This window comes from Cydia splendana, chromosome 6, assembly GCF_910591565.1.
Source record: "Cydia splendana chromosome 6, ilCydSple1.2, whole genome shotgun sequence".
NCBI lineage: Eukaryota > Metazoa > Arthropoda > Insecta > Lepidoptera > Tortricidae > Cydia > Cydia splendana.
This window is the reverse complement of record NC_085965.1, coordinates 1786529-2045671: the sequence shown is the minus strand read 5'-3', so window position 1 is coordinate 2045671 and position 259143 is coordinate 1786529. Positions and strand designations below refer to the sequence as shown.

The following is a 259143-nucleotide window of genomic DNA, read 5'->3' as shown; positions in this document are numbered from 1 at the left end:
TTCGAACGAACCAACTGAAGCCTACCGGGAAACTCTTTCGTTTTGGCTTACGTCTTTCGAATCCATAGAATTGACCGACGTGAATGGAATGAACGAACCTAACGTTAAGTGTGCATCACACTTCACATCCTACGCTGGGACATAAAACCGGTAAATTAATAATTTACTTAAAACTGAGTTAGATATACTTAAATAATTAGTTTTACGTACTTATAACGTACAATGATACTAAAAACCTTCGTAGAATAAGTTTTAATACCAATTTAACATTTTTTGCTGTTTGTCGAATATAATTTTAATAGATTAAGCAGTAGTGTCAAGACTGTCAATGTCAAATTCATTGTTTACTGTCTCATGGCTGTCTTGATGTCGCCGATGTTTGTCTGTTGTACCACATATTTTAATATTATAAAATTTGTATTTACATTGAAAAGGTAAGAAAATCTTTATCTTGTCTTTAAAAAAAACTTTCTAAGCAGAAGAAATTACCGTTATAATTGAAGTACTTGACGACTTTTTGAAACTATGTATCACAATGTACCTACTTTTGATTATTTTAGTTGCTTTTAAACATATAAATTACTTCCTAGTACCCGATGACTTTCGAAACTACATAGTTTCGTTGCATACTTTTGGTTACTCTCGCTCGACTTATGAAACAAATAAGAATAAGATACTTGTTAAACAGTGAACAGTTGTAGTTTTTACATAAAATAATTATTTTAGCAGTTTAAAGGATAATTTTCAATCTACCTATTATTAATATTTTCTCAAAAGTAATTTATTTTATTACTTTGTAAGTTCTTAAGGTCAAATAGTCTATTGATTGTCCGAAGCTCCTGTAGCCGGTTATTTTAGAAAAATATGCTCTAATTCATGTGTTTTTTTAGTTCCAGACTAGTGGGAATCACAATGGACCTACAGTGAGCACCCTGGCAAGGAATATGTTCAAGCTTATAGCTTCCAGCTATTGCTGCAAAATGGAAATTTCTATAATGATATGGAGGCCAACAAAGGTAGGCATTTTTACTGATTTGGATCACAGTAACGTTTCGTACTCATGAAACTATCCTGATTGTGTATGAGATAATCTACGATTTTCTTTCACTTTCATACTTTCTTTGAAATAAAAGTGTCTGCCCAACGCCAACTAGGTACATGGGTACCTACTTACCTAGATGCCAAGTAGGCTGGCTACATACTTATATATCCTATACGTCATGCTTTAAAGGTCTACAAATGTCTAAATTATAATAAATAAGAATAATTAGATTTGACATATAAACTTAATTTCAATTTCACACCGTTCACTGGAGTATGGTTTAATACAATAATTTGTATATATCTAAATATAATTCTTGTTTTTATTAACATTTCCACAGACTCCAGAGCATGTCTGGCAGCGCCTCATAGGGCTTATCCTGCCCTCGACTCCCAGTCTACCAGCCGCGCCGGTCCGTCGCCTAATCACAACTCCAACCCGGTCAACCGCAACAGGAGCCACAAGAATGTGAGGTGGTGCTGGAGATGAAGGTGATCGAAGCCAACTTATACACCCGCGAACTGATGCGGTGGAAAAAACTTTGGTCTTTTTTTAACATTAATTTTATAACTTTATTTGCTTAGACTGATTTGAAATATTCTTTATTGAAAGTGTATAATGTATATAGAGATTTGTCCGATTTTTGTTAAAATAAAAATAATAAAATTATACGCAAAGTATATTTTATTGAATTTAGCAATTTTTATCAGTACACGGAAGCGTCGCGACTATATCTCGCAGATCGTCGGGCAGTGGTCGAACACGTAGTTGGGAGATTTTCAATAAAAAGTTTGTCTTCACATTAACATTGTTTTATTTATTAATTTGTGTAAAAAATTTAACAATTTTACCAGGCTAAGGGTTAAGGGTTATATTTCCCACGTATGGCACTTCAAACATCTGTTCTATTTTTGATGAGTAAAACATTCAATTGTCATTTTCGAAATGTCAGCCTGGTAAAGGGTTAAAATTGTATAAGTATATTTTAAATATTAATATAATAAAATTCGGGACTAACACATTCAGCACATGAACAAACAGGCGGCAAATGGGCAGAAGCTTCCTCCTCCTCCCTTATTGTCTACATTCGAAAAGAGTTAGTCAGACCAGGATATTAAGCGATTTTTATAGCACAGACGCGCAAATGTTATTTAAATACATAATTTCATAGAAATTTGGAATTTAAAATGCTTGCACGTTTGTGCTATAAAAATCGCTGCATACTTATCTTGGTCTCACTCTAATGTCATTTACATATTATTGACTAATCATTGACTATGTTTATTTGCACATACAAGAGTAAGAAATAAAATAGCCTACCTAACCTTATAAAATTATTTATCATAGGTACATTTATAACCGTTTCGGTGCGGTTGGCACGACAGGCGTGTCATCAATGATTTCAACGTGTGGCGCATGACACGACAGGCGTGCGATCATATTCTATGGCGTAAGGCACGCCTGCCGTGTCATGAAATAATTGTTCGCCGCCACAGCCAAAAGTTTTCGAAGTTTACACAACTCAGATATAATATAACATTTAGATTTTTACATTACAAGTCTTATATATTTCGTTCGTGTGTTCCTTTACGAGTAACATGTTTGCTTATCGTTATATACTATACTACTACACTGATTGTTTTGTAACAAAATTCTGCCATGTAATTTTGAAAAATAAACACACGTATTATACATCTTTAAATTTTAAAGTATTCTATCTATCTATATTTGTATAGCTACATCATTTATATCGATGGTCAAATATTCAGAACTATACTAGACAAAGTTATGCAATCATAGTTAATAACACAATCGGCACAATCTGTGTCTGGTTAAGACACATATTTTAAATCCCCCAGAAACAAATGTAATTTATTGTACCTGCTAGGTATATTACTCCGTAGTCAACTTGGCCAATACAACTCTTAGTGCTGCTAATCGTGTATTAGTTTAACTAGCAGGTACAATAAATTACACAATTTATTCCTGTAAAGGAGGCGATTCAAATATATGTGCCTTATTATCCTTATGCCTTACATTAGCTTTCTAAGGTGAATTTAATAATTACCACAGCATGGCCTCATAGGAAATAAGACTAGTTTGCTAGCCTCTGCTTATTTGATATTTGATATTTGATATTTATTGAAATAGATATAGTAGATAAGTCTTAGTCTTCTTCTATACTACGTAGGTACGGGGCATTGGGTAATAGTTGCATTATCAGCTGGTAATGTAGCTCCTTGAAAAGCCGGCAGTGTTATTTTCATCGCCGTCGTCGGGAGTACGGTCATCGCGTATAGGCACAGCACGGATCACAGATCAGACAGTAGTGGCCATGGTGGTGGTGTAACTGAAACATCATAAGAACTGGTATTAGAATTATTACTATACTTACTATGTACTAATATTACTGTTTGACATCTTCATTACATTACTAGGAATTTCATTATTATTTAGAACAGCGGTAGGCAACAGGCGGCCCGTGAACCTCTCACTTGCGACCCGCGAGCCCCCTTGGCTATTTTGTATGTAATATTGATAAACGACAATGTTTGATAAAGTAACACATATTAACAAAGTGCGGCCCGCTTCAACTTTTTAACTACTATGTGGCCCTTGGCTGCTAAAATGATGCCGACCGCTGATTTAGAATACTAATTTTATGATTCTTATTTTCTTTAGACGCTAGTTTACAATGACTTCGCCATTTTGAAAGTTTTCGACGTGTAATAGTTACATGTCGTTGAAGTGTCGCCGGGAAACAGACACACACCAACAATGCGCGTGCTATCCCTGGGAGAAGCGTATCTAAGTATAAGCCTATAGTAGGACCTATGCCGATGGTTGTTGGATCTGTCGGCGAATGAAACAGCTTTCTCGTCACCCCCCAATGCAAATCTACACAATGGATGGTTAACTTCATAGCTACAGTCCAAAACGCAGACATATTCGCAGACAAGTGGCCGTCCCTACAACGTAGTATCAGGATTTTTTTTAACTCTGCCTATGTTACTTAATATCAGTTTTTTTTTAAATGTCTAGGTAACTTAGTAATACATAATATGTATGTTAGAGATAGTTCGAAAAGTGTATACATATTTATGAATTTTATGATACTGACTATGTATTATTAACAGTATAAGTGTCTTGGCATCTTGCAGCTGTAAACTTATACTTAGTGTTTGCCTGAATAAATAAAAAATAATAAAGAACTGCAAATCAGTGTCCATAACACTAAGTTACCTTTTAATATCCCAAATGTTAGCTCTATAGTGGAGCGCGCCTTCTTTTGTATGGCGTTATAGCCTCGGGGATTCTTCTGCGGCGCCGGTTGCAGAAATCATAAGGTGTCCCGTCCCGTGTTCCCGCAGTGGATACCCGGAGTCTTCTAAAATTATAATAAGCACATTATATTAATAGTGGGTTAATATCTGCCTAAAAACCATCGCTGGTGTTACGGAACCTTTCCTGAAGGCCGCAATGGAAACATTTATTTGTAACTAACACAAACAAACGAAGAGTCTCTCACCCTAAATGCATATACAATAAGCGGCAATTATTGCCGTTCTGTCAGGGATAATAATATAAAATAAGACACAATTATATTCCTATTATTTCCGTCCTCCACATTTTGCAACTAGAATTAGACCAAGATAAGGCTGCAACGATATTGATAGCATGCACAGTGTAGGTAAGTGTTATTTATGCGTCATAATTTCATAGAAGTTTGACGTTTAAAATAACAGTTGCACTGCGTGTGCTATCAGAATCATTGCAGTCTTCTCTTGGTCTAACTCTAGGGTCATTCGAAATATTTCGTAAATAGTTTCCGTGATGAGCTAAACCTTTTAGCAGCCAAGGGCCACATAAGTACATAGTTGTTAACAATGTTGAAGTGGGCCGCACTTTATTAATATTTGTGAATTTATCAGATATTGCTGTTTGTCAATATTACATACAAAATAGCCAGCAAGGCTCGCGGGCCGGGCTGCAAGCGAAAAATTAGCAGGCCGCATGCAGTCCGCGGGCCGCCTGTTGCCGACCGCTGCGTTAAACCATTAATGAACCCCTGACGTAACATGTGCATCTATGTCTGTCTGTAGTACGTAGCCCCCAACACACACATACACTCACACAGGCTCATTGATCTTACTGTAGTATCGTTTAGTGTATGATTAAGAACACAATATATATTTATATAAATTATTAAGTTATAACATACCTACCTACCTAATGTGCGCTATTTGGCTGGTACCACATGCCCGCTGCTCGAAGTAGTCTTGACTAATGCTAATGCTACATATGAAGGCGTCGTGGGTTGCCCTGCCGTACGACGCGTCCATGTTAATGATGTAGTTGACTTGTTCCCATATCTGAAAACCGAACGTTACATAATGTTAATTTATATTTCACCATAGTACGAATTTAGTTAGCTTAGCTCCCTTTTGCTTGTATTGTATAATTCTAATTTATTCCTATTTTTTCAGTCATCCACATTTTACATCTAGCGTCATTCGACAATTTTGTAAATCATTTTTTCCATGATGCGCTAACTAAACGATTAATTGATTGTGTGTGTGTGTGTGTGTGAATTAATAAAAATGAACACACACACACACATACACACACATGCTTATTAATATTACTGTGGTATCGTAGTGCGTGATTAGAAACACCAAATATATTTATATAAATTATAACACATACCTACCTAATGTACACTATTTCGCTGGTGCCACACACTGTCATGCCAGCTGCTCGAAGTAATCTCGACTAACGCTGTTGCGTTGTCCCATCATACGACTTGGCCACGTAATTGATATGATCCCGTATCTGAAAACCAAACGTCAGTTGTTGTTAATTTCTGTTTCACTTTAGTACGAAGTTACAAAAAAAGGAAGTCAAATTCAAATCATGAATATTTTAGAGTAGGTATACAGTAGTATACACATCTTCTGTAAAGTCTGAAAATAAGTAATGTAAGGCTTAGTAAATTAAATAAATTAACAATCCATACTTTCATACTAATATTATAAATGCGCGTAAAAGTGTGTCTGTCTGTTACCTCTTGACGCTTAAACCCCTGAACCGATTTGGACTAAATTTGGTATGGATATAGTTTGGGCCCCGAGAAAGGGTTAGTTTTTTTCAATCATCGTCATCATCCCACGCAGACGATGTCGCGGGCAGAAGCTAGTAATTAATAAATATCTTGGACACGGCGCGTATAGTACCTACGTCGATTCCTCTCACTGCGGCCTTGACCACCGGCAGCTTGGGCCTTGCCCCGCTGCTGGCGGCATTCTAGGTTAGTTTTTTAAATAATATGTTTATATATTTTTTATTGTTTTGTGATTTTTTTATATTCTACTTATATATTCAAATCGTAAAAACCTAAAAGCTAAGACACAAATCGACCTAGTCCAATAGAAAGCTAAATAAAGCTTGTATTGTGAGTACTAAATGAAGATATAATTATACAATAGGGGTCATCCATTAATTACGTCACACGTTTAGGGGGAGGGAGGGGGTCAAGAAAATGTGACATATTGTGACATGGGGGAGGGGGGAGACACAAACTTTGTGACGTCACTTTAACTTCATCAGTAACCGAATTTTTTTTTTTAATTATTTTATTCGCTGTACATTTAAATAACAAGTTTTTAAAACGATAATCGTTTTTATTCTTTTAATTTTCTTTCCTAAGCAGTTTTGGGTTATAAAATTAATAATATTTATATCGTCAAAAATATTTTGATAAAATATTAATAATACTTAGTTACTTACTTAATTCGATTTGGCGATTTCGTAGAAAAAATGTGACGTCACACTAGGGGGGAGGGGTTTGCCAAATGTGACCAAATGTGACAAGGGGGGGGGGGGGGGTCAAGAAACCTAGAAATTCGTGTGACGTAATTAATGGATGACCCCATAGATAGAATAATATAAAACATTCATAACTCCGGATCATATATCTGTGATAAACACAGAAATAAATACCTTTACCAGGATTCGAGCTCGAAAATTCCTGTTTTATTGACGGGGTCACTACCGACTGGGCTAAGAGCCAGTTTAAAATTAAAATATTTTGGGATTAGAATAAACTGGTTAAGATTATTATTTCACATAATTATTTTTACACACATGGAAAACATGAAATATACTGATCAATATATCAACCTCCTAACAGGATAAAGAGGCAATCTTTTTTTATAAGGTACACTAAAGAGACAACTTTCAAAACATTATTACAATAGTAAACAGTAGTATACATAAGAGGTAGGTTTTTTTATAAAATTGCCCTTCAAAACAAGCACAGAAATAGACAAGCTGTTTTAGCTGCTTCTATTAGACTAATAATAATAATATATCTGCCGGAAATAAAATTGTGTATCATTTTATTAGGCAGTCGTCCGTTTTATACCATTTATATCCCTTAGCTCAGTACTTATCATCACCATCGCTTGCACGCATTAGCCTAGTTAATTTTAGATACCATCAACTCTCAATAGTCCTTACACCCTGGCGGATGCTGCCTCTGCGTGTGTTCCATGACGCGGGCAAGGGCAGCATCCGCTCGGTTTACCCCTTACATTTCATTAAGTGTCAAAAGGGACTCACGTGTTGCCTACGGCTCCGCGCACGCCTCCCAAAGGTCCGGAACACCATTGTTCCGTGATGGAAAAGATACACAAGAAGCGGTCTTCATATTCCTATGGCCCATGAAGGGTCACATGTGTGCATCGAAAACCCCTGGAATGCAGAATGAAATTATTAGTACTTAATTTATGAAATATGATATAAGATTAATGTGCATTACTTGTAATGTACAATGTATGTATAACTATTTTTTTGAGAAGAGCCCTGCTAAGTATTTACTGAAATACTGGTTAAGTACTACTTAGCATCAATTATGTATATATGTAAACTTCTTTTAGAATTGGCTAGATACGTAATTATTGTATGTAATGTAGGTAAGATTACCTACATATAAGGAACACTGTGTATAGATAGAGTGGGGGCTAGAACAACCTTAACTGTAAATGTTTTATGTATTTATTTATTTTAACATTTCAATCAGGTAAGAAGACCCATATATTACAAATACAATTTGACTGGACAATTCTTCTTTTTGAACCCAAGATTTTTTTTAACAATATCTATCAGTATATTTTATAAATTCATATTCATTCATGGTATATTAAGTAGTGTGTGCCAGGTACTCACAGTATTATTTTATCTGATATGAGGTTATTATAAATAATGTAAACAAATTTCACTTACCCGGCTTTAATGATAGCCCATACTGATAAGACCGGGGTAATTTAGCAGTTGGACACCGCTTGCTGAGAAACAGGCATCCATTTGGTCCCGGCCCACTTCATCTTGATAATCTGCCTGCCATAAAAGTTTAAATGGAAAAATAACGTAGAAGTACACTACTTTGCGAACAACTCAGTTTGAATCTCGGCATTATTTATTTATGTGATGAGCACAGATATCTGTTCCTGAGTCATTTGGTGTGTGTTTTCCATGTGTGTATTTATTATATATCACAACATAAGCCTTCTTGAGCTTATTGTGGGGCTTTGTCAATTTGGGTAAGATTGTCCCATAACATTTATATACATATATTATTAAATTAATATCTTCTGTATAATACAAAAATACATTCTATCAAATGGTATATTATTTTAATTAGATACTGACAGACACTACATAGCTTCCCATGAAGGTAGAACTTTGAATACTTGAAACATACATCTTGCAATGCTCTAGACCTTTTATTGTGAATGTTCAATGTTTTGACTATTTGATTAATGACTTACGAAATAATCTAAAACGTATACCTTATTGAACAGGGTCCTACAGCTATTTCGTCGTGGATGTGGAAATATGCAGCGTGGTATTTACAAACTCCGCGTCCAGAACTTTCACTTAGCGGAATTTTTATCGCATTAGGCACCTATAGAAGCGGCTTGTTGCCGGATTTCTTCAGCCAGGTTCTCTTGCGACAGAAACATCTTTGTAATAGTTCACAAACAAACAGTACAATTTCACGCAGCACGACACAATCAACTATAATAATAAGATACACGAAGGGCATGATACCCTATTATGACAGAATGAAATTGCCAGGTCATGAAATTGAAAAAACAGGAGCACTGCTTTGAAACTGCGAGTTGATCGAGCATAATCCCCAAATATCTATTTATTCATCCCGCTGCAGTGCTCAAAAACCGAGGACATTCAAAATATTTGCAAAACAATGCGCGGATTCACTGCCACAAAAACGGGATAAAAAGCTGAAAGGTGAGTTATCTGGCAGCACTGTGATAAACGAAAGAACAACGTTAGCTCTTGAGGTAACGTGTGTTTTGACAGTTCTTTACGAATTTCGTGCTGTCAAAAACTCCGAAAATTGCGTTTCGCGGTAGGTCTATGGAACGATATTCGATCCATAATCGTCTTTCGAACGGGCCGCTCGATGACGGCTGTCTTCGCGGTAGCAAACCGTGTTTTATCTGTCAGAATTGCCCGCAATTGACGATTTTCGGTATTCGCGGTAGCCCCACTGCTGACTTCCGCGACAGACTGCGGGCGAGCCTCAGTAGGGCTACCGCCAATACCGAAAATCGTCAATTGCGGGCATTTTTCTCTGTCACTCTAATTACGCCTTCATTGGAGTAAAAGAGTAAGATCCCCGCAATTTGCGAATTTCGGTTTTCGCGGTAGCCCCTCGGAGCCGCCATTAACAGGCGTTCCCCTCTGTCGAAAATAGGCGGCCAATGGTCAACCACATGTCAACTATATGTATGGACTGACGTTTATCTGACATGACGTACCTATACATTTGATGTGCCCCTCCCCCGCAAAAAACGGCAGATTATTTTGTACCGAAAATTTTAGACATGGCGTCTCCGTTGGTTATATCCTCTAAGGGGCGAGCGCCCAGCCAGCGGGCCTCGAATTATGGAGCGCTTGCTCGTATTAGTAGGCGCGTGCCCTTGAGCTTGAGGGGCTCGGAAACCGTTTTATTTTTCTAACCGTTATGTTCTTAATTTAGTCGTCCTAACTAGATAAATAGCATCTTTGGATGCGTCTCACATTTTGCTTAATGAGAGAGTGAGACGCACTGACATTGGACCAAAAAATTGGACAGCATCCTATTTTGGCCCAGGACTGTCTCATTTTAAACATAGAGAGAGAGAATCATACTGTCTTTGTCTAACACTAGCCGTCTACTCATCCAAAAAAAAGTTCAAAGAATCTTTTGTTTGGCTTAAAATACCCTCGCATCCAGGCAATAATAGTTAAAAAAAAAATAGACTTTTGTTTACGAACCGAAATTAGTAACTTTTAATTAATTAAAACATTGACGAAAAGATAACGCGTTATCTAAAAAATGGGCCTTTTGACGTTTATCTGATATACAAATAATACTCCGATTTGCTCTTGCTCTTACATATCTTGTGAAACATCTTTCTTTTTTATCATCATATCGAGATCATATCTGTAATTCTCTAAAATTGCTCAACTAGTGTAAATTCATAAACTAAGATGCTGGTAACAAGACTGAACAATTTGCGGCGGTTATGTAAAGTGCCGTGGCGCGGGCTGGCGACGGCCCCAGAAGGGCCGGTGGTATTCGAGAAGCTGGCAGGCGAGGATAAGGGCATAGCGGTGTATGGGCTGAACGCCGGCTCCACGCGCAACGCGCTTAGCAACGACATGGTCGACGCTATGCGCGAGGTCAACCAGCTGTTACGGGAGGATACTAAGATTTCTGTTGTCGTACTGCACAGCTTGGTGCCTGGGATATTCTGCGCTGGTAAGCAATACCTATCTAGTCTTTTCGTCAACCGTTTAAAATACATAGGTTTTTAGGTGGTTACTCAGCAAATGTAGTAAGTAGTGTTCCATTAAAAGCTATTGTTTGTCTAGCGTCTAGCAGACTCTAGCAAATTTGTCAGAAGAGTATGATTACTTTAAAATAAACACACTCCTAGTCTTGATAGTGCTAGAATTACGTTTAATCAAGATTTTGTCATCTGGCTAGTAATTTAATCATACCAAAGCTTACAAGGTGTTTTAAGAAATAACAAAATTATGTTCACCACTTATATTTTCAGGTGCAAACTTAAAAGAAAGGTTTAAAATGTCTGAAGAAGAGGTGGCCAGATTTGTTCGAAGATTAAGAGAGACATTAATTGAAATTGAGGACCTTCCGATGCCAACGATAGCGGCCATTGAAGGAGTGGCTGTCGGAGGAGGGTTGGAGTTAGCGCTAGCTTGTGACATCCGTGTGGCTGCGGAGACGGCAAAGTTGGGGCTGGTGGAGACAGGCCGGGGACTGATTCCTGGGGCTGGAGGCACGCAGAGACTGCCCAGGGTCATCCATCCTAATATAGCTAAGGAGCTTATCTATACTTCCAGAATAATCAGTGGTGCTGAAGCCAAAGCTTTGGGTAAGAGAACTCCATTTTTACAATTGTAACAGTTCTTTGAACTTTTAAATATCTATGGACATACATTTATTAAAAAAGGGAATCACATAAACATTATGCAATCAATGACATTATCAACTTAGGTATCAACTGATTGAATCAATTCCAAGTAGCAGAAGGGAAGATGTTTTTTGAAAGCCTATTGATCATCATGAATCACTATTGATCCCACACATTTTTCTAACCTACAACGACAAACTCATAATTATGCTTAATTAACCGTTTCGGTGCGGATGGCACGACAGGCGTGTCATCAATGTTTTTAACGTGTGGCGTATTACACGACAGGCGTGCCATCATATTCTGTATGGCGTAAGGCACGCCTGTCGTGTCATGAAATAATTGTTCGCCACCACAGCCAAAAGTTTTCGAAAATGGAAGACGCAATGAACCAGTTAAACAACAACATTACCTCCAATTTTCTTCAATGCTTATAATAATTTTTCGACTTTTCCAGGCATTGCAAACCATGTTGTGCCACAGAACAGCAATAAGAATGCAGCTTACGAGAAATCCTTAGAGCTGGCCCGTGAGATAATCCCCAACGCTCCGATAGCCCTCCGCTTCGCCAAGCAAGCCATCAACGAGGGTGTGCAGGGCAGCATCAAAGACGGCTATGAGGTGGAACAGAAGTGCTACGAGCAGAACATTCCTATGAAGGATCGGATTGAGGGCATGGTGTCGTTCATTGAGAAGAGAAAACCTGTGTACAGGGGACACTAAAATCTATATGGTGTACGAGTGGGACATGTAAGCGTGTATACTGTATAGTACTGTACTGCTCACAGACCAATCCACACCAGTGTCATAACCGAATAACTAGATTGCTACTATTATATTTGGTACCATATAAATGCTACATGGTACAGTCCACAATATATTAAGACCTTGTACTGTATAGATATTTGAGTCTACTGTTTCATAGACATAAACTGTATAGTCATTCACAAGTAATAACCTAATGACTATGAGCTTTTTTTTAAAACATTATTTTAATTCAATCTATACCATAGTAAGTCATGATTAAGTGTTTGAGATGATACTAGGTATCAATGTACATGTAGAAATTGTAGAATCAATAACAGCTGTATACTTAGCTGACTTTTAGTTCATTGTATTAGACTGTGTTCAAAAATTGTTACTCGTAATAATGGACCATGAACTCGAGGGATCAACCAAAAAATCAAGATATTAAATATCAAATATAATACATGTGCTTTAGAAGCATAAGTATTTGTATGGTGTAGTTATTAGGAATGATTCCACTATTTTTAAGAAGAATATTAATTTTGTTAAGTACAATGTTATTTAGATTGAATGTTATGTTATCTGGTTATGTAATTTGTGCAATGTTATATATATTGAATTTTTATTCCATGTATTTTGTAAGCAATTTACACTGTTATTGCATTTAAGAAAGGCTTTTAAATACATATTTTGTTATGTATACAAAATTGATTTTCATTTGATTATTGCAAATAAAGTTTGATAGGCTCTTTAGGGAGATGGACAGATGAAACTAACATAGACCTTATATATTCGGGTAAGTCCAAAACGTTCAGAATACTGGGTAGTTAAAAAAAATAGACTCTAATATATTATGTAATAATAGCTGACACTTTGAAGTAGGTAGTCTGAATTACATATCCAAATACATCTTACCTTTTTTTGGTCACCGGTATAATTATGTACTTATACAGTGGCTTAGGACCTAGACTGACGTTTCTTCTATGTGGCTTTCCCCCACAGAATAGTCCTTATGCTTCAAGTGCAATAAGGATGTTACCATCTGACATTTTTGAACAGAAATTCTAATAGAAACATTCTTATTGCAGATGAAGCATAAGGACCCTTCTCTATGAATAGCCACATATAACCAAGCCAAGCTATTAGGAATTTGCTCATTCGAAAAATCCTTGGTTAAAATAAAACGCATCATAACAAATACTTAACACTTTAATACAGTTACATGTGCCGGCTGAAAGCGGCGTATATTGTTACAATATATTTATAAACTACAAATATGGAGTCACAAAACTTTCATAAGATTAAGAACGCTCCACCAATATAAATATTTGCACTGGATATTATCGATAAATACTAGTTTCATCTATTTAATAACATGAGGTCGCTGGAAGTAAATTGGTGTTATTTTAAAGTAAACCTTGTGCTGCAAAATATATGGTCGAATTTAGGATACTGAAACTGTTCCTTTCGGACATTCTCGGCTCCGTTCAGCTCAGCATTGCTCCAAGTAATTATTAGGTTTGGCATAACTTGACGTTCCTTTGTGTGTAGGACCACAGATTAGATGACTTGAATTTTGACAACCCTAAATAGCCGGAAGGGACAGTGCCATACATTAGAAATGGACAGCAAGATTCGTCCCTGAATCGCTGTCAAACTTCGCTTTTGTAGGAAATTTCATTTTTGTACAGTAGTACTATTACTTATTCTGTGGTATAGTTCCAAATTTATTTAACTTATTTTAACTTATTCTTGTCACTCGTTGCCATGATTACAGCGCGTAGGTCAAGATAAATCCTTGTTCTATCCTCCTAAGGCTGTATGGCCGGGATATAAATGAAAAATGCAAAATTTGCCACAGAAATTTGAACCTACAAAGTAGGAAATAGAGTTGATTTTGCATTGTTCAAAAACTGAACGAAACAAAGCAAAAGTAACTCTGTTCTAATCGAATATGATTTAAATTTCATTGAACTGTATAAGTACTATACGTAGGACCGTGGGCCTTAGGAGGCTATGGCATTTCAATTAACCAAACATGCATTTTTGTGGTTAAGTGTCATTCTATGGAACTTGCTAACTATGTAAACAAACCGCCATATTGAAATCATCATTCAGTGACAATGTCAATATGGCGGTTTGTTTACATAGTTAGCAAGTTCCATAGAATGACACTTTAGTTACATAATGCACTTTCCATAATAATGTGTCATCTAACAAGAACGATAATAGGGCTCATACGCACGAGCGCTTTTACAACGCTTTTGAATGACACAAATGGTTTCATACGATGGCGGTGGCGCTTTTTATCAAGCGTTGTTGGATTTTCGACTTTAAGCGTTGGTCGTTAAATCGAATTTAGCGTGCGGACGGATTCAAGCACTTTAACGCGCGTTGAAAAAGCGCTCCTGCCTATGAGGCCTATAAATGAAAGAGTTTTATTTTAAATAGAGAGGTAAATTCTCAGAAAAAAACGTGCCGCCTATAGTCTGTATCTTTAGGTATTTAAATAAAAGTAAACAAAATCTACCCTCAAATGGCTCCTTAAGTCAGTTGAGGGTAGAAAACATTACATGATCAAATAATGTAGGTTAAAGTCAGGTCGTTCAGTGACAGCTCCAGGTGGTTTTCTATTCGGTTGGTTAACCAATAAATGTTATAAGTACCCGAAAATGTACTAATTATTTGTTTACTTTTATTTAACACATTCAGTGCAGAAAACCCGACTATCGGGTATTTTTTGATTTCGTTCCCAGGCCGGACGACCCGATAGTCGGGATCGTAGTACTACTGCTTTATATGACGAAATTGTTGTGACCTGGCGCGGATATCTTGTTTGGCTGGGTGGCAATGAATGTGTTAAATACCTAAAGATACAAACTATAGTTTGACACCCGAAACAGATGGTGGCGTGTCTAAGCATACGCGGGGTTAAGCTGTCAAACGTCAACATCTGACAGCCAAAATTACCGCAACAAAAGGCCCCAGTACACAATGGGCCATCGCCGGCCACTCCAAGGGACGCATTTATGCGTTAGAGGGAGCAAGTGATATTGCTATCTCATTCTACCGCATGGCTGCGTCCCTTGGAGTGGCCGGCGATGGCCCATTGTGTACTGGGGCCTTTACGGAACCGTTCACCGTCATCACAATAGGATGGTATTCCACCTGTGCAATTTCTTGGTCCAATGTCATTGCGTCTCACTCTCTCATTAAGCAAAATGTGAGACGCAAATACACATTGGACCAAGAAATTGGACAGTTAGAATACCAATCTTACACAAGCAATGTATCTTTGCTAATATTAAACACCACTTTAATAATAATGATAACCCAATAACCGCAAAAATCGCAAAATATATCAATAAAAAATACTCACAAGTCACAACCGGCGAAAAAGTAAAGTAGAAATCTTAAATTTAAAGTCACAATTAGTACAGTCTGACAAAAAAGAGTAGACATTAAAAAGTGGCAACACTATAGTGTCGTCCCGTTTTCTTATATAAATTGGTTCCACTTTTCAATTTCTACTCTTTTTTGTCAGACTGTTAGTGTATTCCTATTTGTCCCCGCCCCACGTGACCGCCGCCATACATGAGGCGAGGACAGATCGGAATGATTTGTATGAATGCATTTATTTCCATCTATGCTCGTCGGGGACAAATGGGAATACACCAAATAATATTATACATAAAATTTGAGACAGTACCGGTAGATTTTTAAATTAGGTATATGTAGTAAAAAAAAATGCATATATTTGTATTTTATATTGAGTTGAGTGTCATTAAATAGTTTTCATTACTGAAATTCCATTTTAAAGATCTGAAATATTTATAATTCACCAAAAATTAAGTTAAAGCCTGACCAGTAATAGGTATATGATCATTGTCAAGAGGGCGCTGTTATTCTCATGTATAGGGCGACAATACATAGTATGAAAAAAATAGTGTCAGTGAAATTCCGCAACATGGCGCGTGATCATATATGTGTCGCTTAACTTCAAACTCGGGTAAATCCATTCGACCCTCTCAGCAAATCTCTACCCTATTACCTTTTCTTAATACCAAAATCGCATAATCTGACAGATGGATTTACCCGAGTTTGAATTTAAGCGACTCATATGACGTTTTCAACTAAAAGGTACCAACAATGTCGATTGTCGATTAGGTTGATTTGAACAAATTAAATTATTTCTGAAAAATATTTCAGTTTAGGTTGATTTAATTTTGAATCTTTATGGAAATAACGTCTTATTGTTATCCTACAATAAGTACCCGTTTGGTTGAAAACGCCACATATATTACTGGTCAGGCTTTATACCGGTACCTAAAAGTCCCTATTAGAGACAAACCCCCTTATTCATAAAACTTTACGGCCCTGATTTAGTTAAATTATGTTTTATCCCTTTCTTACAAATACATAAGTCAAAATGACAGATAAGGACAAACGATTATTAGCTGAGGTTTATAGCGCGTTTATGAATAAGGGGAAAATAAATAAGTAGTCATTGGCTAATAAGCAGTTGAGTTTTTGGAAGATTAACAAGTGAGTCAGGATGAAACTTCCATTTTATTAAAAAAAATATATACATAAATCATTTTATCGATATCAATATAACTCGCCGGGGATCTTGAAAGACCTTAAAATGTAATTAGGGTAGACTGCAGGCTGATTGAGAAATTTTTCTGACCACCAGACTTGACCAGACCAGACAAGAGTCGCCCAGACGCCTATAAAAAGATTTCTCATTCCATTCTATTTTAAATCATTATTTTAACAAATCAAAATTGATTGACCCGACTGTAGCAAACCTGACAGACAGAACATCTTTACTACAGCAGAAAAGTACGTGAAGCAATTGAAATCAGAAACACATAACAGGGGATATCGTGTTCGTGCAATCCAGTGATTAGCAAATGTAAGGGTGAAAAAACATCCCATCACATACCATCGGTGTCGTGAGTGTTGTGTGTAGGCAAAGTGACAACCCTAGCGTACAAGTGAATCATCAAGTTCAAGTGCGGGTAGTTCGCAAAAGCCGCGCAGCAAGAAGATGTTGATACAATTCCTTGCCAGTCTGTGGCCACGAACGTAACGTCACGCTCGAAACGTCAGGTCCTTTAGCTGTCAGAGGATAGTCTGTGCGGAAAGAGAAGAGTCGTAGAATGTATGAGGTCCTTTAAAGGGCCCACAGATTACCAGTTCGCCGGACGATATCAGCCTGTCAGTTGTTCGGAACTGTCACCTTTTACGTTTAACTGATAGTCTGATATCGACCGGCGAACTGGTAATCTGTGGGCCCCTTTACATTCACAGACTATTACAATTTGGGCCGCCATTTTGTAAATAAGTTCATTAGACGGGGACAAAATACTCTTGAAATCCTAATTTTATGTTACTTAAATGTATGAAACATGGATTTTTATGGTACTTATAACCAATTTCCATAATGGGCCATCTACTATGTTGACAGAACGGTATACAACATCTCTTCGAACAAAGTGAGCCACTAATGTCCCTTGGACAACGGGACAGGATAACAACACAAAAAAAGTTGATTTACCCAACCATAGACTAGACCCAATCCTCTAGACGGAGTTTAGAGCAATTATTTCATGAAACCGATGCTGCCAAAAATACTGGGGTGCGGGGGACGAGGTGAGCCGTGATTGGTCCGTTCAAAGACACGGGCGTCACACAAAGACAATTTGATGTGGCAGAGGGGGTAGTGCGACTATGCTCAGTCTGGAGGATGTCTTGTCTGTGCACCCAACTAAGAAATATTTCCCACAGTATACAGGGTGCATTACGTGTCTAGTTGTCGGGCGGGTTGTCGAAGTAGTCTATCTTGGGCTTGGTTTGTTGTTGTTGTTGCTCGGCCTTCTGCGCGCGCGCCGCCCACGCGTTGGTTGACGTTAGCGTCGCCCAGCCGCTGCCCGACCTGGGGAATAGTTTCGTATTACTAGTGTGAGGGCAAAGACATTAGTGGCTCTGTAAGCTGTAGAATTCGGGACCCCATGGACCGCCATCGCCATTAAAAAAAAAACAACGGGTTGCGCTCCAGGAGTGCCGACAGAAGTGAAAACTCAATGACTAGTCCAAAATGTCTGCAGCACTATTAGACTAGACATAAAAATTCAAAATCGCTCTCCTTCTTGATTCGACTGGCAAATCATATTACTTTTTGGCAACCGGGTTTTTTAACCTAATTAGACCCCACTGAATCCGAATTTGCCGGTTGCTTGATCGAATTCTTGACCGGAAGTGAGATATTTGATATTAAAGGTCACTTTTTTTAGTTTTTCGTAAATAACTCCTAAACGGTGGCGCATAGCAAAAAATGTTCTTACACATAAGTAATCTGCATAAAATTGTCTACAAGAAAGATTCCGTACAATTTTTCGCTAGGATCAATATTCAAAGAGATATTAACTCGGGAAATTTAATTATAATCACTTCTAAGGCGCCTTTTTTAGTTTTTCGTAAATAACTCGTAAACGGTGGCTAATATCAAAAAAACTTTGTTAAACGTTAATAATCTACACAAAATTTTGTACAATAGAGATTCAGTACACTTTTAGCAGGGATCAATATTTAAAAAGATAATAAAGAGGGAAAGTTTATTATAATAAATTCTAAGATTCCTTGTTTTTACTTTTTCGTTAATAATTTGAAAAGTATGACTCAAAGCAAAAATAAATCTTGCACATAAATAATAAACATAAAATTTCCTACAAGAAACATGCAGAACACTTTTCGCTAGGATCAATATTTAAAAAGACAAAGCAGCGGGTAAGTTAATTATAATCAATTTTAAAGTCCCTTTTTAGTTTTTTGTAAATAACTCGTAAACGGTGACCCATAGCAAAATAGGTTTGTAAGAATAAATTATCTACATACAATTTTCTCCAATAAACATTCTGAACACTTTTCTCTAGGATCAATATTTGAAACGATATTAAAGGAAGAAAGTTAATTACAATCAGTTCACAGGTCACTTTTTTTTAGTTTCACGTAAATAACTCGTAAACGGTGGCCCGTTGCAAAACAATATTATACATAAATATTGAAAATAAAATTTTCCACAAAAAAGGTTCTGTACACTTTTTCGCTACGATCAATATTTAATGAGGTATTAAAGGGGGTAAGTTAATAATAATCAATTTCCAGGTCCCTATTTTTAGTTTTTCGTAAATAACTCGTAAAGGGTGGCCCATAGCAAAATAGGTTCTTAATGTTCTTGTAAATAAATAATCGACATAAAAAAAGCTATTAAAGCGGGAAAGTTAAATAATGTGTATAATTGATTATAATTAACTTTCCGCATTTAATAAATACCTTATTAAATATTGATCCTAGCGAAAAGTGTTCGCCATGTTTCTTGTAGGAAATTTTATGTTTATTAATATTTATAAGAACCTATTTATGTATAATATTTTGTTTTGCTATGAGTCATACTTTACAAATTATTAACGAAAAAATAAAAACAAGGAACCTTAGAAATTATAATTAACTTTCCCTCTTTATTATCTTTTTAAACATTGGTCCCTACGAAAAAGTGTATTGAATCTTGTTTGTACAAAATTTTGTGTAGATTATTAACTTTGAACAACATTTTTTGATATTGGCCACCGATTACGAGTTATTTACGAAAAACTAAAAAAAGGGACCTTAGAAGCGATTATAATTAACTTTCCCGCGTTAATATCTCTTTAAATATTGTACCTAGCGAAAAATTGTACGCATTCTTTCTTGTACGCAATTTTATGCAGATTACTTATCTAGTAGAACATTTTTGGCTATGAGCCACCGTTTAAGAGTGGTTCACGAAAAACTAAAAAAAGGGACCTTTAATATCAAATATCTCACTTCCGGTCAAGAATTCGATCAAGCAACCGGCAAAATCGGATTCAGCCGGATTCTATTGAAAAACTTTAGTTCCGAAATTGCTGGCCAGTGAGCTTAAATTTGTAGCGTTAATTGTTTAAATTCAAATAGAAATTGTAGAGTTACCTTGCAGACCTCGCATCTAAATATATTTGGTTATGATATTTTGAGTTTTATTCACCAGTACTAGAGTTCACTTTTATTAGAGATTTCATCAAGATGTAGCTTTATTGAATTATATTGGAGTGATATAATGTTATGTAACTGTGAGATCCTCGTATTTCAGCCCGTATAAGATTAGAACATTGAGCTTTTTTGCTTAATATAAAAATCCAGTTTTATAATTGACCTGATTATGATACGTTATGACTAAAGTTCTTTAGTGAATAACATTGTCCGTCACACATGACGTCAGCGTTACGCGTTACGCTGTCTCGAGTTTAACATTTTTCCCCCATCACAAAAAGTGCACAGCGCCGCTAAAGAAGTTTTCACTTAAAAAAAAAGCGACCGATTGGCCAATTTACGGTGTATTCCCATTTGTCCCCGAACCATAATTGGCCAGATCTTAGAATTGGCTACTTTCCTACTAGTCTGATCAGCTTCTTTTTTAGAACTATCAAAACAATATTCTAATATGGAATTTATATGAAAACGAGTACCTACAGTGACGTCACAGTACTCACAGTCAACTCACCTACTTTTTATTTTTAAATCCGAATTATTAATTAGAAATTGTGTTTAAAAATAACTGCACCAGATCCCAATTGATAATTTAATTGAAATCATCAAGTGTTATTGAGCTTGCTGTGACTAGGTCGATCTTTGTAAAATAGTCCTAAAATGTTTATAAATGATTTATACTGACTTATTGTTCGCGCCGGCGGCGGCGGCGGCGGCGGCGGCCGGCGCGCGCAGCACGGGGCCGGGCACGCGCCGCTTGCCGTTCTCGCGCGCCAGCACCTCCAGCACGCTCATAGCTGGCAGCCACGACTGAAACATTCATAAAAATAATATTACATGACATTTAAGCTCTCCAAAGGGCCTCTACGTGTTGGATCTATATCCCCACGCAAGCTTATCAAAAGACCGGGATTTATAGGCCCGTGAAATCAAAGGAGATACAAATAATATTACTAGCCACAAGGAAATATAATTAGGCAAATTATCGGTTCCGAGCGAAGCGAGTACGCGGAACAACGCCATTTAGCGTGAAGTTCGTTAACTAAACCGAGGCATCCGGTTAAAAATACAACACCTAAGAGCAAAATGTTCATGCTTCGGATCATTTTTCAAGAAAAAACTTAACAGCAATGCAGGAATTGCAGGATTCCGGCTTACATGGTACAACGCCGTCTAGCGTGCAATTCGTCAACTAGAAACGAGTCGCTCAGTTCTATTCTATGTTCTATTGAAACTGTCTCACTCGCACTCGGTGTTAGAAAGAGATATTTAGACATGAGTAGTTCGCGAATGAAAGGTTGAAATGAAGTACTTCACTTGATGTCACTCTTTCATTCATTAGTTCAGCTCGGATTCATTTAGTTCTTTACTTCAGCAGTTCAGTTTAAAAACCTTTTCATTTACTTGCTCATTCACTAAGAGAGTGACAAGGACGCCATATTAGACCTTCGATTCATAAATTAACACATTTTGCGCATGTCCAGAGATATTCCTTCTCCCTGAATTACTATCATCATCATCATACACATAAATAAATTCACTAAAAAGAAAACCAAAATTTTCATATTGTTCATGCTTTGGGTCATTTTTTTCAAGAAAAATCTTAACAGCGCGATGTAGAATTCCGGCATACACCGTACAACGCGATCTAACGTGCAATTAGTTAACTATAAACGCAGCGCACAGTTTTGCAGCACACAACGCTGCAGATTGCTGTCCTGCTCGCACTTGCAGTGTTAGACATACCTTCTCCTTGTCGGCGGTGGCGACGACGTTGCGATTCGGTTCGGCGTCGTACGCGACAGACTCGCAGCCGAACTGCTCGCACATCTCGTGTATGAACTGACGTTTCTGCCAGTTGCACGACGGGAACGAGTGGGCGCGTGTCTTTTGTTTCGACTGTGGAAAAATTGTAATTTTAGCTTCTGCGCATCAAGTATTTTAGTCCATTAGGTTGTTTATGATAAAGCTTTTAAACGCTTCACACACCACTTTATTCAGTCATCCTAACTATGAGTCGTATAGAGGTCGCCATAAGCCCTTAAGAAATTGCATATATGAGGGAAAGATTCGACCCATGCCGCTGTTACCCGGGTGGCCGAGCGGTTTTAGGCATCTGCCACGATTGCGGAGAACGCTGGTTCGATTCCAGCCTAGGGCACTGGAGGCCTTGGTCAAATAGACTAGCTTAGGCGTGCCATTAATGCCAGTCTTGAATACTGCCAGTCCATATCCTATATAGTGAGTGGCTATCGGAGTTCCCTGAAACATTTTGAGACCTGCAGATTGCAAGATATAATTCCAACTTACCTATTCCATCGTCAGACGTCCTGTACATACCACTTCTTCACACGAAGTGACGTACCTCGTCATTTCTCGTATGAACTACTAAGAGATGATCGTTTTTAGGGTTCCGTACCCAAAGGGTAAAAACGGGACCCTATTACTAAGACTCCACTATCCGTCTGTCCGTCTGTCTGTCACCAGGCTGTATCTCATGAATCGTGATAGCTAGACAGTTGAAATTATCACAGATGATGTATTTCTGTTCTAATATTTTATTGATTCCATATTTGCAATTGTATTTTGTAATTTTTGGTTATTTTTATTACTTGTAAAAATTTTGTCATGTAAAAGTGCCCCTGTGGCCTATTTGCTGAATAAATGCTATGCTATGGATGTTTGATGAAATGTGATTGTCTTTATGCTCTGATCGATACGGGCTAGGTTAGGTATCTTAAATGCAAGAGTGAATATACAGCCTGTGACTGAATCAAAGCACAACCAACACCTTAGGCTACGTTTCCACCAGAGATGTGCAAGGATGTGGAGCGAGGGGATGTGTATGTTAAGAGCCATTAGAATCAGTTCATTTAATTTACCTATGCTCGCTTAGCGCAGTTCTGGTAAAAATATATATACGTTCTTAATAAACACATTTCTCGCTACGCATCCTCGCACGTGGAAATGCAGCCTTAGGCTCTGCTGTCGGTTTCCATCAGGTGAGAAAAGGAAAATCGTTCAGTTAACAATAAAAAACCGGGCAAGTGCGAGTCGGACTCGCGCACGAAGGGTTCCGTACCATAATACAAAAAACGGCAAAAAAAACGGTCACCCATCCAAGTACTGACCCCGCCCGACGTTGCTTAACTTCGGTCAAAAATCACGTTTGTTGTATGGGAGCCCCACTTAAATCTTTATTTTATTCTGTTTTTAGTATTTGTTGTTATAGCGGCAACAGAAATACATCATCTGTGAAAATTTCAACTGTCTAGCTATCACGGTTCGTGAGATACAGCCTGGTGACAGACGGACGGACGGACGGACGGACGGACGGACGGACAGCGGAGTCTTAGTAATAGGGTCCCGTTTTACCCTTTGGGTACGGAACCCTAATAAAAAAAGTTGTCTAAGGAACCCTAAAATACTTATACCAAAAGTAATAAGCGGCTACGGAATTCAGCACTGAGCTAGGCCTAACATGTACGAGACCCACAGCGACATCTCTGATCGGAGCGACTCAGTTGCGTATGTCACGTCACACATATCGCGGCCAATACGGAGCTCGATATACGCCTTCGTCACCCTACGTCACGTCATATTGACCCCCTCTACCCCAATATCCTCGAATCATGTACACGTAGATTAACCTCTTGAATGCCGGAACGCGGATCCGTGTTAGTAGGTATTGAACTCGAACTATTAAGCTTTTAGAATTATAAGAGTAAGAAGGTTAAATTTCGGATTTTATTTCACCATCCAAGAAAAAGTCGAATTCTCAAAATACGCAGCGCCTAGTCACGGACACATGTTCTTTTTGTTAAGTATTTTTCGCTGTCCTGGATAATATGCATCTGAAATATTTTAGAGTCAGTTTTAGTTTTTACTCACAATTTTTTATGTTTACTTTTCTAAACCATGTTTGTATATTAACAGTATTTAAGTACTATTGAAGCGTCTTATGATTGTTTTATATTTTACAATGAAATAAATTTTATCTCTATCTTATCTTTCTTTGCATTATAAAATTAAATGATTCATGCATCAAAAAATATCCTCCTAAGTCCGAGAGTAATTTTTTCAAATGTTAATTAAGATTTTAGAACATTATTTTTTCATTTATAAAGAACGTTGAGACTTAAGAGAGTAGAAAAAAAGAAACCCAAAATGAGTAAAAGTGATTTTATTATAAGAAAGGAGAGTACACAATATTAAACGAACAATTTTACGAACGAGGACGTCCAGGTATTTATCTCTGAACACCTCACCGCTAAGGGCTCCAGACTACACTTTTTGGCACGTGATCTCAAGAAATCTAAAGACTACAAGCACTGCTGGACGTCGTATGGCAAAGTATATGTGCGTAAGACTGACGACTCACCTATTATCTTAATTAACTCCGAAGAACAAGTTCACCGACTATTACAAGAATGACTAACCGATTGTGAATACTACTACGGCTTGCATCATTGTACGTTACTATTGAGATTGCATCTAAAGTCAATTCTTACTCTATCGCCTGCGCTGTTTCTCTCCAGTAATACTCAAAACTTACACACACCAGTACTTCTACACGTACACACATGTATACACAAAATGCTACACACTTACTCACCAAATGGTACTTCAAAAATGATTACTATTAACTCGCTTTCCCTCTGGTCATACATTTTGCCCCGATACATAAATATTCTACACTTACGCTTACAAATAGATGGGATATTTATAATAATATATTACACATTGTGTACATATAATTTCTATTTGAATATACATAACACTTTATTATCATTGACGTGCTTACTCTCTCTGAAATACAATGAGTGATACACTCCAAACTATTACAAATATAGACGATATTAAAATTGCTCGTACTATAGAGTGTGAGAGCACTGGGGACTTAATGAAACATATACAATTAAAAAAAGACGACTTCACTATAATTTCACAGAATATAAGGAGCATCTATTGCAACTTTGACGATTTTATTATCACTCTATCTGGCCTTACAACATTATCAGATGTAATTGTTCTCACTGAATGCAGATTAAACCCTAACAAACCATTACCGCAGCTTATGGACTATGACTCCTACTTTACAACATGCCAGCTGAATCAAAACGACGGAGTCGTTGTTTACGTAAAGAGTGTTTTAAAACACAAGGTCAAAGAAATAAAATTGACTCAGGCGTCTTGTCTACAGCTGGATGTACTTAATAACACTATTTTATGTATTTATCGATCGCCCTCAACTACAAATGCAGAAGTTTTCATCGACTCTCTAAAATGTCATTTAGAAACCCTAAAACCGGGCAATAACCTCATAATCACCGGGGATATCAACATTAACATAAGACCGAAACTGATAGAACCTTCGCATGAGTACAAAAACAGAATAAATTATTTAAATATGTTATCCATATTTGGGCTTATGGCTGGACACATGAAACCTACTAGGGGAAAAAATTGTTTAGACCATTTTATTCTAAAAATTAACAACGTTAAATATTCCTCTACCATAGCCATCATTAAATCAAGTACAACCGATCACTATACAACTTTTCTTTCATTGTCAAAAACTAAAACTCTACATGTAGTAAATAAAACAAAAACTTCCATAAACTATGAAAACGCCTTGAAATACTTAAAAGAAAAAGCTTTATCGGAATTTATGTTTTGTGAAGACCCTGACATCTTAACTGACCGTTTAATAAAAACACTAAGTGAAACATTAAAAGCGAACACTACCTCTACTACCATACCTAGCACAAAACGTATCATTAAACCCTGGATATCTCCCGGTATATTACGCTGTATACGTAACCGTAATAAGCTACAGCTAAAATTAAATAACGAACCTTATAACGAAGTCTTAAAAATAACTTACATGCGCTACAGGAATTACTGTAATAACCTTGTTAAAAAACTAAAAAGAAAATATGAACGTGAATTACTAGCTAATTCAATAAACAATAATAAATTACTATGGACCAACATTAAAAATCTAACCTATACTAATACATCAAATAAACCTCAAACTGCGTTACTAAATATTAAATCAACTGTTTCAGAGTCAGTTCATCATATAAATAAGTATTTTGTTAACATTGGAAAACATCTTGCCCAACAAATCCCGCCTAACTCTGACGACGACCTAAATGGGTTCCTCAGCAGCCTTCCTATACAGCCTGGATCCTTTGTTCTATTACCAGTAAGCCATGACGAAGTCTATAATACTCTAAGAAATCTCAAATCCAGTAGTGCGCCGGGATGGGACAACGTACCTACGAAGTTTTTAAAGTATGCAGCCCAAGAGTTAGTTCCTATAATAACTCACCTGGCAAATCTTAGTTTTAACTTAGGAATATTCCCAAAGTCATTAAAACAATCTTTAACCACTCCTGTGTATAAGGGTGGGGGTAGAGACGATATCAGCAACTATAGGCCGATCTCGGTGCTACCTGTAATATCGAAGATCTTGGAAAAGATACTTAATGCTAGATTATTAAGCTACCTTACAAAATTTAATATTTTATCGCAAAATCAATTTGGCTTTAGACACGGAAAATCGACTGAAGATGCTATAACTGCCCTTACTTCGCTAGCTGTGAATACCCTAGATAGTAACGACAAGTGCTTAACTGTCTTTTTAGATCTAAAAAAGGCTTTTGACACCGTCTCTATTCCCATGCTTATACACAAACTGGAGAAAAAAGGAGTTCGAGGAACACCGCTTTCTTTGTTTAAAAGCTATCTTTCTGGCAGGAAACAACGGGTCAAGCTGGGAGAAGTTATCAGTGAGGACGAGACTGTGTCGTATGGTGTGCCACAGGGAAGTGTCTTGGGGCCTACCCTGTTCTTGGTTTACATCAACGACCTCTGTGACATGGCCATCCCACATGCAAAAATCTTCTCCTATGCAGATGACACAGCCATCGTCTTCACTGGTAAATCATGGAATGAGGCTAAATCCAATGCTGAATCAGGAATGGCTTTAATCTCTACATGGTTAAGGATAAATTTGTTGACACTAAATGCCAATAAAACAAAATATATATGTTTTTCCATCACAAATTCCACACAACCAAATTTTGACATGAGCCTTAGGATCCACTCTTGCAATCTGACTGATTCCACAATCTGCAGCTGCCCAGTCATAGAAAAAGTGTCCCAAATAAAATATCTTGGAGTAATTCTTGACGAGCATCTAAATTGGTACTCACACCTCGACCAAGTTATCGGTAGAGTCAGGAAATTGGTCTGGATTTTTAGGACGCTAAGATATATTGTACCAGGTAGAGCTAACTCGACCCGCTCTAAATCACGGAACATTCTAAATGAAATTTATATATCCCTGGTACAGTCTGTGTTGGCGTACTGTATATCTGTCTGGGGTGGTTCAGCCAAGACTCGATTTATTGACCTTGAACGTGCACAGCGGGCCCTAGTGAAGGTCATGTACTTCAAAAAATTTAGATTCTCGACAGAACAACTATACCAGATTAGCGACCTCTTATCAGTCAGGAAACTCTATATTCTACAGATCATATTAAGAAAACACAAGACCCTTACCTACAATCCTAACTATAACACAAAACGAACTTTAATTAATGTAGCGAAATCTTCTCATACTAGAACAACCTTTGCGAACTCACAATTTAATACAAAATCCGCTTTCATATATAATAAAATAAATAAAATCCTAAACATTTACCCTAAACAATCCCATGAATGTAAGTCTACTGTAACCAAATGGCTCAAAACTAAAACATATGAGGAAACAGAGAGCCTTTTACGATGAGTACCATCACACACACACACACACACACACACACACACACACACACACACACACACACACACACACACACACACACACACACACACACACACACACACACACACACACACACACACACACACACACACACACACACACACACACGTGCAGGCTTGAGTTCTTTTTCTAATCATATATTTTTATTGTTGTCTTTGTGTTACTTAATAATAGTTATAAATTTATGATTAATGTATTGCTTGTAATTAGTATATAATTATTAATTGTAAATAGTATAGGTAGTAAATGTTTTATGACTTGTAAATAGTGTAGCTTAGTATTAGTTACATTACAATAATAACGGAAGAGCGGTGCCTCCCAACACAGGCATATATTGCTTACCGGGAGACACCATCCCTCAAATTATATGTACTGTTTTTTATGAAATAAAGAATTTTGTATTTGTATTTTTGTATTTTAAACAATGGAACGTTAGTTTCTGATCTACTGATATTGGTTAGTAACTAATATTAGCTTAAATATTATTTAGTTAACAAAAAAATAATGTTCTATAGTATGTAAAATATAAAACCGGCCGAGATTATGTCGACCTATGCTTAGAGTAGGATCCGCAGTTACAAAGATTCGATTTACAATTAAGAGTTTTGACGATTAAAATCAAATATTTTGGCGACCCTCTGAATGATAACCAGCGGGTGCAGCATGGTTACATACTTGTTAGAACGTGACAGGCATGGTGACAAGCGATAAAAATGCGACCGTGCTACGGCCGCAGGATTTGATTAAACATGGGGCATTCAATATAACATGATATAACTCATATATATATGACTATACAAAAATCAGGCCGCCCAGTATGATATTAATAACTGATTAATTTAGAAATGTTTGCTGGCTTGAAATTGCAGACCAACAGAACTCTTTCTTGGTCAACTATTTAGCTTACTAAAATAAGAATATATTGCTGCTCGGTTAATTGATACCCCTAACCTCCAGCGGCCCACCATACAAGATAAATAAATAATAGGTCCTATAATAGGACATTTTTACACAAATTGACTAAGTCCCACGGTAAGCTCAAGAAAGCTTGTGTTGTGGGTATTCAGACAACGATATGTAATACATAGAAAACAACCATGACTCAGGAACAAATATCTGTATCATCATACAATTAAATGCCCTTACCAGGATTCGAACCCGGGACCATAGGCTTCATAGGCAGGGTCACTAGTGTCACTACCCACTAGGCCAGATCACTAGGTCGTCATAATTGTCAGTTAAATTTGAATTAATATTTTTCACCTCAGCAGCTCGAACAAGGGTACTTTGCTTCTTAAAAACAGTGAGCAAAATGCGATTTTGCTCACTGAGTGAGACAAAATGACATTCAAGTGACCTTTATAGTCAAATGTCATTTCAACATGCGGGGTCTAATACAAGTTCGATATACTTGGGTTCTATTATCTCTGTCCCTCTAGGTATGTTCTCACTGCTTAGGGTGAAAAATTTTGTGTACTACACGAGATCAAAGTTATTTACATCTCGTGCGCTTTTGAATCCCTTACTACGCTCAAGATTCTAAATTAGATCCACTCGCTACGCTCGTGAATCTATTATAGAATCTTTCGCTTGCACGGGACTCAAAATAAGCACTCGAAGAAATATCAAACTTTGATCTCTTGTTGTACAAATAACTATTGAACCCCAAGAGGTTAAAAACAGTGGCGGCCATTTTTTTTACAAAACTAAACGCATTAATTATTTTGCTGCCCGAACGGTGATAACGAAAACCAACACTACGTCACTGCTTAACGGCTCGGCCACGACATTGAGCGACTTGCGACGGTGGCAGCGATAACCATAGGTTGGAGCGAGACACAGCGATCGGACCTTTTGTTCCCACCTACGGTTGTCGCTGCCGCCGTCGCCAGTCGCGTTATGTTGTGGCCGAGTCGTTAAGCCGGATTTCTCTGACGCAGCGTGCATCACTGAAATGTGAACGCAACGATATTAAATGTATGAAACCGATTAACGTTCTGATGCGTCACGATCATGACACAACACGACACCAAGATTCAGAACCGGTTTTTTCTTCATACAAAAAAAAATACCGGTATTATTACGTTCTTTGGTTTATTATTTCATTTTTATTCGGACGGACGGATTCAGTCCTACGTAAAGAGCTTAAAATAATTAAAAATATTGGGCTATTTCGGGATCAAAACTAAACCGGTTCCAAGCCCTGCACGACACGTCAGACAAATGTGAATCCGGCTTAAGGTTTCGTTGGAAGGCATTGGAAACTATTTACAATAAGCTTCGTAAATCGTATAAATTTTAAAATAACATTAGCAAATTTAATCTGAATTATTTTTGGCGATGGGTAGATGGGGGTGGTATCTCTTGTCGTGGGTTAGGGACGAGGGGGGCGGTATCTCTTGTCGTAGGTTAGGGAGGAGGGGGCGGTATCTCAGGTCGTGGGTTAGGAGGGGGCGGTATCTCAGGTCGTGGGTTAGGAGGGGGGGTTATCTCTTGCCGACGGCTAGGAGGAGGTGGTATCTCTTGTCGAAGACTACGAGGGTGCGGTATCTCTTGTCGACGGCTAGGAGGAGGGATTATCTCTTGTCGACGGCTACGAGGGTGCGTTATCTCTTGTCGAAGGCTACGAGGGTGCGTTATCTCTTGTCGAAGGCTACGAGGGTGCGTTATCTCTTGTCGACGGCTAGGAGGAGGTGGTATCTCTTGTCGAAGACTACGAGGGTGCGGTATCTCTTGTCGACGGCTAGGAGGAGGGGTTATCTCTTGTCGACGGCTACGAGGGTGCGTTATCTCTTGTCGAAGGCTACGAGGGTGCGTTATCTCTTGTCGAAGGCTACGAGGGTGCGTTATCTCTTGTCGAAGGCTACGAGGGTGCGGTATCTCTTGTCGAAGACTACGAGGGTGCGTTATCTCTTGTCGAAGGCTACGAGGGTGCGTTATCTCTTGTCGAAGGCTACGAGGGTGCGTTATCTCTTGTCGAAGGCTACGAGGGTGCGTTATCTCTTGTCGAAGGCTACGAGGGTGCGGTATCTCTTGTCGAAGGCTACGAGGGTGCGTTATCTCTTGTCGAAGGCTACGAGGGTGCGTTATCTCTTGTCGAAGGCTACGAGGGTGCGGTATCTCTTGTCGAAGACTACGAGGGTGCGTTATCTCTTGTCGAAGGCTACGTGGGTGCGTTATCTCTTGTCGAAGGCTTCGAGGGTGCGTTATCTCTTGTCGAAGGCTACGAGGGTGCGTTATCTCTTGTCGAAGGCTACGAGGGTGCGGTATCTCTTGTCGAAGACTACGAGGGTGCGTTATCTCTTGTCGAAGGCTACGATGGTGCGTTATCTCTTGTCGAAGTCTACGAGGGTGCGTTATCTCTTGTCGAAGGCTACGAGGGTGCGTTAACTCTTGTCGAAGGCTACGAGGGTGCGTTATCTCTTGTCGAAGGCTACGAGGGTGCGTTATCTCTTGTCGAAGGCTACGAGGGTGCGTTATCTCTTGTCGAAGGCTACGAGGGTGCGTTATCTCTTGTCGAAGGCTACGAGGGTGCGTTATCTCTTGTCGAAGGCTACGAGGGTGCGTTATCTCTTGTCGAAGGCTACGAGGGTGCGGTATCTCTTGAGGGACTAAGATTTCTTGCAAACTAGAGCCTAAGATGTCTTGCTGAATAAAAGTTGGGAATTGTCGACTAGGAGAGGTTTCACGACGCATTGGAGGAACTATTGCAACTGCCCGGGCCGGTTTTTTTTTGGCGAGTTGGGGTTGCAGGTCTTTTTCATTGTCAAGACGGGGTAGCAGGCTGTTACATTCTTGGCTAGTTGGGGTTGATTGTCTGTTACTTTCTTGGCTAGTTGGGGTTGCGGGTCTGTTAGTTTCTCGGCTAGTTGGGGTTGATTGTCTGTTACTTTCTTGCCTAGTTGGGGTTACGAGTCTGTTATCTTCCTGGCTGGTTGGGGTTGATTGTCTGTTACTTTCTTGGCTAGTTGGGGTTACGAGTCCGTTATCATCCTGGCTAGTTGGGGTTGATTGTCTGTTACTTTCTTGGCTAGTTGGGGTTACTAGTCCGTTATGATCCTGGCTAGTTGGGGTTGATTGTCTGTTACTTTCTTGGCTAGTTGGGGTTACTAGTCCGTTATGATCCTGGCTAGTTAGGGTTGATTGTCTGTTACTTTCTTGGCTAGTTGGGGTTACGAGTCCGTTACCTTCTTGGCTACTTGGGGTTGCGGATCTGTTACCTATTTCGTTAGTTGGGGTTGCGGGTCTGTTAGTTTCTCGGCTAGTTGGGGTTGCGGGTCTGTTAGTTTCCTCGCTAGTCGGGGTGTTGTTTACCTTCTTGGCGAGCTGCACTAGCTCGGTGAGCTTGTCGTGCACCTGCCGCGCGAAGGTGGGCTCTCGGGCGGCGAGCGCGCGCACGTGGTCGCTGTAGCGCGGCTGCAGCTTGGCCGACACGTCCGGGTTGCGGATCTGCAGCGCCAGCGCGAGGCGCCGAGTGCGCGCCTCCACTCGGCACTCGTCGTCGCATTCCAATCTGTGAACATGTTACTTATTGTTGCACAGTGCTATACATATAATAATAAATGTTTATGTACGCGAGCGATATCGAGTTGCAAACAAATTGAAACTTTAAAACTTCAAGGTTCTGGCTGACTAGTTTTAAACTAGGGATGTGATACATGATTTTGCCGATACGATACCGATACCGATTTTTTAAGTAAATAATCGGCGATACCGATACAGATACCGATATCAATGGCACAGTAGCTAATTAATAAATAAATTAAATAAGGAATTATATATACACTTAATATGCATAAAACATTACTTATGTATTGTAGTATATGACACTCGATTTTGTGAAATGTGAAAAACTGTAAAACAAATAAAGAAAAATGCCAGATCAAAATCAAAGAAAACATTTATTTAGGTAACAATCAAGCCATCAATGCCAAAGTAAACCCAAATACCCAAACCCAAATAATTACTGAATTATAAGTTCACTTTAGGTAGATTTTTTGTAATGGAAACAAAGTTTATTCAAATTATTAGTAACGTCATTCGTTTCGCGCGCTTTTCAAACTGTGTTATCGGCTGAATTTAAATCGGCGACGCCGATATATCGGTATCGGTATCGTTACATCCCTATTTTAAACCCTGCTCAAGGGGATAAGGTATCGTGTTGTGTTAGTGTGAACTGGTATTCCTAGTAAAAATATGTAGCCTTACCACGAGTTTGACACTGACATATGCGCTAGCGTGTGCGATAACTTACCTTCTATGTATCGCGCTCGTACTGGCATATTAGTGCGAGCGAGATCAATATTGCACAAAATATTGTGTCATATAATACTACCATAACGAATAATAATTAGGTATTAGTATTTTGTTTCAATAACGAATGCCTAGGCCGCGTAGCCACCATGCCAATCGCTTAACGTTCCGTGGCGATCGAAACGCAACTGTCACTGTCGCACTAATATGGTAGAGTAATATCATATCATATCATTTATTCAGTAATAGTCATACATTGTCCTTTATTATATACAATTCACTTAATTAACTAAGGATAATATAGAATTAACTAAAAAATTTACATGTCAATTTGCATAAAAGATGGAATGTTTATATTTTTATATAAGTAAAAAAAAAATGTCAGGTCTCGTTAATAAACTCATTTATGGAGTAATAGGCCTTCCGAATCAATAAACATTTTAAACGCGAGTTAAAAACCGAAATGGTGTTCATGTTTTTATGTCACATGGGATGTTATTGTAAATCTTAGTTCCAACTATACGTGTATACTTTGAATAATTTTACGGTTTAGACTCACTTGTTTTTAGTCACTCGCGCGACATGTTTCGGAGAGCCTAGGTCTCCTTTCTCAAGCACTAACAGTGCGAGCAGCGTTCACGACGGCGGTGTATCGCGTACTGCGGCTCGCACAACACAGCAGTGTATGTCTCACAACAGTTTAAATTCGATTACGTGACACAGACTTCCTAAGGCCACAGTATAAGAACAGTAGTGAATCTTCATAGAAATGTGCCGCTGCCGGCTTGAATGTGTGCGTGCGCGCCGGGCGCCGTGTACGCACGCGCTGCCACGCACACATTAGCATAATATACGGGGGAATACGGTGGCGGCAGTGTGGGCCGTACCGCGACTGTGATCGCGCGCATTCGAGTACGCTACCCGCCCGCTCGCATTTGTCTGCTCTGACGGTACGCCTTAATTTTTTTGATCATGACTATGAACAGAGGCAATAGTATAAGTAAGGTACTAGATTGAAAAGCTTGATTATATCACTATTGTATACAATACTTTTTCTACGAATCAACAAAAATAATACTTTAAACTAGTAGAATCATACAAACAAACCAAACCAAAAGTATACACTGTATACAGCTAAGATACGGGAGCAGCCGCGATACCTTCATAATACTGGTACGCGCCCCGGCCGCCGCGTTGGTTGGTCAATGACACCTTCTCGTAACTCATGAGGCCCTGGTACTTGCTCCGCGCTAAATTCAATTTTTAGACAGTTGTTTTCCCGATTTTGGTACGGTGGCCAAAATGGAGACTAACAAGCAACACTAAGTGGTTTTCGTAGTCTATGGATGTTGCTATATTAAGGGTGTCACATGCGCGTTTCTGATTTATTACCCAATTGTTTCTACTATACAACCTAAAATTAATAATTAATTTGAGCTATGGTTTTGTTTCGCCCTCTTGACCGCGGCGAGCTGTAATTGGTCATTTTCATTATAGTTGACTAAACTGTATCGAAATGAATATTATAGTTGAGTTGGGAGCCCGTACATTAAAAATACCCATTTGCAGTTTGGTATAAGAAATCTTAATTCAAAAATTACAGTCGTACAGTAGAAAAAAAATATAGTGTCTCAATAACGACTCCTCAAACCCGGACTTGTCATTCTTCATAATACCTACTTGCCCATGCTTCCCTAAAACCTTTTTACTAAATTTATACGTAAGGATGAGAATTTACTTTACTTTAACCGCTAACAATAAAGCGTTCCGAACATGCAGAAACCGGAGGATTTTTTTCTGTATCGAATTTATAATTTTTTTAATAACTGCCATTTCCTAATGTTAATATTTAAAAAGCGTTTTATTTATACTTCATTTATGAATTGATAGAACATTTCATTATATTATAATAAATAGAAACGTAGTGCTACTCATAATATGCAAATAATATTTAACTAAAAATAAAAGTGACAACCCTAAGCGCCAACGCAAGAGTAGGCAAATAACTTGCCGAGCGGCCTTAGATTCACTACTGTTCTTAGTGTACTGTGCTAAGGCGATGAGTGGGTTGGTCCAAGTCATGCTGGAATATGGAATCTTTTGCTGTTCCACTGGGGAACGAAGACAAGTTCGCTCGGACGTACTTTACCACCTTGAGAATAAACAGGGAGGGGAGTGGAAATAGAGAGACACAAAGTGTTTCGTTGTCGTAGCGATAGCGATTGTCACCTTGGCTAGGCCGGCAGTTAACAGTGTTAAAGGTGTGATAAAACATAAAACTTACGTTTTGAGCATGGAGGCGGGGCGCTGAACTTCCGACAAATCCACAGAACCGCCATCTTGCATCTTCGACGCGGCCAACGCACTCATTATTCTGCAAAAATTACTTTCATCAAATACAGATACCAAATAAATAGTAGAGTGTATAACTCAGGCATAAATGTCCATTTTTATCCTCGACTAATATAATAAATTGCCTCGGATAAAAATGGATCGCTTTATGCCCTTGTTGTACAACAGCGGTCGGCAACAGGCGGCCCGCGACTCCCGCGAGCCTCCTGGCTATTTTGTATGTAATATTGACAAACGACTATGTCTGCTAAAGTCACAAATATTACCAAAGTGCGGCCCGCGTCAACTTCGTTAACTACTATGTGACCCTTGGCTGCTAAAAGGTGGCCGGCCACTGTTGTACAATCTACTATTTTTACCGTTTCATATCTCTGAAATTTGCAAAATATCAAGTCTTTAAGACAGTAATACAATACAATATACCACTTACTTCGCTAGATCTCGAGCGTTTTCGTGACACGATCGTTCGGCAGTTCGCCTCCCGCACGGGCAGGTAGCTCGCACGAGCTTGCGGCACGGAGCGCTGCTCGGACAAGCTGGCTTGTCGGCTTTGTCGCCCTTGTCAGCTTTGTCGCCCTTGTCAGCTTTGTCACCCTTGTCAGCTTTGTCGCTGTCGCCCGAGTGGCACGGAGCGGCGCACGGGTGGCCGCAGCTTGGGCGCTTCTCGTTGCATGGCTGAGTGCATCTGGGTGGCAAAAATGAGAAGTTTAACCTTTTGGACGACAATGACCGATATATCCGCACCGCAGGTTCAACGCCAAAGACCGATTAATCGGTCACAGACCACAGAGCAACATAGACCTACGTGCGTATGCATAAAGTTCAGTTTCAGTTTTGACACTTCGGTGACGTGGCGTGCGAGAGACAGTTTTTGTATTTGTCTGAACTATACATCTTCATACAGATGTAGTGCATATTTGTTTTCCATCGTATTTTCTCGGAAACGTTCGTATTTGTCATGCTACTTCAGTCAATTTCAGTACTCTTTGTACCGAGACTGACTGAAATAGCACGTTCGTACGTTTCCATGAAAATACGATGGATGAATTATGAATTTTTAAATTCATGTTCAAACTAAAGAAAAGATGAAAATATTCCCTAGTTCAAATCAAATCAGAGTAGCTTACTTAGAGCAATAAGACTAGGGAGTCGCGAGGCTGTAATTGTGCCTTTAATAAAAAAAATCGTTACCAGAGTCTTTGTTTAGAATAAAATTAAAAAAGTACTCACTTGCCGGCGTCGCACGGGCCTTTGTGGCACGTCTTCTGGCAAGTATGCTTGCCGCAAGGCAGAGGTTTGCCGCACGGCAGCCCGCACGAGAACTCTTCTTGTGAGCATGGGATCGTTTTGCGTTCCTGTACAATATTATATGGAATAGATTAGTAATTGGTAAGATAAGCCAAGCGGCAATAGTATCTAAATTTAGAGCATTTGATGTCCTTTTTAATAACAAAACTTCCGTGAGACTCCGACATATTTATCGAATTTGAATCGTGATTGTGGTTGGTCAGTGCCTCCGAGCTGGAAAACTGTTTTGGGTAGTACGTCGGTGGGCAGTGTGGACGAACCATTAGCGAATGACATGACGTAGTGTGTTGTGTGCAACCCATCATTAGACAATAATGCTGAAAACCACCCAAGTAACATTTTAGTCCTATAATTTTAGTTTTTATCGCTAAAAGCTTGTATAGACGTCGTATTAAGGTTTCAGAGATGACCACCTGTCGTATAAAAGCGCTTGGCAACACCTTTTTGCTCTATAGGCTTATACAGCTAATATATTCTATAAGCAATTGATGTAAAGGTTTACATCATCATTTTATAGAGCCGTTACAGGCGTGTACTATAACAGGTTCAAATATAATCACTATAGAGCAATATTACTGTATAATAGTATTTGGAATCACTTTTATGCAACTAATTTGCGCTATTAAGGTTCCCTGCCAAGCCGCTATAGTTTTGTGTTTTAATAGTGACAAAAACCCAACTATACAACGATTTTAGGATATAGTGGCTTTAGAGATGACTGCTATAGTACATAATACTTTAGTAGTTTGCGCTATTAAGGTTCCCTGCAAGCCGCTATAGTTTTGTGTTTTAACAGTGAGAAAAACCCAACTATACAACGATTTTAGGATATAGTGGCTTTAGAGATCACTGCTATAGTACATAATACTTTAGTAGTTTGCGCTATTAAGGTTCCCTGCAAGCCGCTATAGTTTTGTGTTTAAATAGTGACAAAAACCCAACTATACAACGATTATAGGATATAGTGGCTTTAGAGATCACTGCTATAGTACATAATACTTTAGTAGTCATATGAACACTATTATAGAACTGTTTTGCTCTATAGTAGCGTTTTTGGGACATATTTATAGCGTTAAAAAGCGCTTTAGTAGTTTTAAAATCCCTATTATATCTCATCGCTGTAAACGTCACAATGACTCTTTTATATCACAAAACTGTTGTATAGTGGTTTTGTTTTTTCTTTTAAAAGACAACAGCGTTATAGCTGAGTTTTTATGTCTTTTATAAACCGAGTTAGATACATAAAGGTAGAAAACGACTACTTGTAAATGATCAATTTGATCTGTAATGGCTACTTATATCTTGCTTATATAAGTTCAGGCCTAAGCCACATAATGTGGTTCCGTACAAAATATTTTTATATTTTAATGAATTGATAAAAAAGACCCCAGTGATATTAGTGATTGTAGGTGAGATTTATCATCAATGATTTAATACAAGCATAAAATCGTGACGGTTTAGATATTTATCGACATCCATTATTAGCACATTTTTTTTACCAATCTCATTGAAAAAGGAAACAACAGTAATGACTACATCTAAATTAAAAAAAAATCCTATATCTTTCTAAAGAGTTTGTAGGTGCAACTGGGTCACAGCAAAATTCTTTTGGAACCCTAATTTTAATCATGATGGCGGTGAATATTTCGTCCTAAGTTCTATAGTTAGCCTATAAAAGCGTCGGATTTACTTCTTGGCTGTATAGTAGTAACTATGGTGAATATCATAATATTTTATTAAATTATTTTATTAAAAACATAAATAAATCGAGGGGGCATTTAAAATTCCTCATTAACCTAATACTATTCTAACGGTAAAACTTCCGTCCCATATACTTTTTGCACTAAAGACCGAATTATTCGACATCTAAATGGCGCATATTAATATAACGTCTTTATTTATCACCATTTTACTTAGTACCGTTTTTGTGAAGTAAACACACAACAAGTAGTAAAGGAACTATGAATTCTACAATAGTATAAAAAAGCACTATAATAGAATTTCAAATACTACTATAGTATAAAACAAGCACTATAATGGAATCTCAAATGCTACTATAGTATAAATTAACACTATAATGGCGTTTCTGACAACAAATTAGCACAAGAGTCATGCATTACATCACTTTTATAGACCTAAAACGTCACGGCTGACACTGCTACAGGTCTACTATATCACTGAATGGCACTAAAGATACGCCATTTCGGCTTTATACAACCTTCTTAGGTCTTTTATAGGACCTTAGGTGGTATTTAGGAAACGTTCTATTGACCACTATAGTACCACAAATTGTTACTTGGGCAGGCACGGGCGCGGAGGGCACCGGTCCGCCAAAACGCGTAAGGCGTCTCTCCTCTCTTTCTACCGCACGGCGAAAATGTATGCCTGAGCCTGCTGTTTCATATAGGCGGCGCAGGGCGCTTGCGTGACTTTATGATATGATATGATTTATTTATCTCACAATATACAATGTCACTCAAAATTACACATGGTAAATTTTTAGGAATTTATGTTATCTTATGTGTGACGGACAATGTTATTCACCAAAGAACTTTAGTCATAACCAGGGATGTTACGGAGCTCCGTTTCCGTTTCCGTTAAGGCGGAACTTCCGTTTGGTATTACACATCCGTTTCTGTTCCGGTTCCGTTATGTTTGAAACGGAAGTTATAACGGATGTCAATGCTTCGCGCGGCGGCGGCGTACATCAAAAACAAACAGGTTCATACCAGTCATTCGCTCATCGCCCCGCTTGCCACGTGCTACGCTAATTTGTTGTTTGTTTGTATACTTTGTTTTATTCGTCTTATTAAAATTAAAATCGTATGTGTTCTGTTGTGTACTGACCACTGACTGTGTGTAGTGTGTGTGGTGAATGTTAGTGTGTAAAAAAACGAACAATGAAGCCGAAATCAAGTTCGATTTGGAACTATTTTGATGAAGTTAGTGGGGACACGGCTAAGTGTAAACTTGGTCTGAAGATTTATTCCAGAAAGGGGAAAACGACTACATCCTTAAAAAGTAATTTGAAGTGTATGCATTAGGGTGGTCCTTATTTCGTCGATGTTATATTTTTCTACGGGGCACCCGCGTAATGTAAAATCTACCCCTAAAAAACCAATGTAATTTATTTTCAGAATTTTTAAATACATTATAGGGGTTGCTACCGCACTTTGAAAATTTAAACCCTCCATACAAAATGCTATTTTTTTATTTATTTATTTTTCGATTTTCGTTGTGGGGCGAAGAGTCTGGGTGTATTAATGTGCAACTTAACATAAAATAACGCCGCTGATTTTTTTAAATTATTTATTTATATTTTAGGGGTTCTAAGACTTCTAAGTACTAACAAAATGCTATTTTTTTATTTATTTATTTTTCGATTTTCGTTGTGGGGCGAAGAGTCTGGGTGTATTAATGTGCAACTTAACATAAAATAACGCCGCTGATTTTTTTAAATTATTTATTTATATTTTAGGGGTTCTAAGACTTCTAAGTACTACTTAAAATTCGTATACTGTTTTTAATACACCTACCCTTAACATCTCGTCCACCTATCACTCAGGCTCCGTTTCTGGTTCCGGTTCCGTTTTCGGTTCCGTTTCCGTTTCCGGTTCCGTTAAACTAAATTGAAAACATCTGTTTCCGTTTTCGGTTCCGATAAAACCACATCCGTTACATCCCTGGTCATAACGTATCATAATCAGGTCAATTATTTAAAACTGGACTTTTATATTAAGCAATATTTATTAAGCGAGGTCTGCAAGGTACTTCGAGCAACACGGAAGGGAGGCGGCATTCGCACTATTTCCCCTCTGCCGAGGTACAAGATCAACTGATCTAGCGCGGGTAATAAAACTAGTTGCCTAGTTGTGAACACAGCAGCAGAAAAAATGCCTAATTGCTTGGTTTTTTGTCGTAAAAAGAGGTCGGAGACATCAAATTTACAAAAAGAAGGTGTTACATTTCACATGTAATATTTTTTTTACATATCATACGTTTAATTACATTTAAACACAATTATTATATTTTAGTCTCATGTAATTGTTGGATTTATCGATTTTGCTCGCCCAGTACAAATCGGTCGAGCGACAAATCCGACTTCTCATCTGTCAGAATACAATAAAATACTTCGACGAAAATGTGTTAGTGTGCGTGATGTGACACTTGTGAGTCGTCCGTACACAAAAAGAGATCGAGGTTTGCAAGATTTGTCTTTGACGTGTGTCATTTTCTATGTATTTGTGTCGTCATTACAGATTGGATTTTGTATGTAAGTGTGTGAGAAGTGCGACTGTGTGCACCTTTCCCCCCGCAAAAAATGGCAGAAAGATTTGTACGGTAAGATATCGCTTGGGCCCCTCCCTTCCGATATGTCGGAAGCCGGTGTTGCTCGAAGGCAAGGTAACTTTAGAATTTCTATTCGAATTTTAAACAATTAACGCTACAAATTTAAGCTCACTGGCCAGCAATTTCGGAACTAAAGTTTTTCAATAGAAAGGAGGATGGGTCAATTATACTTAGTGCTGCAATATATAGATGGTCAAGCAAATCTTGTCAGTAGAAAAAGGCGCGAAATTCAAATTTTCTATGAGACGATATCCCTTCGCGCCTACATTTTTCAAATTTGCCGCCTTTTTCTACTGACAAGATCTGCTTGACCAAGTATAGTATCCCATATTTACTTCAAAGTTAATTGTCTGAGATTTTTGGCATCAAAGTTCAATAATTTTAGGCTAAAAAACTGGTTTTCTGGCCATAACTTTTGTGTTAATTAGTTTAAAATTAAAACACATTTTTCGAGACGTCAAAGACGAACCCAAATATGTAGATTTCGTACATGTAAGATCCTTTACAGCAAACTAGATACGAACAAAGAATTTTTTTTTGACAATGTTTAAAAAATTCTTAAAAAACCGGACAAGTGCGAGTCGGATTCGCCCACCGAGGGTTCCGTACTTTTTAGTATTTGTTGTTATAGCGGCAACAGAAATACATCATCTGTCAAAATTTCAACTGTCTAGCTATCACGGTTCGTGAGATACAGCCTGGTGACAGACAGACAGATGGACAGACAGACAGTGGAATTTTAGTAACAGGGTCCCGCCGTTTTGACCCTTTAGGTACGGGACCCAAAAAGAAATGTCAAACAGGTGACAAATAAAAGAAAGTACGATATATTAACTATCTTATGAAGTGTTGTTGTGTTTGAAGTTTCTTAATCTCTCGAGTCGTGGATGTGATAAAGTGTCCGAATGACGATCAGACCACTGAGACTCCAGGGCTTAAAGTACATACCTCGTGTTGGCCGTGGCAGCGCTTGGCCGTGAGCACGACGCAGGGCGGGCAGGGGCCGGAGTGGCAGGCGTGCAGCGCCGGGTGGCCGCAGCCCCGCGGCCGGCGGCACGGCGCGCTGCAGGCGGGCCGCTTGGCGCCGCACGGCACCGGCGGGAGGATCACCTCGGCGCCGCACTCGCAGCTTAGCTCTTCGAAACCTGGGAGGAAAGATAATGTCACTAGCATAGAGAAATAATAATAAGACAAGAGTGCTCACTCCATACATCAGTTTTGGTACCAAAACCGACCGGAAAGTCTAATGCTCAACAACATAAGACTTTCCGGTCGGTGCTTCATCTATTGCCAAGTAGCATAGTACTGATAATTCCACTACTCGATGCTAGATGTCGACTATGAAAATAATAGTCTTTTTGGTACCAAAACTGATGTATGGAGTGAGCAATCTATGTATTTTTTCTCAATGGTGTACTAGTGGTTCGACCCAAGATTTGCAAAAATGCTCTTTCATTTAGTATCAAATTCGACCATCTACCGAATTCACCTCAATTTGTGATTTTCTCACCGAGTTGACCAGTTTATCAGGACTGATACACTGGTATGATTCTAACTGAACGTAAGGTTTTCACTTCGCTTTATTGATAAACGTGTACGGCCTGAGTGGCGAGCGTCCGGCGGAGCCTTTTGCCGAACGGCGAGAGGCAAACTCACCTGTGCAGCGTACATACAAAAAGGCCGCATACATACATTTATTTGATATAAATAAACGTCACACACTTTATCCCTCTGCATGTTCCTACACCAACAACTAAGCACGACATGGCAGGTCAGAAGCTGTAAGCCTAACAAAGGAATTCCACTGTCTCCTATTGTGAGTAACAAAACGGTGAGTGAAGTGACATCAGGATGACACTACTCACTGGCGCGGGTACAGAGCGGGCAGTGGCCGGTGTGGCAGAACTGCTCGCAGCGGTGCAGCTGGCAGGCCAGCGTGCGGCCGCACACGACGCCGCAGCGGTGTGTGGTGGCGGCGCAGCAGCAGTCGCGGCAGCGGTGTGGAGACAGTACTTACTGGCGCGGGTACAGGGCGGGCAGTGGCCGGTGTGGCAGAACTGCTCGCAGCGGTGCAGCTGGCAGGCCAGCGTGCGGCCGCACACGACGCCGCAGCGGTGTGTGGTGGCGGCGCAGCAGCAGTCGCGGCAGCGATGTGGAGACAGTACTTACTGGCGCGGGTACAGGGCGGGCAGTGGCCGGTGTGGCAGAACTGCTCGCAGCGGTGCAGCTGGCAGGCCAGCGTGGGGTCACACACGACGCCGCAGCTGTGTGTGGTGGCAGCGCAACAGCAGTCGCGGCAGCGGTGTGTGGAGACAGTACTTACTGGCGCGGGTACAGGGCGGGCAGTGGCCGGTGTGGCAGAACTGCTCGCAGCGGTGCAGGTGGCAGGCCAGCGTGCGGCCGCACACGACGCCGCAGCGGTGTGTGGTGGCGGCGCAGCAGCAGTCGCGGCAGCGGTGTGGAGATAGTACTTACTGGCGCGGGTACAGGGCGGGCAGTGGCCGGTGTGGTAGAACTGCTCGCAGCGGTGCAGCTGGCAGGCCAGCGTGCGGCCGCACACGACCCCGCAGCGGTGTGTGGTGGCGGCGCAGCAGCAGTCGCGGCAGCGGTGTGGAGACAGTACTTACTGGCGCGGGTACAGGGCGGGCAGTGGCCGGTGTGGCAGAACTGCTCGCAGCGGTGCAGCTGGCAGGCCAGCGTGCGGCCGCACACGACGCCGCAGCGGTGTGTGGTTGCGGCGCAACAGCAGTCGCGGCAGCGGTGTGGAGACAGTACTTACTGGCGCGGGTACAGGGCGGGCAGTGGCCGGTGTGGCAGAACTGCTCGCAGCGGTGCAGCTGGCAGGCCAGCGTGCGGCCGCACACGACGCCGCAGCGGTGTGTGGTGGCGGCACAGCAGCAGTCACGGCAGCGGTGTGTGGAGACAGTACTTACTGGCGCGGGTACAGGGCGGGCAGTGGCCGGTGTGGCAGAACTGCTCGCAGCGGTGCAGCTGGCAGGCCAGCGTGCGGTCACACACGACGCCGCAGCTGTGTGTGGTGGCGGCGCAGCAGCAGTCGCGGCAGCGGTGTGGAGACAGTACTTACTGGCGCGGGTACAGGGCGGGCAGTGGCCGGTGTGGCAGAACTGCTCGCAGCGGTGCAGCTGGCAAGCCAGCGTGCGGCCGCACACGACGCCGCAGCGGTGTGTTGTGGCGGCGCAACAGCAGTCGCGGCAGCGGTGCCGGCCGCAGGACAATTTCTGTACCAAAAATACAACATGAAGAACAGATTTTTTTGGATAAGGCAACAGGGTCGCATTACATTACTGTCTTTCATTGTAAGCGAGGCACATACGAATTTGAACCGAACTTGTCTTGACCAGTAGGCCGTTGGCAGAAGTGTCGAGTGGCGCAACAGTATCTCGCCCGCGAGATAGACTACCCGTCTTTTTGTCACTGTATTAATTAGAGAAGGACGGGTGATCTATCTCGAAGGCGAGATACTGTCGCGCCACTCCTGTGCGAAGCCTACCTACAGAGGCTGCCTCTAATTCGTACGGATAAGCACAAGGATGTACAACTTGTGTCTACATTTAGACAATGTGAGTTATAAACTGAAATAAATACTGAAATATTTTTCAGAAATAATTTAATTTGTTCAAATACTTTAATGTGTATTTAATTACACAAACGGGTCTACCGCGATATAATTTCATTGTTTTTACATTAAACTTTAACGGGTAGCTGCAATTTCTTTGTCTACCCCAAACATTTTTATAAACTAATTTCGGGTAGTTTAGTGGTGTTTTATTAATATCTCTGTTGACATTTGTTGGGACGTCAGTCTTTCCGTGACCACAGCTGGTGCAACTCAGCTGAAACGTCGGAATTAAAGGTAAAAACAATGGAATTATATCGCGGTAGACCCGTTTGTGTAATTAAATATGTGTACAAAACGCGAGAGTTTAAAGTGTTATACTTTAATGTGAGTTATAACAAAATGATCCATATTTTAGAATGAACAGCTCTATATCCTCACCTTGTTACACTTTTTCTGACAGAAGACATTGTCCAGCATCTGTGGAAGGTCGGAGCAGGGCACCTCGCGGCTGGAGTGGCCGCAGCGGCATGGCAGCAGGGTCTTATCCGGACATACAGGGCAGGCACCTGTGGAGCAGGTACTCAAATGTTATAAAATATTTTTATGCGGTCAGTGAATACTAATATTTGGTTTTAACCATATTTGTGTCAGTCTAGTCAATGGTCCCACTTTGCTTACCATAAGGACGAGATTTGCTTACTGAATAACCCGTCAAAGCGTCCTTATGGCAAGCGACAAAGTGGGTCTCTTTGCTTGGAAACGACACATTTGGTTGATAAAACCGGTTTGGAAATGAAAAGCGTTAACCGAGCAAGTACCCAAGATGGCAGATTATGCGATTTTGGTATTAAGAAAAGGTAATAAATAGGGTAGTACATATTTGCTGAGAGGGTCGAATGGATTTACCCGAGTTTGAAGTTAAGCAACACAGTTTACCTTGGTGGCATTCCAGTTTGCAGAAGTGCCTGTCGCCTTCCGGTCCGCACGGGAGCGGCTTGGCGCAGATATTCCCGCACTATGGTATCGGGTCCGTGCAAGACTTGCGCTTGTCTTTGGGTAGCCTGTGTGATCCACAACTATAGTTTACCTTCATGACACTCCAGTTTGCAGAAGTGCCTGTCGCCTTCCGGTCCGCACGGGAGCGGCTTGGCGCAGATATTCCCGCACAATGGTATCGGGTCCGTGCAGGACTTGCGCTTGTCTTTGGGTAGCCTGTGTGATCTACAACTATAGTCTACCTTCATGACACTCAAGTTTACAGAAGTGCCTGTCGCCTTCCGGTCCGCACGGGAGCGGCTTGGCGCAGATATTCCCGCACAATGGTATCGGGTCCGTGCAGGACTTGCGCTTGTCTTTGGGTAGCATGTGTGATCTACAACTATAGTCTACCTTCATGACACTCCAGTTTGCAGAAGTGCCTGTCGCCTTCCGGTCCGCACGGGAGCGGCTTGGCGCAGATATTCCCGCACAATGGTATCGGGTCCGTGCAGGACTTGCGCTTGTCTTTGGGTAGCCTGTGTGATCTACAACTATAGTCTACCTTCATGACACTCAAGTTTACAGAAGTGCCTGTCGCCTTCCGGTCCGCACGGGAGCGGCTTGGCGCAGATATTCCCGCACAATGGTATCGGGTCCGTGCAAGACTTGCGCTTGTCTTTGGGTAGCATGTGTGATCTACAACTATAGTTTACCTTCATGGCACTCCAGTTTGCAGAAGTGCCTGTCGCCTTCCGGTCCGCACGGGAGCGGCTTGGCGCAGATATTCCCGCACAATGGTATCGGGTCCGTGCAGGACTTGCGCTTGTCTTTAGGTAACCTGTAACGAAAATGTTTGTTAAATAGTACATTACGATACAAGTACGAAAAGTAGGAAATTCGCTACAAGTGGTGATAAATTGAAACACGACCGAAGGGAGTGTTGTAAGTCGATACGAGTTGCGAATGACCTTTTCCCACGTCTATTCTAAAACGTTTTACAGTACATATGGCCCTTTAAATTTTCGACATAAACACGTATTGTGCTAATTACCGCACTAGGGCGGTAAAGTAGCACCAAAAAAATTGTCACAAAAAAAAGTTTAGTAGACGTACTTGGTCCGGCCGCAGGGGCACGTGAGCACGCTGGCGGGCAGCAGCGCGCAGGGCTGGCAGGGCGGGGCGTGGCAGCGCGCGCGGCACACGTGCGCGCCGCACGCCAGCACGCGCGAGCACGAGGCGCCGCACGACCACGTCGCGGACGCCCCGGTGGCCGCGCAGCACGGCACGGAGCGCGACATCGCGGCTGGGCAGTGGCACACTAGGAAAAAACATGTGTTAAAAAATATAAATCTGCAACTTGTGGTATCTTTTTTTTATTTTTTGTTATAGGATAATTTTTTTTACACAGATCGACCTAGTCCCACAGTAAGCTCAATAAGGCTTGTGTTGCAGTAGCGTGCACAGAGATTTGGGACTGGGTAGGCAAAATTATATCAGAAAACCGGGCAAGTGCGAGTCGGACTCGCGCACGAAGGGTTCCGTACCATAATGCAAAAAAAGGCAAAAAAAAAACGGTCACCCATCCAAGTACTGACCCTGCCCTACGTTTATTTATTTATTTATTTATTTATTTATTTCCAAATATGCAAGTTTACAGTTCTAGACCAAAGCACTTACATACTACAATAATTAACATTAAATTACATTATATTAATACATGCATGTCACAGAATAATTCAAACCTTATTTCTAAAATATATACAGCCATATTATTAAATTACATTATAAATAATTTGCGAGTTAACATTATAAGAAATCATTAATTTTATTTTATATAAGTAAGTCAAATATAATACCATCATAATAATATATAAATCATGTCAAGTTTGAATTACGTTGCTTAACTTCGGTCAAAAATCACGTTTGTTGTATGGGAGCCCCACTTAAATCTTTATTTTATTCTGTTTTTAGTGTTTGTTGTTATAGCGGCAACAGAAATACATCTGTGAAAATTTCAACTGTCTAGCTATCACGGTTCGTGAGATACAGCCTGATGACAGACGGACGGACGGAAGGACAGCAGAGTCTTAGTAATAGAGTCCCGTTTTACCCTTTGGGTACGGAACCTTAAAAAATGAGAGCTACTAACTCACCAAAAAAATTGCGTGATGGTTTTCATTTTGTTGTCAAGTCTTTTCAATTACTTCTTTTTTTGGCTAAACGAAAGCTTCGAAAACGCATCATTTTTAATAGTTTGCACACACACACACCCACACCCACACCCACAACTTTCACAGATAAAATTATCCATTTTTTCACTAATCGCACTTTATAATTTCCGGCAACTGTTAACTGTTATCTCATAAACTCACCAAAACAAACAAACAATGGCGACCGAATAAAAAATGTAAATAAACTTAACCAAATACTGTAAACGAATAAAAAAATAGTCTCGTTTTTGCACTAAATTACCATAGCAAATGCTACTTTTTAAAATAGTCACGTAAACATCGGAACTATTCGGAAACTTTCGGGCGTCATTCGTTTATGTTTGGTACGAAAGACACTGCCTATTGCGTCTAAATGTGTGCGTTACTTGTATAATTGTGTGCTCGTACTTATAGGAAGGCCCACTACACTGTAACCGCGTAACGACGATTCACGGGGAGGCACACATAGAAAGATTTAGACGGAAATGTTTTCTGTCTTTGCCGTGCAAGGCACGTAGCGGCGCTAGTGCCGCGTGGTGTAAACTTCGTCGCGTAGAATTATTATAGATGATGACTTGATGACAAAGCTTAACCGGTAGATGGAGCGCTTATTAATTTTTAGAATGTTTTAAGTTATATCGATTACTGATAGTACGATCAGGTATAAATTAAATTAAGTAGTTTAAGAGGATAGACATCGGAATTATAGTAGGGTAGGCAGTGCCTTTTTGCCTTTATGAAGTGCACGCCACTGTTGTGTTGTGGGTACTAGACGACGATATATATAAATACTTATATTTATACATAGAAACATCCATAACTCAGGAACAAATATTTGTGATGAACACACAAATAAATGCCCTTACCAGGATTCAAACCCGGGACCTCCTGTTTCATAGGCAGGGTCACTATCAACTAGGCTAGGAGGCCGTTCTTGTCTGGTTCATCGGTGTAAGTCTACTAACATATCTTGCTCGACGGAGGCCCTATCCTTCTGTGTCTATGGTCAGATCAGCTTGATGGTACTCTAATATTGCATTATCAACCAACTTACATAGGTATGTCAGATTTCTGCTTAATCAAAAAATGGAAAGTGGGTTTAATTTAGCTTGCAAGACTTAATTACAGACAGAGTCAACGCGACAGATGAAATTAAATAAAAACTTATAAAGACCGAAACCCTTCTGCAGTTCGTTTTATGAATGAATGAATCAAAATCTTTATTTCAATTTTCTTTATCTTGACACCCTTCGGCCATAACACCAGTGGCGTGCCTACGGTTTCGGAGTAAGGCAAGCCGAAAGATATGTTTTCGTAATAAATGTCCAATCTGACTTTGAACTTAAATGAAGAATGAATGAATTTGCTAGCGTAAGTATCGCGGCGAGCTATCAAAGCGCACAGGGCATACTAGGTAGGTACCTACTACTATAACTACTAGATAAAATTTTACAAACATATCAGAGGGCCTACCTTCTTTCTCTGTTACTCTAATTACGCCTTAATTGGAGTAAACCAACAATCCTTGTGTTTTGTAAACGGCTGAACACAATTTTCTCTTAATGCGACTGACTTTTCTGAGAATACACAAGTCTGGTGTTGGTTTTGGCGCTGACATGATATCCCGTTTTTCTACAAAGTTTAACGATTTTACCTTGCCTTCGTTGAGTAATACGTGGACGCATGTCATACCGTCACAAGGAACAACTTCATCAATTGTTAACACTTCTAAACGTCACAACAAACAAACAAATCCACATTCACTACTTAATTCAAATTCACTTAAATAAATTGAGCTTTCGTTACTTCCGACTCGACTAAATAATAATACACTTGAAGTAAACGCGTGCCCGTCCGTGCGAACTTATGCAGCTAACTTCACACCAAAAGCCAGGCTTAAATCGCCATATAAAATTGCTATACATGCCAACAAATAGTTACATCGTTCTATGGCGGTTTGTAGGCTAAGATCGCCATATAAAATTGCTATACATGCCAACAAATAGTTACATCGTTCTATGGCGGTTTGTAGGCTAAGAGCGCCTAGAGGGGGACGAAAAAGCAAGCCCGGTTGCAAGCCAACGAGTGCGAGCAGGATAGCTAGAACATTCTACGCCTGATTTCTTTCGCGCGGACGAGGCGCCACCACGGCAAAAATTTGCAACACGCTGGCGCCGCGGTCCGCGCGCTGTTGCTTGAATTTAATAATACGGGTTCATTTGGCGCGCAGTTAAAAAATAATCTATATTGATTATTGATCACTACGTAATTTCGGTAAGGCAACTAAGGCAAGCCCGGCTTTTGGGCTTGTATGGAAGTACCGCCACTGCATAACACCTTTATTTATGAACATAAGAAGAAAAATCCATCACGAATATTAGCAAAAGGCATACCTTGCTCGACGGAGGCCCCACAAGCGTCGCACGGCCCCTCGTGGCACTCCTTCTCGCACGAGTGCACGCCACACTCCAGTTTACGGGAACACACTCGGCCGCAGACTTGAGGTAACTTGCTGCTGCAGAGGACGGAGCGGGTTTCAGCGCCGCAGCCACATTGCCTGGGAAAGATTTTTTTTAGATATTTTAGTATTAGAGGCGAAATCACTTTTTCTTATCACTCGTTGCCATGGTTACGTTCCCCTGAGTCACTCTTTAACCCTTTACCGCATACAATGCCATATTTGGCGGATATGTTATTCAACTCTACTGACAGTATTAAAGTACAAATTTAAACAAATATTTTTTATTACATGAAGTAAGGGGTTAAACCTTGATTTTGTGGCATTTAAGACTTCTTCCTAGCGATTGTCCCGGCTTATTGCCACAACTCATGTGGGCCTGGGGTCCACTTGGTAGCTAATCCCAAGTATTGTCGTAGGTGAAATGAAACCGAAGCAGCTGCAGAAGACAGCGGCAGCAGAACACATGACGCCCTGCCCACATCGAAGTACTTACTTGGAGACGGTGGCTTGGCAGGGCGGGCAGGGCCCGGGGTGGCACGGCAGCGTGCACGGGTGGGGGCAGGAGCGGGGCCGCTGACACGTCTGCGAACAACATATCATTATTACATGGCAATTTGTTTATTTAGTTTTGCACTAATGGAGTATCTCAAATTATAAAAGCTGTGAAAAATCATTGAAAATCAAACTTTTATGTATACATACATACATACATGTCTATTGTCTATCATACCTGTCCGCATGTGTGGGCTCCATGCTGCCCACGCTGGTAGTCGGGGCTCCGCACGGCGCCGCACATGCAGCGGTACTCCGAGGGAAGCTCGGAGCTCGTGTTCTGACAGGCAGGGCAGCGCCATTTTCCCTCTGCAAACAAACATTAAATTATAAACTGAAATAGATAACATACACTAAGAAAAAAGTGACCAAGTCCACGATGGCCGAGGCGGGAAACGAACCCACGTCTTCAGCCTACGCGGCTAACGTCCTGACCACTAAATGTATAAAACATTTTTAAGTCTTTGTTTTATATGAATGTAACCATGAAATACGTGTTTTTTTAAATAAATTATGTTTATGTTTATGGTTGCTGACAATGACATCTAGAAATAGTTGATCCACCAAAGAATCATTAAAAGAGACAATCTTACCTATGATGCTGCTCATGGCCCACTTCCTGATGCAGCGGAGATGCAGCACATGGTAGCAGTTGCCGCACGACCACACTGGGTCTATCTGCTTCACTCTCTCGCAGCACACCAGACATTCCAACGTTCCCTTGTCTAGTTGCTCGGAGAGACGCTCCCGTTGGGTCAGGTCTACGTTCCCTGTTAAAAGATTTTGTGTTAGAAACCGTTATGATAATAAGCCAAATGTGAAAATCAATAAGGACACCAATACAATACAGATTCAAATTCCACTAAATATGATCAGTGAATTAAAACGATACTCTAGCTAGACGAATGGGGACGCCGTTAGGTGATTGCTTCTTCATACAAACGTTTTTTCTACTATTTCTCACTGGGCATAAACAAAGTACTTTACAAACTAAGTATTAATAATAAAATTGAATTAATCAAACTTACCACCATGATCTATTTGCTTATTCCTGTTCCTTGGACTAAAAGTGGTTTCTGATCTTGAGCCTTTAGCATACCGATCCTCCCGATTATCCAGATAACCTTTAGCAAACTGCTCATCATCAGCTCTTTCCGTCGGCCTCACCCGCTGGCTTCCCGGCCAGTTCCTACTCCTGCCCGAGGCTTCTCCTCGCTCCGCTCTCCCACTCCTGACGTCCTGACTACCCTTAGCTGTACTGTTATAGTAAGTTCTATTATCAGCTTCTTTACTTTTAGACTTTTTATTTCCTCTGTCGTAACGAGAGTCGTAGCCACGGCCGTAGTCACGACTATTAAAGTCCTGGTTACGACCGTATTCACGATCCTGATTGTAGTCGTTATTACGACTATTGTAGTCACTGTCGCGGCCGTTGAAGTCGCGACGGTTATAGTCGGAGCGCCCTGAGTCAGCACCACGGTTGCTGTCTTGGCTTCGATTGTTAGAATCGTAATTTCGACTATTTGATTCGTAGTTGCGACTGCCGCCATCTCTCTCACGATTGCTAGAGTCATAATTACGATTATTGTATTCGTAGCGTTTTTTTGAGTCGTAGCTGCGGCTGTTGCCATCATTGTTACGACTGCTAGACTCATAGTGCCGGGCATCAGAATCTGTATTCCTATTTGAGTGGTTACGGTCTTGAGAGTCATGGTTACGGTCAGAATCATTATTCCGACTGCTTGATTCTTTATTGTAACTGTTGGAGTCATAGTTTCGGCTGCTCTCATTGTTACGGCTGGACTCATTGTTACGGCTGGACTCATTTTTACGGCCACTTTTATTTGAGTCATATTTTCGACTGGTGCCTTCATTATTACGATTGCTACACTCAGCACTATGTTTATTAGAATCATAACTATAAGTATTTGATTCATATTCACCACCATCAGGATCATTTTGACTATTAAGCTCATTGTATTGACTATCAGGTTCAATTTGACTACTTAAATTATTGTTACGACCTTCATTACGCCGCCTGCGGTCTTTTTCTGGTCTTTTCTTTGATTCCTGATCATTTCGAGGTTCATTTAAGCTACGGGAACTACTTGGTTGGGAAGACTTTTCTCTCCAGTTTCCGGCAGTATTATCCTTACTTTCCGACAGCCCATTGTAATTGGAAGAGTCTTCTGGAGGACTTGGTGGCTTCTGAGTTCCCTTTGGCACAAATTCTGTTGCTGTTGCTGTGAGATTTGATTTGAATACCATTTGATTGCTATAGCTAGGTTCTGATACATTCATTTGGCTATGTGATGTTTGGAGATCTGTACTATTAACAGCAGTTGATGTTGGATAGTATGGATTTTGAGAAGTTGAAGGCATGTTTTGGTATTCATACTGGTTGCTAGGGTAGTTTTGATACTGAGTGTTGCTGTATGAGGCAGAACTTGTCGCGGCGGCGTTACCGCCTTGCATTTGAGAGAGAAACTCTTGAAAGTTTACATACTGGTTAGGTTGTTCGTAAGTAGGTTGTGTGGGGGGATAGTACTGTTGATTTGAATATTGATTGCCTAATTCACCATTCCAGGTGTTGGAGCCCTGGTAATCCTGGTTGTAAGGATAAGAGTTGTTCCACTGAGACATCTTAACGACGGTAGAAAAATATTGCGAAATTATAAAGGAGGGGTGAATTGCCACGAAGAATTTAAAGGGTTTTTGCGGTTTGTTTTATAGTTTAAGGATGTGTGACCACAGGCCGAGGCCTGAGGCCTCGGATTTTGAGTGCTACCAAGTCTGAAAAATAAAGAAAACCAGATATTTATCAATTGTGGTGAAATTTAAATGATGATTAATCAACGTGGTACTTTGTGCGGTAAAGAGTGAATGTTTTGTACTTACCACTAGCTTGGTTTGTTGAGCACTTTTATTTGTATATGAATTACTATAAGTTGAAAGAAAAGAAACGAAATAAATTGAATTTATTGCAAAAACTTAAGCGGTATGACAAGATGATCGGAATCGGATGAGGGGTAGGAGGTCAACGTTGACGACTGCTTGACGTTGACAGTACGCGACCGTTCGAGGCTGTATTAAAAACGACAAAAGTGAAACGCCACAAATTACAATCACAATTTTATATTTGCATAAAAATTAAACGATTACTTAATTTTTATTTCTTTTATTATGGGTTTTTAGTATTGGTTTCTTTGATTTTTAACTTAAAATATGACAGGATTTTTTTTTTATAAACTGTATGTCTGGTACCGGGCTATAACCGCGAAAATCGAAGTTCGCAAATTGCGGTCATTTTTCTCTGTCACTCTTATTACGCCTTCCTTGGAGTAAAAGAGAAAGATCCCCGCAATTTGCGAATATCGGTTTTCGCGGTAGCCCCTCAGATCTACGCTTTATTACCCAAGGTGCACAGTGAGCAGTTATGTGTTTAATTATTTACGTTATCAAGTAAAAACACGAGAGGCAAAGTATGTGGAGTTAATAATTGTTTGATAATTTTATTGTTGTATAATTTTAAACTTTATGTACATTTCCTTTGTCCACCCCAAGGTTTTCTGGAAAAACCGCTGATTACTTAGATTAGGAATGTGACCGCCTATGGGCCGCCTGTAGTTTGTAGGTGGGTATCAAAGAGAAGAAGAGAATACATATAATTGGGTATATTAAGTATACAGTATACACTACATGCCTACATGCATTATATTTTATGAGTAACTACCTAATACTATAGCATGTAGGTATAAGTAGACATGCAAAGTAAGAGTTGATTAGTTTAGATAATAACATTTACCTAGGTACACTATATAGGTATTCAAGGTTCGTGACTAACGTAACCAACTATGATATCGAATAAATATGTAACTCGTTGTATATATAGTAAACGTGTCTCACCTATTCCGCTAATGATGTGTCGTGATTGTGACTAATTTTACAGCTATTTGCTATACTGTCCCATGGAGCTATTCATGTAATGAATATATGTTTTGGACGTTTCTATATTTAAGGGTACAAAATATGTAACACCGCATACCTTAGTTTTACACTCATGGCCAGGTATCTTTATGGATGGTAAATGCGAGTGCAATTTAAACCTTTAAGAAAAGAGCGTACTCCCATCGTAAAGGCCGGCAACGCACTTACAACCCCTCTGGTGTTGCGGGGGTCGGCGAGATAAAACGGTTCCATCGGTTTACAACGGAACACACACATAGGTCACAAAGGTCCATATCATTGTATTTTGACTCTTTATTGTGATATTTGTGACTAATTAAAATTGCATTTGCCTTGGCAAGTTTGGTCCGTGGGCGACTTCAGGATTGTATAGGTACAATGTAGGGTGGGGCATTTTTACTTTTTTTTTAATTTATTGGGGGGCACAGTTAAAAAAAGGTGCCATTTGGTAATTAATTATTGCACGTATTTTTATTTTATTTTTAGCTTTAATTTTACTGCCTCCGGATTTTAGTCAAAGTTTTTGTTAAATGTATGGACATTGTGAAAAAAAAATGTTTCTTTTTGAGTACTTTTTTATTTATTTATTGGCTCTAAACCTTTACCATGCTATTTCGAGCTAATAATGGTATAACTTTTTAGCTAAAGTTTGAATAAAGAGACGATACATAAATATACTCCGCAGACCATACAAAATATAACAATATTTATATGAAAACTTTGAAATGGATCCGGAGGCAGAAAATGAATTCCTATTACAGAATAATTTGAAATACTGTTTATTGGCATTATTACGCATGTTTTTGTAACTGTGCCCGAAGGATAACTAATACATTTTTTTTCTCCATACACGAGTGAGAGTGACCCGTCCTAAATACATATTAGCAGAGTCCCTTTAATTGTAAAATACTCTTCAGTTCTACTGAAAAAGCAGTGAGCACTAAAATATCTATTTAGCTCAATCGGACGTCAGGAAACGCTACAAATTCTACGTAGGTACGAAATTTTACCTAAACAAACAAAGCTAACAAACACGACAATTAAATAAAACCTCTTTATACTTAAACAATTGGATACCGCATCAAATAAAGCTCCTTCGCACATCCAAACAGCTATTTATTAAAAAAGTAGCCACTCCGTGCCACCCGACACCGCTACCCTATTGTGAGCGTATCGCATATTTGCCAAACAAACATTGGCCTTGGCACATATACTCATAAGTCTCGTGTAAACTTGTAAGATAGTATTTACGTAGTAGTCAGTAGGGGGATGGTCCTACCATGGGCTGCGTGCCGAGCACACCGAAGGTTCATACGGACATATCCTCACCAGTAAGTTTATTGTTGTTGTATGGCTTTAAGGATGATTCACGTTAGAACGACCCGGGTCAGGGCCAAGGCAATCGACACTTCGTTTTCTATGACTGGTGACCGGTAATCACGTGATGCTTTCTTTAGGAAAATAAGTGTCGGATACTTCGTTCTAATGTGAATAATCCTTAATTGCTGAATAAATTGTACTTTTTAGGGTTCCGTACCCAAAGGGTAAAACGGGACCCTATTACTGAGACTTCGCTGTCCGTCCGTCCGTCCGTCCGTCCGTCCGTCTGTCTGTCACCAGGCTGTATCTCACGAACCGTGATAGCAAGACAGTTGAAATTTTCACAGATGATGTATTTCTGTTGCCGCTATAACAACAAATACTAAAAACAGAATAAAATAAAGATTTAAGTGGGGCTCCCATACAGCAAACGTGATTTTTGACCAAAGTTAATAAGCAACGTCGGGCGTGGTCAGTACTTGGATGGGTGACCGTTTTCTTTTTGCATTTTTTTCCGTTTTTTTTTTGCATTATGGTACGGAACCCTTCGTGCGCGAGTCCGACTCGCACTTGCCCGGTTTTATAGATGTCTTCTTCTTATAGAACGCAGTACAGTTGCCATCAGATATATCGGAGCGGCTAACGCGCTCACAAATATCTGAACACGCCTCTTTTGTCAGGGCGTTAGAGTGCGTGTTTAGATATTGTGAACACCTTGGCCGCTCCGATATATCTGATGGCAACTGTACAAATGCTATCAGCCCTCTTAGGCTCTTACATAGTAGGTAGGTAGGTACCTATATGATGCATTTTGCACGCCAGTCGAACTAGTGACAGTGTTTCTATCGAGGCAGAAAAACAGTGCACTCGTTATTTGCACCCTCATTCGCATGGCATGGGTTCGCAAGTACGTTCCTAATCATTCTCCTGGACATTCACGTCCGTATGAATTTTGGCAGATTGAAGGAGAGGCGCCTATTGTCTTTTCTGCCGCACATTGCCACACTAAACATATGTACCTAAGTGCAAGAAATAATGTGCTTCAAAAACCGACACAACTTGAAGAAGTAGGTACAGTCGCCATCAGATATATCAGAACGGCCAAGGCGCTCACAAATATCTGAACACGCCTCTATTGTCAAGGCGTTAGGGCGCGTGTTCAGATATTATGAACACCTTGGCCGCTCCGATATATCTGATGGCGACTGTACATATTTACTAGTAACATTCACATTTTCACATAACCATTTGCAACTGTAATCTTGATCATACATTATATAGTTTTCCCAACAGATGGCGTGGAAATCAGCAGGCAAAGGCGAGACGCTGGTGGCGGCGCTGGCGCGGCTCGACGATGAGATCGCGAGCAGCGAACGCACATACCCTGCCGCCAGGCTTGCTGTGGTATCCGCCGAGCTTGCTAGCATACAGGAGGTACGAATTGTCCGCTAGATGTCGTTGTATTTATTGAGGCGATTTCTACATCGCGCTTACGATGGGTCGACGAAAACGAAAATGTAACATTATCCAAAAACGTTTATTAATTAATTTAAGAATAGGTACCTAATATTTTTTATCTTTCAGGAAATCAAAAGTTTCGAGGACGCCACATCTACCATGACGAACAAAGACAGCTACGCCAAGACGATTCATCAGGTAATTATAGATTATAGAATATCAATAACTAATGTTTAATCTACATAATCGGTGTCACTAGCGCCATCTGTTCATTGCGAACCCATCTTAAACTTTAATTAGGTTATGGGCTCAGCACTAACACTACTAGCCCCGGAAAACGTACAATTTTGACAGCATACCATTCTTATTACTTGATACAAGCGTCTGGCAGCTGTTCATCGGTGGAAGGCAGAGCAGCAAGCCAGGAAATGGTAGTAAAATCAATTGGTAACAAAATAGTGAACTCCTTAGGCTTTACGTCTACGAGTACTTTTTGTTCTAGGTTTTCGTCAGCTTGGACATATACAGACGTCCAGTGCTCGCGTCAGAAAATGAAGACTTCGTGGCTAATATTAATCGGAAGGTAGAGTAAACATAGGCAGTTTTGTTAAAGAAAAAAAAAGTTGTGTCATATCAGTAATATTTTCATAGAAATTGGTCGTTTATGGTGACATGTCCATACATTATCATTGTCTGTGCAAGTTAGCTTGGTCCGACTCTATGAATAGGATTTCGGGTTTGGTCATCAGGGGTGCGAAACTCCTCTCTTCGGGCAAACTCGGCTCCGTTCGGCTCAGCATTGCTCCTAGCATAGGGTTGACACAACTTGACGTCCCTTTGCGTGCACGACCACAGATAAGATAATGGCTTGAATTTTGACAACCCTAAATAGCCGAAAGGGATAGTGCCATATATTAGAAAGGGACAGCATGTTTCGACCCTGAACCGCTGTCAAACTTCGGTTTTGTAGGAAGTTTCCTTTCTGCACGGTTAGTACTACTATTTATTCTGTGGTTTGGTTCAGGAAATGCGTCGACTGGAGCTGAGCTGGCTACAGACACGGCTGGGAGAGCTTCAACGAGAGCGGCGCACCCTACACGCTCAGATTCTGCGCACGCGCTCCCTTTACGCGCAGCTGCAGCAGCTACTAGGTAAATTTTATATTTATTAAGGTTATATTAGAATTTAGAATCGGCCATAGAGGTACAACAATATAGAGATGAAACGGGGGAGGGGCCAAACGACCGAACGAGATGCACTTATGGAACTTTCAGTAGGAGTAGCAGAGAAAGCGGTAGGTATTATTGCTTGTCCTTGTTACAGTCTCACTTTTTGTTTGTTCCCCACCATAAATTTAGTATGGTTTATGGTGGGCAACAAATAACCCGACCGAATTACGTAGATTGTTTTTGGTATGTTGTCAGGAATGTTAAAACGTGTTTTTAATATTGTCGCATTGCGTATGTTTTGTCCCTTACGGAGGCACGCGTATACCACTTCTATAGGATGCTACCTTCTATGGTATCGGCTTGTCTCCAATAGAAAAATTTACTAAGGTTAAAGCCACTTTATATGGTTCAAACTGTCATGGAACCTGTACTTGGAATCAACCAAAATTCTGTAATCTAAGGCAGTGGTCCCCAAAGTTGACTGGGCTCCGACCCACCTAACAAAAACTGCCAAATTGGGGATCCACCTCCCATTTTAAATAAGGCGCATAAAATATTATTAGTAACGGCTCTTAACCCGCTCGGTCGGCATCTCGGCATCGTGACTTTTTGGCCTACCAATGTCAATGAATAAAATCCACGTTTTGTGTTATTTGCAGATAGCGTCTGGGCCAATACTCTACGCCCCGGCACGCCGCTCGAAGACGCGCTATCCCGCGCGCGCGGGCTGCGGGACGCGCTGGCGGCTGTGAGCGCGCGCCTCCGCGCCGCAGCCGAATACGCGCATGCTGCGGTGCGGCTGCTGGACGACGCGCTGCCGGCTTGGAAGCTTAGCGGCGTGGGCAAGTCAGTGTCTAAACCCCTATAAGCAAGCTGTTACTCGTAGCACGATGCTTGAAAACGCGCTATCACGCGCGCGCGGGCTGCGGGACGCGCTGGCGGCTGTGAGCGCGCGCCTCCGCGCCGCGGCCAAATACGCGCACGCTGCGGTGCGGCTGCTGGACGACGCGCTGCCGGCTTGGAAGCTCAGCGGCGTGGGCGTCAGTGTCTAATCCCCTATAGGCAACCTGTTAGCACGATCCTTGAAGACGCGGTATCACGCGCGCGCGGGCTGCGAGGCGCGCTAGCGGCTGTGCGCGCGCGCCTCTGCGTCGCGGCCGAATACGCGCATGCTGCGGTGCGGTTGCTGGACGACGCGCTGCCGGCTTGGAAGCTTAGCGGCGTGGGCAAGTCAGTGTCTAAAACTTTTATAGGCAACTTGTTAAAGCACGATGCTGAAGACGCATTATCTCGCTGGCTTAGAAGCTTAGCGGCAAGTCAGTGTATTAATTGTTGTTTCACTAGTCTTTTACTACCACTGTTAGAGTGAGCAGAGAGGAAGGATTCAATCTGAGGGGAATACTGGATAAAAAGTGAGATGACTGAAAAAAGTCTGTTTGAACTTTGTATTCGTATTGTAGTCAGATTTCTTCGGGTTCGGGATTCTAAAAGCCGTAACAGAACAAAGAGTTATCTCTTTCTCACTCTCACTTATGGGTGCGGCGCACCAAGGTCGCGATGCGGTGCGGTAGTCTGTTGCGGCTCTATAATTTTAAACTTTTTTAAATTTCTATTCACAGAACCGGCTGGGAGCGCACAGCAGCTTGCGCCGACGCTTGCAGACTGTTCGTTCAAGCGCGATGTCTCGAACGCGGAGCGCGGCGCGTACTTTCAGCGCCCGCAGCGCCCCGCGCCGCTCGTACCCTGCGACTAGCGCTAGACTACGCGTTCACAGATACTTCACATGACTATAAGTAAGTAAATAGTGTGTCTACTGTAAGACCGGCTCGAAGCATTGTAGGGTGTAGACTATTCGTACAGGTTTGTTGCCTCGAACGCGGAGCGCGGCGCCGGGCGCGTACTCTCACGCCTGCCGCTCCCTGCGCCGCTCGCGCCCTACTGCGACTAACGCTCTGCGCTAGACCACGTGTCTACCGACAGTACAAATACAAATGTACAGATTTTGTACAGGCGATTATGTGATCTGTGGACTCAGTGGTTCTACCGCGAAAATAAACGAAATTCCACTTCTCTATCGCTAAATTCGCTCCAATATGCAAGAGCGATTCAAAGAATTCGAATTGATTCGAATTTCGTTATTCGTAGTATTATTCGTTATTCTGGCCGCGAGGCTGTGACGTACTGACGTACCTACCTAACCTACTACTTATTTTCTAGGACTTTCGGTTTATGTGAAATCTTAATTAGGAATTGTTTTCAGGTACCAAAGGGCTACGGAGATATTCGTACAGTTTAAAGAAGCACTCGTGCAAATGATCAACTCCATTCATCAAGTAAGTGAATACATAATTATTAATTACATCATAAACAATCATACTAGTAAGTTACCTTAACCTAACTTTTTTCTGTTACTTTCATACTGCACTCATAATTCGTCAGGTGATAACCAAAACTCAGTATCTAGCAGTTACCATTAGATATACCCTGCCGTATTCGAACTTCAAGACATTCACAAGAGACGACACGTACTAGATCCATTCTAGATACGTTATAGTTTAGATATCAACTAGTTCTCTTTTGCAGCGCAATTCGGGCAACCAATGTCACTTTTACGTTAGATAGAGTAAGATATCTATTAGATGTGAATTGGATCTCTACAGTGCCGGATTTAGACATTTGCCGCCCGAAGGCTATGCCGATTTTGCCGCCCCTATCCACTTCGCTTATAGCTTTTTAAAGTACTTTCCAATCAGAGGCGTTTAATTTAATAGTACAACGCACCATAGTCATATTAAAATGCATATAAGGTGATGCCACTATTCTAGATATAGATTTATATGAGCCGTTTTTGTCAAGCAATGACGATGCGACCTCGTTATATTTGCCTGATCTGATCGGCGACCGGTGGGTACCGCTGGGTTTTGGCCATTGAGAATCAAGGTGAGGCATTGGCAGTCAGGCTGGATATAGCTAAGGAGTTTGGTCGGGTCTGGCATCGAGTGCTCGAGGGACTATGCTATACAAAAATGGCTTATACACGGTGTAACATGAGGAAACCGAATAATTTTAACCACGCATTTCTGAGGCCAAAAGAAGGAAAAAAAAAATATCAATTTCACCAAAAAAAAACTGTTTTTTGTTTTTTTTTTTTTTCAATTTTTTGAATGTATTTGTACATAAAAAATAAATGTTATTGGTAAACTTGTCACTTAAAAATGATTTTTACATTTTTTTTCGTAAAACCTACTTTTGCAAAGTGTTAGTTGTCACTTTTTGACATCTATCAATAAGGATATTTAGACTACGTCCCATAGCAGCAACATCACCGTCAAAAAGGCTTTTTACACTATGTAACAATAAGACTTGTTTTTTTTTAAATTAATATTATCTCTGAAACTAGGCGAATTTCAAAAAAGTTTATAGGACATTTTTGTCTCTAAATATGATCAGGAATACGCTGTTAAAATTATTCGGTTTGCTCATGTTACACCGTGTATTGATGGGCCACAAGTAATGTTCCTAAATAAAAACGCGTGCGTAGCGAGCGCGAAATTTTTTCGGTAGAAATAGCGCAATTTGATAGAAAATGGTACATATTTAAGTGTTACTGTCAGTCCTCACTTATGGTGCTCAGACTTGGTCTATGACGGAAGCTCAGAAGTCCAAACTCGGGGTTTGACAGAGAGCTATGGAGCGCAGCATATTAGGTGTGAAACTATAAGGGATCGCATTCGGAACACCACGCTGCGCTCTAAAACCCAGATAATAGATGTACATAACTCGAAAAGCGGCCAAGCTAAAGTGGGACTGGGCTGGTTATATCTGCCGCATGCCGAACAACTTGTGGGCCAAGTTAACCACAAAGTGGGTGCCCCACGAGTCAAACCAGGGAACCGGTACACCTCGTCGGCGATGGCGGGATAACTTGGACTCCTTTTTGAGAGACTGGCCAGATGTAGCTCAATACCGGGACGAGTGAAAGAAGAGGGGGAGACCTTTGCCTAGCTTTATTTGTGGCCCATCAATAATGTCCGTAAATAAAAACGTGAGCGTAGCGAGCGCGAATTTTTTTCGGTAGTAATAGGGCAATTTGATAGAACATGGTACATTTTTAGGGTTCCAAGCTTCAAAACGGAATCCATATAGGATCACTTTGTTGTGCATCTGGCCGTTTATCTGTCTCAATATGAAGGGTCTTGACATGACAGAGGGCGGCAAAATCGACAAATAAAGCCTGTTATTTAAATCTTACAAATAAATAGGGGAGCGGCAAAATTCTGATCAACCCTACCTGAACAGCAAATAAAATATTTTTTTGACCCAAATTTGCCGCCCCCTATAATCTGCCGCCCTAGACTTCAGCCTACTTAGCCTAGTGGTAAATCCGGCATCTCCAGAATCGCGCAAATGTCAAATTTGACAGGTTAGATCTTAAACATATCGTTATCGTATCTTGGTGATGTCTAAAAGATGTCTAATAGATGTCTATTTCAAAATCCGAATCGGGCCCATCGGAGCGGCCAAGGTGCTCACAAATATCTGAACACGCCTCCGTTGTCAAGGCGTTTACAGTGCGTGTTCAGATATATTTGAGCCTCTCGGCCGGCCCAATTTATCTGATGGCGACTATCTACAGAGATTTTTGGTCGTTACGACGATTTAGTCTGGTTTCCATCAAACTTCGCAATGGTCAAATAAAACCTACCTATCTTACATATCTACATTGACAAAAATGAAGGCATGAGAAAAATAAAAAAAATAATACTTGTACGTCGTGTCACGTTTGTGTCATTCCCTGTTACATGTCAATTTTACATATCAAACGTAAACACAATAAGATTTTATATTTTAAATTATACTTAGGCACAACGTGTTTGAACAATGTTCAAAACGTCTAGGAACTTATTGAAACGTCACATAATAACTCTACAAAAGAGAAAGCAGCAAACGCAAACAACACCCATATTTATAAATGGAAAACCGGTGTCAGTGCCAAGTTACTACAGCATACTTCAAGCCTGCCGCAGCGAGGGCATTGCCATGCCGAGCTTCTGCTACCACGAGCGGCTCTCGGTCGCCGGCAACTGCCGAATGTGCCTCGTCTCGGTAGAAGGCATGTGGAAACCACAGATAGCCTGCGCTGTCCAGGTCGCCAAGAACATGAAGATACGAACCAACAACGCCATCACTCTCAAAGCCCAAGAAAGCGTTCTCGAATTCATACTAGCTGACCATCCTCTCGACTGCCCAATTTGCGACCAAGGAGGCGAATGCGATCTGCAAGATCTATCCATGAAATTCGGGAACGATCGCACGAGGTTCACCGAAATACACTTCACAGGAAAAAGAGCCGTGGAAAGCAAAGATTTAGGACCTCTAATCAATACCGAGATGAACCGCTGCATACACTGCACTCGGTGCATACGCTTCGCGTCTCAAGTCTGCGGGCTGGACGTCCTAGGCTCAACTGGTCGCGGACACCACATGCTCGTAGGGACCTACGTTGACAAAATGTTCCTTTCTGAACTTTCGGGTAATATAATCGACCTGTGTCCCGTTGGAGCGTTGACGTCTATACCTTATAGGTTCAAAGCTAGACCGTGGGAATTGAAAACGACAAATTCGATCGATGTGACGGATGCTACAGGTACAAATATTGTACTTAACAGTAGATACAATAGAGTAATAAGAGTGTTGCCTCGCGAGCACGACGAGATCAACCAGGAATGGTTGTCGGACAAGGGTCGATGGGCCATAGACTCTACAGAGATGCAACGATTAGTAACTCCGATGATTAGATGCGGCAACTGTCTAAAACCCGTCGAATGGGACGTAGCATTGTGTGAGGTTGCTAGGATAATTTGTCGAACTGACTCCAAACAAATAATGGCCATAGCTGGTCCCCATACCAATGTGGAAACCCTGGTAGTTGCAAAAGATTTTCTCAATATGCTCGACTGCGATAATACTTACATCGAGCGAAGCATGTGTTGCACCGGGTCGGAGACAGATATAAGGGCTGCTTATGGGTTGAATATTAATATGAAAGATGTTGCAACCGCAGACAAAATACTATTAATCGGTACCAATCCCCGTTTCGAAGCTCCCATATTAAACGCGTGGATACGTCAGGCATACAGGACCAACGAATGTGACATCTATGTATACGGACCAGAATGTGACTACAACTACCATGTGACATACATAGATTTCAAAGGGTTCTCGTCTTATTGGGATTATTTGAAAGGTGCAAAGAGACCCCTGATATTTGTAGGTGTTTCCCAGCTCGGTATGCCTGAGAGCTACCAATTTATGTTCGATGTGTACAAGTACGCTAAAAACTTTATGAATATTAAGGATTGGCCAGTCATACACGTAATAACTAAAGAAGCCAGTTTTGCTGGTGCTTTAGAGGCTGGATGGAAACCGAATGCGCTGCAGGCGCTAAGTACAGTCAACGCGAACGTGGTCATTTCTCTAGGAGCGGACGAGGTTTTCTACAACTGGTGTCCGCAGCAGACGCAGGGTGCTTGTAGTGTCATTTACATCGGTTTTCAAGGTGATCGCGGTGCTCAGTCTGCGTCGGTGGTGTTGCCAGGCTGCGCGTATACAGAGGCCGGGGGCACATACCTGAACATGGAATGTAGATCGCAGTACGCGTACCCGGCGGTGTCTCCCCCCGGGAAGGCTCGTGTTGATTGGAAGATCATCAGGGCTATTGCAGAAGTGTGTGGTTTCTGCATGTCTTACAGCGACATAGCGGGTTTGAATGTGAGAATGGGTCAAGTGAGCCCTATCTTCAACTGCCTGGGTAACTTCCAACCGAAGTTGTTCGTGGACTCTGTTAAGTCGACGTGTAAAAGCACCAACGCGACAAATACGAAAACAAACTTGGATGTTTGCATGAAGACTCTGCCAGACTACTATTGTTCCGATGTTTTCTCGAGTAACTCGTGCACCATGATAGAAGCCAAGAAGGCAGCTACCAAGTTTCTGACGATGCCCTACAACAAAGTCTGATGTAGTTGTTATTTGGTAAATGAAACAAGAATTTAAATAAACAACTAGTCTTAAAATACGTGAGTTGTAATTTTTCCCGTTTTACTTTTATTTGCGATTATTTGAGAAGAGCCAAATATTTTTAGAATAGCAAAGTTCATCAAAATTATTTTAGCCTGTTTTGCGTCATGATCGAAGGATTAAACAATTTTCATTAATTGAGCGGTAAAGGGACCGTTTCAGTTTGGTCAAAAATGATTTCGTATACCTATACGCTTTCTGTCCGGCTGTCCTGGCCGCGTAGCCAACGTGCCAATAGTTAACGCTCCGTACTCCGTAGCGTATCGTAGTCATCTCTCTTTATCACTCTTCCATATTAGTGCGACAGTGACAGTTGCGTTTCGTTACGGAGCGTAAACGATTGCACGTTGGCTACGCACTCTGTGGTGTTCTCTTCTAAAAGCCGTAACAGACTACCGCAAGGCACCGCGACCTTAGTGCGCGAAAGAGATATCTCTTTCTCGCTCTCAGAGTGTGCCGCACCAAGGTCGCGGTGCAGTGCGGTAGTCTGTTACGGATTTAAAGTACGCACTTCACAACCAAGTTATAGGTATAGCCCCCTCCACACTCGTGCGAGAATCGCGGCGCGATGCCGCGAATGCAAGTGTGGATCCGATTTCGCAGATCTGCGAAATCTACTCCAATGCCCGCACGTTGCAGGGGGGTTTTTTTTTCTATGTATGGACTTGAGGGCGGTGTTGCCCATAGCCAACGTCAAGTAAAAGGATAGGAAATTAAACGCAAATGCTCGTAGAGCACGACGTTGTTCGGTAGTTGGGTTATGAGCTCTTGTAAGGTGATAGCTGGACTTTACAAGGACCCGCGTAGGCTACCCGGCGTTGACGCCAGAATGGTGATTAAACGCGTTTCATGATAAATTTTTCATTATCTGCACACTTCCACATTAATTTACTGCATAATACGCTATCAATATTACACTTTAAACAACATGAATGAGCAAAAACAAAGAAATGAATTACGAGGCGATGTTACCAATATGGCGGTCGACGAATAACCCTCCTTGCGGGGGTTTGCGATGTCTACAGATCTCGACATCACTAAGTATATAATACCCATGGTATAATAATATACTCCGCCTGGTACTCTATTCCGAGATTCGCGTATGACCTAACTGACACGGGCCTACGTCATCATGCTGTTTACAGGTTCTCAAACTTTAAAATGTGGGAGAATTTTAACCAACGGTGAAAATTATTTTAACGGCATTAATTTTAAGTTATTTATGTAGAAACATAGTAAAATAAAACAAATCTAATGTATTAAATTAAACTTTATTTATCTATACAAGACAAACGTTTAAAAAACTAATTCACAGTTACACATTAATTACCAAGCTTACGACGTGAAAAGTTTGGAAAACACTGCGACTGCTGACACTGAGCGAGAAGGAAATAACAATTAACACGCGTTCGACAAGGATGACGGTCAGGGCATGAAGTTATCTAGATCCGAATTGTCAAATGTGACAGCGCTATCCTGTGTTGCCAGTAATGTAAACAGAATTACCCGAACGTCTGAAATTTCTTTCGTGAATCGGAAGATATTGCTAACGAATAATTAAAAATGACGTGTTATTGTAAAATTTAAGATAAAATACATTATAAATGAAAATTATAAAATTATAAAGAAATATTTTAACTTATTAACCATAGCTATAATGTACCCATGTAACATGTTATGTTGAAATAAAGTGGCAATGTTATTGTGACGTAGGCCCGTGTCACTCTGGGAATAGAAGACCATGTTTTATTAGACCATGATAATACCCGTACCAACTTTGTCAGTAGAGAAAAGCGCGAAATTCAAAATGAAAGATCGATACTTCGCGCCTACATTTTTCTAATTTGCCGTTGTTTTCTACTGACAAAGGTAGCTTGCTAGAGTATAGTATTATTTTTCATAACGCAGGTGCTCCTCACCAACCTGGAGAACCTCGCCCTGGCGGCGAAAGACGTGAAGGAACGGCGACGGGAACTGCGGGCCGCGAGAGTCAACGCCATTGCCGGGAAGGGATTGGCGGATCTCCGATATGAGCCTGCTAGCTTGAAGACTGCTTTAAATTAGGGCTATTCAACTATACAGGGTTAATTGCTATAAAATAACTGCATTCCCGTTGCCCGGGAGGTTTTGGGATTCGCGAAATAGAAATAAAAATTTGGGCATTTTCTATGGGAGGGTAAATTTTTTTAGTATAGTAGTAGTTGTATGTTAGCATAGTAAAAGTTGCTCAGTATAATCCCAAAACCTCCTGGAAACGGGAATGCAGTTATTTTTTAGCCGCCGTGTATATATTTCGTGAGCGAAATGAGAGCGTCAGCCACTCGGCCCTGTGCACACAGGTTGAGTGGGCGTAGTAGTGCACGTGCGCGTTGTAATATACAGATCCTTATGAGAGACGGCACACTGCTTGCGTGACAAGTGCGTGCACGGCTCTATCATTTAAGCGCACGCTTACGTGCACGTATAAGCACATGCAGCCGGTGTGCACACTGCACAGGCCTTTATGTCGCGGTATTAAGGTAGGCACAAGGTTGCCAGTCCACTGATATTATTGGATGCGGCAAAAGACCCAGAATCAACGCAGTGTAATTGCGCCATTAGAAAAATAGGAATAATGTTTACCGGCAACGGTTGATAGTACAATTATTTTCATATAAGTATTATTTAGACTTTTAGAGTGATCGTAGTACCATCATAGAAACTTATGAAATTATTTACTGTTGTATGTTGAAAATAAAAGACACGTTTATCAAAACACAATCAAATTTTATTAAATATCAAATATTGTATTGTCTAACACGATCCCTTATCTATCATGTTTCACATCAATATCTTGTATGGCGTAGGTACATACCTAATGATATACATGGTTACAGTACGGTACACGAGTCACAGCTCAAAGGCGGAAACTATAGTAAAGTGACAAGAATAGAAAAGTAGACATAGTAGCGAATCTCTCAAACAAACGTTGCTTTATAAAAATAAGTTATTTCAATATTGTCGTAAAGGAACGAGATGAGGCGAACAATTTGCCGTAAGCAATAACATTAGATTTTATAGTAGACATATAATAACTTATGCGTATCGGAAAATAAAGATATTTTGATATAAGTACATAGAGATTCCTTTAGACAGATGAAGACCAAAGAACGGAAACGTTGAAGGTAGTAGAGAACACACTCACATTATAAATACCCGTCACAATACATGGGTTTAAATGCAAAATCTACAAAAAAGTGTTATACACGATTATTATCTCGAAACTGTATGTATGTATCAGGTTAATATAAGTACTTAATCTATTCATAAATTAGTTATGTATTTGTGCGCCAAAGCTCTACGCAATGATATCTGAAGCTGTTGGTCTTCTGTGAGCGGGCTATAAGTAGTCCCGTGACCTATCAGTCGGTACAGAAGACGATACGACTTTATAAATTTAGCTGATATGTGGAATGATGTGTCACGTCTTACTTGGTCTCTAGGACAATCTAATCAAATCTCCCGCACTTACGCTAGACTTCTACGCCCAGCGTTTAGCGGATAACACACACCACCGCACACCAGTGGCGTAGTGTAAAATAATCTAGACGTGAGAGAAGTGTATCTGCGATGCCCTTTTTTCAAATTGTTTCCCCGGGCCCACTTAAGTGTCCGCCCCGCCCACGCCTAGCTACGCCACTGGCGCACATATTTCGATGCGGTATTGATTGCTCACACGAACTTTCCTACTTAAAAAAACACCATTACATATATAACTACCTACATACCGCGGTGCCGTATGTAATCCTCTATACGCTGCCATTAAAAACAAGTCTTAAGGACGAGGGATACGGGCGGACCCCACGCTAAGTGGCTACGACCACTACACGAATACATATTGTCAATCCAGAAGCCCGAAGGCCGTCGCTCGGTGATCGTTTGTTTGGAAAAGTTATCAAAACCGTCTAAATTAGCATACGCCGTATAATGGAAGCACTCCTGCGGACAGACTGTTGCTGGCTATAGTTGATATATCAATAATACTAATTACATACTGTCAATACACTGTAAATGTAGCATATCGTAGATGATATGGAGTTACGGAATCCCTTATTCGCAATACATTAACAAGGAAGAGAGCAACATATCACAAACGTTCAACGTAATCTTTGGTAAGCGGAAAGTAAACTTAACGTTTAACAGACATGTAAACTTAAGGGGTAAACAGACAACAAAAAGGACCTGGTGCGGTCCAGTGTAGGGCCTGGCTTGCGCTCAGGGTGACGAGTCTCAGAGTAAGTCCTTGTTGGCTTACACCTTGGTGACGGTCTTCAGCTTTCGGCTCCGAAGACATCTACACAGAGATAATTAAAATTACTTCAAGGTACTAGATACTTTGAACAATTCAATGTGATGGGTTTTCAAACTTTTTGTACAGATATTAAGCTCTACGATATAGCCAAAAAAATAAAAAAATAAACAGTAGGATAGAGTGGGATATGGTATTTTTAGGGTTCCGTACCCAAAGGGTAAAACGGGACCCTATTACTAAGACTCCGCTGTCCGTCCGTCCGTCCGTCCGTCCGTCTGTCACCAGGCTGTATCTCACGAATCGTGATAGCTAGACAGTTAAATTTTCACAGATGATGTATTTCTGTTGCCGCTATAACAACAAATACTAAAAACAGAATAAAATAAAGATTTAAGTGGGGCTCCCATACAACAAACGTGATTTTTGACCGAAGTTAAGCAACGTCGGGCGGGGTCAGTACTTGGATGGGTGACCGTTTTTTTTTTTGCCGTTTTTTGCATTATCGTACGGAACCCTTCGTGCGCGAGTCCGACTCGCACTAGCCCGGTTTTTTTTTACAAGATGTGCTTGTTATCCATACCTGATCAGTCCGCGGTACAACATGAACGCTCCGTACACACTGAGCACGATGGTGGCGGTCCACACCACCGCCAGCAGAGAACTGCTTCCCTCTATCGACAGAATAACATACAATATGTTATATCATGCATGGGTTTATTAAGGTTAAAAACGGTACGAAATGTGTTGTAAACTATCATGACATATCGTGTTCAATACATCTGAGGGCCTACCGCGAAAAACGAAATTATGTTTTTCGCGGTAGGGCCTACATTTTTAAGATCCAGAATGAAAAAGCAAGGGAGTTGATGAAGCAGAAGTAGGTCGACTAAACAAGCTCCGAAGAAGTTAAACGCACCGATATAACCGTCATGATAGTCGTTGTCGAGCCAGGCGCGGCGCGGGGTCTCGTCGCGCGGCTCATACACCAGGAGATCCGTCTCTTCACCCACGGTGCAGTTCGCCCACTCGATTGTCACGTATCTGGAAAGTAAGATATCATATTTAAATGTCAAAATGTTGAATAAGTAACTGTACAAGTGGGTTTCCAAAATGGGATAAATATGGTGCGAACGTGTAGGTATTATTTATGGAGCGGCATTTCAATGATGTACAATAGCTCCCACGCGCCTAACGGTTCTGTTTGGTAGAATCGTCTCGACACATCTTTTGGTTCATGTTTTTTTGACTCCTGGGGGACTAGCCAAGATGATAATCGTTGTTAGAAAACGCCAATCAAGACTTAAATAATTAATGTAGGTATCGAAACAGTCACGTGACATTTTTATTTTCGTTCCTTTTCATTTGGAGTTTTTCGACGTAGGATTGTCATGTTAGGATGGTATTCTAATTCCACCTATCCAATTTCTTTTTCCAATGTGTATTATGATTCGACGGACGAAGGGGTAGAGGGCGTGCACCTAGTAGATGGCCAGATGTGGTCCAAAATATTACCCAGACTTCGTTCCAGGCAACGATGCAGATGGCCGAAGATCGAGAGGCCTGGAGAGCAGCGGTAGGAAGAATAACCCATAGGAGTCACGTCCCTCAGACATGAGGTCACAACCATGAAGAAGAAGAATAATTACGATTCGAGAGTGAGACGCAATGACATTGGACAAAGAGATTGGACAGGTGGAATAGCACCGTTAGCTAGGCGGGCTGGTGCTGGTGCTGGTGCTGGTGCTGGTACCTGGCGGGCGTGCGGCAGGCGCGGCGCGGCGGCACGAGCAGCTGGCGCGAGCGGCTGCGCGCGCCGCCGCGGCACGCGCCCCACGCGCCCCACGGGCCCGGCTGCCCCGTCTCCGACTCCTTGCAGCCGCACTCCACTTCACACGACTCCTCCTGAAACGAGAACTATTATTTAAAAAAAACCGGAAAAGTGTGAGTCGGACTCGCGCACGAAGGGTTCCGTTGTCCGTACCATTACGCAAAAAACGGCAAAAAAATCACGTTTGTTGTATGGGAGCCCCATTTAAATATTTATTTTATTTTGTTTTTAGTACTATTTGTAATAGCGGCAACAGAAATACATCATCTGTGAAAATTTCAACTGTCTAGCTATTACGGTTCATGTGATACAACCTGGTGACAAACAGACAGACGGACGGACAGACGGACAGAGTAATAGGGTCCCGTTTTACCCTTTGGGCACGGAACCCAAAAAATGCTACTGTAGGTTAGGTACTCTCTTGATTAGAGAATCCTGGGAAACATTTTAAAGAAACGGTTGTAAGCGACACTGTAAAAACCTCGACAATCGAACTCTTCAAGCCTCAGCTACACCTACACATACTGCCTCGTTCGTCTGTATGTTAGTACCCATACACCAATTTATTTTATTTTTTTATTTTATTGGTATTCAGGATAACAACAGCCGTAAATATAACTAAGACATATTAATGCTTACATAAAAATAAGGCCAATAACAGTCATCCATTGAGTTACATTATATTAACGATTAATAACAAAGATAAGAAAACAACGAGAATGTAAAATACACACAAATGCTCGATAAGTACGCTGGAAATACTATAAACCGGTTGTAAGATGTATAAGTAGTCTAGTTAAAAATACCCAATTCTGATACAAAACAAAACCATGACATTGCATTCGTTGTAAATCAGACACCAGCAGACCTGGTAGTGCAGCGGCGGCGCCACGATGCGGCCGGGCAGCGCGGGGGCGCAGCGCCAGGGCTCGAGGTCCGCGTCCGCGCCGTCGTCGCCGGCGCCCGCCAGCTCGCAGCGCACGCGGGAGATCTTCACGCCCCAGCCGCAGGCCCCGTCGGCTTCTTTACCTGATGATGTCTGTGGAAAGAATGACCGATATAAGTCAAGTCCCAAAAATCATTTTCATGTCGTTAATAGTGTCCTCGTGGACTGTATTTTAGACCCTGCATCCTGCCAATACGTTAGGTATAAATTTTAGATTTCTTTTCTCGAACTAGGTACATACATATAAGTATATTTCTAGCTGGCAATGAAGTATGTGAGAGAGAATAACTGTATTAGTTCAACTCGAAGGTGATACGCTGATTACAACTAGTATAAATAGAGTTTAAAAGCAGAACAAAAAGGAACAGCGGACCAGAAGAAGTACAGAAATTGAAAGCAGGTACTGAATTCATGACAACAACCAGAAACCTTCTATAGACCGCTTTCGATGGGTGATAATACTGATAATTAATAATTATATGGGTGTGTGGGGGATGGGTGATGGGTGGGATGAAATACTTACCTATGTTAAGCTAGTTAAGCTAACCACGCGTCAAGCTAACCTACACCTCCCAAACTACCAATCAGAAAAAGCTGGGCAGCTTATCCCGCGCTATTCGAGTGACGCATAAAACGCGTTAGAATGCTAAAGGGCCTACTCATAGTGTTATGTTCCTGCCGGTGAGTAAGGGTGCCAGAGCTCAACGAGGGTGCGGTGTTAGAGAAGTTATCACCTGCACGTGGCAGCCGAGCACGGGTCGCGCCAGCAGGCGCAGGCACGGCGCGCGCGGGCACGGCGCGCGCTGCTCGGTGGCCGCGCACGCGCGCCCCGGCCACACCGCCGACGTCAGGCGTTGTCTGCAACACCGTATCTCAATGTTAAGTGGGAGATTTATTTCAATGTACCTACTTTACTATTCATAAACACATCCCAATGAATACTTACCTGTGACATAATTATCCAACTAATATATCTATTTACGCATTAAAAATAAAATGGCTGTAGTGTACAGTCAGCGTCATATAGTAGGTACTCGTAGCATCCAAAGTATTTAAATAGTTCGGTACCATATTATTTGTATGGCGTACCGAACTATTTGAATAGGTACTTTGGATGCTACCTATTATACGACGCTGACTGTACAAGGGCCGATATTCTAATGTCGGCTGTTCACACTCGTTGAGACTCCGAGACAGGCTGAGAACGAGTGTGTACCATGTGTGTACATACTGCTCTCTTCTCGTCTCGTCTCACCTTTCTCCGATTGGGTCGGAGCGGTGCCGAGTGTGTAAAGCCGGTATAATTACGACCATGGTAGTAGTTTTCTTTAATACTTAAAAAATGTACAGTTACAATCTTCTTTCCTTAAAGGACCGACAAGAGGTAAACTTCCTGGAGCTGTAGGTTTAAATATGAGGATTTCTTTATTGCATGGAAGTAGTAATAACCACTAGCAGAAACATTACCTGATGCGTCTCATATGTCGTGCAGAGGACGCGTCTCCACAAGAACAAGCAGAGGCATCCCAAGCACTCCACTCGCTTAGTTCGCAGTCCACTCCGCATGGCACATAGCACCAAGACTCACGCGCTTCTGTCGATGTCGTGTTCTGAAATAATGGAATAATCGTTTAAAATAAAGCATCGTCATACCATTTCTCCACCATCCTCCAGATAGCCTCCACCACGGCACGGATATTTAAGTTGTCAAAAGTGTCACAATAGGACAAGTAACGAGAAAACAGACAACAGACTTTGTAAAGTTAAGAAGAAAGGACTTACGGGACAGAAAGTGTCGTTGACAAAGACGCCATCACTTCGCAGGCAGCGGACGGATCGTCTCTTCGTTCCTTCGCCACACGGTGAGCCACCTGAACATGAAAATAGAATAAAACAAAACTTAAAATAAATAATTACAAAATATCCCCCTGCGGAATGGTGCCGTAGATACTGGCAGCATTTCCTCGATGTATGGCAATACTTATTCTTCGTGCGAGGAAGGATCTACGGTCACCAGTGGCGTCAGCTATCCTTTTTGAAAGATCCTTAAAAAGGGTAGACGCGTTCGGACCCCACGGGCCAAGGGTCTCGACACCAAAAGGTACGAAATCGTATTCATATTAAGATTGTGAACGTACATGCCCTGATAAACTGAAAGATCGTACTCGTGAGAAAAGCAGTGCGTAGGGTAAAATCACCAGTAGTCAGCCTTATAACGAAATTTCTATGTTCAAGATCGTACAATTTGCACACTTATGGACCAATAGGTATTATTAATGTTTTTTCTGTTCAAGAATTTAATAAAGTTTAATTTTTGTACAGAATTAAACTTAAGTGAATTTAACTTTTGGAAATATTTAATTAAATACAACAAAAGGGCCTTTTTGCCAGTAATCAGCCCCCTGTATACCAATACACAGCCTTTAGGAACCCAGTGCCCAGCCATCCCATTCTGATGGCTGATTAGTGGGTTCGAGTAGAGCGAGCTTATTGTCCAGTGGTCAGCCACAGGCTGACTACTGGGTATTCAATGTATTTCAATCAAATAAAGTCATAATAACGTAATTTTTTAAAGGGGCTTGGGTTAACGACTTACACTTCATTTGAAAATAATAACAAATCTCAAATCCTATGGTCAGCCTCCCCCGGCTGACTTCTGGGTTTACGACCTTTTTAAAATGACTGCTTCAAACCCAGTAGTCAGCCAGGGGAGGCTGACTATTGGATTTTGTACAAAAAAGTAGTTTCCAATAGTCAGCCGCCATAAAAATATTACTTCCATATGGATTAATATTAATTTTATACGTTTTTCAGATGGTTTAGGTATTAATTAGGTGAAGTAGTCCATATTCTTTTAAAAATAAATCACAATTCGGCTGCTAACGTCTTATCGAAATACCATGTGAAATTCCAAAAAAAATGGCGCATATATGTTAAGCTTTCCTGTCAACACCACTACTTTGATTTTTTTTTGTGGATCATCGTAGAGTATTCGTTTTAAAATTAAAGTTTTATTAAATTAATAGTTTATCAATCTATAATTTTACCTATTTTTGACATGAAAATTAGAAAAACTTTATTATTTACAGCCAAAAATAGGCAAGAAAGGCTGACTACTGGTGCATGGCTGAGCACTGGTGCCTTTACCCTACCACAGAATGACCCTATGAGGCAGCATTCTGTGGATACGTATGAAGCTCCATCGTCAGGACTTCACACAACTCCTGTTAGGTCCATACCTCTGGTGACAAACTAGTGTGTACAATCGTCTTACATTCTTAGCTAAAAATTGTGAACCCTATTGTACCTCAATGATTAAGGTTCACAGATAGTTAAATAATGTTGCTGTAAGTCAATACCTAGGGGCTGGCAGTCGTCCCAGGGCGCCACGTGCCAGGAGTAGGAGTGCGGGGAGCATGGTTCTGCGCTGACGAGTGGAGGGCATGCAGTTCCTCCTTCTGCCGCTGGACGTAGTACCACTCGTGTTCTGTCGCGTCTGCCACCCCATTTAGTCTGACGATAAGAATTTACACGTTAATTAGTGCGGAAATACATTATTTCTGTTCTCTATATGATGAATTTACGAAGAAAAAACTTATTGTCCTGTTGTCGGTGGTCAGGGCTTGATACTCGTGGACAATGTCTTCTATCCTCCTAAGGCAAAAGGTCCTACCTATAGAATAGAATAGAATAGAATAGAATAGTTTTTTATTCGTAAACATGTAACATGGCAAACCTGCATGTACAGCCACCGCGCGCACTGGCCGGTTGGAAATAAAAAACTAAGGGTTTCGCCGTCTTTTGTTTTTTCTTCGTAAATTTTTCCTTTGGAAATGTTGTCGGATATAGCACAATTCTGTAATTATTATTTTAATGCGACTGTATGGTTATAATTAGTGATAAAGTTTAATACTAGGGCTGCCACTAATGCAGGTAAAGTTTGTATAATTGTATATATAGCATTAAGTTTAGGTTTATGTTGAAATTAAACCTAATCCAAGTCTTATTTGTACGAAATGTACGTCACTGGTTCTCGTAACGGAATAAGGCTTGGGTTAGGTTTCGACTACAAGTCTAAGAACGTACGATTGTTCCAGCCCTTCCTTCTACCTTTAAATTGAAGAGCTACTTATTACTGTTGCTGCTTATTATTTGGACGTTTGCTGCTGAAGCTTTTCTTTACCCACGGACCTCGCTGAGCCTGCGTTGCCAAAGCTGATTCCCGCACCCGCGGCCTAAGTTGATCGTACGGTTCGACAAAGAATGGGATTCAAGAACGTTAAGGCCAGTGACGATATTTTATTGGTTTAGATTCAAGTACTGACAGAAATTAGTTTATTTTATTGTACATTTTTTTTAATATTATATTATTTACTATAAAGAACCTAGTTTTCATTTACCGCTCTAGCTAGCCGGTTACATTGGCGCCCAAAGGGTTTTCTGTCAGTTCGTGGGTCTTTAAGTACTTGGATTGGGTTATGTACATACTTGTAAATACTATGCGTGTTTGTACATACCTTATTTTTTATTATGTGGACTATTTTTCTTAGTTATGTGTATGTATTAAGCATTATACTATATACTAGATTTATAGCGTTACCTATATTTGCAGTTTGCATTTTGCCGTTTAGCATATAGATTATAAGCACATATTATAACATAGACTCAGCTATACTATGTCGGAGACGGATAGGTTGAAAATTTTACTTAGAAATATCCGTCCTGAATACGATTGTATGGTAGCTCAATCTGATATTAAAACTATTGAGCACTTGAAGGCTGTATGTAGGAACTATGAGGCGTGCCTTGATCGCTCGAGGAACTTTAAGGAGCCTCCTACTGCCAGTCAGTCCTCTTTGACTGATGATTTTGTATATAAACCTGTAAATAGTAAGTCAGTAAATATAGTTAGTTCAAGTAAGCAGTTTTGTGTGCGCTGTAGAGTGAATGGCCATTCTTTGCGTTCATGTAAGGAACCACGCAAGATAGTGTGCTTTAAATGCGGCCAAGATGGCTACCGCAGCACTGAATGTCCTCAGTGTAACAAGTCTACTCGTACTACTAGTATACCAAAAAACGAGTAAACGAGGATCAAAGATTGGATGTAAATAATAGTGATAAGTTTTCACGTCGCGAGTGGGAAGATTGGCTATCAGTTGTTCGTCTTTTCATGTTGTCATGTAAAACATCTTTGATACTCTTTGATGATCAAAATGATCACGATCGGCCTTATGTAAATATTAATGTAAATAATTTGTCTCTTTGCGGTCTCTTGGACAGTGGGAGTTCTCTTACTATACTTGGTAATAATTCTCACCATGTTTTACTAGAACAAGGTTTTATTCTTAACACATCACACAAACTCTCTGTGCGAGTTGCTAAAAAACAGAACGCTTCCGCTGACTCTATTGGTTACATTGACTTACCAGTATGTTTTGATAATAAATGTCTTAACATTACTGCACACGTTATCCCTGATATTTCTTCACATTTAATACTTGGTGTTGATTTCTGGAAAGGATTTGACCTTTTACCTAAATGTGTTACACACGCTAAATTGATGCGAGCTTCTAATTGCTCTACTTTAATTGCGAATAATGATAATAATACTACTAATGATAAACAAGTTTTTCCTTTCGAAGACTTGTCTCAAGAACAACAGGCTCAAGCGAATGATATTATATCGCGATTTCGTGAGGCGTCGACGGAATCTAGTCCACTCGGTCGCACGCATTTGGTTGAGCATCGTATTGACACTGGTGAACATGAACCGATCAGGCAGAGATGTTATAGACTCTCTCCAGAAAAACAAAAGGTGTTGGTAGAAGAAGTTGACAAGATGCTTGCTTTAGACATCATAGAGCCGTGCGAAAGTCCGTGGTTGAGTCCTGTTCTTGTTACTCCTAAAAAGGATGGAAGCTGGAGATTCTGTTTGGATAGTAGAAAACTTAACTCAGTTACTAAAAAAGACGCATATAAGCTGCCTTTTATAAATGAAATACTAGACAATTTACGTGATGCAAAATATCTATCTAGCATTGATATTGCCAAGGCGTTTTGGGAAGTGCCTCTGCGCGAAGAAGATAGGGATAAAACCGCGTTCTATGTAGCAGGCCGTGGCATGTATCGTTTTAAGGTCACCCCTTTCGGTCTTACGAATGCGCCAGCAACCCAACAACGCCTAATGGATATGCTATTTACTCCTGAGTTTGAAAACCGCGTGTTTTGGTATTTAGATGATATTATTGTAATATCAAACAGTTTTGATGATCATATTTCCTTACTATCCCGAGTTTTGGACAAATTAAAATTTGCCCAGCTTACAATTAATTATGAGAAATCTGCGTTCTTCCGACGTGAGTTAAAATATCTAGGTTATATTGTTGACCACAAAGGCTTAAGAACGGACCCTGATAAAGTGAAGGCGATTCTTGATATTCCCGTTCCTACCACGAGACGAGAACTTAAAAAGTTTCTTGGTACGGCCAGCTGGTACAGGCGTTTTGTACCTAATTTTAGTACTTTGGCCGCTCCTCTTAATATGCTTACATCTACTGGTAAAAAAGCTTCTCCATTTAAATGGAATGAGGAGGCTAACATTGCTTTTGACAATATAAAGCAAGCACTTGTGTCTAGTTCTGTTTTGGCTTGTCCTGATTTTTCAAAAACATTTTCTGTCCATTGTGATGCTTCAAATTACGGGATAGGTGCTATGCTGACACAAGGTGAAGACGGTATTGAAACACCTATAGCTTATTTTAGCCGTTCTTTATCAAAACAACAACAAAATTATTCAATAACGGAACGTGAACTTTTGAGCGTTATTCTAGCATTAGAACACTGGCAATGTTATTTAGATAACGGTCAGAAATTCATTGTATATACTGACCATGCGGCTCTCAAATGGTTTTTAAGTTTAGACAACCCTACTGGGCGTTTGGCTCGTTGGAGCGTCCGTTTGTCTTCATTTAATTTTAAGATAAAACATAAAAAGGGTAAAGATCATGTGGTACCTGATGCTTTATCGCGCTCAGTACCAGTCGATTTGGTTTATGTTCAGTCTAACGACGACTGGTTTAATGACCTCTTACAAGGTTGTCAGGACAAACCTTCTGAATTTCCTGACTACAAAGTTGTAAATAATAATTTGTACAGACTTAAGCGAACTAGTTCTTTTCTGACTTCTGAATATGATTGGAAACTGGTAATTCCAAAAGAAATGAGACAAGATATTATCCATGAGAATCATTCACAGCCTACTGCTGGTCACTTTGGTATTTTTAAAACGCATAAAAGGATTTCTTTGCGTTATTTCTGGCCTGGCATGTACAGGGACATCAGTAAATATATAGCAAAATGTGAGACATGTTTAGCCTATAAGTACCAGAATCATCAAACTTTGGGGTTAATGGGCAAACCAAAGGAGTGTTGCAGACCGTTTCAGTGTTTGTCTATCGACCTTGTTGGCACATTACCAATGACTCGTAAACAAAATCGGTACATTTTAGTTGTCAATTGCTGCTTTTCCAAATACTGTTTAATATTTCCAATTAAAAAGGCAACGTCTAATATAATTTGTAAAATTTTGGAAGATTTTGTTTTCTTGGTACACGGTTTTCCACGGACTGTTATAATGGACAATGGTGCTCAGTTTATAAGTAATGATTTACAGGATCTTTTTAGTAAATATCAAATTCCTGAAGTACATTTTACTCCTAAATATTGCCCTCAAGTAAATTCTGTTGAGCGATACAATCGAACCTTAATGACAGCTGTTAGCTCGTTTGTAGAGAACGATCATAGAAATTGGGATCTTAATATTCCTAAAATCCAATTTGCTATGAACACCAGTGTTAATGAAGTAACTGGGTTCAGTCCAGCTTTTCTGGTGTACGGTAGAGAGCTTGTCCCTTGCGGGTCATTCTATGGTGCCCCCAATTCAAGTGAAGTCGATTATGACGACCTCATTTTTGCACCGCGTGATAAATATGCTGAGAACTTAGGCCACTTGTCCCCTATTCTCGACAAAGTGCAGGCTGCAATTTGGGATGCACATGTAAAAAATTGTAAATATTATAATTTAAGGCGTAAACATAACAGAGTTTAATGAAGGCGATGTTGTGTGGCGTCGTAATTACCAGCTTAGTGATGCTGGTAAATATTTTACTGCAAAACTAGCGCCCAAATTTGTAAAATGTACTGTATTAAAAAAAGTATCTCCTCTTGTATATGAACTAGCTGATTCTAATGGGCGTGCCTTAGGTAGATGGCACATTAAGGATCTGAAATTGTAAATATTGTATAATATAGGTAAGTTAAAGTTTTTTTTTTGCTTTCTGGAATTTTCCTTCACGTTGTATTCTGGAAAATTCTCCTGGGCGCGAGGGGTACTGTAACATGGCAAACCTGCATGTACAGCCACCGCGCGCACTGGCCGGTTGGAAATAAAAAACTAAGGGTTTCGCCGTCTTTTGTTTTTTCTTCGTAAATTTTTCCTTTGGAAATGTTGTCGGATATAGCACAATTCTGTAATTATTATTTTAATGCGACTGTATGGTTATAATTAGTGATAAAGTTTAATACTAGGGCTGCCACTAATGCAGGTAAAGTTTGTATAATTGTATATATAGCATTAAGTTTAGGTTTATGTTGAAATTAAACCTAATCCAAATCTTATTTGTACGAAATGTACGTCACTGGTTCTCGTAACGGAATAAGGCTTGGGTTAGGTTTCGACTACAAGTCTAAGAACGTACGATTGTTCCAGCCCTTCCTTCTACCTTTAAATTGAAGAGCTACTTATTACTGTTGCTGCTTATTATTTGGACGTTTGCTGCTGAAGCTTTTCTTTACCCACGGACCTCGCTGAGCCTGCGTTGCCAAAGCTGATTCCCGCACCCGCGGCCTAAGTTGATCGTACGGTTCGACAAAGAATGGGATTCAAGAACGTTAAGGCCAGTGACGATATTTTATTGGTTTAGATTCAAGTACTGACAGAAATTAGTTTATTTTATTGTACATTTTTTTTAATATTATATTATTTACTATAAAGAACCTAGTTTTCATTTACCGCTCTAGCTAGCCGGTTACAAACACACAGACAACAGACATACATTGAAAAAACATAGTGAAAAATAAAGTGTCACGAAATGGTCCCATCTCAGCATGTTGCTGGCGGCTTCCAGCGCTGATCTTCCGATTAGACCATCAAGTGAGAAATAATCACGGAAGGTAACAGACAAAAAAATAAGTAAAGAAACATAAAATAAACCGAAAAATAGATTACACACATTTTACACAGCTAATACAAAAAAGAGATGAATTAAGTACACGGATTAACCGATCGAACTTGTACCATCCGGTCGGGTCACATCGTGGCGCGGCATTAGGCGCGCATAACATATATAGTTAATATAGTAGGTAATTATTCAGTTCGATTAAACTTAAATCATAATCATATTGGAACAGAGTTGCTTTTACTTTGTTTCGTTCAGTTTTCAAACAACACAAAATCAACTCAATTTCTTACATACTAGGTTCAAATATCTGTGGCAAAATGGCTGGGCCTTAGAAGGCTATTAGGTATGTTCCTATAAACGGCACTAACGCGAGAGCGAAAAATTATGATATGAATGTTCTTAAAGGATCGTCGTGTATAGGTAACCTGTTCGCAAGGGCTCCAGTCAGACCAGGCGCTGACAACGCAGTCCCCAGGGCAGGGCGCGCGGCAAGTCGCGTCGCGAGATGGCGCGCCGCCTGCACCCGCTGCTTCGCACGCTGGGTCCTCGAGCACGTTGCCTTCGCCGTCTTCACATCTGCAATATACACCAATATATAAGGCATTTTAAAGGGCCTTGCGTATAATGTTGGGAGCAGCACAGGTTAAAACCATAAGGTGGCAAACTCTTCATTGCAGTGGGACCTGACATCACTTAAATTGCCGATGCTGGGATTACCTTGCTACTAAATTTCGTTTTCCTACTACACATAATCTGTTTGCTATTGTGTTGCACTACTAATCCGGGTGCTAAGACCTGCACAGATAGCATCCACCGGCACCTAGCGACCGTTTAAACTTCTCTGTCCCCGATCACCACTTAATGCTTAACAGCCATCTTTTTGAGCTACACTCGTGTATCCAGTAAATATGGGAAATCGATGTCCTTACGCGACAGTCCGGTTGATGATGGCCCGGCCGCAGAGTACACGGTGCGGGGCGCACACCGACCACTCGCCGAGCACCCAGCGCGGCTCGGACACGACACAGGTAGCTCGTTGGAGAGTCGCGCCGCACTCACGACCGCCCGCTGAGCCTTCTTCTAGCACTTCCCTGTAGCAGAAATATAAGTTAATATTATTAAAGAAAAATACACCTTTCACAATAGGTGCAACCAATAGGGAAAGTTTGCAGAGGGGGAAATTAGGAATACGGAGCCACGATCCTCAGCAAGCAGTAAGCGATAATTCTCTGGGACACGAGAGTTCATCTATCGAATTCAGCACGGTGTAAAAATGATGTCAATACAATAGTAGTTTGTGTTACAAGGGATCAAAATGATATATTTCCGTCAAGGGCGTACATTGAATCCTAAGCGTAATGAGGGATTCAAGTGTTAACGCCCAAGACGAAATCATTTTAATACCGTGTGACACATACTGCTTTTCACATCAACTATATATGAGGAAAATAAAAAAATCTTAGTGTTGACACAATTATTATGTTTCAAAATATTATTCAAGCTAAAAAAAGAATGCAAATTAACAAAAACAGTGTCCTAGAACAGAAAAGTGCCACATTGATCCCCCCTAGCAGGGAGGAAAAGTGCCACTTTGATCCCTCCTAGCGGGGAAGAAAAAGCCCTTTTCCGAATAGGTGATGTGAAAATAGTAGTTTGTGTTACAAGGGATCAAAATGATATATTTCCGTCAAGGGCGTACATTGAATCCTGAGCGTAATGAGGGATTCAAGTGTTAACGCCCAAGACGAAATAATTTTGATACCGTGTGACACATACTGCTTTTCACATCAACTATGAGGAAAATAAAAAAAATATCAGTGTTGACACTACAGTGTTGCCACTTTTTAATTTCTACTCTTTTTTGCCAGGCTGTACATACGATGTTCATATAGTTAATTATATTAATATTTTATACTGGCAATGAGATGTCCTTGAACAGAAAAGTACCACTTTGATCCCTCCTAGCAGGGAAGAAAAATCCATTTTCTGATTAGGTGATGTGAAAAGCTCTTTTCCGAATAGGTGGTATGAAAAAGTCATGTCCGTGGTAACAGAGATCCCGACAACTAGATTAAACTGCTATGATACCTGGTCCGGTACCGGAAGGCGGCGCGCGAGCCGGCCTCGGCGGCGCACGGCCCCCACTCGCCCCAGGCGCCCGCGCCGCAGTCGCGCGCGCAGCGCACGCTGCACGCGCCACGCAGTAGCGACGGGAACTCCTCGTCGTAGGCGTAGCCGTCGGTGGATGCTTCGCGGACTCGACTCGGCCCTGATCGAAACAATAGTAGGTTAACGTATTTTCACAGTACTTTTCGCCAACATCATCTACTACTATTGCTACTGCTGGACCGAGGTCATTCCACTTATTAAAAGTTTTTAACAGGCTTTCACGAGCGGAATTTGACGAACTAATGTACCTATTTATGTTACCCAACACTTACAGAACTGTCCAGTATGCTGTGCAGTAAATAGAATTTTAGCAACACTAATATCGGACGGACGGTCAGTTTAGCTCCCATTTATTCCTAATACAAAAGCATATTCATCCATTTCATCATTTAGATACTCTTACCAGTAAGGGGGTGGAACTTCTTGCAAACGTCCATGGGCACGTCTCGTCCGCCGAACATGCAGCGTGCGGCTCTCAGTGCTCTACCTTCTCCACATTCAGTTCTGAAATCACAAATATTCTGAGCTAAACACACACACTCACACCAATTGGATTTTCCAAGTGCGTTTAAATGTTTAAGAGATTCATTTATTTGATCGAAGGCAACCAGCCGATCCTTTTATAACTTGGAAGCTCCATATACCTGAGCCCATTTCACGTCCCCTCCCATCTACTATTTATCAAGTAAATAAAAATTGAATATGAAATGTTACCCGGGAGGCAAAATGCAGTCAGAGTCAGTAGGCAGGAGTTCCAGAGACACGTTCTTGCAGGTGCAAGTAGGGATGTCTGGGTCAGATGCGTCCAAGTATCTGAAACACATTGTTGATATCAGAGAGCTATCTTAAAATTTCAAATGTGAGATATTCCTCAAGGTAAAACTGAGGTCTGTACTGGGAGCATTTTCATTTCATATAAAATATCCTTCTACTCTTTTTTGGGGCGCTAAACACCTGGACAGCCCGCATGAAGGTAATAGTGATTCCTTCTGGAGAACCTGAATGGAGTTAGCTGTTCTTTAATTTGCAATGCTCCGGGATGGCAGAAGTTATTTGTAGCCGAAACGTTCACGCTATGCGATGCTGTTTATTTTAGTGCCCGAAAGGGTGTATGCTTTATGGCGGACATTTATAAAAGAGATCGTACTATGGGCATATATCTAGTTTGTAAATATCTATGTTCAAAATTCATGGAAAGCTTACTTTAGTGGCTCAGCGCAGACGTGCTCACAGGTAACTGAGGCGACAACAGTGTCGTAAGGCACGCGACAAGCCGCGACACTCTGCGGCACCAGCTGCCCGGCGCAAGCTCCCGCGTTCACGCGATGAGAGGCGGAGCCACACCAGATACCTGCAAAGCACAGATTAAACATCAACTGACCAGTCGCACAACACGAGCCCGCCCCGGGCACGCGTGGGCTTCACACACTTGTTACTCACTTCTGACTCTATGTCCGATGCCAGCTCTCTCCGCAGGCGGCAGGCGACACGTGCTCCACTCGCCGGCGACCCAGGCCGCGTCGCGCGCGCGACACGAGCGCGCCACGGGGCACGCGCGGGACTCCTGCGCGGGGCCGCAGCTCGGCCCGCCGTGCACTACGCGAACGCGGATCTGCTTGCCGGGATCTGTGGAGGTCGATGTCAGAGTAGATATGATGATAGATGTAGTATAAATTGAAAATACTATTGTGACCCGCCACCCGTTGACCACGAACGCTGTAAAGGGTTCGAAATGTCGGGATGTAGTATGTATTCAATATATGCGATATAGTCCGTTTCAATAGATTTATTTCATGAGTAACTATCACGGTAACCGAAGACAAGATTTCCTATTGTAAAGTTACAATATTGAGAACGCGATGTAAACCAATCACCAATCAATTAGATTGGGAATAAAAACGCAAACCTATGAAGACGAATTTTTAAGACATTCATCAGCATATTAAAACTGACCATCGGCTTTAACAAACGCTGTTGATTTTATGCAACCGAAAGGACATGTCAAGTGATTTAAATAATTTGTACAGATGTAGTGCATAATTATTTTCGATCTTATTTCACGGAAACTTACGAACGTGTCTTGCTATTTCAGTTAGTCTCAGTACAAAAAGATGACTGAACTACCATGACAAATACGAACGTTCCGAGAAAATACGATGGGAAACAATTATGCACTACATCTGTAATAATAAATGTATCACACAACCAATGGAATTACTCAACGTACTACAAACGTACCACAAGTATTAGGACAGGGAGACCACGGCATCCAGGCCTCGACGCGGCAGCCTCGGCGACACCGCACCGTGCAGGCGCGGTGGGAAGCTGGCCGGCGGAGCGGCGCACATCTGTAAAATTACAATCGTTTAGATACTTTCTAGAAAGAAAGAAGAAAGAAAGAAAGAAAGACATTTATTGTAAAAACCTTCTACATACAGCGCCACTTCAGTTACAAAAAAGAGAGAAGAACTTACTAACTAAAACACTTAAAGCTAGATACAGAGTAATTGTTAAAGTAAATGTTACACAAAAATAGACAAGTCCACCAGCAAAGTGAAAAATAAAAGAAAAAAGGAGTAAGAAAACTACTAAAATAAAATTTGGCGCCGCTATAGTGGCTACAAAAGGACACCACTCAGCATATGCTCTGGTATAAATACCACAGCGCTGGTTTTCTGTGGAGCCCCAGGCCGGAGGGTAGTTTAGAACTGATTACCTAACGGTAGTGGCAATCATACAATATTGCAAAAAGGAAGCAGAAAAATAAACATAATCATTTGAAAAATATTTAAAAATACAGATAATATAATTACTAATAAAGTTACAAATTGGCTTTCATGTTATGATGTTACAGGGTAGGTATTATATATAGTATAAGACATTATAAGAGGTTGAGAGGTTGAAATATAATAGAACTTATCATACTCATATTCGGAAAATTTGAAAAATCTAGTTGAAATTCATGTAAACACTGGTAAAAAAAAAAAAACTTTTACGTCTGACAATTTGAGAAATCCATGGGACGCAACGAGCACGGCAATTGCAGGCTAAAGAGATATTTTCTAAACTGGAGTTTAAATGTGGATAGTGTCTTGGAGTTACGTATAGGCGGAGGTATGTTGTTCCAGCACTTCGTGGCAGAGTAGCGAAAACTGCCACGAAATGCAGCAGAACTGCCGTGTCTCGGACAGATAAGTCGAATGGCTTCTCTAGTCGGGCGGGCGGAAAACTTTAATTTGTTAAAGAGGTACAGAGGTTGTTGAAGATGGACAACACCGAAAAGCAGAGACGCAAAATGCAACGAACGTCGTGCATCCATTTTCAACATCCTACCATTATTAAGATAGGGAGTCACGTGAGTCCGTGGAGGGATGGGGAAGCAGAACCGAGCGCAGGCATTTTGGATGCGTTGAAGGAGTGCCTTAGAGCGAGCTAGTAGGCAACCGTTAATGACAGTGTCGACATAGTTAAGCCTGGATAATATAAGCGTGTCACATAATTTTATTCTAATGTCAACACTAAGGTATTTACGGACCTGGTAAAGTACTTGCAGTCTATAAAAACAGCTTTTAGCAGCTTGTAGTACATGTTGTTCGAAACGTAGCTGTTCGTCAACGAGTAGTCCGAGATTACGTGCTATGGTGACTCGTTCAAGGAGATCCCTACCAAGTAAAACTTTAGGGTCTATACTGGTGACCTTCTGAACTTGGCCTTTAGTACCAAGCACTATAAATTTGGACTTATTGGGGTTGAGAACTAAGTCACAGTGTCCGGACCAGTCGACGATACGAGCAAGATCTTGATTTAGCAACTCAACGGCAGCTTCAGTCTCTCGGGGAAGGAATGTTTTGTAGATTTGCAGATCATCGGCGTACATGTGATAGTTACAATTTTTTATGCAACATGTAATGTCCGCCACGTACAAAATAAACAAAATCGGTCCTAAAATCGATCCCTGAGGGACTCCGCAATTTACAAAGGTTTTCAGAGAGAAATCTGTCAACCCGGAAGAGTTACGCAGCCCTACTCTCTGTGAACGACCCGAGAGATAACTATCAAACCACTTTATTGTTCCGTTATCAAAACCATAGTACGCAAGTTTGGACAAAAGCAGCGAGACATTTATTGTGTCGAAGGCACGGGAGAAATCGAGTAGGACTAAGATGGATGCTTCTCCCTTATCCTGTGCTGTTAGTACATCATCGATCACGTCCAGAAGGGCCGTGGCTGTGCTGCGCGCTTTGCGAAACCCAGACTGCTTATTCGGCAATATATTATTTGTTTCTAAAAACGCAGTCAATTGCAGGCAAACGATCTTTTCCAAGACTTTTGACAAGAAGCAGAGAATACTTATTGGCCTGAGGTCCTTTAAATCCGTAGGCTCCGGTGTTTTAGGTATTGGTTTAACTATAGCCGATTTCCAGTCGTCTGGAAAAATACCGGAAATTATAGATTGATTAATCATTTTAGTGATAGTGTACAAAGTTTTAGGTAAAGTTAAATCAATCATGTTTAATGTGATGCCATCAGTACCTGCTGCGTTGCTTGAAAAAGATCTAATAACTTTGAGAACAGCGTTTTCATCGACTGGTTTTAACCTAAAACTAATGGGGCCAAATCTATGGAACTCATAATATGTTAGACTGGATATGGTGACGCCTCTTCCCCCTGGAAGATTTAGAAAATGATTATTAATCTGGTCTGGGTTATTGAAATTTGAAGGCAAGTCATTACTTTTTTTAAAATCCGCGATGTTACTTTTAATATTTTGCCAAAGAAGTCGGGGATTATTTTGATTATGATTAATACGAGTCTTGAAAAAGGCCGACTTTTCGGTGAAAAGGGCAGTGCTAACTATGCTTTTTAAGTCCTTATAGTACTGTTTATGGGTGTCGAGGCCTGTACTACGAAATCTTGCATGCGCTTCATCACGGAGTCGCATCATCTCCTTTACCGTATAAGTGATCCACGGGTGAGATTGTTTTTTAATAAGGGTTCTTTTAAAAGGCGCGTGAAGTTCAAAGAGCCGTAAGATGGACTCATTAAAATGATAAAGAGTGTCATTGACGTTGTCACACACCAAACGTTCCCAGTTTATGGATTCGAGGTCAGCGTTGAACCTCTGCACATCGATATCCTTGAGCGGTCTATACACTAACCATTTTGGGAGGGGCTTGTTTTTCCTAACGCTAAGCTCAGTGGTAATAAACGCATGGCTGCTAAGATCGGGTATATGGTTCACCGACACATTGCTTATTCGTGTATTCGAACATATTACATCTATCAGAGTTTCCGAATGATCAGTAAAGTGGGTCGGTTGATTAACGAATTGTGAAAGTTGCAAAGTGGTCAGGAAATCAGATAACTTTATTGTGTTGGGATCGTGAGGGCGCAAAGTGTTTATATTGAAGTCCCCTAGCAATACGATATGATCATAAGTCGCTAGCGAGCAAATTGACTCGGAGAGTGCATCCAGGAAGATGTCAACGCTCTGCCATGGGGGCCTATACGCGGTCCCAATAGCAATTTTACTGCCATTAAGATTGATACCCAGCCACATTTGCTCAACAGAGGGAGCCATTGGTGTCGTAAGTACACGCGTGCGGAAATCCTTACTTATGTAAAAACCAACGCCCCCACCGCGTGTGCGCTGGCCCTTTGGGCGCGGCGAGTGACGCAGACGGTACCCGGCTGGAGCCGGAGCGCGCGCCTCTTCACCGGCGCGCAACCAGGTCTCGTTTATGGCTAGGATGTCCACCCTATGACGGTTCAAGGCTACTAAAAACTCATCATGTCGGGTCCCAAGCGACCCAGCATTAAATAAGCCTAATTTAAAGTTTTTATTTTTAATTACAAATTTAATAACATGCGAGAACACTAGCTGGCAAAACAAACTATTTATAAGCAGCTGTTTGAGGATCGTCATATGGCGGCGTTCAATAGATGTAAATCTGGGGCGCGGTAAACCATTAAGTAATAAAAAAGTTGGGCGAGCTGAAATTTGTCTTTGAAAGTTATTATTTTGGGAATTATTCAAAAGTATAAAATAATAAATAACATGCAGTGTAAATAAATATATATTTATTACGATATATATAAGTAGGTAAGTAGATATTAAACTGTTTATAAATGTGGACATTTTTACAAGCTTAGTTCGTAATTCATAGTCATAAGGTCGAAAGTTGATACTATAAACAAGTTGAGAGATAACAATATGAGTACACAAATTACACAATCCATTCAATCGTTTAGGTAATAACATTTGATATTCTTGCTGACATATGTTTATCGTCGTTATAATAAGTAGTAAGTTAGAAACAGTGTTTTTTTCAATGAAAACATTGATAAGCATCGAGCATAGAAGCCTAAAAAATAAATTATAATGAATACACAGGAGCCTAACAATTATATAAAAGATTGACAACTGCATTAATAAAGCATTAAGTAATACATAAGGTGCAAACTTATTCATTCCTAAAAACCCTACCTATGTCGGCTTCAGACCTGATTTTTATTGCCGAATGTCCAGCGTCGCGTCGAACAAAAATGTTACCACGAGTAGTCCAGGGGGCTCGCCATTGCAGGCGTCGGGCTTCCATTCGAGTTTTATAAAACAGTTGCCGGTTTAGAGATGTGAGACGCTCGTTAATGTAGACTCGATTCGGTTTACCGGGGAAGCCGAGGCCCGTCGTATCGATGACACGTCGGACGCGAGCTGCTCGGAGCAGCTGGTCCCGCTGATCACGCCGCACGAACCGCACGACCAAAGGCCGCGACGTCATAATATGGCTCGAAGTACTGTCGCTATCAGGGGATACTCCCGCCGTTTCCGGTCCCTCCGCACCCCTCACGTGCGGGGTCGCCTCGCACAGGCTGCTGGACTCGTCTGGGGAGTTCGCTCCACTTTGTATTTTCTGAGCTGGGACCGCACGACGAACACCGACCCGGGTTACACTCATCACGTCATGCTCCGATACAGCCACTCCGACCTTTTGACCTATAAGTGTTATCAGGTGTAGTTTATTCTCATTTGTTGTCTCAGGAACCCCTGTGATCTCAAGGTCATTGATGAGTAACTCCTGATCGCGCTCATTTATTTGACACTTCAGTTTTTCCACTTCGATCACTAACTCATTGTTTTGATTTGTGTCGATATTGTCACTGAAGCGCGTTTCCAAGGACGTGATGCGTTCATCGAACGAAGTCAAACGCGAAGAGATTGATTCCATTGTAGCTGTGAGTTTGTCAAGCCGAATAAAAAACTTATTAGAAAAATCAGTTAGCGCCGACATAACATAGGTCTCCATTGTCAGCTTAAAGCCTTCTTGAATTTGCTGTGTTATATTTAAAGGGGAGTCTGTAATAGTTTCCACTGTGTGAACTTCCGGGGTAGGTAATACGACCTGCGAAGAGGTCGGCCTGCTAGGCTTTTTACGATGCGTAACATTATTGGTCTCGCAAGCGTCGCTCGAATGAGATGCATGGTACATCGCTCGCGCTGGGGAGTTATCATAGTCCGTTTTTGGCACTAGTCTTCGGCACTCGGGGCACGTCCAGCTATCCTTGGTGCATTGCTGCAACGCCTGGAAGCGCTCCACCGACATGTTGAGGCAGTGTAGGTCATATTTACGTTGGCATGAGCTACAACTTAAATATAAATTGTCCGTTATAGCCAGTTCACAGCCTGCACACACGTAGTTATCGGCGCCGTCGATGTCCATATTGCTAGAATTGCCCATCATAATTAAGCGCTGGAGGCGCTGCACTGACAGTACACAAGAACACTATCGTCTAGCGAGAAAATAAAGGCAGCGGCTGCAGCGCTAACCGGTTTGTAAAAACAAATCGTCTACCGTTAAGTTCACTAGTAGTATGTATGTGATTATTATGGTAAATACATAGTTTTACAGATGTAAAATAACACCACTTCACGAAGCAACTATACGTTCTTTAGTTATGATCACTACTACACACAATCTTCACTTTTTTACAGGTTTTTAATTAAATCGCGGAGCATCTTAAAATGACGTCCGCACAGTAGCTGTTCCGATCTACCCTTGTTCTAGCCTACTTCTACCTTGTTCTAGGACTATGAGCAAGTGTTATGCCCACTCCTGGCACTCCTTTCCTACGAAATGCCTTTGTTTATAATTGAATTGTTTATATTTGATGTTTATAAAAGAAAATGCCCAGAAGCATGAGGATTAAATGGCAAAGACCACTGTTTAAGATAATATACTGTGGGTACTTACAAAGCTTCACGGACGACGTCTGCGTTATTCTGCACGCACATCACGTCTCTGGTCATTTCTCCTTCTTCAACGCAAGGCTCTTCATCGTCGCTTTCGTTAAATGTTTCTCCGTCCTGCAAAAAATAAGGCCATAGGTATAAAAATAAAGAGTATGAAGAAAGCAGATAAAAAAAGACTCCTTTCGTAATCGTACAACGTTTCAGCTCTTTTTTAGATGTAGTCAAATGTACTATAAGTACTCGAGTGTGATGCAAAACTTCGTTGGATGTTTTAAATTCCTTTTAAGTACTTAGACCTTTAGCTGCTCTTCGGTTAATCAGAGTTAACCATCATTTTGTTTCATTCTGTTATTTCATTTTGGACTGGTTGTTCCACAGACTGGCAGGGTCAACTGTATAAATAGAGAGGTCTAATTTACAAGCAAGTCGGTGTAGTTGGAGACGGGCATATAGTCTTGGCGGCGCTCGCAGGGCCCCCAGGGCGTTGCCAGCCAGGAGTATGTAGCGCAGGCGTGTGTGTTACATGTTTCATGCTGGACTAACTGGTCTTCGGATGGACAGGGCCATCCATCTGTAAGAGAGGAACATAAGTGTAACTTTTAACAAAGTATCAATCCAAGTTTCATAAGTTATTAGAAGGAGAAAAATCGTAAAAAAGTACTGGAATTGGGCATTGAGCACCCCAAGTGCAATCGCAGGAACTAGGTTCCAAGATGACAGTAAGTTTCCCTCAACGGTTGTACAGTACCTGGTGAGGCATGGGCCAGTATGTGCCGGGTCCGGGTGCGGGTGGGCGGAGGACGGGCGGCGGCGGCGCAGGGCGCGCTGCAGGCCCGCCAGGCGCCCCAGGCGGACACGACGCAGTCGCCGGCGCACGCGATGCGGCAGCGCTCCGTGCGCGCCGGCGCGCCCGTGTCGCTGCACCATGCGCGAGGGGCCTCCTTCTGTAGGAAGCGAATTGAGTTTGAGCGAGTGAGTCCGAGTTTAGTTACGCCGTCATATGTGTGACTGGTATATACCTATCACAATTGACGAACTGATCGACGTCACTCAGCAGAGAACTTTTAACATTTTCTAACGTTTTTACGGTGACAAACGGTTTAGTGCAACCGACCCTAAAACATGAAGGTAGAGATAAATATTTTGGAGCCAAAATCAAAGTACAAGTACAGTCATAAATAAAGTACCAAAATAATAAAGAAATAATGATGCAACACGCGAGTGCTACGGACAGTGAGTTGGAAACACGATTGATTGGCTACCTTGATCCAAGGTGTGAAGCACAGACAGAGACATAACGCGATGGTGACGTATGGTGCCCACCCTCTATTTCACATAGGGTTATAAAGGAAAATGAAGGAACGCCATTAAGACTGTAACTTTAATAAAAAAGTAAACTAACCCCGTTATGTCCAACGCATCTCAGTTCTCGGCTTCTCCGCCCAGGACCACACGTAGTATGCGGTTGGTTCAGCACACAAGAACCCCAAGGCAGGGGTTTCCACGCTGCACAGCGCGGAGCGGCGCAAGTTCTCTTCTCTTCTAGAGGCGGGCAGGGCGCGCCGCCACCGGACGCGGCTGCGGTTACGCGGCGGCGACGGACGCTGTAGCCTGCAGGATAAACAAATAAATACTAAAAAAATCGAAAGCATTACAAAATATAATGCCAGATAATCCTCGTGGTACTTTGGTAATAGAACTCATACTCTTGGTAACTTCCCTGAATCATTTAGACACAGTTTAAGACCCCGGCTTTTTACACCAATTTTATGCCGAATGGAAGAATTTATGAGTTTGATGGTTACATTCATGGGGAAGGTCCAGTATATTTTAGTTTTATTGTTTCTGATCACTAATTAAGTCTGTCAAGCTTTTATAGATATCGGATCAGAAAAATTGAGAAAACAACACTCCAAAGAGATGTTTGTCCCAGCTCCACGATAAGGAATTGACAAGTTTGCAATCATGGATAATTTTACTTACCACTGCTAGTTAGCTGCTGCACCGGATTCAGGGGGCACTTATCAGTCGGTTGGCAGGCTTCCCATTCGCTCCACTCCCCCACTTCGCAGTCGCGTGGGCAAGGGACCTGGAAGAATAATTAAAGTATGATTTTTTACGTAAGATTGCATGCAAAAGATACTGGGCATAAATTACTAAACGTGCTTTGACACAAAATTTTGTAAAGCGGCGACGGCAAAAATAAGAACTGATGCGTAAACCCCACAGACTTTGCTTTTCGTCCTTATATACCGCCGTCACCGTTTGGCCAGACAACTATTAACATATTGTCGTCTGTCTTAACTCGCATGGTTGAACGAGGGTAAGCATCAGCGCATGAGTACAGGAGGCAACGTTCTTCCATCAGCCCTGACACACGTAGCTTCCTCTGTACGCCACCACTGCTCACCTGTCTCGCTCTTACTACAGGTAATAAGTACCTAATCTTCGCTCTTACCTCACAGGGCTGCACAAGCGTAGGCATCGGCGCATGAGCACATTGGACAGGATGCAACGCCCTCCCATCAGCCCTGAGACACGTCGCTTTTCACTGTACCCCAGACACTGCACTCGCTCTAACTACTGACGTTTACGTCGCTTTGTCTCGTTCTCACCTCACAGGGCTGCACAAGCGTAGGCATCGGCGCATGAGCACACTGGACAGGATGTAACGCCCTCCCATCAGCCCTGACACACGTCGCTTCTCTCCTCTGTACGCCGCCGCCGCAACTCGCAGGACTTGTGTCGCGGTCATCCAGGTCATCGACATCGTCGTCGTCGTAAATCGCGTCGTCGTCTGCTTCGTCGTTGTCATCGTCGTTGGCTGAAATTTGGAAATATTGTAGTTTATCAAAAAAATACAGGTCATTATTAAAGAGTCACCGCGGTCAAGCGCGTCAGGATATGCAAACATCGAGTTGTTGTAGAAGAACGTAAGTTGGCCAGAAGATATTTCCCTTTTTATTGATTAGGAGGCAAACGCCCAGAGGAATCGCCTGATGGTAATGGTAATCAATTACCATCCTTCAAGGACACCTGCTACATAGGTGTAGATTCAGATTTAGATTTTTTATTTGCAGAAAAAGGGTTAGTTATATAGGTACAGGTCTTAAAATTAGGTTAATATTTTGTTCCATCTTGATCCGCTATCTCAAGACGGCATGCATATTTTATTAAATTATTCTTAAATTTACAACATTTATATATTTACATTCATATGAATCATTCCCATCTTTCCCCTCCTCATGTATGGGCCTACATGGGCCATGGGCCTACATGGGGCGGCGAGGGGTAGAAAGTGTGTTGCCAGCCTTTAAGATGGGAGTACACCCTCCCCTTCGCATGCTTTTAAGTACCCTCTTTTGCAAGATCCATAATGAGAATGTTCTTACCAGGTTTAGGCGTAGCAGTTAACTCAATGGCCACATTGCAGTCGCCCCAAGGTCCAGGGGTCCAGTGGGCCGTCGCTTCCAGAGCTGCTGGTCGGACCTCTTCCACTACGTCGCATTCCTTGCCGTTGCCTAGAAAGTAATTATAGAATTACTCTTTTGACATGTACGAGTATTATGGGATGATATGAGAATTTGTAATAGGCGCAAACCGCGCAAATTTGTATTAGGTAAAAACATATTTCTTCAGTTATTTTTTTAAATTAATCTTGTCCAAAAGCTACTTGAAGGAACTGTCATATGGACCATCATTCGTTGCGTCAGGTATACATGTGAGCCATGTTAGTCCGCCGGGAGTATAGTGACAATAAAGCCAAAACAACAGCATCGTACCACCTCGTAGCACCTGTGCCAATACATTTATGACCCTCGAGTGCCACTGTGGCTGTGAAAGGACGAGGATAACACTGCCGCAACTAGCACCACTGGCATATATCCAAGAAACCTTGCACGCTGCCTAATTGACCGAAGCGAAGCGAAGGTCTACGTTTTGACTCGGGCATTTTGCTTTCGTATGTCCGGATGTTCTCCTCTACAGGTCGCAATACTCGCAATTCTTAACCGATTCTCGTGAAATTTTGTGACCGAATTTTATGACTAAATAAAATTTTTTTGTCAATCCGGTTTTTGGAAATTTTTAAAAATGGCGGAGTCGTGATACCTGGCGCCTAAACAAATAGTCGTATCGATATCATAAGACTTTTTTCTTTTTGAAACATGTTTACAGAGTTAATAGCAAAAAATGCAGAAAAAAATTATCGCTGGTTTAGGCGGTATTTAGATATTTAATTTTAACTAATTTTAATTTGAGAAGGAGTAGCTAAATTTCGTCAACCCATCTAAGAACTATTTGGCTCAGTTTGTAAACGTTCGCTTTTTCTGTTTGCACAGAGGGTCTGGGTTCGATCCCCAGTAATTCTATGCTGGGATATTATAACTTTTTGTATTTTTTTACACATAAATTTCGTATTGTTTTTCTTTAATTTACTATACACCGTGTTTTTATTGAATTCCGTTAACTTCGGGATATAGTTAAGTACGTTTATAAGAACTAAATGGCATAGTTATTTTAAAAAAAAAAAAAATTTTTTGTTTTCTTTTTTGTTTTTTTTTTTGTTTAAAAAGTAATTAAATGTAGCATATAGCGTTGTTGTAACACGGGCATTACATTTAACTCAACCAAACAATTGAAATCTGTGACATATCAATGTCATTTCGTACATCAATCGACCGAGATTGTACTTAAGTTTAGTAGCAAAAGTATGAACTCATTCTAAACACTAATCAATATGTAAGCCGGCCCTAAGGCAAGTGTACACGCTTGTAGAGGCCTTATAGTAAAAAAATAAATTATGGATTATCTCCGAAATGGACTTAATTAGAACATCGGTGTCTTTGAGAAAGTTACTTGATTTAAGCTCAGGAATGCACCCTTGAAATTAACGGAAATCAAAAAAAAACACGGTGTATTTAAAGCTCTTAGCACCATCAAATACCTCTCTTCTTTAAGATGCTCCCAGAACTATCTGCTTGCCCAAATTTCTTCTTCTTCTAAATTCTATAACGGTTCTTTTACCTTCCAAGCGATTCGGTTGTGGAATGCTCTGCCGTCTGAGCTAAGACATGCTAAATCGCTTCCCATTTTTAAGGCTCAACTCAAAATTCACTATCTGTCACTTCCTCAAACTCGCTAATAATTAGATTCTGTCTGTCTGTCTGATTCTGTGTTGTGTGATATATGTATGTATATATGTATTTATTTATTTATTTATTTATATATTTATTTATTTATATATCTCTTTAATGTATGTATTCATATTGTTATATATTTAGTTGTGCTGGTTTTTTTTTTTTTTTTTTCCTGATCTTGCACTTCATTTATTTTTGCTACCCTTATACTTATTTCTTCCCTTCGATAATTTCTACTACCTGAAGGTTGTCTGGAAGAGATCGCTCTTTAGCGATAAGACCGCCTGTTGTTGCTTAGTTTTTTACCCGACTGCGCGACGCAAAGGAGGGTAATGTGTTTATCAGCCTATATATGTATGTATGTATGTATGTATGTTTGTTCCTATGTGGCACTCCAGAGACCAAACGCGTGAACCGATTTTGATAATTCTTACGCCAATCGAACCGTCTTACTTTTGCGTGCGTCACTAAAGACATGACAGTAATCAAAATTCAATATGGCGACAACCAGACGCCAAAATTGAAAAAAGAAAAAAAAAAAGTTAACGAAATATGTCGAGTGGGGTATCACTGAATAGGTATTTAAAAATTAGTTATAGGTTTCTTTTACAGTTTTTCATTTAGAGTGACCATTTAAAATCTATAACGTTATAAAGTTATAGTAATTCTGTTCAGTATTAATACTGCACTGCGCGACGCAAAGGAGGCCAATGTGACTATGTGACTAATGACTATCCTATAATATAAATAAAAATATTATAATGAAGCCTATATGTACGTACGTATTTAAGTATGTATGTATGTATGCAAGTATAAAAAGTTGACATACTATATGTCAAGTGGTGTCATATCGTTATGTATAAGTACCTATTTAAATTATATTTTTTACGTTTCCCTTATCATTAAATTTGATTAGAATAGGTACCTAAGAAAAATTAAATAAGCTTCGTGACCTAAACGCGGTACTCGGTTGAAAAAGCTGTCATTAGATCACGATTGTATAAAATACTATTGACAAACCCAGAGTGCTTCTGCTTCGAAAGATAGTTTTAACGACCTAAAGCGTCACTTACAGGCTACAGCTTACGGTGAGATATTACTTCATTTGGAATAAATCTTCTATCTATCTATACATATCTATACATATAATAAAGCTGAAGAGGGTCGAAAGTCTGTACATGGAAGATATTTGAAAAAAAGTTGGCTGGGAATACTTAGAATTGATAACAGAACACGTTCCAACAGTTTATAGAATTTTTGTCTGTTTGTCTGTTTATCTGTTTGTCTGTTTATTTGAACGCGCATCACGTGAAAACGGCTGAACGGATTTTGATGAAAACTTTACTAATCTGCCGAGAAAATCCCCGGCCAGGTTATAGGCTATAAAATTTCAACCCCTAAAAGGGGGGGGTAGCCACAACACTCGATTGACTTAAGTTTGCTCCTGAATCGTATGGCGCTACTTAGGAAGGAGGAGCAAACTTTTTTCAAATATGTGCTAACACTATAGAGTACCCTGGTAAACTAACAGATGGCGCTGAATTTAAAACGATGTGGCATAAATAAGCCACCGAGGAAGGATTTTGCTAAATTAACTCTAAGTTTAGAAAACCCCTCTTCTAAAAATTCAATCAATCGTACGGATAAAACAATTGAATTGATAATTGTGTTGATTTAATAATACAACAAAATTAAACGACAGTAAATTAATTGCCCCCTCATTGCACAGTGCCATCTTTTGGGGAGCTGAGTAAACATTAAGTAACCAAGACAAGTAAAAATGAGTTTACATAGTTACGTTGTGGTAAAAAAATAAACACACATATCAACACGCGTATAATTGCATAAAATTATTTAAAATTATTTATTTTCTCCGTCATGAATTATACCTAATCGTAATTATATCGCATCAAATCCATGTTCATACGTATCGCCTCCTTAAGCACTTAATAATGGCCACAAAGGTGGGTACTTTGAAAAAAAAAATCATTGACCTCTGTCATTTGCAGTGCCGGATTAACCCTTTTAAGCAAAATAAGCACTTGCTTAGGGCACCATGTCTAGGGGGCACCAAAAATTATCGAAAAATTTACGCGTTCGCTTCGCTCGCGTTTTCAATAACTTTCTAAGATATGATAAATGTGACATTCGGTTGGCGACTGCAGCAGCATTACTCTGCTGCAGCACTGTCGATTTTCGTGATAAAATGATGTGACTGATTTCCTTACTAAAAGTAAAAATGTACAACTGTCTATCAAATTGCGGTTTTGAAGTGAAAACTTCTTTAGCGGCGCTGAGCACTTTTTGAGGTGGGGTAAAAATGATAAACTGTACGAGTTTAACGTAACGTAACGCTGACGTCATGTGTCACTGACAATGTTATTCACCAAAGAACTTTAGTCATAACGTATCATAATCAGGTCAATTATTTAAAACTGGACTTTTATATTAAGCAATAAAGCTCAATGTTCTAATCTTGAACGGGTTGAAATACGAGGATCTCACAGTTACATTCTAATTTTATAGCCCTCAAATATAATTCAATAAAGCTACATCTTGATGAAATCGCTAATAAAAGTGAACTCTAGTACTGGTGAATAAAACTCAAAATATCATGACCAAATATATTTCGATGTGAGGTCTGCAAGGTAACTTTACAATTTCTATTCGAATTTTAAACAATTAATTTTCACTTCAAAAATAGTTGTTATTGTCAATAAAATTTATTGTAATGTCACCTGTCAACAATGTCAGTGTCACGTGTTTCTATAAATAATATCGTCTGGAATGGAAAATTCGTTTATTTTGAATCCCTAAATCATTAATTTCAAAATACCTACGCTATAAATTTGGGAAAGCTGATTCCAGAAATCTGCCTAAGTTATATAATATAACTTAGTTTTATTGGAGTATGTATCCATATAGCATCCAACTCCAACCATAACTTGCCTGAAATCAGGGGAGCAAAAATACAAATGTAAGTTACCTACATCATATATATTTTAACTGATTCGATTTGTAAGAAGATTAGATTCATAAAATCGTTACAAGCGTCCATTGCTAAAGGTAGCTTAGCACCCAGTGGGTACTTTCTACCCGCTTGTCACCATTGTTTGGATATTGTACTATACTACAATATTAGGAACATGCCAATTATGCTAATTATATCCTATTATTTCAGGTCATCGAAATAGAGGAAAGAAAACGACCTACGAAACCAGCTGTTGATAATAACACGACTAAGAAGTTGAAAGGTGAAGGAAAAGGGAATGGAACAGGAAAAAACCACAAGAAGATATAATTTGTTCACATTTCAATAATGAAAACAATTCTTACCTAAAACTAGGGAAAACTGGGTAGGGTGTCAGTAGTGTGGACGATGGGCCCACACAGCTTGTACTGAAGTCGACGACGAAGATATGGAGGATGTTTTGATATTATTTTTTCTATGAAGAGAATTAGTTCTTATCTTGCCCCATTTTTAATATTCCGTCTTATCCCATATGTGGGGTAATATGGTGTATTTTCCATTTATGATAATTGTTTGTACCCTTATTTATGCAAATAAATATTTTTGATTTTGATTTGAGTGCTGCAGACATTTTGGACTAGTCATTGAGTTTTCACTTCTGTCGGCACTCCCAGAGTGCAACCCGTTGTTTTTTTTTTGTATCGATAAATTTTCGCGCTAGCTTCGCTCGCGTTTTCATTAACTTTCTAACACATGATAAAGGTGACATTCAATTTTCGTGATAATAATGATGTGACTGATTTCCATACTAAAAGTAAAAATGTCCAACTGTCTATCGAATTGCGTTTTTTTATATCGAAAAATTATCGCGCTCGCTTCGCTCGCGTTTTCGAGAACTTTCTAAGGTATGATAAAGGTGACATTCGGGTGGCGACTGCATTCAGCATTAGGTACTCTGATGCAACGTTGCTGTTGCGGCACTGTCAATTTTCGTGATAAAATGATGTGACTGATTTCCATACTAAAAGTAAAAATTTACAACTGTCTATCAAAATGCGATTTTTATATCGAAAAATTTTCGCGCTCGCTCGCGCGCGTATACCTACCTTACTGTATCGTCCGACGACAAAGCTATTAAATAAAAACAATGTCCCTGGAGTAGGCGTAAGAATCGAACCATCGACGACAGAATTCGTTGCACTTCGTGGACAGGGCAAAATAGAGAGAAAAATGTTGCCATTGATATTGTGCTGGGGTGTTACTGTACATAAGCTACAAGGAACGACTTTAGACCGAGCTGTGGTTGATTTAAGTTCTCGCATTTTTGCAAAAGGTCAAGCATATGTAGCTTTGAGCCGCGTTAGGTCTCTAAATGGATTAATTATCAGTAGTTTAGACCACCGCAAGCTACTTAATAATCCTCACGATATTAACGATATTAATCTCTTATCAAATTCACAGTTCGGATTCAGACACGGAAGATCAACTGAGGACGCAGTAATATCTCTTACCTCCTCAGTTGTAGAAGACCTTGATAACAACAACAAGTGCCTAGCTGTCTTCCTAGATCTGAAGAAAGCTTTTGATACAGTCTCTCTTCCCATTCTATTGCAAAAATTGGAGAGAAAAGGAATCAGAGGAACACCACTTTTACTCTTCAGAGATTATCTCTATGGCCGAAAGCAACGGGTTAAACTGGGCGAATGTGTCAGCGAGGACGAGAACGTCCAATATGGTGTACCGCAGGGAAGCGTTCTGGGTCCGACTTTATTTTTAGTTTACATCAACGATCTCTGCGATATGACCATTCCTGGCGCAAAAATATTCTCTTATGCTGACGACACAGCTGTCATTTTTAGCGGAAAATCATGGGGAGAGGTAAAGGTCGGAGCTGAACTCGGAATGGCACACATATCAAAGTGGTTAAGGATGAACCTACTAACACTATGAAGTATTTGAACAAATTAAATTATTTTTCAGAAAATATTTTAATTTGTTTTTATCAAGTAGAAACACTACTATATAAATTATAAACTGAAATAAATGTCATATACTAAGAAAAAGTGACCAAGGCCTCCAGTGCCCCAGGCTGGAATCGAACCAGCGTCCTCTGCTATCGCGGCAGGTGCCTGAACCACTCGGCCACCGGGCCTACTAACATTAAACACCAATAAGACAAAATATGTTTGTTTCAGCATCTCTCAACCGACTTCTCAAATAGATTTAAAAAATCATTCTTGTCAGTAAATTAATTTTTCTACTTGTAACTGTCCAACTATTGAAAAAGTCTCTGAAACTAAGTATTTGGGTATACAACTGGACGAGCATTTAAACTGGTATTCTCACCTTGACCAAATAATCGGCAGAGTCAGAAAACTACTCTGGATCTTTAAGTCGCTAAGGCACATTGTACCAGGTAAAACAAATCTTACAAAGCCTCGCAACATCTTAAACGAAATTTATGTCTCCCTGGTGCAATCTGTCTTATTGTACTGCATAACGATCTGGGGTGGTGCAGCGAAAAGTCGCTTTATCTATCTTGAAAGGGCACAACGTGCACTCATAAAAATGATGTACTTCAAAAAAATTAGATACCCTACTGAAATGCTTTATCAAACCAGTGACCTTCTATCAGTTAGGAAACTATATGTTCAGCAATCAATATTGAAAAAACACAAACTAATACCCTACAACCCTAATTATAAAAACAAAAGAAATATGATCAATGTAGCTAAATCTTTACGTACGAGAACCTATTTTGCAAGATCGCAGTTTAATTCAAAGTCGTCCTACCTTTATAACAAAATTAACAGAGAATTAGATAGGTATTCATTCAAAAACATACCACGAATGTAAATTACATCTCACTAAATGGCTTAAAACTAAAACCTACGACGAAACGGAGAAGCTACTAAGAACAGAGTACTAGAATACACACAATCACTCACACACGCACACACACGCGTACACACACACACACACACACACACACACACACACACACACACACAAACACCTGTCTCATTCGATATTCACACCTTAAATCAAACGAGTAAGATCCTATCTGTATTGTTAATGCATGTCTTAGAATTAAGTTAAAAACATAATTAACTAGTAATTCTGTATAATCACCTACTTTTCTTATGTATAATTAATACAATAAAATAAAAAATTGTACTACTTATAAACCTAGGGAAGAGCGGTGTCTCCCAACACAAGCATAAGCTTACCGGGCGGCTCCATCCCCTGTATCACAAAAGATGTATATTATTATGAAATAAAGAATTTTGAATTTTGAATTTTTTTTTTAACTCCCTCAATGAAATGACAAGATTGCGAAATTTGCCGTCTTATAATACTAACTAAAAAGTGTTAAATAAAAAAAAGATAATTTAGAAAATAAAAAAACCCGACTGCAAAAAAGCTATCTTTAGAAAAAAAAAAACTGAAAAGAAAAAAACAAGTTCAGTAGTCGAGAACATTGAATCAGTTTCATGATTAACATTTCGTATGTCAATTTGGACCTTGGAGTTTAAAAATAATGTCCAAATCGCTTGTGACGGATCCGGAACGAGGCATACGAATCGTTATGACACAGATAAAACAAACTATACATTCTTATACGAAACAGCAACTTCAACAGTCGGGACCCATTATTGTCGTCAACATTAGTGCCGCAGCCTAGACTTTTAATGGGTCCCGACTGTTGAAGTTGCTGTTTCGTATAAGAATGTATAGTTTGTTTTATCTGTGTCATAACGATTCGTATGCCTCGTTCCGGATCCGTCACAAGCGATTTGGACATTATTTTTAAACTCCAAGGTCCAAATTGACATACGAAATGTTAATCATGAAACTGATTCAATGTTCTCGACTACTGAACTTGTTTTTTTCTTTTCAGTTTTTTTTTTTTCTAAAGATAGCTTTTTTGCAGTCGGGTTTTTTTATTTTCTAAATTATTATTTATGTTAATTTGCTGTATTTAATCATGTTTTCATTGTGCACAATAAAGAATATTATTATTATTATTATTTGTCTGTCTTTCCATATCTCGGGACCATGGGGTCCCGGACCTTTGGGAGGCGTGCGTGGGGCCGATGCCAACAGCGCAGAGGCCCTTTAAGACAAATTAATCTAAAGGCAAGGGATACACGTGGCGGATACCATCCCCGAACGCACAATATGATACATCCGGAGATGGTCCCCGCCAGGTGCAAAGACTATTGCAGTGCAGCACTTTTGTGCTGCGATGGGAACTAAGGTCATAGGCTATAGATTTGAATGTTGGATGGACTGGATATCGGGCTATGGGAGGAGACTAGCGGACACCTGCCGTGACAATCAGTCTCAAAATTGTATGAGACAGGTGGTGACTTGCCAACTCATAGAGTGGGCCCCGCAATGGCCGCACGCACAGTGCGACAACAGGGCAACACTTTGGAGTGGCTGTAAGGTTGTCGAGAGGTGAGTCTGCGGTAGCCAGATCCCGGTAATCCGTTCAGCAGGCCGCCGGCGTTATGACATTTTACACTTCCAACCTGGAGCATAGGTCCCGCTCTTGCGACTCCACTCTGGCCGGCCAGTCAAGGCAAGCACAGAGGCGAGGGCCAGATGAAAGTGCCCTCTGGAATAGGGGTCCGCGGTGTCGCCACTCACCGTCAGCTCGCCACAAGCCGCGGGTTTATTATTATTATCTCTTTATTCATTTCTCATCTTAAGTTAGGTTATTTATAATATGAATATAAAAGTAAAATATAAAAACACTTACAAAACAATAAAAATTAATATAAACACATTATAAAAAACCTAACCTAGGGTGCCGCCAGCAGCGGGGCAGGGCCCAAGCTACCGGTGGTCAGGGCCGCAGAGAGAGGAACCGGCGGACTATCCGCGCCGTGTCCAAGATCACCGCCTTCTGCATCTGACCCTTGATCCAACCACCTAGCGAGAGTCTCTCAAGATGTTGGTCGAGACTCTTCGCTATTAGACCGTTCACTGAAACGACTATCGGGACAATGATCGTCGAATCAACATCCCACATGGCGGTTATCTCGTGAGCCAAGTCTAGGTACTTACTGGACTTGTCCTTCTCGGCTTTCACGAGATTCTCATCATGGGGGATGGTGATGTCAACGAGCACGGCCCGACGTTGCGATCGATCTATTATCACGATGTCAGGCTTATTGGCTACAATAGTTCTGTCAGTGATGATAGATCGATCCCAATAGAGCGTGGCACGACCATTCTCGAGAACAGGCGCAGGTAAGTACTTGTAGTACGGTACTTCGCGGTCCACAAGGCCGTATAGAAGAGCAAGTTGCTGGTGAATAATCCTGGCTACGAGATTATGTCTGTGCAAGTACTCGCCGTTAGCAAGATGAGAACAACCAGAAATGATATGCCTGAGTGACTCTCCGGGACGGCGGCATGCCCGACAAATGTCGACCGTACCGTCCTTCAGGATATATTTCCGATAGTTGTTCGTCATCATCACTTCGTCCGCAATTGCACAGGCAAAACCCTCGGTTTCTCCGAAGAGGTCCCCGAATCGTAACCAGTTCACCGACGCGAGCAGGTCCACGTCGGGTCCCGTGAGGGCCTTGTAGAACCGCCCGTGTAGCACTTTACTCTCCCATGCCGCCTTGCGATCCGCAGTACTTAGTACCACAGGTTTGCGCCAGTTCTCGTTTGCCAAGGAGAGCGGCGTTAGGTTCCTGTCTACTCCCACCACATCACGATGCATCCCACACTCGTTGTTAAGGAAATAATTCCTGAGATTGTACACCTCGCGGTTGTGGAGATCCTTGGCATTTAGGAAGCCTCGGCCTCCACACTTCCGTGGGATGTACAATCTCATAACTGACGAGCGTGGGTGTAGCATGCGATGTGTGGTGAGCAGTGATCGGACCCTCCGATCCAGGGCGTCCAGCTCGGTCTGAGTCCACCTTAGTATGCCAAAGGAGTATGTGAGTAGGGGCATTACCCAGGCGTTGAAGGCGCGCACTTTGTTGCCTCCTGACAAAAGACTGTTAAGGACTTTTGTGAGCCGACTGAAAAAGCGCTCCTTCAACGACCGTCTAATACCCTCGTCCTCAATACCCAACGACTGTGACATACCAAGGTATTTATAGGTTTCTGATTCAGAGATAGATCTGAAAGACATTGTCTCAGAGAGTTGTAAATTTCTTGAATTTACAACCCTCCCCCGCTGTACATGCATAACCGCACATTTATCGACACCAAATTCCATGTTGATGGCACTACTGAAGACTTCGGTGGTTTTCAGTAGCTCCAACAAGTCTTGGCTATTTGGTGCAAATAATTTGAGGTCATCCATGTACAGGAGGTGAGAAATGACTTCACCCTCTCTCTGAAGCCGGCAACCTAGTCCCAAATCCTTCAGCAGGGTGCTGAGGGGATTCAGAGCTAGGCAGAACCACAGGGGACTCAGACTGTCGCCCTGAAAGATTCCTCGCTCAATCCTTATAAAATCCTGCGGGCCAAGGCGGTCATCCCCGCCTCCTGGTTGACGAAGGACTGTGGTCCACTGCCCCATACACGTGCTTAGGAAGGCTCTCAAAGCTGCATCAACTTTATACAACTCTAAGACCCTCCCCAACCATGAATGAGGCACCGAATCATAGGCCTTCTTGTAGTCAATCCAAGCGGCTGAGAGGGCCCCCTTGTTCCGCCGGATTTGTTGGCAGATGGTCATGTCTATGAGGAGGAGCTCTTTAGTACCACGGGACCCAACCCTACATCCATTTTGAGCGGAAGCCAGAATATTGTTTGCAACAATGTGCGCGTTGATTTTTGCTCTCAAGATGGATGTAAGGAGCTTGTATAGTGTAGGCAAGCATGTGATGGGTCTGTAGTTCTTCGCTTCCGTGGTACTACCGGACTTATAGAGCAGGAAGGTGACACCAGTTGTTAAGGAAGGTGGGAGAGAACCAACCTCGAGGGCTTGTTGAAATTGTGCTGCCAAGCGCGAGTGCGAGCATCGGAACCACTTTAGCCAGAAGTTGTGCAATCCATCCGGCCCAGGACTTTTCCAGTTCTGGGCCGTGCGGATGGCACAACTCACGTCATCGGGGCTGATGGTGACTGCCCCCATAGGTTCGATGGACTCGCACTCACGCTCGACAACACTCATCCAACTCCCCTCGGTGTGTCCGACAGGCACCGACCAGATGCTACGCCAGAAGTCAGTCATGGCAGTAGCATCCGGCGGCCGCGTGTCGGGCGTACGAAGGTTGGTTTCCTCCCACTTTCGGTACACCTTCCTTTGGTCACTTTGAAAAAGGCGATTCTGCTGGAATCGATCCACACGCTCTCTGTAGCGGCGAATACGGTTTGCCCATGCATAGACTTTCTGCTTTAGAAAGTCGATGCGCTCTGTGACATTGGCCATGTAGTCGCGGGGCCTGATATCCGTCCCCGCGAACGCCTGGTTCACAAAGCGCATTACTCGGGGGCGATTGTTGCCCCCCCTGAAGCAGATCAGCTTTGCGATGAGAGTCCTAAACGAGCTGATACGTCGCTCGATCCGCGCTTGCCATGCAGGGACACCTCCGACGATCCTAGGTGCACGTTCAGCGTCCGGAAACTTGACGCGAGCAACACGGCACGCCGCGATGGCTCCGCAGTACATGATCGAGTGCGTATCATCTAAATCTTTACTAGTCCGTAAATATGGCTCTAGTAAAGCGTTTAGGGCTCCCATTAGCGCTAGATTGCGTCTATTCATAGGCAGACGTGGTAATCGTGGCCTAGAGTTGGTTGTGGCGCGATACTGCGTAATCGCCTCTTCCAAAGTCCTCCTCAGTTGCTCATTAGCAGTCGTACTCACATTCTGACTCGCGAAGTCCCCCTCGTCGGTACAGAAATCAACCCGTGGCGCCGCCGGTGCCATTATTATTATTATTATTATTTCAAGCTCTGCTCGCGAGGTCTACAGCTCACAGAGCCACTAGTTTCTAGTATATTCGAATAAATTTATTCACCTAATTTCGACATTGGCTGGGTGAAAATCTGGCGTTAATCGATATTGATTTTTTGTTAGGATTGAATAAACTCATCAAAGCATTGATACAAAAGTTTGACGTTGTTTGCCATCGTCGTGGTGTTAGGCAGAGGCACAGACTTGAAACATGCGGAGTCGCTTTCTGTAGGTATGTATGCTTCAGAGGAAGGCTAATGATACTTAGAGGACCCTAGAAGATATATTTTTGTGCTTCCTGAACCATGCTTCAGATTCGTTTGACCAAATTATTTCAAAAATATGAATGTAAGTCGAACATCTTACCGTGTGGTAACCTCCGAACGCGCCTCGTCCGTACCAGCGCACCGTCCGTCCGCGGCCTCCACGGCATCCATTCGGCGAGAGAGCAGTCTTCTCGTAAGATACAGACGCGTGAGGTCCCGACGCGCGCTAGGGCTGAGCCGCAATACCTGTAATTAATATCAATCAATAAATATTAAATAAAGGACCATGGGCAACTTTGTATGGAGCCTGGTCCAAAAACCAATAGAAATGAAGTTAGGTCGTTAGATAGGTATTTCTATGTACTTCATTTCGTTCTATCGGCACAAAGCGGAAATCCATTGCAGAACTGAGATATTGGTATTTTAGTCAAAATGTCGTCACCTTTATTACCTGTGCAATAGAGTCCAAGTAAGTAAATGAATGCTGCAGGGTAGATGTTCGCGCACCGCCGGGCGACCGCGGCGTATGGGATTGTCGCGCTCGCCCGGCGGTGAACTCTTTTGCCTAGGTAATAAGGATGACGACATTTTGACTAAAATACCAATATCTCAGTTCTGCAATGGAATTCGGCTTGGTGCCCATAGAACGAAATGAAGTTTATAGAAATACCTATCTAACGACCTAATTCTCAAGTCTATTGGTTTTTGGACCATTTTGACGCATAGTCCTTTGAGTGAACATTTATAGTCCAAGTAAAACATCTGGAAAAAAACAGTTGGTCTTATAAAAATTGCAAAGTAACAGCTTTAGAAATGATCATTTGTCGGATTTTAAGTTTGTCAAATGTTTAATATGGGAAAGATTGAGTTGACAAACATGCAGTTGGTAAAATTTGGTTGGGAAACGAAATTTGGTCAAAAACGTTTCGGTAAATTAAAAGGACCCCATTAAAAACAGTACACTAATTTAAACTTCCTTAGTTTTACATGTTATTATTTATGAAAACGGGACTTAATCGCGTCTATCTTCGAGACCACAGGGACAACGTCCTCAAAACATCAGAGGAAATTTAGAAACAATTATTTATATATTTAAATATAGGCGATTAAGTCCCGTTTTAATAAATGATAAAAAAACAGACGGAGTCACGCGGCCACAGGCTTTGTCAAGTATAAGTAAACTAGTTATTTAGTTTTTATACTAGTTAGTAATTAAAATTAGACAGCTGTAAAAAGTTCTCATAAAAACGTCCTTGAAGGTCAATGTTACGTATCGCTTCCCAAAATATAACTTTAACCCGTGGGGCGCCCTACTATCACAGTAGTAGTAATATTGTCTTCGGTTACCGCGATAGTTACTCATGAAATAGAACTATTGAAACGGATTATATCGTGTATATTGAATTCATACTACACCCCGACGTTTCGAACCCTTTACAGCGTTCGTGGTCAACGGGTGACTCAAAACAACAACAAAAACAACGGGGGTCTCGGGTGGGTAAAGGGTTCGAAACGTCGGGATGTAGTATGAATTCAATATACGCGATATAATCCGTCTCAATAGTATAGTAGTAGTGTTAGTATCACACGTGTGATACTAGGGCGCTCCACGGGTTAATATGTATTGACATAAGTATAGCATCTTCCTGAATAAAGCCCGATTCTGATTCATCAACTTGTTCAACGGTTTTGATCTTATTTTGATACGACATCGAAGATTTCATGCTGATTGGTCCATGCGTGAGATACGCGCCAACAACTAAGACGACCGTCAAGGCAGGGGTGCGAAACTCCTCCCTTCGGAAAAACTCGGCCCTGTTCGGCTCAGCATTGCTCCGAGCTATTTTTAGGGTTGACACAACTTGACGTCCCTTTGCGTGCACGTCCACAGATAAGATAATGGCTTGAATTTTGACAATCCTAAATAGCCGAAAGGGACAGCATGATTCGACCCTGAACCGCTGTCAAACTACGGTTTTGTAGGAAGTTTCCTGTCTGTACGGTATCGGTTACTATTATTTATTCTGTGTGGTATTAAAACCAGATCAGAACAAACCAAATATTATTAGAATCAAGTTCCCGATCTCGATTAACTTGCCGCCCTATCTATAGAAGTTTATCTCTTTAACGACGCCGCATATTGCTCACCGTCTGGCCGTTGTCACGAAGGCAGTTTCACGCCAGTTGGCTACCCGATAAGGAACCCAGTCGTGCATACATCGCAATTTGTGCACTCAAAGTGCAACCGGTACTAGACGGAGAGCTAGCTACGGAAATAGGTTTGCAATTTATAGAGCAACGAAATCCCTCTAGTTAGTGTGGCATACTATCATTATTAATTAATTCGGGCGCCTGGCAGCTGTTCAGCGGTGGGTGTGAGAGGTGTCAAATAAATTGAAGGTGTACAATTTTATAGAGGTCTGAGTTTGGTGTGATATAATAGCAAATTATGTATTTAATTCGAATATAACATTGCCAGGCGTTTTAATTGGGGGAAAAGTAGTAGTAGGTGACGTCCAAAATGCGCAAAGCCATCTCATTTACTGGGTCAAATTTAATCGTGTTTCGTTACCCAAAGGGTGAAAACGGGACCTTATAGTAATAAGGTCCCGTTTTCGGTCCCCTCTATAAATTGCACATCTTCAATTATTTTTACAACCCCTTTGTTGCCCAACCACTGTCACACCCACCGCTGAACAGCTGCCAGGCGCCCGGATTAATTAATAATGATACTATGGCACACTAACTAGAGGGATTTCGTTGCTCTATAAATTGCAAACCCATTTCCGTAGCTACCTCTTAGACCATACGGTAAGGCATGTGGTCTATAGTCTGTTGTTGTTTGCATTAATTAGTGTTAGGTTTAAGTTCATACATTTGCTACTAAACGCAAGTAAGTAATGTGGAAATATGGCCTTAAGTATGAACGGGAGTTTATCGCGAACACTTATACTTATGTATAGTTTTGAAATTTCTAGAGATGTTAGATCTGTCTGTGCTAAGCCTTACCTACCTACATACCTGCATACTTGCTACATACTTGCTAGTATATAATGGCATATGTACGCATTATTTAAGTCAGAATATATGTACCTATAATATAATCTCATATGAGTACGAATTAATGTAACCATACCTAGGTACCTATTTATGAGTACGAATACTGTTTCCAATAAGTACTAATTTCCAGATACGAAACATTCCCACAAAATTCATGTTCCAGCGAAATTTCCAAGTAAATTATGCTATATTTCGCACGAAACTGGACATTATACGGAACACGGAACAATGTCCGAATGTAACTAACGCCACGGTAATCAACTCTTACTTTCAAAAGCTCATATGTTATATATGCACCTAAGCACCAGTTCTAATTTAATTCTTAAGCAGCTGCAATAGAGTTGGTATTCCTACGAAAACTCCAGTCAGTTTGTGACTTTATATTTGTTGATATATACAGTGTTACATCGTAGCACAAAGGTTCTTTGTTTGCATGCTGGAACAGAAATACTGACCGGATTGCGTAAGACTTTATGTTAAACTTACAGGGTGCCTATATACACTCGGCGTCACGGAAATCGCACACCCACGGATTTTTGTTTCAAGCCGTTATAAACCTTATGTTGTTGAAGGTAAAGTATGAGTGTGTGGGATCATTTTAAAGAGAATTTAACCCTTCATTTAAAAACAATGCAATAGTTACTAAAGAGTAAAAAAAAGGCACCTTTTTTAATAAGAAATAAAAATCGTATATTCATGCAAAAAAATCAACAAATTAAAACACAATAAAATCAACAAATATCGGAATACAAATGCCTAAAACTAAACTTAAAACCTAGTGTTGTCTCCTCTGGCCTTAATGACTGCTTCCATGCGAGCCTTCATGGACCTCACGAGAGACACGACGTATTCTTGAGGAATAGCATCCCACTCTTCAATGACGGCATCTCGAAGCTGTTCCAGGGTCGCAGGTGCAGGATTACGTGACCGCACCTTCCGATTTAGCTGATCCCAAAGGTGCTCTATGGGATTCAGGTCCGGACTCCTTGCTGGCCACTGCATGACGGTGATCCCAACCTGATCAAGGTAGTCCCGAACAATCAACGCTGTGTGGGAGCGGGCGTTATCCTGCATGAATGTGAATCCAGGACCGACAAATTCGGCGTATGGAACCACATGGTCCTCCAGGATCTCTGTGACTGTACCGATGAGCAGTCATGGATCCCTGGCCTCGACCACCACCAGTGCGGGAAACACATACGAGCTCGGTTTTGCCGGCGAGGGAAATGCCACCCCAGAACATGCAGGATCCTCCTCCGTATCCGACGGTTTCTTCAAGACAGGCCTGTGAATAACGTTCCCCTTGCCTCCTGTACACTTTTCTGCGCCTATCGTTGCAGAACAGGCACACCCTGGTCTCATCGGAGAAGAGGACAGCCTTCCATTGGTCGACCGTCCAATCCTTGTGTTCGCGAGCAAACTCACGTCTGACTCGCCGATGCTCTGCCGTCAATTTGGGACCCGTAGCCGCTCTATGGGGCATGATCTTCTTCTCCCGCAACCTTCTTCTTACTGTAGAGACACTCACCACCGTTCTCCGAACTGCTTGCAGCTGCTGCTGCAGCTGGACAGCGTTGGAGAAACGGTTCCGCAAAGACGTCGACACAATAAAGCGGTCGTCTCTTTCGGAAGTGCAGCGTTGTCCTCCGGATCCAGGCTTCCTGGTGAAGCTTCTAGTCCTCTGGAATCGATGAACTGCTCGGAGAACTCGGAAACGGCTTATGTTGAGTTGCCGAGCAACCGCAGACTGCGTCATTCCTGATTCCACCAGGGCTACTGCTTGAGCTGCTTCTGCTTCCGTGGTATCCATTTTCTTGGGGTGTTTTCTTTCTCCAGCTGTTCCGGTGTGACCTCTGTGAACTCTGGATACCGAATGACCCATATTCCACTTTTACCCCCCCTTTTAAACCTATCCAAGGTAACGCAACTAGCGACCCTTACAACGCGTATTGTAGGTGTTCTTTCAGAACGCCGTAATTTCGTGATTATTATTATTTTTCCCAAAAATGCTTTACTCATGTTTTAATGCTTATTAATTGTGCCTTTAAATGATGTATATATTGTGAGGGTATAATACATATGATAAGAGCTATATTCGCTTAAAACAAAAATCGGTGGGTGTGCGATTTCCGTGACGCCGAGTGTAGTTCGACAAGAAATTGTTGAAAATTATTGAGGGCGCCACTTCCTACGTAACTGTCCATTTTTGACGTAAAATGCTTAAACATTGCAACAATTCAGTATGAATTTTTTTAGTTCCATTTTATTCAATTTCTACTATTTTATGTCGCACTATATACCCCTAGTGTAAATTTCATTAGATAGCGTGACGTGACGTACGTGTTTGCGTTAAGTCTCATTTTGTATGGGATGTTGAGTTTCCAAAAATCCCGCTTGGCGCGCTGTTAAAAATCACATACAAAATAAGACTTAAAGGCTCCGACACACAGGCGCGTATTGCGGGCGGCGCGTGAGCGGGGCGTGCCGCTTTTACATATAAAACGCTCACGCCGCGCTCACGCCCCGCCCGGGAAACGCGCCTGTGTGACGGAACCTTAACGCAAACGCGTACGTCACGCTAACGATGATAAAATTTACACTAGGGGTTCTGTTATCTTGGGAATTAGAGAGCTATATTTACTAAAATATAGCTTTGATCTCTCGGAGTAATTAACAATGGAGCCGCCATTAACAGGCGTTCCCCTCTGTCGAAAATAGGCGGCCAATGGTCAACCACATGTCAACCATATGTATGGACTGACGTTTATCTGACATGACGTACCTATACATTTGATGTGCCCCTCCCCCGCAAAAAACGGCAGACTATTTTGTACCGAAAATTTTAGACATGGCGTCTCCGTTGGTTATATCCTCTAAGTTTGATCTAAAATAAAATGTTTGATTATATTTACGACATATAATCAGACAGACAGACATCAGGTATACTATAGAAGGGAAAAGTAGGGATTAACATTTCATATAGTGTTTGTTGTAGTGAATTTATCAAAATATGTATTAACTTAACAGTTGCGTTCAGTTGATCTTTGTACTGCTTATTCTGTAAGTTTTGTGTTTATTTTGTACGCTAAGAGTTTAAACATACACAGTGTTTGGGCTAAAGTTTACGGCAAACATTGTAAAACGTTCATGCCGGTGTACGATCGATAGAAGGTTACGACCTGTGCGAATTAAATATTCCTTCTAATTGTTAGCGACAGGGGTATTATACTGCCCTCTTAAGCTAAAAAGCCGTATTTGCATTCAGTTTTCATACAAATTGACTGCAAATACGGCTTTTTAGCTTAGGAGGGGAGGGTATACTGGTATGCTAAACGTGGCACCCTAATGTAGGTCATAAATTATAAACACTGTGGTAGGTACTGGGTTTTTGTGGCTAACGTACACAAAAACAATAGTACAAAATATGATATTAATATAATATTAGCCTCTCCCATACAATTAAAGGCACGCTCTTCAACGACATTCAAGTAATAAGTACCGATACCAGACATTTTTTTTTATTCAACAAATTACACAGTATGAGTCATGACAGTTAAAACCAATTCACTGTGGAATTCATATAAAAGTGTATACTATTATGTAATCAATAATATAGCACAAACATTTAAAATACAAATCTAATATACACGGTGGCCAAAAAATTAGTACATTCTCGTTGCCAGGCAGGTTTTGGGATTATACTGAGCAACTTTTACTATGAGACCAACCCCGAAATTGCGAAAAAGAAATTTACACTCCCATAGAAAATGGACCAGCCAAAATGTATGAAACAGCCAAGGTTTTTTTCGTGATTTCGGGTTTGGTCCCATAGTAAAATTTGTTCAGTATAATCCCAAAACCTCCCTGGCAACGGGAATGCACATATTTTTTGGTCTCCCTGTATAACAGACGACTCGCGTTTACCCATCGCCTCACAGAACTTCATACATTCACTACAGACAACAGTACGGTTACCATCAGTTTGTCACTGATATAAACGCCGTCGAGAACGTAATTTACTTTCTATACGTCCCGTTTGCACTAATATGCGAGTGCGAGCGAGATGTATAGAAAGTAAATTACGTTCTCGACGGCGTTTATGTCAGTGACAAACTGATGGTAACCGTACAGAGGGGCTACCGCGAAAACCGAAATTCGCAAATTGCGGGGATCTTACTCTTTTACTCCAATGAAGGCGTAATTAGAGTGACAGAGAAAAATGCCCGCAATTGACGATTTTCGGTATTGGCGGTAGCCCTACAGACCATTATATAATGTTATTTGACTGTTCATTGTCAAGTTTCATGTTATTTCAAAATGTATTTCGTTTTAAAATGCGAGCGTAACTTCAATTGTATGGCGGCGGCTAGGCTCGTGTGACTTAATAAAACACAATAAAACCAGGAAAAATATATTAGTTTATATTGGATAGTAATATAACAGGGCCAAAATAGATTCTTATAGGTGAGCAACTTTGCCCCTAGGGCTAAAGTTTTCTGTAACTAAACTAGTCGTTCGCCCCGAACTGAGAACTCGCGGTTAGGCAAAAATTATGTAGAGCGATTTTGTTGCACCTACTCGTACTTACTCGTATAGTGTGACGTAAAATAGTAGAAAATAATTTTTAAGAAAAATAAACCGACTTCTAAGGAGTCACCGTTCACAGGAGGATTTAAGTCACCATATAGATTAAAATAAACTGTATCTGTGGTAAGCCGAAATATTTCCCGTCAAATGTCAAATACCTATATTATGTTTATTTTTATCTTGTTAATAGTTTCAAAATGGTAAATTTAAAAACGATATTATAAAAGTGTAAGCCGAGCACTTTCATTTGATACCAAACTCGATCATACTTTCTTGCAAATAAAATGACCAGAATAGCAAGCCCCCTCACAACCAGCTATTTGGCCTTCTAAGCTTTTCTAGCTCAATAACCTCTTGATCGAGCCTGCTCATAATTTAATGACTAAAATAGAATGCCCTCGACTACATGTTTACCCAATTTCATTTAAATTAGAACAAATTTACTTTAGTCATTGAGTATCAAACTATCTTCTGACAGTTCAGCTTAAAAACATCGAAATGCCGGGACGTGCCGCTAGCCAGCCGCGTGTTCAAAGTTGAATGTAAGAACTTCGTTCGCTTCGCTCGCTCGTTCGATAATTGTCAGCGCCAGGGGTACACGGTGTATGCTAAACGCGGCACCATTTCGTAATGGGTTGCTCCACTTCGTGAGTTATTGCTTTAAATGACCAACAACTGGCAGCTTTTGTAGTAATAACCTTAAGTGTTTGATACAATATTATTTCATGTTCAGTTCAGACTAATGAAAAAAAAATGGTTGTCTGTAAAGTCTGTTTACGGACGATAATTTTGCGTGATAACGTCAAAAGAAAATATTACCATAACATTACGTAACGTTACCATGGAGATCTGTCCACAACGTTACCATGGAGATCTATCCACAACGTGACACTTTTTCGTGCATGCTACCGGTGTTCATCGATTTATAAGACGTTATCACGTCAAAAAAGGTAATTTTTTATACAAATTACCGTTTCAAGTGTTCTTACGAATGTTAAATAGGGATTACTTAGGTATTTACCTCTAGGATTCGAGGGAGACCCACGAGCGAATAATAACAAAATTACATCATATCTTCTACCTCGCGTTGTCACAAACGCGATTAATAGATTTAGAAACGATATGGATTTGATGTGTCAGTGTCAAGTGACGTTTTTTTTGAAGAGCTCGGAGGTTCTGCGTCGTACTAGCATGTCGGGTACGGAATTCATGAGCAGGCAATGAATGGTCAACTGCGTTGGTGTGGACCTTGTACGCATGCCGCCATCAAGATTGCCTAAAGTTGTGTTTTACTCCGAACTAGCTTCGGGTAAATGCAAGGCCGGTGGATAATATCCGCGGTACAAGGCTACAAGGACGTCCTGAAACGCCACCTGTCGGCCACCGGCATATCGTGTGAGTCGTGGGAGGAGCTTGCAACTCGGAGATCGGACTGGCGAACTGCGGTCAACACTGGTCTCAACGACTTCGAAAGTGCACGCCTCGAAGATCTTGACGCTAAACGCCAGCTTCGAAAATCTCGGCCCAAGCCCTCCTACACATACACTTACGACTCAATTGGCGAGCTTTATTGCATGTCTTGCGGCCGGAAGTTTACAACAAAACTCGGTTTCGCAAGTCACGGTCGAGCCCATCGTCAGGCTTTACTGAATACCTGATACTGATTTGTCTGGGTGTCGCCGTCGACGGATACGTCTGGGAGGACGTCATCATCATCATTTTGTATGAAGAAACGTCACATTTGACACTGACATATCTAATCCATATCGTTTCTAGATCTATTATCTGACATATCTTAAAGTTCGAATCGGGCCAACAGTTACAAGTACATGCAGATTCACATTACTTCATTACGTGCTACGAAACGCGTAGACCCTCTACGAGTCTACGCTCTCCGGCGTAGCGCGTAGCTCCATTATCCCCAACATTAAGTTCTTCATCACCTTCATCTCAATTCGAGATCCATAATCACTTACAACCTTGAGGCCTATTCAGATTCAACAATTTGTTCCGAATTTGATCATATTGTAATTAAATAAATAAATAAGTCGTGCGTGAGACTCGCACCAATCGCCAAAGCGATTATCAATATCGTATTATCAATCAATCAATCAATCAATCATTTATTTCAGACATAAAAGCCCATATCATTTGTTAGTAATACAATAGAAAATAATTTTAATATGCTAATGTTAGTAAGTACACATTAAATTAGAAATAATAATAATAATACAAAAATATATTATTTAATATAGCAAAGACTGTCACATTCCAAACACTACCGCTGTACGTGCATCAGCATCCTGTGGTGTTGGAACGGGCAGTCTAGGCTCTCGGCCAGCACACGTAACAAACCACACCACCAGACCACCAGAGTTATAACCAGTTCAAAACCAGAACAAATGTTAAAGAATCGAAATCTCTCTCTCTGGAGGCCGATTTTGTTTTAACAACTTGATAAGGTTAATATTTTCATTTTCTTTGATACGACACAGTCGCTCACGATAAGCGCTAGCCAGGCACGTTAGCGACTATCACTGGTTGTTGCACGTGCCTCATTACACGGCTCACAGTCATATCAAAACACATTATAGTCAATAACATTGTTGAAACACAATCGGCTTCTAAACCTCCGCTATCGGGAAAAATGCAAATGGCGGCCGTAAAGCAACCGCCAAGTTCGGCGGGATTGTTCTCAATAAACCCGTAAGTGGTTACTGCAAACTTGGACGGATTTAGCTCCACATTCAGCTGCGACCCAGTTCTTAAAGTCGTGGATGCACGCGACCTGAATTGAGATTAGTTGGATTTGGGATATAAGTTCGTTTTAGATACATAGAAGATGACTTATGGTGTTATTCATAAACGCGTTGCTGGCCTGAATTCGCTGTCATTTTGACTTATGTATTTGTAAGAAAGGGATAAAACATAATTTAACTAAATCAGGACCTTCAGTCCTTCAAGTTTTATGAATAAGAGGGTTATATTATATGAGAATTAAGGGCTTTGGTTTTATTGCACCTAATTATCATAACCACAGTGTCTTTATTTGTTCATTTTTTTTTATGATATAGGAGACAAACGAGCAGATACATCGCCTGATGGTAAGCGAATACCACCGCCTATGGACACCTGCAACACCAGAGAGATTGCAAGTGCGTTGCCGGACTTTGAGATGGGAATACGCTCTTTTCTTGAAGGTTTGAAGGTCGTATCGGCCCGGAAGTGCCTCTGCTTTTGTGTGTTTAGCTGTGCGAGGAAGTTTCTGGAGAAACGCACACTTGAGGACTACCAAACATTTAACACAAAACAACTCGATCTTGAATTAACTAAATGTCAAATAGTTTCCATCTTAAATGGCAGACATGTCACAATAACTTTTATTCATGTCCTTTTCATGTCAAAGTACGTTCGAATTGGCTTCCAGTGACGTGAGCCGGTGAAAGATTGTTAGGGTTCCGTACCCAAAGGGTAAAACGGGACCCTATTACTAAGACTCCACTGTCCGTCTCTCCGTCTGTCTGTCTGTCACCAGGCTGTATCTCATGAACCGTGATAGACAGTTGAAATTTTCACAGATGATGTATTACTCTTGCCGCTATAAAAACAAATACTAAAAACAGAATAAAATAAATATTTAAGTGGGGCTCCCATACAGTAAACGTGATTTTTTTTTGCCGTTTTTTGCGGAACCCTTCGTGAGCGAGTCCGACTCGCACTTGGCCGGTTTTATATCCCTAGGATAGCATAGGGCATATGGGTATAGGAGTTCAATAATAACTTACATATTAACTCACATTTATAGACGGGTCTATCGCGAATTTATTTTATTACTTTTATTTACCGACGTTTCGACACAGGTTTCACTTTACTTTACAGACCCGTCTGTATATTAATGTGAGTTAATATGTGTTCAAAACGCGAAAGTTTTAAATATTATAATAACTTACATGTTCTCGACAAACTGTCCGTCCTTCTTCCGGCATTGCACCTGCCGCCGCTGCAGCCCCAGCCTCGGCGAGTGCACCAGGGAGTCCGCCTCGGCGTGCACGTTGAACCTGCACCAACAAATGTTATTGTTCAATTACTATTTTAATAATTAGTCGCATAATTATTAAGGGAGTATTACTGCAATGTTCCTCCGCCAGAGTGCAGCACTAATTTGTTTAGTAAAACCATGAAGTAACTTATACATACTAGGCCTTAAACCGTTTTTTGACAAGTTTTCACTATGACATTGATGCAACAAGGCGGTTTGTTTACAGGTGGTCTACGGCGAAACGCGAAAATCGAAATGTCTTTATCTGCCTCTCTATCGATCGAATAAGCAAGAGTGATAGAGAGGCAGAAACCGAACTTTCGATTGTCGTGTTTCACGGTAGGCCACGTGATTGACCTAGTGACGCATGATGTGTCAATGAGGTTTGTTTACTGTATGTGCTAGTAGTGCCACCTACGCAGAGCTTTGCCTAATATTCCCTATTAGCTGCAGGAAAGTTGCCTCCGATGGTATGGCCATATACGCCGCAGACCGGTAGACTACGTCGGAAATAGATGCCTTAACCTCACTGTCCAAGGCCCTAGATCACGCGGTAGGCGTAAGAAGCGTTGGCTGGACGTCGTGACAGCGGACATGCAAGAGAACAATTTCACACCTGAAGATGCCGAACACCGCGCAAAATGGAGAAGATGAGCAGGAAAGCGGACCCTGGCACTAGGCCGGGAAAACGCTAAAAAAAATTAAGTTTCGATCCCATACGACAAACGTGATTTTTTGCCGATTTTTTCGTAATGGTACGGAACCCTAGCGTTTTCCCGCATAACAGAGCACAAGTCCGTCTCAGTCCGACTGTAAAATTAATATTTCGGGTCATACTTATGTATGTAATATGTTACTACATAGTCATATTAAACCTGGTTTTGGCTGATACGAGTCTCAATCACAACTAGAAAATTCCTGGATCCATAACTTTTATGTCCTCAATACACACTTTTATGTGTACATGTATACATATAGCTACCTACTGTCTATACCTATAAGTACTTACTTAGCTTACAATAAGTAGTTTTATAGTTTAGGTTTTAAAACAAAAATGAGAGTTAATTAAGAATTATTTAGTTAAAAGTTAATTATGAAGAAGCGTCTTTGCTTATTTAAATATTAACAACACAATGATTTCATTTCAGCCTACTTTCGAAGTACTTATCTAGATTTTAGTCGTAATATCATTATCATCTTCCTGGCGTTGTCCCGGCATTTTACCACGGCTCATGGGAGCCTGGGGTCCGTTTGGCAACTAATCCCAGGAATTGTCGTGGGCACAAATTTTTACGAAAGGGACTGCCATCTGACCTTCCAACCCAGAGGGTAAACTAGGCCTTATTGAAATTAGTCCGGTTTCCTCACGATGTTTTCCTTCATGGAAAAGCGACTGGTGAATATCAAATGATATTTCGTACGTATTTTGTCGTAATATAAGGGCATGTTTAAGTAAGGTCATACACAATATTTAAGCTACTTACTCACAACTCACAAAGGGAATACAGAAACAATGGTTAAATCCTAGTCTTTCAATAAATACTAGTACCTAAATTAAGTTAGGTCCTGTTATCGGACACATAACAAAAGGCAAAGACCGGCGGGTAAGGTTTTATTACTCTAGTAATAAAACAATAAATTACGTAGGTATTAGGTTTGGAAGAGATCGGTCCTTAGCGATAAGATTTTTTGTCTATCTCTACATTTAATTTAGTGTTACTACTGCAGTAAAACTACATTTCAAATTTCAAACCCGGGTTCAAATCCTGTCAAGGTAAGGTGGGTTAAGGCTATCACTTGACTAGCGAACTATTCGTCTGATTAGTTAGTAAGTTAGCTAAGTTAGTTATTAAATAACTTAGTTAAGAATTAGCTTTAAGATTTTTGGTTGGGGATTTAATTGAAAATCAGCGGTCTCGCCGAGACCCATCCATTTTACTACACAAATATTTCTAAATTCTACCTGGTTTTTGATTGTACATGCAATTCATTGTTTCTTGTGTTGGTAAATAAATATATTTGGATGGTGTTTAGCAAAAATGAGTCATCCCACATCCATTTTGCAATAAAATGTCAACTTTAATCGTCCATTTTTTGAGTTGACATCTTATTGAAAAATTAATGTGGGTTGACACATTGTTGCTTAACAGCATCCATTTGTTATTTATTTATTTATATGGAATCCTCATACTGTTTGTCTTGCCCCGCGCAAAATAAACTATGTTAGTTTTCCCCACCTTACCGTAAGGGTATTTTATTTGTTTGTGTATAAGCAAACAAATTATTCATCCATAACTCGGGAAAAAATACTTACTTATTTGTGATAAATACGCAAATAAAGGATGACTCACGTTAGACCGGGCCGTGTCCGGGCCGGAGCTTCCGGCGCATCGTTTACTATGGAAAGCATCACATGATCATCTGTCATGTCATAGAAAAGTAAGCCCCGAAAGTTCCGGCCCGGACGCGGCCTGGTCTAACGCGAGTCATCCTTATAGGGTAGGTACCAGCATTCGAACCCGGGACCTCCTGCTTCGTAATAGGCAAGGTCAGATCACTACCAAATAGGCTAAGATGCCGTCTTTTACATATTCATAATTTAATGTTCTTATACCGGTATCGATTTATAAAGTTAATAAGTTATATTATTTATAAAGATACGTCATAATAGTAAGTTTATTGGGTTAGCAAAGGAAACAATATAGAAGTTGAAGCTCTTCGACAAATATCCGATAGTGGCACGCGCCCGTTTCAACCGACTTAGTGGACTTAGTCGCCGGGCGTGTAGCAAAGCCCTAACACAAACATTACAATTTATCAACTCTATTCTGAGAACAAATCAAGGATGACGCTTACGCTAAAAGATTATTGAAGGGTGCAAAAGGGAGACCATCACGTATATGAACATTACATGAGTGCGAAAGAGGTAGACTACAAATGAAAAATCGTGTCCACTTTTGAGCTTCATAGCGGCCTATTGCTTCTGATTCATCATCATCATCATCATCATCTCAGCCATAAGACGTCCACTGCTGAACATAGGCCTCCCCCTTGGACCTCCATACGTGCCGGTTGGAAGCGACCCGCATCCAGCGTCTTCCGGCGACCTTAACAAGATCGTCTGTCCATCTTGTGGGTGGACGTCCTACGCTGCGCTTGCTAGTCCGTGGTCTCCACTCGAGCACTTTTCGACCCCATCGGCCATCTTCTCTGCGTGCAATGTGGCCTGCCCATTGCCACTTCAGCTTGCTAATCCGGTGGGCTATGTCGGTGGCTTTAGTTCGTCTACGGATCTCCTCATTTCTGATTCGATCACGTAGAGAAACTCCGAGCATAGCCCTCTCCATAGCTCGTTGAGCGACTTTGAGCTTCTGATTATCGCAGAATTATTATGAAGAATCATAGATCTACAGTAAAAAAGATTTTCTGACAATTATTAAAACTGCGACAAAAACCAAAATTATGTCAAGTGTCGTTGGAAGTATGGAATTTAGCAATAATATGTAATTGCGTAAATTATTTGCTTTTGTAACAGCATAATGTTTCAAGATACTCGTATAATCACCCTCCTCCTGATAACAGCTTTTCGCGCTAACGTTACCTTATGATACAGTCACGCTCCGTGATTTAGGGTTCTAGCTAAATTGGACTTTCCATAGCGTAAGTATGGAACAACCAACTTAGCTAGGACCCTAAATGGAATAACAATCGCTGAGCGTGATGGTACATTCATGCGGCCGTTAGCGTGCTTGTGTTAAGCATTAGAGTGGGGACTTTTTCGTTAGTAGTAGTAAATACGTGATAACTTTCCTATTGCACACTATCATTAAGGTTAAGCGTCAGTCCGAGATCTGTGGCTCCTTCACGCCCAGTAAATAATTGATCGAATTCCAATATAGAACAACTTAGTTACCAAGCTACTAACTAAGCTTAGCTTAACTTAAGCTTAGCTTAGCTTAAGCTTAGCTTAGCTTAAGTTTAGCTTAGCTTGGTAACTAAGTTGTTCTATATTGGAATTCGATCAATTATTTACTGGGCGTGAAGGAGCCACAGATCTCGGACTGACGCTTAACCTTAATGATAGTGTGCAATAGGAAAGCCACGGAGTAAGCCTAAAGACAAAGACTGCCTCTGGGCCGCTGCTCTATTCTTAGCAATGACAAACACATCCTGCGTGCATCACTGGCAAATACTGGAACTTATACCGATTGTGTACTAGTTAAAATATGTAGGTAAATGAATTATACAACCTATACTTACGCAAAAAGGCTTAGTTATATTATATTCTTAATTTTTCATGGTTTTTAGCGATAAGACCGCATGTTGTTTGACTCTCAAGCCCCTGGTTTTATTGCATTCATATTGACCAATCATGCATTTTTGTGGTAGTTATACTAGTTATAAGCATTTTCCGTAATGGGTCATTTAGTACAACATTTCTTCTAACGAACTGTGCTACTATTATCCCCTGGCTGAAGGCGCAAAAGTACAATATGGAATACCTAGTTGATGGAATACTTAGTTTTTTTTTATTTCATTACAACAAATATTCAACAAATCCTAAAATGTCTAATTTTATCGGCGCCATCATTATATTTCTCCGCTTTATTCTTCAAAGAAAACAATTTAATAGCAAGAGGTCAAGTTTTTCAACGAAACAAAGAGCCATTGAGAGCATTTTCCAATATTGATGTTGTAACTTAGTTACCGAGGAAAGCCATTGCTGGTAGCCGGGCTGTTCGTTTTTATTTTTAGCCTTAAACCTTGAACGCCATTAGATATTTTTAAATATTGATTTGTTACTGATATATAATTTACTGGCAGCTTTCTCGTACCACCTGTAGGTGTAAATAGGAACTAAAGTTGCGGTCAAGGACTTTGAAGTGGGTGTCATTATTTCTTACAAGCTTAAAAACAGAAATTTTAATTATTGACCAAAAGTCTTCAAGGTATTTAGCTTATATCGTGCACATAAATTACGTTCACTCATTCGTTCATTTCACGACCTTTTTTGCAATTAATACGTGTTGCTCTGTATGAAAACATTCACCTCAATTCTACACTGTCGATATTTCTACAAATCCTTAAAAATATCCTTAATAATATTATGCAAGTAACTCAGTCTGTCTCTAGCATAATTTGCGTTCTCGCGCGCGATCCCATACTTGAAATTGTGCTAGATCAGCGGTCGGCAACAAGCGGCCCGCGGGCCGCATGCGGCCCGTGAACCTCTCACTTGCGGCCCGCGAGCGTCCCTGGCTATTTTGTATGTAATATTGACAAACGACAATGCCTGATAAAGTCATAAATATTAACAAAGTACGGCCCGCGTCAACTTCGGTAACTACTATTTGGCCCTTGGCTGCTAAAAGGTTGCCGACCGCTGTGCTAGATGTATGGAGTCGCAAATCATGCTAAAGGGTTTGTTGTTTCTTCATGCTTAAACCGCTGAACCGATTTAGATAAAATTAGCTAAGCAGATAGTTTGAGTCGCGGTGTGCTTTCATCTTTGGATAGTTTTATCACGGTAATCATGATCCTACGCAAACGAAATCGCGGGCATAAACTAGTCGTAGGAGTGAGACGCAGCATGGGCCATAGATGTCAAAATAAGAGCAAATCGACAACAAGTAGAGTTCGAATCGGCTTCATTGTCTCGGAAATGTATTCCAGTATGATAACCTTAATAACGAGACAGGATCCAATTTATTAAATTGAAGCTAAATCCTATTAACTGAGTTGGTCGTTTCCCGCCAGCTTTCGTTTTGACGTCGTTGTTTAGGCATGGAGAATTCTCATCACGCGCGCGAGCGGTCGCAACAAGTTGCGTTAGACTGCACGATTGGCTCGAATTCGTGAGTGACACCGCTGAACTAGTACCATTTTAGTGCCCGTAAGGCCCGTCCTGAGATATACGTCAATGCTCGCATAGCCATTGGTAGAAAACGGCTGGGAATTACGTACAATTAATGAGTGATAAACGTTTCGGTGCAAGCGACTTTAATCATAATCATTCATAGTAGGTTGATACCTAAAATACCATGGCTAATATATCTCAGGCTCACCTCAGTAAAGACCTGGTGGCATGTTCCCCCTCCCCTAGAGGGGAGCACTCCGTCCATCTCCCCACGTATACAGAGTAATCTGCGCTGGGCACCGTTTCTGTAACAAACAAACAACTTTATTAATACTTAAGTAAAATGGGATTCCTTGAATACAACTCTTTGGGGAACAACACGGGTTAATTTTTTTAAAAGTTGCGAGTTAATCCGTATAAATTTAGTGCTAAAATCGAACTTGATTTTTGCATTTAAATTAAGCATGTGAAATCTGTAATATCTTTAGCCAAATGAAATACATATACTTATTATATAGTAAATAAAGGTAGTGGACCCCGCAGTAATTCCTCAGCCAGAAAAAACTTTACAGTATGATAAAGTATCAATAAATAAAAAGTAATGTATAAATCCAAAGAATAATAATAATAGAATTAAAGTAAATACCTAAAGTCTTAAATCGTTAATATCTTTTTACGGAAAAATGCTCCGTTCACACTGTCTTCACCAGCCATATTCATGTAACTTATTGCAACAATATATGAAATATCAAAAAAATATCCCAGCAGAAATACCAGTATTAATAAAATTACATTTTTTGGCGTGTCTTGGACCGGAAAATTGCTCAGTCTAATTTTTTCACTGGAATGCCATTTTATTGCCGTTTTATACCTACAAAATGAAAATCTAAAAATTTTCCACTCTCAGTTTTTAATAGTTCTATAATACATACATTTCGATACGCATTTTTTTTGGATTTTTTTACCCACTACGCCAAATTATATTCTAAGATCATATAAGAAGAAAAAACTGACAGAGCAATTTTCCGATGAAAATGAACGTCAAAAAAAGGAAGTATCATAAAAAAATATTCTCATGTTTGACAAAACTTTTAGATTTTTTTCTAGTATCACATACTGATACAAATAACTTATTCTGTAAAATAATTTTGGCCTGAGGAATTACTCGGTTCAATATATAATCAGATTTGTGTTTTTACCTAACTCAGGAGTTTTTTTTTTTTGGATATTTATAATGTTAGTCTCGGCTCATACTATACAATAACCAAGCTAAATTTCATCGACTGAGAAATTAATGCATGGGTCTCCATACAACAACTTGCTTCATTTACTACACTATTATATGAGTACGTAAAAGCAATATGTAGTTAATTAATAGTAGTTTATGTGACTGCTACATAATGAAAGGCATTAAAATACGAGTGTGGGTTTATGAAACGAATGAAATGAGTTTCATAATAGTATCACGCGAGTGTATTAATGCCTAATTATGTACAGTTACATACACTGCTTTATCTACACACATATTATAAACTTTCTATGATATATTCACTAACCTCATATTACGGCCGACATTGGGGCACTTTCCTCTCTGGCGGAACTCGCGGATATGAGATGGCGTCTCCGAAATATCTTTATCGTACATTTTACACGAAACTTTTGTTATAGTTACTTTAAAAACAACAAAACAAATTATTTTTTACTTACAAACTAATTAAAAGATAAACTGTACGTCAAATGGCGGCAAATGAAAACTTTTTTCACGCATGTCACGCATCTGTAGTTTTTTTTAATTCAAAGACAACCTAGAGTCGGGGTCGATTACCATATCGTCCGATACCAACTTACATGCGAGATTTGTCAATATTATATGCAATTGTCATTTGATTTCGAATAAAACGTCATCTCGACTGATATTAGAATAGGGGTCAAATCAAATTGCTTTTTTTTTTCAGAGATGTTCGAAATTTGAATGTCATTACCAAATCGATTTTGATATAGTAATGAAGCTATTACCACATTTTCACAGATAAGAAATTTGCTGTAACAAAACAGTTTATCGTAATGTGGGCCATTATTTACGGATTTTGAAGGTATCATAGAGAGTTTATGATATGTGTGTAGATAAAAGCTTTTACTATAAATGTATAATTTAAAGTACGTGTATATTTAATACCATAATTAAAATATTCTGCAGTATCGTAATTAATACACACCTCATTAAAATATTCTTGTAAGTTACAAGAGTGTTGAAACGCTACTTTGCTTGATAAATTTTAAAGTCACCTTGGAACAAATCGGTCAACAACGCTATTAAACCACAAACAATTAAGATTGCGCTGACAATGAATACATTATGTTTAATCTGATTACATTTTTATTACAAATATAAATCCTGAGCAAAACGGTTACATATTAAAATAAAACACGATCGTTTTAAATTTTATTTTGGTAAAATAAATGGCTAGTTTTGTTGATGATGAAAGAGTTTATATTTAACGGCCTCCTAGCCTAGTCGGTAGTGACCCTGCCTACGAAGCAGGAGGTCCCTAGTTCGAATCCTGGTAAGGGCATTTATTTGTGTGTTCATCACAAATATTTGTTCCTGAGTTATGGATGTTTTCTATGTATATAAGTATTTAAATATGTGTGTATATTGTATATATCGTCGTCTAGTACCCACAACACAAGCCTTATTGAGCTTACTGTGGGACTAGGTCGATCTGTGTAAAATTGTCCTGTAATATATATTTATATTTAAAAAGTTTGTGATACTTTCTAATGTTATATTACCGTATATAGAGGCGTAGACAAATGCATTGTTTTTATTCGACTACGGGACCTAAGGACATGGGGTCATTTTTGAGCTCTAGTCAGACTTCTATAGTCATTTTATTTCCTTGCCTGCCACTTAGAATCATTATGGTTAGAACAACAGATCGAGCGCTAACAATATCGTAGCTTCCAGACACTTAATTAATTAGTATGAAAACTCCGCGGGCGCGATACTGAGCGCTCGATAATGTAATAAGGGGATATAATTACAGGGCTAGTTTTATTGTCTTTGGAACGCGAAGAGTATCGAACTTTGTATAACGTGTTTATTTGTAAAACAATGTTAGTTGTTATTCTGTCCTGTCATATTACATACACCAGTAACACATTTTGTTAGAATAAATATTGTATTTAGGTGTAGAAGGGGCGCGCTCAAAGAATATAATACTCACTAGGAGAAGAACGATAACTCCATACAAAAAAATGTCCCTTTCAAAAGTTCGTTTATACTACTAGCGCTCTGGTAGGATACCATTGTAATTAGAATTGACAACCCGTTTAGCCTAGCGGGTATTGGCAGTAATCCAGTTCAGGAAGCTAATGGTCCTGGGTTCGAATCCCAGAGAGGGAATTTCTTTTTGTATTTTTTTATTTTTTGTTGGGGTCAGGTTTTTAAGAGCCCATCAACGTGCACACTAGCGCCACTGCTGAATACATTAAACTAGTTTTTATGTTATTGGATTCGTCAATCTACCCGTCCAAAGTTAAAACGGCCGTTTTTGTTTTGAGCTCATAGATCGACGAATCCAGCAACATAAAATCTAGTTTGATGTATTCAAAAGGTACCTAAATACACAATACAGTCCGTAGCGGCCCCTTTTTTAAATACATGTCGTTAAATTTAAATAATCACGATTATTTAGCAGTGGCGCTAGTGTGCACGTTGTTGGGCTCTGAAATTAGCATTTCACAAATAAGTAAAAAAATACGTTAAAAGATAATGATTAGGTACTATATTCAGAAATTCGTGAAATATAAAAGGTAACAAAAAGTTACGTATTATTAAGATATAAATATTTTCATAATACATATGAATACATACACTGATATGGCAAATGGTTACAAGTTGTTATTACATCTATCCGGTTATCGGACATTTTCTGCTTCACAGCTCCGCGCAGCGTTCTTGGTCACCGGGAAACTAGTTTGGATATGCGGCAGATACGTGCCCTTCTGAGCTTTTTCCAAAAAATCATATGACGGCCCAGGATTATATTATTATCTCACGCTCAAGCCATCTGCTGATTCACTTTCTAAAACAAAATAGTCAAAAAATTAAACAATATAATCTATCTTCCTAATTACTAACGTCGCTAATTCCTAGGGTTACCTTGGGCTTAAACAATGTGGGGTTTTACATCTATGTTGAATTTTGATTATAATTTCGGACGCGGCCGCGGGACTTACGGGGATAGTAAGATTAAATTATTATATTTGAATTTGGTAATTAGCACGCTCATTTTTATTTAAAGATTAATATATATCTTACCTTGAAATTATCGCTGTTTCTGATTTACTACAACGGTTTCCACACACACATTAGGGCTTTCCATAATCCGGATAAGAATTGTTGATAAAGTCGCCATTGCCGGATACATACAGCAAGGAAGGAAGAGAGACAACGGTTTAAATTTAACTAAGTCTGTGCGAAGACGCATTTAGATATGTTGCTCGTACATATGAATAGATTTTATTTTCAAAATTAATAGGTAAATAAATATATTTCAAGTGAATAAATCGTTTTATATGAAAATTGATATTTTTGCATTAAATGACTTAAATGACAGCATTGACATTACAGACTTTTATCTTGTCTATGTTCTTACCGGCCAGACCCAAATCAAGGCCTATCAAAGAGGCCAATTGACAAAGATTTTTTTTTATTTTATCAAGGAGGGTAGAGGCACGTCTACCCTTCGTAGATTTTATGAACATAGACAAAGAAAAACTGAAATATAATAGATAATAATATACATATATCAAAAAATAAATAATAATTTACATATGACTACTTCATAAAATACAAATCAAAATAATTTGATTTGTTCCTAGAAATCGCATCTATAGACAAAGCCAGTTCTAGCAATGTTGCTGTAGTAAAATATTTTAATGTTAATTACTGGCAATCTCGTCTGGGAACGGACAACACATGCACAATTTTGAAGGGTCACATCGTTTCAAGGAAGTCAATAGGCCTTGGGCGCGCTACTAGTTGAGGAATTTACTCAATAGGCTACATTCATACTAGTCAAATCAGCTTCTTTTTTAGAACTGTCAAAACGATTTGCTAATATGGAATTTATATGAAAACGAATATAGTGACGTCACCGTAAACTCACCTATTTTTCATATTTCAATCCGATTTATTAAATACAAATCGTATTTAAAAATAGCTGCTATCTATGTTTTACTAATAATTATCTGGTGCTTTATTTCGTGCACGGTTTGAAATAATTTATTTTAAGTACAGGAAACATCCCTATTATGGCTGAGTTACAAGGGTGTTATCTCATATGTGGTTCAAGCTAAATAATAATTATATTTAACTGACATAAAAATGCAAGCAATGAAATAAGATCTTCTATCAAATATAGTTTTCAAAAGTGATACATTTCAAAGAAGACGTAATCATGGCAACGTTACTCGTGAAATAAAACTATTAGATTTTTTTTAAAGGATCATATCGCGTACTTATAATAAATTTTTGACACTGACAGATCTGATCCATATCGTATCGAGATCTAATCTAAAGAATCAGGCGGTTATGTTAATGTTTTTAAAACGCTCTGCTTGTAATCTCTTCAACTCGTTTTATACAACACTGAAGAGTCATTAACTTTTGTATACACTCGTATGGATTAACATTAAACGTACACATGTGGCTACATAAAGAGTTCAATACACACCACCACAAGGCTATTCAAATGAAAACAATAAAAGTTACAATACCTAGCCTAGGTCACACAAACAATAAAACCTGACTTAGCCCTAGGTCACACAGAACATGCGATCACATGTGGATACGTTTGTATTCCACTCACGCACTGGTTTAAAGGTCTCATTACTCGGGTCCAGACCGACCACACACAGTACCGTCTTTACCATAAGGGCAGACGGGGCCCGTGCCCAGGGCTCCTATCCTCAGGGGGCCCCGAAGCACAGACAGTAACAGTATATTTGATTACCCATAATAAATAGAAGATCATAATAGAAAAACCGGGCAAGTGCGAGTCGGACTCGCGCACGAAGGGTTCCGTACCATAATGCAAAAAATGGCAAAAAAAAAAACGGTCACCCATCCAAGTACTGACCCCGCCCGACGTTGCTTAACTTCGGTCAAAAACCACGTTTGTTGTATGGGAGCCCCACTTAAATGTTTATTTTATTCTGTTTTTAGTATTTGTTGTTATAGCGGCAACAGAAATACATCATCTGTGAAAATTTCAACTGTCTAGCTATCACGGTTCGTGAGATACAGCCTGGTGACAGACAGACGGACGGACGTACGGACGGACGGACAGCGAAGTCTTAGTAATAGGGTCCCGTTTTACCCTTTGGGTACGGAACCCTAAAAATGTTAGTTTAATTCGCTTTCTTTACTTTCCAAAAGGGCCCCAAATTCTTATATGCCCCAGGGGCCCCAGCATAGTTTAAGACGGCCCTGACCACACAGTAATACAGTTTGTTTTCTAGCTACTTGTAAATGGACCATTTTATTTAAACTTGTACACAACACTTTTTTTATTTGAAATTTTTTATGTTATGCCCACTCTAAATCACGAGCTCTTCTGATCCTAATAGGAGAAAAAAAGTGTTATATAATTTTCATTTCCATTCCGTTGCTATGCATTTTTCATGCAGTTTGTAAAAACTATTGTGAATCTCTTTGAAAACTATTCTATGTCTTTTCCCGGGTGTCAAAATATCTCCATAACTATCATCAAAATCGGTTCAGCGGTTCAAGCGTGAAGAGGTAATAGACAGACAGAGTTATTTATAATATTAGTATTTTTTTTTTTCCCTAGCCTACTTTGGTGTCCCACTGCTGGGCAAAGGCCTCCCCTCGTTTTTTCCACTCGACCCTGTCATCGGCATTTTCCCACCATTTGGGGTAGAATGCGTCCAAGTCGTCCCGCCATCTCCTTTTTGGTCTGCCTAATCTCCGGCCTGCACCGTCTATTGTGTTCCGTGGGTCCCACTCAGTAACCATTTTGGCCCACCTTTCTGGGTGCATGCGGCAGACATGTCCAGCCCAGTCCAACTTAAGCTTAGTATTAGTATATTTAGTATGTATATCGGGAACACGCCAAGACAAATATACATAGTATTTATAATGTGTTATACCATATAACCTACTTTATCCCGACTAAATGTTACACATGTCGTTGACGAAGATGCACCCTCGCTCGGAGACGCAGTAACCTCGTTGTGCACTTCACGAGTAAAAGCACGAGACGGTTTCGTAATTCGATTTCTACCGTGTCTTTGCCTGTTTGTTTCAAGCAACTTCATTGGCATGTTAATGTTTTGATAGGGTCTCTATTGTTTCCCAAATAGTTTTAAGTCATAATATATTGTTTGTCCGAATTTTCGTTAGTCTTAATTGGTTTTTCTCAGAAACGCGTAACTTTTCAGGATTGCCATAAAACAAACCTAACCTAACCTAACCTATCTATAGAATAATCTTACGACAATCCTGAAAAGTTAACGGTTTCAGTTTTATGACTAACATAATATGACAAACAATACATTATGACTTAAAACTTTATGGGAAACAAAGGGACCCCGTTTTGATTTACTAAGTTTATTCCTTAAAGTTTCATGAACTTACACATAAAAGTAGGTAGTGAAATCCAATTGATCCCCTTTAAAAATAATCAATCTTGCCTTCGAAATGACCGTGAAAAACCACCATATAATATATTGTACACCATATAAATAATGTAGTTTTTACTACAAGAGTTATTTCGTATAAGTATGTAGGCTATCGAAATAATTTCATGACTATAGTCTATAACTTACAAATATGAACCCAAATTAGGTTAATGTTTGCAAATATTTATAGGTAATGTTGACGGAAGCTAATGACCAATTTTAGCAACCCCTATTTAGGGGCTATCGCCCTTTGTGTTAAATAATGTGTACACACGAATTAGTGAGGTATTTCTGAACCTAATGACTGAAATAAATTATTTCTTAAACTAGTGCAATAATATTTAATTACATAAACGGGTCTACCGCGATATAATTTCATTGTTTATACCTTAAATTCCAACGTTTCAGCTGAGTTGCACCATGCTGTGATCACAGAAAGACTGATGTCCCAGCAAATGTCAACGGAGATATAAATAAAACAACACTAAACTACCCGAAATTAGTTTATAAAAATGTTCGGGCTAGACAAAGAAATTGCAGCTACCCGTTAAAGTCTAATGTTTATTGTCCACGGCACGACACGCAACACTCACAGTATTCGTGTATCCGTTTGTGTAATTAAACATGTGTACAAAAAGCGAGAGTTTAAAGTGTTATAGTGCAAAAATGGCATTTGTTTGAAAAATAAAGATAAAAGATAAAAAATAGTTTATTCAAGTAGGCATATTACAATGCGCTTATGAACGTCAAATAAACCTTTACCGGCTCCAACCGTACACCTCTGCCCCGAGAAGATTTAAATCCCCCCTCAATTGGAGGAGGGTATCCCAATATGGGACCGGCAACAAACTCGGCGGGACACATCTTTTCAAAACATTATTACATCTTATAATTAACATGCATTACGAGTAATTAAGAAAAATACAATTTAAATTACTATAGAATTCATGCAATTATACTCAGTGAGTACATAACTTTGTCAATTGTCAATCTAGCAGGAAATGTGTATGTTTTTTCTAAAACTAAGGCATAATTCTTCGTTTTATCAGCTGTGGGAAGGCTTCCAACGAGATAGATTGATAATTTGCATTACGAGTATATGCTCTTTGATAATTTGAGGGCCAAGATGCCAATCATTTGCGCCGTAGCGAACGAAACGCTAATGTCCCTCTGTCGCATTTATATGGAAGTGATAGAGAGATGTTATCGTTTCGTTCGCTAGCGCGCAAACTATGGTGTCATGGTTAGGTCCTCTGGTCAAGTTCGTTCTTGGTTACATCATAGTCAAGGAATATTTTTTTTTAACGAGCCTATAAGGTGTCCCACTGCTGGGCAAAGGTCTCCCCCCTAGACTTCCAATCCTCCCGATTGGAACAAATGTATAAAAAAAAACAACGGGTTGCACTCCGGGAGTGCCGGCAGAAGTGAATACTCGAACGACATTGTAACTCAAAATATTAATAACAGCGCCATCTAGTGCAAAATGTCTGCAGCACTATCTATAATTGAGGTTAACGCCATCTAGCGTTATTTCGTCGCATTACTTGAAACCCTGTGAGTACTACAGTTATATTAATACCAGTTTGAGGGAAACTCACTAGATGGCATTTAAATCAAAAAAAGAAAAACACAATGACATTGTCCGTCACACGTGACGTCACGCAAGCGCCCTGCGCCGCCTAAATGAAACAGCAGGCTTAGGCATACATTTTCGCCGCGCGGTAGAAAGAGAGGGTTACGCCTTACGCTCTCTTGAGTTTAACATTTTTTCCCTACCTGAAAAAGTGCACGGCGCCGCTAAAGAAGTTTTCACTTCAAAAATAGATGACCTAGACGCTTTTAAGTCTCGTACCTACAATATGCGGTAGAGTCGGACCACGATAAGTTTTCATGCGAAGTGCTACGTCAAGTATAGCTTACACGTAGTAAGTTAGCGTGTTTGGAGTATACTTAGATTGTTAAGTGCTAACTTTTGTCAATCTACCACTAGACGTATGACGACGCGTCTTCATTTTTTTCTGTAGAAACAGAAGAATAAGTATTTTTACACCCCGATTTCAACAACGTAAGTAGCTATGTCAATACCATCAGCTTCAAAATTTGTAAGACAATTTTCTAATTCCAGAAATCCTTCCAAAGTTTTACCAAAACCAATTAAATTAACGGCGCTCCGGCGAATTTAATTAAGAACGTCGAATTCTGTCATTACCGAGCAAAACTTGTGTCCTCCGGACAATGAACACTTCTGGAGACATTCAAGTTTTTAAATTATGATACTAAAATCAATGCTGGTACAGTCACCTGCAATAATATGTTACTCTTTGAAGGCCGCAAAAATATCTGACACAATCTTATTTGTATAGCCATAAGAGCGTGTCACATATTTTTGCAGTCTTGGAAGAGCAACATTGCAGGTGAGTGTAGGTACCTAACAGAGATCTTCGTGCATGGCGCACATCTCACGCACTATATTTTGCATGCACCATTTAGCGTGAGCGATCTTCAATCAAAATAATATCAAAACCGTGTCATGTTGTTATATTTGAATCGGCCTCCGGGTTTGTATTATATTGATGACATGAATCGTTTGTCAGTGGACTTGAGTTTGTAAGTACATACTGTCTTTTTCTTATTTTATAATATAACCTACTAGTGACCCGCCCCGGCTTCGCACGGGTTAACAAATTATACACTTAAACCTTCCTCAAGAATCACTCTATTGATAGGTGAAAACCGCATGGAAGTCCGTTCAGTTTTTGAGCTTATCGCGAACATACAAACACACAAACAGACAGACGCGAAGGGGGACTTTGTTTTATAAGGTGTCGTAATATCAATGATACATTTTTGATATTCCATGGGACTAAAAAAGACATAACAACGAAAAGTCAAACAATTTTCAACTGAATTAACATAAGTAGCCTGTTTTAAAATACATACCTATGTATATTTAAATGAAATGGTGGATTCAAGTTTCGTTGAACTGTGTGTGGCTGTGTTTTCAAACTTGCGTTCTATTCAAAGGGATGAAAAGTTGGAATTAATTTAAGTTTAAGTTTGTATGTATTCAAGTTTGGTTAAGTGCGAACCGATGTACGCTATTAAATAGTTATGGGAGCAAGTTTTGGTTTAGAATAGGCTTTTGTGTTGAGTAAAGGTCGTAAACGGTACTTGGCGTAGTTGAAACTTAAGTCATTGCCAATAGAGGTGACAGCAAGGTGTCATCATTTGGGCATTAGCATGTCAAGCACTAGTACGTTTACCTTACTGCGCTTTATGGCTTTTTATACGTTTTGCTATAAACTGTATATGAAACTGGGGTTGCCATATAAATGGAATATACTGACAAGAGTCCGGATTTCACCCCGAAAACCCTGATATTTCATGGACGTTCATTTTACCTAAAATAAATCCATACCTAAGGGATTTTATTTAACTATTTATTTACTTAAACTTTAACACAAACATATAATTAAGTATACAATTATGTACAAATGGCTGACCTAATACCAAAAGGTATACTATTTTTACTTAATTGAAAAGGTTGCAACATATGTAATTATGTTTAAGAACTAGAATCTTATTTTAACCTCTTAGTAACCATTACAAGGGCACAAATTACAACAGTCAAAGTCAACAAGGCATTAAAAAATTACAAAAAGTCAGATTTCAAATCCCACCTATATTTTTGAAGCTGCTATATATTTTAAAAATACGATACCAGACGCTAATGAAGTAGCTGAATAAAATCCGCAGCGAATATTAAATTTTTTCTCCCTACGAAACAAGAAGGAAATTTGCAACATTTCTTTCTTCATTTAAATTTTAAATACGATATTTATGAGGAGAGATTAAGCAATACTTTCCCTCTTTTATCACCACTGCATTTTGCGGAAGCTTGCGTTTGAAAATGAACTGAAATATTTAAAAACCAAACGAGATGGTCTAACTATCTACCCTGTGATTTTTTTACAGACTACTTTAAACTACGAGCATACTAAAATTTTATTTTGTCGGAATTCCTATAGAATTTTATTTTTTCTAATTTATGATAATATTATACGTAAAAATGTGGGAATGTACTTACAAACTTTTCTTGGAAAGTTTTATTTGTAACAATATTTTACAATTATTATAAATACTTACTAGAACATTATACTTTAAGAAAATATAAATATTTCATGCGGTGTTTTTAGTTTTCCGTGCAAAACTTTGTTCACGGAACACTTCGGTCTTGCAAATCAGTTAAATGTTTTTTTCTCAGAGACCGTTTCACGTAGATACCTAAAATTTGGAACAGGTATAGCCATTACCACCACTAATATTGTAAAGAAGTCAAAACTGATTACCTATTTCTTATTTTTTACGGTGTGTGTATGTTGTATAAACCTTCATCGGGTTATCAAATTATTAAGGCAGAGTTGGCCTCAAGGGGTAGTGACTAGAGTATCCTTCCTCGGTGAATCATGGCCTCTTGCTGGGATTTATGATGTTTTTTGCCACACCCGTCCGGTCCACGCGTAATATACTGCCCCGCATTTTAATTACTGTTTTCTAGACTTTCCTGTGTAATTTAGCTGTTATATAAAAGTTTTAATTTGAGAATGAAGAGGCTATATGTTGGACTCTTGAACTACGCCCTTCTTTAACCTAGTTAGTAGCTAGTGATTGAGTGCCGGTAAGGGCATTTATTTGTGTGTTTCTCACAATTATTTGTTTCTATGTATTTAAGTACCTATTTACATATTTATCTTTATCTATTATAATATATATATCGTCGCCTTGTACCCACGATACAAGCTTTATTGAGCTTACTGTGAGACTAGTTCGATTTGTGTAAGATGTCCTGTATCTAATATTTATTTTAAACTTTCGCGTTTTGAACACATATTAACTCACCTTGTCACTCAAATTACCTTGATTTACCGACGTTTCGACACAGGTTTCACTGGTCGTAAATCAAGGTAATTGAATAAAATTCGCGTTAGACCCGTCTATAAATGTGAGTTAATAAATATTTATTTTTATTTAAAGAAGTAACTTATACTTTTCTATCGTACCCATAAATAATACGAGCTTTGCTTAATTTGAGGATGAGTCAGTAAAATGATCTCCCAATATTTATTATTTTTTAAGCGCAAGTCAAAAGGACTCCTGCTTAGGAATAATGACTCCGTCAACAGTTTTGTAGGTTTTATCTAGATACTAATAGAAAATAAGCGTTATTGTATGGTGTAGCTAACCCATGAAATTTACATGAAGAAGGCATTTTGTTTGTGTTTGTAAAAAAAAAAAAATTAGTAGTCTGAAAAGAACTCCACAACAGAATCGTGTTTCTAAAGTTGAAAAGAACTCGAGAGTCGAGGTAAAATTACACGAGCCTGAAAAACATAATCGAGTCTTAAAGTACAGACTCGAGTCTTAAGTTCTTAACCAACATTAAATGAAACTGTTAAAAAATAGGCCGTTTTGTCGCCTTCAGGCCAAATTTGACACATATATTAGTGCGTCTCGCCCACGCCAATAAGTACATGTACGAACTAGTACGAGGGACATGTACGATATTTTGAATTACATCAGTTAGAGACATTCTGATATCAGGCGGCTTAGCACGGTCGCGTTTTTATCCCTTGTCACCATGCCTGTCACGTTCTAACAAGTATGTAAGTGCGAAAGGGACGCGCATAGTGATAGTCGATAAAAATGGAACCGTGCTGAGCCCGCAGTGTACGTCCAAATTGGCCTGCTAGTCAACGCAACGATAAATCGGTTCCCAAGGTACAACGTATGTAATTTAAACGTTCAAGTCGAGGCCGCCACGCCGTGATATATTAGGGTATAATGGCTTTATTTCAGCCATTCAATAATGGCCGGGATAGAATTACACACGTCACGTTCAAATTGAAACTTTACTCGTATGGAATAAGATCGAATTTAATAGCTGCATTTTATGCGAAAGTTCTGCATTAATTGGTAATGAAAAACGAGTTATGTTATAGAGCCATACATTTGAGTATTAATGTCTTGAACAATATTAGTTCTATTCAATAATTAATTGTTATAAATAGGCAGGGCAATTATTATTGCATAATATTTACTTGCATACACAAATACTCGTATACTACTTACTAGTTTTTGCCCGTAAATTCGTCTATGTGGATTTAGTAATTTGGGTAGCTATTTTTTAACCATTGTTCTTTGGACAGTCAACAACCTACGAGTTGTTTTGTTACCTTATTATGATTTTATTCATTACTAGACGGGCCCGCAGCTCCGCTCGCGTAAATGAAATAAAGAGTTTGTCTTATGTTTAGTTAAATACCGATATTATTATGTATTGAACCCTGCTAGGGTTTATAACTGTTATAGGGACTTCTTATTTGTAACCGATATTTGGATAACTTAATTCGCAAAGTTCTCAAAAAATGATGTGATTTGATAAAAGGCAAGATTGTATTTTTTCATCTACGTAGGTATTTATTTAAAACTTGTTTCAACATAAAATTATGGGGTTGCATTTTAATTACGCATTATAGGGAGGGGGGAGGAGTAGGAACCCCCCCGAACCCATCCCCAAAGTTAGGAAATCAATAGTTACCACGAAAATATTTTTTTTTATTTTTTGAGGTTATGTTCAATAAAACAACTAAAGCGTACGAAAGGGTAACCAATTTGGACTTAGAAAATTTCGTATACATATTTTTGAGCACTTTGTCCGTATACATGTTTTGAGCACTTTGTCCGTATTATGTTTTTGACCACTGTATTTCTTTTTTGACAGCGAGTCGGGTGTGTTGTGAACGCAAGATACCTAACACTCCTCATCGCTTCGCTCGTCGTCGTACAGACCTAACGGTGACTCTGGCACTGTATTTCGTTCCGTCACTTCCGTCACACGTAATTTCAAACACTTATAAAAAAAAAAACTACGCGTCTCCTAGACACAAACTCAGGTGTCGTTTAAAAGGGGTGACCAACCCCTATAAAATGCCACCCTTCCCCCCGCCCCTCCCTATAATGCGTGATTCAAATGCTAACCCAAAATTATTATTTATTTTTATAAGCCCAATTGCAAAAACGATCATTAGATTAATTTCCGCCTTAAGACGAATATGTACGACCACCGCCCATAAATCGCATTTTCATACAAACGTAAATAGTCCCCATTTCCCTGTCTGGATATTGATATTACTTACGACGGCTACGGTGACCCAACGACCGAAAATGAGTCCTGGCTTCCGACATCAGATCACGGCATGTTTCCCGGTATTGCGATAGCTCTCGCCAGTCGCCATGGCCGAGGTTGAGCAGATCTTGAGCAACCCTTGAGCTCCAAAATATCTGAGCATGCACTTTAACTACATTATAATTTACATTGTTCAGATATTTGTGAATACCTCGGCCGTTCCGATATATCTGATGAGGACTGTTCAGTAAGAAGAAAAAATCCTACCTGGTCGAGTCGTATTACGCGAGAAAACAGTTCCCGAATTGGTTATATCTGTAAAGTCATTAAAGTATAATTATCACACACACACATTATTACGGGCACCATCCCTTGAACTGATATTTTTGGCCCATCTAGGCAGCCCGTTCCCCGGACGAATGGTAATGTTTGCCGAAGCCGTGAAAGTCAATCTGAATAATATAACTCAAAAATAAAATACAAATTGTTAACACGATAATCATACGATAATACTAATTTAATTGATAAGTCATTTATGGCATTTAAGTCACTCGTATGGTTATAGACTAAGGTTGAGGTTGTCAGCACTTTTTATTTTACTTCGTGTAATAAAACGCCGCAATAACTGTATACCAACATGACAAACATAAACATTGGGTATGTCTGTAGCACCACATCAAATAATTTTGTCCGTATCACCACCGAAACGAAACTAACCGAGAGTTGCCGAAAATGGTCGATCATCGTAAAATGAAGATTGTTATGAAATTTTCTTTTGCTTATTGTAAATGAAATACGCATCGAAAGCGATAGTATTTATGCTCTAGTTCTATTCTCATATTTAGATAATAGATTTAAACAGTTTTTTCTTATCATACGTGCGTCGTATTCGAGATACGTGTCAAAAACTTTTTTTGAAATTTGTAAGGCGCCATCTCGCTTCTTCGCTCGTTTTTTATCCCGTTCTGGTTTTTCGATTTTATATATATGATGCTGTTTACGAATTAGATGTGTTTTAAGTAGAGATGGGTAGGGGTGAGTAAATACTGAGTATTTACTCAAAGCACCCGATAAATACCCGTATTAACTCATTTAGGTGCGTAAAAACGATTGCTTACAAAATATTCAAAAAGTGAGATTTAAGAACAAAATTGTCTTTTATTGAAGAGTGCTAACGTATGTATTAACAATATCTATAAAATAAAAAGCATAATTTAGGACGCTTAATTTAGGAAAAAAAGGTAATTATTAGTGAGAGGCAAATTGTGATAATGCATAGTTGACAATTTTGTTTTAAATAAGAAGGTATTTACTTTAAAAATATGATATTCAAATTCTATCGATGTTCTAGAAATCTAGATAACTGCATGTCGCGCAAAAGTGCGTGTTTACGCGGCACTTACGACCTTTTATTAAGGGTTTTTTTTAAAGAAAACTCAAAAATGGCTCAATCGATGATGTGCAAAATATTGTTTTTTGTACTCTATTATACGGCTAATCACCCGATATGTTTTTATATATTTTTCTGAACTTTGGTTCTAAAGTTATAGAGAGCTAAAAAATTTTTTGGCCTTTCGAAATGGTTTTTTTCCAAAAATATTCAATATATCCAAAAATGTTCTTAGAAACATATCAGTTATTTTTAAAGACCCATTTAATGATGTGCAACACGTTGGTGGTTTCTGATTTTTTTTTGTGACAATTAGTTACATGTATGGAGTGCCCCCCTTAAAAATACATTTCTTACAATTTTGAGTACTTAATCCAGTAGCGGCTTACAAAATACACCTATATTTCAAATTTATATGGCCCTTTCAGCACTCTAAATAGTTTTGGGTATAAACGAGTAAATACGGGTATATTGAGTAAATACTGAGTATTTACTCGGTATTTATCCGTGAGTATTTACTCACTACCCATCTCTAGTTTTAAGTGCCTATTCTATATTTAATTGTTTAAGTACTGCGGAATGGAGTATCGAGACAAACCATTCTGGTTTAACGATGCATTTGGATCAAAATATTATGTAATTGTGATTTATAAAATAAAATAATAAATAAATAAAGGTTGACTCACGCTAGACCGGGCCGGGCCGAACTTTCGCGCTTCGTTTTCTATGGAAAGCACCACGTGATCAGTGTGATCACAGATCAGCCGTCATAGAAAATGACATGTTGGACGCCTAGATTCGAGTACGGCCCGGTCTAGCGTTAGTCATCCTTAAAGGTTTGCTGAAACATCTGTAATAATCCCGACTTTCGAACCTTTTGTTCTATTGTCTCGTTCCTTCATTAAAATAAGTAAAGTTAAACAAGTTCCAACTTTTAATAGCTAAGCATTAAGATGTCTGGAAGTTTGTATCTGTTTGTAAAGATCGTTTTTAATTAAGAAAAACGCGGTGAAGTGGGAAAGTTAAGGAGGGTGCCTAATGAGTTAGATTGGACTTGGCCCGGCTTCGATTACATTACGTCAAATTAACGCTTACGGCGTTGTTAGTGCAATACCCCGGATCGGACTGTTATTAAATTCACATTAAATAATAAAAGAAAACCATGCGTGCACTGAGAATTAAGTCACAGTTTTTAAATTAGCTACTACTTAGGGCATACTGAAAATTCCTGGAACTGGACACTTAGAAAAAATAAGTCCTCTCATACGCCCACGTATAATATATGTAGTTTGGCCTACTTAGGACTGTCTCATTTCAATCATAGACAGAGAGAATCATACTGTCTTTGTCTTACGCTAGTACTAGCGCCCAAATAAAATAGATGAGTAATTGAGTATAGTTTTCTTGGTTGTTAATAACTGATATGTTGTGTTTGTCACTATACTCGTATCTGAAGAATTATCAAAATATTGAAACACGAACTTAATTATCAAAAAGCAGCCGTGTGATCGTTCACCCCTCAGTTGATCAAACAATTAGTATAATCAATTGCATGTAGCTCATTTAATACTTAATGTCAATACGATATTTTCCATTTACATAATTTTATTAATTGTACTTTATGTAATTTACGTGGTCAATATTCGTCAGCAAATATTGTTTGTAAAACATTACTGCCACAGAGCTGACTTACATATGACTGTACATATATATGTATTGTAATGAAGTATGCAGTAGTATAATTACTTTAGAGTATAGTGTACATGTAGTGCACAGAGCCCGTACCATAAGTCACTGATAGTGTCAAAACCGACATATACGCTCACGTCTACGTAATTTACTTACTTTCGCACTAATATGCGAGTACGAGATGTATAGAAAGTAAGTTACGTTCTCGATGGCGTTTATGTCAGTGCCAAACTGGTGGTAGCCACACAGGTTCACTTAAAATTTAGAGAATTTGAAGTACAAAAGCAAACTTATCCCTATAGGGATCTCCTTAATTTTTACTTATAGCTAAGCCCCGCTTAAGTAAAGAGTGCCCAAGGTATTAATTTGTATTTTTAACCTCAATTTTTTAACCGCTTTTTGCTTTCTCATAAATTTTTTTGTTAACCTACGTTAATACCACCCTATCTATACACACGCACACATACAAAAGTAATTTAATTAACTTGTACTAGAGGTCGAGCGAGCGAAGTACTTGGAATTTTCATTTAGCAAATTGAGCAACTAATATGATTAAAGCCTGATTGACCTGAAAGTCCTGAAACTAATGGTTTTATGTTGAACTTTATTCCCGAGAAACGAGATAAAATAACAAGTTTTCGGTTGTATGTAATTCTATATGTTTCACTTTCACAGTTCTAATAGAAAATACATACCTACTTTGAAATGGAGGCACAATGGCGGTACGACTGTGACGCATTGTAGGTGGTGGGATAGTACCTACTTAATAAAAACGACTTCACAAAACAGTTTGAACTGCCATTAAAAAACCACCATAAACGCAAGCTCCTGATGACACTCCTCGGTACGGAGTGAAACATGTCGAGCGTTTTTCGACTTAAAATACGTGAGTGACCCGTTCTTAATATATTTAATATGTCTGTGTCTCGCGGAAGTTTGGTTATTAGAACTGCCATTAAAATTATTTACGACCGCAGTGCTAGAAAACTAGTGTGTTCGCGCGAACTGTACATTTTTCTCTCCTGTGGGCAATAGTTAACAGCTTGTGGGCATGTAAGTAATGATTTTATCATACTACTTCTCTAAATAAAAGGAGTACCTTTTCACGTGGATAAGGGTTAAATAAGAAAATTAACCTTTATAGCCCTTAACTCTTGTGAATGTCTACAGGAAAGACGCGAACACAGTTTTGTGTTTGACCCATCTCGCCAAAATTTTTGCTTGAAAACCTAAAGTGTACGAACGAGAGGCTTTATAAAACAGTGGCCTGGCTCTCATAACCCTCGTGATACTCGCCGTCGAGTGCACTGGATAAATCAATTGAGCGCCAATCTGCGGCGCCCGTAAATGGCCGCGCTGCCGGGTTGCAACGTTACAACGACTACGAGTGTGAAACGTCGATGCGAAATATCAGCTACGGTGGAACCTCGATTATACGAGCTAATGGGGACCGAGACTAGTTCGGATAATCGAAATGTGAGTTAACACATTCAGCGCCAAGAACCCGACTGTCGGGTACACTGTTCGTAGCGACTACGCGCTCCATACGGGCGAAGACGTGGCTACGTGCTACGAGCGTAACCCGTGGCACTTAGTGGTAATGAATGTGTTAAACTAGATAAAAAAAAACACTTTTTTACATCGAAACAGTAAAAAAAAATATCTAATCGGGGTTCTACTGTATTTGGTTAGATAATAGTAAAACTTTTTTCTTAAACATCTAACAATCTCCTTCACAGATCGCCAGGACAAGGAGATCGATAGAAGGATCGAAAACGCCTGGAGGAGCTTCTGGTTCATGAAGGAACTCATGAAGGGTAAACTCCCAATTGCACTGAAGCGCAAGCTCGTCGACATGTGCATCTTGCCCATCCTCACCTATGGTGCCCAAACCTGGTCACTAACTGAGGCTCAGAAATCCCGGCTCAAGGTTTGCCAAAGGGCAATGGAGCGAAGTATCCTGGGTGTCCGAAGATCTGACAGGGTGAGGAACACAGAGCTTCGCTTCAAAACCCGAGTCGTTGATGTTGGGGTGAAGACCGCCAGGCTAAAGTGGGACTGGGCTGGACATGTCTGCCGGATGCATGATGACAGATGGGCCAAAATAGCCACTAGCTGGCATCCCCAGGGTAGTCGAGGCAGAGGCAGACCGAGAAAGAGATGGCGGGACGACCTGGATGCATTCCAGCGGGATTGGCGGGATCTTGCTCAGCACAGGGAGGACTGGAAAGGGAGAGGGGAGGCCTTTGCCCGGCAGTGGAACACACACATGGGCTAGTAAAAAAAAAAATCTAACAATCTGACTATTTTCATTATTAACGATCCCTTACCCTTAGCCTAATCGGTGGTCACTCGGTCACCTACTGAGTCCTGGTGGGATCGAACCCCGTAAGAGTATTAACAAGTAATTGTGTGTTTAATCTAAAGAAATATTTATTAATTTAGGTAAATACATATTTTAGTACGAATTAAGTAGGTATACTATGCGTATCCGGGCCATTTTATTTAAAGTTGTCCCCTACACTTTTTTTTCAAAATTGGGAGTTTTTATGTTTTTTCTACTCAGAATCATGAGCTCTTTTGATCCTAATAGGAGAAAAAAAGTGTACCAAGATTTCCATACATTTTTCGATCTTTCCATTCCGAAACCGCCATACAAAGTCTATGAAAAAATGGCAACGGAATGGGAAAAAACCTTGGGACACTTTTTTTCTCCTATTAGGATAGAAAGAGCTCGTATTCGATTCCGGGTAGAAATAACTTAAAAAATCCTAATTTTGAAAAAAAAGTGTAGGGGACAACTTTAAATAAAATGGCCCATCCGTCGTCTAGTTTTGCTTAGTTAAGGGCTGTGTGTAACATTGTCCCGAAATGTTTTCTTAGCTTTCCCATAATATCATTCGGAACGTGTTTTCTCAAAATGATATCAATCTCAATGTTAATCATTTATCGTGTAGGCGTGGAGAACAAATCGCTAGAAATTATAGTGATAATTTTCTCGACTGAAAACTTTTAGCAATTTATTAGTAAACTACAAAACTTTCGCCATTTACACCGAAGACATGACAACGGGACTTCAAATACTCCAAGTGGAAACCCAATCAATCGTACATATTATATTCTGAACAAAAGGCATAAACCTATGCGGTATCAAAACCCTATTGATGTTTATACCAATGGTTAATCAGAGCGGATCGAGGACCCACCTCCTTTCCAAAACCTCTTATCTTTGTCTCAATGTAAAATGAGTCTTAGGTGTAAAGGATAAAGTATATTTTGCGTGTGCAGTGTTAGGGGTCTGTGAGGTAGAAAGGAAGCCGATATCGCCCTTCATTAAATCCGCCGGTTCGATGAACTACGGCAGAGTTTAATGTCGAACGGGATAATGGTTGCGTTAAATTAATATTCAACTTAGAATAGCGTTTACACCTAAATCACCTAAATGTGCTTTGATAGAAGGCGTTTGGGTTTAGATGAGATGAGACAATGGTTCGATGCTTTCTAGTCTCATCATTAATGGCCACTGCATCCCTGACGGATGATTGTTGCAACGCTGTGTCAAGAGCGGTTGTGCGGTTTCTGGTCTAGGTCCTTTTAAATGCTTATTTCTACATAATATGTCTCAAAGACAAAACTGTACCTAGTAAAACGTGGTAAAACCGTAAAAAAGGTATGAGGTATGAGTTATTGCATAGGAGGCGTGTCCAATTAAGGCTGCGTTTCCACCAGAGATGTGCGAGGTTCCGTAGCGAGAATAGAATCACTTCACGCTGAGGATAGGTAAGTGTAGCGAATGAAACGCGTCTCCGTACTCAAAACTAGTTTTTACTAAGGCACTTTGCGAAAACTAGTTTTGACTGAAAAATCTTACTTAAAACTAGTACCTATTCACCAATACGTTTCGGAAAAGTTTTCACTAATGAAAACGCGTTCTTACCAAGGCATTACGGAAAACTAGTTTTATCTAGGAAAAGTAAGGTACAACACCAAGGACATTTTCTAAGTAATATTCTGCAGGGTATTTCATTTCTAACGATGGGTTGTCGCCCACAAAGGACAGTTAAAACACTGGTTTATTGCAGATATACACCATTATCTCTTTTGATATTCGCGTGCAGATTATCTCGACGTTTTTGCCTTTGTCTCCTTATTTAATAACTGTTACGAACAATGCTTTTATTCCCAACGAGACTTGTTCTAGAAGAAACTAGTAATTATGTCTATTTTTAACAGAAAAGATAAATAAAAGAAACGTTTTTAGTTACATGCTTAATGGCTTAAATTTTTCGCCAATCTGATTAAATTGCCCGATCAAATCAGGTGGTGTTGACACAAACGCCAATTTGGCTCGCCGATTTCACATTTTATTAAGGATTATAAGATTATGAGCGATATTACCGACAAATATGGAGGTGCGGACGCAAGAATACCCTTTCCAAACAAGAAAAGTATAACGTTTCGATGTTTCGTCAAACCAAGTGATTTCATTAGCAAGTGTGGTCTGGGGTACCTACAGATAGTTGAGTGATAGTTGATCTATTTATAAATTGTTATTTCTGTACCTACTCGAGGAATTTTACTAGCTTTTTCCGAGGCAAAAGCTCCTCACCGCTCAGTGAGCAGCGTGAACAACACACAGTTGCTGGAAATGAAATGCGATAAAACGGACAATTCGAATAAATAGCTTCAAGCGATAACGGGAATATACCTGTCTGTATGCAGATTATGTTCATAAAGCCTGACAAATATTTCAGCGTAATGAGTCTGTACTCATTTAATTTAATTTATATGGTTAATAAGGTTATAACCACCACTTTAACTTTAGTAGAAAAGCTCCCAACCAGTGTTTGAGTGTTGTAGTTCTAAGGCAAAATACTTTCGATATAGTTTTATAAATTAAAGACGTAACTCGTAGATCGGACAAAAGAAGATTTGTAATAAATACGTAATTAATTACGTATTGAAATTGTGGAAGTATAGGATATTTGTAGCACTGGACTATACATAGTTCGGTTGTTTTATGTATATAGGTAATTAAGTATGGAGTCTTCTTCACTTTTTTCGTGAAGCGTTTGTCCTAGTGCTCCTTCTTGACAACCATCTTTCACCTCTATTTCTAACGATAAATAAGTGACGATAATGGCTTTACACAATCTAAATACACGAGAGATTTTGCTAGCCTTTCAAACTATTATAGGTATATGTACTTGTTAGATATATACCTCGTATATATAGCTCCAGCTTATCTCCAAGCAAAATTTACTCACGTCTATTCTTACCCGCTTCTATTAAGAAAGGCCTAAGCATTGTTTAACTTTACATACACTTATGGCATTTAAAAACTGCGGGTATGGACCAGCCGGCCTAGCCAAGGTTACAATCGCTATCGCTTCGACAACGAAACGCTTTGTGTCTCTCTATCACTCTTCCATATTATTACGACAGGAACAGTTGCGTTACGATCGCTACGGAGCGAAAGCGATTGGCATGTTGGCTAAGCGGCCAGATTATCAGATGCAGCGCAGTCAGGAGGGGTTTATGCAAATGCTTTCACCTCGGATATGCGCGAACGTTGCCACAAGTATTTCTGCGAGATTATGCACGGGGGATAGGTACTTGTGTTGATTAGTAGCCGGAAATTGTGTACATACCTTCTAGTTAGGTACTTATCTATGTATGTTCTAAGTTAGGTACCTATATATATGGTTCTAAAAGGGATTAAGGAAAATTGTGAAATGGGGTTTTCTTTAAGCCAAAATATTTAATTTAGCTTGCTGGGCCGCTTGTACAAAATTGAACCTAATAAAGGCGTTCTTTCATAGGAATTCATTATAATTAATTGTAATTACCTATTAATGCGTTCGTGGCGAAATTTCGTCTAACTTCTAACTATAGGTACCTATACCTGGCAATCTCTAGTAAAATTCAAAGAACCAAAGAGTCCACGTTTGGAAGCGCTATGCATTACTAAACGCCCACTCACTAGCCCCAAAAATTCGCATATTCACAACACCGCACCCGACACGTCTCGCTAGATTTATAACAAACCTGCATCTAAAACTGTTTTATTCTACTCTTTACTTTTGAATACACGTGTACAAATATGTTACTTATACCAGTTGGTTAAGGTCCAAAATCGTACAAATGTTAAAATTTCAACTGTAACAATAAGTCTCCGCAACTTTATGTCTGAGGAGGAAGGTTCAAAATCGTCATGATTTTGGTACAAATTCAAATACATTGTCCAATTTCCGAGGTGATCGTGGCTCATACGGTAATTGTGATATACGCCCGCCGGCTGCGACGTGAATGCGTTGCACGTTCAGGTGATATGAGCTGGAGATGAAACTATGGCGAAGAGAATTTATATGGGAAATTTTCTTGATAAGAGAATCGGCTGCTCAAAAGCTGTTGATGCAAAAAATGTATTAAACGCAACTGCAAGTCACTGCGTCAACACATTAAGTTAAGTTATAAGTTATAGTTATGCATACATGTTGTGTAATACTTACTAGAATGTTGCAAATTAAATAGATATAGCACTTAGTAGCTTTGTGTCAGTTTGTATTTATCCTAAGTACTGTAAACTTTGTCCTTGGGAGGTAAGCCCCCCCCCCCCCCCTTAATACAAGAACAAAAGCAGAGTATGTAAACAGTATCTTACTAATAATCAAACTTAAAATGAATATTTTATAATTGTTCTTTATCTGTTACCTTTGTATTGCATCGGTCCAGAATTGGCCGATTTACCCTCTAGGGCTCTAGGGTAAATGTACAGTTTCATTCACAGTATGCAGTTATGTCATGATTAGTAATTAATCTAAACATCAATCTTTGGATGTTATATTAACGGTTAATGTATACTTTGTAAAATACTGGCAATATAGGAATGTAGGTACTCACAATGATGTTGCGAAAACATTGTATTAGTAACAATTTAAACATTTCATATTATACACTTTCTTTATAGACTTACAAAGTGGTATTAACGGGCACTAGTAATTTTATTACTCCGAAAAAGCTATCGCACAATAAGGCTAATGGAAAACCATTGTATTCGCCAGATCTAAACAGAATTACATAAATAAGGAAACCTTTTCAGCCAGAGTTGTGTTCCGAAGGTTCTACACACCTACCTATAATAATATTAATAATCTACCATCAATAGCTGCTAGGATAAACAACTTTGTTACTTACTCTTCTTCCTCGCGTTATCCCGGCATTTAACTACGGCTCTTGGAAGCCTGGGGTCCGCTTGACAACTAATCCCAGGAATTGGCGTAGGCAAGGTCAGATGGCAGTCGCTTTCGTAAAAACTACCTAGTGCCCACTAGGTAGTTTTTACGAAAGCGACTGCCATCTGACCTTCCAACTCAGAGGGTAAACTAGGCCTTATTGGGATTAGTCCGGTTTCCTCACGATCTTTTCCTTCACCGAAAAGCGACTGGTAAATATCAAATGATATTTCGTACATAAGTTCCGAAAAACTCATTGGTACGAGCCGGGGTTTGAACCCGCGACCTCCGGATTGAAAGTCGCACGCTCTGACCGCTAGGCCACCAGCGCTCAGACATTAAATAGGGACTGTGAAGTCTATTCTAATTTAGCTGTTTGAACTAATTTTGATACAACCTTGAAGACAGGGACGGAATACCGGTATTTTTTTCACACAAATTAACCGGGTTTTCAATTTTGGTATCACGGTTGTTTATGTATCTAGGTATATTTTTGCACTTAATTTAGCTAATGTGATCAATCACTATGCTTACCTAAATACTATTCTATATCAAAGAAATATTGTGAATGCTATGAGATATTTTTTTTTAGTTATACCGGTAACGGTCCCTGCTTGAAGATGGTCTCGGTCAGGTTATTCCCACTAGTTACCACCAAATTGTTACCAGTGATAACTACAGGGATTTTTTTTTCACCTTTTACCACTGTTTAAAAAAATCTCAGTAGTTACCACTAAACTAAGTTAGTGGTAATTATTTATTTATTTTTTAAACTTTATTGCACAAAATACAAATAAAATGTACAAATGGCGAACTTAATGCCTAAAGGCATAGTATTGAACTCTAATAACAACATTTTGGCGGTAATAACTACTGGAAAAATAATTCCCAGTAGTTACCATCCAACTCAGTTTGGTGGTAACTAGTTCATGCCAGCATATTCAAATGTACCTAATAGGTAGTATTACTGCAATGTTCTGCCGCCAGAGTGCAGCACTAATTTGTTTAGTAAACCATAGAGTAACTTATACATACTAGGCCTTAAACAGTTTTTTTGGCAAGTTTTCACTATGACATTGATGCACCAAGGCGGTTTGTTTACAGGTGGCCTACCGCGAAACGTGAAAATCGGGATTTCTTTATCTGCCTGTGTATCGATCGAATAAGCAAGAGTGATAGAGAGGCAGAAACCGAACTTTCGATTGTCGTGTTTCGCGGTAGGCCATGTGATTGACCTAGTGACGGATGATGTGTCATTGATGATTTCAATGAGGATTGTTTACTGTATTGTATGTGCTAGTGGTGCCACCTACGCAGAGCTTTGCCTAATATTCCCTATTTGCGAGCGTGTTTATCTAGTTTAATCTGTGAATTATTTTCGTTTACTTTAGCTAATTACAAAAACACTAGGCATTAACGACGAAATCCAGTGAATTTTCAATTTAAAGTGGAATCAGCCAATCAATCATTATTAATCGCGCTTTCGGCCGCCGGCACAGAAAATACATCGCACGCAATCATTTCACAATATATTCGATTGCGTCATGAAAATTTTAAACAAATCCAAAATCATTAATTTTGGTTTTTAGTGAGTTAGAGCGTTTTCACATTGTCCGACCGATGCGATATCGAATGTCGGAAGGAAGTAAAATGTAAGAAATACGTGTTTTTCTGTATTGATTTATACATTTATAATAAATCATTATTACTGAAAAACGATAGACAACACAAAAAAGGCCGACTTACCTAAATGCCAAAGACGGCGCCTGGGCGCGCCGCCGCGGCCTGACTACGGGGATGTAGGATCCTACATCCGATATCGGATCGGACAATGTGAAAACGCTCTTAGGCTTAGACCAAAATGTGGTACTTTTACCTGTTATCTATATATTTTTATCTAGCGAACTTTTTAATAAATCAAAATTTTATTTAAAAAAGTCAAACCGTAATAAATCGGGGTTGAAAGTTTTATAACGATTACTATGTGTATACAATTAAAAGTTTAGCCTAATGTATGTAAGTAAACGTCACGAATTTTTATTCTTATTCTACAAAAAAACGCAGAAGAAACATTATAAACGCTTTAGAAAACGTTAACATTGATTGGCCTCTGCCTCCGCCGTCCCGCGTAATGAAATCAGGAGCGATACGGCTTCAAACATGTTAATAGAGATACGTTATCTTCATCTTCCTCTCCGTCGCACTTACGTACAAATCTACAAGTTTGACAGAGTGACAACATGTCGATCGCGGTTCGCAGTAGACCCTCTGCCTTCGTCCCTCGTAATGAAATCAGGAGCGATGGTGTCAAACAGGTTAATATATTTGAAATATCAGCGTTATTTTCATCTCTTGCTTCTGCTGATGCAAATTAGGTTTCACGACGGGAAAAATGTTACTGGGTCTTAAGAATGACTCATGCTAGACCGGGTCGGAGCTTCCGGCGCTTCGTTATCTATGGAAAGCACCACGTGATCATCTATCAACCGTCATAGAAAATGGCATGACGCTTAGGTCCAGGCCCGGCCCGGTCTAGCGTGAGTCATTCTTTATGCTTCCAGTTAGAAAATACTTGAATATCTATTAGATAGGTCAAAAACGTTCAGGAAAACTGGCGTATTTTCGATACCTTCATCCAAGACTTTCATCATACTTACGTGTTTGAAGAAGTAGAAGTTATTAACATGCCTATAAGGATGAAGTAAAAAAAAAAAGTCTTTTAAGTCGATTTATTTAAAGACGCATATCCTAAACTCTTGCTAAAAAATGTTTTTGATCCAGTTGTATTTAATATAACAGGAGATGCAGCGAAAATATTGTTTAAGCACAAACATAAATGTAGTTACCTACATGACGGAAACGACGTCACGAAAGGAACACAATGCTGAAATGTTTTAAGTAAAAAAAAAAGTTACAATAGGTATACTACAATGTAGGCAATTATTTTAAAGAGACATCACATTATCTAAATACAAAAGTATCAACTGCAATAGTCAATGTAAAGTACGAAATACGTTTAAAAAAGGCTATACCTAGGTATTTTACGTTCTTATGTAACAAACAAATAAAGTTCCTAAATTCATAATACACAAAACCCAGCGGAACGCGTTTGCCCATTAATTTTCCATTTTATTACGGTGTCTGTGTAATTCCTGCTCAAAATAACTTTGCACCTGAGAAATGTAAATGAAAGCGGTCGAATAGGAGTTTAAATGTTTTAACGTTTATAACAGTAGGTGGACTACACCTGGCTACGTGACACTGTTATCTTCTATCTCTGTCTATGTGCCATATAGAAGGAGACGGGAGATGTCTGAGCTAAGTTGTGGCCAGTTGTATTAAACCTTTAGGTATGTTAGGGACGCTTGGTGTTTTTGTGGGTGACATTTTCGCAAAGTATGTTAGGCTTGGTTATTCGAGAGTTGGGTAGGTTATTGTCCTTTTGGCCTAAAGGTTTTTAGTGTTAAACAATGTTAAATTTTAATTATCTCCTTAGATATCACGGGCCTATAAATCCCGGTCTTTTGATAGGCTTGCGTGGGGATATAGATCCAACACGTAGAGGCCCTTTGGAGAGCTTTAATGTCATGTAGAACGCCTGCTGGAACCCGTTCACAGGCGCAACAATAGACATCCATGAACCGGTCTCAGCAGGCATTGGGACTATTGTAGAAAAAGTGAACAGTATACCGGTCTATGGATTGATGTTTGGGTGGACAATGAGATTGGGCTATTGTAAAAGAGGTCCGGACACCTGCCATAACAATGTTAACACCGTCATCGAGGCAGGCGGTGACTCACCGCTGACTAGATGGGCCCCTGAAACTGCCGTCGTAAAGACGACCAGGAGCAACATCGGTGTGAGCGGCTCAGGGGTGTCGAGAGGTGTGCGCCGCTTTCTACTCAGTGGCTGTTACCAGCCACTGTGCCAACTCGCGTCTTATGCATCTTTCACTTCCACCCCTGGAGCATATAGCTCTAGCGACTCCTCTCTGGACGGCCAATGAAGGCAAGCCAGAGCTGAGAGTCCTGCGGGTCCCCTTGGGGACCACTCCGACCGACGAAGACACGCCGGAGACGGAGACCCTGACCGACTCTCGGGAGCACTCGGGTCCGTGGTGTCGTTACTCCCCAACAGCTCGCCACAAGCATTTTAATTTATTATTACAGAATTATTTTACAGTTAAGTCGATATACTTACCTGTAGCCTGTGGTATCTTTCGGTATTTAAATAAAAGTAAACAAACAATTTGTAAATTTTCGGGTAATTATAACATTTATAGGTTAAACGACCAATTACAAAACCGCCTGGATCAGTAACTGAACGACCTGACTTTAACCCACATTATTTGATCGTGTAATGTTTTCATCTACTCTCAACTGGCTTAACGAGCCAGAGTAGATTTTGTTTACTTTTATTTAGATACCTAAAAATACAGAGTATGGTTATAGCAGATACTTACAGCAGAACACGACACCGTATGGACAATAAATAAAACAGTGCCATTAAAAAATCCATTCCACGTGCACGTTTTATGCTCGTCGCTTACTGTACCGCTGTAAGGCTGTGGACACAACAAATATAATTTTTCTGCCCTCCGGCCGGAAAGCGTCAACTTTTGGCCCGCTGCGCTAAACGAAATTGCCGCTTTCCGATTCCGCCAGAAAGAAAAGTAGTAATTAGGGCGAGCGAAGCGAGCCCTATCACTATTCGACAATCTATGCATTCTTGTGGTACACTTTACGGAAAAACTATCACACTGTTAGGTTTGAGATTTAACATAGTAATTTAAATTCATGTCTAGATGTGTTATCAAACATAAAAATATCATTTTATAAACATAAAAAATTATTAAAAGGGTCAATAATGTGTATTACTACTAACGCCATCTGTTGGCCTAATGTTGGTTATTTATTTTCGTAACAGATGGCGTTAGTAGTAACAAGGTTAAACGTTGTTCCGTTAAAATTGCGGTGGGTTTTTGGCTTAGCATAATTTATTTTAAATACAGTCAAATACCCTATTAGTAATAATAATTAATTATGACGAGTGAATACGTGGCTATAAGTATTTTTTTTTTATTGAATCTATAATCGTTTTTACTACTATGGCGGTTAAAATCACACGTAACTGCTTTCGATATTGCGACAATGCAGTTGGCAGTAATATGGCAGTCGGCAGCAGTATTGCAGCGCGATATTATTACTACCTTACTGTTTCATATGCCAAAATCGATTTCGCTGCCAGGGTTTTTGACATTTGAGGCAATTATGTAGTCGGCAGTAATATTGCAGTCAGCAGCAGTTTTGTAGCGCGCAAATGTCGAAATCGATATCGCTGCCAGGATTTTTGATATTTGCGGTAGTAATGCAGTCGGCAGTAATACTGCAGTTGGCAGCAGTATTGCAGGGCGATAGTACTGCCTTACTGTTTCAAATGCCAAAATCGATGTCGCTGCCAGGGTTTTTGACATTTGCTTGCAGCGCGCAAATGTCGAAATCGATATCGCTGCCGGGAGTTTTTAATTAATATTATTTACATTTGGAGTAATATAGTCAGCAGCAATATCGCAGTCGGCAGCAGTATTGCAGTGCGATATTACTGCCTTACTGTTTTAAATGTCAAAATAGATGTCGCTTTCCACTCTGGACGACCGGCTAAAGCAAGATAGAGGCAGAGGGCCCTTTTATCCATATCGGGTGGCAGAACTTCTCACTTCCCAGGAGCAGTGGGAATTTTTCTTCCCAACAGCTCTCCACAAACTGCCCTGCGTTGACTGATTGTTCTGGTCTATTAGCAGGCGATGGGGTCGTCACATCGCTACGCCCATGTTCATGTCTACCCATCAAGAATAACCTATAGGTGCTCCGGACATTTGTAAGGCGTGCGCGGAGTTTAAGCCAACACGTGGGGCCCTTTTGACATTTTAATGAGATGTAGTACTCGTAGTAGTAGTAGTAAAACACTTTATTGTATAATACAAAAAGAAACCTAAAACATAAAAAAACACACAAAGTTTTATAGTACAAAGGCTAATGTATTAGAGAGAAAGAGAGGAGAGAACGGTAGACATAAAAGCTGTACTAAACGGTATTAAAATATGAGATGTTTTGGATACATCGAGATATAGATGGTTCCCTTAAGGTGGCCACTGACGAGCCTTCCAACAGTCCAAATAGCGTGGCTGCAATCCAAAATCGGTCCGTGAATGTCAAAAACGTACAATGTTTAATATTAGGATGCCGTCCATTTGGATGAATCCATTGTAACGGCATCCATTTGAAAGGCTCGTCAGTGGCCTGCTTTATAATAGATTACGTAATGTTAAACACTCATGTATTGAAATGTAGGAAACAAGAATATATTCGTACGAGGAATTTAATGTAAGTAGGTACCTATTGATATAATATAATACAAACAGTCTGAAAATGATTTGGGGTATTAATTATATTCAGAAGCCCTTCTTCTTCTTCTCGTGTCGATGGTTTCGTATTTCATATTAAGTGGGACCAGAAGGTAGCGACGGACAGAAGCCCTTATATCACATCATATCATTTTTAGAGTTCCGTACCTCAAAAGGAAAAAACGGAACCCTTATAGGATCACTTTGTTGTCCGTCCGTCCGTCCGTCTGTCTACTAAGATCTTTTATCTCGGGAACGCGTGGATGTATCGAGTTGAAATTAAAGCATAAGGTCTTAAAAGCTGTGAAAAATTCAAACTTCTAAGTTATCGGAAAAAAGATACTTGTCCGGTTTTTTAAGATGAATCTCTTATTAATCTTATTATCTACCTTAGTAATTATAACTATATAGGTAGAAAAACTCCGCGAGCCCTTACAAAGCTCTGCTTTTTGCTAGGTATACTACACATTTCGGATACCTAAATAGTTAATAAGAAAGACTCTGATGACATATTTGTCGACTTCGGCTTCGTCTCGGCCGAAAATTGCATGTGTTCGGAGACTTACTGCCCCAGATATGTAATGGGGAATATTGGGCAAAGCTCTACGTAGGTGGCACAACTAGCACATACAGTAAACAAACATCAAAATGACACATCATGCGTCACTACGTCAATCACATGGCCTACCGTGAAACACGAAAATCGAAAGTTCGGTTTCTGCTTCTCTATCACTCTTGCATATTCGAGCGATAAAGAGGCAGATAACTAAATTTCGATTTTCGCGTTTACCGGTAGGCCCTTGTTAACAAACCGCCTTGATGCATCAATGTCATATTTTATTGTCTGTGAAAACTTGTCAAATAACAGTTTAAGGCACAGTACGTATAAGTTTGTCTATGAATTTTCTAGAGTCGGTAGTGCTGCACTCTGGCGGCAGAACATTGCAGTAATATCCCCTATTCCCTAAGTAAACTGTAAATGTTCCGTGGTGAGTACCTATAGTAAAACACAACACCGCATAAACAACAATTGCAACAATCATTTAGATAATTTCTTGAAAATTAACTTTATCAATTATTGATTTAATTACGTCAGTAAACTTTTTCATTTGCAATTTACTCTCCGTGTGTACCATCCTTATCCTCCCGTCGGGGTATTTATCCCCCCTTGCACTATCTCAACTCCAAAAAGAGCTAAATTCACAGGAAAACCTCAGCTGTTACGTCTCATTAAGCAAAGGAGGAGAATCGATCGAGTCGCTGTCTCCGCTTAAGAACTCATTTCGCTTGGTTTTAATTTAAAATATCCAAGCATTCTTTTTAATATAAAGTATTTAAAGTCAGTGAGATTTTATTTGTTCGCTTATTACGAAGGTCGAGGAGATCGTGAAGTATGTACGAGCCAAGTCCGGATTCATCCTGAGGGTCGTGAAGTTGGAATCTCGACACAGTGTGAATTTTAATTCTTTTGTGCTGAGCGTTCCGACTGAACATCTAGCGACCTTCACCAAGGAGGAGTTTTGGCCGAAGGGTGTCAAGTTCCGGCGGTTCCGCGGCCGGCTCCCTGACACTGCGGGGTTGCGAACTGCATCGCAGCCATAATTGTGTTTTTAGTTTTAAGATATATTTAGTAATAATATATTGTATGCTAGTTTTAAGGTATTTATCTATGGGCCAATAGTTGCCTGAAAATAAATGTTTTCATTCATTCATTCATTCATTATTTTGTACGCCCATTTAAGCCATTTTGTATTAACAATTTCCCTTTGGCGTGCAATACCTACTTATTTGTGGACTACTTAACTTTACTACTATACGTAAAGTAACAACGTAAGTATGCGTGTATACCAAAGTACATTAAGAGCAATTCGATTTTCGAGGTAGGCTATCAGGTCACTGAATGGAATCTACTTAACTAGTTTTCTTTGCTCCTGAGTGTCATATAAACTATAGTCTACAGGTTTGTCAGTAGAAAAAGGTCCGATATTAAAATTTTCTATATATTTTTCCCAAACTCTGCCGATTATAAAGTGTCCGACAGTTGCCGGAAGCGTGGCTAATGAAAATTGATGTCGATCGGAACCCGTCGATTTGCGGCCATTACCGGGGTGTGAATCTGCGACAATGTGGGTAGGTTGTTTTCTGAAAAACGTGTAATTTTTTACCACTATATAACGTAACATTATATAACTGACTACAGTAATATCCGTTGCATATTTATTATTCTCAAAGCAACTTCCCAACGCTTGACATATTTAATATTAAAATTCCAACCCGCCCTTTAAAGGAAAACAGTAAAAACCGTTGCGTCTCCGTTCTTCTGCAGTTATTTTTATATTTCATTAAAACTTGAGAGAAGGGGTATAATCCGGAAGAAAATCGGGGGAAGTGATGGAAAAAAGTGGGGTAAGATTAATGTTGCCCAAGGCGGGGCAAATCGGTGGAATTCATTAGTTCACCAGTAGATTACCTCCCACTAGATCCATTATGTCGTACGTATACTCTCGTCGCCCACTCATAGTTACCATAGCATAGGTAATCTAAATGAAATGGACGCGTCCGATGCTTAGACATATAGCTGCATTACATACGTGGCACTAGTTAAAATGTGCATCTTCGTAGTTAATATGTGCAAGTGTAAAAATAACTACGAGAATCGATCAACGTTGAGTCGATTATAATTTTGATTAAGTTGATGTTGTATAAAATTGTGCGGGTTGCAATATTTGGAATCCATCGGTATCTCGCGGTAACTCACGCATTAGACTAAAGGCATATTATTATGATTATTCGAGTTGTAAAAACGATTATATATTAGTGTCCGACCGAAACATGTTTTTTTGCCGAAACCGAAACCGAAACCGAATGTTCGGCTTTGGCTCTAGTTTCGGCCGAAACCGAAACCGAAACCGAACCTTTTGTAGACTTGTTAAAATCGTTGAAAAAATGTCATAAAACCACTTTTACACCCATATTATGGGGCTGTCAACAGCTCAACACCCAATGTCCTTTAAATTGATGTTACTTAAGCAGTTTTTTAAGAGAATTACTAGAGTTAGACCAAGATAATTCTGCAACGATTTTGATAACACACGCAGTGCAAGTGTTATTTTAAACGTCAAAACTTCTATGAAATTATGACGTATAAATAACATTTGCACTAGTTGCACTGCGTATACTATCAAAATAATTGCAGAATTTTCATGGTCTAACTCTATTCATTCACCAGTCAAGCCAACATGTAGATACAGGGTCAACCAAAAACGCGAGCGCAGCGAGCGCGAATTTTTTGTTGACTACCGATCTTCACCTGGGCCTAAACGTCCGAAGTGCACCAGTGAGGCGAACTTTAATGCGAAGTCAAAGCCGTGCTTCAGGCTTCAGGATAAGTAGTTGACCACAGACTCCAACCAATGTCCATTGTATTAAAAAGCGAGATATTTTGACTTTTAATCCGAAGGTCGCAGGTACAAACCCCGGCTCGTACCAATGAGTTTTTCGGAACTTATATACGAAATATCATTTGATATTTACTATTTTCTTTTCGGTGAAGAAAAACATCGTGACGAAGCCGGACTAGTCCCGATAAGGCCTAGTTTACTCTCTGGGTTCGAAGGTCAGTGTGATGGCAGTCGCTTTCGTAAAAACTAGTGCCTACGCCAATTCTTGGGATTAGTTGTCAATTTGACCCCAGGCTCCCATAAGCCGTGGCAAAAATTCCGGGATTACGCGAGGAAGATGATGAGTTTTCTTATTATTCCTTTGCCCAGGCCCAGTAACATGCGACAGTGCTATCTCATTTACTCCGATACAATTAGACAGTGTGCGCGTTATAGGTATTAACAGCCTCTTAAGACTGCGTCGACCGTCTAGTGGCGCCCTCATTAGTGGAATTGTGTTTTATAATAAACCAATTAATTTCTGTACCTATACATGAATCAGTATATGTAGGTACATATTAATATTGTTGTCCTACTTATTCCCCAACTTTTGGTCTTTGTCACATAGTTTAGTTTCATAGTACGAAGAACCATTTCGTAAGTTTCGGCTCGGCCGAAAGGTTCGGCCGTTTTTTGGCCGAAACCGAAACTACAGCCGAAACATGATTTTTTGGCCGAAACTGGCCGAAACCGAAACCGAAACCGAACCTTCGGTCGGACACTATTATATATGCCCCGTCTAGTCGACTCGATATAGCTAGGTTAGTGATATTCAACCCTACTTCTTAATCAGACACTTTGGTGTTGTAGTTGCACAGAATTTTCTGGTCAAAAGTTTTGGTAGTAGGTTAATCTTAGTAAAGTTTGTGAGTAAATCTAACAGGTAATTATTTTTAGTCAACTATAATGACTGTACACATTCCGAGTTAATTGGTAGACCTGTATTTCGGACAAAATGTATGTTTGGTTGGGTACCAGTATAAATAATCGCCATAGCAGGCATTGATGGTGTGGTGAGTGAGTATCTATCCTAAGTAAACATAATCTACGCAGCGTCAGTATAACCTGGTATAACTGAGGGAAAATTCGGGCGTATGAATTGACATCATTATCTTCAACAGCTTTTAAATGGAATTTTGAAGAGTTTATACGTCGTATAACCAACTCTTCAAAATTCCGTATAATATACGGGCCTTTTCACTTGACTGTGTAACTTTAATAATTACGATCGGTCAGTAGTCGTCACAAAAATGACGATCAATTTCAAACATCATCTTTAGTTAATTATGTATTAAAATTATTTTAAATGGATCGAAATATGTCGATCTATTCGACTTAATTACGTGACTGACCCATTTAAAATAATTTTAATATGTTTGAGTCTCACGGGAGTTTCATAGTTAAGTGGCTACATTTTGGTTCTTGTTGGGTGAAAACTTGGTATGTTCATACGTACCAAGTTTTACGTACGTATACACGTACTAAGTCATGTTAGTGCGCAAGTTTAGTGATGAGAAATAAATAACGTGAAAACAAGCAAAAAGCACTTCTTCAAAATATTTTTACTGGAATCATATGATGTTTTCCTATGTATATATAAAAGTGAGACTCCTTTATTAGTAAAAGGCAAGCAAATAGTTTATTTATTGTGGTCGATGTTGCCAAAATGTAACACCCAAAACACGGCCGACATAATTTAGCTGAAACCCCGTCATTAAAGCTTTCCATGCGCGAAAACAGCATTCCTGCATTTTGCAGCGCCCTGCAGACAGGACTCACTAATGAGTCGTGAAAATTTAAAAGCGGACCTGAGAGAAGACTAAAAGCCGATGATTAACCATTGTCTGCACACAAAAGGACAAGCCTTTCTGTCCTTGCAGCTCTTTAGTGTGCTAAGAGTAAGTTCCTCGCGGATATAATTGAGAATTGTCGTATAGTTCGTCTGTAAGTTTCGCCGTTTGAGAAGACTCTTTGTTTTTTTATACTTTTCAATTTTTTATATTTTTTTTATATTCTGAGTCTGCTCGGAAAGAGAAGAGTCGTGGAATGTATTGGGCCCCATACATTGGGGCCCCCAGACTCTATATATGCTGTGGTACTACTAAACTAAATTAATAACTAGCTTTAATCTAAAACAGGCCCTTTACCTTGGGCCAGGACCTGGACCAGGCATTGTACCAAGGATGCTGGCGGCATTTCCTCGCTGTATCGCAATGTTACATACACATAATTACGGTATTACTACAAAGGCACTGCAAAACTACAAAACAAATGAAAATACAAACAAACAATATGCCTAAACAATTCAATTAAAAACAAAGCCCTAATTAAATAGATTTGGTGAATTGAAATAATCGTTGTAGGTTCATACCTACGATGATGATAAACCTCTGATTATCCTAGTAAAATTAATTATTTTGTACCTTTTTTTTTCAGTCAAGTGTATTACAGTTAGACCAAATGTGTCATGGTATTCTTTAGGAAAACAATAAACATTTATGTTGAAGGACAAAAAGTACACTATTGAACTCTAGTACAAGTCTTGTAATGTAAGTATTTACCTTGCTTTAGGCACAGAATAAATAATAGTACTAGGTACAGAAGACTCACTCTCTAACAAAACGCGTCTGTTACGATCAGCACAGATATGGCCGCTAGGTGGCGACAGCGCCACGCGCGGCTTATGGCAAACCCCGAAATTGGGGCGGAACGGAGGTACTTTTAGCTACCTGTAGCAAAGCGGTGAAATCGCGGAGTGAGCCACGCCTGCTTTATGGCTCCTCTACACGATGCGCCAACGTCGGCCAATCCAAGGGACGCAGCTATGCGGTAGAATGAGATAGCAATATCACTTGCTCCCTCTAACGCATAAATGCGTCCCTTGGATTGGCCGACGTTGGCGCATCGTGTAGAGGAGCCATTAGGCTGCCTTTCCACTGACGCGGAAATGAGCGATGAGAGGAGACATGCGGCAATCAACCAATAGCATTGGTTCTTTTTTCATCCCGGTCGATTTATATAATTTGCTGCCCGACTCGAACTTTAAGATACGTCAATAGACCTAGAAACGATCAGATATGTCAAAAGTGACGTTTTTGTTCAAATAGGGGATATTACTGCAATGTTCTGCCGCCAGAGTGCAGCACTACCGAGTCAGTAAATTCATAGACTAACTTATCCATACTGTGCCTTAAACTATTTTTTCTACTCCCGTACTTTTATTTGTCATTTAAAGGGTCGTGCACACACCTTTAAAACCCTACCTTATAGTTGTCAAGACAAGTCTTTAGTCTATTCCCCAAAAAAGAATTTGTGCATACACGCAGTATCTTTTTGACGATTTTACGATACTTCGTGTAATGACCACTTAAAAAATATTGAATGAAATACAGTGTTGCCAACCTTATTTTAAATGTCATCTCTAACAAATAAGGGAACCATAGACATTTTTTTTTAATTTTATTCATTCATTCATTCTTTTCCCGCCCGTACCCTCCATTTTTGCTACTTCTTGATTTAAAAATATTTGTTAAATTTACAATTTTATTTCAAAGTAAGTGCTTGGTCGTAGAAAAAGTATTGTATGCAACGTTGTTTAACTGAGTCAGAAAATACTCGTGGCGTCTGTATTAACAATTTTCGGCTTCGCCTCAAATTGTTACTCACGCTACTCGCTTTTTTTGACCTCTCTTAAACAACGGTTGCATAAAATACTATTTTGACAAGTTTTCACAGACAATGAAATATGACATTGATGCATCAAGGCGGTTTGTTAACAAGGGCCTACCGATAAACGCGAAAATCGAAATTTAGTTATTTGCCTCTTTATCGCTCGAATATGCAAGAGTGATAGAGAGATTAGTAGTAGTAGCAGTAGTAGTAAAATACTCTATTGTACAAAAAGAAACATAAAACATGAAAGAACACACATCATTAGTACAAAGGCGAACTTATCCCTTTCAGGGATCTCTTCCAGTTAACCCTTGAGCAATTGAGGGAGAATTGGAGAACGGTACACATAAAAGCTGTACTAAACGGCATAAAGATAAAATATTGAATATCCTACAAGATAGGTAAACCTATATCCTACTATAATTATGTATATACAAAGTATGGGATATGAAATATAACAAACATGCAAACAGCTATATATATTTAAAATATATAATACATTATATATGATATAATACATATATACTAAAACTACCTAACCGCATACATCTTTTAGATTGAAGTTCCGTCAGAAAGCCATAACTTTTTTAAATTCGCCTTTAGCGATGCGACCGATTGACACTTTCGAAGAGAAGACGGTAAGGAATTCCATAATTTGACAGAGTACACAGTAAAAGACTTGTCATAGGATCGGTGTTTGTGTGGCGGGATAGCCAGAGAGAGATGCACTGGAACGGAGCCGGTGCCCGCTGCCGTCTGCTAAAAATTTAAATCTCTCCGAGAGATAAGGGGGAGAAGAGGGAGAGAAAAGGACGTTGAAGAGAAGGGAAAGTACATGAATGTCTCTACGACGCCGAATGGGCAGCCATTTGAGTTGGGAGCGGAAAGATGAAATATGATCAAATTTGCGTAAGCCAAAAATGTATCTGATGCAAACATTTTGCAAACGCTCAAGCTTGTCAAGTAGTTCCTCCGTGAGATCCAGAACAGCAGTGTCCGCATAATCAAGAAGGGGAATAAGCAGAGAACGTGCTAGCATGACTTTCGTGTGGACAGGGAGGAAACTCTGGAGACGACGAAGCGAGTGCAGGGAAGCAAAAAGTCTTCTACTGGTTTCAGTCACGTGGGATGCCCAAGAAAGAGTCTGATCCATGACAATGCCTAAATTTCTTACAGTGGCTGAGAAAGGAATGTGTGTTCCATCGAAGAGAATTTTAGGCATTGTGACTTCAGACAACTTAGAGATGAAGTGAGGACTCCCAATGAGAATTGCCTGCGACTTTTCCGCGTTAACCATGAGGCCGAAAGATGTTGCCCAGTCGCGAATAGAGTCAAGATCCCCGTTAATTTGGCTCATTAGCGGTCCTAAATTATCTATACTAGCCGCTGAGTAAATTTGCAAGTCATCTGCATAAAGGTGATAGGAAGAAACAAGCGATTTCGTGATCCCGTTAATGAATAAGGAAAAAAGTAGAGGCGACAGGACCCCACCTTGAGGGACCCCCGCGGTCAGTTCACACCACGAAGAGTGTAGATATAGTAGTTTGTGTTAAAAGGGATCAAAATGATATATTTCCGTCAAGGGCGTACATTGAATCCTGAATGAAGCGATGGATTCTACAATAGAATCCCGAACATAGTGAGGGATTCTAAAGTAGAATCCTGAGCGTAATGAGGGATTCAAGTGTTAACGCCCAAGACGAAATAATTTTGATACCGTGTGACACATACTGCTTTTCACATCAACTATGAGGAAAATAAAAAAAAATAGTGTTGACACTACAGTGTTGCCACTTTTTAATGCCTACTACTCTTTTTTGCCAGGCTGTACATACGATGTTCATAGTTTATTATATTAATATTTTATACTGGCAATGAAATGTCGTTGAACAGAAAAGTGCCACTTTGATCCCTCCTAGCAGGGACGAAAAATCCATTTTCTGATTAGGTGATGTGAAAACGAAATTTCGACTTTCTTGTTTCGCGGTAGGCCATGTGATTGACGTGACGTGTGATGTGTCAATGTGGTTTGTTTACTGTATGTGCCACAAAGGTGCCACCTAGGCAGAGCTTTGTCTAATATTCCCTATTATTGAAAATATTGAAAGACGATTAAAATTAACGTAATACGTATTTTTTTATCATTTTAATCGTCTTTCAATAATTTGACATTCAAATTTTTAAATAGTTTTTTACGCTTCCTGTAAAATTGTATTTTTGTTACTTAGACAGTATTGATTCTTAAGCGTCGTAATATTATGTAACACGATCATTCTCTACCTACATGTTTATAAACACTATAGACCTAACACCCGGCTTCATACGTGTTCGCTGTAATTTGCTCGAGATTTATGATGCTGCCAACGTGTCAAATCCAATTCCACACTTTATTTTTCACATGAAATTAAATTGAGCCTCCGTGGGACATGAAACTCCGCTTCGTTTGTAAGCACTTTTCTCGGTAATCTGGTTGATTTTAACAGTTTTCTTTACACTTTGTTTCTTTGAGATAAAGTGTGAGATTTATCATCCTGAATGAGTCTTAAAGTTACACAAACGATCTCTGTCTTACTCACAAAGTTAAGTAATATATGATTAAATAGTTATTTTTATTACTTAACTGTTAAGCGGTGGTGGCCGAGTGGATCTGACGTACGATTTTCAAACAGGATCAAGAGGCAACGGGTTCAAATCCTGGTTACTAATGTAATAAGTAGGTATTTCGGAACTTATGTACAGAATATTATTTGATATTGAACACTAACTTTTCGGTGATGGAAAAAAATGTCGATGAAACCTGCATACGTTCGCGAAGAAATTCAAAGGTGAAGTCCCCAACCCACACTGGGCCAGCATGGGGACTTAGCCTAAGTCCTCTCGCCCGCGTATGAGGGGAGGACTGTGGCCAGCTGAGAGACGTATATAGGCTTACCTATATCTTATATACGTACAAAGACAGAATAATTGATGTCCCCGATATGGAAGGTACACGGAGCAATTCGGACCTTTTTAGAATGTACAGTAAATAAGGTTAGTAGACATATTATGCGTTAATTGTGCATGTGCATATATTAGGTAATATCAAAGACATATGTAACTTCGTATAAGACGAATAAAGTCTAAGGAAAAAACGTGCCTCGGAATTCAAGTAAAAGTCATTCTCGAATAGATGGCGCACACACCTTTAGCCTATCCTCGGCTAGATGGCGTGACGACACAGTTTCATATTTAACAATTTTAACACATAGATATCAGTGAATGACCAATATGACCATGCATCAAAATGATATAAAAATAATAAAATCATTTATCCATATATATACATTTTTGATAACTTTATACGTTTTCATTTTGAGTTTTAGTCGTGTGTCGATAGATGGCAGTAAATTTACAGTGACTACAAAATTTACAATGACAGGACCCCTCTATACCATCTATTCTTTTTGGTAATATTAAAGTTAAATAGCGGTATATCAAGTTGTGTATAGGCACATTATTATAACACAAGTGACTTCTATATTGACAACAGACACTTCTTGGTTTTTTCTGATATAATGTTCCGAATGCCCCAATCTTCGAGCAACACAGGCTTCCGACACAATCTAGGATAATAAATGTCGGGTTATCGAAATAGTCTTGGGTAAGTATAGTTACCTACTAAACTAAAGAACATCTTACATCTAGTCCTAAGGCACCTGCTTGTTATCGCTTGCAAATAAGAAATCCACAAAAAACATCAAATAAGCCGTTTCACAAAGTTATCTTTGCGTGCGCTAAAATGTTTGCTGTTCAATTTTGAATCTTAACACATTGTCATAAGAAGTAGGATTGTTATGGAAAACAGTTGTAACTTTGTAAAAGTAAGCTTCTTTCCGAGATAGGCCGTATGAAGCTCAGCTTGTTATTTTTACCCACGACTATAGGCTAGTCCGTGCCCACGACGAAGCAGGAGATTGTGTGTTTGCGACATAGAAGGTAGGATCGTATAGAAGTGGTGTACGCGTGCCTCCGTGAGGGACAAAACATACGCAAATGCGACACTGGTCGAATTCATTTGTTGCCCACCATAATCCATACTAAAAAAACGGTGGGGAACAAAAAATATGTGAGACTGTGACAAGGACAAACAATAATAGCGCTTCCGCTGCTATTCCTACTGAAAGATACATAAGACTATCCCACGGGCGTAGCCAGGGGGGGGGGGGGGGGGGGTTGGGGGTTCAAACCCCCCCCGAAAGGTTCAGAATATTAACATTCATAGAATTAAAATAAGAACAGGCGTGCGGCATATTTCATTGATTACTAACTATTACCACGTTTTGGATTTTGGATTTCTCCGCCATCGTCGATTATCGGATCGCATCAATTACTTTCTAAGATATGACAAAGGTGACTTTCGGGTGGCGACTGCAGCAGCATTACTCTGTTGCTACGTTACTGCTGCAGCACTGTCAATTTTCGTGATAAAATTATGTGACTGATTTCCATAATAAAAAGTAAAAATGTACAACTGTCTATCAAATTGCGTTTTTATGTCGAAAAAATTTCGCGCTCGCTCCGCTCGCGTTTTCAATTACATTCTAAAATATGTCGACTACAGCAGCATTAGGTACTCTGTTGCAAAGTTCCTTCTACGGCACTGTCAATTTTCGTGATAAAATGATATGACTGATTTCCATTCTCAGCTGTAATGCGGCAATGAACGTCACTCAATTTACCAAAAAAATTCAATGTAATCTTGATGACCCTAGGGAGAGGGGGCACTATGGTCTAGAAATGCTTAGGGCATCAAAATATCTTAATCCGGCACTGGTCGTTTGCGGAGTCAAACGATTTGGGACTCGCATTTTATACACATTTCCATGCCTTCCCGAAAAAAATCGAATCATTCGCGAAAGTCTCGCAACGCATTGAGGTTACAAACGGCACGTGCTCTTCCTCAGGAGTCTGAAGAAGACCACGGTGAGTGGCGCTCTAGCCAGGCAGGCCGCTTCGCTTTCGCTCGCGTGCGTATACCTTACTGTATCGTCCGATATACACCTACTCTGTCGTTAAAATCACGTGTAAAATTATAATAAGGGCGAAAAAAACTATTGATTTTGGAGTGTAGTTTTATTTAGTGGTACCTAAAATATTTTATCTGGTCTACTGTCCTCTAGCATATCCATCTGTCAACTTTACTTCAAGTTCCGCCTCCAGGGGAGAGGGAGAGAAATTAGGATTAGAAATTAGCCGCTTACTGACACAGACAGATTCCACGCGGGCGGAACCGCGGGCACAGCTAGTCTCTAATATTTTTCTTGTGTAAGGGTTATTTTATGTACTTTTAGTCGTTTTATTTTCTTGAACCCCCCCCCCCCGATACTAAAACCTGGCTACGCCCGTGGACTATCCCGTTCTGTCAGTTATTCCCACCCTAATGCCAGATCCAGTTTTAATACTAGATTCATGGTGTGCGATGAAAGCACGGGTTTCCTTGTTAGCAATCATTTGTGCAATATTCTCCCATTAATTAGCCTAATTATTATTATCGACCTGTCATTAGAAAAAGCTTCTCATTTTCAGATCGTTATTAAGCCAGTCAGATGCTATTTTTCTGTTTTTAAATCCGAAATTATTTTTTCATTTCCTAAATGTGGTTGGGTTTCACAAAATACTTAGGTTTTGGCACAATGCAGGGCACTTAGGTACGTTTGCTTTAGAAGTACTTTCACAATTAAATTTGCTTAATAATTTGCGCTTTTTTGGCAATACCTATTGATCGTACTAATTCTTTATTATCACATGATATTCACCCTGGTGCTGCTGGAGTGGTGCTGGAGGCGTATGTTGAGGATACCTTGGACCGCCATGCGCACCAATGTATCGATCCTTTCACAGCTTCGTGTCCGGACTCGCCTATCCACAGTCTGCCAGCAGCGCATACTGTCCTACTTCGGCCACATGTAGTGAGCTGATGATAGGGGATATGAAAGCCTTGAAAAGCTGATCATTGTTGGAAACACGGAGGGCAAACGAAGCCGAGGACGATCTCCAACAAGATGGAGCGATCAATTAAAAGGGGCTCCATCCTCAACCAACTTTTGCTCGGTTGTCAGAGACGCGATGAACAGGCACCGTTGGAGGCAGATCATAAAGACCAGGTGTGGAGCATCCACATCCACCGATGACCACGATCCTCAGTCATGAGGGAGCGACCACAGAGAGAGAGAGAGAGAGAGAGAGAGAGAGAGAGAGAGATATTCACCCGGTGTCCTGATAATGTTTCATAAATGATTATTTAATTGTTAAACTTCTCCAGAATAGTCTTATTGAATAGGCAAAGCTACAACTTTCAGATTAACGATCTTCGTCAGTTTAACGATCCTGTTGCTATCAGGCTTGTCTATAATGCACTTGTAAGAAGCAAGCTTGAGACATCATCGATCGTTTGGCATCCCTACGAATCTACCTACAGTTTGCTTCTTGAAAAGGTACAAAAAGCCTTTTTAAGGTTTTTATACAAAAAAATGTTTGGATATTACCCGTTTCTTTATCCGACAAAGTATCTCCTTGGGGCCTTAGGTTACAACTCTTTGGAGGTGAGACGTAACCTAAGCTTATTGACGTTGGCGTGTCGGACCCTGCGCGGTGATTCGGACTGTCCAGAATTGGTGAGTCGACTTGTGCGACTACATGTGCCAGACATCCCCAGGATAGCCCTCAGACCGCGGCGACGCGATCTGTTGGCTTTGCCAGCGGGACGCACCGTGTCACGACTGAACTCTCCGCTGCTCCGTGCCCTCACACAGTTGAATGCACTCTTGGCATCAGTACCCGAGTGCGACCTGTTTGCGTGGCGTTGGGTGTCTGTGAGAAATGAATGCATGAGATTCTGTGAGGTGATGGATGCGAGGCCTACATCCGTTAAGGTGTAATTGTGGATGTGATAAGGACCTAGTGATTTGTAATTGTGTTATTTGTAATTGTTTGTTTGTACCTGATTGTTATATGTACCTTTGGTATATGTTAATGTTAAGTTTCATGGCGCATTGGATCTGTCTGTAAGGTCATGTAAACATTTTTCAAATAAAATAAAAAAATAAAACTCCACATTATATTCTGCTAAGAGTAAATAACACTGAATGTTCATTATTCTGTGACCTATTAACGACTAGCTTATTAACGAGAACGTCATTTGTATGTAAATTGAAGTCGGCTATCATGCCTCCGACGCCATATTGAGCATTTAGTGTGCGTTGCGGTATTGACCAATGAATAATGTCTCGTCTGGGCTGCGTAATGACTTGACCACGTTTTGCGCTTCTGGCGTGATTGATATCGCTCGCCCTTCTTTGTGAAAAATTACTGGTACCCAAAACAAATCTCCAGAGTTACGAGCTATAGTTAAAACTCGAAGACAGTTTTGCAAACGGCCGAAAATAACCAAATTACGAGTAAGATCCGCCCCGTTATTATAAAAGGTAGGATACTACACCTACATATATTAAACCTACTTTTTCTGCTGTTTACAAGAAAACGTCCTTAACCGTAGCTGAGAACCTACTGAATAAGACGTAAATATCGAGGCAATAAATATGTGTCGTGAAAGTCCAAATACCTGCCTATTATTCCCATATTTTATTACAAACAAAGTTCCTTAACAGTTTTCAGGTTAGGTATAGGTACTTAAAAATTGCACTTGCGGTAACGAAACAAAAGGATAACTTTATCTACGCCCTAAAAGGGTTAATGTAATCAGTTCCTCCGAAACGGAAACTTCTTTTGCACAAAAACCAACCCTTACACCCACAGCAGAACAATAACCGCGCACACAAAGCACTCAAAGAGCCCGCAGCAAACGGCACAATTGCAAAAAATGGCCGACTTTACGGGCATAAAATATATGAGCGCCGAATAAAATGGCGGACATGTGGGGTCGTGTCCGATTGCGGTAACAATGGGGAAATATAGCCGAGGAAAAAACCGGAATTCGGTCGAAATCTGTGGAGTACTTATGGGCTGCTGGAGCGAAACATTTTGATGGATGAATTACAACCTTGTTGAGGACCGACCATTGGAACTTTACGTAGCGTTACGATGCTATATATGCCCATAATAAGGTTTAATATAATTTCAATTAAATAATTGAGTTGCGAAGTAAGTTGTGTAATTATATATAGATTTATTTAATTAAGTATATCAAGAAAAATAACAGTAATTGCGTCTAGGTTAGCCTTGTTCAAAACTGTTCCAAATTTCATATCGATAGCGTAAGTATTTCCGGAGATATTAAATTTATCAACGTGACAGAGAGACAGACAGAATTGTACTAAACCAAGGGTTCCTTTTTGTACGGAACCCTAAAAACGGGAATGAGGATCCTAATAGATACGATGATCGACGATTCAGCTTAGAGGGAGGCTGCTACAAAATGGATGGATGCCTGGACGTGGCGGCTCATAATGGGGATATGTTTATAAAGTTGCGAGATTTTCCAATATTTCTTCATTTGTGTACAGCTTGGCAAAAAAGAGTAGAAATTAAAAAGTAGCAACACTGTAGTGTCGTCCCTTTCAAACCAATTTATAAGAAAACGAGACGACACTACAGTGTTGCCACTTTTTAATTTCTACTCTTTTTTGCCAAGCTGTACAATTATTTGGGAGGTATTGATTTGGCGCTAACCGGACTAATCCCAATAAGGCCTAGTTTCCCCTCTGGGTTGGAAGGTCAGATGGCAGTCGCTTTCGTAAAAACTAGTGCCTACGTCAAATCATGGGATTAGTTGTCAAGCGGACCCCAGGCTCCCATGAGCCGTGGCAAAATGCCGGGATAACGCGAGGAAGAAGAAGAAGATTGATTTGACGCTCTGACCTATTTCTTCATAATTTTATAACTGACACGCGACTTAATTGCGTAAAACTTACGTTTATTTGTGGTCGTGGTCACAGGACGACTAGCTCGGAATTATACTTATCAACATCTTCTTGCTGCGCGGGTTTTGCGAACCACCCGCACCCGCACCCGCACTCCGCACTCCGCACCTTGTCCCTACCCGTGTTAGTTATAAAATTTCTTTCTATTTCTTCATTCATATTCATACATCATTCAACTTTGTAATTTATAATGCGCCATGTTTATGTGCAATAAAGTGTTTTGCTTTTATTAACGTAAGTCCCAGCGCCCAACATACTATAATGCATAAAGGATGACTCACGCTAGACCGGGCCGGGGCCGGGCCGGAGCTTCTAGCGCTTCGTTTTCTATGGAAAGCACCACGTGATCACCGATCAGCCGTCATAGCAAATAACACGTCGGACGCCGGGGCAGTAACGAGCATTCGGACGCTGCCTTTACATCTACTACTGGTAGTAGGTAAATAGGCACATTTATAGCTGCGAGCATATTATATTATAGGGTAGGGTAGAAACCCATCTATGTACTAAATATCTAAAGTAAATAAGAAAAACACATCTGCAAATTACAAACGGCAAAACACGTGTTTCCATTTTAAAAATACCAGCCAGTATTCTTCGAAATAAATGAAATGTGTCTTTTACCCTGTCGCCCAAGTTTTAATAACATCTGTCCCCTACCACGAGTTAACAGTGTAGTGTTGTTTTTTTATGATACAGGACAGGAGGCAAACGAGCAGGCAAATCGTCGATTGTAAGCAGTTACCGTCGCCCATCGACACCTGTATAACCAAAGTGGTAGAAAGTACGTTGCCGGCATTAAAGATACGTTCTATCCATGAAGGTCTTATGGATCCGGAAATACCGCAGGTAACAGTTCATTCCACAGTTTATATAGATTTTTTTCTAGTTTCACATACTGATACAAATAACTTATTTGGTAAAATAATTTTGGACGGAGGAATTACTCAGTTCAATATATAAACAGATTTGTATTTTTACGTATAAATACCTAACTTAGGAGTGTTTTTTTTTGGATATTTATATGTTAGTTTCGGCTCATACTATACAATGACCAAGCTAAATTTCATCGACTGAGAAATTAATGCATGGGTCTCCATACAACAACTTGCTTCATTTCCTACACTATTAGCTGTGCGACGCAGGATGTATTATTCCTGTTGAATTTTGGAGTGTACAGGGTCTTAAATTCCCGCGCTCAAAGCGAAAATCTTAAAGATTACCGTATAAAAAAATACGAAAATTGTATGGAAAAGACGGCGACGGAACTGTTGCCGTATACCGTGTTTTTCATCAAAAGGCACGACGAGTTTACGGGCGCGGTAAACTCGTGGCAATGGTACCGGGACGCTGCTGTTTCCGTACATTGGTACTTTCGTGATATGGACGTGAAACTTGGCCGGTCATTATGGAAGAAAGCGCATTCACGGGTCATTTACTTGCAGTTGTTTCTAAAGGCGGAGCGAAATACTCTTAAAATATTGTTAGGGGTACCAAATTATACGTAAAAGAAAACTTTAAAATTACCTGTACACAGAAAACGTAAACTTTGGAAAAACGAAATTCATTATAAATCTCACTCTCAGTCCTTCGACGGAAAATAATAAAAAATTGGATTGCGAAAAGATTATGCAACTTTGTTTACTTGCAGAATCAGATTGAAAATTATTTTATTATTATTAACTAACTTTACTTTTAAGGGGATTTACCCAATGATTACCACTCCGCCGGACGACATCGGCCTGCCAGTTAAAAGCAAAGTTTGACAGCTCCGAACAACTGACAGGCTGATATCGTCCGGCGAACGGGTAATCTGTGGGCCCCTTTAGCGATAAGACCGCCTTTTGTTTAACCTCTTCTTTTTTGTAATCTTTGTATTGTATTCTGTAATGAGGTGTGTGACACGCCTTCACATTTGAGCCTGTTTACATAATGATTAGAGTTTATTGCGAGTTGATACGTTTACTACTAAACTCAAGTAGCAGGTATATAGCCAATGTCTGAACTCGCATTAAATACTAATCAATGTGTAAACAGGCCTCGATGTGAATGCGTGTCACACAAATCTCATTACAGAAAACAATACTACAAAGATTACAAAAAAGAAGAGGTTAAACAAAACGGCTAAGTGATGAGACTGCACACTTAGCCGTGTTGACCTAACTGAAATTTTATTATAGGTAAGTGGCTCTGATACATCAAGAATAAACCGAACCCGTAAACCCTTTTCAAAAGCTAAACGATAAAAGTTATATCTCGTCAGCTCTCGAATAGATTACCAACTTATCGTGCAAAATACAAGGCGGGCGTCGTATCACCGCCCACAAGCAAAACGTCGTAAGAGAAAACACAACTAAAGGCACTGTTCGGATTTAGACTGCACCAGCATTACTGTATTGTGGTGCGATGTTGCTGTCGACTGCATTGCTGCCGCAAATGTCCATACAGCAACATCGATAGAGTTAGTCCAAGAAAAGTCTGCAGCGATTTTGATAGCCCACGCAGTGCAACTGTTATTTAATGTCATAATTTCATAGAAGTTTGACGTTTAAAATAACACTTACACTGCGTGGGCTATCAAAGTCGCTGCAGACTTTTCTTGGTCTAACTCTATAATATCTGCGACAGCAATGCAGTCGACAGTAGTTAGGTAATGTCGGGCTGCAATAATGCTACAGGGGTCTATATTAATTCGCATAACGTAATACTCCTAATTCAAATTGGCAATGGCAATTAATGTTAGGCGAATTAAGGGGCACCCAACCCATCATCATGGGGGGTCATGCTGCCGACTACATTACTGCGAAAAATGTTAAATTTAATATAAATTTTTTGATAAAAATAACTTAATATAAATGTGATATGTGACGTTTCTGGTTGAAGAAATTTCCATTTTATTTGTAAACCAAATTTACCGTAAGAGGCTGTAGAAACATTTTAATAGCGCGAAGTATCCGATAGAACAGCGACATCTAGTGTGACTTAAATACGCGATTAAGTCCCGAGTGCAGTTTGATAATGATTAATAATCGTGAAAGTTTAAATCAGTGATCTAGTGTGACATTGGGCAACTATAAAACTAAACATTACTTAGAGTTAGACCAAGCTAACTCTGCAGCGATTTTGATAGCACATACTGTGCTAGTGTTATTTTTTTAAACGTGTTAATTTCATAGAAATTTGACGTTTAAAAATACCAGGCCGCGTAGCCAACATGCCAATCGCTTACGCTCCGTAGCGATCAAAACGCAACTGTCACTGTCGCACTAATATGGAAGAGTGATAGAGAGACACAAAGCGGTTCGTTGTCGAAGCGATAGCGATTGTCACCTTGGCTAACCTGTCACCTGGGGGCCTAGCCAAAACGCATTTCGAAAAAAGATATCGCTAACGAATCGATAAAAAATGTATGGGAATGACAGGTACCGTAGATGAGTCTGTCGAAAAATATTAACGAATACAAAAATGTTAGCCAAGTTGCAATGTTGTAACGAAACGCAAAACTTTCGTTACCGGGATTCGACATCTGTCATACATTGTCTAGCCAAGTGACACTTTTGACAAGCGTTATCGCCTCCTAGGTGTCGATACGTAGCGCGAGCTATCCCCTTGCAGATAACTTACCGAAGCACAAGAAAATACCGAATAATAGTGTTTGTAAATTAGAATTTGTAATAAAAAGCATACTTCAACATTATTGTGGGCGGCGAACAACGCGGAAGTGTCGCTTAGACGCAGGCGCCGTCTGAAAAATCGCCTCTATTGAAACTGCTTAGGAAAGGACTGCCCTTAGCTGGTGATCTTATCATGTATGCTACGATCAAAGGATTGTGGGCCGTACGCAGCATTTCACCCAAAGGATCCAATGTGACCGAGGCGCTGAATATCTACCTATCTATAGTGACAGTGTCATGGAAAAATGGATTATGCACCCACAAATGCAACACAAAACAATGTCCCTACAAAGGTAAGAGTGAGTCAATAACTTATCCCTACTATACCTACTAATAAGTATATAAAATATGTTATTAATGCTAAAATAACTAATGTGTTCCTGTTACGTCATCAAATATAAACCGATGAACGGTGTAGATTAAATTTGGTACCCATATGCGCAATGGCAAGCACTTGTTTTTCAATAGGAAAGTGAATTGAATGTGTAAAGGCAAAGGTATATAGGTAAAGGCTTTACAAATATAGATAAAGACTCGGGAACAAAAGTTCTTCACACAAATAAATGCCCTTCCCGGGAAGCAAAACCATCACCTTCATAGGCAAGGTCACTAACAACTAGCAATATTGTAGTGTCATCCCATTTTCTTAAATTGATTTGAAAGGGATGAGACTACAGTGTTGCTACTTTTTAATTTCTACAATTTCTAGTCGGACTCTACAGTAAGCTCAAGAAGACTTGTGTTGTGGGTACTTAGGGTACTTAGATAACTATATATAGATGGTCAAACCAATTTGTCAGTCAGTAAGAACCAGGAAAACTATACTCATACTTATCTTTTGGGTGCTAGTACTGGTATATGACAAAGCTAGTATGATTCTCTCTGTCTTTGTTTGAAATGAGACAGTCCTTTGACAAACTATACTTAAATACATAGACAACACCCATGACTCAGGTACAAAATATCTGTGCTCATTACACAAACAAATTTCCTTACCGGGGATTCAAACTCAGGATTATCAGCTTAACCGGCAGGGTCACTAGTCACTACCAACTAGGCCAGACGGGCTGTTGTCATACATATACATTATCAACCATATTAATGAAACTTTTTCATATTATGAAACATTGTATATGACTTCTTTTGGCAGGCGCAGATACAGTCAGCTGCAGAGAAAAGGTCCCACCCCTGCATACAAACTTCTATGTAGTGGTGGTACCTTTTCTCTGCAGCTGACTGTACCTACACACTATATAAAAATAATCATAACATGTACTTACACAAAACATTTAGTTTTTTTTTGTCATATGACTGGTAGAGAATAAGTATTATAACCAAATGTTACAGAGTTTGTTGAAAAACTAAGCATTCATTTTGTTTCAGGTGACTTGGATATTCATTGCAGCCTTGGCATATGAACCAATACTTTATGGTGCTCCAAAGTCAGGGTCAAGGGAAGAAACTATGTCACATGTACAACCACAAAAATATATTGTGTTGTTTTACTATTTTAATACACTGTACATAATATATGTACAAACAAGAAAAGAATGCTTGGCTACTGATTTCATGCTGCTGGCAAAAAATACCTGCTGCATTTTTCATTAATAGATTTTCAATAAAATAAATTAACTTTTTAACCCAATCATTGTGTCATTTATTTATGGTGGTTACCACCTTACCTTTTGGTATGCTTAGGAGCAGATCTGCTCCCATGTACTTATACCTATATTCAACTTTACTGTACCTATATTCAACTTTAAAAAATGTATAATTTTTAAAAGTTGTCTTTGTAAAACGACCGGTCTGGCCTAGTGAGTAGTGACCCTGCCTGCTAAGCCGATGGTCCTGGGTTCGAATCCCAGTAAGGGCATTTATTTGTGTGATGAACACTAATATTTGTTCCTGAGTTATGGGTGTTTTCTATGTATATAAGTTTGTATTTGTCTATATAAGTATGTGTATCGTCGCCTAGCACCCATAGTACAAGCTTTGGTTAGTTTGGGGCTAGGTTGATCTGTGTAAGATGTCCCCAATATTTATTTATTTATTTATTTTATTTTATTCAATTATGATTGATATATAAATTACAAATTTTTGACAGGAGCATACAAAAGGTTAAATATGAACAGCCAGTAGCTTAGCGGGTGAGATTACCTTCCCAAATTTCCATTGACTATAAATAATAAAGATGTGTTTAATTCATTTTTAACGCCTCACTCACTTAGGTATTTCTATTACTGAGTAAACAAAAATCAAAGACAGGTAGGTAATAAAAAAATAATATTAAGCAACAATATGATTTATTAGTTTTGGTTTCACAGGCAGCTTTTATCTTATCTAATGCATCTTCTTAGTCGGCGTCTTCATTGCTGAAGGTCGTGTCTAGTTTGAAGAGTTTCCTGCGCGATGTACCATGCTTTTCCAAGTGTTCCTCTCCTCGGCGATCTTAATAGATAAATCTAATGCATAACATCTATTTATTCAATGTCCGCTTGACTTTTGTTAATTTCGAAAATGTTTGAAGTCTATGAAGTAAATGAATTCACTGAGGTTACACTGATTCGGGCAAACCTGTCCACAATTTCACTTCACGGTTTGAATCAATACTAACGCTTAAAGTATTGTCTCTTCTGGTCAAGTAAGCCAGCAGTGCACGTCCTTAGCACTGGTAACTGCCATGAAGGCGTCATTGCAGCGGCAGCTCTGACTGTACGTGCCAACTTGGCGAGGACTTCTCAGCGTGGAAGAAGAGCCCGCGGAGCCGCTCTTGCCCGCTCTGGCTGCGTCGCCGCCTTGGTTGGGGCTGCGGGGACGACGGCTGTCTGAAATTTTTAAACTTTAGGTCAAAATTATATGCAATTAACAACGCATTCTTCAAATATTACACTATATAGAGTTATTTTATCACGAAATTGTGATAAACTAAGTTAAACAAATACCAACATATTTAATTTGCTTACCGATAAAACAATTATTTTCTCCAAAATTAGATTCGCTGTTCACTTGACACTCTTGACAGCTGACAGATGATGTTTCTTGACGGTTTTGAACGAGAACCACAGACAAAAATTAATTTTTACCGACTTGGCGCATAGAATGAGCGAAAACTAAAAAGATTGCCTCTTGGCTAGGTTATTATAAACATTATCGACCAGTCGCTCGCGAACGTAGAGATCGAATCGATAAGGAGCGAATGTAATTTGGCTACGGGCCCAGTCTGTTCCACAGTGTGTGCTATGAAAATCGCTGCCGAGTTAGCTTACGGCTCGATTCGGGAAATGAATTAGAGATTCACTAGATATGAAATAGTAAAGATATGTGACGTTCCACGGCAAAAGGTACATTATGGCGGCTGGCGCCGCTCTTCGGGAAATGAATTAGCGATTCACTAGATATGAAATAGTAAAGTTATGTGACGTTCCACGGAAAAGGGTACCTTATGGCGGCTGGCGCTTATACGTCGCATAACGCCGCAATAATATTGGGGCGACGTTAATAATAGCGTAAGCGCCAACCGCCATAAGGTACCTTTACCCGTGGGACGTCACATATCTTTACTATATCGTATCTAGTTAATCTCTAATTCATTTCCCGAATCGCGCCGTTAATCTGACTTTATATCGAATTTAACAATCTACTTATTCCCTTTTTCGTCCGAGCAGAAGCTGTCGTACAAAACTTTATTATTGGAGAATCCATCTTGTCAATTGACGCGTGTACCGACCGGCGGGGTCATTCACCCCGGGCTATTTTCACAAACAGCGAATTGGAAAAGTTTCCAGTCTCCGAGGACGAGTCTTTTGAAAGATGTTTTTGTGAATTAAGGTTGGGCTGGCTTCGTAAGGGACGTTGGAAGCTATGCTGTCTTTTATGTTGTGATTTATGTTTTTTCTTATTTGAGGCTTCCAGTGTCGCTTTCATTACTTCACTTATATTATTAATTTATTATGTATATTTATAATAAAGAATACTTACATAACACCGCTAGCGTAAGCAGAAAATTTTATTAATTACCTGTAAAAAAAAAAAGATTAATATTGTATCAGAAAGACTATGAGAACATTGTAGGTATTTGGTTGGTATTTGGAAGATGGAATTTGGAACGTCTCAAACGTTTCGAACGTCTCTGCCAGCCTTAAAACAATACATAAGCGAAACATTTTGTTCGTACTAAGGAGGTCGCGTCATGAAATAGTTTGAAAAACACTGATCTAATCCATCTCGTATCAAGACGTACCTAATAATTGTACCTATCTTAAAGTTCGCGTCGGGTCGTCAATTTCATAAATTTCATAATGATGATCGTACTTTTACTTAGAGGATATAACGAACGGAGACGCCATGTCTAAAATTTTCGGTACAAAATAATCTGCCGTTTTTTGCGGGGGAGGGGCACATCAAATGTATAGGTACGTCATGTCAGATAAACGTCAGTCCATACATATAGTTGACATGTGGTTGACCATTGGCCGCCTATTTTCGACAGAGGGGAACGCCTGTTAATGGCGGCTCCATTACTTTTATCGAGTTACAGTATGACTGCCACTTTCTAACAAATTTGCGATAGAGCGAAGCATTTTTTATGGTAGATGTTAGGTATAGAAGACAAACAAGCAGATGAATCGCCTGATGGTAAGCGATTACCCTTGCCCATGGACACCTGCAACAACAGCGAGGCTACAAGTGCGTTGCCGGCTTAAAAGAGTTACGCTTGTGTCTTGAAGGTTTGAATTTGAACTTAGAGGATATATACCAAACGGAGACGCCATGTCTGTAATTTTCGGTGCAAAATAGTCTGCCGATTTTTGCGGGTGAGAGGCATGTCAAATGTATACGTAACGTAAAAATAGCCATGTCAGATAAACGTCAGTCCATACAATATGTATGACCATTGGCCGCCTATTTTCGACAGAGGGGAACGCCTGTTAATTGGCTATTCCGTTTGGTTATATCATCTAAGGGTTTGAATGTCGTATCGGTCCGGAAATACAGTTTAGCCGGATTTTTTTGGAGAAGCGCACAGCAGAGGACTGCCACCATAAACGATAAAAGTGCAGCCATTATATCCGTGCCGACTCCGATCTGTCATGTAACAATTCCTTTTTCACCTCAGCAGCTCGAACAAGGGTACTTTGCTTCTTAAAAACAGTGAGCAAAATGCGATTTTGCTCACTGAGTCATTTTGTCTCACTCATTGAGCAAAATCGCATTTTGCTCACTGAGTGTGTCTCACTCAGTGAGCAAAATGCGATTTTGCTCACTGAGTGAGACAAAATGACATTCAAGTGACCTTTAATTCACTGCTTAGGGTGAACAATTTTGTGTACTACACGAGATCAAAGTTATTTACATCTCGTGCGCTTTTGAATCCCTTACTACGCTCAAGATTCTAAATTAGATTCACTCGCTACGCTCGTGAATCTATTATAGAATCTTTCGCTTGCACGGGACTCAAAATAAGCACTCGAAGAAATATCAAACTTTGATCTCTTGTTGTACAAATAACTATTCACACGTGACATCTATTGCTGGCCATTCGGTACCGAGCTAGTGACTTTAATCACATAAGGGAAGACCGATTGGCGGCCGTCAGCGTCGAGACTAAAATTACATTCTCGATCGGGTGGGGGTGGTAGGACTATGCAGTTTCCTCAAAAGGGAGTTCATTCCAACCATCCTTATTTTATGAGTTATGACCTAGGTAAGTAAACGAGTCCATTTCGTGAGTGCTAATAATGTGATCTCATTTTGACATCACTCTCATTTTACAAGCATATTGTAAGTACTTTAGATACGAGTATATTAAAGATTTTGATTATGAAATCAAAATTACAAAAAAATAATATCGGTCGAGCTAATGTTCATCTCAGGGAAAAACATTACATTGTGTAATGGCACGCAACTCTCGCGAACGAGTCTAACTTTAATTATTAATATTAAATCGTGTTTTAATATTGGTTTATGTGACTGCTACATAATGAAAGGCATTGAAATACGAGTGTGCGTTTATGAAACGAATGAAGCGGGTTTCATAATAAGAACACACGAGTGTTTTACATTTAGATACACTGTTTCATCTACACATTATAATGTATAAGTTCTCTATTAAGTGTTCTGCAGGAACCGCATTATGCTGCTAACCGTACTTAAACAGCCGACTGAAACTCCCAACGCACCCCACAATGGGAAGTCTATGAAATTGTTTGAAATATGAGAAGAAATAAATATCAGCGTGGAGAAACTTGGAGAGTGCTTTACTTATAGAGGTTTCTTGTTTCTCAGTAACACCCCTGTTTTATACAAACGAGATGCTTTTGTATTTGAGAACTAAAAATCCGTCATATTAATGATATGTATATAGGTACAGGGTGGCATTTTTAAATAGGGCACTAAGGGCAGCTACCTGATCCGATTCGTCTTCTCATTTGCGTCCTATAAATATAAAAGTAAACAATTGATTGCTCTTTCACGGTTGTTATGAGTGGTGGCAGTTACTGCCCGGTGTAGCCTCCACCATAAATCTCGTTGCTACTCTTATTTGCCAGTCACACGCAGGCCCGAGTAATTAACTAGCCACTTGTGGACCTTATGTCTGATTCATTAAGGTTTACTATTGCCAGTTTACAGTGTACGCACGAATCCTCATTGATACATTTCGCCAATTGACCGGAAAATTACATGGAATTCCAGATATGTATGAGATCAATAAAACAGCGTTATTGACTGTATAGTGGATACTAGCGCAATGTTATATTTAAATATGTTGCGAAACTCAAAAATACCTAATTAAATAAGCTGTTTTAAAAATGTGCTTCGTAGATGTTTCAAGGTATTACGACACTCTGTCTTACTGTAAGTGTAGGTAGGTAGGTAGCTAAGTAGGTATATGAGTATTTCTTTCTATTTTAAATTCTAAGTGACTTTATTGATAAACACAAAGAAAGAAATAAACAAACATAATAAAACTTAAAAATCTATAGATAAAAAATTTGGCCCAGATCGCCGTCAACGGGCAAGGTGCCCAGAAGGCTGGCCGTATTTCCCCGCTGTATGGCGATACTAATACGCTGGGCGAAATAGTGGCCAGCCCTCTGGTCACCAGAAGCCTCTATTAGGCGCGCGGACAAGTCTTTGTACAGTCGACGCGCACTTGGCCCCCACGGCCCCAAAGTTTCGACACCAAACGCCGCAAATATGTTGCTGCTTCCCAGAGCGGCATATTTGCGGCGCTTGAGGCTTTCGGCTGAGGAAGCCGCAGCGCCAGCAGAATCTTTGATGCTTGGAACATGGGACGGTGCCAGGGTATCAACGCACGGTGGTGGAATGTCATCGATCCCAGTGCGCCCTCACGAACGGCAGAGAGGGTGAAACGCCGGAGTGGGTTTAGTGGGTAGGGCCAAATTCTCCCCCTCTCTTGTCAGGAGAGGGGAAAGGAGTGGCGAGCCCCACACACCGTGCGTAAACGCATTCCCACTCCGTCAAAAAAAAAAAAAGGGTATCAACGCAAGTAGCGTCCCAAACTAGCGGCCGACCCATGCTAAGTTAACCAGTCCGAAATTAACCATAGCGGTAGAGTATTTTACATTTGAACAAATAAAATGTTTGAAAACTACTTCCACTATTTACGATCACGTTTGGAATTCGGCTACATACATACAAACTGGTTTTCTGGCCATAACTTTTGTGTTAATTAGTTTAAAAACAAAAACAAGAGAGTTTTTAGAGACGTCAAAGACGAACCCAAATACATATGTAGATTTCGTATATGTTAAAACTTTCACAGCAATCGAGATACGAAAAAAGTGTTTTTTAGACAATGTTTAAAAAAATTACAAAAATATAAGTATTCATTTATTTCAAAATCCGGTAGACAAAAATGGAGATAAAAGATTGAAGAACCGATAGTCGTTTCCCTTATAATTCTATCTGTAGTGCAAAAGTAGAAGATACGATTCAAAACTTGTCAAAAATGGATGAAAACCTCGGGTAGCCCCTTATGGTAAACATGACCTATTTATATTTGGTAAAATATTAAGTAGGTACTTACTAACGCTAACATTACCAAGTAGGTACATTTCCAAGGCATTTAAATGCCGCTAAGTATGACAAACGGCGAAGGTCTCGGAAAATGAATGTGGATTTTATTTTTAAACCGTTACATTACGTAAGCAGATGTAAATCTAAAATAAATGGCACCTACTAACTCGGCCCTATGTTATTAAAGCTTAAGTAAGTAATACTAACGCGAACACGATACGATATTATTTTTAATTCAGATTTCTGGATAAAGATTAAAATGTGCTCTAATATTCGTAATGATTTCAAGCAATTGTTGTCTATTTGTTTGTCAGAGTTTACGATTTTTAGGGTTCCGTACCCAAAGGGTAAAAACGGGACCCTATTACTAAGACTCCACTGTCCGTCTGTCCGTCTGTATGTCTGTCACCAGGCTGTGGGCCCGATTCGGATTTTGAAATAGACATCTATTAGACATCTTTTAGACATCACCAAGATACGATAACGATATGTTTAAGATCTAACCTGTCAAATTTGACATTTGCGCGATTCTGGAGATACTGTTGTACGATTTCCACAGGTTATGACTTAGAGATCCAATTCACATCTAATAGATATCTTACTCTATCTAACGTAAAAGTGACATTGGTTGCCCGAATTCCGCTGCAAAAGAGAACTAGTTGATATCTAAACTATAACGTATCTAAAATTGATCTAGTACGTGTCGTCTCTTGTGAATATCTTGAAGTTCGAACAGTTGAAATTTTCACAGATGATGCATTTCTGTTGCCGCTATAACTACAAACCCTCGGTTCACAGACTAGAAGTTAATTTATTGTATGATTTCCAAAGGAAACACGTGTAACGCTAACAGATACTAAAAATGTTCAGCCCGAGTGAATTTCGAGTAGTGTATCGAGATGGCTAGCAATAATTTGGGGCAGTATTATTCTGAACCGCTCAGCAGGACTTTACACAGCGTAAACTGGGCGCAAATTCACGCCCCGTTTGCCTTGCGATTCACGTATCACAGGGCGACGGGACACATAACACGGTTATCACACTATGTGTGTGACCGCCATTCACGTATATATGTAATACGTATATGGTGTGCGGATCCACATCCAGTATGAAGACCCGCATAACTGCTACTAGTAAATCATCTAGGTGTGAGCTGCATGCAATATGTGACCATTCGTTTGGCCACTGTGCGAGTCCAAGCTTGAGGGGATAATTTGTAGGCACTAAAATGCTTAAAATAACTTTTCAGGATTTTTTAAACGGTCACCTACAACATTTAGCTAACGATCAGCTGTTGTTTAAAGATAAACCGTTGTTTTATTATTCTCAAACATGTCCGATAAGGGTGTTGCGTTAAAAATTAGGTGACAAAATGGTAACAAAGATTAATGGTACCTATCATCAATCCAAAATTATAAACATTAGAGGCTCTATTTACGTAAGAACAATGTTGCAAACCAATTCTATTCGCAGTTCGGACTTTAGAAAGGTTAAAATTCTTATTAAAATTAAAATTAATACCTACTCATACAGCAACTAAATATGTCCAATTGTACATTCCCCGCCCCGACAATAATGTAGTAGGTACCGTAAAACGGGGTGAGTAGGTTTCGCGGGGAGAGAGGGGAGAGTTGGATTATGAATGGGGAGAGAAGGTTTGAGAGGGGGGTGAGAAGGGATTTTAAGGCTACTGCTACAAAAATAATGTATTCCAATTTATAATGGGGCTATAGTAATACGCATAATAAAAAAAAATCGATCCAACAATCTTCCAAAATCACCTTTGTATGAAAAACCCTCTCACCCCAAATACCAGGCACTACGGGGTGAAGTGGGTTTTCCTCTTTATCGTCAAAGTTATGAAATGGAATACAAACTACCCAAAATAAAATACAAACTAAAATACAAACGTCCGAACCACTTATTATATACACCATTCAGTTTTCACATGTAAAAATAAAATTTTATCGAGGTTTGAAAGTCAAATTTCACCCAACTCACCCCATTTTACGGTACCTACTATTATTTCTCTTCGATTTTTCTTATCTGTCATGTCACACATAATTTTACTAAGATTTCCGTCGTTCTCGGAACATTTTTACTGAACCTGACACTTTAACCAAGATAACTAATGGTGTCCGCATCCCGCATGCAAAATCTCCAAAAACGTCACAAGCTACAAGAATACCTTATGAGGATAAACCATTTTAGCAGGATCGTATGGAGATAAAACAGAGTGAAAAAGGTCATAAGTCACTAGTATATCTTATGAGGATAAGACATTTTTAGTGAGGTCGTATGGAGATAGCCTGTCAAAACCATCCAGGGTTATTACGAGATCCGTGAGTGCCCTATTTATGGCACAATGGATGATACACAAAGGAAAACTCAATTTAAATATCTGGAAAAGGGGTTTGAAGATGTTCGCCGTATGTTTGCTTAATAAGTTTAGGTTAGCAGATGATTGAATTATGAAAAAAAATACTTATCAGATGTACATAACTGTGTACAGTTTCGGCCAAAAAAATCTGCTTTTCTTAGATGTATTAAATTGAATACTTAGTATGCCTTGCAAAACAAGTCTATTTGAAAACTTCGACTTTACTAACTTCGACTAAACTGTGATCTTTTTATAATTAGGTACTACGAATGTAATCCTTTTAATTACTACGAATTTGATTTGATGCCTGTAAGGGGATTTGCCATACAGTATTTGCCACCCTCTGATACATGTGCAAGCAAGTAAATAAATATATCTTCAGTTCGCGTTCAAAAGTATCTGCCACACTTTAATGGCTTTTCTTATAGAGACATTATATCTCTGTCTGTAAAGCTATTACAGAATGGTACATACATACATACATACATTTTTCACAACTTCTTCCATGCTATTGGATCTCAAATAATCAAGAATTTTTCAATCGCTTCCCTTTTCTTCCGTCTGATTTAGCTGTTTGAAAGCCTTACGCCTAAATGACTCGATTGCCAGTATTGCCACCGCTCAATGTATAGGTTCTCGTTTCCCAACAGAACGGTAGATATTTATAACATGTCTTGCGTAGGGTGCGCACCCTCTTTGCTAAGAAACCTGCGCCGAAGAATTACGCCCCATTAATAAGATGAAACTCTAACAACGTCTTTTTCATCTATACAATATTTGTAAAACAAGTACAAAAAGTTCTATTACTTAGATGCTGACGAACAACGCATACCTACCTAGCCTAAACAGTAGAAAAATCTTGATACTGTTTTGTAGAGCTCCAACGAAGTTCAACTGTTGTGCCGCTTTAATGATTTTTAGTTTCTAAGGTTTTTGTGCGTATGTTAGTCTGTGAGGATTTTGTTTTTAATTCAACCCCTGGGTGAAAATGGGGTTGAAAGTTTAAACGATTGACTCGACAGAACTTTGCCGACATTTTGTGACGACGAGTGGCCATCATACATCAATGATATATTTGTACACGCACTTACCTACAATAATGTTAAGTTTGCATGGACACTTTATGAACGGAATAACTTCGGTGGCCATGCACATTGCAGCTGGGTGTAACTACTTTCAAACGTGTGTAACGGGTGAGGCGTTAAGCGGTCGGCGGGCGTGAAATTACGCTCCACCGGCACCCGCGGCAGAAATATAATGACAGAACTTTGCCGACAATTTGTGACGACGAGTGGCCATCATACATCAATATATTTGTACACGCACTTACCTACAACAATGTTAAGTTTGCATGGACACTTTATGAATGGAATTAATTCGGTGGCCATGCACATTGCAGCTGGGTGTAACTACTTTCAAACGTGTGTAGCGGGTGAAGCGTGAAGAGGTCGGCGGGCGTGAAATGAAGCTCCACCGGCGCCCGCGGCAGAAATATAATGACAGAACTTTACCGACAATTTGTGACGATGCAGTGGGCATCATACACCAATATATTTACTCATACACACAGATACCCACAATAATGTAAAGTAAATAAAATACTTTAAGTCTGTAAGTAATGTAAAGTAAGTCATAAGTCGCAAGCCGAATGCATTACAAATCAGGGACCCAATACCGGTATATTTTTCATAGAAATAAACCGGTATTCAATTTCGGTATCACGGTTGTTTATGTAAATTTATGCACTTAATTTAGCTAATGTGATCAATCATTAATATCATTATGCTTACCTAAATACTATTACATATATATTATCAAAGAAATATTGTGAAAGGTATGAGATATTTTGATTTTTAGATATACCGGTAACGGTCCCTGTTACAAATAGGTAGGTGACTATTAACTGCTAGGTACCAGCTATATAAAACTTACACTTTAAATACTTTTATACTAGTACGGTTACCATCAGTTTGTCACTGACATAAACGCCGTCGAGAACGTAATTTACTTTCTATACATCTCGCTCGCACTCGCATATTAGTGCAAACGGGATGTATAGAAAGTAAATTACGTTCTCGACGGCGTTTATGTCAGTGACAAACTGATGGTAACCGTATAGGAGAACTTACCAAGAAACTTAACTTTTCAGGTTAGTGCTTAACTTTCATATCCTAGAATAAAATAGAGGTAGACAGTCTAGAAGCACTCTACAAGTTGATGATGCATCTCGCGGATGTAGCTCGCGAAGTTTAAACTTCTTAAGTTTAACCTTCTTAGTTTTAGCTCATCAACAGACTAAGTTTCTGAGTTTAGATGTTTTATAAGTATTTTAAGAAGTCAATTAGTGTACGCGGGTTGTTTACAGTAATCCGCTTCTACTTATGACAAGGCAGTATGGATTAGAGCTTTAGCCTGTCCAGATGGTCGAAAAAAAAAAAAAGTAATCCGCTTTTTTACTGCACTTTATTCCGCATTTATTGTGTTTTTACTTCTTTCTGAGGGTACAGTAAAACTGTAAAATTTTGAAAAATAGCAATAATTTATTCAATAATTGTTAAAATAAAAAAGTGTTCACATAGAAGTCAATTTGGGACTAGGTTGATTTACGTTCGCCTTTGTACAGTCTCCTGCAATAATATGTTACACAACGAGGGCCGCAAAAATATCTGACACGATCTTATTTGTAGAGCTAAAAGAGCGTGTCTCATTGTATTCTTGCAGCCTTCGTCTTCGATTTTTGCAGGTGACTGTACTAATGAAGAGTGTTTTTTTTCTGTTTTGTTTTCTTTTTTTGTACAAAAAAGTGTTTTACTACTACTATTACTATTTACCTAAGGATTCTTTTTAGGTTTACCTAACAACATTGTTTAATTTTTAAGAACAAATACATATTAATAGGGTCAAACAGATCACTGTGTTATGTCTTTCCTGTAGACATACACAAGAGTTAAGGGCTATAAAGGTTAATTTTCTTATTTAACCCTTATCCACGTGAAAAGGTCCTCCTTTTATTTAAAGAACTATGATAAAATCATTACTTACATGCCCACAAGCTGTTAACTATTGCCCACAGGAGAGAAAACTAGTGTGTTATCGCGAACAGTCCATTTTTCTCTCCTGTGGGCAATAGTTAACAGCTTGTGGGCATGTAAGCAATGATTTTATCATAGTTCTCTAAATAAAAAGAGGACCTTTTCACGTGGATAAGGGTTAAATAAGAAAATTAACCTTTATAGCCCTTAACTCTTGTGTATGTCTACAGGAAAGACATAACACAGTGATCTGTTTGACCCATAATTAATTAAAAATAAAAATAATAGTTAATTTAGTCCACTCCAACTGCAATTGGCCTGATGACAAATTTTGAAATCCCTTTTATTATTGTCGGTACACTTGTACTGGTTCCGAAAAACACAATATTTTCAGCTATACTCATAAGATTTAACATAAATAATTGCATTTTTTTATAGCTAGTGTAAACCTCGCGCGGAAACGCCTGGCAAGCCATTTGTGACGTCATTAATTAGTTGGTGGAAGGGTGATAGACATTGTTTACATACTTACAGTTACGAATTTTCCCTTGAATCCGAATAATATTGTAAATTCAGCACCATATATTATGATTAGGGGTGATAAATACATTATAAACATTAATCACAATAACTCACTTTATACAAAAACTCTCACACGGTTGCAATTTAAGATGAATTATTTAGATACATGCCGAGTGAAAATCACCGAGCGCCGGTTTTACTTTTTAATTTTTCATTTTTTCTGGTTACGACAGCCAACATGGCAATGATAGTTCCATTCAGCCAAATAATAAAAAAGTTTTTTGGTGAAATATCATATTATTTAGCATTTTATTTTTACATCGCGTAATAATATTTTCTGGACGTAATAAATGTTTAGTGGCGAAATAACATTTTTTTTGAACCTCTAAACTCTTTGGTGAGGATGTATGGATTACGGTCAATGAGGTTGTCCATGCTGCTCTAAGAAATACGTCATGGATTGATGATGTCACTCCTTAGGTCACTTCTGGTTGCCGTTTCAGTCAAAATGGCTGATTGGAGAATTTTGCACTTTTATTTTATTGAATATATTAATAATCCTAATGTTTATACTGAGATTGGGCCATTTTTTAGAACCATATAAACATATATGTTTCTTTGAAACTATTATTTCCATGATTCTTTGTTATTGTCATCAGGCCAATTTTATAAAGTGTATTAAAAACTTAACTTTACTTATTGAAGACTCATAAGTAACCTTAAAAAAAGTCTCTCAAGGATAAAAATAAGCTTTCAATATCTACCTGAAATAACTTTACTCTAGCATTTGCCTAAAGTAAGGTAAACGTACTGGTGCTCGACGCGGTCCCAGTACATGCCATCTTGAAACTTAAGTCATTGTAAATAGAGGTGACAGCAAGGTGTCATCTATTGGGCATAAGCATGTCGAGCACTAGTTTACCTTACGCAGAAGCTTATGATAAAAATACTTTTGTATTGTTTGATCTCAAGCATCCTTTGTGTCATATCGAATTCATAACCTTTCTAAGAAAATGTTTTCCAATTTTTGCTACCCACGCGTAGTATTACAACGTATACTTATAGCTACCAAATATGTAGGTAGAGATTGTCTTTGAAAGTAAGAATAATTTTAAATGTCGATAAGTGCGATAACATTAGGTAATAGACATAGACTATGGCGCAAAAATACGTTGACAAAGAATTTTTATACATAGGTAAATTTGATGTATAGGTAAATGATAGTTTGGCTACCACCAGTTTGGCACTGACATAAACGCTATAGAGAACGTACAACTTATTTTACAGTACATGGTCCTATTTTCCCGCACTAGTGCGTAAAATAGCACTTTTCGTGCGATGTCAAAAGTTTAAAGGGCCATATTAGTTTTAAGATACACGTGCGATTAGGTAATTCGCAACTCGTGTCGATTTAAAACACTCCCTTCGGTCGTGTTTTAATTTATGGCCACTCGTTTCGAATTTCCTCTTTTCCGCACTTGTATCGTAAATAACTATTCTATGCGTCTTGTACCTACTCACATATTAGTCGACAAAAAAGCTGGCAGCTAATATTTCTCGGTCAAAGAACAATCTTTGCGATTCAGCGAGGAAATGCTGCCAGTATCTTTGGCCTCTTTAGATGTAGATTTTTTTTTTCTTTTAGGTTTTAGTTTTAGTTTTGTAGGTAGTTTTAATTTTAGGTCACTTTTTATTGTAAGCTTGTTATTTTCCTAGTTACATAATAAAGTATTACGTCAGTGCAAGTGAGATGTATAGAAAGTAAATTACGTAGCGTAGGTATATGTCAGTTTTGACACTGTCGGTAACTCATGGTACGGGTACAGATCTTGTCACAGGTTCCCAAACTACCATTACGACTAGAAAACGAAAAGCTTCGTAATACATTTCAGCCCCAGACTTACAAATGTCTGGACGCGTTCCAAGAACTTTCGTTTCTGTAGAAAGTCTCACCTACTAACGGCAACTTAACCGGCCAACGGTGAACCTTATGTCTTGGTAATAGAGTCTAGGGATGGTCAGTTATCAGTGCGGCGGATGGTTTCGATGTAGACAGGTAAAGAGGAGAACGGAACGTGAATTCGTTTTTCATGAGCGTATTCGCATTTATTTTCCCTGTGTTGTAAGGGCATTGGTAAATAAATACCTACATTATTTCATTGAACAACTGAAACATGATGACATTGATGACTGAAAAATGCATTCAAAAGCGGATTCGGATGGGACCAACCGAAAGAACGCATGAAATTGGCATAAAGAAAGAAGCAACTTGTCAAGTGATTGCTTGTAGTTTGTCATTTAAAAAAAAATAGAAGCTACATCAAAACTATCAATTAACAAAATATTCTTCATTAAAATTTCTACAATATCTGCCTTTGAATTGTGTTGCTAGAACTTAATTTTTAAAGTTGTGCATCATACAGCTCGCTGTACAGATACTCGCGTATAACATTCGCTTCATAAAAATTAACCATGAATTGCCATGAAAACATACACACACAGACACATTTTAAAATCACTACGCTTCCCCGGTAAAAAACCGTCTAAATTAAAGACCTTTTTGTGAAGGTCTGTTGAAGACGCGAATTAACACGCACAGAGTGAATGTTCGTAAATATTTTACGCAAAAACGCGAGAGCTCCTAAATAAGCGACGGTAATGAGCAAGATAATCGAATGAAGAACGGGAATGTCGCCTGTTGATTAAAAGTCTGTTTATTTTTCCCTGTTTTAGCACAAGTGCGTAAATTACGTAATTAATCAAGTCATTAGCGATGCTCGCGCTGTGTTGGGCTTACATGAGCATAGTGATTGATGAATTGTACTAATTAGATTCCCTTTCTGAATACAGATGATATTATATTTTAGTGAATTATTATACCCATCATAGGTATATGATGGCGCAGTAATTTCAATGAATTTGTGACTTTACTATATAGTATAATTTGATGTTATTTATTAACTCTGACTTGTAAATTGGCTGTAAAAAATAAATGACTATGACTATCTCAGGCGGTTGGTAAAGAAGTTGAGCAGTGCATTTCGGGACTACAATTAGTTTAGGTAAATATTATATATTTACTTAACATAATACACATCAGCTTCATGCAGCCATACCTTCATCTTGTCTATAGCTAACTAACTACATATAATCAATTCTTACCAACCGCGTCAGTCATAAAGCCTACAAAAATCTATAATAATTGACAGATTAAGTATAGTGCTGGAGTAGAAAAAGGTTAGATAAAGGTAGATTTAGCTTATATAAATGTCGTGCACTTAAATCACATTTACTCATTTGTTTACTCAAAACTTTTTTTGCAATTAGTACAAACAGCAACACTCTTAACTGTCCATTGATGGACCTTATGCCTTTTGTAATACGGTTTACGAACTGTCAGTTAACAGTGTGGGCGATGGTACTGCAGCAGTACCTATATATTGTATCACCTCAACTCTCCCGCCGACTCTTACACAAGCATAACTAGAGGTATAGAGCAGCCTGTCACCAGCTCTAATGCGTTCTAATGGAGGCAATTTGGCGTGTTTTGCCATTAGGAGTCAGTTTGGCGTGTTTTGCCGACGTTTCGCCGCGGCTGACGGCGGCCGCTAAATGTTCCTGCGGTGAGAGCTTCGGTGACACGGTTCGTATTCAAGTGAAACTAGAAACATTTCTTCGGCAAAACACGGCAAAGTGACTCTCCTATGTATGTATGTACATATGAGCAAATTATTTTATTGTATGTTTGGGTGTTTGTTACAGGACAAAGGTTAATATTTTCCATCCTTCAGAGTGGTACAGTCAGCGTCGTATAGTAGGTAGCATCCAAAGTATTCAAATAGTTCCGTACGCTATACAAATTATATGCTTTACCGAACTATTTGAATACTTTGGATGCTATATACCTACTATATGACGCTGACTGTACAGCGCTGAGCTGGGAACCTATTTCTCCAAGATGACAAGTACATCGACAAACGCTAAAAGAAAAAATGTATCTATGAAAAATCTAAATATACGTACCTATTACGCGAGGTCTCTATTCTCAATTCTGGGCGACCTACAACTTAGTTTATAAAACGGGCTCCACTTTTCAATACGATTTGATAGTTCTGGGCCAATACCAATAATACCGTTCGATAAATGGCCTCAGAATCGACAGTTTACTTATTGTGTTTCAAACCTATATCGGAAATGAAGTATCCCAATCATGGAAAAAGGGCAACGTCCGCAAGGCGCCATTTCTTACAATTCTCACCTTCTGTCATCCGAGACGACGGAAGGTAGTTTTCTCCGAGCTTTTCATTTCCGTTGCATCCGGTATTCGAAACTCGAATCGTATTCCTACCCACCAATCACTACCAGTCTATGTTGATCTCTGCCTACGTGGTAAATATAATAAAAATCTTTCAGGATCGTTTTATAGCACTAAAACCTACAGAGTAGGTGCTACTCTGTCTCTGTGCTCTGTACTCTGTAGTTTTAGTGTTTAGGTACACTTAAAGTGTACCTAAACACTAAAACTTACACACTTTTACTTTTACCTTGTTTAAGTTTGCGATTATATAAAAAATACACACTGTATATACAGCGTAAAGAAATATACGCGGTGAACCTAAATAAATGTATGTAATAATGGTCTATTTGTGTTAGATACCATCCTACATTATATGTTTTCCAATATAAATAATTTAGATAGGTATTGAAATTTGTAACTGTACAGTGTGGGTCTGGATTTTTTTCCCGTTTTCGCGTCATGGTATGGAACGGAACTCTTCGTGCGCGAGTCCAACTCGCACTTGATCGGTTTTTATACATTAAAACTATGTCATAACCACATTTAAATGTTACAACATGACAGTAGTACCGGTCTACATTAAATTGGCATAATGTATATATAAACATATCACAATATAACTAATACGTATGAAGTTAATATTTTTTTAAATTCCGAATTTTGTAGATAATTCTGGAGCGAAGAGTGATTTTAACGATTTTGAGGTCACGGTTAGATTGGTTGTCTCAGTGGTGTGAGATGGGAACATTAGTCCTGTCTAAAACGTCGCGTAGAGAATTGGCATGACAGTCGGTGTGGCACTTTGTGAAATCAAATAAACGCTGGGAAGGAATCTCCCTCGTTCAGAGAGGTTAATGTGTGTGAGTGTGTGTGTAGTTTATTGGTTGCGTGTTTCTTTATAAAATGCTTGTAGGCAATAAGGACAGGGTCTAGCAAGTAGCTAGTAATTTAAAATATAAGTATAACTAGTGGCTCTGTGAGCTGTAGACCTCGCGAGCAGAGCTTTAAATAACATGGTGCTAAGAGCTTTAAATATAGTAAATTAAAAAAAAACAATACGAAATTTATGTGTAAAAAAATACAAAAAGTTATAATATCCCAGCATACAATTACTGGGGATCGAACCCAGACCCTCTGTGCAAACAGAAAAAGCGAACGTTTACAAACTGAGCCAAATAGTTCTTAGATGGGTTGACGAAATTTAGCTACTCCTTCTCAAATTAAAATTAGTTAAAATTAAATATCTCAATACCTCCGAAACCAGCGAAATAAATTTTCTGAATTTTTGGCCATTTAATCTATAAACATATCTCAAAAAGAAAACACTCGTATGGTACCGATACCACTATTTGTTTAGGCGCGAGCTATCACGACTCCGCCATTTTAAAAAAATTAAAAAAACCGGACGGACAAAAAAAATTTATTTAGACATATAATCCAGTCACAAAATTTCACGAGATTCGGTTAAGAGTTGCGACCTGTAGAGGAGAACATCCGGACATACAAAAGCAAAATGCTCCAGTCGAAACGTAGACCTTCGCTACGCTCCGGTCAATAAGTAAACATACTCGTATATTACGGAAAACTGTCATATTTCTTGTGGAAAATATAGAGTTGCCGATTTGGGTACATTTTACAAATGTTTTCATTTATACAGTTTTAAAGACGTTGGAATGTGCTTAATATAAAGGTCCAGTATGAAGATTAATCTATTAAGTTAATTTTCCCACCAGCGCTGTAAAGATATTATTTTGTTTAATTTCAAAGTCGGTCAACAACCAATATGAAACAGAATATTTCCTCGAGCTTACGAATTGTTTATTGTACAACTAGAACTCATTTCTACTCGTAGTTGGATACCTAGAACTCATTTCTAGCTTCCGTCGCCCTTGTTCTTGTAGTTCACAACTAATTTCAGCGTTATTACGAAACAGCGCCGCAGACATCTTAAACTTTCTTATAATGTTATCTTATCTTCACTTCAAAAGTTCTTCTTTGTCCTTTGAGTAATAAAAGTTAAACTGGCATTTTTCCACAACTTACTTGGGAGCCTGAGATCCGCTTGACCAAGAATTGGAACAGGTGCTATTTATTACTCGTATTTACGAAAGTGAAATGATTACCATCTGACCGACCGAGAGGGATTTACCTCTATATTGCTGTAAGGGACAAATCGTGAAAGTTTAAATCTGTGACTCTATAATGACAAATCGTGAAAGTTTAAATCTGTGAATCTATAGTGACAAATCGTGAAAGTTTAAATCTGTGACTCTATAGTGACAAATCGTGAAAGTTTAAATCTGTGACTCTATAGTGACAAATCGTGAAAGTTTAAATCTGTGACTCTATAGTGACAAATCGTGAAAGTTTAAATCTGTGACTCTATAGTGACAAATCGTGAAAGTTTAAATCTGTGACTCTATAATGACAAATCGTGAAAGTTTAAATCTGTGACTCTATAATGACAAATCGTGAAAGTTTAAATCTGTGACTCTATAGTGACAAATCGTGAAAGTTTAAATCTGTGACTCTATAATGACAAATCGTGAAAGTTTAAATCTGTGACTCTATAGTGACAAATCGTGAAAGTTTAAATCTGTGACTCTATAGTGACAAATCGTGAAAGTTTAAATCTGTGACTCTATAGTGACAAATCGTGAAAGTTTAAATCTGTGACTCTATAGTGACAAATCGTGAAAGTTTAAATCTGTGACTCTATAATGACAAATCGTGAAAGTTTAAATCTGTGACTCTATAGTGACAAATCGTGAAAGTTTAAATCTGTGACTCTATAGTGACAAATCGTGAAAGTTTAAATCTGTGACTCTATAGTGACAAATCGTGAAAGTTTAAATCTGTGACTCTATAATGACAAATCGTGAAAGTTTAAATCTGTGACTCTATAGTGACAAATCGTGAAAGTTTAAATCTGTGACTCTATAGTGACAAATCGTGAAAGTTTAAATCTGTGACTCTATAATGACAAATCGTGAAAGTTTAAATCTGTGACTCTATAGTGACAAATCGTGAAAGTTTAAATCTGTGACTCTATAATGACAAATCGTGAAAGTTTAAATCTGTGACTCTATAATGACAAATCGTGAAAGTTTAAATCTGTGACTCTATAGTGACAAATCGTGAAAGTTTAAATCTGTGACTCTATAGTGACAAATCGTGAAAGTTTAAATCTGTGACTCTATAGTGACAAATCGTGAAAGTTTAAATCTGTGACTCTATAGTGACAAATCGTGAAAGTTTAAATCTGTGACTCTATAGTGACAAATCGTGAAAGTTTAAATCTGTGACTCTATAATGACAAATCGTGAAAGTTTAAATCTGTGACTCTATAGTGACAAATCGTGAAAGTTTAAATCTGTGAATCTATAGTGACAAATCGTGAAAGTTTAAATCTGTGACTCTATAGTGACAAATCGTGAAAGTTTAAATCTGTGACTCTATAATGACAAATCGTGAAAGTTTAAATCTGTGACTCTATAGTGACAAATCGTGAAAGTTTAAATCTGTGACTCTATAATGACAAATCGTGAAAGTTTAAATCTGTGACTCTATAGTGACAAATCGTGAAAGTTTAAATCTGTGACTCTATAGTGACAAATCGTGAAAGTTTAAATCTGTGACTCTATAGTGACAAATCGTGAAAGTTTAAATCTGTGACTCTATAATGACAAATCGTGAAAGTTTAAATCTGTGACTCTATAGTGACAAATCGTGAAAGTTTAAATCTGTGAATCTATAGTGACAAATCGTGAAAGTTTAAATCTGTGACTCTATAGTGACAAATCGTGAAAGTTTAAATCTGTGACTCTATAGTGACAAATCGTGAAAGTTTAAATCTGTGACTCTATAGTGACAAATCGTGAAAGTTTAAATCTGTGACTCTATAGTGACAAATCGTGAAAGTTTAAATCTGTGAATCTATAGTGACAAATCGTGAAAGTTTAAATCTGTGACTCTATAGTGACAAATCGTGAAAGTTTAAATCTGTGACTCTATAGTGACAAATCGTGAAAGTTTAAATCTGTGACTCTATAGTGACAAATCGTGAAAGTTTAAATCTGTGACTCTATAGTGACAAATCGTGAAAGTTTAAATCTGTGACTCTATAGTGACAAATCGTGAAAGTTTAAATCTGTGACTCTATAGTGACAAATCGTGAAAGTTTAAATCTGTGACTCTATAATGACAAATCGTGAAAGTTTAAATCTGTGAATCTATAGTGACAAATCGTGAAAGTTTAAATCTATATAGGTACTTAAGTAGTTACTTACTCGTAACATTGTAAACTCCCATTAAAGTTTAAAGCTAAATCAAACGACTGTAAGCTCTTAAACCATTTATAAGAGTTTAAGTCCTCTTAAATAAGTTTGTAACAGTTTAAATCGTGAATAGAGTAGTCAAAATGGAAGTCCCCATCACAGCAGGAACGCTAAGCGCACTACATTGATTCCCCAGCGACCGCAAATACTGAATGTTCCCTGTATGTGCAGATAAATAAAATGTCTCCGTCTGTCTGCTATCTAATCCCGGTGGGAAATAAGATCTGCTTTGCTTTGACAAACATTACACATCTGTACAGTGTAAGAGAACTGAGTATGCCTGGCCTGGCATTATACATCTATTTGCAAATGCTTGTCACCCACGAAACGGCGATGGTAAATTTTAGGTTAAAAGGCTGTTTGTGAGTTTGCGCATAAGAATAAATGCTTCAATACATTTTCAAAACGTATACACCTGATTAAATTACAGATTTATGAGGAATTTAAACACATTCTATCATGAAAATAAAGATGTGTCGATACATTTAGGCACTTGGCCGTTCCTATCCAATTAAGGCTGAGATAACATGTTCATACATTACTAGTCACTTTGCCATTTAAATGTAAGTACACTATGTACATGATGCATATTTTTGATAATTTTAACAAACGTTTGCGTTTGTGTATCAAATCCAAAGGAGTATTTTTTGAAGATAATTCGCTTTGCTTCAGTCAATGGATTGTGGTTTTGATTTATTTATGAAAGTTTGTAAAAGACGTGCAAGTAATAAAAATATTTCTAAAAAAAATTGTTGGCAAATTTTTGGGTCAATGTATAAGTAGGTACTTATTACGTATAACGAATAGGGGCACTAACAATTACCCCCAATGCTTTTGGTATATAATAGTGAACATGTCAAACGATAATCAGAAACAGACGAGGGCTCAATACATGTTCCATTTTCGGCGTGACTGCCGACCCTCGCTCTTATCGCAGGACGCAGGCTTCTGCCTATACGTACACTCGTAGACCGGGAGCCGAAAGGAAAATTACATGTGTCATCGAATATACGAAGCGGACGGCGTTTTCGTAAAGCACCTAGAGGAAAATGTTGATGGTAATTTATTACGACATTATAGGATCAAAGGTGAAAATAAATCTAATGATGGATGTGTTAAAAACATAAAAACTTTTTATGGTTCCATAACCAAAACGAAACGCTCTTATAAATTCGTCACGTCCGTCTGTTCGTCCGTCTCTCTGTCCATATGTCACTGCCGTTTTATACGACTCAAAGTCAAAAATAAAAACTAACTTACAAAAATGTAAAAATAAGTCACATTAATTACTTGCCATATATTTAACATATACTTACACATAGTTTAAATGTCGCTTATATTTGTTTATAGCTCGGCAGTGTAAGTCCATTAAAACTTTCTAGTTAAATATTTAATGGGGGATTAAACTGCTAATGCTCGTTTTCGCCTTTTCTGGTAAAGTATAAAATATTGTATGCGACAGAATTTGAAGAGTACGGTTTTGTTATCTATGCTAGTACGAGTAGATTCAAAAAGAAACAACTCACATATGTTTTTAGTAACTGTAATAAATTCAACTTATTATGCTTGTAATAGACTACATAAAATAATTAGGTACACATGGCGTTTACTATTTATACTTACAAAAATCGAATATTTTGAAGAGAAAGAAGAGATTAAAAATAGATCATGCAGAGCTCGTACACTAAAGAATTAGTCAGTGTCAGAAATTGCACCTATACAGAAATTGTACGTATACGGACAAATAAATAAGCAATACAAATTAAACATTCACAGAGAAGAGTACAATATCAAAAAGCAAAAATAACAAGATCCCATGGCTGTTTTGAATAAATAAAACCCCCAAGGTTTAAGAACCACTCTCAATGGATATGAATAAGATAACGCTCGCAAATATGTCGCTCTAGAGCGGGAAGTATGGGTTTCCACCCCCTGAGCAGGATCAGGGGATTATTCGATTGAGCTGCGTAAACCTCCCTCAATATTAGATAGATATGCGGGGTTAGGCTGTCAACGCTATAACGGTAATGCTGTTCGTTGTGAGACCGGTATTATGTATTTAGCAGGACAGTCGTACCTGCGTACCTGTAAAGCATATAAGTCAGAAAATCAAGATGACAGATACTACGGAAAGTCACATGACTGTTTCCAAACATTATTTCTTGACAGGCGCATTCGAAATTTAGTTATTCGTTCTGTTTCCGATATGATACTGATCTATCAATGTCAAAAGTGACGTTTTTAATTTAAATGACACTTTTGACACCGACCGATCAGTATCATATTTACAGATTAAATAACTAAAAAATATATGTTCTTGTTTTAGGTTCCCAGCACAATTCTTTTTTCCAAATCAAAATTATACACCGAACTTTCTTATCGTGCGTGGTACGTCTTAAAAGGTCGTCATTGGCAAAATCCCTCCTGCCAAAACCCACAAAAGGAGAAAGCCATTAAAAAATAAATAAATTCGTTTTGAATTATCTATCAAGTCACCTTGGCTAGGCTCCCAGGCAATCAGTAAATGCTCTAAATATTGGTTTGCCCTAACTTTTATTTAGGAGTGATTCTCAAAATAGTGGCATCTTAACCTGTCATCGAGTTTTTTAATTGAATGTATGCTCATTTGCTCTTTTTCATATGAAACAAAAATGTTTCTCGATAATCAAAAACAATGTTTATCGAGGCCAAGTCATTATTTTTATTATTATTTAATACTTATATTGAAAACAATTAAGAGTACCACTTTTCACTGTAACCTGTCATGTCCAAATGCATCGCTCTTCCAGTTTTAGTTCTTTAGATTTTATAAGCACCAATTAATGTTAATAAAATATCATGCTATATAATTACATAGACAATATCTTTTAAAATGTACGTTGCACGGGTCTAATTTATAATTTTTGTACAACAATATGCACGGACGAAGTTTGTCCAAGGATATTTTCACTGTAACCTGTACATCCACGGTATCGCATTTCACTCATGCACACAAAATTATATTTAGATCATAACTGTGGCAAAATATTAGGTAAGTATCAAACTAACCACCGTAGGGAACCATTATGACCCAAGTGTCGTAGTTTCGGAGGGACAAGTGATTAAAAGCAGGAATCTGGAGTTTGTAACAAAATGTTAACTTTAACTTGTCTCGATTATTTTACACAATTGGTATGGGGCATAATGTAATAATATTATTGTAATAATGTATGAAGGTATATTCATCTATGCTAAAAGTGAGACATTCGTATTATTATCCGTTTAAGAAATAAAATATAAAATAATGTTTTTTTCACTGTAACCTGCTTAACTTTAACCTGTGATCAATGTACACACAATTACAGGTTAATATAAATCTTGACAGGTTATTGTGACTTCTGACTCGATACATATATGTACAAGACCTTTCAGTCTATATATGTCCGGTTTCACTAGCATAATAACGTCAGCTCGTGCTGGCCGTCTGGATGTTCACACAAGAAATGTAAGACGTGATTTTAGACTCTATCAATTTGATTATATATTATTTTATATTAAAACTCACTTTAACCTGCTACACTTCCCTCCTAACCTGTGTAGTGTAACTTTAACCTGTATCTCAAAACTTCAACTCGCCATAATTTCGTTCCCCTTTTGAAATTTGGGTTACTTGAAGTATTAAAAAATAATTTTCATTCTTAAAACTGAAAAACACAAAAAAAAATCGTTAACTTTAACCTGTAGATGCCACTATTTTGAGAATCACTCTTAGCTTGACTTAGCCAAGCATTTGGAACGATTGCACTTCGCCACTCCTTCCTATCTGACGGGATTTTACAACCCGTTTACGATGGAACTCGTAAGCGTAAAATTAACTTTTACGTCGAGCGATAGAAGCTAGGTAGTGTTAGTGCTTAAGTTTACAGACAAGGTTACTTCTAAAGCGGTGTAATTTTAAAACTGGCAAATATTTTCTAAAGTAGAAGCGCTTTCTACTGTAGCAACGATTCTTTTCATTAAACTAACTTGTTACTCTAGCTGTAAGCTTTCCTAACAAATAAAATAAATAAATAAATAATAGTTTCGGTAGTCTCGGTTCACAATTAGGGAACATATCAAATTATTTTATGATATTTTTTTGTTGTTTTTAAGTAGTCACACTAAGTCAAATTCTCTCTCTCTTCAAAGTCAAATTATAAACTGAAATAGATAAGGTAAACGTACTAGGGCTCGACATGCTAATGCCCAATAGATGACACCTTGCTGTCACCTCTATTGACAATGACTTAAGTTTCAATACCGTAAAACGGGGTGAACAGAAATCGAGGGGTGAATAGATAAATTTTGAACTTTTTCTTTCAAGTTGTTATATTTAAAAACGTACATCTCTAAAATTAGATTTTTTGGAATGCGTATAAAGTAGACTATTTATTCTCTACATTGATACCAAAAGAACTTAATCAAACTGCCTAAAAGTTAGATTTTTTTGACTCTAAAGTAAGGTCTCGCCGAGGTAAGAAATGAAGCTTGTCTGAACTTTGTTCTAGCGGTAAATGTTTTGACATTAACTAAGTAAAAGTTAGCTAACCTGGTAATATAGTATCTGTAGTACCTAAATAATAAATAATATCACTAATTTTCTCTATAATAAAGCATTTTTTTGCAAAAAACCAATAACAAGCAAATTTACGCGATAAAGGGGTCAGTGGACACGCATATGGGGTAAACAGTTACGCCATAGGGGGTGATTAGATACAACAAAGGGGTGTAAAGACACGAAAAAATAATTTTGTGTTAAATAGCTGTTTAACAGATATATATACCATTTGCCTATAGAATATCCACATAATAATGATTAAAACGATGCCTATGACAGCTAAAACTTAATATTTCTATTCACCCCTTTCTTGTGTCTATCGACCCCGTTTTAAGGATATGGAGAAAACAGGTAGTTTTTGTTTGATTTTCTCTGAATTGGGTAGGTAAAAATTTATTACACAAATGCAAACTTGAAGAACTAACCAAGACTCAAAAAATGATATCAAAATTATTACTTTTATCATTTGGATTATTGGCGAAAATCGTCCTTGAAGTTGCAAATCGTGTCTTTTCACCCCGTTTTACGGTAATGAAGACGCGGGTTCGGTTCCGGCCTCGGCTACCGGATGACTTGGTCACTTTTTCTTTAGTACCTTATATGATATCTATTTAAGTTTATAATTAACATGTTTTTGTTTATTTTAATCAAATTTTGTAATCGGGAATCTGCCGCTGCTCACCTGTAAGTAGGTATTTCAAGTCGCACTTGATGTATAAAAGGTTGCGCAACTTTTTAACAAAATAAACCTAGAAATTATATCGTATTTAACGTCTAAAATGTTGTTTTCCAGCTTGCGAAGCTAAACAATAAAAGAAAACCAAAGCGTTTAAAAAACCGAGTCATACCGTCCACTGTGGCGTGGCAGCCTCTGCGGCTGCATAATAACGTATGCAAATGCATCCATGATTACGTCCAGTATAAATCCTTTTACAGCAATTAAAACGCTTTTGCACTAACTCCAGTCAATGGGAAATATTATAATCTGGGAGACCGAGTTGTGCTCGGAAAACATTTGTAAAAACTCAAAAATGCGCGTTTTCCTAGAGATAAGACCTAGCTAGATCGATTGTTTGCCCCCGAATACTCCCATATATGCGCTCACCCGAACAATGTTAACTTACTTCTAATTCTCATGTAAGTGAATTGTACAATTCTTATGAGAAAATAAATTCTTTAAACCCATATAGTAAATTTCATCGAAATCGTTAGAGCCGTTTCAGAGATCCCCGAAATATATTTATATATACAGGATGTCCCTAGCCATTGGACAAAGCCGAAATGTACATATGCATTAGGGTATTTAGAACCAGTTTACAAAGTATCATAACAATCGGTGTAGCGGCTACGAAATTAACAAATTACGATTTCTTTACTTTGGAGCAACCTGTATACTGTGTTAGTAGCTCCTGAGGTAATAAATAGTATGAAACCTTCTTCGGCCGTTTTGATTATCTTTTTTATTTATGACATTAACCCTTAAACAGGCCTGACGCATTTTTTACTTTTGATTACTGATTCGGGTAGGTAATAGCTTAAAAAGAAAAGTAATTTCTTGATTTTTTTTATTACCCCTAATTCAATAAAAAAAACCCGGTGGTTTTTATATGCCCACTGCTCGTGACCAATGGTGCTACGTGGTCCTTATATGGCCACTGCCTTGTCAGCCATACAGAGTAGTTTTAAGGGCAAGTCATGTGCACATCACATTTACACTTGCGTCACAAAATGCACTAACTGCCAGCACTTTCTTGGCTCGCATGGATGTCGTGGCTCGTAAGATTGACCGTTGAATAAATATTTAATTTAAAACCCAAAGGAAAATATATTACTTTTGTACTGTGAGGGTTCATTCATAGTAATGAATCTTACCCTTAAATGTCATGTAAACTCCCTGCAGGGCAGAGGCCACTTATAAACCACTCAAACGTGCCCCAGACGGGCAGAGGTTTCATACGAACCACAAACTTTAAGATCGAATATTTTATCAGAAAACAATAACTAAGGTAAGTTATGACTTACTACACATACATTATCTAATAATCTACCATAAAAATACAAAACAAAATACTTATAGTACTTTTTTTGGGCGTAGCGTACTTATACAGCGGGAGAAACGTACTAAAACTGCCATTTGTTGTCGATTTAAACTTGACAACTAAATTTTCAAAGAAATTTGTTTTGACACTTGTCATTTTTTACGTTCCGATATCACCCACTTAATAGACTTTACGGCAATGACATTTTGCGGTCGTTGTATTTACTCAGCTCGCCAAAAAAAATCATTTGCTATGTGGTACTTATAGATACACAACCTGTTTAAGGGTTAATAAGATTCTTTCTTTTGACAAATGTCATCATTGCCGCACATTTTCAAACAAATTGTCAAAAGCACTGCCAATGATTAATACAGTATCTTTCTTTTTGTTGTCGATTATTGGAAATAACTTTTGTTTGATAATTTATTTTTTTATCTTTTGTTCTAATTTAATAAATATTACCGTTATAGAGCATTTCTGAGAAGTAACCTTACGTGGGATTTCAGGGTTTGTCCAATGCCTAAGGTCAAAGAATTGCTCGTTTAAGGGTATAAGGTGGTATAAGGTATAAGATGTAATGTAGGTACTTACATCTAAAATTGCATGGATATTTATGAATTATTTTATTCATAATATTGTCCATGCAATTTTGCAGCTTGTGCTTTTTAATTCTAGGATATCATTTAAAGCGCACGCTCGCAGCTATCTACGTTTATTTAAAAAAAAATAAGAAAATACTTTCTTCGTGGAATCCTTATCACAGCGAAATCATACTGGTCTTAATTGCCATAAACCCTACTGGGACTTAAACTATAAGTAGGTATGCCAATTTCCACCACTCTCAAAAAAACGAACCGACAGAATAATTCTATCTAACTACCGAACTTGCTCACAAACTTTTATGAGAATCTATTGAAAAATGCGACTGGCACATCCGGGCATACTAATGTATTTTTCCCCGAGCTGAAGCGGAGACCTTCGCTAACGATAACGCCGACGGCGCGATTCGGGAAATGAATTAGAGATTCACTAGATATAAAATAGTAAAGATATGTGACGTTCCACGGCAAAAGGCGGCTGGCGCTTACGCTATTATTAACGCCGCTCCAATATTCAGCCGGGGCAATGGTACCTTTTGCCGTGGAACGTCACATATCTAGTGAATCTCTAATTCATTTCCCGAATCGCGCCGCCAGTCAATGAAACTTGTCATGAACATTTACGTAAGCCTCATTGACTGGAGTAAATCTAGACGGCACGTAATTGCAGCTTATCGCTGTTTGAGCAGCGGACACGGACCGGCACTGCACGGGTGTATAAAAACACCGGTCAAGTGCGAGTCGGACTCGCGCGCGAAGGGCTCCGTACCATTACGCAAAAAACGGCAAAACAATCACGTTTGTTGTATGGGAGCCCCACTTAAATATTTATTATATTCGGTTATTAGTAGAGATGCACCGGATATTCGGTTACTATCCGGTATCCGGCCTATCCAGCCATAATTATAACATCCCGCCGGATACCGGATAGTGGCTTACTATCCGACCGAATACCGGATGTATCATTGCTTGATTTCGGAGTAAACAAAATTGGAATAAGAAACAGTCACGGTCATAATCGTACTCGTTTATTATTTTATAACAATTTATACATTCCACTCACTTGCACGCGCACTCATTTCAAACCTAGAAATGTGTCCGCGCGAACGTTCACTACGAAACAGGTCAAAACCTGCACAATGCGCACCTGAAAAACCAAAATGTAAATAGTTCCGCCGGCCAAATAGTCGGCGGCCGGATACCGGATATTCGGCCGATGGTCAGGTCGAATAACCGGTATCCGGTATCCGGCCAAACAACTATCCGTTGCATCTCTAGTTATTAGTATTTGTTGATGAGATACAGCCTGTTGACACACAGACAGACGGACAGTGGAGTCTTAGTAATAGGGTCCCGTTTTTACCCTTTGGGTACTGAACCCTAAAAACAGCCGCATTCATTCACATAAAACGGCTGAAGCCGGGACGCGTTGTTTTGTTTAATAAAATTTGGGCCGCTTGTACACGTCCGGTGTTTTCACCGGACCACAGAATAAATAATAGTACTATGTACAGAAGGCTCACTCTCTAACAAAACGCGTCTGTTACGATCAGGACAGATATGGTCGCTAGGTGGCGACAGCGCCACGCGCGGCTTATGGCTAGCCACCAAAATTGGTGTAGAACGGATGTACTTTTAGGTATGTACTTGTAGCAAACCGACGAAATCGCGGAGTGAGCCACGCCTGACCGGACAACGGACCGTGTTAAGCGACTTCGTCCACGCCTCACGGCCTCAAGCGGTCGCGAGCAGACGTACATACAGATCACAGTCAGATCGTAGTAGTTTGCGTCGTATTTTACAGTACATCAGTACGGTTACCATCAGTTTGTCACTGACATAAACGCCGTCGAGAACGTAATTTACTTTCTATACATCTCGCTCGCACTCGCATATTAGTGCAAACGGGATGTATAGAAAGTAAATTACGTTCTCGACGGCGTTTATGTCAGTGACAAACTGATGGTAACCGTACTAGTGTCATTACGACGCCAGTTGCTATAATAAGCACATTACGTAACTAAGTCGAAAATTTAAAGGGCCATATGTACTGTAAACTTTGTACGACACACATACGAATAGGTAATTCGCGAATTTTCTATTTTTCGCACTTGTATCGTAAATAACTATTAATGGAGTTTGCTAATTTAGCCGATTAGCCGACGATATGTAGCACGGGTGGGGTGCACGGTGTGCTACGAAAACGTGTAGACCTCTACGCAATAACACGTGCTACGAATTACGACACGTCGTAATAATATAAAAATCAAGTAACAACGCTCATGATAACGCTGTCCCGCTTTAAATGCTCCGCAAACTCTCGTACGTGAGCGGGATAGATATAATTTTATTCGCTCCAGATTGCGTAATAAACTAGTTTATTGAGGAAAACGGTCGGTATTCTCCCTGCAGTTATTATTTCATCATATTGAGTTAATTGCATTCGCAGTCGTCTATTTTTGAGTTTTATTTCCTTGATATTAATATTTAAATTGTATTTTTATTTAACGCCGATCATTTAAAGTATTATAGTGATGTAAAAAGAGACTTATAGACTAAGAGACGGCCGTAGAAAAACCTACCTCGTCGGGGAGCAATATTTGGTAAATATAGGATGTTGAATATTAAAAAGTTACGCCTTTTTGTAAATGGTTGCCTGACCCAAACCTGAATCATTCAGAATGCAATCAACTGAGCTATTTTTTAGAGTGTAAAATGAAAAAAAAAATTGCAATGTATAAAATGTTGTATTTAAAAATGTAGAGTTAGACCAAAAAAATGGTGCAATGATTTTGATAGCACACGCAGTGCAAGTGTTATTTTAAACATCATACGCAGTGCAAGTGTTATCAAATGACATTAAATAACACTTGCACTGCGTATGCTATCAAAATCGTTGCAGACTCCTCTTCGTCTAACTCTATTTAATATTCAATCGAGAAAATGAAATTAATGCATGTCCCCCTCAATGTATAATAATGATAAAATATTTAACCTAAAAGTTGATCCTCCAGTCAGTTTATTGTTCTTGTTAATGCCTATATGTAGGTCCAAAAACATCAAATAAACTTACCTGCAGCCACGTCCATCAGCCCCTCAGGGTCCTGCGCCTCATCAGCGGCGGCACAAGCCAGCATCGCCACCACTAACCACGCCCGCATCATGTTATCTGCAGACAATAGATAACAGAGCTTAAAGATATATACATAATGATCTGAATCTGAAGTAAGAACGCTGCGCACGAAGAATTTCGTACATTGACCTGCCTGAGGGCCTACCGACGTGTTGCGTCTCTGTCGCACTTGTAAATTCGTACTTAACGTGTAACAGGGAGGCAACACGTCGAACGTGGTTCGCGGCCCTCTGTTCCTTATCTCTATCACACGCGCTATTATATCCTTCTAAGGCCCAGCCATATATAGAAATGAAAAATCCAAAATTTGCCAATAAAATTTGAACCTATAGTTTAGGAAATAGAGCTGATTTTGCGCTGTTTGAAAATTTAACCAAACAATGCAAAAGCGATTCTGTTCCAATTGAATATGATTTAAATTTCATCGACCAGGATATTGCTGTCTCGCCTCCGGCGGCCAATGCACTGTGCGAGAGGGACAGCAATATAATTATGTGCGAGCTATAGAGATGAGAACAGGCGGTTCAACCTACGAAATTTTAGGTGCTTAGCGTCTTTAACCTTAAACCAGTCAAATCATCAGAAAACAGAATCGGAAGCCTAACTAAAATCTGTGAGCCTTATTTTTTTCACCTTAAACGTTCTGCTCAAACAAATTGGGTTTTAACTAACTTTGCAGTGAAATATATCACACGAAACTAAAGCTAGTTTTTGCTCTCGCTATACCCGAAATTCTAAATATGAATCTCTTTCACACTAGTTTACACTCGCAGCAAAAGCCAACTTTTCTCTTTAGTTGCACACATAATTTGCACCATGGGATGTTAAATTGCACCTCTTTTATATAACCATTTAATATACCAGTAGGTAATAGCCGAGAAGTTCCAATAATAGATCCTAATACGGCTTCGGACACGAGATTGAAAGAGTTCAATTCAATCACACTATATAATGATCAACCTCGACATCCCTTGCATTGATCAGTAGGTACTGAATATTTTATAGGTCCAAAATTAATCTTCATTGCTATTTGGTTATGCTAGGCTATGCAGTTTTTAATTTTAGTTTTAATTTTAGATTTTAATTTTATAGATAGTATATGGTGTTTGATATGTTCGAGTAGAAAATTAGAACTTTATTGAATGCGAAAGTAATTCTGTCTATATGTTTGTTACCTGCTTAAATTGCTGCACTGATTTACATGAATATTGGTATGGACGTAGTTTGAGGCCCGGGAAAGGACATAAGATAGTTTTTATCAATAATCGTCATCATTCCACCCATACGAAGTTGCGTTATATTTACCATAGATTAGTTTATATTATGGTTGAAATTTGGAATCTATAATAATGATTATAATAAATAAATAAAAAAACCATGCTCTATGTGGCATATTTTAGCCAAACTTGGGCACGAGAAGTAGGCCGTTTTCACTTTAGGCTTAAACGTTCAGCAAACACAATCAGCTAAATACGCTCGTGAATCACATTAATGCAAGGGATAATTTAATTTCGATTAAGCCAGTGTTACACTCTCCGAATTCCTGCATCCTGGACGTGAATATACAATCCACATAAACGCTCAACCCTTTTAACCGAGTTATGAATTTATTGTTGTTAAATGCCTTTGCTTGTCTGCGTTTTTGTGTTGGTTTTTACATACTTTAGCCAACATTTCAGTTTCAAGAAAAAGCTACAGAAATCTATTTTTATTGTCAGATTAAATATATATTATGTCATGATTGAAACGGTTCTTGCTAAAGCCTAAATACTCAATCTTATCGCTAATGTACAAATCTAACTTCAACTGTATGCAAAAGATTAAACTATGTATTTTGTAATTGTTGAATAAACTTAAGTAATACCTAAATCTTATATGTACTATATGTTTGTACATACTATAGATGGCCAAGCAAATCTTGTCAGTAGAAAAAGGCGCGAAATTCAAATTTTCTATGGGATGATATCCTTTCGCGCCTACATTTTTCAAATTTGCCGCCTTTTTCTACTGACAAGATCTGCTTGACCTAGTATACCTTCCAACTATTATTAATATTTGTTAGATTTGACAGACGCTAATGAATAAAGCTTTAATCTATATGATTTATCGCTCAAACACGTAAGTTATATTTACATAATAATGTGAACGTTCGCCTACCCGGAACGCATTCGATATTCGCCACAGAATATCACATTAAACCACAGATAATTTAAATTCGATTAAGCCCGCTTCACACGCTCTGATTGTCGCATCCTGCGTCCTGAGCATTAACGTTCGAATTTTGAACGCTCGCCAAGGAAGCGTTCCAAAACGGGTGACGCCATAAATGGGTAGTCATGTGCTGTTGGAAACATTTGGAAGTAATTGGCAAAGGTCGGTAACTATGATAGTATTCACAGATGGTTCGATGGACCTCTAAATACGTGGCTACGTGGTTTTGTGTTAGACTAATAAAATATCTCTATAAAAGTAGTAGATATACAGGGTGCAATCTTTTAGGTGATACAAAAATAGTGTATCTAGTTCCGCTCATTCTGGAGAATATAATGCATTTATTCAATTGTTTAAATTAGTCTTATTTAAAACTTCATATTTTTCTAACAAATAATTTAATCACAAACTCAAAGTATGGACACCCTACATTCTATGACAATGACACTTCACGAGTTTTATCAATTATCTTATCACTGTTATTGATGATTGATAAGTTCCGTACCTAATTACCGATTCGAAGAAAGCCTTATCAATTTGAATATTTTTCTCTTAAGAAATCTTGGAGGGACTAGCGTTACCCAGTTTCCGCTGGGGACAGCGATATCTAGCGTTTAACAAACAAATCTGTCACCTAAATGGATTCACGTAGAGAAAGAAATTTTTTTACGTAAATCAGTTTTTCAGCGTCAAAATTTCACATCATGGGACCATCGGTCGTTCTCGATTACACACAAAAGTTACCGATGCCTGATTGCATTACACGGCCAAGTTATCAACATTTGCGAGTGACTCTACATTACCGTGTGGTGATTGTACTTCTACATAAAGACTGTTAATAATAAACGAAGTAAGTAGACAAAATTTATTTACAAAATGAAAACTAGTTTACTTCAAACGTATTTTAATAACTGTTCAAAATGTCCACCACCTTCCTGCTGGCATAACTCCGCACGCCGTCTTAAATTGTCTCTAAGTTTGCGAAGTACATACTCCTTGGCTCTCACAACATCAAACGCCTGTATAATTTTTTGGCGAAGCTCTGCGACAGTATGCGATTCTCGCTCGTTAACTTGCCTTTTAATCTTACCCCATAAAAAGAAGTCTAGTGGGGTGAGATCAGGGCTACGAGGTGGCCAAGCGATGGGGCCATTGCGTCCAATCCATCGGTCAGGGAACTCCTGATTTAAGTAGTTTCGAACCCGTAGTGAAAAGTGTGCAGGAGCTCCGTCTTGCTGAAAGTGTAAGTTTTCTAGATTTTCATCAGGAACTCCCATCAATAATCTTGGTAAAACGTTTCTTAGCAGCTCCTCGTATTTAGGCCCACTTAGTGTACCTTCAATAAAATGCGGCCCTATTACGCAGTTATTTAGAATGCCTGCCCACACATTAAGCGAAAAGCGAGTTTGGAATGCATCTCTGCGTGTGACATGTGGGTTTACGAGTACATCACTCCACCAGTGTTCATTGTGGACGTTGAACAATCCTATTCTTGTAAAGGTCGCATCTGACTGACTGGTTCATCTGACCACAAGATGTTGAGATGTAAGTGACCTAGTAGCCATTGGCAAAACTGTGTCCTTTTGCCGTAATCCGCGAGAACAATATCCTGTACACGCTGAAAGTGGAAGGGATGTTTCCCTTGGGCATTCAACAGTTTCCACATAAAAAAATGGGATGTTACAAATCGAGCTGCGGCTTGCCTTGTGCTGGCTTGTGGGTGGCGGTGAAAGTACTCCAGTACTCGAGTACGGAACGGTTCCGCGTACCGTGCTCGCCGTCCTCTGCCTCGGGCATGTTCTGGGACCGTAAACTGGCCATAAGTCCTTAAATTATGGACAGTACTGTTTATAAGACGACGTGTCGGGATTGGAAGTTCCGGATATTTTTCATGGAACAATATCTGAGTTTGCACCGTACTATGGGTCGTAAAATAAAACGACACCATATCCGAACGCTCAATATGCGTAAAAGGATAGGGAGGAGGCATTTTTAAAACTTGGTAAATTTTTTGAGTTAGGTGATTATTTTGACAAGTCATGTCACGTCGACAGTTGCCGAAATTACTTGTTTTAAATTATTATGGTACCTATCACTCTAGAGTATTTACTGTAAAACTGATACTAAACTTTTTGTTCATTTGTTAAGAAGTAGGATGACCATTCATATGGAAAAAAAGAGGATATCTTGCAACTGAAATTAAAACTGAATAAAGCAAGTTAGCAATCGAGACCTTTGTAAGACCTCTTAGTTGTGGGAAGAAGTATATGAACCACTAATTTTGTATCACGTAAAAGATTGCACCCTGTATAGTGATCTTTATCTCTAACACTACTACTAAACTAACCTATAGCCTACAGATGTGCAAGTTGCGGAAAGTTTCAAAGAAATTGAAAAAGTAGGTACTCGGAAATTTCCGTAAAATAAAAGTTCCAGGGCTCTATGCGGAAGGCAGAAGATCGGCCAGGTTGGAGAGCAATCCAAGAAAACGCAACTTATGGCGGTCACGACCCTCAGTCATGAGGTTACGACGAAGAAGAAGAAGAAAAGGGGTGTAAAAGTTAAATAAAAATGTTAAATAAACATTTAAACAAAATTGTGTCAACGTTTTCTTTTGTGCCAACCTGTGCATTTTTATACAAGAGGCAGCATTATGATTACAACGCGAAAATGCTGAACAAAACTCTAAAACCACATCAAAGGCTTAACCTTAAATTGCTTTAACAGTTCAGCTGAATGGACTTCAAAGTGTTTCGTTAAAAATATTTGTGAACTTTAAATTACTTCGCTCTTTCATTGAACACTCGGTTATTTAACTTTTAATTTAATCCTTAGTATTTAATATTATTGATCATTTAAAATTGACGCTAAATCGGTCATTCTCAAAAAATATGTCTGCAGTCTAATTGCCACGACCCATTCAAAATGTATAAAAAGAGTCGTGGCAATTAGCAGCAACCGCAGACATACGGCCCGATTCGAACTTTAAGATACGTCAAATATTACGTCTAGATACGATATACTAGACCAGGACGCCATCTTTTAAAAATGCGAGACCCATATTTGACGTCACATATTTCCAACTCGCGGCGTCTCATCCCCGTTTCCGCTCGTCACACTTTGAAGACGCCATTTTCATATTTGTCGCCAGGCGCGCATTTTTCAAACGAGACGAATGCGTACCGCTATCGAGGATTACTTCTAATAGACTCTGTTTTTCAGCACAGCTATGTTTTTAAATAATCGTGGTTGTTTTTATATACTGTAAAGGTTTGCCACCTTTACAGGCTTCTTATTCGACGGAAGGTGACTGGCAGAAGATTTATTTGAATTTTGAACTGGTGGTCGCTGTTAAACCGAAAAGATGTGCGGTTCTTAAATTCTCACTGAAACATCTTGCCACACTGGGGAATAACCAAAATAAAATATTAAAAATCTTTGAATAATTTTACGGTTTAGACTCACTTGTTTTAAGTCACTCGCGCGACATGTTTCGGAGAGCCGTTTTTCGATTCTATATGAACTCTATCACTTCGATACGATCTGTGACATATAAAAATGTACCATAGCAGGGGTGCGAAACTCCTGACTTCGGCCAAACTCGGCTCCGCTCGGCCCAGCATTGCTCCGAGCAATTATTAGGGTTGGCACCACTTGACTTCCTTTTGCGTGCACGACCACAGATAAGATAATCACTTGAATTTTGACAACCCTAAATAGCCGAAAGGGATAGTGCCATATATTAGAAAGGGATAGCATGATTCGACCCTGAACCGCTGTCAAACTTCGGTTTTGTAGGAAGTTTCCTTTCTGTACGGTAGTACTATTATTTATTCTGTGACCATAGTAATAGCTGTACCGTACCAAGCACGAATTATGAACTTAACACATTTATTGCCACCCAGCCATACAAGACATCCGCGCCAGGCCACAAAAATATTGTCATATATAGCTGTGGTACCACGGTCCTGACTGTTGGGTCGTCCGGCCTGAGAACGAAATCATAAAATACCCGATAGGTAGTCGGGTTTTCGGCACTGAATGTGTTAAATGCTCCATGCTCCATCTAATGAGTGAGTAATCTGTGACACAATTCTCGCAACAATTCCATCACGACAATGCTAGCTCGCGACAATCCCTGGCCCGTGACAATTCGCCGACAACAATTTCAGTGCTCTGCAGCCGGCACTAGCGCTAAGGTTGTCACATAAAGAATGACCTACTTTTGTTTCTCCGTAATGCGCCGTGTGCGAGCACCAACAGCATCCTGAGTCATACAAATGTTCCGCAATATGTGCGCAAAGGTGGTGAACTCCAATATTCTAAATTTCATCCTAAAAAAAAATAAGTTGCGCTAAAAATATTTTTTATTTCAATTGGAAAATTTTATGTCCTAAAAAGTAAAATGTTTACTTGACTACGAATGCATTTTATGTAGTTAGAGCCTCATCTATTAATTGGAATATGGTAAAGATCAACTACCAAAAAAAACATTATTCATAAAAATTGAAACAGTACACGAATACACGATACAAACATACCCGCACATAGTATACCCGCACTATCTAAAAGACCGTAATATATAGTGCATTCGGGCGCTGCATACGACGAAGCGCTGTACGCCCCCTGCAGCGTAACCTGGAAACCAAGATCTTACAAAAAGACTCGTCAGTTTTCTAACAAATAGTAATACTAGTACTACCAGTCAAAGAAGATAGTGTGAGAGGTATTTTATCGCGAGCCTCTCCGTCGGGACCCCTAATAGACACCCCTAATACCGGCCTTAACCTTTTTCTAATTTATGTAAGTGCCCGTTTTTATAATCCCGGATTTCCTTTTGCTTTCGCTTCAGATGGAATTAAAACGAGTCTGAGTTAAATGCTTGTTTTTACAGAAATAGGTACTTACCTTTTATTTAATAAATTTACGGTTTAGACCCATTTATTTAATGTTATTATGACTCACAACAGTTTAAATTCGATTAGGTAATTACCTGTTACGTTTTAATTATAAAATAAGTAATAATACGAGTATATCCCACCAAAAACATTTTCATGTACAATGTTGCCAAGACGAGACCATATGGCATACACTGTCAAAAAGTTATCAAATCTCACGCCAAGCTTTTAACTCTACACGCCCTAACTCTACAAGCCCTAATAACTCTAAAAGCCCTAACTTCAAAACTTTACACCTTAGTTCAAAATATGTGGCTTGGCCGTTTTGAATTATGCAGACGAGCGGACCTGTGCTTGGTATAGGGAGAGAAGCTGATTCGGCGTGAAGTACCGCCTCACCTTAAATAGGACACCAAGTTTCTTGGCAGCAGTTTTAGCCCTGGACTCAATAGTCGGCCCGAAGTTTAGGTTGGATAGACTTAGACCAAGAACGAACTAAGAGTGTTTAATTTATTAAGTTAACTAATGGCATAGAGTATTTACTCGTATACACCAATCATAATTAATCTAGATTAAGCTTGGCACGAGAACAAGATAATTACCTAGAACTAGAAACCTAGATTATATATATCGAGAATATGAAAACAACGAGATCTTGTAACGCAATGACAAAACTACGGCAATGCTTTAATTAATTCGCATATACTAAATATACAAAACGGTACATTATACACAAATAGTGTGAAACTTACGTCTTTCTTGCCTAACTAGGTATGATAGCACGCCTCAGGGATGAAGCCCAGAATATATCATTATTATATTCAAAAGGGATGCTACAGCTACCTATTTGGCACGCTAGCCTGCTGATTAGTGTTGTGGGTTTAGCAGAAACCAGTACCCGTACCATGTCCCGTACCATACCAGTCACTGACAGTGTCAAATCAAAACTGACATAAGAATACTGTAACGTCTACGTAATTTACTTTCTTTACATCTCTCTCGCACTAATATGCGAGTACGAGCGAGATGCATAGAATGTAAGTTACGTTCTCGATAGCGTTTAGGTCAGTGACAAACTGGTGGTAGCCACACTGGTCGGTGCTATTTTTTTTTATCTGACACCTAATATGAATACAGTTTTTTGTGCAGTTTATTGCAAGCAAAGAGGTCATACCTATGTACAATACTTACAATAGTCATTATTTTGAAATTGGAATGGAAATCTGACAGGTAAATATTTCCAATAAGTACAGAAACGCATTGATTACCTCACTCATCTTCGAACATTTAAAATATGATACTTTTAACATAGGTAATAAGCATGAAAAAATATGAAATAATACTAAAATATCAGTTTATTTTGTACCATGATAGGCAAAGTTTCAAAACTCTATTAAAAATAATGACAGCAACTAACTTCACACTTACATCGTTTAATACAAGCACAACTTTCCAATGAAAACTAGCAGAAAATCAGCAATTTATCGTAACTCAAAGCCCAACTTTTCAAATCGAAAGCTTCGAACTCCATTTTACTCGCACAGTCTACATTTAGTTTTCCTTAATCCCAGCTTCTACTTCGACATTTGGTCAAAACCAAGGACCTTAACATATTCGAACTGGATATTCCATACCATATCCATTCCATTCAGACGTGAATGACATCAGGCATCACACTCATATTGCATCTCTATGTCTGCGGGGGATTTTCTTGAAAATATCTGCATCTAGTTCGCTGCCGCTAGTAAACTATAGTCTGTCAAGCCATTTCCATCAGTAGAAAAAAACGGCAAATTTAAAAAATGTAGGCGCGAAGGGTTGTCGTCCCATAAAACTACTGACAAAGTTGTTTGACCGGCTATACTTCAGCTGGTATCAAGGGATTAAATACAACTTTATAGTTATTTTCGTAAAAACCCCGCAGAATGAAATGGCGATTCCAACCTAACAGTCAAAGCTATATTTCGTTAGCATATGTGTGATTGATGACTGGTTTGAAATTGTGATGTCTACCCCAAACTTTTTCATAAACTTTTCGTCGCGTAGCTACACAAATTTCTGCTGACATTTTGCTGGGACATCAGTCGTCCGCGACCACGACCAGTGAAACGGAAATAAAGGTAAAGTTAAGATAGACCCGGTTTTAATTGGTTTAAAATGACATAGAATATCCAGCTTGTATAGATCCTTGGTCGACACCGACCACTCCCGAACTCAACCGATCATGGCCGAACGTGCCCGAGCCAAAGTTTCCACGGACAAGTTTAATTAAACTAACATTAATACAACTATTCTCAGATTGCGGACGCCGCGATAATGAACAATTTCGAAAGCGCAAATATGCGATAATGACGAGGGTGTTTACTGTTTAAGGAGGATACGACAGGACTGTAGACCAAGTTATGGACAGGTGTGTATGGCTGCTGTTGCTTTAATCATGTTTTCATTGTGCACAATAAAGAATATTATTATTATTCTCTTTATTCAATTAATATGGATATGACGTCCAACTTTCAATCCGGAGGTCGCGGGTTCAAATCCTGGCTCGTACCAATAAGTTTTTCGGAACTTATGTACGAAATATCATTTGATATTTACCACTAGCTTTTCGGTGAAGGAAAACTTCGTGAGGAAACCTGCATACATCTGCGAAGGAATTCAAAGGTGTATGTGAAGTCCCCAATCCGCATTGGGCTAGCGTGGGGACTATAGCCCAAGCCCTCTCGCGCATGAGAGGAGGCCTGTGCCCAGCAGTGGGACGTATATAGGCTGAAATGATGATGAATGATGATTATTCAATTAGGGTCTTAGGTTAGGGTTTTACAATGTGAGTATAAAAGTAAAATATAAAAACACTTACAAAACAATAAAAAATACATATAAACACATTATAAAAAAACCTAACCTAGGGTGCCGCCGGCAGCGGGGCAGGGCCCAAGCTGCCGGTGGTCAGGGCCGCAGAGTGAGGAACCGACGTACTATACGCGCCGTGTCCAAAATTACCGCCTTCTGCATCTGACCCTTGATCCAACCACCCAGCGAGAGTCTCTCTAGGTGTTGGTCGAGACTCTTCGCTATGAGACCGTTCGCTGACACGACTATCGGAACAATGATCGTCGAGTCAACATCCCACATGGCGGTAATCTCATGAGCTAAGTCTAGGTACTTGCTGGACTTGTCCTTCTCGGCCTTCACGAGATTCTCATCATGGGGGATGGTGACGTCGGCGAGCACGACCCGGCGCTGCGATCGGTCTATCAGCACGATGTCAGGCTTATTGGCGACAATAGTCCTGTCAGTGATGATAGATCGATCCCAATAGAGCGTGGCACGACCATTCTCGAGAACAGGCGCAGGTAAGTACTTGTAGTACGGTACTTCGCGGTCCACAAGGCCGTATAGAAGAGCAAGTTGCTGGTGAATAATCCTGGCTACGAGATTATGTCTGTGCAAGTACTCACCGTTAGCAAGATGAGAACAACCGGAAATGATATGCCTGAGTGACTCTCCGGGACGGCGGCATGCCCGACAAATGTCGACCGTACCGTCCTTCAGGATATATTTATTATTATTATGGGCCCGATTCGGATTTTGAAATAGACATCTATTAAATATCTTTTAGACATCACCAAGATACGATAACGATATGTTTAAGATCTAACCTGTCAAATATGACATTTGCGCGATTCTGGAGATACTCTTGAACGATTTCCTCGGGATATGACTTAGAGATCCAATTCACATCTAATAGATACCTTATGCTATCTAACGTAAAAGTGACATTGGTTGCCCGAATTGCGCTGCAAAAGAGAACTAGTTGATATCTAAACTATAACGTATCTAGAATGGATCTAGTACGTGTCGTCTCTTGTGAATATCTTGAAGTTCGAATACGGCAGTATGATAGACAGTTGCGTTGTTATTTAATTAGTCTAGCTTCCCGTGAACCTTCATTAGTGTAATAAAAGTTGTTTATCTGACTACTTCTGGACAAAATATTACTCCCAAAAAATGACATTATTAAGCTATGATTCTTTGAATAAAACATACGGCTGTTTGCGTACGCCGCCTATAATTTGTTTAAAAGGTCAAAATTGCTTCCTTTATATACAAAATTTCTTAATATAATAATAACATAACACATAACAATGCTTGTCGCTAAAGGTAAAACTTAGTGCCATCACATAATTTTTTTTTCACACATCAACTTTTGTAGGTATCGTCGACCAACGTCAATGTCCTTTCATGGGACTTAATGGATTTAATAGATGGTACCTAATATGTTGTAATTGTAACAAGATACGTATTTATTTAATTGTATATGTATGTATGTGTAATCTTCTTATTCCTATAATTTATTCGTGCACTACCTGTTTTTAAAGTTTTCTGTTCTTTATATCCTGCTATCCTAAGCTTACAGCCATAAAACCGCCTATAGCTTACCTTTATTTACATTATAAAACTGTTATTGGATTTTTCTTTTGTGATGCAATAAAGTGTATTTACTTACCTAGTTACTTTTCCCCAACCATTATATTACTTGCACATCATACTTGCAACCAACATACATAAATAGAATACCACAGCTAGTTAAACTTGCAAGACAGGGTTAAGTGAATCGCGCGCCGCGGGGAATTAAATTAATTACGTTTAACCTAAACACTGCTACTGTTGCTTGCTGTGCAAGAGCCCGATTCCGATAACCACTAGCCGCCCAGAGACCTACAAAAAGGTCTCCTGTTTCATTCTAATTTGAACTTTGTGTTGACAAAATAAAATTTCATTTTGCTTGGCAAGGTTGGACGTATGGGCGGCTAGAGGATAAAAGAACTTGTAACAGTTTTGATCTTATTTTGACACGACCTTTTAGACCACTCACACTGATTGGTGCATGTGAAATGATGTGAAAGATGGTCGTAGGTCAAGGCCGTACCAAAACCAGTTCAAAACTACTATATAGGTACTCACCCAGGTCCCGGATGCCGACTTATTTGCTGACAGGTTGGGGCAGTTTATCAAAGCCACCATGTGTGCTCTAAACCGCTTTTTTTAATTTGTTTTCCTATCTGCTTTATACTTCTATTTGTTTTGTTTTCACTGTATTTGAGTTTTACTTCTTTAATTTATAATTTGTTAATGTGTTTTATATTCTATTTTACCGTGTAAGCGAATTGGTAAACTACTGTAAGCTTATATAAGAGAAATCAATGGTATTGTATTGTATTGTAAAACTATTTTAATAACAAAACTTCCGTGAGACACAGACATACTAAATATATTGAGAACGGATCGGATCGGTACGGAGTGCAACATGTCGAGCGTTTTTCGACTTAAAATACGTGAGACCCGCTTTAATATAATATATATTTAATACGCAGTTTTTAATATTTTTAACATTTAAGCCGCTCATAATTCATCAAACGGTATTTATTACATAATTGAATATTATACACATTTATATTATAAACATTATTTACCTATTCAAAATGCGTGAGCGTTCAATTTACCTCCAATTGCTTAGCGCACACACGCGCGTACCAATCCACGTTCACAAACACATTCGGCATTCGGGTCGTTTTCATAACTTTTCATCAAAGCCCACTCCGCGTAGCAAAGCTTTTCATTTAGGCATTTCAATATGGAAGCGGTATTAATAGTGATGTGGCATGTGATACCTACTGAAAAGGTCCCGGGAATGTTGTTCAAACAACGGGGTTATTGATATTTTAAATAGGTAAGATAAACCCTTTGTAAAAAAATAGTTTATTTTAAAATTGTTTTGTATATTACAGACAAGCATTCAGCAAAGAAAGTAGGTACAGTATTCTAGGAGCACTTCAAAATATTTGTTTATAACTTTTTATTTCATGTACTTAAAGGTAATATTTTTATTATTTGTTAATAATAGTATAGAAGAAAATCACAATACATTTGTTACAAGTTGTATTTTATAATGATTTATATGAAAATTTTAACAGAATTGCTATTTTAATATTGAACTAGAACTTTTAAAACTATTTAATATAATTTATTCGATTGCCGATTTGAAACCAAAGCCCAAAGACTAAAAACCACATTTCCAGAAGCCATTTTTATTACATAGTGTAAGCAAATGTGTTAAACCAAAATATAAAAATAAGCTAACGTTTAAAAGTTTCCCAATATTCCTTTCGAGTCAGGAATGTTCCTGGCACAAGCACATCACTAGGTATTGAGTATGGCTCAGCAGCAATATTGCGAGTTGAGTAGTGATTGAAATTTTAATATTGCCCAATCTGTCCTGCAGACATCGCGGCAATAAGAACAATACAAGTACAGTCAGCAGCGACAGCAGCATAAGTTGCTAAGCGGGCGAGTTGTTCAAAATTATGTTGACGCGACTTAATTGTCAAGAGAATAAGAGCGTGTCAAGGTAATTTTGAATACATATCTATACCTATTCCACATTTAAAACTTGACAAGCCTAAGTTCGGTGACCAGTTTTGATTGGTTTAAATAGCAAAATGATTAAAGGACTTGGATAATTTTCATAGATACATAAATACTATAGATACACACACCTACATATATTTGCTATGTCCTCTTATAAATGTATTTATATACAATAAGATATTTTTAAATTATAACTGAAAATTGGCTGTAGAAGCCGAATTAATTTTAGTTTTAATTGTTTGTCACACTTTGTCCTTGAGTGTAAAGAGTGCTTTATCTACATCTACCAAACTGATTGCTTTAGAGAATAGACGCGCTGCGCAAACACTTGACACCGAGCAAACATGCTCGCTGTGACGACACCAAATTTCAAACAAATTAAATCAGTTTAATGAATTTCAAATTCAATTTGAGTGAAAAAATCATTTTATTTACATTATTAAATATACAGAGGTACAATACAAATAGTAGACTAAATTAATAACTAGCTTAAATCTAAAATAGGCCCGCCTCCCAGCGCGCATAAGTTGTTTGCAGAAATCGCGAAGCGTCTGGTTGATGTAACTGGTGACCGAAGGGCTGGCGGCTATATCTACCTCGCACAACGTATCAGCATTGCGATACAGCGAGGAAATGCCGCCAGCATCCTTGGTACAATGCCTCAGGGGCCTATTTTAGATTTAAGCTAGTTAATAATTTCGTTTAGTAGTACCACTGTATATATATTGTATGTAAATAAATGAGTAAAAAAAAATAGGCCCTTGAGGCATTGTACCAAGGATGCTAGCGTCATTTCCTCGTTGTATCGCAATGCTGATACCAACTGATACGTTGTGCGAAGAAGCCGCCATTCTCTTCGGTCACCAGTTACGTCAACCAGATTCTTCGCAATTTCTGCAATTTTATTTATTCAAAGAGCAACTGAGTCTGAGTGATATGTGTGGTTTCTAAGAACAAAAGCTTCTTCTTTCTCTCATAGTTACCGATGGGACATAATTTCAAGACTCCTTTTATATACTCCCGCAGAAATCGCGTGAGAAAGTAGTACGAGTTCTAAAACCTCTTGTCGGCTTCGCCATTTTTATAGCCAAGCTATATATGTAACTATACAGCGACAGTTTTCAGAAAAACGCGATGTTAAATCGATATAATCAATAAAACCCATCATATTTACTTCAAATACTAGACTAAATATATTATTTTGAAGAACAAATATAGTTCAGCGTTCATATCGTCACTCCACAAATATCGTCAATCGATTGCTAACTACAGAACTGCCGTTGAAACAGTGCGAAAACCATTCCGATCACATGCCAAATGAAAATATTTATACAATATAAAATAAAAGTAATACCTCGCTTTCCGTTTAGGCATGTAAAATCGTCACTAGGTTGATTGAAAGAGGCGGAATTCTCCCCATTTACCAATACCAATCGCACCTCATATGGCACTCTACAATCTTAATAGCCTATAGGTTCGCAAATGCTCGACTGACTCAAGCACCCTTTTGGCAAGTCGTTCGTTGGCACGCCGCTTGCCAACTCGGGTACGATGGCCACCTATTATTGCTATTACAGGCCCGTCGCTGGTCTGCGCATGTCCTCTGGTTTAATTATGATTTTGGCTATTTTAGGTAAGGATACCACAGGTAGCGTAGAAAGGAAGGAGCGGATGGATAGGTACTATTTTAGACGGACGGGCCATAAAAGTAATGTTCTTAAAATACCAATCTTAAGGATGAGTCACGTTAGACCGGGCCGTGTCCGGGACGGGGCTTCCAGCGCATCGTTTTCTATGGAAAGCATCACGTGATCGCCTGTCATGTCATAGAAAAGTAAGCTCCGGAAGCTCCGGCCCGGTCTAACGTGAGTTATCCTGTAAATGTACAGAGTAGGGACTTAAGTAAAATATTCAACTACTTATATTTTTACTGTCATACACGATACCAATTACATTTTGTATCGGTACGTTAAACATAATTCGACGTTTTCCACGAATTTGATAATATTTAAGGCCAAAAGTACCCACTAGAATATAAACACAAAAAACCGGCCAAGTGCGAGTCGGACTCGCGTTCCAAGGGTTCCGTATATTACACAATTTTTAACAATCAGTGGCCGGATTAAGATATTTTGATGCCCTAAGCATTTCTAGGTGCCCCCTCTCCCTAGGGTCATCAAGATTACATTGATTTTTTGGTAAATTTAGAGAAGTTCATTGCCGCATTACAGTTGAGAATGGAAATCAGTCACATCATTTTATCACGAAAATTGACAGTGCCGCAGCAGTAATGTTGCAACAGAGTACCTAATGCTGTTGCAGTCGCCACCCGAATGTCACCTTTATCATAGCTTAGAAAGTAATAGAAACGCGAGCGAAGCGAGCGCGGAAATTTTTCGATATAAAAATGCAATATGATAGACAGTTGTACATTTTTACTTTTAGTATGGAAATCAGTCACATCATTTTATCACGGAAGTTGACAGTACTGCAGCAGTAACGTTGCAACAGAGTAATGTTGCTGCAGTCGCCACCCGAATGTCACCTTCATCATACCTTATAAAGTTATTGAAAACGCGAGCGAAGCGAGCGCGAAAAATTTTCGATATAAAAACGCAATTTTAGTTTTAGTCCCAACCAGGCGCGAATCCAGGATTTCATACAGAGAAGGGATGGGACAGTTTTCTATCAGCCTAGCTTCGCATAGGGCTCGATATTTAAGAGTCTCAGCGAGGTTGTTGTTAACGCCGAACCGCAAAAGAGTGGGTTGAAATCGAATCTATGCATGTAATCACGACTCTTCTACTGCTACCGATTGTTTCCCAAAGAATTACGCGCCATTATTTTTGCAAATTAGCTTTTGGACAGCTAAGAAAATCGTGTGGTAAAAACGATGTGTCTGTCCCTAATTTTAAAATTTGTTCACCTTTTTAACCTGGCATTTTGGTGCCCCCCCTGAACGTGGTGCCGTAAGCACGTGCTTGTTTTGCTTATTGGTTACAAAGTCTTTATTAATTCAACCATTAAAGTCGACGAGTACAAAAAACTTTAAGCTAGCTCTCAATTTAACATTTTTTTTAAACAGTATTTTTAATTTGACCTTACAATTACTCGTAAGTAGGTAAGACCGTTAAATATTTAAAATGATTATCTTATCAGAAAATTATCACCAATTACTCTAAGAAAACTACTTCTCTAAGTAATCCGGCACTGTTAACAATGTATTTTTTATGTGAAACGTGAATGAAATCTCTTTAAAAAATCCGTAGGGGTCGGATCAAAAACTGTAATTAAGTCCGACTCACGCTTGACTGTACATTTCTAATAGGTTTTCCTGTCATCTATAGGTATAGACCTATTTTATGTATTTTTTTTTAAATTGAAGACTTAGTAGTTTCGGAGATAAGGGGGGGGAATGGTAATTTTTTGCCTATTTTCTTCAATAACTTCTAAACTGTTTATTCGAAAATTATAAAAAAAATATATTTGAGATCCTTACAATAAGCTCTTTCATTTGATATGTAACATGATATAGTTTGAAAAATTTAATTTTTTCATTTTTTCATTTACCCCCCAAAAGTGGCCCCCATGTTTAAAATTCATTTGTTTACGTTACATGTCCGTATTTGGGTCACAAACTTACATATGTGTACCAAATTTCAACTTGATTGGTCCAGTAGTTCCGGAGAAAATCGGCTGTGACAGACGGACAGACAGACAGACAGACGCACGAGTGATCCTATAAGGGTTCCGTTTTTTCCTTTTGAGGTACGGAACCCTAAAAAAGGATCCACTTTAATTTTAAAGCAAAAAAGCGTTTGCTAACGAAGCGAAGTAACAAATCTTAATTAAAAAACCCTAAAAAGAGATAAAAATCTACGGCTCATCGTCCTTTTTACGTGGTTTTCCGGCAAAGTCGTGTTCTCCTTTTATACAGTGGCCAGCAGAGCGCGGGTTAACAATGTTATGAAGACATTATTTCAACATCGCAGTGCATGTGACGCTTAGGTAGGTGCCAAGAAATCAAATTGAAAATGTTCAAGTTTGATATTGAAAAGCCATCCTTGTATGATTTGTAAAAAATAGGGACACCATGATAATATTAACAAAGAGAATTTAGTATAGAGGTGGATTGTTAAAGTAAATTTTGTAGTCACAGTCAAATTTACTGCCATCTTTCGACACACGATTAAAACGTTTAGAACGCTATTTGACTTTGATCCTTGTTCTTTCACCGATATGTCTTAAATTTATTAAATATCAAAAAGTGCCGCAATCTACACGAGTATAGGCCAAAGGTATGGCGCCGTTGCTCGAAAAGATGGCGCCATACCTTTGGCCTATCGCGTCGCTTTTAATTCTTGCGTTTGTACACATACTCTACTGACAGAAAGTCGGTAGGGCAAACGAGGCTCTTCTTTTCTGACTGTGTCTGAGCGACGTACTTACGTAGGTATAGGGACCGTGCGCGTTGAAGGGTCTGCCATCTTGTGGCCTGAATCGGAAACATATGTGCACATGTACATTGCCAAAGCAAGTGCTACCATCTACCGTTCTCGTCGGTACGTTTCCTTGTGCATAGTAGGTTCTGCCATCTTGTGGGCTACATCGGAAGCATAAACGACACGTTTACGCCTCGCGCCATAAATCTGACGGCTCCTATGCTACCCCCTATAGTTCATGCACGGGGCCTAGACAAATACGAGAGTTCTTGCCGTATGATTTAATTTTTATAATTGTAACATTTGTACCTCGGCAAGCGATGCGAACAGCCTGGGCACTGAATGTGACCCAACATTTAATCTGTTTGCCTTCCTTTGTCCCGCCGTCGCCCACAGGCCCACAGCACAGCCGCTTTTAAACCGGTTAAAAAAACCTTTATATATAATGTCACACGATATTTCCGTTCCTCATTTTTTCACTACTGCCGTAGAAACTGGGATTTTCAAGAGTGCGTATCTGCAACCCAAATGAACTTATTGTAATTGTAAGAGGTGTTATTAGATTCGTCTCAGCTCAGAAAGTGATGATTACTCTTTAGCGATAATACCATCTGTTGCCGGCCTATGTTTGGCCTTAAGTTGTATCTTTTACTGAGGTTTACAAATAAAGAGTCGGTATTCTATATATCTATCTGCATAGATATACCTATCGATCTAAGGGCCACTTGCACCATAACACTAACCCGGGGTTAACCCGTTAAACCGTTTAACCTAGTGTCAAATTGTACTGGTAACCAAACTGGTTAACCCCGGGTTATTGAATAGTGCAAGTGGCCCTACGCAATATAACTATTGTATATCTATATATAAATTAGTTGTAAGCAATATAACTAATGTATATCTATATATATGTCGGACCCTGACACCAGAAAGACGTATTGCAGCGTTATAGTTCATTATTTTAGACGCCTGTATAAAATCGATTAGCAATGTTGAGCTACGTATTATTTGGTTGTAACAAAATAAATAAAGTTGTGTAGAGAGTAACTCCGTCTATTGGCGCATTGTTGAAATAAAGTTGCGTAGAGAGTAACGCCATCTATTGGCGTGTTGTTGAACTGAGATGACAGGTAGAAGGCTTTGGAACGTCGAGAGGTTTCTCTCGAGTGAGCGTAGGCACGAGTTGGCATTTTTGTCGGTATGTTGGTAGACTGGTCGAGCAGGTTTGCCAACTTGACTTTGAGGCGGGAGCAGAGAGGCTCCGCCGCTGGTAGTTCTTCTTGATCGGACCGCGCTAGAGATCGGACGTACTCGTTAGCCAACCTCGTGCCTAACTCGCTACGTTCCTGAAGGTTTATACCTGAAGGATTATTCTGATAGCTTATAGAATCCCGCGTTCTATAACCATTTAGCTAAGTGTTTTATTTCAAGTGTTATTTTGATTTCTTATGTTTCATTAGAAGCTTACTTTTGTAAAATAAAGAAATGATGTGTTATGTGTTGTTTTAACTTGTTTTGAAAAGATTTGTCCTTCTGAGTTTGTTGCCGGTCCCATATAGGGCTAAATCTTCTCAGGTCAGATATGTAGGGTTGAAGCCGGCCTAGTTTGACTTGAATAAAGATTTAAACGGTTTCTTTTTACTTTCATATCGCTCCCTTGAGTTAAAAATAGCAATTAGTTCTTTTAAACATTTAGTACTGAAGTATAGTAGGCACTAGTATGGTTAACGAGTCCTAATGTTTATTTCATGCACTGGTAGCAATGGTAGCATACTGGTTTAGCTGTGAAGTAATACATTATCGTACTAGCCCCACGCGCCCACCGCCTTTGAGACCATCGGTACTCGACATCAGCAAGTGGGATTGCCAAGGTATCATGTATTGCTTACACAGCCACCTGGGAGCGTGGTGTATTTCTGGTGACCTACATTCCATAATCTGGACACGTGGTAATGGTAAGCTCACGTGTCTAACCTTGATTGAAAGGTGAGTGTAATTCATTGTTATTTGGTGAGAATTATTGTGAAATTGTGAATAAAATTGTGATTGAGGCAGTCGAGCATAGCGGTCGTTACGTGACGTCATCTCTGGGATCGTTACGTTTCTTTGTAATTAATTTTTGTAATCCATTTAAATCGAAGCGATCTTGAGTTATTTTGATTTGAAATCCATACTGTTAATTAAAACCGAGTAGTAGCTATTACAACGTGATATTATTTCATCGCTTACTTGTGAATTTACCCTCAATAATTGATTTTTCATGAAAATACAATTAATTTTTATAATCCATTTAAATCTAAGTGATCTTGAATTATTTTGATGTGAAATCCATCTTGTTAATTACAATCAAATATCGGCTATCACGACGTGATAATATTTTATCGCTCACTTGTGAATCTACCCTCAATAATTGATTTTTTATGAAGATACAATTAATTTTTATAATCCATTTAAATCTAAGTGATCTTGAATTATTTTGAAGTGAAATCCATGTTGTTAATTACAACCAAATATCGGCTATCACGACGTGATATTATTTCATCGCTCACTTGTGCTTCTACCCTCAAAAATATTTTTTTTTGAAAATACAATGCACCGTTAGAAATTGATCCTGCTGATTGGCCAATGCATAGGACTATGTTATCTTTATCCTGTAACGTTTAGTAATTAGTAAAATTGCTACAAATTATTGCCCGTAATGCCGTGATAGATCACAAATCGTGCATACTATGAAAGCATGAGCTACGCATATGAAAATTAATGTTACAGTGTGCTGCAACCTGAGCAGGGACGACTTACAGACGCCATCACACCTGTAACACAGAAGCAGCTGTGCAGTATCGTCTGTTCTGGAGATTTAGAAATAAAAGGACAGGTTTCGTTCTAATTGTTTATTAGTGAATTTTATTTTGAGTGTAATGGCGAAGCATAACAGTCGAACGTAACTAATAAGCTGTCACTTTTCGTATTGGCCCCTTTTACCGTGTTACTTATTTTTGGGACACGTGTTTGTTTGTTCATAGAAGGAAATAAAACGCACTCATTGAAGTTTAAATTTTATTCTGAGATTTTTGAAGTCCCGTATACATTGGAAACATGGTTTTTGTGTCTGCTACCTTGCATTTCATAAACCTTTTGAGTTTAGCCTGCATACATGATAAACCTGATACCGTGCAAATGATGATTTCAGTAACAGCCAGCTATGTTGAACCACATCGTGTATCTCGCAATCTGCCGCAGCAACGGCAACTGCAAGGCGGAAAGGATCAGCCTCCGTGCTTGGGTCGGACTTCACCACCACCACCTTTGACTTGGTCGCGTGCATCATGCTTTATTAATCTGGTGAGCAGTTCCCATTTTGTTGGGATTATTTTGAGAGGATTTACTTCTGCATAGAAGTTTTGAGCGTTTTGTTCTGTTGTTAAAGCTAAAGTAGAAAGCTATCTTTAGTGATTTTGATCAGTGATGTTCAGTTTCGGTTGATCAGTTGACGCTGATAGTACCAATGGTTCTGAGTAACATGATTTAAAGAACCGTTTTTATTTTCTTTTTGGAATTCACTCTTAATACTGTTTTGCTTTCGATGGACTGAAGGCAAGCCCGATGGACTGGGCACTACTGTTTTGCTTTCGATGGACTGAAGGCAAGCCCGATGGACTGGGCACTACTGTTTTGCTTTCGATGGACTGAAGGCACGCCCGATGGACCGGGCACTACTGTTTTGCTTTCGATGGACTGAAGGCACGCCCGATGGACTGGGCACTAATGTTTTGCTTTAGATGGACTGGGTATTATTTAGTGACCGCATCAGAAGCTCCAGAGCATGTAAGAGGTGCACGTGTTCTGCTTTTTATGTGCTGAATGCTCTTTGCGAGGAGTAGCACTTACGCGGCTGAGATGGTTAGTTCTGACGAGGGTCTGGTATCTGCCGAAGGACTGGCAATGCACCGAAGGACTGGTGTTGTTTTGTTAAAAATGAATTTCCGTTGATGTACTGTGTTCATATGAGTAAAATTGAAATTATTAAGTCAGAGTGCTATTTATTTTAAGATGTCCTACAACGATTATTATCACATATGACCAAAGATTTTTTCATATTTTTTTTTGCCAGATATTTTTTCCGTAAATTGATATTGATGACAATAGTAGTGATACTGTCGAGCAATGAATTAGAGCTGTTGTGATTTGTGTTTCTGATGTTTGAGACTGTTCTGTTTTCACATAAATTTGAGAGTATCCGCCAGATGGAGGCGATGATTATTGGAGTGTATCCGCTAGATAGCGGCGATGATTACTGATTATTTTTATTAAGTCGTTGCTCGATAGACTATTTTTGACTAGAGAATTGAGGATTGTTAAAGTAATTTTGAACAATCATTTTTCTGGTTGGATTGATAACAAAGTTTGATTTTAATAGTAATTTGAGTTTAGACCCAAATTGTTGGTCAGGAATGACCGAGCGATGAGATACTGTGCTGAGTATTTTGTTACAGAATCAAATGCATACACCCACACACGAGGACGTGTGTAGCGCAGGACGGCCGTGTCGGACCCTGACACCAGAAAGACGTATTGCAGCGTTATAGTTCATTATTTTAGACGCCTGTATAAAATCGATTAGCAATGTTGAGCTACGTATTATTTGGTTGTAACAAAATAAATAAAGTTGTGTAGAGAGTAACTCCGTCTATTGGCGCATTGTTGAAATAAAGTTGCGTAGAGAGTAACGCCATCTATTGGCGTGTTGTTGAACTGAGATGACAGGTAGAAGGCTTTGGAACGTCGAGAGGTTTCTCTCGAGTGAGCGTAGGCACGAGTTGGCATTTTTGTCGGTATGTTGGTAGACTGGTCGAGCAGGTTTGCCAACTTGACTTTGAGGCGGGAGCAGAGAGGCTCCGCCGCTGGTAGTTCTTCTTGATCGGACCGCGCTAGAGATCGGACGTACTCGTTAGCCAACCTCGTGCCTAACTCGCTACGTTCCTGAAGGTTTATACCTGAAGGATTATTCTGATAGCTTATAGAATCCCGCGTTCTATAACCATTTAGCTAAGTGTTTTATTTCAAGTGTTATTTTGATTTCTTATGTTTCATTAGAAGCTTACTTTTGTAAAATAAAGAAATGATGTGTTATGTGTTGTTTTAACTTGTTTTGAAAAGATTTGTCCTTCTGAGTTTGTTGCCGGTCCCATATAGGGCTAAATCTTCTCAGGTCAGATATGTAGGGTTGAAGCCGGCCTAGTTTGACTTGAATAAAGATTTAAACGGTTTCTTTTTACTTTCATATCGCTCCCTTGAGTTAAAAATAGCAATTAGTTCTTTTAAACATTTAGTACTGAAGTATAGTAGGCACTAGTATGGTTAACGAGTCCTAATGTTTATTTCATGCACTGGTAGCAATGGTAGCATACTGGTTTAGCTGTGAAGTAATACATTATCGTACTACCCCCACGCGCCCACCGCCTTTGAGACCATCGGTACTCGACATATAGATTAGTTATATTGCTGCTTATAGATGATTGAGCGAGTGCTACAATTCCGGTGTTCTTTTCCGTGTCTATTTTTCCCGGCGCTATCGGACATGACGTGAATCGGGAAACCCATTTTGCAGAGTGTATGCGTAATTTCATTTGTCGTTTTATGGCTGCAGCGATATTCTGATTTTACAGCTTGTTATAAATTTGATACGAACTTGACACAGCTCGCAATATAAAGGGACCCACTGATTAACAGTCCGCCGGACGGTATCGGCCTGTCAGCTGTTCGGAACTGTCAAAATTTTGTTCTAACTGACAGGCCGATACCATCCGGCGGACTGTTAATCAGTGGGCCTCTTAATAGTGGACGGCTAGCTAAGTTGGAAGAGCATGAGCCTCTTAATCTCAGAGTAGTGAGATGGTGCCCCACGTTGGGCGCCAATGTAACAAATAGGCTGTTATTTAGTTTTCTAAAAAATAAAAAACTAGTTCATAATAAAAAACAACTATATTCAAAAATAAAAAAATTACTTAGTAAAAAACATAAAAATGTACTCGGCAGTGGGACGTATAAAGGCTGAATTATTATTATTATTTTTATTATAAAAATGTAGGGTAGATTTAAAATACTGAATATTTCAGGGGTAGGTTTTTTAATAACAACAGGAGGACAGCTTTTCCATACAAACATAGTCCCTACTTTCTTAGATTTTTAATAATTTTAATTTATACCTCCTCATTCTTATAATTTATAAGAATGAGGAGCTTCTAAAACTTTGTTTATCGCTCCTTAATCTTCTAATAAAAATCGAGAGAAGTCAAACGAAGGGGGAACTTTTAAAAAAAGATTTTTAAAAATATTTTAAAAAATGTCAATATGTAGAGAGGAAAATGGGGACTACGTTTGTACGGAGAAGACGTCCTCCACTATCCTCTTAATTGCGCGCGCGTTGCCTTTTGACACGTTTTGCAATGCATCATCACACACGTACATACCAATAAGCACGAGCAAACGTAACATATCGTAACGTACCGAGCAATAGAATTACTAAATAACTTCACAGCTACAATCCAAAACGCAGACATATTCGCAGGCAAAGTGGCCGTCCCTACAACGTAGTATGTATCAGGATTTTTTTAAACTCTACCGATGTTACTTAATATCAGGATATTTTTAAATCTCTACCTATGTAACTTAGTAATACATAGGTATGTTTAATTTAAGATTCTAGAGAAGTTCGAAATGTGTATACATGTTTATGATAATAACTATGTATTAACAGTATAACAGGCCTATGCGGATTTCGAGATAATCACAAGATCTAGAGACGGTTTAGAGATCAACTAGATCTACATTAGATATCGACTAGATGTGACTTGGATATCTAATCTTGTCGAAATCGTTCAAGAGGACCTCCAGAATCGCGGAAACGTTACATTTGACATATCTATCTTACAAATACCAATCTTTAAACTATCCATATCGTAACTTGTTGAAGTCTAGTAGAAATCTAATTCATTTTCCGAATCGAGCCGTATGTGTCTTGGCATCCTGCAGCTGTAAACTTATACCTAGTGTTTGTCTGAATAAAGAATATCAATATCAAAACTGTAACTGATTTAAAAAATCTGAATACGCCTGCACTCTTCTGTCGCGTAACTATTTTAGTGATTTATGGTTGTCCATTAAATGTGCACTTTTCACTCCGAAATTTAATTTATGATTTTTTTACAGTATTATATTTATATAAATGGGTAAATACGCAAAAAAACGCTCGTGCATGCATTTTGCGTACCCAGCGTACCCAATGTGAATGCCTGCCTTTTATTTTTTTATTTAAACTTTATTGCACAAATATATACAACAATGTACAAATGGCGGACTTAATGCCAAATAGCATTCTCTACCAGTCAACCATAGGGCCAAACAGAGATACTTACCTACTATTGGTGCAGAGAGAGAAATATATTCAGATAGATTTTTTATCAGGCATCTTAGTTTGCTAAGAGGGAATGGCCCGTTGTCACATAAGGTCGCAGGTTCGATTTTTTACCGAGACGGTTATTTTTCCATTTTTTAAATTCCAATTTTCTTCTACGAAGTATAAGTATTATTCACAAGAAAACTATTATGCTATGAGCTACGACGACGCGCTTCAAGCGAGCTTGGCAATGAGTTATAAAAAAGCTTTATTTTGTACCTAATAATTAATACAATTACATTCCAAAAATCGTTACGACTAGGTACTCAAATTCACGTTACCTACCTAGATTACATATAAACTACTTCCAATAAAATCTACTCTAGCAGAACTGAATGAACATTACAAATAAAATGAGTTACGCTTATCTTCAACGTAGCCACATCATAACATTTTATCCAACCAGGCCGTTAAAGAAATCAAATGGATTCTTATAAAAACAGCGAAGGAAAAACTACAAAGTTATTCAGCAATAAATAGCACCCGCGCCACCATTCCACAGAAAAACGAAACCAACTGGGCATACGGGGTGAATAATCCTAAGGGATAGAATTTAAATAAATTATCCTTGTTTAAGTATTAGCAAATTGCGCCGTTCTTAACCCTTTACCTACCGGACGCGATACTACTCATACCTCAAAGTACCTACTAAAAAATATGCATAGGAAAAAAATAGAAAAATATTGCCCTAAAAGATAGATTACGTCCTATAAAGGGTTATAGTCATTGTTTTATTGCGATAGTTCATGACTGTATGATTTTCTTTTTTCTTCTTAATTATTCAAGAAAATCATTTAGTTGAAGGCAACTCAAGGCTGAGCGCTTTCAAATTGCCCGATCCGAGATCAGATATCGGATGGAAGTACCTAACATGTAGGTAAGATATATGTGTATATTTGTATTTATTTATTCATTATACGTATGGGCTGTATGGGCGCAAAACTATGATCTATGGTCTAGAATATTAATAATTAGGAAAACTTATAATTAGTTGCTTCCATCGAAGACTGGAGTGATTCTAGCAGTTTTAGGCCCCATATAAGAATCACTCTGTATGCAGTTCACAGCAAGTTATCTACATTTGCTGGGTGGCAGGCTTGTTTACTGCTAGTGATTCTTTTGCACCGCCTCGTTAGAGATACGGATTACTTTGGCGTCGCTTTTTAACATTTCATTAAACCAAGTAGCAGTAGAAATAGAAAAACTCCTATTTTCCTTAGTTTCCTTGTATTTCTAGTAACGGATTGTATAAATATAAATATACTAGCTTCTGCCAGTGACTTCGTCTGCGTGGAATAATGATGATGATCGATAAAAACAATCCTATTTCTATGAGTCCTATGTCCCCGGGTCCTCCGTGCCAAATTTCATCTAAATTGGTGAAGGGACTTATAACATTAGTAGGGATTTTTACGAGATAATGAAAAAATAGCTTGTTATGGAGTTGAGACTCCATTACAAGCTATTTTTACCAATGACGAAAACACAAAAATGGGTTTGATAAAAACGGGACCAACTTGGAACTATATACTTACAAACCAAAAAATAATTTTCCATATCGGTTCACCAATGACGGAGTTATGATAACATACATACAAAAAAATAACGGTTGAATTGATTACATCCTTTTTTTGAAATCGGTTAAAAAGCCAAATCACCTAATGTACTTTGATGATTGATGAAACATCAAACCATATTTACAATAGTGTTTATAAGCGAGACTCATCGCTTAACGTAACTATACGTATATTGTGAAGAATCCCCATTGCTCGTGTTACAGGAAACACCCGGTATAGTTAGATAATTGAGTATATAAGCCTATTTTTTTGACATTATAACCCAGCCACTCATTATACAATTAAACCATGCAGGCAGCCTGTGGCCGTCAAAAGCACAATCGACGTCACTTGAATGCAGCGCTGTTATTGCACACACTTGGCTAGTAAAGGTGAACCACGCACTTAGCGCCACTTGCAATATGCCACTAAACCGGGGTTAACCAGTTAAACCGTTAACCCAGTGACAAATTGTACTGGTAGCCATGGTAACTCCAGGTTTAACCGGTTAACCCCGGGTTAGTGAATGGTGCAAGTGGCACTTAGAGGAGGAACTTAAGTTGAGACTGCGTCAGATTGATTTCGTATAAAGATATTTTGTGGATTGAACGTCTTTATGCAGACAGGCGGTTTTGCCACTCACTCTCAAGGGGGCTCACGTCTGCCATCTCGGGCTCTGATACTCGCATAACTGTCTGTTGGGGCTATTCGAACGAATGACAACTTTTGAATCAGGCGTTACTGATGCCCATTTCAAAGATACTTTCTTCCTAATCTGTACTCTCCATATAGGCACTGTAGCTGTTCTCACGATTTACACGACTACAATTATCCTGCTTTGTCTGAGTGCAACGTTTCAGTAAGCAGTGGCAATACGTTGCAGCTGTCATGCTTGCATGCAGCCACTCACGCTCGAGGGGGCTCACGTCTGCCATCTCGGGGCTCTGATACTCGTATAACCGTTTGTCAGGGCTATTCGACTGCTATTAATGGCAGGTTGTGGTCTATTTTGGTGATATGTAGATATTAAATTTGTGGAAATTTTTGAGGAGTGAGTGAAGCACTGAAGATCTGTAATAAGTTAGAAAGCATGCTGATATTGCTTTTGTAGACTCTGTACTTCTTTTAGCAATCTTTTATTATACTTATCAAAAATTTGAAAACTTAATAAACTGGTTTAACTTTTAATTTCTAACATCTTCGCTTTAGAAATTAAATGTTTCTTTTAAATTATAAAATTAAATAACTTAGATTTACGGTACGATTATATCTTAGGATTCCTATGTACAGTCGCCATCAGATATATCGGAGCGGCCAAGATGCTCAGAAAATAAAGGCGTGTTCAGATATTTGCACCTCAGCCGCTCCAATATATCTGATGGCGAATTGCTTTGATTTATTATTGGCTTAATGGCGTGATAATTTGTTGGGACGTCATCAGTCTTTCCGTGACCACAGCTGGTGCAACTCAGCTGAAACGTCGGAATTAAAGGTAAAAATAATGAAATTATATCGCGTAGACCCGTTTGTGTAATTAAATCTGAATGTACATAATTTTAACTGTCTATCTTATACAAACTACTTATACTGACTTATACTGTCTTTGGTGGTGGCCGAGTGGATATGACGTCCGACTTTCAATCCGGAGGTCGCGGGTTCAAATCCTGGCTCGTACCAATGAGTTTTTCGGAACTTATGTACGAAATATCATTTGATATTTACCACTTGCTTTTTCGGTGAAGGAAAACATCGTGAGGAAACCTGCATACATCCGCGAAGAAATTCAAAGGTGTATGTGAAGTCCCCAATCCGCATTGGGCCAGCGTGGGGACTATAGCCCAAGCCCTCTTGCGAGTGAGAGGAGGCCTGTGCCCAGCAGTGGGACGTATATAGGCTGAATGATGATGATGATGATGATGATCTTATACAATGTAGTATAATTATCGTGCGACTTATCAACAAATCAAATGTGAATGCTTATGTATATTTTACACTACATAACACATAGGCAAATATTTGTGATTACATGGATCAATAGTGAGAATTAAACTCACCATTTTCTCTCTTTCTTTATACATCGAAATTCAGCAATTCCATCCATCCAAATTTCATTCCACTAATTGTGTTTACTTGACTAGGCAAAACACAGACACAGAAGCTGCTTCAGTCAGAGCTAGTCATAGCTATGTAGCCTACCAATACCAGGAAATGGAATGACGTCAAAGCGAGCCGTATCACCAAAAACAATGAATGCTGTGCTTCTGTGGATGAATGTTTTAGTATACAAGCTTTTGTATAACTTAGAATGTGTGTTTGCTGCCTTGTTTTTTTTTTGGTGTCGATTTTCGATGTCTGAGCAAGACACATTTGAAAAAGAATAAATAAAACGAATTAGAATTAGAATTAGAAAGGTGATGACAGAAAGTTAAAAATATCGTTGTGTAACCTTAAAGAACTATCACATAAATTTCGTACTATTCTTCTTCTTCTATAAAAACTATTTGCTTTTAGAGGCTTTTCTAAACTAGCGTGGGCAGTTCTCCGTCTAGACGGGTTCAAGGCGTTCGAGTTTCCAACTGAATCAAATTTAACTAAGCTTATTAGTGTTTCTAGAATAATGTTGATTGAAAATACAAGCCGACATGGCAAATATTTGCTTAACCTTTTATAGATGTTTGTGAAATGACATTACATTTTATTTTGTATTAACGAATTTCTAACACCTTTAGGTAGGTAGTTGATTTAACCAGAAGTCATTGAAAGGGCAATGGAGCGAGCTACGATCATTGTTACCAATCAAGAATGAGAAAAAACAAAGAAAAGTCTTCGTCAAAGCGAGATTGTAGGAATAAAGTGGCAATAACCAACGTCGCTCGTAGATCCGATGGCTGCTGGGGCAGAAAGATGCTTGCGTAGCGACCACGAACCGCAACAAATCTAAACCGTAAGAAAAAATACAGGAGATCTTTGGTTAAGGCTAGCGTATAAAACGGTGGATATAGGTATTTCAACTGATGATAGGTACCTATGTATACATATGATACAGATCTACAACAACATTAATCAGCAGCTACATACTCCTTGCATATAAGTACATACCTAGTTACAAATTACATGAGTTCAGAATACATCATGCGTCGATACTAAATAACCTACATTTCCCTCGCTTCTTCCTCAGTCACATAAAACGTAGCTACTACTACCACTTACCGTAATGTAAAACGCAAGTACTCAAAAGCGCACAGCGCATCGAATATGTAAAAGATGCACTTTAGTTATCAATGCAAAACAGGTCACCACTTGGCAATACGTCCATCCTATTCTTACACACCAACGTTACATAAGAGAGAGCTGGATCACTAGATTGAACGTCTTGTATTGAGTACACGGTAAGGCCCTGTCAGTGGACCAATAAAGGTATATCTATATAGATGTGTAAAGGCTTTGGCTTGTATATTTCAGGTAGCTTCCGACACGCGAGGCAGGGCACAAAGCGCTGATTTACATTAAGTCTCCTGGGGACATGACGATGTCAATCTACGTGATATTGCTTAGCTAGTCTGTATCCCTGGTATTCTGAGAGGCTATTGGCTATATGCGAAGTACGTGGTAAGGGAGCTACGCTTGACAGGACAAAGGTAACTTTCGGGGTCTCAAAATTTACGTGTGCCAATAGGCCTGATGACAAATTTTGAAAACCCTTTTAATATCGTCGGTACACTTGTATTAGTTCCGAAAAACACTATATTTCAGTTATACTCATAAGATTTAACATAGATAATTGCATTTTATTATAGCTAGTTTAAACTTCGCGCGAAAACGCCTCGCATGCCATTTGTGACGTCATTATTTAGTTGGTGGTAGGGTGGTAGATATTGTTTACATACTTACAGTTACGAATTTCCCTTGAATCCGAATGATATTGTTAATTCAGCACCATATATTACGATTAGGGATGATAAATACATTACAAAAATTTATCACAATAACTCATTTTACACAAAAACTCTCACACGGTTGCAGTTTAAGATGAATTATTTAGATACATGTACATTTTGAGTGAAAATCACCGAACGCCGGTTTTACTTTTTAATTTTTCATTTTTTCTAGTTACGACAGCCAACATGGCAATGATAGTTCCATTCAGCCAAATAATTAAAAATGTTTGTTGTTGAAATATCGTATTATTTAGCATTTTATTTAAGTAATAACAAATAGATATCTACTTTATATCGTGTAATAATATTTTTTGGACGTAATAAATGTTTAGTGGCGAAATAACATTTTTTTGCACCTTTCGAACTCTTTGGTGCCCACGTATAGATTTCGGTCAATGAGGTTGTCTATGTTGCTCTAAGAAATATGTTATGGATTGATGACGTCACTGTTTGGAACGTTTCTGATTGGCGTTTCAGTAAAAATGGCCGATTGGAGAATTTTGCACTTTTATTTTATTGAATATATTAATAATCCTTCAGTTTATACTGAGATTGGGCCATTTTTTAGAATCATATTAACATATATGTTTCGTTGAAACCATTATTTCCATGATTCTTTGTTACTTGCAACAGGCCTATTGTCGAATACCTGGTCTCAATATATTCCATGGCTTGCTTAAATGGCTCTTGCACATGGCGCAAGTAATTTGCGCAGATTGAGGCTTATATGTTTTTGTGTCATCATTACAGATTGGATTTTGTATGTAGTGAGTGAGAAGTGCGATTGTGTGCACGTTTCCCCCCGGCAAAAAATGGCAGAACGATTTGTACGGTAAGATATCGCTTGGGCTCCTCCCTTCCGACGTGTCGGAAACCGGTGTTGCTCGAAGACGTGCACTAGTACTCGCGTGTGCTTGCACATAATGCATATAATTGGCGCGGGCTATTTTTGCAAGCAGTACATGCCAGTTATTCGTGTCCGATGGCCACGCAAGTCTCTTGCGAGGGGTGCATACGCTGGCACAGGCTCAAGAAGCTGAACTCGCATTCTGTACACACTTAATCAGCACCACTCATGGGACATTTAAGAGGAAATTTGGAGTATTTGTGATATCTCCCTGATACATGTCAATGGTCTACCGCTTAGCGTGTTAAAAGATGAATGTCCTATCCGTCTTTCATGTTTCAGGCGTGTTGTATCAAAGATACTGCAATGAGTTTCCACATACTTAACAAATTAAAACTATGTTTTTTTTTCTCCAGTCATGGACACCAAAGCTGCAGTAATGGAACCCCGGTAATGGACGTGGATCCAGTAATGGGCCCCCTATAATGGACATTGCTCTATCAGTATAAAATATTGAAATAGGGAATAAGTTATGGCAAAAAATCATTTTTTGGTATAAGCTTTTATCGTTGAATGTATTTTTCTTTCCACAGCCAATTATTATTGTATTAGACCCATCGAGACAATTCTAATATATTACCCAAACACAATTAGTTAGCGTTTATCGCAGAGTTCCCAGTGCCACCTCCTGTCTCCATCATCAGATCAGGTCCATGTTATCATAATATTGCATTATCATCCAATTTGCATACTTAATTACGTACACAAAATTTCAACTCAATCGGAAATCGGAAAGTGGGTCAAATTCAGCTACCGAGATTTGACCCACACTACGGGCCACGTAAGAGCAAACATTTAAGAGGATGTCAAGGCATCAACCTCTTATCTTCAACGGCCAGCAATAAGTCAAACAGTAACGTTTTTAACCGATTTACTAGTGGAATAGTAGAATGGTGCTAGCTGTTCTGGTCTAAAAGCTTTAAGCCCCTCGCAGACATCTTTTAACATTTATGTGAAAGTATTCCTACAAATGGAGGGATATTTTTCCTGCAGACTGCTGCATAATCTCCTCGTTTCATGCCAGCGAGAATTACTTTTGTGTAATTCTATTTATAGATAAAATAGTGTTGTTACCTAGAAATAATATATAATTAATATAATTATATAACCCTATACATATAAATAAGTTATAGTGTAGGTAGCTGTTAATTTTTTTAGTTAAGTATTACCAAATTTCTAAATCATTCTTTTACGTTTGCAAGTAAATATTGGTAAGTATTACCACGCAATCCAACTAGGCGAACGAAAAGAAAGGCAAGGGACCGAGATGAAAACTACAACAAGAAATTATACGACACACACGTCTCACACGTCTGGGAATTATTTTACATATATAAGAATGGCCAGTGTGCCCCAGAAAAACAGGGGCAACGGTGAGTTTTCCCCACAGATACGACCTTTCCCCAAACATTCGTGTTTGTAACGAGCGGACGCCTCGGGTCTATTTTTAGAACCTTCAGGTAAGGGCGGTGATACCGGTGCGCTTGGCAGGAGGTGTTTTGTGTGCTTGGGAGTAATAAGGGTGGGTTACGGTATTCTTAGAGTTTTGATATTTGCCTAGATACCTGCTTTGTATTTTGGAATAACAGCTGGCTAAGTTGAACTGCAGAATATAATGGCTAAGTACTTGTTAAAGTAGGTAAGTATGTACAGCGAGTTGCACAATTGAGTGAGAATACGTTGCCAGAATTTTGCTTAAATTCTTGACGTTACCGACTAAATTCTTGGTATGTTATTAATATTAAAACGTAAATATATAATAAAAAAAAATATATATATAGATATTAAATAGGATTCAAAGGGAGTAGAGCATCAAATAGAACGATGTATGTATGTACCTATGTAAATAAATGATTTAAAAAAATAGAACGAGCATTATAATAAACACAGTACATAACTTTTATTTACTCTGTACTTGTTTATTCATACAAATTCCCAAAATATTTCCATGTTTTGGAAATGGAAATATTCTACTAGGTAGGGACTATGGACTATATTTAATTCAACGTGCCGTCCCGAAACTTTCCAAACTTTTACACAATAACGACCCAACGCAAAATATAATTGAAAACTACCCTGAAACGACCTCGACCGATTCAAAAGACAAACAGGACAAGAGGGCAGTTCGCTCCAATTTCAAAATTAAAATTCGCTCCAAATTGGGAACAAGGTATGTACCTACATTCAGATTTTTGAAATCACACTTGTTTATTGGTGCGAGTGCAATGCAGCCAATGCATAATAAAGTACATGGCTTATTTTCAGGAATTTTAAAATAACTTAAACGAAATAAACCGTAATCCAGTCATAATAGTCAGATATTACAACTAAGTACCTATAAGTAAGGTGGTGGTACTGGTGCTCGACGCGGTCCTAGTAACATGTCATCTTGAAACTTAAGTCATTGTCAATAGAGGTGACAGCAGGGCATCTATTGGGCATTAGTATGTCGAGCACTAGTGCCACCACCTTATGAACGTTTTAAACAAAAACGTATAGTTGCAATACATTCACGTATTAGCAAGAAACATACTGGAGAATACTGTATAGCTTGCCGTTATAACTCAATTAAACTCCCTTGTTCATTACCCCCGATACTTCATCCCCATGCCATAGAGGCGTAAGTGAAGAACCGCCCTTATACACGACACCTTACAGAAAGCACTGAATGTCCAAGGCTCTTACGACCTTTTGTTCTGGCTTCAAATATTGCGGATGCTGGCAAAGTTTGCCTCATATTTTGTCGCAAACATCGTTAGAGTTTCATAATTGATTTGCTTTTCAGCTTTTATCGATTATTCTTTATTAAAAGTGATTGGGGGGAAGGGATGTGTCAACTTTAATTGATTGATTAAGAGGATAGTGGACGACCACTTCTCCGTACAAACGTAGTCTCCATTTTCCTTTCCGGATATTTATATTATGGAAAATATTACATTTTTATTCATATAGTTGCAAATTACCTGTTACCATATGTACTGGCAATTACCTATTAGCAACTTTTTACAGTACTCAACCCTAATAAACGCTAACCCTTTCTGAAGATACATTTTATTAAAACTACTTCGACCGTCCCGGCGCGCTGGAAACGGTTAACAATGTATATTCATATATTAACTTAGGTATACCGAGGGTAAACGGTCCGGTTATAAGCAACTTATCTTATTCACATAGTTCAATTTACTAAACTTGCTTCAATCCTATATGCAATAAATATACTGCCTGATTCGAACTTTAAGATATGTCAAATATTACGGCTAGATACGATATGGATTAGATATGTCAGTGTCAAAAAAGACGTTTTTGTTTGAAAAAACGTCACATTTGACACTGACATATCTAATCCATATCGTATCTAGCTGTAGTATTTAACGTATCTTAAAGTTCGAATCGGGCCGATAGTGAATTGAGTTTTCAATATCGACTTTTCTCTTTTTAAAAGCAAAATGTTGTTGAGAATTTTTATTAAAGTTCAAGGTCAGGTGGAGGCAAGTTCTGTTTTAACAATTTGATTAGGTTTTGACTTTATGTTGTTTATTTAATTATTAAATTTTTATCGCACAATATATGATAGTATAAATGGCGGAATTAAAGCCTAAAGGGAGTCTACCAGTCAACCAATGGGCTAAACCAAAGAGATACCTAGGACCTTGATGTACTTGAATCATGTCATTACCGTCAGCCATCAGGCAAAACACTGATTTAAACTTTCACGATTATTAAACATTATCAAACTACACAACGGGACTTAATTGCGTAAATCTTAAAACTTAAATACGCGATTAAGTCCCGTTGTGTAGTTTGATAAAGCCATCAGGCATTTCACGCGCATCAATAAGTTCGAACGAAATGCCTTATGAGACAACTCCTGGCGTATTATTATGGATCGCCTTATCCACGTGATTAAATAACTGTCACTTTTTAACTCCGCGGGATAGAAAGTGACGGACCGTTTTATCACGCTGTTTTATAGACAAAAACGACCATTATATCCGTACTGATTGCATTTTGTCAGCACCAATGCACTAAGAGCCGCTAACGCTGATTATTGGTGCTCACGGACAAGGTCGTATCAAATTAAGATGAAAACCACATCAAAATTATAAAACAGAATCCGTTTCATTCGATATAAAATGATGAACGAATGAATGGCGAAATCTCTATTTTATCTGGCTCTTTCAAGCCTCACCTTTGACCTTAGGCTTATAAATGGAAATGGCCGATCTTCATAATAAAATGTTTTCAGTAATATTTAGATATATTGCTTTCGTGTGGCTTACCATTTAAATTTAAATTATATTTCATCTAATTTAGAACTTAGTTTAATAGGGACATTAGACAAAAAAGTCTACTTTGTCTGATATTTGACGCGTATGGCACAAATTATTTCTGAATACAACACTTTTGTTATTTGACAAGCAATCTTGTACATTTTAGACCTTTGCTTTCACTTTAGAACGAAAAAGCGCTTACCATTTGTAATCAAAATGGCCGCCACCAAAGACAGTATCGATCCTCATTACCATAAAACCGTACAGCCAAGACGTGCTGACGGCGCGCAATTAAACCAGTCTTAATTTGCCCGAGGTCAAGGGGGCCGGGAAAGGACTGGACTGAAAAAGACTCGAGAGTACTCGAGCGGACCTCGGCCTCCCTCGACTGCAATGGAGTCCTGATTCTTTTATTGTTAGTGCCGAATGTATGAACAATGGTGCGAGGATTAGTTAGATATGTCGACTATTTACCTACAGGACAAGAACTGCCTAGTGTAGGAACCATATGTATAATGTACTCTTGGTTTATGTTATTCGATTACCTGCTTGCTTATGCTTTATGTTTAATACTTATGCTCAATATCATATAAATTAATTATAGAATAGAATAGAATAGAATAGAATAGAATAGAATAGAATAGAATAGAATAGAATAGAATAGAATAGAATAGAATAGAATAGAATAGAATAGAATAGAATAGAATAGAATAGAATAGAATAGAATAGAATAGAATAGAATAGAATAGAATAGAATAGAATAGAATAGTATAGAATAGAATAGAATAGAATAGAATAGAATAGAATAGAATAGAATAGAATAGAATAGAATAGAATAGAATAGAATAGAATAGAATAGAATAGAATAGAATAGAATAGAATATAATAGAATAGAATAGAATAGCGAATTATGTACTGAAATAAAGATTTACTTTACTTTTCGAAATGAGTTGCGTGTAAAAAAGTTTTAGGTGGGAGTACAGTCAATTGTAAAAACATGGGTGCATACATCTTACTCAAAAATATGTCCCATAGTTCTTAATTCGCTGACATATTTAAGAGCTATGGGACATATTTTTGAGTATGATGAGTGCACCCATATTTTACAATTGACTGAACTATTTGTATGGGACACGTACAGTGGCGTTCAAAAGTGCATGGATAGATGTCGACCGTAATGCCTTAATATTACGGTTGAAACATCTCCATGCACTTTTGAACGCAAGTGTACATACAGTAAAAACAAAATTCAAGGATATTAGACTTAGACTGATAATTCGAAAGGGCTCCGTCAAAAGTTTAGATGTGCAAGGTGTATTCGAGTAATTCCGAAAATGGAATTTCGGGATGTTTCGGGCGATTTTCGGAATTACCTTACCGAAATAGTCTACAAAAAATTTCGATTTTTCATCGTGATCTAAGTATATGATCGTATAACGACTTAAACTTGTGACCTTGTTAAATAGTTCCAAATGAAGTTTTCAATGTGGGTTAGTAACACTTTATTAAAGCAAGAGACCAACATTTTGACAATGCCAAACACCAAAAGGTTTGGTAATAAGCATCATTAGCCATTGTGCCCTAATCTGAGAGTATCTAGAACATTGCCGGCTTAAAATAGAGGGATCTATTACATTAGACTAGATATGCCGCTGATGTCTAAAGTCTCCTCAGCGAAGACAAAGTGTCCAACTAAACGTCGAGATAAAAGTTCTCCGTGCATACAAAGGAATGTGCTCGGTCTAGAGTTGAAGCGACATTCGAACTACAGAAATATTTGATGCCAATTTGATATTAAATAGATGTTTTGCAATATATTTTGCTTGTACTTAAATATTGTACCTTAAAAGCATATTGATTTGAGATCCAATGTATGAAGTTTTTATTTAACTTGCTATGTATAGCATCTTTGTATGAATGTACCATAGGTCAAATTTTGCAAACTAAATAAGACCTACTCCACTTCCCATTATTCTAGAAGAATCTGTCGAAGCATGCATTGCGGATATTAACTTATGTAGGTACATATTTATAAGGATTTATTGAATTTACACACAAAAGTAATAGGCCAGAAATGTAATTAAATGGACATCAATTTTAAAAAGTTCGAATAGCTCTCAAAGTATTTCAAACTGGGTAAGTACGAATGCTGAGCCTTTGCCGTTCCTCCCAACTTGCTAAAAGGCATTTTTGTTTACCACGAGCATTGTGTGTTACTGACTAAACCTTCGAAGTAGGCAGCTTCATTACGGTCCTTAAAGAGCCTATTAGGCCCCCTAAGGGCTAATTTCAAACACAAAACGTTTACTCTCAGTAATCTATCTAATTATATAATATATCTAATACCTTTAAACGAGCAATTCTTGTTTATTTATTTATATGTATATATATTTAGGGGATCGCGGAAACGGCTCTAACGATTTCGATGAAATTTGCTATATGGGGGTTTTCGGGGGCGATAAATCGATCTAGCTATGTAGGTTTTATATCTCTGGGAAAACGCGCATTTTTGAGTTTTTATGTTTTCCGAGCAAAGCTCGGTCTCCCAGGTATTGTAAGTAAATAGAGTAAGGACGCTCTCAGCACGAAGAATTCCGTACATTGACCCGTTTCCTATGCCTATCAAACGCACATAATTTTATAGGTGTGTCCCGCTCGCACAGGGGCATTGACCGCCGGCATCATGGGCGGGACTGCAATACCTATAATTATGCGCGTACGATAGAGATAGGAACAGGCGGGCAGAATAAGTATTCACATTTCAATTCAATATTATCGTCAAAATAAATAGATTGTATTTTTTATTTGTTCAGTCAGCAGCAGAAGTTGCTAAGCGGGCCAGGTGTTCAAAATGATCTTGACGTGACTTTATTGTTAAGAGAATAAGAGCGTGTTAAGCTAATTTTGAACACCACGCCTGCTTAGCAACTTTTGCTGCTGACTGTTCGTTAGGCATATTTTAGTGATGTACAAGTTAAATCACAAAGCACGGCAATAGATACTGATAAATACTACAGTAATTAGTGCTTACAGTACAATATTTTGTACACAAATAATTTAATTACACACCTCTACCGAGATATAATTTCATTGTTTTTACCTACGGGTAGCTGCAATTTCTTTGTGTACCCCGAACATTTTTATAAACTAATTTCGGGTAGCTTAGTGGTGTTTTATTAATATCTCCGTTGACATTTGCTGGGACGTCTTTCCGTGACCACAGCTGGTGCAACTCAGCTGAAACGTCGGAATTTAAGGTGAAAACAATGAAATTATATCGCGGTATACCCGTTTGTAACACCTTGTAGACAAATTAAATATGTGTACAAAACGCGAGAGTTTAAAGTGTTACAAATAATTTAAGTTTTGTCCAAAATATGTCCCAACAACGGGACTTAAATGCTAAATTAACAGAGGCCATTTATCCTCCCTTTCTACCGGACAATTTAAAAAGCTTCGCGCGCAAAAACATTTGTACTAAATGGGGAGTCATTTTTCCAGAATACGCTGTTTCGACGGCGTTTTGAACTGACTCATTATTTGTTGTTACATCACGTATTTAATTTTCATTTTCTATCGTAAATTGGTTGTTGGAAACATGAGTGTCTAAATGCATAAAAAAGCACTATTGTATTCATTGTGAATGGAACTTACTGAGGTAAGCACTATCTTTTGTTCAGTTCTTGCTATTCAAGAACAAAAAAGTTCAAAATAAACAAAGAATTTGTTTACAAATCGTTTCCTTCATAAAACAAACTAATTACTACTTTTATGTATCCAAGAAATACCTTAAGTACCATCATGCTCCGCGATTGTTGCGCCATTTAGGGTCCCAGCTAAATTGGTTGTTCAATACTTACGCTATCGAATTACCAATTTAGCCAGAACCCTAAATGGCATAACAATCCCGTGTGGTGACTGTACCTACCTGAAGTATTCGACGTAACTTAAAGTTTCATTCTATGGAACTTGCTAACTATGTAAACAAAAGTCACTAGTAAATTCGTCATTCTTTGACATTTTCAATATGGCGGTTTGTTTACATAGTTGGCAAGTTCCATATAATGACACTAAGTAACTTATACTATAATAATTATTATAGTATAAGTTACTTAGTTACTTATACTAATATTATAATAATATAATAATATTATAATGTAATAAGTAAAATAACTACAACTAAATAATGCATGTTATGTATGAATTTGGAATAATAAAGGCTTTTTTATTTTTTATTTTTTTTATTTTATTTTTATTTATATAATGACACTTTAGGTCATAGGTACCTATGCGACGCTCATCAATTTTCTAAGTTTTTAACAAAAAAGATAGTACCAACGCCCACACTGTTAACTGTGCTTCGGTAAACCTTATTACAAAAGGCATAAAGTCCACGCTTGGGCAGTAGAGTGTTGATTGTTGAACAACCCCATCGTGAACGCACACCGAAAAAAATAATTTTCTACAATACTACCAGAACGTATAGTAATTAAAAATATAGTTATGCCTACTAAAATCCGGTAGTAATAACAAAAAATGTTGTATCGTGTAAAACTTGTTTTTTAAACATCACTGTTTAATTCTAGTTAAATGCAATTTAGTACTGCTTACAATTTCGTTGTATATGTAAAGATACAAGTGTTGTAAATATTAAACGTTTGTCTCGTTTAATATATGCATCGTAACACTAACTATTGATATATAAAAATAAAGATACGAGTGTACACGTTACAAGTTATTATGTTGTGGTTACTATAATGCATTGTATAGTTGAATTATCGAGAAGATGGAATTGCATTTGTAGTGGTTGTATGCTGATAGTACAAGAAAATAGAAAATTCAAATATAGAATGCCTGTAAACAAACAATACTACTACATATGCAATTCCACGCTCTCGATGATTCAACTATAGCAAAAAGAATAGATAGTATAGAGGGGTCCTGTCATTGTACATTTTGTAGTCACTGTAAATTTACTGCCATCTATCGACACACGACTAAAACTCAAAATGAAAACGTATAAAGTTATCAAAAAATGTATATATGTGATATAAATGATAGTGTATATAAATGATTTTATTATTTTTATATCATTTTGATCCATGTTCATTCACTGATATCCATGTGTTAAAATTGTTAAATATGAAACGGTGTCGTCACGCCATCTAGCCGAGGATAGGCTAAAGGTGTGTGCGCCATCTATTCAAGAATGACTTTCACTTGAATTCCGAGGCACGTTTTTTCCTTAGACTTTATTCGTCTTATACGAAGTTACATATGTCTTTGATTGTAGTCTGAACGAATCAAACAGTTGTGCCAACACCACGGTGTATGCGCGGGTGGCGGGGGCGGAGAAAGGAATTGCGCAAGTCACAGAACAGCAGCCATTACGCCAGCGTCTTACGGTCCGGCCGGTCGATGTCTTATTTACGTAGATCCTGTCCATAATTTTATTGTAAACTAGTACAAGTGTATAGTATAAGTGCGTGTTGTTTGCGTGTTGCTGACACAGTGAAATGTGCGGGCTACGATTAACCCGCACCGATGTGGATAAGGAGGGATTCACACTGGTGGAAAGGAAACGCAAGGCGCGCAGGCCGCCTCGTAAAACTCTGTGTGGCACTGCGGAGCCGGTTAATTCTGGCCTACGAGTTGCGACACCGAGTAAGGAGCTCTACGTGTCTCGCCTGCATTACTCCGCCGGGGCCGACGAGGTGGTGGAGTACGTCCGCCGGAAGACTGGCTACACGCTGAGGGTGCACCAGCTACAGTCGCGTCACTATGTGCACTTCAGTTCATTTGTAGTGCGCGTGCCGCGGCCTCTGCAGGACACCATCGCAAGCGCGAACTTCTGGCCGAAGGGTGAGGTGTTTCGGCGGTTCCGGGGCAACCTGCCGAATCCTACGCCGAGTCAGACGACGCTACAGAGCCACGCTGTTACGTCGTCGCCCAAATCCAATGTTTAATTTGTATGTCATTTTTGTGTCTATTGTTTTCTTTGTGGAGACAAAATGTTTTTTTCTTTTGTAGTGTCACAGTGCCTTGGTTTTACTGTAATGCTGTGTTACTTATCTGATCAATAAAATAAAAAAAAATAAGTGTGCTTAAAAACTTGTCTGTATTTACTAGAAGAGCAGTGTACTGGTTATATATTGTTCACGTAACCAGAACCCACTGTGCTGAAGGGACTTCTAAACGGGCCATATGTTCACTGCAATATGTGGCCGGCAACTATTAGTGTCCCTCTCTAACATGTGAGTAAGAGGACACCAATAGTTGCCGGCCACATATTGCAGTGAACATATGGCTCGTTTAGAAGCCCCATTAGCACAGTGCGTTCTGGTAACGTGAACAATATAAAACCAGTACACCGCACAAATCGTTCAGTTACATATACTGAATACCTTGTTATTTTTTTTTTTTTATTTTTTTTTACCAATTATAAACAAGTGCAATTTTTTTTATGATTATATGAATTATATCAAACATAGACACCCGAAATATGTTGTAATGACTGAATACCAATTTTTTATATTAGAAATAACAATATTCTAGAAACTGTGTGCCTTGTTATAACAACAGGACAGGAACGTATATGTTACTGTATTATTTAGTAACCATTAACAGACCGGCAAGTTGGGTTTACTAAAAGTCTTATACCCACTACTATACACTTCATAGAATTAACAAATTTAATTTAACAAGAATGGTCTGGTTATATTTACAAAGTGTCCTGTCGTCACATATACAACAAGACAATATAGTACAGCTAACCAGATTCTGGTTACCAGTACCAGGTTTTTTTTTCAGTGCACGATCTACAAATGGTAGAGCTACGAGTACAGCCGCCATCAGATATATCGGAGCTGCCAAGGTGCTCAAAATATCCGAACACGATCTCTAACGCCTTGACACAGAGGCGTGTACAGATATTTGTGATCACGTTGGCCGCTCCGATATATCTGATGGCGCCTGTACAGTCACAAGCAATAACATGTTACGCAACAGAGGCCGCAAAAATATCTGACACGACCTTATTTGTAGCTCAATAAGAGCGCGTCACATATTTTTGCGGCCTTCGCTGTGTAACATATTATTGCTGGTGACTGTACAGTATCTTTTTAATGTCATTCATTGCATTGCACCCACCGCCCCACATTTGAAATAAAATCGTAACCTAAGCGATTCATTAATTTCCATTAACTTGTAATCCACTTGGTAATTTTCAATTCGGACAGGTTATTAAAATTGCTATAACTTCATTACTCGATAATTTGAGTGCTTTTCAGGCCCTCATTTGATTTCAATAATTGCTTTGTAACTTTCATAATTAATTTACTTTATTAGTAAAAGGAATTGATAATTAACGGTGTTCATTATAGGCCTTAATTATTGTTTTACCTTTGAAGCGTAAAACCAGTCTTCAATTATTATTATTTTCCAAAAAGTTTTTATTCTTCATAATTTATAATTCATATAGGTACCTATTTATTGCCTCCATGGTAAGTACTTACACAGGTGTAACATAAGTATTAGTTGTTTCACATGGGCCCTCTACTTAATTAAATAAAAAAATACCTTATAAATAAATATTATATTATAGGACAATTTTACACAGATCGACCTAGTCGCACAGTAAGCTCAATAAGGCTTGTGTTGTGGGTACTAGTTAGCCGACGATATATAGTATAATATACACATACATACAAATACTTATACATATCATTCAGGCCTTTAACATTTTGACAGATGATTTATGCAGGGTCTGTAAGCGAGGAACAACGTCTCTCGTGGCTGTATAAGCCAATGCGGGACCGGCATTTGCGACCGCATTTATGGCAGCTGAAGCAGGGAGCCATGTCGGCACCATCAGGTACTTATACATATACATAGAAAATATCCATAACACAGGAACAAATATTAGTGATGAACACACAAATAAATGCTCTTACCAGGATTCGAACCCGGGACCTCCTGCTTCGTAGGCAGGGTCACTACAGACTAGGCTAAGAGGCCGTTTCTCCCTTCTTCCATAGGTACCTCGTTACAATTATAACGAAACACAGAAGTTAAATGCTTTAACATCATAGCTTTAAATCCAGCCATCGGTTATAATTAAATCCCAAAACAGAATTAATTAAGCCGGCGCGTGCTACGCGCTACGAGCGTAGCCAATAACATGAGAAAATATGTATGTAGCGAAAAGCGGCTACGGAGCCAATAACCACGAATGCTACGGGAATGCTACGGAGCCGTAGCCAATAACATGAGAAAACATGTATGTAGAGAAAAGCGACTACGGACTGTGCGCCCGCCTGGCGGGTTGCTGGCAGTGAATGCGTTGAAACCATTCTAAAAAAATCTAAGGATTTTTTTTCTGAAATCATGTAAGACAGATTTTAAAACAGACAACTTAACATAGATCGACACTAATATACGCTCACGTTTCGTCACCAAAAGACCATTGGAAAATCTTTTTCCAACCCGGTTCCAACTCAATAAAGAATATAATACCAATTTTAATTGTTTGTCGAACGACTCAAAAGAATTACGCAGAATATTCATATGTATTATATTGATTTAAACTAACACATATCATATGTATTCTCTATTACCTACTAAAATGTTAAACTCTTTAACTACCAAATTACCAATGTATTTGCACCAATTATTTAGTACAAATAAGATTAGTATCTAAACAACAACATATTAAGACGTATTCTGTTTGTCGTTTGGTTTTTATTAAATGTTTAAAAATTACATAAAGATGATTAAATATTTCCATTGTATAAACACATTAAATTGAGATGTTTTCATGACTAATAATATATATAGGTATGATCCGTTAACATGTCTTTCTGTAAATCAAACGACATATTTTTCAAAAATCACATTAAAATGAAAAAAAAACAAGCTCACCTGTGATTCACTCAGAACACATAGTCTAAAACACAATAAAATTCGTCGAGGATCACAGACGCGACAGACGGGCGCGCGGCTTCGCTGCGCGCGGGGCACTGGCCGAGCCGAGCTGCGCAGAGGGTGGGGGTGGGGGGTGGGACAGGGTAGAAAAGGTGAAACTGTGGCAGTGGAGTGTAGGTTCTAGATGAAAATGTGGAGGTAATGATTGTTGTGTTTGACGGAAAAGGAAAAGAGTGCTTCTTGAGAATTGTTGGGAAAAAATGTGTAGTAGGAAAGGTGAGTGAAAGTAGTTGTTTAATGTTTTCCCAATCTAGAAAATAACTGGTGAAGGTTAATTTCTTAATTATGTACCGTAAACTCGGGTTACTTTGACCCAATGGAGGGTAACTTTGACCGACATGAAAACCTCATTTAAAAGGGTCCAATAAAAAACATAGTCAAAGGTTAGCTAAAACCAACCTCATGGTATATTTCCATAATTATTTATTCTTAGGGCTTATCACATCATCTACCGGCGTTTAAAATTAATTAATGAGTTCTTAGAATGGCACATTTTTAGAAATGTTCATCTCATTGGCAGTCTGCGTGCGGTAATCTTTGGGCGGGCGGTCGGTACGGGCGGAAGGCCGCTCGTCCTTTGACGGACCATTGTTTTGTTAGCCCTATTCTGACCCCGCACATCTTCTGATATGACCACTCAAATACCTCTTTGGTGATCGTTTTTGTCAGGAAACCAATTAAAGGGGAGAAATGCCACATATAGACGTATATACGTAGATAGCAATAATAGATACGACAAATAACGATACCACACACAACACAATCTACAAAGCACGTATCTTTAAAAAGAGTTCAGTTTCGCGTCAATGGATACCACAATGAGTTAACACTGAAACTAAAACATTTTAACTCCAGTTAATAATTATCATACCTAATTTTTGAGTCATGTGACATATTCAAAAATGCAAAATATTGTACCAGACAAGGTTTATGTAAATAACATTTACTTTGGCCCAAACTACAGTAGATTGTGTCACAAGGAAGCAAAATGACATATTTACGGCGAAGACGTACAGTACATTGAATTAAAGTTAACACTTGAATCCCTCACTACGCTCGGGATTATATAATAGTCCCGAGCGTAGTGAGGGATTCAAGTGTTAACGCCCAAAGAAAAAAGGAAATAATTTTGCTACCATGTGACATAGGCTGCTTTTCACACCAGGCTACGAGGAAATTATTATAATACGTTTCATATTGCTTAAGCTAAAAAAAAATTGTGTCCTAGAACATAAAAGTGCCACTCTGATCCCTCCTAACAGGGAAGAAAAAGCCCCTTTTCCGAATAGGTGATGTGAAAACTAATATTCCTTACAGACATTAAAAATTCAAGACTAAAATGATTCACCAATACTTTATTTCATGGCCGCATTATGTCGCAGTGCTGAGTAATAATTTGATGAAATAGTAAAAGCAGCAGTAACATAGGTCACGTCACGTTTCCAGCTACCCTTACTCATCGCTGACTCAGCGAATTATTCAGTCAGAACAAGTAACGAAGGAGTAATCTACGCCGTAATAAAGCTAGTCACGAAAAGTATCTTATAACCAATTAAAAGTAAGAGTAAAGTTACAAGATAGGCTCATGTTTCAGAGATTCTGCGAGAAATATTATAAATTTTAATTAAGAACTATGAATTTGGTAGATTAATTATTTATTTATTTGATCGTATGGCAACACATTGTACAAATAATACTAGGAATTAAAAGTCCACGCAAAAACCAGTCAGCAACTTAAATTTATCGTCGAAGCAGTAGGTACAGTCAACAACAGAGCTATGTATACAGGCAAAGTGTCAAAAATATGTATACAGTACTTTATTGCCTGTACATTAAGGTCGTGTATACATATTTTTGGCACTTTGCCTGTATTCATAGCACTGTTGTTGACTGTACAATCACCTGTATAGTAATATATTACTCTTCGAAGGCTGCCAAAATATATATGTGACACGCTCTTATGACTACAAATAAGATCGTGTCAGATGTTTTAGCGGCCTCAGTTGTGTAACATATTATTGCATGTGACTGTACATGTTTATGTAGAGTGTGTACTACCGTCAGCTTTAAAACTTTTTAAAGAATGAGGTATCATTATATCGTTTCGTTTTAATAGCCGAAAGGTAAAGGCTAAAAGTAAAGGCACAAGGAACTTTCTCCTTAGAACTTCCGACAAAGAAATCGTATTCGTGATAAAGTTTTTACACTTTTTACTTGTATTCTTCATAATATGTATTTATAATAGTACAAACAGCAACACTCCTAACTGTACATCGGTGGACTTTATTACAATATACATAAGGTCCACCGATGTACAGTCGACGTCAAAAATATGTTTACACTTTTGCACCTTACTCCTTTGTAATAAGGCGAAAAATGTAAACATATCTTTGACGTCGACCGTACAGTTAACATTGTGTACGATGTTACGCGCCTAATCGATTTTATTTCTTGGATATCATATTTAGCTAAAAAAATATCTTAACCTGCATATTTTTTAACAAATAAAGGTTTACATTTACAATCTGACCTATATTTCCAACATTTGAAAACAACTTCCCAAAATCGATATCTGCCAGAACCGTGTTAATAAAATAGAGCGGAGGTCATAAATATCGCAATCTCGGCGCCGGCATGAATTTTAATGAGACGTTTCGCGTCCATGTTGTTTTGCTGAAGGCTGCCGACCCGAAGCAGTACTGTAATGATTTTGGACAGTTACGTATAACTGAAAACAATGAAAACGGATGCTTTTTACAGGGCAAAGCTGAAAAGAATGGTACAGTCAGCAGCAGAAGTTGCTAAGCGGGCCAGGTGTTCAAAACAATCTTCACGAACCTTATTTTTAAGAGAATAAGAGCGTGTCAAGGTAATTTTGAACACTTCGCCCGCTTAGCAACTTCTGCTGCTGACTGTATGATTTTAGGCTGTTAAGGGCCAGTTGCGTGTTCCAGG

General features: G+C 39.1%; 5 protein-coding genes and 1 long non-coding RNA gene across 7 annotated transcripts; 3 read left to right on the top strand and 3 right to left on the bottom strand.

Moving 5' to 3' along the window:
- The first annotated feature begins 10411 nt into the window (after positions 1-10411).
- On the top strand, positions 10412-12963 carry LOC134791259 (methylglutaconyl-CoA hydratase, mitochondrial). The gene is made up of 3 exons (XM_063762241.1): positions 10412-10874; positions 11176-11511; positions 12008-12963. Exons 1-3 carry the CDS (start codon positions 10604-10606, stop codon positions 12271-12273), a joined length of 873 nt encoding a protein of 290 aa, XP_063618311.1. The 5' UTR covers positions 10412-10603; the 3' UTR covers positions 12274-12963.
- Positions 12964-17628: 4665 nt separating this feature from the next.
- LOC134791256 (protein shuttle craft) lies at positions 17629-54347 on the bottom strand. Its single transcript, XM_063762238.1, has 18 exons — positions 54147-54347; positions 52277-54041; positions 51842-52018; positions 51427-51557; positions 51190-51278; positions 50629-50792; positions 47139-47343; positions 46739-46863; positions 45486-45613; positions 44553-44706; positions 42416-42612; positions 37040-37164; positions 36240-36494; positions 35742-35831; positions 32519-32717; positions 22114-22266; positions 21053-21177; positions 17629-18238 (listed from the first exon to the last, which is right to left on the bottom strand). Exons 2-18 carry the CDS (start codon positions 53889-53891, stop codon positions 18112-18114), a joined length of 4059 nt encoding a protein of 1352 aa, XP_063618308.1. The 5' UTR covers positions 53892-54041; positions 54147-54347; the 3' UTR covers positions 17629-18111.
- Positions 54348-56341: 1994 nt separating this feature from the next.
- Positions 56342-68729, top strand: LOC134791258 (uncharacterized). Its single transcript, XM_063762240.1, has 9 exons — positions 56342-56545; positions 57816-57968; positions 58119-58190; positions 58495-58575; positions 59017-59143; positions 59821-60007; positions 60781-60954; positions 61422-61494; positions 68150-68729. The coding sequence occupies exons 1-9, from the start codon at positions 56495-56497 to the stop codon at positions 68303-68305; spliced, it is 1074 nt and encodes a 357-aa protein (XP_063618310.1). The 5' UTR covers positions 56342-56494; the 3' UTR covers positions 68306-68729.
- On the top strand, positions 63972-66237 carry LOC134791224 (NADH-ubiquinone oxidoreductase 75 kDa subunit, mitochondrial-like). The gene has a single exon (XM_063762198.1). It carries the CDS (start codon positions 64043-64045, stop codon positions 66179-66181), a length of 2139 nt encoding a protein of 712 aa, XP_063618268.1. The 5' UTR covers positions 63972-64042; the 3' UTR covers positions 66182-66237.
- A 257-nt stretch (positions 68730-68986) lies between the features above and the next one.
- LOC134791225 (thrombospondin type-1 domain-containing protein 7A-like) lies at positions 68987-256218 on the bottom strand. Of its 2 annotated transcripts, XM_063762200.1 has the most exons (29): positions 256126-256218; positions 211036-211131; positions 127031-127127; positions 120877-120984; positions 109380-109525; positions 96358-96486; positions 95581-95789; positions 94949-95054; positions 94368-94576; positions 93714-93909; positions 93385-93536; positions 92967-93079; positions 86953-87062; positions 86155-86340; positions 85918-86065; positions 85429-85527; positions 85118-85218; positions 84634-84814; positions 83475-83636; positions 82971-83121; positions 76666-76819; positions 75089-75177; positions 74774-74916; positions 74041-74164; positions 73229-73399; positions 72283-72434; positions 71449-71573; positions 71113-71203; positions 68987-70574 (listed from the first exon to the last, which is right to left on the bottom strand). In XM_063762200.1, exons 2-29 carry the CDS (start codon positions 211124-211126, stop codon positions 70532-70534), a joined length of 3786 nt encoding a protein of 1261 aa, XP_063618270.1. In that variant the 5' UTR covers positions 211127-211131; positions 256126-256218; the 3' UTR covers positions 68987-70531. The 2 variants fall into 2 exon arrangements, with proteins under 2 accessions (XP_063618270.1, XP_063618271.1); XM_063762201.1 differs by lacking the exons at positions 95581-95789; positions 96358-96486; positions 109380-109525; ... (2 more) ...; positions 211036-211131; positions 256126-256218 and adding an exon at positions 95424-95509.
- Positions 130537-131694, bottom strand: LOC134791819 (uncharacterized). The gene is made up of 2 exons (XR_010144337.1): positions 131147-131694; positions 130537-130910 (listed from the first exon to the last, which is right to left on the bottom strand). It is a non-coding gene; the product is annotated as an uncharacterized LOC134791819 (long non-coding RNA).
- Positions 256219-259143: the final 2925 nt, after the last annotated feature.

Coding starts and splice junctions, on each gene's coding strand:
- LOC134791259 (XM_063762241.1), top strand. CDS start 10,604: ATGCTGGTAACAAGACTGAACAATTTGCGGCGGTTATGTAAAGTGCCG. Junction 10,875..11,175: donor GCCTGGGATATTCTGCGCTG/GTAAGCAATACC, acceptor TTATATTTTCAG/GTGCAAACTTAAAAGAAAGG. Junction 11,512..12,007: donor TGCTGAAGCCAAAGCTTTGG/GTAAGAGAACTC, acceptor CGACTTTTCCAG/GCATTGCAAACCATGTTGTG.
- LOC134791256 (XM_063762238.1), bottom strand. CDS start 53,891: ATGTCTCAGTGGAACAACTCTTATCCTTACAACCAGGATTACCAGGGC. Junction 36,495..37,039: donor GGCCCGTGCGACGCCGGCAA/GTGAGTACTTTT, acceptor TTTGCCACCCAG/ATGCACTCAGCCATGCAACG. Junction 35,832..36,239: donor AACGCTCGAGATCTAGCGAA/GTAAGTGGTATA, acceptor TAATTTTTGCAG/AATAATGAGTGCGTTGGCCG.
- LOC134791258 (XM_063762240.1), top strand. CDS start 56,495: ATGGGCTGCGTGCCGAGCACACCGAAGGTTCATACGGACATATCCTCA. Junction 57,969..58,118: donor AGCTTGCTAGCATACAGGAG/GTACGAATTGTC, acceptor TTTATCTTTCAG/GAAATCAAAAGTTTCGAGGA. Junction 60,008..60,780: donor AAGCTTAGCGGCGTGGGCAA/GTCAGTGTCTAA, acceptor TTCTATTCACAG/AACCGGCTGGGAGCGCACAG.
- LOC134791224 (XM_063762198.1), top strand. CDS start 64,043: ATGTTCAAAACGTCTAGGAACTTATTGAAACGTCACATAATAACTCTA.
- LOC134791225 (XM_063762200.1), bottom strand. CDS start 211,126: ATGATGCGGGCGTGGTTAGTGGTGGCGATGCTGGCTTGTGCCGCCGCT. Junction 96,487..109,379: donor CGTTCGGAGGTTACCACACG/GTAAGATGTTCG, acceptor ATTACTTTCTAG/GCAACGGCAAGGAATGCGAC. Junction 74,917..75,088: donor TCAACGACACTTTCTGTCCC/GTAAGTCCTTTC, acceptor CCATTATTTCAG/AACACGACATCGACAGAAGC.